The following is a 254,187-nucleotide window of genomic DNA, read 5'->3' as shown; positions in this document are numbered from 1 at the left end:
AAGCAATCTTACTTAGAAAATAGTGTTAACTATATTAGGACTCTGCTTCGTCTACGCTTCGCAATTCATACCCAGTAGTCTTGATTACAGCAGAAATGGTATTTATAATAAAAAGTTAGATTAAAAGGTCGTTCTTGCTACAAACGCAAACAGGAATCTCACTTGGGCTGGGCACCTTAGAACGCCGGTCAATTGTGAAATCTAAAACTCCTATATATTGATCACAAAGACCCTCATAATTCGTCAAAGTGCTTTGAGCCTGCCGCAAACCTTGGCTATCTCTCCTGGTTCGCCGAAAATATGACTGCCGAGATTTCTACGTATAAAAATCTAAAGTTTCTAATTACATTTGCAATTTTTGGACCGTCGAATTCCTTAAATAATCGTTTCCCCTGTTAGTTTAGCAACTTTTCATATAAAATTTCACTGTCAACGAAACTTACGTGAAATTATGACTGCACTCATCTAATTCAAACTCCTTTCGATTAATTAACTGAAATGCTCGTTTCATTGAGCTCATTGTGAAAGACCAGTTTCAGCGCCTGGAAGTGTGCAATGAAATTCATAACAGTCACACATTTGCATATGTGTGTATGCAAACCACTACGAAGTGGAATATTTACTATTACTATATCTAGTAGTACATACTTACACTTCTGCATGTTTATATGCACAGAGTATTTTGCCTCCTGCACGCCAGGCATGCGCTTTGCTCCGAAGCTTCACAAATTCGCCTGCAGCCAACATGAGAGGACATTCACCTTTTGATATGCTTTCAGGATTCTACTTACGAAAATAAAGGCATAGATACATATTGTGTGTATATATATATTTACTTATTCCTGTGTATGCAATTCTTGAATTTTGGAAAGTGATAAATTTTAGTGAAACTCTGAAATGTAAATACAAATGTATGAAATTGTGGCAAGGACTCTTCTGATGCAGAGTTGGGTGCATATAGGCTATATAAGTCAAAAATTGAATATTAAATGTAGGTGTATAGTTGCCTTATATATATATATATATACTTGTAGTATGCTGTACTACTTAAATTAGAGCGCAAAATTATCGTTTTGAGTCACTAAGCTATTAATCGGTTCCGGTCGCAGAATAATCTGTTACTTTTCTAGTTAGTTTTAGTGATGAATCCTGAGAGCGCATTTCTGATATTAAAAATAATGTTCATAAAGTCTATCAAGTGGGTGAAAATTGCTGTAGTTTTGATCTTCAAAAAATCTTAATACATAGGTGTCACTAAAGTCAAGATATATCTTAAATTAATAACAATATAATATCCATGGAAATGCATTTTCAGTCTAATAATAAATTTGAAATTTTACTTAGTAGATTTTATTTCAAAAATTTTGTATATCCATTTATGACACACTAAGCGCTCCAACTAAAAATCAGTACGGATTTCATTAACTGTCCAATATGTATATGTTGCAATAAATTATGCTAAAGTTAAAAAAAAAAAGCTGGAATCAGAAAACCTAACTGCTTCGGGTATAAAGCATGGCCCCAACATAAAATGAAGTGAAGCTGCATTAAAGCAAAAGCGCTGGAAAGCATATGAAAACACATCCCTACAAAAAGTTTTCAGGTCAGCGGGAAATTGGAGAAATCAGAGCTTAATTCAAGCGCATGCGCCAGAAAAGCTCCAACCTCTTGAAGAGGGGAATCATTGATACTCTAGCTATCTCACTCGTATGATAAAAAAGTTCGCTCAGGAAAGTAAAAAAGCTGCATGGAATCCAAAAAGTAATGCGAAAGCTTCTGGCAATGCTCAGCCACCTTAAAGTATGCATACCGAATTTGGCGCTTAAAATATGCCAATACACGTACACGAAGAGTGCGAACGACAACACACGAAGAGCGCAAACATAGCGCCCACGAATTGGCTGTCGTTAATGAGTGTATACGAAGTAGTTACACTGAGTATGCAAGAGACAGAGTGCATGTGGGACATATATCGCAGTGGAGCAATCTAACAGATACTTACACAAATCTTTTATTTGGCTATAGAATTGAATGACTTCGCAGCAGCTCGTACTCACAGCATCCACAATCAGTAATACACATAGTAACTAAGATTTCTATAACTTTTTGTAGACTATGTTGTTGTTGTTGTGTTTATTTTGCAAAAACACTTTTTAAGGTTCTTGTTTTTCAACAGTTTGTTTAGTTTTTGGGTTGGTCCTGTGTTCGTGTTTTCCCAATTGTGTGTATGCTTCCATTTTGCTCCAAAACTTTAATGGTGCGGTGTGTACGTGTGTGTTTGTGAGTGTATGTGCGCCACTCTTATCATTCGAATGTGTATCTTGTATCATTGCGGTAATTTGTATATGTATAAACAGCGCGCGGGAACCCCACCCAGCTTTTTTAGCTCTCATACGCTCATACACACTCATACATTTAGCTAAAAAAGCATATACGTAGCGATTCAAACTCACGCACAAGCTTGTGCCCATCCCAAACCGTAGCGATGGTATTTAAGACAGCTCCACCGCGCACATTCGCTCATTTCACATGCTACGGCAGTGTCTAACGCATCACCAGCGCTGACTTCAAATCGGATTTTGGCCATAAAGCTATGTTACCTATATTTATATATACCTATATATATATGTATAGCTCAGCGCTGTTGTCGCCGTTTACACGCCCATCTAGCCCATTTTTTATAAAGTGCCCAACTGTACAAGTGTAAGCACGGTATTTACTTTTATTTTCCGCAGTGGAATCACACCATTAATGGCAGGCACACACGCACGCACACATATAAAGCAGTTATGATTGTGATTGTGTTCGTTATTGGCGCTGAGTGGCTTACAATATTCGGAATAATCTTCCTGAAGTACTTTTGCACAAACGTGCTGCGGCTAACTGCGCACACTTCCATCTCCGCTACTCTTAACCCCAACCGTCAGAGGCCTACAGCTTACAGCTGCTCACTTGACCACACAACTAAAAGTGCACATACTTATCCATACATACATAACAGAGTGAGTGCATTTGCCGGAAGTCATAGTTGACCGCAAATGAATTGTACTGCTGTCAGAAGGCACTCTCGTTGGCCATAATAACCGCCATAAAATTCAATCAAATGAAAATTATGTATACTTTGTATTACTGCACATACAAATGTTATTTGTTATACATATATATAATATGTATACATATTTATTTCAACACAAATTGGGGAATGCGGTAAATTTGTTAGCACTAACCGAAGTTGGCTGAACTTAAAATTAACAACATTCGCCACTTTTACTTAATAGAGTCTGTGGGCCATTTATGCGGCACTTGATGCGGTTCGTAAGCACTTGAAATACTTAGTGGGTGAGCTACTACATGCACTTATATATTTTATTATTGAGTGGACTGTTGTAACAAATTTTCACTACAATTTATTTTGAAAGCAAAATTCGATAAGAGTTTTGTGGGCAATAGGTGATTTTAATTGGCACCTGTCGATTCTGCATTGGCTTCGATAATAGTAGATATATGGTAACTATAATCAATATCAGTAGGCAAGTTTTGCCTTAAAAGCCACATTTAGTCATACAATTTTAAAAATATCACATATAATTTTAAATAGTGTTGAGTAAAAGCCTTCTAAAGTGTAGCTGCTCAGGTAAATCAGCTCAATGCTCTTAAATTTAAATGAGTTTTTCTCAAAACTACCAGTTTCCAAATAACTGCAGTTGTAGCTCGAACACAAATCATCCGTTTGCTTTGATGCGGTCGAATACCAACTCAATTTTGAGCGAAATTCGACTTCTGTTTTAAAGTCTACCGTTTTGTTAAAATTCAGTTTTTTTTTTTGTAACAATAGTCAAGGACTGTATAGGCAATACCATACAGCTTTTAATATTTTTTATTTCTTTGTTTTCAACCATGGCGAAGGCCGCAAACACTGCACCAGTTTAGAACCTTTTTTTTAGTAAATTAGAAAATGGCGAACAACTCGCTAAGAATTAAATATTATTTTTATGCACTTTTGGGTGTATACTTAAAACTTTAAAACATTTCATAAAAAAAATCCCCCAAAAATCACACATTAGGTATGCCCTTTCAAACCCAAAATGCTGTATAAATCATAATAATTTCGAATTTCTTGCACGTTACGTTCGATTGCACACTTTCTTACATTGGTTTTCAGTAAAATTATAATGTTAAACCATTTAATTTGTAGTGGCACGTGTATACGCAGAACGATTTTATGGTAGTTTTCATTTTTGTTTCAGAAATACAGTCACGAGCCTGACATTGATTTTCGTAAAATAAAAGCATCAAACTCAAATTTTTCATTTGCTTTGTGTATATTTGCCCATATATTCCAAATTTAGTCGGTTCGATTTCACAAAAAAAAAATCAAAAAAGCTTATTAAAAACCTCTTTAACTTGTAAAACGAAATAGTTGTCTGGTTTCAAACTATTTTACGTCTTTAATCTACCATATTAGTGATATTAACGTATTGTTCAATACTAAAAGAAAATCTACAGAAAAGAACATCCATGATTAGCAAAAGCAGTACTTATATTATCTAAAAACAAGTTTTTGTTGGTATACTACACTTTTAAACGAATATGACTGTAGCCTTTTAAAACTTTTTATTTTAAAAACTGAAACTGTCTAAGTACATCTACCAAACTTATTTTATAGGTCATGCTTAGAAAAAACATTTACTTTTTATAAATTATTAATATTTGTTTATTGGGCTTAGAACTTCATTTGGAAAGGCGATATTCAATAGTCCGTGTGTCTAATAGGCACTCTCTATTGTCTCTCTAAATTCTAAATTCCCGATTTTCACAGATGTATACGTTTTGGTGGGCAATTCACAAAATTATTTTTTATAAATAAACATTTTTATAGAGCTAGGTTTTACTTCAGCACAGTAACTGACATAGATAGATAGAGTAATCACAAATAGAATAGAGTAAATCACAAATGCAAAATTTTGTCGCTTCATAGTTTTTATCAAAGATATCAATGTTTAACTCTTAACATTGACTTTTAAATTTTTCTTGTGTATAAATAGGTGTAAGGAAAACCCGTCTTTCTTCGTATTATGGGTAATGTACTATGTTTAAGACAATAGTGCAAACTCTAAAAATTGTTTCTGCTTTTTGTGTAACAATTATAACTTTATAAATAATAGCATTCGCTTAGCCAAAAAAAAATGTTCGCTACTCTTAACTATTGAGCCTAGATTACCAAGCGATAATAGACTAAATATTGAACGAAGCAGGAATATGCGCTCCATTGAAAGTGCTGCAAGTTAATTGGGTTTTAAAAAATTCATTGAAGAAAAAAAAGGACCATACCAGCAGATCGTGTGATAATTTTGATTTTGTCTTGGAATCGAACTATACTTGTATATTAAAATCTTTAATAGTGAGTTCTATTTAAGTATTGGCATTCAGTTTTTAAAATATTGCTTCTTGTATCGGCTCTGGCTTTAAAATAATTTTCTTTTTGCACCCCATTACATTAGTCTTTGAAGACATTTTAAAAAGTAGGAGTTTTGGATTTTCCTGGCAAACAAAATCATTATTAACTCTTATTTTTTAACTTTAATATTGGTGGTTAGTTTGTATTGAAATTATGATTCAACTACAATTTTCCAAAAGTCTATTTGATTGATCAGATTGGTCGTAAAATAACCCTCAAAATAGAGAACCATCTCAAACGCCTGGGAATATGCACTGTGATTCATAATATTCGTATAAGTGCACAACAATTTCTGTGCAAACCCTATAAAAGGTATACAATCATCAAGCATTATTTTTCGAAAAATGCAATCCCGAAATAACGCTTAAATCAATTGATGTAATAGATTCATCTGGACTTTGTATCGATTATAGTAGACAAAAGAGATGTTGGACGTTTGAGAGTAACCCAAAGATCGCTATGTCAGAAATGCTTCATGCTTTGGACGATGAATTCAGCTATTTCTTACACGGTTCTATTAGATTAATAGCGCGATCTCGCTAAAACAGTTTTATGGACTTAATGATACTTAGCCCCCATACTCGTGTTTTGAAACATGGCATAGTGGTTTGAGCTGCGCATTATGACTAAATGGGACTAGAATACCAAAATCTATTCCACAAAAAAAATATTTGCTCTCTTACCAGCAGACATTAACGACTCTCTCAGAGTAAATTATGAAGCTTTGGCATAAATTACAATAGATTACTGTCGAAGGCAACGCTACAATTGCCGAACAGATTGTTCCGGTTCTACCACTATAGCATATAGCTGCCATACAAACTGGCCGATCAAAATCGAGTTGAAGATCTTTTCATACGAAGAAGTTAACATCTTTTCATTTTTTTGAAGATTTATAATGACCCAGGCGATGCTTTGCAATAGTTAGGTGGCTATAGGTTTTTCAAGTCGATCTGCCGCTTCCCAATAAATTTTCAGACATTTTAGATATTTATTTATATTTATTAATAATATGCATGTGTATATGCTTTATCGTCAACTTCATGATTGTTATTACATCATACAATTATGTTTTCAACTTTCGTAGATATCATGAACGATATCACTTTTACAGTAAAACGAAAAAAATAACATTACATTTGCTTCGTACATTTTTCATTATACATTCGGGTTTTGAAAGTTTCTTATTTGTTTTTTAAATTTTATTTTATTTTATTAATATTGTTAATTAAGACAAAATTTTAGTAGTTGTAAAAATATGCTAATAAATATTAAATACATGTGTAAATATTTAATACTAGGGGTTTCTATCGTATATATGTATGTGTGGTGTATATATAGGTATATTTTAAGTCGTATTCCTAAAGAAAAACAATAGGGTAGCAATCGAGTGGAATACAGAAATAATTTACAGATAGTAAAAATATTGCAATTATGTAGATTCAAATGAAGTACCTACATACATACGTACATAAGTATCTTAATATGTATGGTTGTTACAAAATATACATACATAGTAGTTTTATGTAATTTTCAATTGCTAACATACGAGTATTGTTTATGGTTTAATTTTTTTTTGTTTTTCTTTTTTAATTTTTTCAAATTTTAGTTTAATTTTTTTCAAATTTGGTATTTTTAAATATTTTAGTTATATTTTTTTGTAATACTGAGCGTACAGTTCTATATATTTGAGTAAATTTAGTATTCACGTTTGCTCTAGAAGATTGCTTTGATTTTTTTAAATATTTTTTGAAAATTAATTTTTTAATATATTTAATTTTTTTTTATTTTTTCAATTTATTTTTTATTTGTATTTTATTTTATTTTGTTCGTAATATATTTTTTTTTATTATATTGTTGACACAAGTGTATTGTTAGCTCTACTTCGCCTGTAGCTACACTAATTTGTTTATAAATGTACAGAATTCATAAAAAATCTTTATTGTTTTTTTTTCTAATTTCTCTTATATACTACAAATAATATGCTAAATATTTTATGAAGAATATATAAATATTTCAATTGTAATAACTAAATTTAAAACTGATATTTTACTTCATACTTAACTATTAAAACACACAATTATTAATATTTTGTTTAGTACATTACAGACAGCAAACACTTAACTTAGACTTATTAAATATACAAATGTATGTATGTATATATATAAATGTAATGATGTAAATGCATATAATAATCTTGTATATGGTTTGAAAAAATCTTTGGCATCGAAACTAAATTACACACAGTAGTTGAAAAAATTATTGTTTTTTAGAAAATAGCTATAATTTTTGTAAATTCTTTATTATTTTTTTAAAAATATGGAATTATATTATAAATAAATTTTATAAACAAATTTTTTTTAATTATAATGCGAATGTTTTCATTCAATAATTTTGATTAAATATTAAATTTTTATTTTTTAATTTTGGAAAATATTGCTTTTTGTTTTGAATGAACTCAAAAGCATTTTAATTCTAAAAAAATTTTTTTTTATATTTGGGATTGCAAAAAATAAATAAATAATTCAAATGGGAACTCAATTATTTTTTTTAATGCATTATTTGCAACCCTGATTACATAGCGCTTTAAGCCAAAACATTAGAAGATACCTGAGATTACGATTTTTTTAATTAAATAGATTTAGTAATTTGTAGAAATAATTAAAAAGTTAATAAATATTCAAAAATTTTATATTAAAATTTTTTTTTTAACAAATGTTTATTTTTCTAATTTAAAATTTAGTAAAAATTATTGCATTTATTTGGTTTTTAATTTAATATCTTGTAGGCTTGTTCTTTAAGTTCAACTAAATAATATTTTCAAATCTAAAATATGGCCTTCGTTAATTTATTTTGGAAAAAGTTTTAAATGCATCATTTCTGAAACAAAATTAATCTTGCTTTACAATTTTTTTTTTTTAATTTTTTAGCCTCAAGTGCATTTAAAATATATTTATATACATATATAATTTCTTTTATATTATATATATAGTATATTCACTTTAAATAAAAATTGCATAATTTATCACACATACATAAACGATTTACGGTACTTTGAACGCATATCTACTAAAATATATCAACTATATTTATTATTATAATTTTTGCTTATTTCATATTCTTTTAAGCATTAAAACTTTAAAATCAACCCTTAAAATAATGATCAAACGATCAGTTACATGAACAATCAAACAAACAATCCATCGACTTTTGCAACAATAATTGAATGCAACAAAACAGTTTTCGCAAACAAATAACACAATCTTATACATATATACTTATATACATAATATTTCGATCTTAGCATAATTAAGTGGCAACTTTTTAGCATTTCACTTACAGCGAATTATGTGTATTAAAAACTTTAATACCGAATTTACAGAGCAAATAGATTATTTTTTTTTTTTTAATAATTTCTGTATTCAGTTATATGAAAGCTTTATGGAGTTCGTCGCCATAATATCCTTTTTCCGATCAATTTTAAATTACGGTTTATTGAATCGGGTTTGCTTATCAGTTTTAATTTTTTTTTTTGTCTAAATTATATTTTTGGCAACTTTGGGATTTATACGGGAAACTTTGGTGAAATAATGAAAATTTAGCAAAAAAATTTTATTTCTGAAATCTGGCAATGTAGGTATTTTTCATATTTTTCAAGTTTCTTTCGTTTATTAGTTCAAAAAATGTTATGTTTCATCCAAAAGAGTCTCTTAGGAATTTTACTCAAGGGGGAGAAACTGTTAACTGTAGCAAATGCCATAACAGAGTACGAACTGAGGCCACGTTCATCGCTGATACTACTTTTATCGCGCCTTAAATGTAATCTCTAATTGCAGAGTCTAGGTTTTCGTTCTTTCTCATTTCTATTTGACAGCCAAGTTCAGTCAAATTCAAGGAATATTTTTTTAAGATAGCCATGCTTTATTGTATTAAACTTTATAGGAATTACATCAACGGATAACTTTTAACATTTCTTTGATGCTTAACCCGAAAATTTAGGGATGTAAGCCCGCATAGAAATTTTCCTGCAGGAAATCGTTGTATTGGCATCAAAGAGATAGCAGAGGAACTCAACATCACTTATGGAACGGCTCAACACATTTTGGTTCATTTTTTAGTTATGAGGCGTACCAATGCTAGAATCATAGCAAAAGACCTGAAGCTTATGCAAAAATGACGTCGAATAGAGGTTTGCGACCTCGATAACATAGCTGAGGACTCTACATTCATCAACATTTACATGTATATACATAATAGACATGCCAGTAAGCTACCTTGTAGCTGTAATTTTTTAAAACAAGAATAAAATTAGAAAAACTGGAATCTTTCAGGGTTCAGGTTAAAATAGTGAAAAGTATTGCTGACTGTTCTTTATTATAATTGAATTTTAAATTAAATGCTTTATTACTCTCTCTCCCTCTCTCTCTGTTTGTCATAAAATTTGAATACACCTAAAAGCAATTAAAGATTTCCACAATGCATGTACCAATATGCTGCTAATTTTTGAAGTTTGAATTTCGTAAAATAGGTATCTATCATGAACAATGAACAACCCTCTTCATATTTTGTTCTTTATAACATTACACGTTTCAGTATTGAAATTTAAGTTTTTTCTACTTTTGAACTAAAGTTGTTTGCGGTGAACACACAATCAGTCTATACAAATAGTATCGATGAATACAACTACGTACACATTATTTTGCATAGTATTCGCTATAACTCTTCCAAGGTTATGTTGCTTTCATTCAAAATCTATTTTTCAATCTATATGTATGTAATTTATATATATATGTTTACAATATTTTCTTGCTCATTGATTTATCAATTATATGGTACTGACTTATATAAGTTTATGTATTTGTAGATTACATTGTTATTTAGCAATTTTTATAACTAATATCAGTTTGAACATGATATAACTGTTTTACATGTGTCTTACGGTATTTCACTTTTGAACAAACTATCACCTTGAGGATTAGAGTTAATTTTTTTTTTATGTATTTATATATGTATAGGTATGTGTGTATATTGTTGCTTCGATCTTTGTTATAGGTAAAGTTGAAAGAAAATATTACATCACTTTATTTTTTTTTTTTGTGGTTTTTGTAAAATCAATTAAATTTTCTGCATCGAAAAATACTTATATGTATGTAGCTATGGTTGTATGTATGTACTCGTTTGTAAGGTTATCATGTTATTTAGTTGAGTGTAGTTGCATGTGTGGGTTCTTTACTTGTTCTCTTTTGATTATTTTAAAATTGTTTCAAATTTAATTTTTTACGGTTTTTGAAATTCGTTTTCAATTAATTTATGCGATTTTTATTAGTTTTTTTTTAGTTTGCCAATGAAAATGTTGTTCGAAATGGTGGTTTATGGTGGGTCCGTACATCGGTGAATAGTTTTTTCAATATCGTTATTATTATATTTTTTCATCTCATTTTATACTTGCTTACTAAAAATGCATTAAATTTACAACTCGTTTTTCTATACTTTTTCTATTTTTGTCTAATATGTATGTATATATTCCCTAGTAGTTTTTAGTTTCGAATTATTTCTTACATTTACTTCGACCATTTTGATTTCGCAGCGTATTGGTGATATTGAACTCAGTTGAGCTTTTCTAACTTCTTTAACTAATACCGTCAAATGGTACTAGTCTCAATACTAGTTACTCATTTCAATTCACTTATCAATTTAAAATTTCCTAGAGAACACTCTTAATATTGCTGTGGATAAAGAACTACCAATTATAACCTATGTCTCTACGTAGTTTATGCGTGGTTAATTTTGATTTTAGTATTCGTTGAAATTTCTCTACCAATTAATTCGCTACTTTCCCATGTGCTCTATTGTTACCTTTTTATTACAAAAAACTCTAAAAAATACTAAATTTTATTGAATGCAAGTAATTAGTTTAAAAAGTTCTCCAAAGAATGCAGCAATTGTAGATATAAATGTATAGTTATATAGCCTCTAACACAGCTTATATAAAGAGCGAAAGATTACAGTTTCAGACCAACATGCCAAAATGCCTTATAGCGATTGTGCCTCAATGAAGTGTTGATACACTACCGAGCATAACAAAGCTTATATCACAACATCACAACTGTGTGGAGAATCTCGAACAACCATCTATCAGCGCCGATTCATTTATATACCCTTTACATATAACGAATATACATCTTTAGTCTTTTAAAGTATACATATATTACAAACTGGCATTTTTTCTTGTCTAGAATTTCGCTTATTATGTATGGCTATGATAAAGAATTAGTGTCTTGGAACACTAATTTTTAAATTTTTTTAAATTTTGTCCGCCTAAGATAATGTTGAGATTTTATGTTGGTCTCGTTTTTAGATAGCTTTTTTCGAGCATTTTCTGTTTTTTTGTTTAAGAATGTTTGAATACGTTTTGTAAAAATCTGAAATCTATGAGTTGTTTGGTTAGCTAGAAAACTGATACCATACTCTTGTGTGGCACATCTGACTGTAATTGAAAACCTTGCTATACATGGTACATGGTAGTAAAGATATATCTTTCATCAGCCAATAGTATCTCTTTCAGAATTTTCTTGCAGGTTTTTGAAATTAAGAAGTTTATAATCAAGTTAAAGGTTTCTTATCGATTGAAATGTTAATGTATAATTTACAACTATAATATTTCAGTTTCCACTATTGAGCCCCTATATCTCGTGGCTTTTTGATCTCTCAAAACATTCTATTAAAAATAAGTAACTATGTGTGTTTTGGTACGACAGCAAATATTTATATTTCAACCTCTCTTTCCATGACTCCTGGGAAGTAAATGCTTTATTTTTCAAAAAAAAATATTCTGTTAAACTCAATTCTAGCCTTATAACGTTTCCAGACTTATGTACTTACGTCTCCGCATATGACTGCTTCGTAAAAGAAAGTCGTACTACAAGTACTTGTATTCATTAACTTTGCATAAAATTTGTGCTACCCAAGTATACAGCTTAACTATTATCGAGCTCATCATGCTTTAGACCTCAACCCTATGCTTGCCTACATTGCCGCACTCTCCTCAAAGCCTATACCATATGTCCACCTTAAACAAATGTGAGCTCACGATCACTGCCCGCATCGATGAACTCAAAATCCTCGTAAACTCATTCACCATTTATCACGAAAACGGGACAAAATGCGGAAGGTTTACCCCCACCACCACCACCACCGTTACCTTTATCATTACCATTACCGTTATCCTTACAGTCTACTAGTTTGACATGTCGTTGTCTGGCCTGCTGTTTCTGCTTCTGTTCACTACCATTTATTTTCATTTGTTTCGGTCGTTGTTGCGGTTCTAACTCATCACCGTCGGTTGTGTCCAATTCTTCTTCTTCTGTGGCGGCGGTGCCGGTGCCACCACCCTCCAGTACCGCTGTAGTCGTATCGGTACCAGCGCCACCAACGTCACCATCACCATTGCCGCCATCCTCACCCTCGTCATCTTCTTCGTAGCCGTTGCTCTCGCCACTCTCCGCCTCTTCGACGGTCTCGAGTTCGCCACCGGCCAGCGTTGTCGAGCAATAACAGTACGACAAATTGGTTTTGAGATCTTCACAGAATTGTTGCTGTTGCGCAATGCTTGCAATGCGCTCGCGCGCAAACTCTCACATATAGGCCGGTTTTAGTTTATAGGCACGCTTCCAGATTTCACACAAGCAAACTGTTGAGTGAAATCGATAGAATATTGCCAATGGCATGGATACGTGCGTTATTATCGTCCACGCCCACAGACCATAGAAATTCAACTGTATCGGATGTGATTCAGCGCGTGACTTTTCCAGCGTGCTGATCGCCCACATTGCCAAATTCACGACCAACATAAATGTGACTATCTCGCGGCCGGGCTTCTTGCGCAAATGCTCCGGTGTGATGGCTTGTCGTCGGCTCGCATCCAATATGAATAACGTCTGACAAGCTGTTTGCACAATGGAGGCGAGCGCATTTAACGGTACTAACATATCATCACTGCGCAGCGTAAAATGTCCTGCAATCACTGTGAATATGTTATACAAGAAGGAACCTGTCTGCGCGCCGACCAACAAAATGTCATCCAATGAGAAGCTGCGATACCAATCATATTGCAGATGTCGTATTTGTATCATACCGATGAGTGTTGCTATTGTTGCTGTGCCGTAGATGAGCAGCTCACAGATGGTCACCTCGGTGACGGCCAGGGCGACAAAGTCTGGTCGCGAGATCAACACGAAGAAGAGAATGAGCGAAATGATGGTCAGCACGAGTATGAGTATGCCAACGAAGAGACCTTTGTGCGCACGCGCACAATCCACCGAATAGTGATGGGGTGAACGCTTCATCGGCGAACTGATCGTGTCCGGACGCTGTGGCGCTGGTGTTGGCGGTCGCGAAATGCTACGCCACATTACATACAAAATTGCCGCACAAATTAATGAATACTCAATGGTGCAGGGAAAGAGGAACGGTGAGGCATCCTGTACAAGTGTGCCGAGTATGTTGGTGCGCCGACATTCGAAAATTTGATAGGGACCCTTCAGTCCCCGTGGTATACGCAAATGTGCTGTTGGATCGGTGGGTATTACCGCCGGTATGTTTGCGTGTCCACGCGAATGTCCTGGTATGCGATGTGAAATGCGTAGCGTACGATTCTCCGGATTGTAGAATGTTAATATTTCGTGTTTCGTCTCCTGTATCAACACATTCAGCCAAACTGCCAAATTGGTGCCGATCATATGCATGAGACCGAAGCGTGCGATGATTTTATAGCGATAAACCTTGATTTGCTGCAAGTAAGAGATTTAGTGTGAATGCGGTTATACGGTTAGTAAATAGGTTATATAACAGAGATTGGACTGGTTTTTTTAAAAAGAAACTGGAACTAGTAGGAGTCTTCAATTCTTGTCAGTACTTATACTTATAATATACAGTAGTAAAAATTTTGAAATGAGCGCCGTTAGAGCAGAAAGTACTCCTTGAACTTATTATATATGCAATCTTCTTAGAGAATAAGCACCCGTTAAGAAATGTTGATCGGGGCAAATGTTCTTCGCCTTTGTTAATGGCAGCTATCCTATAACGGAACATGTTTCTATCAGTGTACAGTAGAGTGGGTGCATTGAAAAAAAAGCAGATGTAGTCCTTTTCACTATTTTTTCTTAGTGATTTGGACTTTGATCTGGCTTCGTTGCTGAATATTGTACCGATAAGCCTAATTTATTCCCTGATAGATCAAATAAATTTAATAATATAATTGAACTCTAGAAAATTATGCTTAATTTTCTTAGACTTTCTGTTACAAGATTATGTCTGGCATGAAAATATTTAATTTAATATTTTATTTTTCCGCTCAGAGATTTCTTCATGATTAAGACGGCTTATTATTCTTTCTTGATTGAGTAATTTTCTACAAATTAGACCTGACTGTTTTATTACTAGTCGTTTTCATGATGTAAGCATACCCACATTTTTGTTATCATCTTTCCAGTTACCTTTAAACTCATTGTTTTCTACTCTCAAGACAAAAGTAAGAAATTCTATGTTTTGAGACTAATTAACCCTTATGTTAGTAACCAACTTTACCGACATCCTTTAGCAACCGGGTACCAGGGTGAGTATTATTATTATTTTGTTTATTTTATTATATATTTTTTTTAGAAAATTTTTTTCTTTAAATGTTAATAGTCAGTGACAATATAACGAAAAGAAAAAAAATAACAACGTAGAATAAAAAAAAAATAAAAAAAATGAATTCACAAATAGCTTTCTTTTAAGTTAAATAAAAAACGACGATTTGAGAGCATAAAATGAAATATTGAATTTTTTTTAAGCTATTCACACAAATACACCGCGGTTACTAACATAAGGGTTAAGGTTAGAATGAATTACACAATTTTTACTGGTGAAATATTATTTAGTACACTGGAGACCAATAACGTCTTTTTTCAGAGCGTTGAAATAGTCATAAGTGAAAAATAATTTCTTCGTTTTTCGAAGTCAGCGAAATCGAAATATTTGCCTTCGAGGTTCGAAATTGGGGTAAATAAAAACTTTATTATTAATTATACTAAATAGTTAATAAAAATCTAAAAATGTGGATAGAATATACTCTTTCATCATATTTCAATGGCAATGAATTTCATGACACTTATTATATGGGCTCAAAGTTTGGATTTTTGAAAAAAAATATATATTTCTTTTTCTATTTTAAAAATAATTGCCCGACTTTGACCGCTCGTAGCTTCTTTTATATGTATAAGCTTGACCGAAAAATTTTATATACCATTGAAATCTTTTCAAACAAACTCAATTACGAAATTCGAAAGCCAAATTAGGTTTTTGGAGGCTAATTACGAAAAACGGAGAAATTACTTTTCTTCTAATGACTTATCTCTCGAAAAAAAGTGTTTTTTTTTATTCATAGCTAGTCGCAGGATGTACGTACTATTGCTTTAAAGCAAGTTTGACGCTATGCAAAAAGTTTGTGGAAGGCGAAAATAGGGTGTAAAAATTACGCTAACTTATTCTAATTATTTGTCAGTAAAAGATTTTTAAAATCATCAAGCTTTTAACCCACCGCACACACCACTTACCTCATTATTCAGGAATATAAAGTACATTTGTATGAAAATGAATGCCATTCGCGTCGCCGGTGTCAATGCTAACAGAACATTATGACACTTGGTGTCCGGATTCAATTCGAAATACTGTCCGAACTCCAAACCCGAATAAATCATGCTGCCAATGCCAAAAGCTGTAAAAGCAAAAAATATACGTGTAAATAAGAGACGGAAGGAAGAATAGGAGTAAACGAAAATAATGTGTTAAAATAAAATTAGGCATAAATTAGAATTGGCAACAGCCTCCAAAGGCGCCATTAACCGAATTACAACGTCAATTAGGCGCAGCAATTAGGCAGCGAAATGAGCAGTCAATTGGTAGGGAACCATTTGGCAAGTGCAAAGACTAATAAACTGACAAGTCGAACAGCAGTTGCAATTTATTTGGCGAATCAAGATGGCTGAGTTTGGAAAAATAAAATCAATAAATAAGAAAAAGAGAAAAATATGGTATTTGTACATCAAAACCATCAACAGCCAATAAGGCAGGTCGTTTATTTTTCAACTGAATATTAAATTATTTCCAACGGAAGCTGCAGAGACCATTCGGCAAAGTTCAATAAATTGCAAGTCTTTTTAAAATTTTCAATACTTCAAAGCCCTTTAGGTTTTTAAAGGGTAAAGCAGCATCTGCTGGAGCGAGTTAATCCACAATTGAATGATGTGCAATAAATAACTCTTGCAAGGCAAAAAGGAAATAAATAAATAAATACTTGAGGAGGAAAACAGCAATGCGTTGAAATCCGCTATCCATTTTATTTCCTTATTTACGAAATTTTCTGAGTTTCTCCATAAAAATAAAGATAAAATCTAAGAGACAGCAATCGAGTATCTCACCAACGGACCAGTACTTTGCCTTTGTACATATGTAAGTATATATTAAATGCTGTGGCACGAATAAGTGGCCATTTTCCATTTCAATCACTTTTATGATTCCTTTGGGAAATCTGGTAGAGGTAGCACCATACAGATGATAGAAACCTAAAGCAATAAAAAACTTTCCTTTTCGCAACTTTAGATTGAGACTCTTTAATATTTCTAACAATCTGATGGACCATATTCCGTTGTCATTTAAAAATATATTTTCGGGTATCTTATTTCATTTGGCTTTTGTATTAACATATATAACTATAATTTTTTGCTCTAAAAAATTTAGTTTTACTAAAAGAAGGACTAGTGATAATAAAACTTTGTTAACCAGTTATTTCGAATTAATTACCATTTTTCGATTTTCGAATAATCATATCAACTAAGGCTGAAATTGAACCAAAAATAGTGTCATTTTAAAAATGATTCTAAAATTATTACTTATCAGTCTCAGCAAATTTATTTACATTTTCTAACTCAATAAAGCTCAAATACAAAAACATGTAGCTTTGTTATAGAAATATTTTATTTCTTCTAGAACTCGTTTCTAGTTACATTTATGACTGCTTTACTAGGCATTTTCCGGATAAACTCGTTTCTTAAGTTATGAGAAAGTTCTCAAAGCATAACATTACTCAATTTATCAACTTTCAACCATCCATAAAAGCTTTTCACGGAACACAGTTGCTTCTGTGTCAACCGTATTTGACTACCTTTTCGATTACTTCTTTTACGCAAGTCTGGAAGATTTAGATTCAACTTACTTCTTGACAACATTTTACATCACCGTCAAAAGTTATAAAACCATGGCTTCACAATTTTCAAGCAGAAATTCATTAGGATATAGCAGTAATCAGTTTGTATTTTATAGCTTACCAACGACTCCAAAATTATGTATGGAATGCTTTTGAAACCAATTTATCCTTTGAATGAATTGTTATTAAAAATACAGTGTGTTCAAAAAATAACAAAAAAAAAACAGTTATTTACTTTTTTGCAAATTAACACATGTTCAATTACGATAACTGACACGTACAATTCGGTCAGCTTTTATATTACTAATGTGTTACGTCGTGTCCAGAAATATGAAAAATTAATGCTCAGTATAAGAAGCGTTTTGAAGCAGCCTTTCTTACGAAGCATCCTAAAATTTCGCAATGGACTATTAAAAGAACTGCCAAATATTTAAATACGAATTGTATATTTGTGAAGAGATGGTCTGACCATTATGGGGAAACTGGAAACGTAAATGACGAGCCAGAAAGAGGGAGGAATCACGTAACATTTAAAAGAGAGGACAAAGCTATTGTCTAAGAGAAGCTAAACACAATTTTTGTTAAAAAAGGATTAGATATATTTCTAATGCAATACGGCACAGAGTTCAGTGATCTAGCACCAAACGCAGCAGTACTGTAATCAAACCCCTACTGTCAAAAACACATTGAACGAAGATTGTATGGGCGCAGCAAAACAACAACCATGACTGAAGCAAGGCAATATTTACAGATGAGTCAACTTTTGTTTTGTCCAACCCCTTGAGAAATATTTGATTAAGAAAAGGAGAAGCATTTATGCTAAGGAGTCTTAAGCTCCCCCAAAATGTGTATATTTATAGATGCCTCTCTGCTCATGGATTTGGCGTTTTGAGTTGCTTTACAGAAAACCTGAACGCCGTTAGAATGATAAAATTGTATAAAAATTGGTTTATTGAAGACAACTGCAATGCTTAATGGCAGAAATAACGATACAGCAAGAAGACAATGATCTGAAACATGGGTGCAGACTCTGTACTCAATGAAAACCATATAGTTACTTTAGATTGGCCATTACAGTCATCAGACGCCAATCCAATAGAGACTATTTGGGCTTGAATGAAAGCCGAACTATCATTAAAAAATTTAACGTCAACAAAAGACTTCATTAAGCTACTACAACATACCTGGAGGTTGCAGTGGAATAAGCAGAAAATTTAGTTGCAAGTCGCGATCAAAGATGTCAGGCTTTAATATACAACGCGGGAGATTGGTGCAAGTATTGAATTAATGTCACCTATAACAAAGCGTCCTATCAGCTATCAACGTTTTTCACAATACATTTTATCTTAACGTTATTTTTTGTACGCACTGTACAGCACTCAGGCAATAACAGAAATACCAAAGTTACAATAAACAAGTGTTCAATCAATATACACTGGTCTCTATTCAGTATAATTTCTTTTATAAATAATATATGCAAAATTAAAATGATTCAGCTACTGAAAGTTAACAATTACAAAGAAACTTGGTTTTGTAGCGACTGAGGCCACTTTTGTCATTTGTAAAAAGTAAATACTTAGTATAGTTCAGAAAGATTTCAGATTAACCTACCTCGTTATTAACATTCGGTATTGTAGGATTTTGGTAGAAATATCGCGTCGATAAAATTTAACCCACTTGACATTAATGCCCTTAGCTTTTGATATGACTTGATATGTCTTGATATTGATTTTATTCAATTTTATCAAGAACAATTTTTTCTATTTATATATGATTTATATACATATAAGAACTTTGAGTTCGAGACCAAAATATATTTTTGTGAATTATTTTAAGGAATTTTACTATTTTATTATTTTTTTTTATTATTGTCTGCCTGCGCCTTAAAAAATCCTGCTACAAAATTCTTTTTGCTTTTTTGAAACATGACTAGCATCAACGATTTATAATATTTTATCTATTAATTTTTTTTATTGTCTAAATAAATGACACAAACAAAAATATGAGAGAAAAATGACAGTAAGATTTTAATTTTACTGCTGCAAAATTTAAGTGTCTTGCGAAATTCTACTCGATCCTGTTTCGTCTCATTTTGCAAAAGCCATAAAGCAGGCACTTTTAGTGAGAGTGCTGGATAATTTTCCATTTACAGCTACATATACTAAATGTAAGATGCTGCGTATGTATGTCTTTGTGCATATTAATTTACAATTCCAACTTCATAAATTTTCATTAAATGCATAAGAATGTTTATGCCTTACAGCGAGCAAATAAATCTTCATAAATTCAACGGATACGCAAAAGCGAGCGATTTTATTTCACATAAAACGCAAGATGCGAATGATACCGTTAGTGGGAAGTAGTTGCGTTTAAAGTAGTAAATTTTCATGTATATGTATGGTAGAATCAGTTATGGCTAGAGCAGATGCTCGTTGTCACATCCAACTTGACCGCTTCATTTCCAGCGCGCCAACATTTCGGCGTTCACACACAAATAGAATTGTTAGCACGACATTCGCACGAAATACTCACCCACTGCGCCCATACGCAGATAGAAGGAACCGTAGTGATGCTGCCGGCCGAGCGGTGCCAATAGCGAGGGCCTTCGCGCGGGTATAACCGTCGGTATGCGTTTGTTATGCATCGAATTGCTGTCCGTGTCCGATTCGTCCATGCTCTCCGAGGCGGTGGAGGAGCGCGCTTTTGATGTTGACTTGCTGGGCGAAGCTGAAGTGAAAGGATAAAGGAATCATGAAATATTTGTTTTCAGTTGTGTTTTATTTTTTTATATTTTTGTGTTTTAAATGTGTTTGTATGCATGTGTGACTGTTCATAATTATTTGCTTAATTATGAATGGACGGACTTTCGGTGCGATTAACGTTGATGTTTGGTAATGACACGCATAATAAAGGATATAAATAAAACGGCGATAAAACATTTTAATTACCAATACTCTCAGTATTATTTTACTTTATATTATTTTATTTTTTTATGTTTTTGCAAGGCTTTAATTTAACCCTTTTTTGTTAAAGACTTTTCTCATAATTCACATTGAAATTGCATATACTTGTAAGTAAAGAAGGCTTACGCTCGGACGCAGCCGAACTTTAGATAGCTGCAAAACGAATAAATAATTATGAATACACATTCGTTATTCATTTTATATGTATGTATTAGGTATCTTAAATCGGTTACCCATATTGATTAATTTTGGTTATAAACTACACACCCATATATCCGTATATGTACTCTAAAGGCTACCTGTGGTATTTGTATTTTGTAGAAAATCATTAAATTTAGTATAGAAGTAGCTGACGATTCGTTTCGGTTTGGCCGGTCCAGATTCCGACAGACAGCGTCCCGACCATCCCGGGCTTAGAAATTACAAAAAAAAAACAACAATGAAAATTGTGCTGTTCTCTCTCCTTTTATATGTATGTCGCGATTTTCGTGAATTATAATATGGTAAAAATCGATGACTAAAAAAAAGTACGTGTGGCCCTCGGGGACTACCATGCTACAGCTATTGCATAGCATTTTCATCAACTTATGCAATTATAATTATTTATTTATTTTTTATGCAGTATTTTATTCAGGTATTTCTTTTATATTAATTCAAGTTACACCTTTTGAGCGTTGTGAGCGATAAGAAAACACATTTTTTTCTTTTATTAAATAAATGAGAAGTTAATATTGTTTAACATATTTTTATTATCTTTCAATACATGTAGGTTATTCAGGAATTTTTATGATTGAAACTATAGGTTCATGGTAACTGAAATAAGAAACATAAGTTTGAGACTTGGTATCCTCCAAATATCTGGAAAATACCGCGTCAATGGTGGTCTCATATTTTGTTGTGGATCATTATTCATTTTCAAATTCAATTTTTCCGGAAGAATAAAAGTTGATGTTGAAATCGCCAGCCACGATAAATGGAAATTTGTTACCATTGATAATCCGATTGAAATACGTAATTTCACATATTGTTCAAGTCAAACCAGATACAGTTCCAAAAGTTGGGGTAGATATTTACAAAAATAATAATCAATCTACAATATGTACAAAATAATATTGTACAAAATATCCATGATATTCATGGTATAATGTCAACCAAGATAACGAAAATTGTAGTACTAAACCACTTAATACTAGATAACAGAAAAATTTAATTAAACATTTCCGCAAATTTTTGGTATAAAGTCAATCATAGTCATAGACGTATGCTCGACATCTAGGGACTAGAAAATGTATTGGCCGATGTCAACCAATTTATTGTGATTGTCACACATTAGCAGGGTTGCGATTTTTTTAATTAAAAAATTTAAATATTTTTAAATCCCGATGTTGGGATTAAAAACTAGATTTTAATTTTTTATTTTTTTTTTTGATTAAAAATTTTATTTTCATTTTTGATTTAAATGAACTCGAAAAATGTGAATTCTAAAGCAAATTCTTTTTTTTTAATTCTTAATTATATGTTTCACATTAAAATTTTATTTTTTATTTTTCAATCCGGTAGTTGGAATTAAATATTAGAAATGATTTTTTTTTGTACATGAATCCCAAATACGGGATAAAAAAAAATTTAATTCAAATTTTAATTCACTTATTTGTTTAATGTATTATTTGCAATCCTGCGCATTAGAAGCATTTACTACAATATATATAAATATAAAAATAAATAGTTGAAAATGGCTCTCTCTTTGGTACTTACTTATATTCGCTGGTATTTTCGGTCGTCCCCATAATAGCGTGGCATACATGAAGAGCAGAAATATCATACTACCAATGTACAAGTAAAGATAATACACCTGCAAATGAAAAGAATACATAAATTAGTATTTTCGTTTCAAATATAAATGAAATAGCTCATTATAATAAGGGGCACACCTTGTGTGAGATTTAATTTAAAATAACCGTGTTTTTTCATATTTCGATAGCAAATACCTTTAGAAATAGCGTACTAAAATTTAACTGTGATGACTCAAATAGTTCTTGAGTTACAACCTCTAAAGTTGAAACCGCTCGCCACAATCAGTTCAGTTTAGCTTTAAACGCGTTTTTTTTCGACACAGCATTTTTCGGAATTCGCATGTTCTATGTAGAGATCTATATACAATAACCTACCAGGTAGACTAACAATGACGCCGCCATATAGTATTTTTTTTTTAAATTGTGTTATATGGGAAGTAGCCGTGGATTTTGTATGAGTTCGATCATTTTCTGTACTACACTGTAATGTAAAAATATCCGGATAATATCATCTGCTGAATTTGTTTGAAATTGGTCAGGTACATAGGTCCTGAGATATGGGGTTTCGCCTAAATTTAGATGGTGCCACACCCATCGTCAAAATTTTGCACCGCCTTGTATAAATCTCTTTTATACCATCGCGGGTGTAAAATTTTATGTCTCTGGCACATTTAGTTACAGATTTATCGCACTTTTAGTAATTTTTAACAAAACCGTTATATGGGAAGTGGACAGTGTTATAAACCGAATTCACACATTTTCACAGTGTGGGTAGAGATACTAAAACGATTTGCACTCAGTGAATTTGGTTATTATAGCATGAATGGTTTCGGAGATATGTACATTCAATTTATTAGAAAACCGGGGCCATGCCTAATGCAATTTTGTACTAAATAACAGTTGTACCAAATAACAGCATTGTCTCTTGTTGTGGAGGTTATTTATGGATTTTTATAGGTTTTCGATTAATGGCGTCTACTCACAAATAAAAGTCGGGTTGTGTCACTAAAACTTTAAAAATATTTGAAATATTGAAAAAAAAATCGAATTGAACACTAGAAATAATAGAATACCCCATTAAGGCTGAAGATCGGTAATAGTATGACTCAAGTATAATTTTTCTGCCACTACTGTACTTATTATTTATTAGAAAACTTTAATTCGATAAAGGACTAAGTTTATTATGAGATAAGTATGTAATTATACTTGTATGGGTATATGTATATTTTATTTAAATTATCTGAATGCCTTTTGCTTCCTTGTATACTTAATGCTTTCGTTATTTTATTCTCTATTATTTAGTAAACCGCCCGGAATAGGCCTACAAGGAAGAATTCCAGCGAAAATATGCAAATCAATAGACGCCTGAAGCAGCACACATATACACACATACAATTACACTACACCGACACTATTGACATATGATTGACCGAAAAAAGATTTATTGAACTCGCTGCCGCCATAATACTTTGGCCACGACAATCGATAATATCAACGACACGCCAGCACACACACATCACACACTCAGCCGATGCGGCAAATTGTTTGCAAACGATGACTATTAATCCGGGCGAAATGCACTTCCGCAATCAATGGCTGGCGTTGAAGCGTGTAGAAAACATGGCTACGCACACACACACACCTACATGCACACTATTGCGCACACACACGAACGAAGCAACGCAATCGAAAAGCAATATTTCTAAGGCTCGTTAGCGAGCGCTTATACTTACACGTCTGTTGTTGTATGTGTCTAACAACAAAAATAAATTTACGCGTGTTGGAGCCGCGAATGAAGTTAACAACAATCAGACAATAACAACAACAAAAATACAACAGACAGTGTGTCAGTTAGATAGTCAACGTTTGTGGCCATTAGTTGCAGCAAATGACAAAATGTTGTTGCCACACTACGTCTTGCAAGCAGCATACAAGCATAGATACCTATAAAGGTATAATACATACATGTTGCCTATATGTACAAATATGTGTGTGGGAAATAGAAGGATTACGGCAAAACAGCAACAGCTCGATATTTGTAGCAGCCAAGCAGGCAGCAAAGTGTAAATGTCGTCGGCAATTGAACATGACATGTGGCATGACTTTCAGTCAACCAACGCAGGCAGACAGTCGTTTGCGCCGTTAGGCGTGCCAATAATGTCCTACCAACACATAAGCAATCGAAGCGATGAGCATATCGAGTAAAGATCTGAGCAGCTTTCAAGGCAGTTGATACATGTGAGTATGTGTGTGTGATTGTAAGCGCAGAATATTTATCGTTTGTCTGTCCGTCCTGTTTACCATGTCTTCTGTCTTTTCTCAAGTTGTCTGCAGGGACTTGCCTAACACATTGACAAAGTGTGACAACTGCCTAAACAAATGTTAACAAGACAGCATTCAACAAATTGAATTCGTTTAATTTTTTTGTTTTTTTTTTTTTTTGTTGCTGACATTTTCTGAAATTTGATTTTTTTTTTATTCTGTTTGCAGATTTTTTCTTAATTTTTCACACTTTTCAGGTGAAACCCGCTCGACAAGACAAATGATACTGCAGATAGACGATCAACTGATTGTTCGATACATTCTACACTAGAATGGTTTTGCCAGGGGAACGAATATCGTGGAGTTAAACTGCAGGAAAAATATGCAGTAATGTAAAAGTTTGTACAATGTGAGTCTACTCATCCCATATACGTACGAGTATATATTATTTTTAGATTTCCATATTTTTTATCTAAGGTTAAAAAAAAACTAAGGGTAGAATAAATATGCCAAATTTAATTACAAAATAAAAAAAAAATGCATACAATAAATTAATCAAATATAAAAACCAGCAAATGGTACTAAATTTAAATAGTTCGACCACTATACTTTGCCCCATGACCGAAGGAATTAACTGCAACTTTATTTTACATACATAGGTGAATCCCTCACCGCATATTTACATTTGTATGGTGGGAAATATTTCACTCCGACAAATTCATATTGCCAGAAATATAGCACATGAAATTATCCACCTTCCACAGCTACTTACCCCGAACTTCTGGGCGCCTGGTGCTCAGAAACCTAAAATGCATGAAAATTGCTATTTTTTCGATCGCGGGTTTACCGGAAATCGTGTTTTATGGATCCCGAAAGTGTTGCATATGCTGAGTGGTACTAAAAAACCCTCCGGCAGCTGTCTGCTTCATGCTTCTGGGCGCCTAGTGCTCAGAAACCAAAAATGCATGAAAATTGCTATTTTTTCGATCACGAGTTTGCCGGAAGTGTGCGTTTGAGGCAGAAAGTGTTGCATATGCTGAGGGGCACATTAAAGTCATATAACTCAAGTGTAACTAATCGAATTAAAGTACACTTTTTGCAAAATCTACTCAACTAATTTCAAAGGTTCGACTACTCAAATTTGCTTCATGATCAGGGCGTTAACTGGAACTTCATTTTTTTTATTTTTAATAAGTTCTGTACCGAGTGTTAGCCAAATAAATGTACTTTAAACCACTTGAAACTAGTAGATTTAATATGATTTTTTTTTTCAAAATTTGTTCTACCAATTGAAAAAATCCGAACACTGATCTTTACGCCAAGATTTAGGGTATCAAGTGGAATTTTATTTCCCTTATCTAACTAAGTCCTTCATCGCATATATACATTTTTGTGGTAGGAAAATTTCTCTGGATTAAGCTCTCGAATTTTCCTGAATTAACGGATTTCACTCCGAAAAATTTAAACTGCCAGAAATGTAGCCTTTCTCCGTGGAAATATAAGTTGAGCGAAAAGTTATTATGGAGAAATTATTAAAAGGTATTTTTCCGTATGTGATTACGTCCAAAATTTACTTACCTCGTAGAAGGAAGGTGGTATATAAGTCGATATAACTTCAGCCATTGGAAATGCGATGCCCATTACCACCAACAATTTGCCATACAATGCGGAGAAGAGCGTGGCCAAAGCATCACCACTGGAATGGAATGGAAAGACAAATTTTGTTCAAATTATTAATTTAAATATTAGTTATTATAGTTATTAGGAAAGCAGCAAAAAGTGTTTTTGTGTTTTAGTTATATGCCAAACCTTCGCCAATGTCACTGGATTCAGTGGCTTTGAGAGAGATATATTTTTGTAGTATAATATGTGTATATGGAGAAAATACAAAAATATTAACTGGCAGTTAAGACTAAGTGGTCCATCTGAAACGTATTCCTAAGTGGGTAATTAATTACTTACACATATTTGAAATATCAGATAAAGATATTTGAGTTACAGGGCGCCGTTTATCTTTCACTACATTGTTTAGTAATCATTCTCGCCTCGTTCATGTACTCTATCGCTCAAGCGTACTAAATCATTTGCAAATCAAGTTTTTGCCTAACGCCTGCCAACGCTAAGCACAAATTCATAAATTATACATTAACCTCACTAATGTAATAAATGTGGGTACTCGAACTTACATATACATAGTTATACATATGTATGTATGTATACTTATTTGCAGTACTTAGTCTCACTGCCAAAGCTCTCGGCTTCGGAAAATAATGGGAAACGTGCGGTTAATTTTGGTGAACACCTTTTCGTACTTAACCGCAGCATAACCAGCAACAAAAGCAAACACAACCACAAACCGACTATTAATTGGCAGAAGAAAACGGTAAACTGCAGTAAGTGACGACGCCGGCGTGTGTTAAAGGAAGTTAATATGCCAAGCGTATATTTATATATATCAACAATGCATATGTATTTATGCCTATATGTACAAGTATATTAAGTATCGAAGCAATATGCCAACAGTTAGTTGCAGGTGCCTGTTAAATGAAGAACACACACGAGTGATGAATTGATAGGCAAGCGAAGAAAACAACAGAGATTATCATGATGGATAATTAAACACATTGAATCACAATTCATGTGGCTAAATGGAAGTGCACATACATACCTACATATGTATATATTTAAACAAGCATATATGCAACTATATATATAGATATAATGTATGGTAGAAGTGAATATTGTTGCAGCATACTAATTACAAATTACTAAAAGGGTGGTATAATAATCCAGTGACATTTAAAAATTATATATAAATCTGAAAACATATCCGACCAACGATTGGCACTTAAGAGAAAATGTTTTGCTAGTTCTTTCTACACACGTTGTTTGATATAAATAACCCTGAAGTCGTATTAAGGCTACTTCATATGGCAAAAAAGGTCTTTACCTTGAGTTTGAGCGGTCAGATTGTATGGCAGCTATATGCCATAGTGTACCGATCTAAACAATTTGTTCGATTAATAAAGCTCTGTCTTCTTGGACAATAATCTGTACCAAATTTCGTGAAGACATCATGTCAAATAAAAAAGTTTTCCATGCAAGAACTTGACTTTGACCAATCAGTTTGTAAGGTAGCTAAATGCTACCTATAGTGGACCGATATCGGCCGTTCCGGCAAATGAGCAGCTACTTGGGGAGAAAATGACGTGTCTAACATTTCAGATCGACATTTTTTGTTATGTGTGCGGAGAAATAAATTTTAAATCTCAGCGTTTTAATTTCACGTCATTAAGTGAACAGTGCTATTTGGACAATTTTAAACTTATTGTGAGGAATCAAGATGAATCCTGGGTTCTACATAAATGTTGTGTAACGTGTGTGAGACTGCTATTAGGTTGAGCTAAACAAAAACGCAAACATATATATGACATTTGCTATACCAATGATTTGAACTGAACCAAAGGATCATAGAAGTGATTATTATTTTTGTTTGACCTAAACAAAAGGCATTACAACTAAGTCTAAAGTTGGGTTGAGTCGACAGTTGAAAGAGTTGGAAAGCCTGTATGCAAACTTATCTTCGACCAACAGACCCATCCTACATAGTGCCGAACTGTCTGTAGCAAGCCTCCAAATCGATCAGAAAATCAGGATTCTACTCCGCACCCCGTTCTAAGTCAGCACGTTTGAAGAGGAAATATTTGTAGGTTCACAAATACTTTAACTGTTGAAGGCCTTGAAATGTTTTGTGAACGAGAGATTACAGCAGGACATTTCTGTAATGAAATAGCGCTAATAAGAGAAATGAAGCGCAGTAATGACAACAGATTATTGCTAGAGATTTAAAAAAAGACCTTCCAGAAGCGAAATATTTACAGTTTCATTTACATATTATTGTTTAGTGGCCATAGTAACATACACTCAAGATTTGATATAAGTTTCATGTGACAAAAAAAGTTAAAATTTTGTTAACGAATATTTTCAATTTTGGTAGAAACGGAAATTTGTTTTCCAATCCAACAATCCAAAGGATAATTACTTAGTCAGAAGAATTTTCAAATATTCACGGAGATAAAAACACTTAAAAAACTGGCGTTTCGTGCCCATGACTATCGACTCTATATCTAAACCTTCAACGAAAAAAGATTGTACCTATCAGAGCAACATATGATTTTAAAAATTAAGCACTTCTTTTTTTACCAGTGTACTTTAGTCAGCGATGGCAATGTCATAAATTCATCAGGGTATAATTTGCACCTCGGTAAATCGAAATATGCAGCTTTTCAGCATATTACACTCGTCATCTGACCCACTTTTATATTACGAAGGTCACAGATATACACCAAAAAAATTGATTAATGCGCTCTTTTTAACCAAACTTTTTTGCACTCGGTGTCTATACCATGTACCTGATGTATACGAACATACTGGAGTTGTTACTGTTTATTTCGCTCTTTATTTTATGACGTGACTTACTTATTAAGAAACTCTAAAAAAAATGTTATTGATTCTATGTAGAGTGTAGTGTGCAAAACTAAAATATTTAAGCTAAATGAAAAGTTAAGTGGAAAGGTCAGTTTTAGGATTAAGCACAGCTTTCGACTTGGAAGAAGAAATTAGTTTAAAATGGTTAAAAATTTTGCAAAAATTTCATAAATTTTAAAGAAAATTAAGATAGAAATTTAGAAATGTTACAGACTTGTCAAACTATCCTCTTACTATTTAGCACTGTATATACAAAGTAACATTATTCTGCCACAACTACTTATACATTGACGTTACTAATTATCATCGAAAGTAAGAGCTAATGGTGAAAGAGAAATGATTGGTGGCGTGTGTGTATTTGAAACAATGTTAACTAACGGCAGAGCGCTGATGCTCATTAAATGGCAGCCGACGACTAATCCTAAAACGACGTTAGATATCATACATATATCATATACTAGTGCATATGTATGTGTACTTAGAGGTTGTCGGAGATAATGACTCGATAAAAGGGAAAAAGTAAAGATCAACGCTGATGTGAATGTGCACCGTAATGAAGGAAAACGTTGCATGTCAGCTTAAAAGATGAGACAGAGCGTAGCTGAAAATTTATTGCAAAGAGCGGACAAGCGTAAATAGCAATAAGTGACACCATAGAAGGTAAATACATGTATTTGTACGAGTATATTTGGTAACAGGGTACACATATGTATATGCATGAAAATAATTAAAAAGTAATCGTAATCGAAGACTATTGATGAACCCAATGATTATTTAACAAGTTAGTACTCGTAGTAGCTTAGTTCGAATGCAGCCGACGTTATATACTTTCACATAACATTACATATGTACTTGCAAAATTCGAAAGAATTAGAAGCCTATTCGTCATGTTAATACTATGTGTAGGTAGGTCGTATAAAACCAACCGGAGAAACTGAAATAATTATACTGAGTCAGTAGAAGGCCGCCTGCATCGATTTTATTCATCTTAGCAGTAAATAATACTAAGTTATGGTAAAAAAAACACAAATCTATTCCATTTCATTAAATTAATGAAAAAATCAAATGAAAACTCGAAAATTGTCATATTGAAATAGTCCAAATTATACATGGCTAATGACAGCTAGAATCTCTACCATTTTTAGGTTATTTACTAATATTCAGAGGCTTTACTGTCTATTATTTATTCTACGTTATTTATGGTCAGGAGATTGGGAATCATCGATCATGCTGCTCCCCTATGACCAAACTCTTAACTAAGATATATACTGTCAACAATAGGACCATGTAAAGCTGGTTGCGAGCTTTTTATGCATACACCTTATAGTCCGTACCTGACACCAACTGATTACTATCTGCTCCTGTCTATGGCGAATGAGTTGGATTGTGAAAAAGAGGAAGTTGTGACAATACTCTGCCCAGTTTTTTTGCCAATACGAGGCTTTCTATGGGGGAGACATTATGAATTTATCTTCAAAATGGCAACAAATTATCGAACACCATTTTGTTTGATATATATTTGATTTAAATCGTTTCATTCTAGCTATGCTAAACAAATCCTTTAATTTAGTACTAAAATAATGAATTTATTATATTTTTTACTAGACATTTTGTAGTGCAACTATTATGGAATCAATACACGAAAATCAAAAAAATTAAAATAACATTTGGAATAATTTTTGGATTGGATTTATATGAGGTGCTAATAATACTACATAATAAAGTAGTGACAGTAATGCTATGTCTTCAAATATTCGCAAGATGTACATTTATTATAAAGCGCGTTTTAAAAAGTGTGGTTGTCAATGAGGCAATACTTTTTTAGGATTTGGTCTTTTTGACAGCTGTTAGTTGATTTACATATGTTATCTGTTTGCCATTTCGTAATGAACAGAATAACATTTACAAATCAGAAAGATATTAATCCACAAGCCACTATTGAGATACCGTTTAATCCTCAAAAATTCACTGTTTGGTGTGCTCTATGGGCACAGGGAATCATTGTTCAATATTTCTTCAAAAATGAAACTGGTTGTAATGTTACAGTGAATAGGGAACGTTATACAAGTAGAGCCAAAATTTATAAATTTTTCGTGGCTGAGTTGGATTATGTTGTTGTGGACAACCTTTGGTTACAACAAGACGGCACTGCATGCAACGAAACAAGCAATTTATTGAAGCAAACTTTTAGTGAGCGCATTATCTCGCGTCGTCGGACAGTGGTATGTCAGATAAGCACGAGACGATTGACATTTTGGATGAGAATATTCGGCGGGTTACTGCTGACATACGGCCCGAATTGCTGGTCGAAGTGATCGAAAATGGAACTTATTCGAGCCAGTTGCGGCGATTACTTCCCCCAAATCATTTTTAAAATATAATGGCGAAACCTTATATTTCTAATAAAGCTAAATTCTTTATAAAAATTTTACATTACTTTAACTTATGTGTGGAAAATCATATGTAGCAAAATATGAAAAAAAAGCAATAAACGCGAGAAGACCTGCTTCTTTCTCCAAATAATTTTTCTGAATACAGATATGGAAGGACAGTATATCGAGTCTACCATATAGTTAAAAATATCACTTCTCCATTTCAAACAACCTCTCACAAGATGCTCACTAGTTTAATTTAAAATGCATGACTATTTTTAAACCGCTTAGTATTAAATAATAGTGCAGTTAAGTTTTACCGTTTTAATAGAGGTAAATTTATAGGCATGCTCGCTACCATGCTGGAGCATTAAGTGTATCAAATAAGATGAATGTTGCACTTTACCGCAGCGTACAACCAACCAAACCCACTTATACACATACATACAAGTATGTTTGTCTATATGTATGTCCATGAGCATGGAGGCAAGTGTGAATGTCAAAATAAAGTAATTTCCTTGTAGCAGTTGCAGCGCTTGAGACATTACATTTCTAAACGCTTAATTAATGGTTATATGTGTGTGTAAACATGCAGTTACGTGTGGTTAATGGCAAATTGCTGCCTCACCACAACTGGCACCAGAAGCAAAATGGCAATTATGCGCCCACCACAACTGCAAGAGAGTGTCTTTTTGTATAGAGAAGGCATGCAATTTGTTAAATGCTGTGAGCTAGCACTGATTACAATTAGCATGTACAAGTATGTATGTACATACGTTTCTATATTTTAAATTTGTGATATCGATTTAATTGAAAATGCTTGAGACACTGTGTGAGAATCCTTTTTAGTTAAACGACAGTTTAGGCATAGCAAACCCATGCCATAAATACCATATAGTATAACAATAATATTGGTGAGCTTCAAATTAAAAAAAAATCTCTTTACAATATTTTTTTTGGTGAAAGTGAAAATGTTCTTTAATTGTGTTGGTCTTAAATAGTTTTTTAAGAAATAACACTGAGCCATCAAACTGAAGCCAATACAACTCAAACTGTGGTGGCCGGTGAATATTATAATCCTTGAAATCCCTAGGAAAACCAAGCTCACCAACTATTTTTAGCAATTCTGTTAGAGTATGGCATGGAACCGCAGCTCAATCATATTTGATTCAAAGAACTGGCCTTTTTTTAAATCCTGTCAGTAAAGATATCGGAACAAAATATAACAAAAATATTATTTCTTTAATTATTAATATGTGCAACCCTCTTCAAAAATTGGGTGAACATTTTTTTTCCTTCAGCCATCGTCTTTGTCTTTCTGATTGATTATGTTATGACAAAATCACAAATGTTAAGATTGCTGCCTTTTAAAAAAAACTTTGTCATTTAAAAGCAACAAAAAAGGTAACAAGTTCAATTCGGTAAAAAAAAAGGTATGCGTTTATATCATTGAAATTTTATAACTGATTTCCTCAATGCTACCTAATTTTGTTTTGAATATCTCAGACAGGTGTTATATTATGGGTTCAGCTAACGAAAAATCACTGCAAACAAGACATACAAACTTTGTTATAAAGAAATTCAAATCTTAAAATGGCACACGGATGTAGTGTAAATATTTACTTATTATTTTCAGTAAATAAACACTTGAATGAAAAATAATTTTCTTATATGTAAGTATGGACGCTCATATTTCAATGCTGTTAGTCTGTTCGTACAATTGGTATAATGTGTTCGATTGGCTACTCAGTAACGCCTAGCGATTAGTGAATACCTTACCATAAAGGAATTTTTGAGAATTTTAAATAACGAATATAATTATTACTAATCGGCCGGTTGTCATATGCCATACATATACCTTAGAATAATACAGATTTCCAAAAATAGATAATATATAGAGATATCTTTAAATAAACCCGACTTATTCTCTGGGTGTTGGACTAAACAAATTTTATTTTTTTTTTCAAATAAAAATCTAATTTCTTACGTAGATCCGACATTGACTCCTTAAAGCATCTGACATATAAGCTTTACCGAAAAATATATCCACCATTGAAATAAGAATACTCTTCACGAATAAAAAAATATCCATATAGGAACTTGATTTGGATTGTTCAATTTGTATGGCAGCTATAAGCGATAGTAGTCCGATCTGAACGAATTCTTCTTCTTTCGTGAAGATATCTGGTCAAATGAAAAGCTTTCCATACAAGGACTTGATTTTGATCATTCAGTTTGTATAGCAACTAATACTATAGTTGTCCGATAACGGCGGTTCCGAGAAATGGGCAGCTTGTTGGGAAGAAAGAGACGTGAGGAAAGTTTCTGAACGATATCTTAAAAACTGACGTATATACAGACAGGCGGACATAGCTAAATCCACTCAGGTCGTCACGCTGATCACCCTCTGATTTATTACCTTTACTCATGACTTAATCTCTTGAAAGGCATTGTTCTGTTTCAACGCAGGCGATGGCAGGCGAATGTTGTACAGTGTTGTAATATAAATAATATTAACATTTTCTAACGAGCAAGTTTTTAAGTATATGTAAGCAAAATTGGAGCTTACACCTTTGCTAGACGCTTGACTGAGCTTCTGTTCGTTTTCGTGGTGAACCTTGATGATTTTCACATATGGAGAGACCAACAAGATGCAAACCACAGCCATATTCCGAGTTTGACAACGCTTGCCGCGATATTACCATTATCAGAAAAGAACTTTTGCGTTTCAACGCTGGCCAATTACTGAAAAATAAGTGAAAAAAAGTAATGGGAGGGTGCACCCTTAATCACGATATCAAGCGGTTGTCGCCATATTTAAGCATATTGTTTATATGTTTTCAAGCTTCTGTACTTTTTTGTAATAAAAAGATATTGTAATTTAATTTCACATAATTTCAAATACTATTCTACAAGTACTAAAACATGTACACTCTCTGCAAACTACAATTTATTAACTTTTTAAAGTCTAAGTCTATGAAATTACAGTTTTCAAACTTTAATAAACCGTAACGAATCATATTTTCTACTTAGGTTACATATCCCCTTATATTACATATGTATATATATACAGTGCCAATACCTCAAGTTCATGACAAATTTATGAACTCGCAGTTCATCACAATGCAATTTGTCTTTGCGCCAAAGGACGTCCAAAGCAGGCGACAGCGCTAAGAGTAAAGCATCCAGAAAGTTAAGGAAAAAGCCAGAAGTGGTATGCTGAAAGCAAAAGCGTGAGTTTTCGTGCTTCTTGCAGATTCAAACGACCTTTAATGAACAAGATAAAGCACACGCACCCAAGTATACTCTTGCCTCGGTTGGCGCTTCCATACATGGGCTAATATTTATGACACAAATTTTTGTTTACGGAAATATTATTAAAACGACATACTATGTTCGCATGTAAGTCATTTTTCATGCTCTGAGTTGACAAAATTCGCTTTTTCAATCTCACCAAATTGATGAAGCAATTTTGTGGGATTTGGCCTTTGTGTCTGGGGCAGCGAGGCGCATGATTCGCTTTTAATTGAATTTGCCACCATCGTTATATTAGGAACTTTGAAAAATGTTCGGGATAACGGTACTGTTATATACACGAATATATAGTGAGAACAAACTTGATTTCAAGAAAATCTTGATTTAAATGTTGACAAATTATAGTGTGCTATCGGAAATTAGTTAAAAAGTAATCAACAGAAACTTTTACTTCCAAAAATAGTTTAAAAATTGTTCTTTTAAATAATAACAGTAATAAGTTGAATGGACCAAGTGTGGCAGTCTCCGTGGATAAATCTCCCCATCTCATTTCTTACGAGATACTATCAACAAATGATCCATTTTTAATTGATTTTCTACAATTTTGAAATTTAGTTTTAAATGCTTTTTATTTAATTTTAATAATATAATTTAATATTTCTCTTACATTTTTGACAGCGCTGATTCGTTTAATCATTTAAAACTGATGAATAGTTTGAAATACCTAAACGAGGTTAGAATGGAGCTTGTAAAAATTATAGGACGGTTTAAAGTATTCTCTAAATGATAGCACCTCAAACTAATGAATCGCATGGGCAGAAATGTATGTTGAGCGATACATTTGTGGTTCAATTTTCCATCTCAATTCGAATGCTTTCACATATATGATTTCAGTTTTATTTTTATATTTATAAACTTCAACTTTCTTATTTTTCATCAATACTGTGAAACCCCTAAAGATCAAAAAATATACGATAAAGCATTTATGATGGACAAAGATGAGACTCGGTTGAGGACATGTGTAGCCGCAAGAGTAATAAAGCGAACGTAAAGTAGTGAAATGCTGGAAAGAGTTTTCTAAAAAAACCGAAGGCAGAATTTCAAGGGATCTCGATTGCGTCGCTTGTTAAGTAAAAGAAAAATTTTTTTACATTTGAAAAATACTCATCGAAATTTATATTTATGTTTATGAACACACTACAATTAATTTTATAGAAATTTCCGTCAAAGTAAATATGACTACCATTTATTATAAACTATATAAGAGAATGTCACAGTATTATTTTGGCCAGCAGCCACCTGCAACCAAGTAACAGCACCCTCTGAATAAATTATACTAGGATCAATTAAGCTTTATTGAACGTTAAGTAAAAAAGAACTTAACAAGAAAATATCTTCAAGCTAAAAATTTTCGTTTACTAAAATATTTTTCAAAACAATGGATTTCAGCCTCCAAAAACTTGACGCGACATGTGTACAGAATTTGATGAATGCTAACAAACCGAACTAACTAAAACTAGAAACCAGAAGTATGAATTATTTATTTGAACTCAAAACTAACACATTTTAAGAAAGATTGTTGATACAAAGATTAAACTTATAATGGAAAGTCTTTGCTTTTTGTAGTTTAATTTTTAAAATATAGACTAGTAAAACAAGTTCCCGAATTTTTTCGCACTTAAAATTTAATATTTATAACCTAAACAGGATATTTTAAGCTTACCACGAAGTTTGTAACACCCATTAGGAAACGTCGGAGACCGTAAAAATTAATGATCAACGTGACGAGCTGAGTCGATTTAGTCATGTCCGTTCGTCTATGTGTCTGTCTGTCCACCTATCTGTCTGTATATATGCGAACTAGTACTTCAGTTTTTGAGATATCGATCTGAAAATTAGCACACATCGTTTTCTCTCAAAGGAGCTGCTCATTTATCGGAACTTTTGATATTGCACCACTATAGCATATAGCTGGCACACAAACTGACCGATAAAAATGAGATCTTTACTCATTAAGTAAACTCAATTCGACTCGAAAGTTGTTTATATTAGGTCAAGTAAAAAGTTCGTTCGGTTTTTATCTAAGAGATGGCGTTATTGTCCATAGTACTAGTGTTACGTGTCGCATCATGCTATACGGCGCTGAAAACGTGTTTATTCGCGCTAAAAGTTTGTCTTTGATAGTTTTGCGATTGATTTACTCAGTTCGTTGTGAGCGCTCGTCAAAGATGGACACCAACAAAGAGAAAATTCGCTATATTTTACAATTATTCTTCGATCAAAGCGAAAAAGCAGCCAAAGCGGCTGAAAACATTAATTTAGTTTATGGACCCGATACTGTAAACGAACGTGTAGCACAAAAGTGATTCGCTAGGTTCATATGTTATCAAACAACGTGGCTAGAAAGAACTAACCAAACGTTTGTGGTAAGAATATCACAATCAATGCCTTAAAAAGAAACGCAGGGGAGAAGTTTGAATAAGCAACTAGAACAGACGTAAGTCTACTTATTTTTAACTGCTGTAACAACGTCACTGAAACGTAATTGAATTTATATTTCATCAAAAAGTCTCATCACAGATGCATATCTCAAAGTTTATTTTAGAAAATGGATATTAATACTTCCAAAAACAACAAAAAAGATGCAAGCAACAATTGTATATCGGCTCGGCAGCATCGCCAAATAATCACCGAATGCATTCTTCGTTTCGATTAGGAGACGAGACAAAATGACCAGGACTTCTCTACTATAAAAAATGGGTAATGATACAAAATGCAATCGTCACTCTATGTGATTTAATATATTTGAACCGAATACGAATTAATTGTATATACAGAATGATTCCCCTAACTTAAAGTACACCTACTTGATGATATAACAGGTAAAAATGGTACTTAGCTTTCTATGAAGACTTGCTTGAAATTACTTTATATATATATTATATGAATTATATATATACTTATATATATATATATATGTATAAATAAAAAATTAAAGGTGTACTTACGCTCTGACACGCGGCATCGGTGGATAAATGAATGACGGTCGATGCGTTCGCTTAATGGCTGGCAACACCGGATAGCTGGTCAACTGATGCGAATGATACATTAACGCTAAATGCCCCGTCTGGCGATCATCACCAAGCGCTGAGGAGAGACGCCGATTTGATGAACCGGGCGACGGTGGACCCGAACCGCCTGCACCGCCACCGCCACTACCACCAGCATCACCATCATCGCCACCCTCACCACCTCTAACATCCAGCTGATGGCTTAACGCCGACGACGTTGCTATATTCGACTCATCAATAGTGACGCGATGATGCGAACCCGAACGACTAGCCAAACGGCCCGGCGACACCGAAGCGCTTGAAGCAGCGGCATCTGCGACCAGCAAGACACTGCTTGTGCCCATAGTGGCAGCGGTGGCGCCACTGCTAGGTGGTGAACGCCGTTCTTGTGTGTGTGGCGGTTTGGCTGGTGGCGTTGGGCCACTGACATCGCTCACACTGCCGCTGCTATCCTCATCCATCGCGCTGCTGCTGTACGGACTCGTTTTGTGATGATGATGCAGCAGATGTTGGGCGCCCGCATAGCTGGCGGGCACAGTAGGCGTGGCCACGGGTACACCACCGTGTGTATGATGATTTTGATGATGTGGATGCTGGAACTGATGTGGCAGGTGATAGTGATGGTGACTACTGAGGTGTGCGCGCATCACATGTTGTGGCGGCTGTTGTTCGTCCTGATAGCTGAGCGATGTGCCCGCTGTGGCAGCGGCGGCAGGCGGTGCGGCGGTCATTGTGGGTGAGACGACCGAAGCGGCGTCTAAGGTTTCACTAGACGCGGCTGCTGAGTCGCTGTAGGTGCTGCAAGTGGAATTGGAACGAGAAAATGTTGTTGCAGCCATATAAAAATCGGGTTCACATATGTGTATTGTTTATAGTTTTATATATATTTCTTTAAGAAAATCACTACGGTCGTTTAGGTGAAGGAATGTTTTTTTGTTTTTTTTTTTTAAATAACTGCACATTCAGCTGACTAAATATATATTTTTTTTTAAATTTTGCTTGTTCGAAGTATATTTTAATTATTTTCGTATTAAAAATCGTATGTACTTGTATAAGTATGGTATAAAGATATATCAGTGTATTATGCATTCAATGCAAATTTTTACTGTTAAAATTTAAGCTTATGCTACTATTTTCCTCATTTTTTCACATATTTCACTCTCCGAAATTTCTCTTTTATTATTTTTCGAATTTTTACTGTTTTTCACATCAAAACTAGTATAACCACTGGAAATATTTTCAAAGCCATCAATAAAATCAAAATTATTGCAAACTTCAATATTTCTGTGCACGAAATCGTAAAACGGCCTCAACCGTAGATTTCGAACCGCCCGCCATAGCTCACACTCGCCAAATGACTGCGATGGCGGTGCCGTTGATTTATGTGCCCAACTGTCCAGCAGACCGGATGTGTCACAAAACGCTGTAGTCGCGCAATAATAAAAACAAATGTAGATGAGTTGCAACAACAGTTGCAAATTTATTTATTAGTAGCATGTTCGGCTTGTATATATAATATATATATTTTTTGTTGTTGTTTCCATTAAATTGGATAATTCAGTTTTAAGTTGTTTGAACGCCCTAATTGCCGTTGGTGTCGGCACGACTTTGCCACCATGGGGTGAGTATTTTTCGCAAAATAGCGAAAGTGAATGTGAAAAAAATAAGAAGATATCACTGTGGTGTTACCTTTTTGTTGTTGTTGCGCGCACTACTTACAAAACGATGCATTCAATTTGCATTATGAAAAAATCACTTTGAACTCAATTCGGGGAAGACTTCTTTTATTGAGCTGACGAAAGTCTTGAGTATTTTGCATTAAGTGATAAAATGTTTTGCTGGCACACAATGCTCAGTACAACTTGAGGAGCCAATTTAAGGCAAATATGTAATACAAGTATGTATATGTACAGTGAGACCTCTATTTGCGGACACCTCCAATAAGCGGACGCCTCTCTTAACCGGACAAAAATTCAGGAATCAAGTTTTACGTTGAGTTTTCAATATAAACTCCACTCTAACAACCGGACACGCTCATAACTGAACGTGGACACTTTTTTACTATTTTTTATTTTCAATACCATTCGTGAGTAGACGCGGACCTCTTGATAACAGACAAGAAAATTGAATTACTGAACAAAAGTGTAAAGAAAATAATAAAAAAATCTCTGAAAAGCGGACGCAAAACTCTTATTTGCGAACAACGAAGAAATAATTAAAATAAAGGAAGAGCAACTAAACACAGCCGAAATCTATATACGAGTAATATGAGTACATACACACACCATATGTAAAAATGTGGGGACGAACATAAACATGTTAAGATATAACGGAATCTATTGTATATATAACAATTTGTAGGTTTTAGCATGAAAGGATTAAGAATTATAAATCATTTGATTAGTATTTGAAAAGCGTTTACTATTTAACTCATCCAACTTAATAACATAAAGTTGATCTTGCTAATACAACATGCGCTTATCAGCCCTTCGATCAGGGCATTATACACATTTGACATTTTGGAGGCTGTTTACTTTATTAAGGCAAATTAAAAACCGTTTTTCAAAAGCTGGTTTTTAAAGAAGTGAGTGAAATTTCTTACCGCGCGACATTCTCATATTGACGTTATCAGCTTTGATATAGCTTTTAAATGAAAATCAGCAAGGTCTTCATTTGGACGACTTTTTAATAATCGACGAAACTGTTAATGCAGAAGACATTAGTATTGACATTGACATATTTACTGAGGAATTATCTGATAGATAAACCGCGAAAAGCCAAATGAGTTCTGAGCCCATAATGCGGGTCAAATTAACTCATATTCTGAAGCGCAAGAACAACTTCCAGTATGCCAAATCTTTGGAAAGTTTTCTTCGAAACTATTTTATAAAAAATAATTAAGGAAAGTGGCCACAAACTATGGTAAAAAAATGTTTGAAAACTCAAGCACATATAAATATGTATGTACACAAACAAATATATTGAAACTATGATACATCTCAAAATATACATATATAATTTATATATAAATGATATATGTGAATTAAATAACCAAAGAATATAATTTATTTTATATTTATATTTATAATATAATAATTTGGCAAGCGGACACCTCCCATAAGCGGACAAAAATTGTGGAATTGTCAGTGTCCGGTGGTTGGACGTATTACTACATATATCAAGTTCTTAAAAACACATATCACAGATTAGAGTCAAAATTTCGATCTGTAAGAATTTCGACCACTTATTATGACTTCGCGGGGCAATTTCGGATATCAGGTGAAAGGAAGAATTCAACACAAGCCAAGCAAATTCTTCATACGTCAACCACCATGGTTTCAATAAAAGGTGTTGAAGGACTTTGAAATATTTAAGCGAAAATTTTTACTCAATACTGATGTACTTTTGCCTGTCCACTCAATTTCAGATCCATGAATTAAATATTAAAGCATAACAATATGTAACAAATGAAAAGCTTGAGCTGATGTTATATAGCATTGCTTTCAGTATAACCGCTGGCTTGTAAAATTTGTCAGTAATTAGTATTGCAAGTACAATGCCAATATTAAAGAAATGTCAAAAGATTATACGAGGTGAGCCTAGCATAACAAGATATAAAGATATATATGTCATATTACAGTTATCAGCACTTCTAAAACAGCTCTGAAAATAGCAATCTCGACTCAAAATGTGATTTCATTATAATTTCAAATCATTTATAGTTCAAAATACCCGGCAATCAAGAAATAATTATGCTAAGTAATTTTTTATCAAATTTTGCTTCGAAATTATTGTGCGAAGGTTATAGCGAATTAATGAAGAATGGCACTTTTTTGGTTTCCAAAGTTAAGTGCTATAAATTCATTGACGCAAAGTCTATTGCCGAGAATCTTGAAAAAAGCCATAGCTATGGACAATATTTTCAAAAAAGCACAGCTATACAATCACAATAATATTGCATAACTAAAGAGAAGTCTTTAAAAGACTTGAATAATAAAAGGTATTATTGATAAAAGTCTGGTCGACTACAACTTTTGGAGTTAGTGCATCTACAAGCTTAATAATAAATGGTGGCCTGTTATATTCGCAACGACGCTTATTCGTCAGTTATTCTGTTTTACAATACTATTTTTCCTTCTTATAATTTTAATATATTGGGTCTATAATTATATTCGTGAGTTTTTCGTTTGTTCAAGAAAACCCTGTACAACAGTATTATTCAAAGTACCATATTGCTCTTGTGAAGCTTTAACATTTTCCCATCTTTCTACCAATTTGTGGATTCCATCCGAAAGAAATGCGCCAAGAATGATTCACACCAATTTTCAATTGGCCTTCGCTCGTTTAAATTTGATGCGTTTTCGATTAATGGTTTCACCTGATTTCAGAAGCTGATAATACAACGCGCCCTACTGATCCGACCTAAAAAAGCGTCTTGGTTATTCGGCTTCTTACATTTGAATGTATCCGACCGCTTTTATACGTTGGAAATGACTGCTTGAGTGGCTCCCAAATATTCTGCCTTTGAGTAATACATTCATTTCCTCCTCTTCATACTTTTTTAACTGCCTAGGACGTTTTTCGTCTTTCAACACAAAATCACCATTTTCAAATAGTGCAAACCTCTTTTGGCACGTTCCCTCAGCCAAAGCATGTGCAACATAATCTTTCACCGAAATACGTAACCTTTCAGCTGAGGTTTTCTTCTTGCTAAACTAATGAACACCAACTCCAGCAAAAACATTATTTCGCGCAGAAAGTTCGACATATTTGAGCAAAAAACAAAAAAAAATATAGTTGTTTACGCTTCAAATGAATGATATTTATACTTAAAAATAGGCAGAAGAGCAGTAGCTTTGAACGCATGTTCGGCATATTGGAACAGTAGAATGATAATCAATTGACGCCATCTCTTGGCAAACCGCACGAATATAGTTATATACTCAATATATTATATAATATAAGAAACTTTAACCCGTCTGAATCAAGCCTACAAAAATTCATAAAATTTTTATTCTAATATTAGTAAGAAAAAATATAATTAGTTACCCTGTCTTAGTAAGCAATACCAAAATATACTTTTAAAATTTTAAGGAATCAGTTATGCGCTACAATCTTCTTCTGCCAATTGCTTCACGAATAAGCTATAATTGGAAATATTTTTAGCTTCATCACTATTTCTCCAACAATAATTCGAATTTCAAACGCCAATATGAGCTTAGCACACTTTAAAGCGGTCAATAACAAAGTAGTTGCCTTAACTTTCTTAATTTGAAGCCAATGGGAAGTGTGTGCAGTAATCAGGTTTCTTTGGAAACAAATCTTTGTAATTACTTGAACACCCAGCCACCAGTCCGAAATCAATTTTCATGAAATAAAACAAATTTTGCTGCGCGAAAACTCGACACTCGAGACTCGCATATATAAGACAGGCGTGTAACTGTAAATTTTGTTAATTAACAACCGAACAAAAGGAAAGAGGATTGCACAATTCACCGCCGACGACTGCCAAACAATATGTGTGAGTAAGCATGGCAAGAACATGAGTGGCAAGCAAGCAACAAAAGTTGCGCATACGACGTGGTGTACAATTTATTGCTATAAGAGTGTATGTAAAGAACACAGGTAAAGCAAGGTGTTCGCGACAACAACCACATTAATGGTAGTCAATAGTAAAAGTATGAGAGGCCACAGCTGCATAGCAGTTTAATTTAATATTTTGCGCTTTCACCCACTTTATTGGGCGCAGGCGCTGAGAAGGACTATTTGACTGGTTTGTTTGCTTCATTTCACTCTTTGTTGCTTTGTCAACGGTAAATTGAATTTATTTACCTTCTTTCACTAGCCCCATTTATTTACAATACCTTTTTTTTCCTTATATAGGTGTGCTGTCTGCAGCTGTGTGTATTTAGCAACAAATATGGAGCGTACAGGCAGGAAAAGGATGCATAAAAATGAATAACAAAAATAAAAAAAACTTAACAAAGAAAAAATTGCAAAAAGCAGCAATCAGCAGAGAGTTGTAGAAAAAAACTTATTTGTAGCATGTATAATCCAATTTGTGCGGCAAAGTTAATTTAAAACCACATACAATGGGAGTATCCTTGCAGGTAGCGCACATGTTATACATACACACACAAACACATGTTCGACGTAAACAAATTGCCTGCAGCCATATTTTTGGTCAATTTCTAGTGATCACTTCAGCTTAGCACTCTATGGTACATGCAACATATATACATATTCGTATATATCCATGTACGTATGTATGTATGTATTTTTGCAAGATACTTTCAGTTAAAAGGATAATATTACAAAGCGAAGATTTATGTAATTTCGCACACATACCAAACCATAAATGTTGCGATTTCACTTGCACAATTTTATGTTTCTCCACTTGCACTATGAGAAGCGCACACCACAGCAGCCTAGGCGTATGAGTGATGGCTGTTCTATGGTTTATGTGTTTGTGAAATTCAAGTTTTAAACATTACTCGTCTTGCGCCTACAAATAATTTGCATGAAAACATTGCAAGCAGCATTGTGCATAATATGAGTTTATTTAATTAGCATCATAAATTCGCGAAAGTGACACTTTTATTAAGTTGCGGCTTGTGGCGTCAGCGCGTGTAAATGAAAAACGTGACTGGCGCATAGCAGAAATATTTTTGTGGAGAAACCTATATTAAGTGAATAATTATCACGTTGTAAAATCATGCATATTTTTATAATATATTTTAATAAATTTTACAATATTAAATGATATTCCGCAAGGCCACAAACTTCACGGAATGATTTTGGATGACTGTAAAATAATGAAACCGCGATAGCTGAAATGCCAAAGATAGCTAAGTTGTATTTTGGATACTATCATATTATGAAATTTGAAAAAATTAAAAATGTTGTTAAACGAAAGATCTGTTCAAAGTAGCGGCCGCGCACGCCAAAATCGATCGATGCTTTGCGAAAGCGCTAAAAAAAAATTGAGCATGAATTGAACTTTTTGTGTCTTATAGATTTACAGCAGTCTACGTATCTGGCTAAATGTTTGTACTTCTTGTCCTCAGACCACAAGCAAATGGTCACTGGAAAGAAATCGCCGAAATTGTGGCCTATTTTAAAGCCAAACCCCTTTTTACTACAAAAGCGTTATCAAAGAGCTGGAAGCTATTTTTAAAAGAAAAAATTATGAACTTGTATTAAAAGTTAGCACCTAACGAAGTCGCTTTCAAGAAAATGCGCTGTAGCTCCCTGTTTGTATACAACATGAATTTCAGATGATATAATTATATACATACCTATAATATTTTCAACCTCACACCTTTTTTCAGAATGATCAAAGTTAACACCACGCGCTTTTGTAACTGAATAAAAGGCAAGAAAAAACTGTAACTTCGACTGAAGCGAATCTATCATACCTTTCAAAGGTGCATTTCTCATAGGTTAAAAGCATATAAAAAATCTTAATATCAAAATCAATATCGTTTGTATGGCAGGTATATACTACAGTGGTCTGATCTGAATACTTTGTTCGGAGATTGTAGCGCTGCCTTGGAAAATAAATACAAGATATTGTTTTCAACCGGTCAGCCGTTGTCTCTGAATAATTTGTTCGAAGATTGTACTGTTGTCTTGAAAAATAATAAATGCCGAATTGCGCAGAGATATATCAAATAAAGTTTTCCACACAAGTACTGGATTTTGATCGATCAGTTTGTATGGCAACTACATACTATAGTGGTCCGATATCGACGGTTTCGACAAATGAGCAGCTCTTAGGCAGAAAAGAAGGTGTGCAAAATTTCACATCGATATCTCGACTCAACTGTTCATGGTAATCATTTATGTAACATATATACTTTATAACATCTCCAACGCTTCCTTCTGGGTGTTACAAATTCGTTGTAAACTTAATATACATATGTTCAGGGTATAAAAATGCATAACTCAATATCTACTAATTAAAAAAAAATATCTCAACCCTTATATTTGTAGGAAAATGAATTCGCTATAAAAAACAAGATCTCTTACAATTTTTTCGTAAACCTCATCGTTCAAAAGTTATTAACAATGCCATGATAATTTTCTATAAACTAGTTATAAAATTCTTAAAAAAAGAGAATATGCGAGATATTTTATTCAAATATTAGATACTGAAATATGAAGTTTACATTCCACTAATAAGGAGAAAATAGGAGACTGAAACGGAGGATCTTCCAATTAATATTAAGAGCTCGTACTGGTAGAGAATTCGTTGGAGCTGTAAATCATCCAGAGTAAAACAAAAGAAAAATAAATAAATAAAAATCTTTTTTTTACCCACCCTCATATGACAGTAGCATGGACGAGAGCGAATTCTATGAGGAAAAAATATTACTTAACCAATGAAAAACGACTTACCCTGACTAAAGTATAATCCTTAGACTTTTGCCTACAAATATTCTAAAAAAAAAAATCTTTCTATTTTTCAAGCTGAGGATCATCAGAAGTCACTACAAATATGTGTCCGAGTTTCTCTACCAAATTTATGGCTCACTATTAGAAACAAAAACTATTATTTAATGAGCAGAATTACACAATCCGTTTCTAAATTTAATATTTTAAGGTAACATCACTTGCTGTAAAAACTTGTTAATAACTCACAATGCAGAATTATGAAAATTAGAACTAAATGAAAATTAAACCCAAAAATAAATTCAGAAATTCATGGCGAAGCACAATTACTAACTTTTCCGGTTTGAAACTTTTTATGTAAATTTTATGAGGAGGTGAGTCGAAAAATAAAGAGAGAATGTCAAAAAATATGGTTGCTAATTAAATTTTTACGCGGCAATCCCCGGCCAACAACAATAATGGCAAAATTAAATGAAAAGTTGGAAAGGCACCTGTTTAATTTCATTAAAGCTAACAATGGTTTCATGCCACTGCAACTATTTTCGCAGTAAAAGCTTTACAACAATAAAGTTTATGCCTGCATACTTTAGCTTTAAGGAATTTATGCAGCAAATATACTATATGTAAAAATGTTGCTAGCGGCTTGGCGATTGACCTACATATATACGTGTATGCAAACATACTCTTATACAAGAAATGACTGACATTTTTATGTCAAAAGCTGAAATGTTGGTAATGAATGTACATATGTATGTATGTATATAAAATCGCTCCTTTCACCGTTTTATGTGACATTCAACGCCGCCAATACGAATACAGAAGATTTAGCGCGAATTATACATACATATATATATGTATATATTATATAAACTAGTATTCTATCCAAAGCAAGCCTTTGAGTTAGGCAGGGATTAATTTTAAGTAGCACACTTTTGACTCTAAACTCTTGTTTGTTAAGAGACAAGTCAAGTGGAGATTTTCAGCTATTTTACTAAAGGACACCATTGTCTATGCGGAATCGGAAGGTTCACTAGTTCACTGGCACTATTCCTTTGGATTTGGAAGGAATTGGAGTTTGAATTTTTAAAAGTATGTGTTTGTAATGAAAATACATGTTTTATGACACCAATCCGACGAGTATGCGTTGGACTTGCCGCTGGCAGTTTTATGGTTAAATGTGATAGTTTTATAGTATAATATTTATCAAAGGCCAATATAAATAGTTTATAAAAATATAATACTATAAAAAAAAATACCAACAAAGTTGTGTTTCGATATAAAGGGTTTAAATTTTATTTTAGTTGTAATACCCTTATTCTACTCAAAAACATTATAAAACGTATTACATCGATATTGAACAGTTTTAAGTAACCACTCAACTAACAAAGATAATTAAACACAACAAATAAAGAATTATCCAAAACTCCCGATATTTACTAGAAACAGTTATGGATACGTTTAAAGATAATCTAGGGGTCTAGAAAATATATTTTTTTTCGAACAAAAAATTTAGACTTTGAAATAAAGAACTATAAATTGCTTTAAATAATGCTAGTGAGGAAGAGTGTGGAAGTAGTTTTGAGATGGATTAAACAATTATCTCGATAGTGCCTAAAACATCATCGTTTTCGAAGTGTTGGCTCATAGGTATACTATAAATAAAAGTTGATGATCGCGAATCGGATCGTCGAATGTTTAAGTTAAAGACCAACATGGATATGAGGCATTTGGCTGAGAAGACTTATATCAGAACATTGTGCAGCAACATCAAAAAGTGGTCTACAAGTGACAATGAAATTAAAAGAACATTTTCGAGAACTTTTCTCAGCATCTCCAAATCTCAAAAAAATATCCCTTAAAAATATATGTTAAGTTGTCCCAATCTCTCTTCCATTTACTAATTCCAACTCACATTAGTCATCATAGCAGCCTTGATTGGTTGGTTGAAAAGGAAGCGTCAAATCGCAGGCGGCCGTACTTAGGCCATCATTAAGCCCATTGTGCAACCCCGTTAACTAAATTAAGCCTTATGCAGCAAATTAGTGGATTTGGTAAAAAACCTTATTTTTTCCACCCGAGCTGCCTAATGTCTCTTAAGTTGGAGCAGTGGAATATATCCCATCTCATCCGGCTGAAGACTGAGCATTCACATAGATAATGTTTCAGCATCTCATCATCATCCACGCAATGTTCTGCATTCCGACGGATCCCCTTTACCCATTTTCTGAAGGTTACTAAGTTTCCTTTTGCCTAGAAGTAGGAGCATTTTGCTCTGTCTACCATCAACACTACCTCAACGTAACTTAGTAGTATGTCCTGTGTTGCTAGCATTCCAAAACCTGTGGTGTTCCTCTAACATATATCTATTTCTTCAAACAACCCTTGAAGGTGCTGAATGGTATTGGCGTTACGGATAGTCTTAATTTCTCCTTGGCTATCTACTAGAAGGTTTATGAACATGCTGGTTAAAGCAGAAGCTCACTTTGAACCTTCTGTTAGGGCCACAATTTCGGCTTTAAAGACTAATTTGTAGTCATTTACTTTGAAGCTACTTTCTGTGTATAGATATCGTTGTGTTTAATTCCTCATGGTTGAATATTTAGTTGCTTAATTTTATCAGGAACAATAGTGTTTCGAATATTTAAATATCTGATAATATGCCATAACTAAATGAATATTTAACCACACAGTAGTACGGGATCACATATGAAGAAGATAATGTGATTGAAAATCAAATAGTTTACGTCCTAATGGCCAAGAGTCGATAGTTAACTATCTGATACTCTCCCAAAACCTATAAAATTGCATACAATTTTGTATAGTCTTTACATAACCCGAGTATCACAATAGCCAAATTGCACTACAAACCACTGTTTACTAAATGACGATCCGCTTAGACAGGTCGAATCCTCCTCGATAGTCTACCAAACCAAACGGATGTATATCCGTTCAAGTACTTTTACTCAAAAACATTCTTAATAGAACTTCTATTTCTAATTTGAGGGAACGAAATACTTAAAGATATCAATCGCACTCTATTGCTTAAATATTTTCGCTCAACGTAGTATAAACTTTTACCAAACTCCATAACAAAATAGTTTGTCGTTTCGACTCGCTCGCTTTCGACAAATGCTTAAAACAAAAACTTTATACCAGAGGATTTCAATCTGTACTAAAAACAAAAAAATCCTAAAACCATTAAACTAAAGGAAGCTGCACTAGCGCATTTTGTGGAGGGTGGGTTTAGCGATGGCAATGGATGCTTGTGGTAGACACACTAAATTCTGCACTTGGGCGCGATTGCTGCGCCGATTGCCGCCAAGTGGTGTAAATTTATGCATCCTTCAGGAAAAAGGCGCCCAAGCCGAGCATTAACAACGAAATTAACAGCAACCGCAAACCCACCAACGCTAGTGACTTTGGCTGATACAAGTATATTCGCAAACACATACGTTCCATCGCACAGTTTAAGTAGTTAGAAGCATAGAAAATGCAATTTTCCACTCATGAGCGCCTGTGCTGTCGCGTTACTGCCGCTGCAAGTACTCCTTTGGAGACATTTTAAGTAGGAGTTGAAAGGGATGTGGACAAATTTGCGATAGCCTGTGAGGAAATACTGCTGCACATACAAATATGTGACTGTACAGTAGTGGGCATACAATTAGGATGGTTATGTGCAATCATTAATTTAATTGTTTACCAATATATACGCGAACTAGGCCTGGAAAACTATTTTTCTAGATAAGATATCTTTACAAAATTTAGGTGAATTGTTGTCCAAGACAACAATTCTACAATCTTTCAACAAATTAATCATACCAGACCCCTATAGCATATACATATGTAGCATATAAACTGACCAATTAAAATCAAGTTCTTGTATGGAAAACTTTTTTATTTGAAAATATATATTCACGAAATTTGGCATGGATTATTCCAAGACGGCGCTATAATCTCCATACATATAGCTCTTATAGGAATTAACCGTTCAAAATCAAGACAAGGGTCTTCTTTTTTTTCTTCACAATTAAGTTAAAGTTTATACAACATTTTAAAAAAAATGTATGTCTGGTTATAAGATCAGGTTTAGGAGATAATTAAATGAAATAAAAGTGAATATAAATAATTTTTTTTAATAAATTTAGCTCCAACTGTAGGTCCACCACTATAAATACGAATACATACAAATATATGTATGTATATATTTAAAACGAGTCTGCATGGAGTTGTAATTATCTATTAGAGGAAATAGCACTTCTACGTCTGCTACACACAAGTTGGATTAACATATACAAATTTATATGAATGTATGTATGTATGTTTCAATATGCATGTATGTACTTAAATGAGTCCATCCAGTAGAGGGAGTTTTCTAGTGCGATTAGTGACATTACAGTTTCAGCCGACTAAGCAAAATATAGAAACTCAGCGCAACTGCAACAGCACTAAACAACGTTCATATATTTTAAGTGTATATATATACACACATACTAGCATACATTACAGCATTTCATACTTATTGTGGTGTTATTGGTGCTATACGCAACCGAAGCTAAATGCTCATCCTGCGAACGTTAATTATATTTTTAGCGCTGTATGCACTCTAATATAGTCGCATTTACGTGCAATTGTGTTGAAAGCGGTTATTTTGTTTTTGTTGCTGTTGATTTTATCTCTCTCGCAGGATTTTACAGCAGCAGCTACCTGCTGGTAATGCAAATTATCGAGCGCCTGCTAATTTTAAGCCTCCGTGCAAACGAAACACATGCAAACTGTCGTTGCTCATAATTACACTTGTGGTGGTTTTGGTGTGGCAGCAACGAGAGCGAGGCATTTTGTGGATCTGACAAACTTTGTTATTTCATTTGTTTGGTATTTAATTTCATTTCTAAAACCTGAATGTCATGGTTACACTTAAGTCAATTAATATTCCATTTGCAAACTGCCGAGCCTCATTATTGAATATGCAAACATATATATATATCTATGATAGTGCTTTTAATTGAAAGTTTGCAGTTCGGTTGCACATTCAATACTTAATGTATTTTATATTGTAATACAAACGAAGTTTTGTATTTAAGGTAAGGTAGAAGTGCCTTAAAGTCCTCTATCAAAACTTTCGCTTCTTATACATTATTTTTGAGGGTTCACAGCAACCATATGCTATAGTAGTTCGATATCGGCAGTTCCGACAAATGAGCAGATTCTTGAGGATAAAAGGCTTGTGCAAAATTTCAAAGCGATATCTCAAAACTGAGGGACTAGTTCGCGTATAGACAGACAGATGGACAGACGGACATGGCTAATCATTTATATATATATATATATATATTTATATAAATAATCTATTAGCGTTTTCAAGATATGAATTTTTCTATCTGATAATACCATAAGAAAGGACTAGAAAACTGTTAGGTGGAGGAACTTCTCGTCAGAATTAAGTGCGCATACTTGGAGAGTCTTTTTAGAGGTGTCAACCAATTTTTCAAAGTACGGAGATAAAACAAAACATTCATTTTTTTTACACGCCCTAATGTACATATATTAAATAACACTACACTATCTTGATTTGTTTTAGGTGTTACAAACAATCGTTGGGTGAACAAGACTATATATACACGAGGTGCAGGACATCGATAAGCTGAAGAGTTGTAATTTCCAAATGAGCCTAAATATAGGCAAACGTTTTTTATAAATATTGTATTTTAATGGAAAAAGAACATCGATTATTTATGAGAAATATAGCAACGCTATGAGTGAAATAAGTAGAAAAAATTTATTCGAGTTAATTAAGATAATAAATTTCTCTCTTTAGTTGAAAATAATTAATGGAAACTTGATTGAAAAAAACTTGCAAAACATACTGTATTACCGTATAAGCTCAGGAGCCCATTTTGAGCGCGATACTAAAAAAAATTGTATTTATATACGAGAATATATATATATATATATTATATTATATATACAATGTTTTTTTAAACACCCTAATGTATATTTTGTGCAATTAAGCAAATTAATGCAGTATTTAATATATTAAGCAGATATATATATAAATCGAACTTCAAACAGCTCAATTAAAAATAAACCGTTTTGCAAAATTAATTACAACATATAACTATTGCAAACTGTCATTAAAATTTTAAACTTATTTACTCTCAAAATGATATTCCTCAAAAAGCTGCCTGCAAAGTAATCCTCTTAAAGTAAGCTGCACCACAACAAAACACACTTTATGCACTGTGTGCGCGTATATGTGGGTGAAACCTGCAAAAACTGACTACACATATCACAATCAGTAGTTTTTGCATATTTGCAGGCGTTGCTGCTGGTAATTTACAACTGTCCATCAACACATTACTGATTATGCATGCATTTCTGCGGTTTTGCCTGCACTATTTTTCAAGCACAAAATTCCTTTTCAAATACAAAATATGCGCAAAAGGAAATAAAGAAATATAATTTATGGATTTCCTACACTGTTACAGTTAACACAGCACACATTCAATTCTCCATATTTTTTGCACATTTTCTCCAGCTGCATGGCATTAAGTTTTTTCCGAGCGTTGTTCACACTTGAAACGTCTGTATGTAGCTGCGGCTGTGCAACTTACAGCCTCCGGGCAATTTTACAGCTGTACAGACATAAAGGCAAGTAAATAGTAGTACGCACATACTACATACATACAAACAAATATATTATATATGTACGTATTGTGTACCCAGAACGCTGTAAGTCACTGTGGCATTCACCGGCAGTGCATTGCTCCGCTTAGATTTCGTGAAAAAAAAATTAAGTATAGCAAAAAAAAGAAAAAACGTTAACATCGCTGTACCGAATCTATAATACCCTTCACAGTTGCTTTTTAATGCCATAAAAGGAATAAAAGTATATTTTTCTTGATTTTGATAGGTCAGTTTAGATAGCAGCTATATGCTACACCCGTCCGATCTGAACAATTTTTTCGAAGATTGTAGCGCTGCTTGAGATAATTATCTGCGATAAATTTTGAGAAGATATCTTGTCATATCAAAAAGTTTTCCTTACAAGGACTTGAGTTCGATCGGTCAGATTGTATGAGAGCTATATGCTACAGCTTTCCGATCTAAACAATTTCTTCGGAGATTAAAACAATGCCTTTTATAATTATCTGTGATAAATTTTGAGAAGATATAGTTTCATATAAAAAGGTTTTCTATACAAGGAATTGATTCCGTTCAGTTTGTATGGCAGCTATAAGCTATAGTAGTCCATTATCAGCAACTCCGACAAATAAACAACTACTTGGAGAGAAAAGTACGTGTGCAAAATTTCAGATCGATATCTCAACTGTGGGACTAGTTTACGTATATACATACAGGCGGGCGGACAGATGGATGGGCATGGCTAAATCGACACAGCTCGTCAAGCTGATATTTTATATATTTTAGTATCCGACGTTTCATTCTGGGTGTTACAATCTTCGTAACAAACCTTATATACTCTGTTCAGGGTATAAAAAGTATAAAATTTAAAAAATAATAAATAAATAAAAATATTGAAAAAAAAAATAAAATATTCAAAATGTATGTGTATGGTATATTCGTAAATAAAAGAAAATATGAAAAGTCCGCAATCTGCAGACAACTGGCTTATTTTTGTTTTTTGATAGGCGCTCGCCTTGTTGGTCATTGGGTGCGCCGGTGCATTATCCTTATCAGCGCTCGGCGGCGTCGCTGCAACATTTCTGCCTATTTTTAATTTTTCCACACTTTGCTTCTATTTCGTTTTTCGTAATTTCACTGCTGTGCATTTTCATTTCGGTGCAGTGCAATTTTTCAGCGCACCTTTGTTATTGTTGTTGTTGGTTTTTTGTGTGCAACTCATTTTTCATAGTTTTTATTGCCGCCACTAAAGTGCAAAGTGGATTTATGTTTGTTTGTAAACGCATATTGAAAAGCGAGTATCCATGTTAACGGCATTTGTGTGTACATATGTATGTGTGCTTATTTGTTGTAAAAAATATATAGGCGAGTAGGCAAAAAGTTGGTTGAACTTAGCTAAATAAGCATTCGGCATACGCCCAGCTGGGTAACGAGGACAAAGCGTTCTTTACGCGCAGCTGCCGCAGCTGGCTTTGTGTATGTGTATTGGTAGTAGTAGATACATGGTATATACATTACTTTTGCAGTTGTTTTCGCTGTTGTTGCCGGCTTTGAAGTGCTTGTAGTTTACATTCAGAAATGAAATGTAAAATGTAAAATTTATTTACTCCAGCAATGCGCTTTGGCGATTTACAATTCTCCGCACTCACACACACACACATAAACCAGCTGCGGTGAAGGCTCGCATTCAAGATGGCCAGCAACATGCCCATTTAACCATTTACACACACATATATGCTATCGTATGCTGTTTACTTTTGCTTGCGTTGAATAGCATACTTAATACAGGAATATTCAATTTGCTGGTCCATTGTGTGGCTACAAATGTGGTTGCTGTATTATATGATGAAATGAATTTCAGTGCGTTGCCCAATATTTACCCAGCTAAGTTATTTAAGCTTAGGAATTTACGAAAAAATTGAAAAATGTGTAATTTTGGTGCATGCGAAGAACTGAAAACAAATGGCGAGTTGAAGAAAATAGAGCAACAACACAATAAAATTAATTAAACTGTGTTTGAACACCCTTTTTTTTTAATCAGATGATGTAAAGCAAGCTAACACGTTATTTGTGAAAGCATCGAAGCTATAATACCCTTCACATGTACATTTCCTATAGCATAAAAAGGTATACAAATGCTTTATGCTCATTTTGATAGGTCAGTTTTTTGTTGTTTTGCTATATGCCATAATGGTCCGAACCGAACAATTTGTTCGTAAATTGTAGCGTTGCTTTGATCAAAAAGACATGTCAAATGCCGTGACGATATCTCGTCAAATAAAAAACAAGAACTTAACGGTCAGTTTGTATGGCAGCCCTATGATATAATGCTCCGATATCGGTTCCAATAAATGAGCAGCTTCTTGGGGAGAAAAGAAGGTGTGCAAAATTTCAGAACGATATCTGACGCTCTGAGGCCCGTATATGGTATATACTTGTAGACAAACAGACGGATATGGCTAAAACGACTCAGTTCGTCAAACTGATCATTTAAATAGATATTTAATAGAGCCTCCGACGTTTCCTTCTGTGTATTACAATCTTCAAGACAAACTAAATATATTCGGTTCAGGTATACAAGTTCTTTACACTGTAATCTAAAACTACATACTTCTAATTCTTTCTTCGACTAATTGCGGTTACAAGCCATACAACAAAGTTGGCGAATTAAATTCGATACAAAGGAGTATACGAATGTTTCAGCGAAGTGAGGCCATCCATGCCACTATATTTTGTTTGACGAATTATATACCATCTTTAGTATTATGACTGACTAAAACCACAAGTCAGAAATTTAAATGCTTTTTTATTGATTTCAAAACCTGAAGACTTAAATTAAAATATATTTTTTTTATAGAAAATGTGAAGCATGGGCGGCACTAAAAATCAAATCGTTTCTAAAATGTAATTTGACGCGGAACAAATAAATAAATTTCTCCACCAAAGAGAGAAGTTAAAAAAATTGTGTTCTAGGTCGTCATATTAGGGTTAAAGAGTTTTTGATGATATTTCAAAAATTATAACGTAAGCGCCAGACTAAAAACCAAAAAACCTTGCTTGAAGAAATAAGAGCATGGAAAGGAGGTTGCACAGGAGAATTACAAAAAAAAAAATTTCGATTAGTTATCAGTTAGAATCGTATTTGAATATCGTAGCAAATACTCAAATACGACGTATATTTCTAAGGTAATGACAACAACGGACGGCACGATTCACAAATCCCATGAACATGAACGATTTGAGAATTATCTTTCACAGTAGAAATACAAAATGATCACAAGTATCATATTTATATATTTTAGTATCTACCTCTACCTCTAGTACTAGCTTTGAAATCCGTATCGAAGGGCATTCAGCCAGCGGATAGGCATCTAAAAATTACACTTCTGAGATTCGTGATGGCATTAGAAACTGCTGCAAATAATTGAATGATACAGGCTCTACTGCATGCCAATACAAAATCTGACCGCTCTAGATTGAAAAGCTAATCTCTACTCCTCCTGGGATATCTTTAATAAATAGCAGTTTACAGACTGCCCGAACATTCCATTTCTCAACGTTCAGAAAAATATTTGAACTTCCGACGCTCTTTCATTAAACATTTATTTTTTTATAAAATGTAAAATTTTATCCTCTAAACTTGATCACTTTTCTACAATAATTTGTATATCTAAATGCCGCCAAAAGTATGCTATGGTACTATGAACGTAAATCAAATAAGTATTTGGTCAATTTCATTGCGCTTTTTACAGTTCATTTCGAGCATTTTCTAAAGTATAATTCAATTCATTTTAAATTAATGACTCTCAATTACAACAACACTTGAGCGCGGCCAGTAATTTTCGTGGGACGAATTGGCTGCACTACTAACAGCTAACAATAGGGGGAGTATGACTTCGCTTTGCACTGTGAAACTGGTTCAGCCACAGCTTTTTCATTATAAAGCTGTATCAAACTACTGCAAAATGCCGCACAGTCTTTTATCGCCCAAACAACGGTAAGTGTTTTATATAATCTCATTTTCCACTCACTTTCTTTGTTGGTATTTCGTTACGATTTCTTTTTCATTTCCAAATTGCTCTATTTAATTTACAAGTGGCGTAAATTCGCTAGGACAACAAGCATACAACGACGATAAATTGTTGTACAAAAATGTGTAAAGAAAAACGTCGGAAAACACAAGAAATAGAAAATTAAATTTGAAAAGAAAAAAATCCACTCGAGTTCACTGACTCGCCACAATTTAGGGACCATTCATTTTGTGGCATAAAACGTGACAATATAAGCTTACGACACTGACGACAAAGTGACGATGAAAATACCAACTCAATGGAAGATTAAATGCATAGACGGATGGGCGGTCGGTCTGCAAGTCGTTCGCTTGTTTGGTACAACGCTCCGACAAAATGCCAACTTACCAAAACAATGCTGCCGAAAAAGAGAGACAAAAATAATTTGCCATAAAAGTGGGAGTACGATAAGTGTTAAAAATGTGAATGCAAGTGTATGGAACAATAAATGAAGTGCGAATCGTAGTCGGTGGTTGTCAACTGACAAAGTGAGACGCATTCCAGTAAAATTCGACTAATTTCGTTTTCCCCATTTTTTTTTTTGTGCTTTCTATATTTTTTTTTAGTTTCATTTAAGCTTCAACATCTTTTCTACGTCACAGTTTTGATTTATCTTTTATCTTTTGTGGCACCATCGACTTTTGTGCGCCGCAAAATCCACAAACCGAATTTTTGTGCAAGCAAAGAGTTATCAGGAATTAAGTTTTGTGGTATACGGTTAGCTCAGCTGAGCTATCAAGTCATATTCGAGCATCGAATTTGATGTATGAACATCAAGAAATTTGAAAGAAGAACAAGACAATATATACTGCTGAGTAGAATGAATTTATGTGAAAAGTAGTTTACAAAAATAGCGGAAATTTCTTATTCTCGGTATTATTAGAATGTTACAACTAACAAAATAACCGTTTGGTTCAATCCTGAAACTGGTTACGAAAAATATGATGCTGGTCTTAATTGAATCCAACCCGTTTTATAGGGGGTAGGGTATTCTACAAAAAAAAATTTCCTTCCAATATACCTATGTTAAATCGTTCAGCATTTTCATGGCATCATGATAGTTTTTGTAAACGTAGAACATTAAATTGATATACTTGTAGTAATATCTATTTCAATTTTATTTAATATGTGAATTTTTTTGACTATTTTCACTGATACTTCTGCTGATATAAATTTTTCGTTAATTTTATTAATATTACTGAACTATCATTCTCTGATTTTGGGAGGGGGTATTGACCCCCAAAACCCCTCTCCCGCCATGAATCCGCCACTGGTCAAAGTTAAAGTAATAGCTAAAAAAAGATGAAAAGCTAAATTACCGCTATACGAAATTGATCGGTCCTTTTGCCAGAATGAATATCAATCAACATTACCGGATAAAGATTTCCTGAGCAAAAACTTAAGGACTTATAGTATGGCAAGGTAATGATTCGAGTTCAGCAAGTGTCTCAACGTTATTCGATTCACTATGTTTGCTCGATGAGCCCAAGTCAACTCTCGCTAATGATTAGAGAAATATTACAAAAGTTCTCAAAAGAAATATAAACGATCAGAACAATTGGCTCTCCTAAATGTATCTTAAAACTCCGCGTCAAACCATTCCCAAAGAAGTAGAGTTTATGTAATCGGAAATAGCCCGGACTTACAACGGACCAAGGATTGTCTGACTGTCACATTATTAATATCGAATTTTCAACAACGAATTTTCCCTGTAAAGGTGAAATGAATAGTTTCCAGCAAATCAATCAATAAAGCTAGCCTTAACAAAAATAAAGCCGGAAATGAAACAATCTTGCTACCCATAACACCATATACAATACCAACGCGCTAGCAACAAATGAACTACGAAGGCTTAAATACGAAGACAATCGGATAAACAAGATAAGCCAAAATAAAGTAATGTTCAAAATAATTCTAAAAGTATAGAAAATGTAGCTAACCAAGCAGAAAGCGTAAACTGATATGAAAAATTAAAATGTTTTGGACATAAAAAGGCAAATGCCAAGCTAAAATAAATTCAATAAGAAGCAGCAAAGTAATTGAATGGAGTTTACACATATATTTACATAAGAGAAAATTCCAACAGAAGCATATTCAACTTAAAAGCTAACTACAGCTTACAGGCTCACAAATGACAATAGTGGGAGCGATATGCTTCGTTGGCGTTGACAAAGCCAATGTGAGGACACGCTGTTATCAGGAGCAAAACAGAGAACAAACCAAGAGGCGGAGTCGATAAAGCCAAGAAGGAAATGAAAAAACTCAATTGAAATACAAATTACACTTCGAACGACTATCTATTTGTCTCGTAGCCGCAATTTGTGAGTAATTTTCCACCGCCTAACTGGTGCCAGACAGTTTTTTCTTTTCATTTCGGTTAGGGCCACTAATGGGTTGGAGGATTTTTTAATGCCACTTTGGTTTGCCAAGCAAATTTAAATTATGGTAATATTATACAACTGAACAAAATAAGAGCAGAAAAAAAATGATAAAATTCATTTTAGTGGAGATAATAAAATTTAATGGGTCTACCGCCTAAAAGCAGATTTTAATTTTTTCGTAACCAAAACAGGGGAATAAAAATTTGTAATCGCAGCTTACTTTGACCGCATTCTGGCTGTAATACTCGTATTTGAAGTGTTTTCAAATCAACTATAGACATTTTTCTGAATTGCTCGCTAGAGCAATCACGAGACAATTCAAATTTTGCTGCTAGATAAGCGCGAATGGAGTAAGCATACCAGCATGTTTGCCAAAGCCTATTAGTACAGAGCGCTATATGTGCTTATCCATATATTCACTTTATGCCATTCTTCTCGTATGCGCGTTCGTATATATCAGCAAATATGCTCGTAATTACAACTAAAATGGTTTTTCTTACAAGCTTAATATTCCCTTCGATAGAGTTTTATTAATAATCGTAGTTTAATACTATTATAGCTACTGATAATGCCACTATGTCATATCCAAGCACATGCAATATAAGTTAGTAGTTACAAGCAATAAAGCATACTGATATTAGTCCCTAAATTTCGGGATCTCTGAACAGTGGACGTACGTACGCTCTAAAAATTTGTCGGTTAACCATAACTAATTTCCTACAAATTGCTTTTGCAAAATATAAACTGAACCGAAGTGCTGTGGTTAAGCCTTTCCACCAAATAAAATTTAAATTTATAAATTTCTCAGCTTTCAAAATGCTGATAATATCATCGAACTACATATGAGAGCCGCAAACCTCGGGATTGCCGCGTTCGGTTCGGGACGCCTTAGTAACTACACAGTCACTTTTTACCACACATATTCGCATGTGTAGATGTGTGGGACGCTGCTGAGCCGACGGTTCGGCACAAATCCATGGTGCGCACAACTTTATTGACATGACCCAGTTTTCTCATATAATCATAACTTTTCCACTTTCTCATAGTCAGCGCTAAACGTTGTTAACATATCTTCATCACCCGTCGCTACACTCTCGACGCTCAGTCACTGTTCGACAGGCAGCGCACCTTTCCCAGTATGGCTGGTTGCATTTGCGAATTTACTTAAAATAAAGCGGGTTATGCCGCCATGAAATTGTAACAAAGCCTACAGAAACAACAACAACAAAAAATACCACAAAGCTATTTTTTTCTTTTGCCCTCTACTTCTATCAGCCTACAAAGCCGATCCGACCAAAGTCATAAGTAAATATTACAAAAATCCTACCACACAAAAACAACAAAAACAAAAGAAAAAACAACGGTAGAATATTGCAAAATGAAAATCAGTGGAAAATGCAATTTCTACGCCAGTCAACCGTCAATGGGGCCGCTTTGTTGTACAGTTGGTTTGCAGTAATGCTGGCAGGCAACACATTGTTGTTGTTGGTGCTAGCGTACATTTACGATATGCCGCTATTATTGCTGTTGTTGTACCGATTTACTATGCATTGAATTGCATTTAAAGATGCGAACGCCAGTCAGCCTCCGCACAGGAGTTGGAACGTACGTATATATAGATGAGGAAGTGTGTTGGGGGGAAGTCTGCAGCCAGGAGCAGCGATGCCAGTCACAGTGTTTGCTAGCACATATTCTGCTGTTTTCACTGCATTTCACTCTGCCTGCTACCCCTCAGCCAGCTATTTATTGTGATTGAACGGCAGCACAATTGCTTTACCAGGCGTGTGGGTGTTGCGTATACGTAGCGTCGACTTTGGTATGCAGTTTCCCACATGGCAAATAGCAAACGTAAATTAACACACGGCTGTATATAAATATATATAAGCATATACATATATGTATGTCAACAAAAGCAGAAAGATTTCCAGGCTTTGCTAGCGATGCCTGCATGTGTGTATGTGTGTGCATATTTTATAAATTACCACAATAGGCTAGAAAAGTTGGTAATTGGATTGTTTTTAGTTAATAGGTCAGGTATTGCAACAGCACTACAACAACTACAATAACAATATTGTTGCCACAGTAATTTTATTTATAACCGACTTTCTCAATTACTTTACTTTCATTTGTGACTCAAGTGAGCACACGTGTATGTGTTATTTTTTTTTTTGTTTGAACGTACGCCTATCCTTTTGTGCTTTCATCATTTACTCCTTTCTTTTTTATTCTCACAATGAAAGTGGGTGAATTTCTGCACAATCACATTTGTCGTAGCAATTTGTAACAATAAGTGTGTTTAATGGGGCCAGAAGTGTACAAGCACAATCACATGCACACCCACACATACAGAAACACACAGCGTTATAACTGTGGTTACACGCCATTTAATGCCATTTGTCAACTTCTATTGTAGGCCAACCAACACACCTTTGTGGGCTATCTGCGATCGCAAGTGTTGTCGAGGATATGTGACGAGACTGTTGAAATGTTAGGAATGTGTGTGTGTATGTGTTAGTTAGCTCTAGTATACACATATTAATTTAAGTTGCTCTGAAATTGAAGCAAAAATGCTAAATCTCTTCAACTTTAAGAATCTATATGAGTGGAAAAAGCCTACGTTAATATAATCTGATGAAGACTAAAGATGGTTTCCAAACCCATCACAACAAAACAAAACTAAATTACAAAATTATCAAAATCTTTGTTAAGACCTTCCACTTTTAATGGCAAAGGTTTGAAAGCATGTTTGAAACCAAATTACAATTTCATTAAAGAAAAAAAGAGTTTCAACTCGATGCTGATGGCAAAGTTCCTATAAAGTAAACATCACGCTCAGCGAAGAGAAAATAGAAAAGCAAATATAAGATCTTGTTGGACAATGAGGTGCTAGATTCAATATATTTTTGGCCATGACTTACATTGGTTCTGAAAATGGACCACTTGGCGTCAAACGAAATATTAAATGGTAAGTATCAATCAAAAAAATTTGAAAAAGGCGTCAATACGTCATAAAAATCAAATACAGGGTTTCTTATATACATGTGGTTTTCAAGAAGAAATAAAATGCATATAATTTAATGTTATGGCTTAAAATTTAGCTTTATTAAAAAGATAAGGGTTTGACATCCGCCACGGCTGGCTCAAATAAGTTTCAGCCGAATGGGTCGAAGTTTCGAACACTTTTTGTAACAATTAAGGTCATATGTCAGCAATAACGCGTCGAATATGCATGGCATAAAACGCCGTCTCGTTGGAACCAAAGGTCGTCCACATCAACATCACCCAATTTAAACACGAAAAATTTATTAATCATGACTCTATAGCGTTCGCGATTGACTGTAACATTATGACCGGCTTCATTTTTGAAGAAATATTAACCAATTATTCCCTCTGCCTATAGTCACAGTTTAGACTCTTTGAAGATGTAACGGGGTGTCAACAATGGCTTGTGGATTATCATAATAAAACTGAGTATAAATCAAGTCACAGTTTTCCAAAAGACAATCTCAAAAAAAAGTATTGCCTCATTGAAAACCAAACGTCTAAAAACGCCCCTGTTATAATAAAATATGATACTACATTTTACACAAGAAAAATGTTAACTTCGGTTGTACCGAAGCTATGTATAATACCTTTCACAGATGCATTTCTTCTAGCAGTTATATGCTATTGTGATCCGATCTAAACAATTTGATAGGAAATTGTAGCGTTGATTTGGACAACAATCAAAGCCAAATTTTGTGAAGATAATATGTCAAATAAAAAAGTTGTCCATATAAGGACTTGATTTTGATCGGTCAGCTATAATGCTATAGTGGTCCGATCTGAACATTATATTCGGAGATTGTAGCATTGTTTTGTGTAACATATGGTACATACAAAAACTTGATTTTGTCTTGTCTCCGAGGTTTGCTTTTGGGTGTTACAAACATCTAGGCAAACTTAATATACCCTGTTCAGGGTATAAAAATATAAGTTATTGAGAATAATACATATGAGTGAACCAGTTCCTCTAAAAGAAGTAGGAGTAATATAGCAGGGAGTAACGTAGAAAACTGACGGATATATGTGAGTGAAAGTATTAAGATTTAATATCAGATTTTTCATGAAACATAAGCCTTTCCTTGGCATAAGATGGTCGTATAGAGGCAATTGTTATGCGAGAGAATAGCGAACACTGAGTAAAATTACTGAACAAGATCCCCATTTTGCATACTCTTCCATTATTTCACCTTTGAATTGAGACATTCTTTGGTCTTTATACAAGTATGTATGAAAATGCTCAAAACGACTTTATTTGAGCAAAGAAAAAGTGTTTTAAGATGGATCTCAAAAATTTTAAGAAACTCATATAAGGATTCTTTGATCGACCGAATATAAGAAAATGATATAATATAGCCTCTACTCTCATCAAAAGCTATGTATATCTACATAAGTAATGTGAAGTTTTGATAACGATCTAGCAAAAGGTTGATAACCGAAGAACGTCGAAGAAAATTACCACATGTTTTATTCAATATTTATGGTTACGGGGCTATAATAACATAATGAGACTAAAAGTCCTACATTAGGACCGGAAGTCCGAAAAAAATATTTCTTTTTGTTTTCACATCAAATTGGACAAATTATGAAAAGTCTTTTATCCCTTGAGTAGAACAACGTACTTTGGAGCTTGGTTCAAGCAAATGCAAATATTTAATGATGTCTTAGGCGAATGTTAAAAGTACTAAAAATGTGTTTGCAAATCAAGCATGTGATTATTTCCATAGTTAGGTCGTATACATAAAAAAAACACCACTCGCTTTTTTTTCCGACTAGACCCTATTTACTATTTTAGATTAATGATGTGCCTAGATGCGGAAAGGCTTGGTCGAAATAAAGAATTTGTCACGAAAAAATCTTCTTCAGAACATATTCGTAAAATCTATTTATTTGGTATCGGGAAGACTAAAACATATACCTTTCCGTATATATTTATAAATATATTTCATATTTTTACCATAAGCTCAGTTTTCGGCAATTTTTCAAATAAAAGATACTCAAGTCTTCAACATTAAGCCTGAAGTTTTGATTGAATTTTGTGTAGATGTGGCTTTTATAAAAACTCACATAAATATAGATTAACTGCCAACTAAAACATTCAACTTAAGGAACTAATTTAAAAACAGAAGCAATCACATTCGCATATCACATTTCCTTAGCAAATTGTTCTCGCAAACAACAAAAGCTCAACTTTTTATTATCGTCAATGCCGATTTCGAGCTACGTAAGGATAATAATTCCCAAAAATCGAACTAAGCTCCTCGCAAAAATTTCTGCTAACTTCTAACACTGCTTACTTTTTATTTACAGCTACTTAAGCCTGCTTATTTTTCACACGAACAAAAGAAAAGCTACACCTATTCAAACTCAAGGCGGCAATGGACTCAATGCTGAGTGAAGCCAAAGTAAACAAAAGTAAATGATTACAGAAAAGTTATTGCTCTTTATTTAATACCAAAACTATCCACTGTATGGTTCTTGTAGCTCTACAGCCACATATCTAAAAACCAGCCAAATTTTGTCGTTGGGAAAACTTTTCATACGCCTCCCCTGCGCTCACTGCCATTGTACGTACTTATCTGCAATTTATTTGAAGTCGCTGTAAAGAGCGAACTCGCCAGCAGGCACGTTTTACCCCTGAGACAATGGTGCTGGCTGCTTTGCGCGGCGTCAAGTTTCACTCAAACAAAAGTGCGTTGTCACTTTGACAATTGGACAGATTTCAAAACAATGGCATGAATGCAAAGAACAACTTTACGACGCTGCAAAGGCACTTAGGTGAGTGCCCGGCTGAGGAAATATTTTCTTTACATAAAAGTAGTTGCAATTCAGCAATGAGCAATGAAAGTTACAGAGCATAAATGCATAAAGTGACTTTAGAGTTGTAATTACGAAAATATTTGCTCTGCTTTTGCATTGTGCTTATAACTTAGCGCAGCTTTTGATAGAGCTTGCACTGTGAATTGTGGCGTAATTAAGTTTTAAATTTAAAGCTCTTCCGCAATTTCAAAACAACTCCAAGCATCAAAATAATAATACGGTCAAAACGTGAAAATTGTTTTTATGTAAATGGGTTCTAATAAAGTGTATAGATTGTTAAGCCTGCTATAGAGAGATGTATCCACTCGCAACATCCAAACTAGGAAAATATAAATCAACTAATTTTGGAATTATGGTATTATACGGCCGGATTAATTATATACACTTATCTATCTATTACAATATGTCGGTATGCAAACATTGAATAGATCTATCAAAAGCCAAAAAATATTTTTTTGGTCGACGACGCACATTGGGTCTTTTAGACATGTCAAGCAAACTGAAACAGTCGATGGAAATTAATATCGATAAATTTGGGCTCATTATGCCTAAGCCGAAATGTGTGAAAGAGGTAATAACGATTAATGGTTTTAACTAAACAGCATGTCATGTCATACTGAAAATAAAACTATGAAGTTTCTGCCACAAAAATTACTGAATGTCTGCAATTGAAAAAAAATGTTATCTTTTGTGAGGTTATTCAAAATGGAAGAGGTACGCCAGCCATCCTCGGATCATCGACAAGCTTAAGACTCAAGATCATTCAAGCTCAACTTAGTAATAATAGTAGGTCTACTGTTCCGGAGCGCAGCCTGCTTCAAAGTGGTAGGAATAAAGCATCTAAGCAGATTTGTGATAGGTTCAAAGCGTTTTGTTACTGATATCCAACTACAAGAGTTTTTGTCGTGCATCAGAAAGAACTGTACATAGCAGTATAGTGTGATCCCCCGCTTTCTCAGAGGATCGGCCATCTAACCTAACCCAAACGCATATATAAATAATAAAATGATCATCATTGTGATTTTAGCTGAACAAAAATTCCAGAGTTACTTTTTCAAAGAGAAATATTGATCTCATAGTTATGACCTTTATGAGGCTTAACTTCGACAGTTGTCCAAAATAATTAGAACCAACAAGTTTGATGATGACCCCATATCTGCAAGACTAACAGTATGACTTAGAAGCTTGCTCTGCCATGAAATGTGGTGAAATAGTATACGATTTATATGACTATGACAAGGCAATCTTATACCTTTTATATTTCTTTACAAACTCTCTTTTAGTTTTGGGAAGAAAACTTATATTTTCTGAATTTTTGTCGTAAATTTTTTTGCAAAAATAAATACCGACATTGCTTTCGAACACCAACTATGATATCCTGGCGTTTATATGTATATCTATAGACAAAGTTATATATACACCACAAATTCTTTGTCCTGTGTCAGCCTTATTGTTGCATGCCACTGAAGCATAATGCTCGCAAACTCCCAATTCGCTAAGGGCTGTTTAAACAGCAGACAGTCTGACGTTTTAGTTATTGCGCCACGGATTTCTGGTACATCAGGTGAACGTACCAACCATATCTGCACGAACTCGTATGTTTTGCTTTCGCGCGCAAAACAACACAATAGTTCGAATGGTGAAAAAAGGATAATGACAATGTGTCACGTGAGAATATAAATATATGGTAGGTACATGTTCATTAGCAACTCGTATAAAAATTACGGAACCAGACACATTTTTTACAGACTTTATTGTTGTAGGAGGGCTTTGGTAAATAGTGTTAATATGTATGTTTCAGTAAGCATGTACAGAAGTATATTATAAATAATAACAAATTTAAACAAATTATGACTTCGTAACAAGTATCTACTATTGTCTATGAAATAATAAAAAGTTTGTAAAAAATATATCATTATTTATGTAAAAAAAAAAGTATTGAAAGTAAGCCGTTTTTTACTCGAGGAAACGAAAAACCTGCATCTTTTACAAAAACGACGCCGAGTGGAGATCGTAAAAAAGATACTTGATAACGTAGCCGAGGAAGCTAAATTCAGCAAAAACCTCATCAGCGAATGGCGCTCCAAAACAGAGGCGACACGGAAAAAACCAAAATTTGTTAAAAGTACTCAAGGCCATCCAAGCACAGACTTATAATCAATGAGTGATTGTATTGGCCCAGGATAGTATCCTGCTATTTTTTTGTTTTTGTGAGTCCGGATCAAATTTGATCAGATGAAACCCATATTTGGTATACAAATAAGTGCGAACAGATTTTGAACATAGGTATATTACGAGAGCCCATTTCTTATCGATTGTTTGATCTTTTCTTGTCAGAGTGAGGCTTTCTTGTAATAGATACAACCGTACTAAAATTTATTTTCTCCTCTCTCAAATATGTCTTAAATTAAGATTTGCTTAGATTTTATGAAAATATTTTCAATTTAGAAGTATAATGATATTAGGGATGAGTTCCCTAACAATTTCCGTGGGACTTTCGTTTGAAATTCTCACAGGATACTTTCTCCTTCTATTAGAAATTTATAAAATGGAATTTAATAATTTTTAAAGACCTAGCTGTGTACTAATCATTCCCTTTATTTCATTCGTATTATATATATTTTTTGATCTTCTTCAACTATGATCAGACAGTTTGATAATCTGAGCTATTTTAGAATTAATACCGGTGATATGAAAAAGAAAAAATAAATAAATAAATATAGTCATATATTTGAATAAAAATAGAAACAGCATGTGAATTTCAAAGAAATTAAACTAATTGCAACAACAATTGCTAAAGCTAAAAAAATACCGCATGAGCATCTGGTACAAAATTTATGTCAAACACTTTTCAAGGTCAAAGTACAATTCCCGTTCAACTAAACATAAACTAACTGTGATAATAATTGTCATAATGAAAATGACAGCGAGCTTGTGCAACAGCTGACTGTGACATTCAACGGGCGGTTGTGGCATGAACGATTATGTGGGTGGAACGGCAACAAACAAGCATTTGTTTGAATATAAATTTGTCAAATAAATACAGCTACTTGTATGTGCAAGTATATACATAGGTATATGTAAATGTATTTATGTGTATATAAATAAAACGTAACGGTGTACAGCTGTCCCATTAGTGAACACTTTAAATTCTAAATCATACTTATTTGGATATGGTCCGAGCTTGCCTAAAGGCACAAATACCAGCAGCGCGACGTCTGGCAGTGATGATGGGCAGCTAACCCCAGTAGGGTAAATATGTATGTATGTTAAAATGAATATATGCTAATATATGCAGATCCACAAATTCGCATCATTGTGCTTAATTTAAATACCTTTCACTTAAGCTTCGTTAGCAACAGCATGAAGAGCTTTAATGTGAGTTTAAAAACAGCTGATCTGGCTCGAGCTGGTTATAAATGGCGGTCCGAGTTGTGTAGATTAAAAAAAAAACGTTTAATATAGCTGAGAGTGATTGATATATTAAGTGCTTGCACACTCCGGGCAGTTGACCAGAGTACTTCTGTTTTTGGATTTACGTCATTCAAAGGTACAATATGCTATTTATATACAATACATACAACGTACACGGCGGTCAAGTATGTACATGCATAAATACATATGCATATATGGTATACATTCATACAATTTATAGAAAAAGTCATCAAAAAATCTTAGCAAATATTTAAAGGTAAAATAAACGGTCTGCATTGAATATTAGACTAGTGCAGAAGCCTTTGAAAATTATAAAAAAAGAAAGAAATTCATAGTAGCTTGAAAGCCATCGGAAACGAAAGATCAAATAGCAAACATTAAGGAAAAAATAAAACGTTATATGAAAATGTTGTAGGTAATAAAAATATATATAACTTTTGTATATGGAATTTTTTTTTACATAACCTCAAATTGTATACGATAAATTCAAATAACCAAGATTTTGGGTTTTTTTTTTATCTTGTACAAAAAATGTTTTCCATTCACGAGATTTAGTGTAAACGTACCTTCTTATGCCTTAAACGTACTATATTTTTATACTCTCGCAACATGTTGCGCAGAGTATAATATTATTGTTCACCTAATGGATGTTTGTATAACCTGAAACTAATCGAGTTAGACATAGGGTTATAAACATATATGTATGACCCTATATGAGTAAAAATTAAGATATCGTGATAAAATTTGGTACACGAGGGGGGCTATTTCAACCAAATTTGGTGTGTGAGGTTACCCTGTTGTTACTATTGCATACTATGGATATGGGGGGAATCAGTTGAAAACTACGCCTACTTCCGATATAACAAATTTTCAAATTCTATCCAATGAAGTTGTTAGGATTAAACTTTGCACAAATAGTGTTTTCAATGTATTTAATATAACGCCTAAAAATTGTCGAAATCGGACTATAACTGTTCAAGGACCCAGACACCAGTGTATATGGCTGATTTTTTACTGAACAAATCGGTCAGTCTATAAGTTTTAGTATTGAAATTGGGGGACAATAATTTTGTGATAACAGCATGTCATGGTAAATTAGTTATTAGTAAAGAATCAAATGTTATTGTTTTAATATCATAGCGGGATTAGATTTTAAAAATTATAAGTTTTTTTGTAAATTTCGCAATTTTCCTAAGTCTCTGTTAACTGTTATATGACACATCCAACTAAATGGCATTAAAAATATAAGATTTCATATTAAATGAACTTCTCAAATCTCGATTGTTTGACTTTGTATTGTTTGAGGGTCAAAGATGGACGCCAGCAAAAAGAAACTGCGTCATATTTTAAGTTTTTCTTTGATGAAGGTGAAAACGCAAATTAGGCGACTAACACTATGGATAATTGTTATGGTTTTCATACTGTAATGTCCGGTATTTTCTATGTCAAAAATGTACCAAGCTCTGGTAGTCGATTGTCGAAAATATCGCTAAAATTATGCAAATCATCGAGTCCGGCCGCCATATTGTATACTCACTGTTTCGATTAAAACTAAACATTGTACAAAAATAACAGTTTGAAACCATTTATGTAAGGCTGGATATAAAAAGAAGCTCAAGATCTAATTTGCATAAGCGCATTTGTGAATCCATTTTACTTATTACAACTTCAAAGGAAAATAGTTGCGATCGAATCGTGGTTATGCTATGTGTTTAGTAGGATTGTTAAGGACTCATCAACTATAAATTGCTTCCCTACAACCAAAATCTTAATACGGACCTATACTGTCAACAATTAGAAATCGTCTGAAGGAAGCTGTTGCTCAGAAGCAGCAAGCTTTGGTCAATAGAAGCGAATTCGGATCTATCAGGACAACGGCAGGCACATACATCGATACTCAATCGCCAGATGCTCGGAGAGCTTTGTGGGGTAGTCATTATGCATTCACTTTATATTATATTCCGAAGCTGTCACCAAAAGATTACTTCCTGTTGCTGTCAATAGGAAATGATTTTGCTGTTAAAAATTCAAATCAGGAGAAGCTGGCGATAATCGACTATCCTAAATTTTTGTTAATGAGGAAGAGGGATTTCTATGGAAGTGGTATTACGAAATTACTTTCAAAATGGCAAGAAATCATCAAACAAACTGGTGCATATTTGGCCTTAATCGGATCATTCTAGCTATACAAAATGAAACCATGATATTGATAGGCTTTTCAGCATATAAAAACAAACAAATCAAAATAAAGATATTATAATACTGATAGAAGCCAAGTAGAAGATGTGGATTTAAGCGCTTCTACGTTTTGCTGAGAAACCTAAAACAAGTCTGTCTGATATGAAAGTCATTGCATATCGAACTCACAATAGTTGAACTGAAAAATACATAATTGCAAACGGGTCTAGATAAGATTGTGTTCTTCCCTCAATGTATTGAGAGTGCATAATTTTTGATTTAACATGGAGAGAAAACCTTTTAAAGGCAAATACAAATACCTGTCTGTAACGGTAAGAGAAGAGAAGAGAAACCATCGTTATTTCCCTTATCGGTATGGTTTCACTCAACTTGTAATCAAGAATCCTTTCTCTTCATATTATTGTTGCTGAACAACTTAACCCTTTAGAAGTTCCAAACTCTACATATATTGAATTGAAAAAAAATATTGATATAAACATTTATAGTCTAGATAGGTGTTTCACAACGAATATGAGTCTAAGTATTGGGACAACACTGTATCATACATTAACCTTTAGAAATTTCAGCTATGCCCTAAGTATATGTTGTTGCGTGCAACAATACGAAATCATGTTCTTTACTATTGTAGTTAATAACAACAATAGTAATGGTGTTGCGTTGTAGTTGTTTATTAATACAACAAGTTCATCCGCCCCACTCAATGTCTTTTGTGTCACGTCAGACGTTTATATTCGTAATTTATGCGACAATCAAAATGCATTTTACTCGCACCTACAGCAAGAACATACAAACACAACTATATATGTATGTATATGATATATATATATGCTATATATACGAGTATTGCTTTCTAACAAGAAGAACAACAGTTCATCATAATCTCAACGCCGACGTCACGTTCGCTGCTTTCAAGGCATTTAGATTTACGAGTAAGTATATTTTTGTTATGTTATATTATATTATATATATACAAGTACTCTTATATATATGAGCGAGTAAGTTTGTATGTTTGCATTTAAATAGTTGTTGGTATTTGTAGTGTTTATTGCGTCCTGCCATTTCATTATATCTTTATTGTTTCGTTTTTTTTTTTTTATATATATTTTTTTTGTTTGCTCGTTTGTTTCTGATTTACTCTAATAAATCAACGAAGTCAAAAGGGAAGTGAAAGTTCATTTCCCCTAGAGACTTTCGCGAGACTTTGTTTGTTGTTATTATTATACTACATTCTTGTTATTTTGTTGATTTGTCGCCTTTGCGCTTTATTGCATTTCCGTTGTGACGCCGCAAATGTAAAGTGTTGTTACTTTTTTGCTATTGACTAGCGTGCCACAAAATGTTGCATGAAAATCAACAATTTCAACACAGAACACCTTCATCACGTATCTAACAGTATAGTTCAGTTTTGTGGCTGTTATTTTGTGCTGCCATTTATTTCTCGCCAAAACTATGTTGGTATTTTCGCAGGCAATGTCATGTAAGACACAAAGTAAGTGTCATTCAACTTGAGTTTAGTTCAAATGGCATGGCCAATATTGACAATTGTTTTTCTTTTTTGGTTTTCGGAGAAAACTTGATGAAAAATGATTTTTTGGATTTTTTAGATTGAATCGTTTTTTTAACAAAACAGTTTTTTGCGAATGGGAATCACTCACAAAACAGAGTGAGAAATTCTACCTATCTTCTAATTATAAATCAAAGTTTAAAAGTTAAGTTTTATTTCACTTAATTTGAATAGACCAGGGTGAGAGTTACGCATCTTTTAACTCAAAAATTTGGGATTTAAAATTAGATTTTCATTTTTTAATCCAAGATGTTTTGGATGAATTTAAAAAAATGTTAGTTCTAAGACAAATTCTTCTTTAATTTTTAAATTATATGCTTAAGATGAAATATTTCTTTTTTATGTTTTCTATCCGGTAGTTGAAGATTAAATTTTTTTTTTTAATCCAGTATGCGGGATTAAACATTTTTTTTATATTGTTTATTCCCGTATTTGGGATTAAAAAATCGGTTTCAGTCTACTATCAATACCAATACTTTTTATCACTTTCAAAGACTTCTGCGTCGGCCCACAAGTTTTAAATTTTTTTTTGTAAAATCGAAATAAATTTGACTACGTATCTAAAACCCCAATTAAATAACAAAGATTCGAAATCGCAAGCGAGGTAAAAAAGAAACCCTTTAAACTTTAATTTTCGGCTTTTGATAAAACATTGTTGGAAAACCATCGTTAATGAAAAGTAATGCATATTAAACGGTTAGGTACTGGGTGACGATAAAATTAATCTCTGTTGCCAAGGAAAGGGCGTCCAAAGCGAGCGAAAATACAAAGGCTGGTCGGCAAAGTTTTAGTCAGGATTTTTATGGAACTCGAATAGAACTACTATCATCGATTACCTCAAAAACAAGAAATATGATAGCACGTTATTGAACCGATTGGGCGTCGAAATCAAAGTTAGGCCTAATTGTTATGCCAAAGACTTTTCCGCCCATGTAGTAAATCTTCACTAAAAACTTAAAAATCTGTCATTAAAGAAAATGTATGAAGAGTCGTCATTTTCCTTTTGGAAAAGCAATCAAAAAACTAAAATTAAATTTGCTTTGAAAAATACGCAACGAAGTTGTGGAGTTCCGAATATGCCTACAGAAGCATATAATTCACTATCATCTAAAGTAATCATAGTAAAAGAATTATAATACCTCGCTCTGCCTTTAATTATACCGATTACTTAAAGAAAAAGTGACCACTGTAACAAAAATAAGTCTTGATCGCCTTCCAAAGATTACCAAAGATCTGGTTATCAGCGAAGGCTTTCACAATTTACGTGTTTAATGCGTTATTGATTTGTATTTTAATTAAAATTTTTAATTAATAGTTAATATAGCTTAAGTCATAGCGTTTCGGGCTAAAAAAAATTTAACTAGTATAATGCAGTTCAAAACGGTTCTGAGAACACTTTTCCCGATACACATAAACTTATTTCCATACATAAATAAATACATAAATGGCACACACAGTCTTTTCGTAAATTTATTACAACAAAATGTTGGCAAAATTGCTGAAAGGACAACTGCATAGGCACCCAAAAATCAATTTATTTTTTTACACTGTGAAAAATCCTTATTTATATGGCTGTGTGTATTTATCTGCATATGTATATACATATACTGCACCATTGTGAAATCAAATTATGAAAAAATACGAGTGTCAACTGTCAACATCATGAATATATTTGATGGCACGACCCTGAATTTGCCAACAGCATTCGGGTGATGTCCATACATACAATTGTGACACACTCACAAACATGCATATGTATGTGTGTGTATATGTACGTTAGAAAGTCTCTTTATGCTCAATAGCGGCTGCTTGTATGTTTGAGTGCACAAATGTTTAATTTCATTTAAGGTCTCGCCGCATGTCTCGTTGGTCGTTTGGGTTAAGTCAAAAAGCACGAGGTTATGGGGTGCTCCAATAATAATTTATATTACAAAAAATATATGCACAATCACCGGAGTATGCACATGTATTTGCAGCATTCAGAGTTGCTTTTGTGTTTGTGCAAAATTGTTTGGTGCGTCGGAAGGCTTTGATTAAATGAAAATTATACATACAAACTTATCTGTTTTATATTTTGTGTATAACGGTAAACTTTTTCATATTTCACTCAGAAAAAGCCAGAAAAAAAATTGTGCTTGTGTTGTTACACATGTATATTTTCACCACGCAATGCTGATGACAATAATAACGACAATGACGATTATGTTGGTCAGGGAGGTAAAAATGTCCCCGATGACCTACCCTTGTCAAATATTCCTATATTCAATTCAAATATGCATTTTGAGACACTTTTCGATGATTTTATTAAATTAAACTTCTATTTACTAATATAATTTTTAAAATCACTGTGAATAGCTCCTGTGAATTCTACTATAAAAAAAGCTATAAACTCCTTCGTATTATTGAAAAATGGGGACATTTTTTGAAATTATATTCTATTAGCATAAGATTATATAAAGACAAACGTTATTAGGTCGATATATTTTGTTTAAACTTCTTTGTTTTGAGATTTACTTTCTCTAATTTAAATAGCTCTAGAAGTATCTTTCATGATTTCTGTCACATTTTCAAAACTGAGTTGCAGATCCGTTGATTATAAAAGCTATTTATAGAGAACTCAACACTGTTAAGGTCAAGTACTTCTATGCATGATTGCAGAAAACGCTAGTGCTTATATATTATATAATCAACTGAATATCATAAATTTAATTATTTTTGCATTACGCTAGAGTACAATGTCTATGACATGACAGATTCCATGAACTCAATGACGCATGAACCGTCCTACTTTATTGAGCTTGTTGCTAAAGCAAGACAGAATGAAAAAATTTGTGTTAGTCGATAAAATGCGTTCAAAAACCTTGCAATATTATCAGAAATTCGAAACTTGACATTTAGCGTATTTACAGATTGTATAGAAATAAGTTTTCTAAAAGCAAACCACATAACCAAACATCTGACAAAAACTTTCTAGAACAATATTTCCGACACTTTAAAGATCACTGCGAGTATAAAGAGAAAATCGAAAAAAATTGCAAGAGCACCGCATGAGAGCTTTTTCAGATCACCTTCTCTCTGTTTGTATGACGTATTATTTTTTCCTAATCATCACATCAAAGTTTTTTCATGTGTGATCAAATTATCGCAAAAAACTGAATTGCTCACGTCAAGCATATTTTAAAACGTCGTTATATCATTATAAAATATAAAAAGAAGTTTTTGCCAATAATTAAGAAATCGTAAAATATATATTTTTCTCCGGCGAATATGGTACTTTGGAAGTAATCTCAGAGCTTCCCTAGAACGGTAACGACACTACGCAGAAACTCTTAATTGTAATTGTAAGTTTCGGTGACCGATCAGATGGATAGCCATAAAGGCGAAGCAAAATTTTTTTATTTGTTTAATTCGATGAAAAATGTCAAGCATATTATATAAAATATAATAAATAAATATTTGGGAAGCTTTCTGTCTTTATATGCTATAGTGGTCTGATATCGGAGACTTTGACAAAAAATCTTCTTGGGGAGAAAAGGACATGTGCCAAATTTCAGAGCGATATCTTAACTTAGCTAGTGACGCTGATCATATTTGCATATATACTCGTATATATATATTTTAGAGGGTCTACGGCTTTTTCTTCTGGGTGTTACAAACTTCATAGCACACTTAATATACTCCGTTCAGGGTATAAAAACAAAAATAATTTGTTACGGTATTTTATAAATATTCTACTATTCCTTTTTCTCTTAGTTTTATTGGCCACAAATAAATTTAAATTCATTCAATGGAATACCAAAGTGATCATCAATTTGTTACAACAACCTACAACTATACATACGAGCATATACAAGTGCACGGACAGTTGTTTTTCTTTCGCCACAAATAAATTTAAATTTTTCTTTTCAAACCTAAAATATTTATTTCGTATATCCGAGTAAAATAAATATTTGTTTCAACCACAAAAGAACAACAGACTTACTGGAATCCGAAAAGCTCAATGAAAGTACTTCTACAGCTTGCATACATACAAGTATTTGAGTAATGCGTACATATATGTTATACAAATATATCTACCTACATACATAAGTACATATATACAGCCATATGCAGATACACGATTTCAATGCAGAAATATATGTGCATATGGAGAAGCGATTACTTTTAAGCGTTGAAATACATGTGTATTAGAGAATTTGCACATCGAACACCACACACAAGAGATTATCGAGAAATGGCGAAACAGAGACAATGTTTCATTTTATTGACATTGTAAGATTAGAGACATGACAGGAAATTGACAGATACGTGATTTCACGGAATGCTGTACTTTAAAGTACATATACACATACATATATCTGTACATGAGAGTGGAGATACATATATGTACATATAATATATGATATCGGAGGAGCGTAAGCATGTAACGGTATATGCGTGTATTTGTTTGAGTATTTACACAAATTTGCTGGGATTACGATTAGACTTGTTAACAGGCTTAAGAGTTTAATTTGAAAATAATAAATGTAATAAAATAATAAAGGAGCAACAAATATAATCCATAAGTATGTTGAAGGATCTAAGATTAATTTCGATTTAAATTTAAGCCCCAGTGATAGGATATACTTTAACACCAAAAAGACTCTGTCTGACAGATAATGTCTTAACATGGTTTTTAATCCTACTTGAAAATCTTATCAGCTACTAATGTTCATAACTTAAACCTTATGACCACTCGTTAACAAATAAGGACTCAAGGCAGTTAAAAGAAAGATATGGGAGATAGTATCACTCTTTCATACTCAATACTTTGGTTAACATAACTAAGTTCCGCATTAGAATTACGAAATACCTTAAGTATTGGGGTTAGTTTTGTGTTCTTCAAACCAATTTATCAAAATCAAAGCCACAACTGGTTGAGACCTCACTGTTCCTTCCATAAACAATCTGAGTTCGCGGGTGCCTATTTGTCAAGCTAATTTATATTTTATACTACCAATTAATTCAATTTACCCAATTTAGCCATCCCCAGAATCCCAGGTTGTAAACATCTGTTTATTGGCATTGTTACATATTTTAGTTACAGACTTCATACCTTCACTCATAGAAACTAATCTTAGATCAACTCTATTGGACTGTTGTTGAATTTAAGAAGGTGGGTAGTCTCCTGTAAAGGCGTTACACTTATTCACTTCTGTGAAAAAGGGATTAAAACTGGGGCAAAAGTCAACCAACAGGACATTGTAGAAGATATATATAGTAAACCAGTTCCACAATTCTTTCTTCAATGGAGAGCATCGGGGTCTTTCAGCAAGATTCAGCTCCAGTGCATAAGGCAAAAACCACCCAGCAGTGGCTTAAAAGCAATCTTCCTGGTTTCACAGCGGCAGATGATTGACCATCTGAAAGCCCAGATTTGAATCCGTTAGGCTACAGTTTTTAGTCAGAGTTGGAGTGCATGGACTATCGAATATACCACAGAAATTTGGAGAGTCTCAAAGAAACAAATAAAAAACTAAGCGTGCTGCTATTGAACAATGGCTGAATCGTGTGAGGACTTGTGTGGAAGCAAAAAGTGAACATTTTAAATAAAATTTTATACATCGCACTTTTAATATGTGCATTATTAAATAAAACTAACTTTAATTAAAAAAGTATTATAGTTTCATAACGACATGAACTTGTAAAAGGAGTTATGACAGCGCTAAGTATAAATATTGGTTTGACTTGATGAGGGGAAAGTTTTCAAGCAATTTTTAAAACTTATTTGCCATTTGAGCGACTTTCTGTTGAGTTTTGCCTTTGATATATTCTCTCATTTTGTCTACCAAGCCGATTAATGACAAGCCTCTTATCCTGGCAGTTACTTGTAATCTTCAGTTACTAAAATAGTTAAAATAACAATTAACAAAATTTATCTATTTTCTATAAAATACTAAAAAATAAACTCCTGCTTTATTTTCAAAAAATTGTGTCAATTGTCTTATCTCTTGTTCATAAATCAATTTGTTACGTATATAACAATGTGTTGTTTATAAATTACCGATTTAACCTATTTAACAAAGCAAGGAAAAAATATTTTGTACACGTCATTTCCTTCACTTATTTTATTCACATAAATTGCCGCCAAAAGTAGGCCAAAAATACTACGGATAACAACGACATGAAAATTACGTTTTACTAGCAACGAAACAAATTTTTACTACAAGTACGAGAGGCTCTACTACAAACCCCGTAATCAGTTTCACCAGTCATGCGAATCGGTTAACCAAACTGCCTAACAGTTTGTCTACTTGCCGCGCGACTATTTAAATGTCTCCGAGAAGTCTCATTTTGGCAATAAAAACAAGCTCGGGTGCTTTGGTTTGAAACGGAGGGGTGGCACATTGAAAGGAGTCGCTAGTAGGATTTGTGTGGGTGATATGCTATCAGGCACGCACGAGTAAGCATAGTACCGTTAGCGCTATTTTCCTGTTTCCACACATTCACAAGGAAATGCAAAGAGAGAAGGAGATTAAAGAACTGTGAACTGGCAAAGTCGGTTTTGCTTGCCTTCAACAAATGCCTAATATGCGCAGCATTTTTTCTACGATTTTCAGGACAAGCCTACATATACATACATATGTACATCTGTGTTTATGTGTGTGTCTCTACTTTTATTTAAATTTCTATTTACTGTGAAAAGTTTTTTCCTTCACTGAATCAGCCGTACATCACCAGGCATATTTCTGTACGCATCGCATGGATAATTTGCTTAGGTGGCACTTGAGCGATGGAAACAAGATTTTCTTTTATTATTGGGTTACACAGCACTTCAACAGAGATTTTATTTCTCTATATATATATCAGGTATATATCTATGTAGGTGTGTGCATATTCCAATCTGTCAAAACAAGCTGACGTTTTGCATCAGTGGAAGTCATTGAAGCATGAAATTCTTATAGAGAAGGAAATAATTTTCACAAATACAATGAGTATGGGTATTGATTTAATCGAGTCTTATGAAGAGGGCTATTGAAGACAGAAATGAAGTACTCCATTTATCCTATAGCTAAAAGAAGGTCATACAATTTTGAAAGCCACCATTAGAACATTGAAGAAGCTGTTTTTAATAGCACTAATAAACTTAAAAAAGTAGCAATTACAGATGGCACAAAATAGTTTCTTTAAAGATTGAAGACTTTGCTGAGCACGAGAAACGAGCACACGATAATTAGACATTACTGAGACGATATTGTAAAAAAAAATCTTCATCTGAGAGATATTAATTGGAAGGGAAATATGATTGACATATTATTTCCGCAGAAAGGAATGAAAGGTGGGCATATACTCCCTTCACCAGAGGGAGGTATTAAATCGGCGGGAGATAACAGCATAGTAGGAATACATATTATTTCAGAAGTGCGGTACAGAGAGTAGGTACAAAATGTCGGACATCATGATACACGCGCCACAAGCAAAATCTTTTCCTTCTTAGACTACCATACTTAACTAGAATACTAACAAAGTTTGACGAGATTTTCATCCAGTTATTGTCAAATTTTTGGTACCAAAGGAACGTTACCACAGTTGTTATTTTAATGGATCTGCGTTTTTAGAACATTGCCGTTCATTCTGTTGGTGATACAAGCGATAAATTGAGAGAATTGCGCTATAAACTAGTTCTCTACCCTTCAAATGCGGCAGATTTGGCGATTATTTTCCATTTTCGGGACTAAAAAGTAGATCTCTGGAAAACTCAAATAAGGTCGATATGGAAGTAAATGTCTGTTTTGAAGGTCTCAAAGCTTCGCACAATCGAATCGGTATCAAAATATTGGAAGACCGTTACAATATATTTTTCTAGATATTGAAAAATAAAGCCATATTTTCATTCAAGAAAACGTTCTTTCATTGTTAGGGGAAATCAGTTTCAGACCATGTGATATATGGAACACAAAGATCGGTTTAAAATAGCTAGTGTTGGGATTTTGTTTGAGTCAAGTGCCAAGCCAACCTTAAAATTACCGAGTTCCTAGAAATCCACACAATTTAGATATTTACTTAGAGAATTTAAGCTCAATTAATTCATTTTTAAAAATGAAAAATCTTTAAAAAAAAAGTGCGTAGAAACATTTCTTCGGGCCAGCCTCGATCCTGTTGAAGTTGAAGTAGCGGATCGTCTCAGCATTGAACCTGCCTCTATTTTCACAGCATTGACAACCGTTAATATCTACGACGACTGCTGCACCATGACTAATTCGTGCAGTAAACTTCTAACAAACTCAAGGCGTGTGTTCTCTGCTTCTATAGTTTATTAACATCCCCGGAGTTAGTCAAACTAGTTGTATACTTCGATGTTAGCTGACTCTTTATTCTTTAGTTGACTTCGTCTTGACTCAGAAATTCAATCACATTCGTCTTAATTTTCTTAAAATCCATCTAGTGTTAGGTTAGGTCATAGGGTTGATCCAAAAACAGATATTTCAATCTCAATTTAGCAAAAGCTGGACAATAGAGGTGGAAGTGACAAAATTATTCCAACCCGCCTTCCGCCATACAGCTTTGGCAAAGAGACAAATTACTCAGCCACACTGGGTGTAACCCAATTGGACAGTGTCCGGTCAGAACACCTACAATTGCGGCGTGATTGACTTTGCTAAGAGCCAGCAATTCTGAGGATCTCTTATGGTTCATTCTGGCCCAGAAGGATCTCGCAGTCGCAAAAGTTGTGGTTGCTGACCAGCGCTTGCTGAGCTCACTGAAGGTCCAAAGGTCCAATGCTCAGTCAAAATATTTATTTGGTGGACAAAAAGTAGAAAATTCATTAAAGAAATATTTGCAAATCCTGGCAAAAATGCTGGAAAAGCGCAAAAGGTATACAGTTAACTTAATATCAGAATTCTGCAAAGCAAATGATGGTAGAAGAACATATTTATTCATAGATTATACTAATATGTAAAATGGTTGTGTATGCCTTCACTATGCTTTTTTTTTTTGCAATTTTACCAAACCCCACTCGACTTAAATTCATAGAGATTTATCCGATTTACATACATATCTGCGTGTGCTGCAACGATGTGCATATGTTGGACTTGTGTATCCTTGAAAAACTGTCAGCTTCAGCATTGAAAACATGCAAATTTGCATGTATTTTATCTATAAACTTTACTCGCATGCAAAAAAATTCTGTGACAAGATGCAGCAAAGTCAACGCACTCGAGTCAGCCTCAATTCCTTTGAAGTGAACATCGACAGCAGCTAACTAGCGATATGCAGGATAAAAGTAGGTGCTACATAAAATGCAGGACGCAGCATATCTTAACGGTATTAGGAACGGATATGTGAGAGGAAATCGCAAGGATATGCTTATTTTGCGTTAGAGATGATAATGAATAGAGTTAGAAGTGATGCTGGATTATTCGCAATAAGATTCAAATTGAGGCAGTTAGCTTTTGAGTGTACGTATATTCTAGCTACAGTTCAAGAGCTTTAAGTTTCCTTTTATATTTTTGCAATAATAAAGTAGATAACAAGACTTAATTTTTTTTTAGAATCTGTTCTATCAAAAAAAATAGTAGGTTTGGTGACAATTCGAAATTCGAAAATTTCAAAACTACAATATTATAAGTTAATACAAATTATAACAAAACAATAGTTACATTTTTCTTTAACTGAGACAAAAATGTCTTAATGGGCGTTGCCAGAATTAAAAACAAATTAAAAAAGTATAAGATAAATAATAAAAATGTTTAAAAAAAATTTAATAAAATTTTAAAAAATATTTTAAAAATTAATCGATCAAATTCAAGTTCTGATATAGAAAGTTTTTTTATTTTACAAGGTATCTTCACAAAATTTAGCATGGATTATTATCTCAAGCATCACTACAATCTTCGAACAAATTAGTCACATCACATCACTATAGCATATAGCTGCCATATAAACTAACCTATCAAAAATAAGTTCTTGTTCGGAATAATTTTTTATTTAAAGAGATATCTGCACGAAATTTGGCACGAATTTTTGTCCAAAGAAACGCTGCAATTCCCAAACTAAATGTAAGCATCGGACCACTATAACATATAGCTGCCATACGCACTGAGCGACCCAATTCAAATTCTTATATTTAAAACTGTTTTATCTGACAAATTATTTTCACGAAATTTGGCTTAAATTATTGTCCAAAGCCACACTATAATCTCCGAACAAATTGCTTCGATCGAAACACGACAGCATATAGCTGCTGCTGGATTTTGTTCTCTTTGAAAGCTTGAAGAGTTCTGTCTACTTCCGCTATTCATCAGACATGCAGCAAGCTCCTCACGTCCCATCAATATGCATCTTCATTTAAACGTCTCTAATAGTTGCACCCATTTCTTGGATAGTTTAATCTATATTGTCTCTTTTTGTTTTTTTATCTTTATTTGTATTTTTTATGCGCCAATTCAAGGTAAACTTGATGCCAAAACCAAAAGTAAATATACACAACGTTTAACTGGCAGAGATAAGTCAACCAACTTTTGCCAATCTACACATAGCGAGGTACACCAGTTTACGGAGTACAAAGACACATACGAAGAATTTTTTTTTTTTTTTTTTTTGTAATAATGCTGCATGCCACAATCCTTTGGCTGCACTCTGACTGCCACTGAGGCATGCCAAATAGGCGAAGGTTGATAACCTGTAAGCACGTTTAGACCTCATTGGCAACTTTTCAAGCGGAGCAAGCACAAGCCTGTGCATACCATCTTCAACTAGGTGTGTGTGTGTATGTATTTGCGCGTGTAAGTGAATGTACAGCAATTGCATCTTTCAATACTTCGCACTACCACTAAACAAGCGAAAATATGCAACAGTTGTACCAGCGGCTACATTGCCGGAAAGATAAAAATTCCCGCAAGCACATACATACACGCACATAGATGTGTGTGCCTAAGCAAATAGAAAACTTCGAAGTGCTTGTGTTGGTATCTGTAGGGAGTATAATATGTATAAAGAAGTGCACTTGAGGAATACAAATGGTTGATGCTGTGTTGTTGTTGTGCACACTGGCAGCTATCTTTTTTTATTGTTTGTGTGTACCTTGAAGTGTTGCTGGAGTGTGTGTTGCGCAGAAAGGAGCTGCATTTTTCTACAACAAGATCCAGTGGCAGCGAAGCACGTTTCAAATGGATTACTTTTGAATTTTAATACAATAAAATATAAGCAGATACACATCCACCTTGATTTGGCAGCAACACGAGCTGCAAGCAACAAATATATACATACATAGATGTATAAGACATAAGTGCTTCGACAATGCAGTGGGCGTCAAACTTTTGTGCTTAGTGGCTTCAGGTGGATAATGGACGAGTAGCTGTTGCTTAGCCGTACATAGCTGTATAGAATAAGATACCAACTAAGTTTAGCATGTTGCTATGAACTACGTCGGCATTGTACTCCAATCTCAGCAGAGATACACTCAGAAATCATAGAAATACTTTTCAATGATATTTGACTTTAGAAAGACAACCACCAAAGCATTATTATTGATTTAAAGCGAATTGGCGCTGCGCGAAACTAATCAATCGTTCGGTGATTGTTTAAAGCTTGAAGTAGCTTTCACATGTCAGGAAACAAAAAGAGGAGACCACTTATTGAATAGAAGTTTAAAACAACAAGGAAGATATCGAATAAGTGCAATAAACACAGAGTCTATGGACTGAAGTAAAGTTTCTATAGATTATGACACGATTGATATGATGGCAATGCCGAGAGATACAGTAGAAAGCTCGCTACAACAAAGCAACTTATTCCGAAGTGGCTTATTCCGGAAATTCATTATAGGGATAGCATAAAATTATTGAAGGATCATTCGAATAAGTGTATTGAAGTTAAAGGAGCTTATATTGAATAAAAATAAGTATTTCGGAGCAAAAACAGTATTTTTTAATTTCGAGCGCAGAAACTTTTCAACCAACCTGTATTTAATATAAAATTTAGAAGAAATCTCAAAAATGAAATCCTCCGATATGAAAGCTTCTGATGTGATATGAAAGTTTCCAACATGAAAGCTCCCAATAAGAAAGGTCCTCATATGAAAGCTTCTAACACACTGAAAGCTCGCGATAAGAATCCTTCTGATGAAAAACTTTTAGTGATTTCAGCTTGGTAAATTTGATGGCGGACAAAATATTGCATTTCACATACGTTATATACAATATATGTATAAAAAACATTTATTTATTTACACTTTATTTAGATATTGTAGATATTAATCAGAGTCGATAATTTTTCATATTGAAAAAGGAAGAGAATGTAATAAAAAAAACAAATACTGGCGAAATAATTGGTAATTGAAATAAAAAACGGCTTTGAATCATTTTGAGTTTTTGCAACTTCTGAGAAAACTTACTAGTAATGTATATATTTTTTATAACACAACAAAAAAACAGTTAATTTTACGTGAGAATTGTTGATTGAAAATTAAGGTATTTCAATCGGTCAGTTTGTATGACAGATATATGCTATAGTGACTCAATCTGAACTATTTCTTCGAATATTGCACTGTTATTTTAGACAATAATTCATGCCAAATTACGTGAACATATGTCATCAAATTAAAATGTTTTCTATACACGGACTTGATTGCGATCGTTCAGTTTGCTTGGCAGGTACATGCTATATTACTCCTACATCGGCGATTGCGAGAAAAGAGCATGTGCAAAATTTCAGATCGATATCTCAAAAACTGAGGAAGTAGTTTGCCGACAGAAGGACATGGCTAACTAGACTCAGCTTCTTTGCTGATCATTTATATATATATATATATATATTTCATAAGGTCTTTGACATTTCCTTCTGAATGTTACAAACTTCGTGTAAAAATAAATATGTTCAGTCAAAAAATTACTGTGCGTTTCGGACATAAAAATAAGTTTTCATTAAATTTTGTCAAAGCAAAAAGTATTTTCAAAAATAGAAAAATAAACAACATAGATATAAATAATTTAAACCAAGGTAGTTATTTGAATTTTTCGCACATAATTTTGAGGCTATGTAGAAAAAAGTGTTACTACAAGATATATTTTATTACCTACAACCACTGAGTTTTTTTGTTTTTTTTTTGCATAGGACTTTGTCGGAACCGCTCTTTCGCCCCTAAAAACTCAAGGAAGGGATTGCCCTTCCATTTTCCGATCTCAGATCGCCCGTAAATTATTTTTTCTTTCATTTTTGTAATATTATCTTCACTTTCTAATGGGTTTCATGGTACTGTTGTTTTTGTTTTAAATTTTTTACCATTTTCAAAGGCTAATAAAAGATATCGGCGGGAAGAGTGCTACTTTCAAATTTTCAACTATGTATCAATTACGAGAATGAAGTCATAACAAGGAAGCGTTCATCTTGAATCACTTCGAGAAAGTTTTAAACTATTGATCAGTTTATATATTTTTTGAAGTTTCTTCTTTCTTATGAATTTTTGCTCAATTCTCCCGAGGCAAGATATAGTCAGCGATTTAAAAAAGTACAATTTTTGTTTAATAACACAAATATTTAAATCTACAGAGACGAAATAGTACAACACAAACTGCAATAAAATCAAATCTGCCATGTTTTGGTTTGAAAATTTCGAGATTGCATGCGTAATCAACCCGGCAACAGTTGCAACAGATTCGAGCCATTAAACCAGAAATGTATTTCTGTGGCAAAAGTACTATATTTCATGCATATGCGTGTAAATATACGAACAATTGCAATCATGCAGCTCTCCAGCAGACGCCTTAAGGTTTAGAAAAACTACAACAATTTCGAATGAAGCCATGTTGATGATATCTGCCAGCGGCGCTTGCATAGTTTAAGTGTTGCAGACGGAAAGCAACCGCATACAAATAAGAAGCAAAATCTGAAAGCATGTGAAAAATATAAGCATACATAAGCATTTGTTTGTATGTGTGTGTGTGTGTGTGTGTGTGTGTAGAAGTAGGTTTCTTTCAGCAACGTCTCAATGACATAACTTCACTGCAACGCTACAATGCCTGCTGCAGCTGCAACTACAACTACAACTACAACGACAATTTCTGCATCTTATGTCGCTGCTGCTGCTTCTCGCCTCCGTTGCATTATTTAGTTGTAGTGCACTTGATGCAACATAAACAGCTACAAAAGCAGCACAAATACCAAAGGCGATAGAGTTGCAACGAGCAGCAACACGCCTTTCGAAACACGCTCCAGTTGCATATGCGCGCTGTGGCGTATACGTAATATCCTCAGCGTAATAGCGGTATTTGCGAATACTACATCTTTTCGCCTTTGGAGCGTACAACTGTGGCATGTTTTTCTGTTTTCTTACCTCAACTATTTATTTATTTTTGCTCAAAGGCTTGTTTCATCTTCTCTTCTCCTCTAGAGTTTCGCCAGAAAGCTTGCTACTAAACGCTGAGTTTTTATTACCAACTTCTTTCTTTTTGCATTTCTTCTTAGGTTTTTTATTTATTTGTAGTTTTTTCTATTTTTTTGTTTTAAATGCCAGAAGTTTAGGCTCCAGAGTTGCTCTACTAGCATGTGATGTTTAATTAATGGCAGTTGTTAACCAGCCTTTGCATTGCTGCGTCATCATACCCGACTTGCTTCGTGCTAACTTTCTTTTTCGCTTAACTGCAATTAATGGCTTAGGAAGTTGCATGCAACAAGCATTCGCGGCCAAAGGATTAACATGCATTGGAAAATTACTTAATTTGCGAATTGCCACTGATTATGAAGTTTGCCATAGTTGCCACAGTTCCGCAAAGCGCAGAAAAACTTGGTTAAGTTTTAAAAGAAATAAAGAGATATGCTTGGCGGATGTATGAGCTCGTCAGGCAAAGGAATTGACGTGGAACTACTCTCGATTGAGTGAAACGTGTAAATTAATTCGCCTTTAGCCATTATTTAGAATATTTGATATATATTATATGTATATATATGGTATACCAATAATTATGTAGATATTTATGTTAAGAAGGTAGCGTCATCTGGACCTCAATATAACGAGATCAACAGTGTATTTTTATATGATAACTAAAGTGACATCTCTGCATATAAAAGCGAACATCTAACGAAATCTTCAAGGCTTGATAAATTAGGAGCTTAACCGGCATGCAATATCCGGATATCTATCTGTCTTCTCATTAAAAAGTATTCTTTCGCTATCGAATTACTAAAACTGTGAGATCAATTATATTTTGAAAGTCCCAGAATAGTAAAAGCAACTAAAGCTGCTGCGTTTCTAGCTTCGAACCGACAAAGTAATACTCACACTATTTCCCACCCAGCTTATTTATAAAAATTTGTCATCTCAGCAGCTGTAGCAAAATCTATTAGGGGAATATTTTATGCTGCTACAACAATTCATGTTTGGTTTTGAAGATTTAGAAGATTTGCTGATCAACAATTGTCTATCATGAATAAAAGTACTTGAGCGGCACAAAGCATACACTGAAGGTCGTAAAGATATCAAAACAGTTGCTTAATGCGAATCGCCCATCCACATCTGTTTATGACGATAACATCGAAAATGTTAAAGAAACAGTACTTGAGAATCGTATTATCTTCTTTGCATCAGAGAGATAGCAGAGGATCGCTTATGGATCAACTCAACAAATTTAGGTTAATTTTTTGGATATGAAACGTGTGAATGCTACATTCGTACTAAAGGACTTGAAGCTTTTGCTAGAACGACGCCAAGTAGAGGTCGCAAAAGAGCAACGTGGCTGAGGACCCTATATTCATCAAAGGCATCATTACTGGCAACGGGACGTGTGTTTCTGAGTATGGTCGAAATCGTCTAACAATCTGGCGAATGGAGCGCCAAAAATTTGTTAAAAATGAAAAAGCCAAAATTCGTTGAAGACATTGGATCCCAGCCGTCGCTTATAACAAGTTTATGGATTAAGCATTGACATGCTTGTATGGGCTGAAAAAAGAGCCTATTTTCAAAGCGATAATATAGAATTGTATTAAAATACATGAATATGTAGTTTTCTTGGTCATTCTAGATCAAATTTGATTTAGTTAAAAGATTCATTAACAATACACATTGATCTCCAAATGCTAGCTACTGGTTGTTCCACAAACGACCACGAACTCTACATTGTTCAATAAAAACTTTTAATCACAAATTAAGCAAGTAATTTATATTTTTTAAAACAATAGGTTCGAATTTTGAATACTTTAAAATAATATTTCCTCTTTACGGCTTTGCCCTTTCCTTGGCCGGTCTTGTTAGACTTAAGTAAATCGTACTAAGAAGAAATAAATTGGGTAAGATTTGTAAAGGCTTTAGGAATTTGTCTACATATGAAACACAGGAGTTTCCTTGCATCTCATGAATCGTCTTTTTTACTGTCACGAGGATCAGCCATAGAACCTAACCTAATACAAACTAAGATCTGGCTTTATAGCTATACTTTGGAAAACACATTAAAATAAATAAAAATAACGTTAAACGCTTTAACGCTTTAAGGTCAATATTTCTAAAATAAGTTTAAGAATTCTACCTCAAATCATATGGCTAACAAAAATTAATTCATTACGTATGCAAATATAGTATTATATTTATGTACCGCTTCGCTACTAACTTGCTACAACTCAACCTTTAAATATAAATATGTTTGTGATTTAGATATATTCACACCTACGCATTAGCGTCAAAAATCAACTGCGATGATGAAATAGCATTAATTAAATTTCAACCGCAAGTGGCTGGAGAGTGTCTGGTCTGCTCAAGCTCAAAATGCAAATCTAAATAAATGAATCTATGGATATATATATATAGAAACATTTATGTGTAATTATTTGTGTATGTATGTTTGTAATTCTACTGCGTGCAAACCAACAACAGCAACAAATTGCGACCACACTAATTAAGTAATCACAAGTCGAGACATTTTTCAGTCATTATAGCACAAATTAAATGGTTTCAACCGGTTGGCGTGATGAAAGTAACATGAAGAAATATGCACGTGTCTGTGAAAGGCGGGAGTAAGAGAATAAGCGAAAGAGAATATGCATGAATGGTGAAGGTAAACACACAGATTATATATAAGTATGCCAGTAGTAAATACCAAGCATATCCGACGATGCGACTTCTGTGGCGAAAAATCCTGCTGACAACACAACAAAGCTCGGTAGTGATTATAAGCGATTAGAAGGGTGGACATAAACAACTCTCGACCATAACTTGCCGCAGCACGCAATGGACAACGGGGTTGTTGCCGTCGTTCAACTACGAATTATGACAAAGCTTAAAGCGTGCATAAGCGCTGAGGTGAAAGCAGTACGTACAGGTGTCCAGGGCGTGTGAGTTACGACAATTCCTTTGTAATATTACTACCATAATAAGTGCGCGTGTTTGTATGTGTTGAAGCCTTAACAAACTAACAAAAGCAACGAAATACGTAAAACAGCTGATGTAGCAGCATATTTTATGAGTTTCGATATAAGTGCACAAGCATGAACGAAAATAAGAAGCAACAGGACCCGGCACCCTGCGTCTAAGGGTAAATCGACATATCCACAAAAACCTGTCGGAATGAAAGCAAAAGTCAGTTGAGGTTGGGTAAATGTATAAAATATCATTAGAATACACCACCCGGCGCAGACTACACGCTCATCCCGGCAACTATGAAAATATCCAGCTGATTATTTAATAGACGTCAACAGTTCAAATTAAGTTTGTTGGATTTTGACGCCATCATCAAACCTTGCCAACTACAAGTAAAATGAATGTTAAATTGCAAACAGCATGCGACAATGAGGCAAACGTAGTCCTACACATGCACACCGGTAAGTAAAAACAAATTTCAAAGGTCGACAGGAGGTCAGCTGAACGAAGTCTAGCGTGAGGTTGGAGTAGGAAGGGTTTGCCACTGCTTCATATCGTTTAAATTTAAATCGACAGCAACAGTGGCAAACAGCAGCCAAAATCGAGTGTATGTAAATCAGAAGGTATTCGCTACGTAGCGGGGGTGAGGACAGCTAGCAGGTGGCTGATGAAGCAACAGTGTCGCACAGTGGCAAAATTAAATAAGCTTTTTGGGGAGTTCCGTTCTACAGCGAAGTTGTACTTTTATATGCAGGTGTGTGTGTGCATTGTGTGTTTGTAGTGTAATTTTCAACAAACTGTTAAACTGCAACCCCTAAAAATATGTCAGGTGAGTACAGTATAACATTGTTATCGCAGCCACAAAGCAGTTACAGTGCATGGTGTTTGTAAGAAGTGTCATTTAGATAAGCAACTGAATAAAAATATAATTTATATTCTGAATTTTCATTATTTATAACCATTTGCAGACAATTTTATTGAACATACTCACATTTTAGTTGTCTTCTGTTCAAAGAAACAAGAACAAAAAAATCAAGAAAAAACAGTAATTTTAGCTGCACCGAAGCGAATAGTACCCTTCAGAGGTGCATTTCTTATAGGCACAATATTTATACATAATATATGCTATAACGGTTCGGTCCGAAGAATTTCTTCGGAGATTGTAGCAATGCCTTGGGTAATAATTCATGCAATTTCGTGAAGATATTTCGTCAAATAAAAAAGTTTTCCTTACAAGGACTTGGGATATGCTACAGCTGTCCGATTTGAACAATTTCTTCGGAGATTGTACTGTTGCTTTAAGCAATAAATCTAACCGAATTTCTGGAAAGTATTGCCCATCAAAAAATATTTCCATACAAGGCAGTTTGTATGACTGCTATACCCTATAGAGGTCCGAAATGGGTGATTATGATAAATGGGATGCTTATTGGTGAGAAAAGCATATGTGCGTAATTTCAAATCGATATCTGAAAAACAGAGCGGTTAGTACAAACAGACAGACGGACATGGATACTCGACGCAGATCGTCAAGCTAACAATTTTTATATATATATTTTTATAGGTCGTTTCCTACTGGGTATTGCAAACTTCGTGGCAAACTTAATATACCTAGATGGCATTTTAATTTTAATTAGAACAACTAATATTATTACTGCCAATATATGAACCAATATTGGGTAGGTAACTTATTATTTTGTACTAACAATTAGTTTAAATTCTAAAATACAAATATGAACCGACATCTCATTAACCACCAATATTATAGAAAATTTCACAAACAAATCTTGTAGGACTCACTATTTGTTGAATAAATTCTAACGTTGCACTTGAGCCCAGAGCAATATAAGCTTAGTAAAACAATTGAGAGGGATGTATAAGCCACTTACCGCCTTATAGAGAATGTAATCAAATACAAATTAATTTTGAGGTTAGCTAAGAGCAATCTGCTTAGCTAATTTCACTACTTACCAAACTTGAGGCGTATTTTTTGCTTAATAACTTTTAATTAAAATGATGGTCTGTCTGTCACATTGTACAAGGTTCTAAGGAATCCATCAAAGTTGTATAAGTTAGTATATACGAAGCGTATTCGTCACCAGCGAATGGTAAATAATGGGAAACCATAGCAAAGCGACGCAATAATTGTTGCCAGAAGAAGTTGCAAATAGCAAAGTGCAATCACGCAGAACTAACACTCCTAGCTGATGCTCCTGCTGTTGCCACACTGTGACGACAATGCCGCCGCAGGCAAAAGGGTGTGCGCAAATATGCTTTGAAATTAACTGCAATCGTTGGTTGAGCAATATAGCGGCATACAAATATACAAGTACTTGCGATGAATGTATTTTGGCTTAAAGAGAGCTGTGTAGTTTGAAAATATATATGATACTTTTAGTCTTGCCATAAATTCTGTTACAAAGTTTACAATGCATACTGCGAGGACAAAGTCGCAGAAAAAAGTACAGTTGTTTTTTACCATAATTTTATGCAGTGTTTACGCATATAATCAATTCGGTGTTTGCTTTCGCTTGCTAACAATGTAGGGGTGCGGTAATTGCTTAACAAAGATGTGAGAGAAGAACAAGTGAAATTTAAGATTTATTTATAGTTGAAGACAAAAAGAGAAGTGGTCGTCCTCGTGTGGTTCGAACTAATTTGGCCATAAAAACTCGAACGCATTTGGAGAAATTCCCTTAAAATAAAAGAAAAGTCAAGGAATATGGGTATATCGACCAGATCAATGTCCAAACTTATTCGAAATTATCTCCACATGAAAGCTTGTCATCCGGCACAAGCAAGCGGCTTCTTCAGTGGCACGCGGTCAACGGTCATGAGAGTATCCTTTTTACAGATGAAAAAAATGTTACAGTTAAAGAAGTTTTTAATTAGCAAAACTACAAAATCTACACACAAACTTTCAAATCCAGCCACCATCCAGCTGTGAACGCGTTACACCTCTTCGCTTCTGTGTAATAGGAGTTGAAACTGGAACAAAAGTGCTCCAGCGTTATGTGGTAAAGCAGTTAAGCAATAATCTCATCGATGGAGAGCATTAAATCTTGCAGCAAGATTCTAGTCCTCCACTCAAGGGTAAAACCACCCTACAATAGGTCAAAAGCAATATTCCTGGTTTCATAGCTACAAATGATTGGCCGTCTGGTCAAGTCCAGATTTGAATCCATTGAAGTACAGTTTGTGGTCACAGTTGGAGAACATGGCCTATCGACTACTCCACCGAAATTTTGAAAAAAAAAATGTACAAATCTTCGGTTCGAGCAGCGTTGTCGATAACTATAGAAAATGTGCGTGCTGCTATTGATCAATGGCCGAATTTTCGAAGACTTGTGTGAAAGCTCGTTTAATATAAGTATGCATTATTAAATATAATTAACTTAATTTAAAAAAATATTATAATTTCATTTTTATAACGGCCTGAACTTGTAACAGAAATTATGGCAGAACTTAGTAAAGTGATAAAATATTGAAAAGTTTATTGAACTTCAGTGAAAAATTAATATAAAATTTAATATCTTTGGAAAACGTTTATAATATTCGCAATAAATTGGCCAAAAGTCATTCGCTCAGTTACCCCCTCAGTCAATCAGTCATGCAATCATTTGTGTAATTTAACGAGCTGCCTTCGCGTTACGCCGCAACGCCAACGAGCAATCAGACGGCAATCAAGCGACAGTGAAACAATTTCTTTTCGGCTTTTATTGTCATGCAAAATATGTTTATATGCATGAGGAATAATATTATAAAAAGTGGCAAGGAGTTTTATCATTTTGTCGTCATGCATCTTTCATTCGTCTATTCGCTTTCCGTTTTGCTACCGAGCGCAGTAATCGAAACCTTTACTGCAATAACATTTATGCGTTTTAGCTGTGAGGGTTTGCTACACAGGTTGTTTCTATGATATTGTAGCTTCAAGCCAAACATCCGCTTTCGCATCCCTTTACTTCGCCACAGCGTCTTCCCTCGACTGCGCCCCCTCCCAAAAGCTTAGTGGTTGGTTTCGCTTGTGATTTGCATTATTGCGCAGCAGGCACTTAATTCCTTGCATTCCTTACATGCCTTTGCGGATGGCGACGCGGCAGTGGCTAAGTTGCAAATGGGGTAAACGAATGTTCCGCAGTATGTTTGACATATGTTAAAGTTGTTTAATGACATTTAAATGCTTTCATCCCCTTTAAATTTAACCCATTTCAGCTCAGCGCAAGCTCAAATAGTGCGTAGCTTAAACGCTGTACATCCACTAGAATCCACAAATGTATTTCATGCGGAATGAGTACAGCGCGTTGCCACAGCAGGGAAGTGGAGCTAACATGCGTACTCCAGATTCAAAGGAGTTGTTTTGTAATTAAAAATGTATAAGCAATTACTCACTGAGCTGCCGTTAAAACAACTGAAGTGTAATTTGTATTTTCATAAATTTGACATATGCACATTTATAAGTATGTATTCATACATAAATATGCACACATATAGCATGTAATATGTATACTTATAAGCTCCTGGATAATATTTATACAGCCACAACAAATGGTATTTGGGTCAGTTGTGTTTGCAAACAGCTTGGCATTAAATGAGCATGAAAATGTTTAACTAACGGCACTGAACCATGAATATAATAAATTTATGAAATTTCAGATTTTTTCACTGAATTTTTAATAAACAAATTATGTCAGCTGCTACAAAATTTATGTTTTTCTCGAACTGCATGAATTGACTGAGATAATGCAAGTTAAAAAAAAGTCGAGTTAGACCAACTCAAATATCTGAGCAACTGGATTCATGGATAAGTGACGGAAGGTGCCATGTGCATGTGCCCAATCGCTGGTGATTTTGAACCTCATTCCGCTCTAATCGTTGTGGAGTTGACAGCAAAGAGGTCAATTTTAGTACTGCTGTCATTAGAATATGGTAAGAACAAGGTAATAAGCGCTCAGAAACAGAGAGTCATTAGAGAGAGTATACCGTTAGCACTCCTTCCTAGAGTAGTATCAAGAGAATTCATTGATAATTGAAGCTGGTATAGTGAGACCATGTACTAAACTGCCAGGGCCCATTGACGGCTTTCCAAGCATTTTTCAAGCTGAGGTATATGCCATTAGTAGATGTGTAGAGATTATTCTAGGGAATAACTATCACGGAATACAAATTGTTATTCTCAGTGATAGTCAAGCAGCACTTCAGGTCATCTCGTCCAAATCAACAATGGTACTGGAGTGCATAAGAATGATCAACAGGGTTGCAATAAAAAATAACATTTAACTAGCATGGGTATAGAGGCATCAATGGAAATGAGGTAGCCGATCTCCTGGCAAAATAAGTTACGGCAACCAGTCCGATAGGACCAGAACCGTACTTCGCGGTGGACCCCGCACTTTACGAAAAGAGGTAGAGAAAGAGGAAAGGGTCAGTAGAAAATCTGCTGGCAATAAGTGCCTCGGCTTTGACAAGGGAGGCTGTTTCTGAGAGAGTCAAGCTATCGGGCAAATAAAATAAGTGAGAGAACACATTAGGGATGTTACGGAAAGCTTTCGGAAATGATATCTTAAATTGTTACCTCATTATACTTGAACGCATAACCCCTCGAGAAAAAAGAATTACAACCTGAACAGGGTATATTAAGAAAGTTGCCACGAAGTTTGTAACACCCGGAACAAAACGTCGGAGAACCTATAAAGTATACACATAAATGGTCAGAGTGTAGAGCTGAGTCGATTTAGCCATGTCCGTCTGTCGGTTTGTCTGTATATACGCGAACTAGTCCCTCAGATCTGAAGACTTGCACACGTTTTTTCTTCTCCAAGAAGCTGCTTATTTGTCGAAACCACTATAAGATATAGCTGGAATACAAACTGAACGATTAAATTTATTTATTTGTCAAGATATCTTCACGAAATTTAGCATAGACCGATAAAAATCAAGTTCTTGTATAGAATATTTGGCGCTTTCGTTAGTCATTTTGTTGCTTAAATAATTTAACTAAAGCAATTTGCTAAGTAGCTACACATGAAAAACAAGCATCAAATTTTCAGGAGAATTGAACCTCACATAACATTACCAAAATACCACTAAGACGGCTTTAAGGAAAACAAATTACGTCGCTACTTATTGCTTTCTTTTATGGCCAAAACATGAAATGCCAAATGGCGACAGCCTACATACATTTATCTGATGTTAATTTCCGACTTTCCCTTTCACATCTTTTATATGCAAATTTCGCGCCACACACACACAACACACAACCCCAAAATAACCCACATCTGGGGGCTTTATCACGCAGCAAAAAACCTATTATACGCTGCAGTCAACTGCTTGTGGCACATATAACACACATACTACTATATATATATACATATATATGTGTATATGTGTATGTATAAAGGCAGTTAATATTATACAAAACATATGGATGTTTGTATGTATGTAAGTGTGCGCATATACGAAGTCCGTATGCAACAAGAAGTAATAATAAAACATAAAGCAAAACCAAATAAGCAAAAGCAAAATGAAGTCACATACACAGCTACATGTGTATGTGTGTGTGTTAGTCAGCGTCCAAAGAAATGCCGAGTTAAATGTGTAGAATAAAAGGAAATAAATCAAGCTAAAATATGCTATACGTGCTTCTAATTTGCTTTTTCTAAACAAAAAACTTCAGCACTTTCATGCATTTGGACTTCAATGTCTGCAACAAAATTACGCCGAGCGTCAAGCAAGGTGACTGAAAATTGGCGGAGTGGAGGGTGTGTGCGTCGCACTTAAGCTCTGCTGGCGACTGCTCACGCCCTTACACCTAACAGTGAAGACGAATTTGCATTTTGCTTTGAAACTTCAACTACAACACTGCCAAACAAATGCCTTTGGAAACAACAACAATACATATGGAGCGTGTGCGTAAAAGAGGGACGTAATTCGGTGGTATTGCGTTGCAAATGGTAATATCCCTGACTTGTGAAACAAAGAACTCATAAAAATTGTCTGCGTACCGGCGAAACGTTGGATGTTTATGGCGAAGACAAATGGGAGGCCGGGGTGTGCGCACGGATGACAACGGATTATGGCTTTTTTGTGTTTGTGCGCCAACACTTTGGCCATACGCGTCCATATGCCGGAAAATAACAAAGGAAGTGCAACGCACACAAACACATGAGCAGAGCGGTTTATGCGCCACTAAGTAAGCTATGATTATGTGTGTACGACACACACACACCAGAACGCGCTAACACTGACAACAAAAGAGAAATTGACGGTAATTCACCAATTCAATATTATTGTGGCTTTGACATTTCGATCTTATATCCGCAACACGTTGATATTTATTGCCTTAGATATATTTATTTATTTCATGTGTGTGTGTGTTTGTGTCTTAGTGTGCGTGCGTGCAAATGCTCTTATGATTTTATGGCAATTTGTATTGTTTTAATGCGATTAGCTGCCTTTTGTGGTTATTGTTCAACAAGCACGCGAATATATTTAAATATTGATAGCATATACGGTTTGAGGGTTTAAACTTATTGAAGATGTAAATTTTTACCAATTACTTTACATAATTTTTGAAAGAACTTATCTAGGTGGAACGAGGTATCAATAAGCTTCTTGATAGATAAATACATTAAGTTAAGGAAGGTACATAAATATAACAAAGTTTATCTTTACACCAGTTCATCTCTTAGAATTTTTTGGAGTCTAAAAAAAATGTGTAGTTATAGACAAAGTTGCGCTCCAATATTTATAAAATTAGAAATGGCATTCACTGAGAAAAACTTTTCTTAAGGGGGTATTCGGGTTTAGAATTCCGTATTTTAGGCTCTTTTCGGACGCGATAAAAAAAAAAAAAAACAAGAAATACTTTTATTATACATTTTTTATATGATTTGTTTTTTTTTTTTGATATTTAAAGAGTAAAAATCAATAATTATATTACAAAAAAGTTTCAAAAAAATTCCAGGCCGGCAAAGTGGAGATTGATGGAAAAAAGGCAGGATATCAGGACTCACAGTAACCCAAAATGGACATTTTTGAGTGACCCTGAAGAAGAAGGATGTATTTATAGCACTACGAGAGGACTTTTGAAAAAAAAAAATTCACAAAAAGCGGGTATTGAAAAATATGTTTCTATATTTCCCTGTTTTTTTGCCGTTCAGAATTTTTTAAATATATAAAAAAAATAAAAAATTCTTGTAGTGCAATAGTATAATGTATAAAGAAACTTTGTATAAAAATTCATCGATTTTATTAAATTTCTAAACCAGAATACCCCCTTAACTCTATCCTCGTCGCATCCTCTAAACAAAATTTCGACCTTCCCGTCTACCTTTCGCTTTTTGGGCGAAATTTCGGCCTCTAGAGAAGAAAAAAATTCACTGCTATAGAAAGGCACCACAATTTCAAAAATCTGTCTGTTAGCACGATGAAATGGCAGCTCTAATGACAATCTGAGGTCTACCGTTTAAAAGGATATTGTGGGAGTCTAAAGACTCCCAGTTGCATTGAAGACAGGAATCTCTCAAAATAATCATTATTCTGCTTTCGTTTACCAATGTACGAGTAATATTTTAATCCAACTGCAAACTTTCTAAACTAATGTTCCATATTTTCTTCCCTTCCAAGTTGAAAAGACTTTTTGCAAAGGCAACACATTAAAAAAACCTGCGATTGGCAACCATAACACTGGCATATCTCAAAATCTACTATTTTCCAGCACTTTTTATTTCTAAAATCAGTCTACACTATAGAAATATACGATCAGGTATGAAGCCGAATTTGTCCTTTAAACTATTTTGAAAGACTGTAACCCGAACTTACGTCAGCACATTTTGTATATGGCTACTGATCTGACTGAAGTTGATGAGAACAAAGACTCTATGTTCATATTGAAATTGTGAGTGAGGAGAGATTTTCTTTAGAATTGCTTCAAATTACATTGTTTTCTAATTTATAGCATAGAAACAGTTTAATAGTCGAATAATTATTTTATTTTAGATGCTTGAATTAATTCTAAAAGTCTTACAAAGATATTTGTTTAGACTAGCGAATCATAACAACGAGCTCTGAAGATATTCAATTATTAGCTGAAGAAAAGGAAGACGCGAAGACCTCTCTGCTTTAAAAATAGGAAAGAGAGAAAAACTTATCACTGCCAACAATGAAACCAGTATGTACATACTTTGTAAGAAACACTTAGCGATGTTCGAGTAAGACATTTAAGCTTTCTCTATTTGATCTGCGGTAACCATAGACGAAAACAAAACTAATTAAAACTCATAAGAGCAGTTTTACAGTTTTTTATAAGGGAAATATTTCAACAGAGTTTTACACCATAACAGGCCAAATTTAGTGCATAACAGTGTGTGATAATATATAAGGTTCTGTAAAAAATCCATTATTATTCCAATAGATGGCTTCAGTAATCTGTATCTCGCGTTGTATAATCGCACACGACTCACGCTATATGGCGTTAGAAATATAAGACTTTTGACTTAGCATTGTTTGTGCGCGCATCGAAGTTGAACACTAGCAAAGAGGAAATATGTCTACATTTTACAGTTTTCTTCGATAAAGGCGATTATGTTCTGCTAATTTTGATGCCAAAAAAGCACCAAGCTCTAGAAGATCAATTGTTGAAGGTATTGACATGTATATGATTGCCCAAAAGCTAAAAATTTAACGAAAAACCGTTTGGAATTATTTAAAAAAGCCTGGATACAAAATGAAGCTCGATGTATGGTTGCCACACGAGTTAACGTAAAAAAAGCTAATGGACCGAATTTCCAACCATAAATCGCAATAAATCGATTCATATCTGAAACCGACCGGTACTGAAAAGTGGTTCTCTTAGGACAACGTCAAGTGAAAACGGTCGTTGTCGAATTCCGGTGAGCCAGTGCAAATGGTAGCCAGCCAGGACTGACGAGCTGCTCTCCTACGGCCAAAGTCAGACATAAACTGCCAACAATAAGACCATATGCAGGAAGCAATCGCCAGGAAGCGGCCAGCTATAGCCAATAGGAAAGGAATTGTGTTTCATCAGAACAACGCCAGGTCACACATATCGATAGTGACTGTCTAGAAGCTCCGAAAGCTTGGTTAGGAGATTCTTATGCATCCACCATATAGTCCGGACTTGGCAGCAAGTAATGACTACCTGTTCCTGTCTATGGCGAACGATTTTACTGCTGAAAAATTCGCCTCAAGAGAAGCTTGTGAAAATCGACTTAGTCGACGACAGCTTTTTGCCTATAGCGTCGAGTTTTTTTATGACAATTGCTTTATGAAATTACCTTCAACAATAAAATTAGCTACAAGTTCCTGAAAAAAATAGTGCATATTTTACCTAAATCGGATCACACTAACTATTATAATTAAAACCTTCAATTTAATGAAAAAATAACGGATTTCCTTGAACTAGACCTATTACACATAGCCAATAAAGTCTGCGTTCAGCCGACACAATTTTTTTAATTGAAGTAAAAATACAATGTAAATGGCAATTCAGTTCAAATTTTGTACATGTATTTTTTCTTGATATTTTTAAGTTCAAAATACAAAAACAAAAATGTATATTCCTATTTTCATTTTTGTGATAACGGGAGTTTAGTGTAAGAACAAGTAAACATAGGCACCATTAAGTCTGCGTTCAACAGTTTAAGTATTTAAGCAGCGAAGCTTTTCTAAAAGTTATAATTAACCCTAAGGCTAACTACGAGAATTTGAATATATGTACTTCTGTAACAAAAAATCGTTTTCAATTCCATAATTTGCACCACGATTTTTATTAATTTTTTGCCTCAACTCCTACACATGACCGTCTTTTGTAGCTGATTGACTACAATTTTACACACATTTAAATAATATTATGATAATATTAAGCGTAAGTAAGTTTGAAAGAATGGCATAATCATATTCTAAGAAATTTGTTTGAATGTGCATATCTACATATATTTTTATTGACCAACTCGGAAAACTTACTTCATGAAACTCATAAATCAAGGAATTTTGTGCTGAGAGACAACGATGTCAATATAACAGCTTATATATGAACAAATGGAACATACATACATATTTGGCACATGTATACATATATACTTTTACTTCCTACTTGACTGTTGCACCGTATTCTCCTAGTCTCTCTTCCGCATTTTTACTGTCATTGCATTAATAAATAATTATATTCATGCAAGTTGGTGCAACAGCTAGTTTTTCCATTACTATTATAATAATAACAACAACACAATAATAACAAGCGTCAAAGTGGAAAAGGCCATGTCGTAGCGTGACTGTTTGCTGGCAGGACAATGACTTCCAAACGTCACTAGGAGGCACTGCAAGGCACTCCGAGGCATGCAACAAATGCATAGAAAAATCTATGTATGTCTATGTGTACATAAATGCATGAGTAGGCATTTATTATATGCAGTATATAGATATACATTTATATATAATAGTTGCAATGTGCACTTTGAACTCGCTGCTGCAACCTTTTCAAGATGGTTAATTGTGACGTTGGCAAAGCCAGTGCCATTCTATGCGTGTGTTTACAAAGAAATATGGATGTGTGTGTGCATGTATCTATGTGTGTGTGAGTGTATGTTAACGAGCTCATGAGTCTAACATTCACTGTTAGTTATGTGTTTAGGATGCACATATGTACTGTCATTCAAAGAAATTAAATCCTAATGACTATACGCTTTAAGGCAGATAGAAATCGCTTCCGGGCAGTTTTGTGTATGTATGTTTGGTATAAACGTAAATATTCATAGTTATATAAGAAGTATCTTTTAGGGTTTTCAACAATAAATTATTTTTCAAGGAATTTTGTACGCCTAACCTCACATTTCAAAATATAATCGTTCTGAATCCACTAATTTATTGTGCATATGGGAATTTCGAAGCAAATCATCATTATCCTAATAATTACGACCTTAGTGATTTTCCTAGTTTTATAATCTCCACAAAATTCAAATAAATATAAAATGTATTTATTTTTCATGCACTTACCCCACAGATGGTACTTTTACCAACTTTTCTTCCGCTTCCTTTTTCAATTCCACAGAATCCGTTATACGCGTTGGTGGACTGCCTACCAACGGTGGACTGTAAACACGTGGTGGACTAGTCACCTTCGGTGGACTATGCATTAGAGGTGGACTCTTGACTAGGGGCGGTGAACGCATCATTGGTGGTGATGGCATTACCGGTGGTCGATCACCCTCCGGTGGACTCTTCATCATTGGCGGTGAAGCGCTATGTTTTGAATGTGCCGATTTAATAGACGACGGCTGACTACGAATCGATTTGATAGAAGTTTGCGGTGAAGCCACAGCAGCCGCAGCCGCTGACGCTGCAGCTTCAACCACCGGTTGCGAACCAGAAGCAATAGATGCCGCGGCTGAAGCAACTGAGGCGGCGGCAATGCTACCAGCACGTGAAGCAATGCTACCACGTACACTGCCACTGCGGCTGGCATTTCGACTGCCACCATGACTACCGCTGTGGCTACCACTGCGGCTGGCGCTACGACTTGGACCACGACTACCAGAACCGCTTCCACCACTGATACTTACGCTGCTGCGTTTTTTCTTAGGCGAACCGGAAGCTGGTGGTGTTGGCAGCGGTGTACTGCGTGGTGTAGCCTGTGATGTGGGCGTACCGCGTATCTCGACCACCTCGTCAGCTGGTGTATCAGCAGTAGTATGATCCTCACTTGGTTGACGATCAGAGATCGGTGTTCTTTCGCTGAAGGCTTCCTCTTCTTCCACTATTTCGTCAACTTCCATTGGTTCTGCTGACAGTTTTGGTGACGCTTCATCTATTTCCATTTCTTCTTGCTGATTATCGTCTGGCTCTTCATCTTCCATACCTAGTGGTGGCGGTATATCAGCTAACATCATTCCGGTATCCTGTTCCAATTCACCCAATTGATCAGCAGGTGGCACAATCATTGAGGAACCGGAATAACCATTACTTGGTGGTGTGGTTATCGTCGTAGACTCATCTTCATTTAAAGATTTATTTTCATCAATCATATGGTAGGCGGTGCCTTGCGTAATACCTTGTATAAGTTCGCAAGATTTCACTTCGATAGCCGCAGCCAGAGCAGCAGCAATAACATCACTTGGCTCACCAAAATCTGGTGGCGGTGTAGCTGGACCATCTTCAGTTATAACCTCCCTACTTCGTGGTGGCGTACCAATTGAACGCGGTTGAGAGCTCATCGAATGTGGTGGCGAATTAATCGAGCCTTGCGGCGAACCCATGGAACGTGGTCGGGAGCCGGTAGAGAGCGGCGGCGAAGGCAGCACAACACGTTGTTGTGAACCAGTCGAACGCGGTTGTGAACCAACCGAACTGGCTGGCGAACCAGTTGAACGTGGTGGTGATTGTGGTAGTGGTACATGCTGCGGTAATGGCGGTGGTGAATTCGGTTGCGATTGATCACTCTCTGAGGGAGGTGTCAACGGTGGCAATGGCATTGGTGCGTGCATAGGTGGTAGTGGTGGTGGTGGCGAAGCCAATTTCATTGGTAATGACATTTTAGGACACGGCGGTGGCGTATCTGGTGGCGATGGTGAAGTTGATGGTGATTTAGGAGGTGTGGCGACACCTGAACCCGGTATACCTGCGCCATGTGCACCGTTACCATGTACATAAGAAAAATTTGATGGTAGTGGCGGTAATGGCGGTGGCGGTGTAGACTTATCATCATCCTCTTCTTCTTCCTCATCCACATCGGCATCATCACCTTCGTCCTCGGTTTCGATAGGTGGTGAAGGTGGTGCCATTGCCATTGCGCGTGCAGGCGGCGGTGTTATCATAGGTGGTGAAAGTGGTGGTGGTGGTATCATTTCGAGTACGGATGATGTTGGCGATGCAGGCGGTGAGTCGACAACAGTGCCGATGGGTTGTTCTTGTGGTGGTGGCGTTGGTGGTAGATCATCGTGTTCGGTGAGTGTTGGCAATGGTTGTCCCTGCATAACCAATGGTGGTGGCGGTATAAAACCGGCGCCAAGTACATCTTCGGGTGCGACGATGGGCAAGGGTGGTGGTGGCGGTTGCTGGGGTTCGAGCGCCAAAGCGCTGTTATCCACCTCTTCGATGTCGGAGTCAATACCTTGCGCGAAGTCCATGTAAAAATTGTCGCGTGAATCGCTCGAGCCACGACGTAATTTCAAGGATAGATCAGGTGAACTATCCATGATTGCGGTATGGTAGCACTTTAGCGGTGACAATCAACACTGATACACTGTTCGAGAAATGTTTCGATATCTTGTATTTATTCTCTTCAAATGGTGGAGTTATTTTTTTCGTTTCTAAATCACATAAGAACAGTTAACTCTTTGTATCCGTTTAAAAACTGCACTTAGGCATCATCACTGCGACTTGAGGCGTCATCGCCAAGTTCAGATACCTGCAATGAGAACGCACACCAGAGTTGTTTAGTTTTACGGCGAATTCACTACGTCATAATTTTTTGACTTTTTGTTTGCTTTCCGAAAACAAGTGCTTTGCAGGACAGAGGCAGGGCAGGTCTTGTAAGAAAAGCTCGCTTACACACACACTGCAACATATTGCGTGCTTGCCACTTGGGTTAATGGCACAAAACAGTTTATATTTATGTTTGCTTTCTTTTCGCGTAATAAATGTGTGACAGCGAACGATAAAAACAGCAACAACAATAAGCGTTAAACGCATTTATATTATTTACGCGTCTGCCAAAAAAACGTGAGCCTCCAGGAGACGACAAAAATAATGCGTAGCAGGAAATAATAGCAGGAAGAAAAACACAGGCGGTTGAAGTGTATTTAAGGGAGAACAACACTTCGAAACCAGCGTGCAACCCCTCCAACGAGTTAAACACAGTCACACACACAGCGAAAGGCTTTGTTTTTTTTCATTGGGGATCGCCGAGACAGACAGATATACAGACAAGTAGTTTCACTAATGCGCACTTTCGGTTTTGCCAAAGAACCATAATGGGTTCGATGTCTGGCGGTTGACTCAGTGCCAAAGAAAATGCGTGGTTCTACACCAACAGAAATTGCCAATAGTTTGTGTATGTTATAGGCTTTTAAGTACATTTATGTATGTACCATTTTCCACGAATTCTCCAGTCACTAAACAACGTCCTATACTACCAATGACCATATGTATGTACATATATATGTGTAACTGTATGTGAGTTTATGTGAAATCTTTGGAGTTTTGCAACCGTTAAGCCGCTTTATTTCCTCATTTTCCCTGTCATTGGTGCAGACCACTAAGTGGACCCATTGATAATGGAAATATCAATAAGAATTTCATTACTAATGCTGTCATAAATCTTTACAGTTCTTCTTATAATAAACACGCTAAGCAACTTAATATATGATAAAAGAAATTGTATTGTACTTAAGACTTTAGGAACTCAGTGGAATTACATATAGTCAAAATAAATAGAAATATTGAAAAGAATGGTTTGAAATAAGTATTAAGTTATCATATATTACATATATTTTAAAAAATTCCATTTTTATTAGCACTAATATCTCTAAAAGGTGCTAGATCAAGCTTCTCCACTGATTTGTAATGTGCGCCTTGATATTTGGCCACAAATATAGTCGTGGAGTCAACCCGAACGGCTAATGGATTTTTGTGAAGATTTTCCATGACAGAAATATAATCCTTATTTTGTCTTTGTCTGCTTAGGGAAAACCGCTTTTATTAAAAGTACTTATATTTTGATGATGATCGAAAGTGGGAACGTAAACTGCTTCTGCTTAATGTTAGTGTCCATCTTTATCTATCCTCTATTTATAGCGGCCATTTGGGGTGAAAAGAAGTTTTGAAAACAGGCCAAACTCGAATAGGTTCGTATATTTGAGAAACTCAGCGCCTTTTTGTAGAGTTTCATAATTTTTTAAATAGGCTAGGTAAACAAAAAATACATTCAAAACAGAAATGAACATTTTATCACTGCTGAGATACAGTTTTTGTATCGACATCACTCAGTATTCTTAGCCTTCTTGCTTGTTAAACGGTGTCTCTTTAAAATCGTATTTGCCAATTGATATTCGATTTGAATATAATTTTTATTTCTGTGGTCTTTTGGCTTATCATATTTGTCGAGGTTGTAATGAGGTTCTATAGGCTTGGACTAATATATACAGAATGTGTCTCGGGTTTCCATTGACCAATGCAAAGATTGTAGATTAAACTTATTTACATACATCTAGTAAAAGAGCATCAAACACTAAGTTCCTTCGTAAGCCTCTTCCTTCAACACTAGATCTGATCTTAAGACATCCAAGCCCGAAATTATCATGAAAATGCAGATGAACTTATGAAACATGATGAGTGAAAAAGAAAGACTGGTAAAAGACTTGTGTCATACATCTCTAATACCTAGCGGCCCACATCGGTTTATAGGTAAAATTTTTTGAAATCTATACCAAGTAAAATTTAAAAAGAAGTAAAGACGTCAACTATATGGTATATACAAGTATGTATATATATTCTATAGTACCCTATAAAGTTTTCATACAAGAACTTGATTTTGATTGGTTAGTTCGTATGGCAGCTATATGCTATAGTTATCCGAACTGAACAATTGTACCGTTACCGACATCTTTTCAAATAAAAAAATATTTTATACAAAACTCGATTTTGATCGTCCAGTTTATATGGCTAATTCCATATTTTTTATTAAGTAAAAACTGACTAATATTGTTCCAAATTAAAAAATAAAAATTTGTTTATAACAATTTACTTTTACCGAAAAACCTTATATCTCATAAAATAGCTAAGAAAAAATCGTAAACAATAGGCTAGCTATATATTTTTTATAATAAAAAACTTTTTTCATTTACGCAAATTTTTAAAAATACTTTTTTAAGATTTTGAAAATTCATAACTCCAAAATTTTTCATACTGAGTCGAAATCAAAAAAGGTGTCCAATATTTTGCCTCAATTTTCGAATATAAATTTTCGATGGAATACCCATATATACTTTAAAGCGTTGAGAAATAGGTGGAGAAGTATACATTTTGAAGAAGACTTCCTGCAAAATCTAGAGCCTGGAGACGATACGTGTCATATATGAATATCAGTCAGATAATTTATGCAATATCTAAACACGCAATACATTTTAAAAATAATAAATATAAAGTATAACATTAAGTAAGTACGTACAAATCATATAAAAGGCGTACCCACAGGGGTGTTAAAGAAGGTACTGAACCAGCAAGCAAACTCGCTCTAATTGAGACTCAATCTTCTTTGTGAAATGCCTAAATATTTTCTTTCATAAGAAACCAGAGCAAAGATAATATCAGTCAGGATCACATTATCAGTAAAACAATTCGAATGTATCTAACGTAAATGACTGGCCTCAGGAATAAGAAGAGAGGAGAGTAAGGGTAAATTTATTACGACCCGAGCAGTGTCTAAAAAATCTGAGACAGGGCAATTCGAAAGACAAGTAACTCTTAAAATTGAATCAAGTTTAAAAACAGTTGGATCCCGACATATGAACAAAAAGAGCCCGATAAGAAATTATACACTAAGGAGGGCATTGTCCATTTGAAGATTATACGCTTGGAATTGCTTTTCCACAAAAAATTGCAAAGGCTTCACATGCGGAATTTGGGTAGTCTACTAGCGAATTCCTATTTTGAGTTCACATCTTTGTGAAAAAGACCCTTTTCTGGGTAAACAAATTTTTATAACAGAATATTGAACTTCAAAATAGACAATTTGAAGAATACGTATTTTAACTAGTAAGAGACTTATACAATGAAACCAATCCTTAGCGCTCTCTCAACTTTCAAAACGATCGTTATCTCGTGCATTTCATGTACTTTCGGACATCCCTACAAATTGTGAATACTAGAAAGAACTATCTATGATGTAGAAATACAATAGTTTTACCGACTCAACAATGTATGATGAATTTATGGGCGTTTTCATCGCGCATGCAATGCGAGAAAGTGTTTCGAGTAAAGACGCACTCAACTGTGCATATACTTGCATAGAGTAAATCACAATCATTGCCAACACAGAAGAGGAGCAGAAACGGCCAGCGACTAGGTACACAACGCTGTGCTTAGAGGAAGTTTCAAGTTCGGAGGGGAAGGGATAGAATGATATTAGGCGGCCAAGCATTGTTCGATTTGAAAGCCAACGAAAGGGATAGTGTAAGCTATAATACATAATAACCACTTGACTCGCTGCCAACCACAAACAAACGTACACAACGAGGCGAAAGTCGTGGCCGAAACGAAGCATGAGTGGAACTAAGTAGGAAGTAGTCAGAGGCGGTTGTAGTTATGCGGAGTGTGGCTATGTATGTATGTCTGTACGGGAATGTGTGTTTGTGTTGTTGGTAGTGCAATGCAACTCTGCTGCTGTTGCAAATGCGAATGTGAAAACGAAGCGTTGTAGTTGTACAATAGTTTCGGTCGACTCGTCGTTAATTGTAGTATAGAATACAAAAGGAGGCTGACTGCGAAAAAATCGACGAGAAGCGTGGCTAACTGTGAGATTGTTTGTCAAAGGATAACACTTTTCCTGTCGCTGTCGAAGTGGGCTAAACAGCATTTTTGTTGCTGCCAATCATTGCTGTTGCTGGATTTATGATGTGTTATGGTTGGGGGTAATGGTGTGTTGTAATTGCTAGCGCTTATTGCTGTTGTTGTTGTTGTAGCAGGCGTATGCTTTTTTTGTTGTTGTTTTATAATATGTATGAATTTTTGTTATTTTTGTAAGATATATGATTTTCTTTGTTTTTGTTGTAGTTGTTGTTATTGTTATAGAGACTTCTTATTTTTTTGTTGTTTTTGTTTGCAGATATCACTTTCAACTTTTCTCAGCCTTCTTTCGTGTAGTTTTCGCTTTTTCACTACTAGCACAACAACAACAACGACTGCACTAAATATTGTAGTAAGTGCACACACACGCACACACATACATATAAATACTCGTTGTTATTTTTGTTGCTATATATGCACACGCTCGCTTTTCGCCACTGCCCTAACTAACGAGTGTGTATACACTGAAATTTTTGCACAAACGCACTTTTTTATAAAAAAAAAATATTTACTACTCGATTTAATTGAAAACTTTTAGAAACCGGAAACGGATATAGCTTTTTCATGCACAATTTATAGGCTTAGAGTACACACAAATATAGATATATACTATATGTATAGATAACCGATTTTCACTTTTATACACTGCTTGACAATTAACGACAAAAATAACGGTACATTATTCATACCCAAACAGCTGTGGGTGAACACCCCAATGAAACGCTGAAATTTTTCGGTTTTTGTCTGCTTATTTTTTAATCCAAAAATTATTTGATTTCCGAGCCCAAATGCGTTCTCATGTATCCTTTACTATGTGTAACACAATAAATCACAAAAAGCGAGCACAAAAAAATCGTGACGCGTGCAAGGAAACTGCGATCCTGCTGCGACAACAGTCAACTATGGAATGACAATAGCTTCTGAAGCGCTCCAGCCGCTCAGCACTGCTGCATGAGCTGTGTCGTCGTCGTTGCCAACATCGTCGTCGTCGGCACACGAGTCGAATCGGTCGCCGCAATGCTTTGCACCAACTAAACACACACTTATACACACAAGCACACAGAAAGTCTCTAGTCGAGTCAAGTCAAGTCAAGCAGATTTGCGCGCGTCCAACAACAACAACAACAACAGCAAAGTGTAGTATCCATCAACAGCAGCCGATTGGAAGCACCGGAAGCGCAGTGGTGTGTGTGTTTTGTTGTAGTGTGTGTGTATATTGGATTTCCCGCGCCGCTTCCAGGCGCGCGCACAACAACAAAACAAACACAGGCGCACACTTGTACACATACACACTGGAAGGAAACGGAAGCAGCCGCTGAGGTGCACGCACTCAACACACCCACACCAAACTCTCATCACACCCTCGGCACACATAGTGTCATATACATACATATATATATACAGCTCTTGGAAATACAAGTACACATGTACTCAAGCGTATATATGCATGTGAGTATGTATTTGTGTGCCGTTACATTATGTACAGCACACTAGGGCGGTTAATGGCATCGAGCCGCTGGTGACACCATTGGAATTTCTGTTTTGTTTGTTTGTTATTATTTTTGCACACCACTCCGCTGCCGCCGCTGCTTTTGCTGGCATTTGTTATATTTTATTTTCTTCTCCTTTGGGAGATTTTTTGCCGAACAGTTGACGAGCGCAATCGGCACTACGAGGAGGCTGTAAGCGGCCACGGTGTAGGCAATGAATGAAAATGCGCCCACTCACCGTAGCGACGAGCGTTCGGCCTGGGTTCGGGGGTTGAGCAAAGCAGCGTGGCGCGTCCGTGTTTGGGAAAAAGGCTTGTGGTTTGTTTGTTTATTTTTGCGTTTGTTCACACGCAGAGTTGTATATAATTATACATGTGTGTATGTGGGTGTGTGTGTAGATAGTGTCATGCTGTTTTTGACTGTGAGTTGAGGCTCATTTCAAGCTCACGGGTAAGCAGGCACAACCCCAACTGGCAGAGCATCCATCCATAGTGACAGGTGGGTTGACAGTGATGCTGTTGGTTGGCTGTACGTGTATATATGTAAATAAATGACGCCAAATTAATTGCGTGTTAGCTTACACATAAGCATACTCGTTTATCAAGATATGTGCATATGTATGTATGTTATGATACAGGTACGCGCATTTGAATGCTGTTGCACTTCAGCTCGACTACACAAACACACATGTACATATGTATGTATGCACGCAGCGTGTGACAGTCTTGCTTTTGATAGACTGAATGGCGTCTACTTCCGGTCTGCACGCTTTGAGCTGCGAGCAACTCTTTGTGTGCTTTCAATGCTCAAAAAATAGGTGTTGATCGCTTTAGAAAAGCACTGCGTGCTCTGTGAAAGAGTGTGGGTGCTTATGTGCAGCTGCATTATACATATAAGTTTGTAAATATGAGGTACTGGTAGTGAAAAATTATTCAAATTTGAAAAATATTTAATCGATCCTCGTATATATGTATGTATATATGTCTACAACATATTTGATAATTAAAAGGGAAATAGATGAAAAACGATATATTTTCAACTATTTCTCTTTTTTATTATCAACAAATAGCTTTCATAAAACCCCAGTAAAGATTATATCTACTTGTAAGTTTGAAAATTGTGATTGTATTTTTTTTTTTTGAAGTAATTTTATTTAATAAATAAATAAAAACAATGTAAGTTTTAAAAATTTTATGTGCTTTAATAATCGGCTATTAATTTAAAAAATTTTTAGAATTCCTTGATTCCGATAGCCGATCTCTTAGAGAACCACCGAGAAAAGGTGCCTGGCAGTGCGAAAGATTTTTCTGCTTAAGATTAGATATCTAAAATAAAAACAAAAATTATTCTTAATAAAGATGAATACAGTACTAGTCAGAATGTTGATTTTTAACAAAATAAGGCTTTCGAAAAAAATTCGTATTTTTGTGAAAAAATTTAAAATTCAAAGTGAATTACAAAATCGAAATTTAATTTCTTCGATCCACCAGATTACCAGACAAATATATCGAAGAAATTCATGTGTCGATCGATCAAGCCGTTTCAGAAAAATTTTCCATACCGACTCTGAAAACAGTGTTTCGGAAAAAACTTGTTTAAAATTTTGGAAGCCTACCACATTTAATTAAAAAATCTTATAAATACAATAAATTCACATCTTCAATACTCTGTGTTGGATCAAAGTCGGGTATAGGTACATATGTACATTAAATATACAGTACGGGTCATAAAAAGCGGTCAGTAGAAAAATTTTAATTTTAGCTAAAATATGCATCCAATAAAAAAGCGAAAATAAGAGTTTGTTTGCATTTGTAATAAGCGATAAAATAACTTATTAAGGAAAAAATATTAATGTTAAATTTTGCAGGAGAATTTTTCTCAAATTTGGTAAAATTATTACAATTAGGAATAGTCTGCATATTGATCATAAAATTCATTAAAATAGTAATATCACAAGAATTGTTTGTTTTTATTTCATAATTTTACTCTATTGGGAAATCAATACTTTGTTGCGCCTTCTTTTGCCTTAATCACCGTCCCAATCGTTGCTGGCATTGACTTCAGAAGTACGGAATCCAGTTCGTTTTGGTTCTTTGACTTCTGTGCAGCTACCTGTTTCTTTATAATCGCTCACAGGTTTTCGATCGGGTTTGAATCGGTGCTATTTCCAGGCTACTGATCCGCCAACCAATGTTCATGCTCTTTTGCCCATACATACCGCTGTATCCTCATTCGTTGGCTCGAAAAGGGGTTTTTTGCAGGACGTTAGCCGTTGAATCCTTCCTCTCTGAATCTCCAACGAATTGTTGTTGCAAATACTATCACTTCTATCGCATCACTACGGTCCTTTTGAATATCTGACGAGGATTAAAAGCGATCCAGTAGGCAAGACCGTCAGATGAACCTGTCTTTGCCGTCTGCCGTCTTTTGGACGCTTTCAAACCCTTTTTTTTCTTATACAAACTTAAAGCGATAGCAACTACCTGACGGATTTTTTATACTCATTGCTGTTTATCCAGAAAAAATTTAATTTTTTTTTTATATTTATAATTGAATATTTACCCCTTAAAGCTTATAAAAGTTTAGGACATAGATTATCCATGGTTTAAGACTCTCAATCTATTATATATATTATATATTTATTATTATAACAGAATTATGTATTTTTGTATAATTTTTTAACTGGCACGACATTAGCATTAAAAAAATATTTATAAATAAAATATTACACATATGTATGGCAACATCAAAATTCACATGCAACCCTTGCGACTACAATAACAAAAACATACGCACGCCAGCTGCTTGTATTTGACGGCTACCGGCGCCAATTTGTGCTTAATTTGATTTATATTTGTTTTTATAAAAAAACACAGAAAATGAGCGAGGAAGCTGAAAAGCAATGTCGAATGCCATGGTAAGTGTTATTATTTTAACAGAAAACGATAATAATCGTTGAACTTTCGCTACAGGGTAGAGAAGTACCGGCCATCAAAGCTGGATGACTTGATATCACATGAGGAAATAATATCTACAAGTTAGTAAACTACTTTATTTACACATATTTCCATATAGTTAATTTTTCCTTAATATCGCTAGTTAATCGCTTTATTGAGCAGAAACAGTTACCACATTTGCTATTCTACGGCCCACCTGGTACCGGCAAAACGAGCACCATTCTTGCCTGTGCCAAACAACTCTACAGTCCAACACAATTCAAATCAATGGTGTTGGAGTTGAATGCCTCAGATGATCGCGGTATTGGAATTGTGCGTGGACAAATTTTAAATTTTGCCTCAACACGCACCATTTTCAGCGGCTCTTTCAAGTTGATCATATTGGATGAGGCTGATGCTATGACGAATGATGCACAAAATGCATTGCGTCGCATCATTGAGAAATATACGGAAAATGTGCGTTTCTGTGTCATTTGTAACTATTTAAGTAAAATTATACCGGCGCTACAGTCACGTTGCACGCGTTTTCGTTTTGCGCCGCTTTCTCCCGATCAAATACTACCACGACTGGATAAGATTATTGGAGAGGAAAAGTAAGTTATTAATTAATTTAATGATTAAAAATATGTGGTACCGCAAAAAAGTCCAGTTATAAATGATGTTAGTAGCTGCCACGGAAGACTCGTAAACTGTGGTTCAAATTATTAACTTTTGTGCTTGTTATCTGCCAATTTCCAATATGTTTTAATTGTGAAAATATTAATGATAGTAATAATATCTTTATAGACTAAATGTCACCGAAGATGGCAAGACAGCTCTTATGACCCTCTCAAAAGGTGATATGCGCAAAGTGCTTAATGTGCTCCAAAGTACTTCAATGGCATTCGATGTTGTTAATGAGGACAATGTATACACATGTGTTGGGCATCCACTACGCAGTGATATAGAGCGTACGTTACAAACGTTATTGTCCACAGAGGGCTTTGAGCAAGCCTATGATGGTTAGTGAATTTATGATTAGTTTACGCTTGTTTCGATTAAATTGTTTTTTTTTTTAGAAATTCAACGCATAAAATCTGTGCGCGGTCTTGCTTTGAGTGATATTCTTACAGAATTGCATTTATTTGTTATGCGCTGTAAGTTTTAATAACATTTTGAATTTCAACAATTATTGATAAATTATTTTATTATTTATTACAGTGGAATTACCACCAGGCGTAATGAATAAGTTAGTGATTAAAATGGCCAGTATTGAGGAACGTCTTGCAAAAGGTTGCACTGAAGGTCCACAAACAACTGCACTGATTGCAGCTTTCTTTATCTGTCGCGATATGGTCTCGCTAGAGAGTTGAGTGCATGCCTGAATCGCTATGGTCGTAGTGTCTTGAAAATGGATATATATTTCTGAGCTATTTTTTATATTAAAAAAATTTAAACTTTTCAGTATTTTCATGATCCAATACTGCCAACGAAATAAAGTTTAAACATCTACAAAGCTCATAACACTTTGAAGATAAAACATATGCTCAGCTTTTTTTAATGTATCGACTTTTTTAAATGATGTGACAACATTTGAAATGAACAACAAAAAACATGTTGATTTTTTAACAGAATTGAGAGCTAATTGTTCGCTTACTGTTATCAGCTTCACTCAGCTGCTGGTCAATACTGATAAACTAATTTTTTAACCTAGTTTTTTTCTTTGCAAATCTGCTAGACTATAAATATCAGTAGTTTCCTGCAATCGAATTTTAGTTTATGAAAACAATTCTGGTAGCAACACAAATGCACGAACACGAGTGAAAAGGTTTTTAAAGCTGGAAAATATTAAATTTCGTAAAAAAATATTCGAAAATGGGTTTTTTAAAGTTAAAAAAGAAGTCGAGATATATGTGATCAATATTCACATTGATATAAATCTATATCATGTTGAATTGGCTGTGCAAAATATTTCACTGCGACTCAAGATCATGTAAGCAATAAATAATTAATACTGTTTGCAACAATTTCTATCGTATATGAACAAATCGGGGTTAAGATGTATCGTTAAGGAATTTATGCATTTCACGACGCTAGATCAATAAAATATTTTTCGAAATCAAAATAGGAAATTATGAAAAAATATGTAAATGTATGATTCGTCGAAAAAAAATTGTATAAAGATTAAATCCAAACAGGGTTTGATCGCCGAAATAACAGCCCTTGGCCGCATTGAATCCGGGACAATACTAGAACCGGCTGTCGTGGGAATTGGAAAAATCATGAAAAAAATTGTCGTGATTATTATTAAAATAATATGGGTATATAGATAAATTATATCTGAATCTATTAAAATTTTAAAAACTATAAATATTAAATCCGAAATTAAAGAAAAATCTAACCATATTTAGCACTTATTTAAAACAAATCTATATTTTTATTGAAGCGACAATTTCAATACAAGAAAACTTTAACATAAATAATATTTTCAATTTAAAAACTCGATACATATATTTGAGAATACATATATTTGAGAATATGCTCCGAAAATTTGAAGTTGATCCGGAGATATGAGCATATTTGCATAACTATTTCTCGAAAAGCTGTTTTCAGAGTCGGTGAAGCAAATCTCTCGGAAACGGCTTGCTCGATTCAATTGAAATTTTCACACGACCTTCTTGGATATATTTGATCAGGTAATGATTTAAGGAATACGATTTTTGATATTAACTTCGATTTTAAAGCCAAGTAAGTTTAAGTGTAAATTGCTTCACAAAAAATATTTTTTTTATTTTTTGTTTTTGGGAAGTTTTGAAGTCGCTGATGTTTTGTTAAAAATTAAAATTTTGGCTAGTCCCAGTCATTACTTGTATTCATCTTTTGAATTTAAATATTTTTGGATTTGAGATAATTTTTAGCAGAAAAATCTTCCTCACCGCCAGACACATTTTTTTTGGAGATCCTTCTGGAGATCGGCTACGGGATCAAAGGAGTCCAAAATTTTTCAAAATGAGTCTACGATTATTAAACTACATTAAGTTATGTAAATTTACATTATTTTTATTAATATACATATATTTATTAAATAAAATTATTCTTTTTTTAAATTCGCGAGAAACCCCATTTTTTGCAACTGGATATAACTAATTAAGGGAATTAAAAATTTTAAAACAATCTTTCATGCATATAGTTACTATAAATATACATATGTAACTACCATCACATATTGTAATGTTCGCTATCAAGTTAATGTAATAAATTCTATATAATATTATTGTATATAATAATTAATTGATCTACTTCCTTATCCCGCGTTATTATCAACTAGTTTCACTGATAAAATGTAATATCCGTTGATCATTTCCACACTTATCAACGAATATACGTGCATGTATATATACAATATAAATGTAAATTCCAACGCACTTTGTCCCAACGCCCAACAGCGGCGCGCGTTTTTTCTCTCATTGCAAAAGATGTAAACAAAAAACTGATAACAATAAAATAATTAAATATTCACTTTCGATCGCAAAAAATGAGCATAAGTGAGCTAAAGAGAGCGGCAAGCCAATGGAGCCCCCATTGCTTGGCACATAGACAATTTTGCAATGACGACAGTTGGTCGCGGCACGGCAAAGAGTTTGGTAACAAGAAAAAGAGTGTTCGCCGTGGGAGCTTGTAAAGTGTAGTCTTTGTTTTTGTAATGTACGTACGGCGAATGATACGCCTTACGCATAAAGTGTAGTAATTTATTGAATGTGCAATAAAAAACAATAAAAAAGTATGGAAAAAACGCATTAATACGTATTTGTTTGTACTTTTCGTTTGCTTTTTAGTGTCAAATAGTTGCGGTCCAAAGGTGAAAATGTCACTGCGTTTCTACTATGATTTTATGTCGCAGCCGTCGCGTGCGCTCTTTATCATATTCAAAATTAGCAATGTCCAATATCAAGATTTTCCGGTAGCCCTGCGCAAAGGTAAGTGGACAGTGAATTGAACTCGTTCGTAACACAATATTTGCTGCGTTTGGACTCAGTTATCTATCACTGCTTATCAAACGCACTTTAAATGGAGTCATAAATTCCGGTTCACACACGAAGACCTTTGTAGCAGCAACTCATAGTTTGTAAGCGAAGGGTAAAGGAGGAAAGACGAAGAGCATCGAGTTGCTGGAGCTTGGGCAATACACATTGTGTTTTTCGTAATACACTCAAGATCAAATTTGATCCAGGCTGGTCCATATATTAGGTGTATTAAGAAAGAAAGAATATGTAGTTCGCTGCTATGTAATTCGGCATTCCTTTTAATATTGAAATTCTTTCCTTAGTTGCAATTGCGCTCGGTTTCAAATGATTAAGTATTAGCGTGGACGAAAATTTTTTTTCTTTGGCTTAGCCTGGGTGAAAAATCTGTAGATTTTAAATTTTTTAAGAAAATTTTTAGCCTAAAAAAAAATTGTTTAACACCTTAGTTTTAAAGTAAATTTCCGAGTTAAAATTTTTATTTCGTAAAAATTTTTTGATAATTGATTTTGAGTCAAAAACCGTCAAATTCGGTATATTTTATATACCGACTCTATAAAGTATATATAAATCATCGGCGTGATGAGCTGAGTCGATTTAGCCATGCCCATCTGTATTTCTGTATATATGCGAATTAGTCCCTTTTCTCTCCAAGAAGCTGTGCATTTGTCGGGACCGTCGTTATCAGACTACTATAGCATATAGCTGCCATAGAAACTGAACGATCAAAATGACATTTTATGGACACTTTTTTATTTGTAAAGGGTATCATAGCTTCGGTGCAAGTGAAGTTAACTTTTTTTCTTGTTTTTGTAATTATCTCAACACTGTTCAGCAAATTCTTACCAGCAAATGTACATACATATATTTTCACTTATACATTGCCAAGTTTGAGGATATTTTTTTCACTGTATCTGTACATTTTTTATCTATCTACTTGCGCAGGTGAGCACTTGACTGAAGAGTTTAAGCAAAATGTCAATCGTTTCCAGCGGCTGCCCTGCATTATCGACGATGGCTACAAATTGGCCGAAAGTATTGCTATACTTAGGTGAGAAGAGAATCATCGTATCGAACCAAATTTTATATTTCTAGCAGAACAAGCATACAAATTTTTCCGGATACATAAGCGAAGAGACTTCAAAAATGATCATTTGTATTGCCAAAAAGCAACTGAGTTTCTATAATTCCAAATTAGTTTTTTTTTAACACCACTAATCTATAAAATATTGGTAGAAATCGTCTAAGGAACTTCTCTTTTGTTGCAATACTCAAATAACTTCGAAATTGCAGATATCTCAGCGCAAAGGGCAAAATACCCGAACATCTATATCCCAAATATTTTGTGGAGCAGGCGCGTGTTGATGAGTTTCTCGAATGGCACCACATCACTTTGCGCGTGACTTGCTCCCTTTACTTTCGCACCATTTGGTTGGATCCACTGATCACCGGTGTACGACCGTCAAATGAGAAAATCCAAAACCTGACTAAACTTATGGAGGACAATTTGGATATTATCGAAAATGTGTGGCTGCAAAAAACAGATTTCCTCACCGGACAGCGATTGACTGCGGCGGATATTTTTGCAGCGTGTGAAATAGAACAGACACGTGAGTAGTTTTTCGAACTATTCTAAACACAAAATTATATATGTAATTAAGTTTTGAATAGTTTGTTTAGTATGCTTAAATAATATAATTTTATAATTTAAATTCCTACCTTTTTCCATTGTATGTTAGGTTTGGCTGACTACGACGTGCGTATAAAATATCCGAAAATTAAGGCATGGTTAAAGCGCGTGCGTGCCGGCTGCAATCCACACTATGATAATGCGCACCAATATGTGTATAAAATCAGTGGGACTGCACCACATGCGAAACTATAAGGAAAGAAGCTGTTTTGTGATATTTTTTAAAAGAAAATAAAATGTTATGGAATTAAATAAAAAAAATTATATAATTAACAAAACAGAAATAAAATTAATATATAATATATATGTATATTTATTTTTTTAATTATGATAAATAATATAAATGAAGCACGAAATATTATTGCAAAAAATATTTGTTACTACTGAACATAAAAAAATACAAATATATAACACATTAAAAAATTATAATAAATAAATTAAAAAAATAAAATAAATTTAAATTTGATTTTGATAATTTATATTTAAATAAAATTAATATATTTATGTAGATCAACATTTAATAATACTAAACCAATATTTAATTTAAATATTTAATTAAAAGTAACGGAAAAAAAATTACTTTATTTAATAATAATACTAAACAAAATAATAAAAAAAAATATTCTTTGATTCAAAAATTTAATCTAGAAAAAAATATTATTTAGTATCTAATTATATATTAATATAAAAGATGATAATAAGCAAAATATTAAAAACTAAAATAAATTATCAAAATCTAAATTAAATCAAATTTAAATAATCTAGGTAGTATGATTAAATTAAAAATTCTTAATTAATTGCACAGTTGCGAGTTTTGTAATAGCAAAATTTTTGATCAAAACCATCAATTTAATCCCGAAATTGAATATAAAATTCGTAAATCTAACTTTTTATTAAATCTAATTTTTAATTAAAAATCGAAAAATTAGATTTTTTAATTTTTACCAGTGCTCTAGAGTATTGAATAAGATGGCTCTCTGTGAGCTTTAGTTCAAAATGGTAGAACATGAAGTACGCAAGCGCAAAAACTGAAATCTACAAAAAAAAATTTTTTAATTTTAAATTATAAACTTGAAATAAACATTTTTTTTATTTTCCAAACCGGTAATTGGGAATACAATTTATTTTGTTTTTCAATTCTGTATTTACAAAATAAAATAATAAATATTTAAATAATAACTCAATTATTTTTCAATGCTCAAAGTGGTAGAATACATAGTAGGCAAGCACGAAGATATATAAATCCAAAAACATTTTTTTTTGTGAATATTTAATTACAATATAAATCCAAAAACATTTTTTTTTTGTGCATATTTAATTACAATATAAACCTTGCAATTAAAATTTTTTTTGAAATTTCAATTCAGTCTTTGGGATTAAATTTTTTTTAATCTTTCAATCCGGTATTTTTCATTAGAATTTTTTTATTTAAAATCCGCTACAGATATTTGTAAGTTACTTTTAATTAAGTTTTTCGGTTTTTAATATAACAATAAAAAAAAAACAAATTATAGTGAAATAAAAATTTAAAAGTGCATTAATTTTAACAGTAAAATAAAAAAAAAGTTGCATTAAGCCATAAAACAGATTTACGCTGTTTCAATTAATTCAATTATTTGTTTGTTAATTTTCAAAATTTAAAAAACTAGCTTATAAAATATTTGTGCAAGTTAGATAGAACTTCCACTTCCACCTTAAAAAATTAATTGTTAGCATATTTGTTTAAATAAGAAAAAAATTTACATTATTATTTCTCATTTTTCTTTGTGAAAAGAAATAGGCATTAAAAAACTTCCGTTATCGCGCAAGTCACTTTTCTTTGCTGATATATAGACATGGATACCGCAGAGCTCACATTTATTTATTTTGTTGGTTTGTAGAGCAATGCGTTCCATTCAGCAACTGACAGCATAATTTTTTCCTCCATGTTACAACTCAATACAACAAACAAAAAAAGGTCTCTCATATCATCAGCACAAAGCAAAACTCAAAACCCAGCCGCCATACATATTAAATGAAAATACTTTTTGATTGTTTCATTTCTAAATTTGTAATTTCTGTTTATTTACTCTTGATAATATTGATGCGTGTGTGTATGTTTGTGTGTATGTGAGACTTCCCTCAGGCTTTCTTCATGTAAATTACTTGAGAATTTACTGCTTTTTGTATTTTAATTCATGATTTTTTCGACACTTTACAGTTATTTGGTTGGAAAATCTTCCGTGTGGGTTCATTTTTAATTTTTATTTGTTTATCGCTTTTATTATTTCATTTCATTTAATTGTATATGTATAAGTAATTACACAAAAATAAATCCATACATTTATAGGTAAATAGGTAGGTAAATATATATATGTATATATATATATATACTTATATGTGCATGTATATATATGTACATACTTTTTATAAAATACATATATAATATAATTTCTGTGTGTGTGTTTGTATATATATCATAAATCGAGCTACATACAATTTCTACTGTGTTACTTTTAGCGCTTGTAACGCCATTTCAATACAAACTTTCCAAAAATGGGGGCACAAAATGTTTGCAAATAAATTCTCTTCAATTACATTTTTTTCACAATTCAAATACTACTAACACTAACGCGCGCACCTGCCGTTTACCGCTTGCTAACCTATACCGTAGCTAACCTCAAAAATCAGCGAATATAATAATTTAAACAACAAATATTTCAATATATATATATATAGTTGTATATATTTTTTTTGTTTTGACCAAACATAATTTTGGCTTGTAAATATAACTTAAGTAATTATTTATAAGCAAATAACAGAAATTAAAATTAATCGCATATTAATCAAATCAATCATCAAAATAATCATTTATGTATAATTACTATACAATGCAAATAGCTTAATACAAACATAATTATTATCGAATAAATAGTAATTATGTTACATGCATATACACATACATACATACGTACAGGGGAGCGTGGGTTCGTAAATAATAAAAATAATAGTAATAATTAATAATAATAATAATAATAATATATAAAAACAATTAAATAGTTGGTTTTTGTATTATTCTAAACTGTATAATTTAAATTAATTCATTTCAATATTTTTCGCAGCATACATGTATAATATGTATGTATGCTTTGATTTTTTCTTTTGAAAACATACAATTTTTTTCCTAGCAAATACCAACAAATTTTCCACTTCAAAAAAATCATTTCCACTATGCCGAGCGCTGTACATTTACAAATCATTTAAAATTTTTCCATATAAAAGTGAGCGCAAATTTACAAAACGCGTAGGTTTCGCTTTACTCTCCATAATTAATGTGTGTGTGTGTGTGTGTGAAAATTAATTTTAATTTTGTTTTTTATCATGTACAAAATGCATTTTAATTAATTTAGTTAAAACAATGTTTTTTAATTGAAAACTTATTAAACAATACAACAACACAAGTCAGGTGAAATGCGCAAAAATCATAATACTTAATTTAATAACACCGGAAATTAGCAAAACAATATAATTAACAATAAATCACGGCGTATTCGCTTTTTGCTACAATTTCAACTTTATCACCCGTTAGCTAGACATACGAACTCTGTTTTTTGGGTTGCAAGAAAATATATCAGAAAATATATATATGTATATGTATGTATTGTATATTTGTAGGGTTTCGGATAACTATTGTCTACATACTTTTCTCTCTTTGGAATCTAACTGTAATGCGACAAAAACGATTGGATGCAAAATAACTGTATGTCAAAGCGCCAAAGTGCTTTCAATTTTATTACTTGTTAGAAAGGCTTTGTAGATGAATATTTGGATTGCTGATTTTGTGTGGGTAATATAAGCGAAAGCGAACCTGTCTAACAAGAAAAAACGTTAACTTTGGTTGCACCGAAGCTATAATACCATTCACAAATACAAAAGATTACATGCAAGAACTTTAATTTGTATGGCAGCTATAAGCTATAGCAGTCCGATTGGAATAATTTCTTCGCAGTTTATACCGTTGACTTGGACAATATTCTATGCCATATCTCTTCAAATACAAAAATTTTCCATGCAACAACTGCATTTTGATTTGTCAGTTTGTATGGCAGCTATAAGCTATAGTAGTCCGCTAGCGGTGGCACCGACAAATGAGCACCGACAAATGAGCAGAAGAAAAAAACGTCTGCGAAATTTCAGATCGATATCTCTTAAACTGAGAGACTAGTTCACGTGTAAACAGACGGACGGCTAAATCGGCGCAGCTCATCATGCTAATCCTTTGTATATTGTACATACACGTACTTAATATACCATGTTCAAGGTATACAAACAACAACAATAGTTGGATGTACGTAACCGCAGCGGACTTTAATTTATATATGGCCAAAGAGTATCAGCTCTGACGCTCTTCTCATAATATTTTTTAAAATAACACGACTTCTGATTAAACTAAAAACAAAAAAACATACAGTATTTATCTGAACCCTATTCAATATTATTATCCAAAAGCTAAAATTTCTACAAAAAAAAAAACCAAAAAAACAAAAAAAAACAGTTTTGTCACACTACAATTTCGATCCAAAAATACTTTTCCAACTGACAATCTTCATCCGTTCATGCAATTTTGATGTCTTATTTATATTGCTATAAATAAATATTTTTTGTAGTATTTTCTTTTTGGTTTTTAATTTGTAATTTTACCACTAAAGTTGCTTGGCTTGTGTGTAGGCGTTGGGAGGTGTTGTATCTTTATAAGTGCGTTTACATTTAATATTATATATAATATGTATATGTATTTGTTTAATAATTTTTAATTTTTTTGCATTAAGGATATTCATGCTATGATGGCGAGGGTGTATTAGCGGATAATTTTTATCTTTTTGTTTAAATTTCAAATCAAAATTTGGTTTTTCAAAATATTTATAAAATTGGTTTTTTCCAAAATTTTTATAAAATGTTAATTTGTCTCAAATCATAAATCTGCAACAATGCACTTTTAGGTATCAGTTTTACTTCTTTTCTAATTTGATCACTCTAATCTACTCCAGCGAGTTTTCAAATATAAAATCAAGTAAATTCTTAATAATAAAAAAATCATGCTTTTGAAATACGAATTTGTATACACTACTTTTGTTTAATAATCTCACATAGTTTTAAAAAAATTTCACATGCTACACTAGACTACTTCAATTCAATAATAAAAGTCGTTATAAAATAATATTTAATTTACATAAATTTACTAATTTATAACAGACTACTTTACTAAAGTCAAAATATAGCCAAAAATACAAAATAAAAATTTTACAAAGTTTACCTTTTTACTCTTCAAACTCTTGATGTTTTCGAGTAGTTGATTCTAAATCCTATTTGTACAATTATGGATGCATGCAGGAATTTCTTAAGCAATACTATATACTCGTGACACACAGCATAAATATCCTCAGCACTTTCTTCATTGTAGTTTTGCGCTTTTTCTTTTTTGCTCTCATTGTTTTTTTTTTTTTAATTATAACTGTTTTCTTGCTAATACTAGAATTCTTATTTTTTACACACACATTTAAATGAACGCTGCTGACTTTTTTTTATATTTGTGAACTTAATAACTAATTGGTGTTTTTTCTTGTTTATCTTTTGTTTGCAACTGTTTTTGCAATTGCGCTGCTTACTGCACTGTTCGACGTTGTTACGTTACAGCAAACTCATTCGCTTTTACGTGTCTAATACCGACTTCTGTTGATATTCTTTATGCGTATGCCCACTTCCAGCACGTGCTCGCCGCCCGCACCACTCGCCATGGCCACTGTTGTGCTGCCTGCATTGTCGCCGCCTACGCCATTGCCGCCGTTACCGCTACCGTTGCCGCTGCCACCGCCACCATTGCCGTTGTTGCCGTCTTGTGTTAGATTTGTATTGATATTGTTGTTGTTGTTGCTGATGTTGCCATTAGCGCTTGGTATAGGAATGCGTCGCAACACAGTGGTGGTGGTTGTTGTGGTGCCACCCGCACCAGTCGTCACCTTGCAGGTGTGATGATGATTGCAATTGTTGGTATTCGCCGGCGGACAGCCATTGGGTCCGACATAGTCGTGCGGTCCACCAACGGTGTGTCGTCGCTTTATAGAACGATTCTGTTTGTTTTGTATCTGTCGCTTCTTCGTTAAATTCATATCAGTCTTTTCATCCTTAGTCAATGCTGAGGCTGAGCCGCCGGTGGTGTGATGACCACCGCTGCTGCTGTGTCTGCCCGACGATGATGAATAGTTGCGGCAATTGAACGAAGCGGAGCGGAAGAGTCGATGATCGCGTCGCTTTTTATTGTAACGATCTAGAAAAAACGGCGGCGATGCTATGATGAGCGAATCTTTCGGATCGCTTGTCGTCGAACCCTCTGAGTCATCGTCCGAGCAACACTGTTGCTCATATACTTGTTTGTTAAAGCGTGTGCCACGCCCTAAATAGGAATTACGTGCCAAGTTGCCACCGCTGCCGTTACCGCCCACATTAGCGCCGATACCACCTTGTGTATTTGTCGTTTTTACCGTTAATATAGCAGTTGGCGTTGATGCCGCCGACGAGGGTGTACTGCCGCTGCCCACAATTGTTGTTGTCGAACCGGGATTAATGGGCACGGTAGCCGAATGTTGTAGTTTGTTGTTTTTGTATGCAGAGAGAACCGCTGCCACACGCTGCTCTTTGCTCTCATTCGCTTTGGCCGAGACGATAGTGTTGGTGGCTGTACAGGATCGACTTAGCATCAGTACATTCGGTGCGTCCAATGGGCAGGAATGAAAATGACGCTCCGGCGATTCATCGGCATAGGGAATGTTTTCAGAATGCAAATGCAGTGGCTGGCCGAGCGTGTGCCGTCGATTTTTCCGGAACTCGGGCGAGCCATTCTCATCATTCGATTCGGAACCGCTACGCAAGTTGCGCAATTTCGAGTCTAGTGTATCGGTGATGGTGGTCAGAGACATGGAACCTATGTGAAGGCACAAACATTTTTTAATTATTTGTCAAACCGGGTCAAAATTAAAATATACACAAAAATTTTCCAAATCCTCGCGCTACTCACCCGTATCACTGCGACTATTGCTCGACTCATCATCGGTGAGCAGCACCGATATATCGACACTGCTGCGTTGCTGCTCTTTGCTCATGCTGCCGCCGCTGCCACTGCCCGAGCCGCTACAGCTGCCCGAGTCCTTCTCATCCAGACTGGCTTTTCGATGGTGCAGACGCACAAACCCGCCACCGCTGTGATTGATTACGAAGTTACGCTCCTTTTTCGTCTTTTGAGTCGTGGATGTTACGCTGCTGCTGCCGCCACTACCGCTACTCGACGACGCTGTGGTGGCATTGGTGGAGCTGCTGCTTGTTGTCATCGCTGTGGTAGCGGATTTGGTGGAATCCAATGACTGAAATTGTACACGCAATGTTAGCCCAATATCATAAATTGTGGGCACGGCTTTGCGGCGCCGCTGCTGCTGCAGCTGCTGCTTTTGCATTTGCTGCAGTGGCGGCTGCTGCAGCTGCTGTTGGCGACTGGCCGATGCGCATTGCTTTAAAGGCTTAGTGGACGTTGTGGCTGCTGCCACGCATATATTGGGTGTGGATTGTGTAGTAGTGTTGTTGTTGGTGTTGGAATTGGTGCTGGTTATGTTGTACTTAAGTAGGGCGTTGTGCATGTTGTGTGGTGCGGAAATGAGTTTAGTAATGGTTTGATTGAGGTTGATGGATGATTGCAATGATTTGCGTTTATGTTTGTTTTTGTTTTTGTTATTCGAACTCATATATGCATTGTGACTCTGATTCAGATTTTGAATTTCGCTTACCAACACACTTTCGCCCGAGTAGGTATCCGAGCTGACAGCGCCACGCTTACTATGTGTACGCCGTCGCAGTTGTGGAATGAAACGGGATGTGCGTGTTGTGGATGACGACTCTCGCTCGGTTAGTCGTTCAATTTTCGATACATTGTGCAGTAACATATTCGTCTGATCCTCTTGGGTGTGTAGTGCACCGGAGGCGCAGCTGGAGGTGGACGCAATGGGCGTGTTGCCTGTAACGTCAGCTAGATCGGGCAAGGGACCATTCTCGAAAAAGTAGTCATACTGTGAAATTGAATAAAAATTAATAAGAAATTATTACATTACGTAATTCATTTTTAAAATTAGAGCAAACAATTATTTTGAGTTTGCAATACAAGTACATTCTGATTACTTCAGATTACTATGATTGCGAAAAGATTATGGCTTCTGTAATCGGTAATTTTAATTGTTGTTAAATGATTAAAATACTGTAATTATATTTTTTACGATTACAATTACAGTAATGGTATGAATACAGTAGTCTTAATCATGTGAAATCGTTGCACTATTAAAATAGTTTTTAAAACTATATGTAAAATAAAATTCTTAATTGGGCATTTAGTAGTACGATTACATTGTGATTACTTGAAAATACCGTGAATGCTAAAATATTATGGTTTCTGTAAACGTTATCTTACGGCTTTTGTATTCGTAATTAATTGAATATCGTGATTAAAATTTCTGTAATTATACTTACAAGGTAAATAAGATTACAGTAATCGGAATCTTGTGAAATCATTACCTTATTCAATTGGTTTTTTTAAATTATAAGCAAAAGAAATTAAATAATAGTATGTGTTGGGTATTAAGAAGCACGATTAAATTTTTATTACTTGATGTTACTGCAAATTGATAACACGTATTAAAAGATTCCTGTATTTTTAATCACAATGGATACAGTAATCGGTCTTTATAATACAGTAATCGTACTTATTATGATTATAGTTATCGCAATTTCTATGATTACGGTAATCACACTTTCTATCATTACAGTAATTGTACTTTCTATGATTACAGTAATTGTATTTTCTATGATTACAGTAATTGTATTTTCTATGATTACAGTAATTGTATATTCTATGATTACAGTAATTGTACTTTCTATGATTACAGTAATTGCTGTTTTAATCGCTCTGCAGTCGTAATTATAAATGAAAGTGTAATTATAATTACAGTAATCATAAACTTTTTAAATACAATTATTGTGTTATTTGTATATAAAACAAACAATAAAATAACAGTAGTCGTAATTACATAAAATACGATTTTGATTACAGTAGTCTGAATATTACTATGTAATTTCATGTATTTCAGAGTACCGAATGACCGTACTCCTTCAACTGTCTGGATTTCAAGTATTATCGTATGAGTAAGTTTTATAATTACAGTTGGAATATTTATATTTATTATATACCCAAATTGAATTGTTGTTCTAGGATCTAAATTACAATAATAGTAGTTGGAATGAATTCGTATTTTACTCACCTGCGTCACGAGTAACTCAACTATGCGACACTGATGTTTCATATCCTTCACAGCAATCTCCAATGTATCGTTTGGTGTGCGTATTATCGACGGCCCGAAAATTATCGCCAAATTTTTCGGCTCCATCAAATTCACTTCACAATTTTTGCTAACACGACTCAGATGTCGTATCAAATGTTTTAACGTCTCATAGGAGTAACGCGGTAGCGTGTTAAGCAACTCTTTAAGCTCCTTTATACGTTCTAATCCCGTCTTCTTATCAGCTTCAATGAAATTTATATAGAAGGAACATGGTAGCAAAGCATCGGGCAGATTGCGTATGTATTGCTTTAGCAGACTCGAAACCACATTCACGTCCTCCCACCTGACGTCCGTGTTGCAGCGATCCCATGAAAAGTCGGATTTATTTACCTGTTCCGATAGCTCTGATATGGCAGCCTTGTTGCCGGGTATACGGTAAATACCTACAATACCGAGACCCTTCGTTTCGACAATATTTGTACAGACATCCACTAACAGCGGCACATATTCGTTGCTCTTGGACTAGAAGTTGAAAAACATGTATAATAATACAATTTTATTAGAAGTCAGCTAAAAATACACACTCACCATCGGACATGATTTTAAGGGCACACCAATTGAACCTGTCGTCTTGCCACCAGAAGCTAGGCTTGACGGCGAAATGTCCGCATTGTGGCTACTACTACCGCCGCCACGTCTAAAAAGTAAATCTTTCCAATTTTTGGCTTTTGGTGAACCTAAATCTTTATCGGGTATATTTTTGTGTGAAGATGATTTGCGCGTTTTCATCACTGGCGAGATAGAGTCGCATATGATCTCTGTATCGCCACCGCGTGATATTGTGCTTAATGGTGAATATTCTGGTTGTAATTGTTGGTGTTGGTGTTGTACGTTATCATCACAGTATGTTGCTGTTGGCATGCTAGAGATAGCCGCGGTTTTCTGCGGCTCAGCCAATTGCCTGCCTTGAAGATCCTGTAGAGTTGAATGGAAAATTTTAAATACCACAGAGATAGTAAAATAAAATAAAAATATTAATATATTAGTAAAAAAAATTGTATTACTTACACTATCGTCATAAATTAAACTATTCTTCCATTGCAATAAACCGAAAATGCGTTTCATTTCCGTCATGCTTTTCGTTTTAAATAATATTTCTGTGGGTTGTTGGTGGGGCTGGTGATGTTGTGGCTCCACATGTGACGCTGTGGTCGAAGCACTACTGCCCGACGACGTCAACTTGTCAGGCACATCATCCAGATTCAACTCATTGCCCAAAGTTGCGATTTGCGTTGGTTTCGATTGCATGCGAAACATGTAGGATTTCTTTTTATCGACTGATTCATCGAAGATTTTAAAATTTCTAATATCGAGTTCTATCATCTGAGGGTAGAAATTTGGTGCATTAGTTATTTGAATAATTAAATCAGTATTGTTCTGACTTACATTGCTCTCCTTACAACTACGACCGGGATAGATGCGTAAAATATCGCCTTTGATTTCGATTTTCACTTGGCGCCAAGAACGATAATCCGATAGACGCTACAACGAATATTGCAGGAAATTTTTATTAAATTAATATTTTGATGAATAAGTTATAGTAATAGTTAGTTAGTAAAACAAAATTTAAAAAGAGTAATGATAAAAAAACTAGAGCAAGTCAATAAAAAATAGTAAAATATTGAATAAATTTAATAAAGCACAGTACATCTGGTCAAATTTGATTCGGACTGACAAAACAAAACTAAATTTTTACATATTTAATACAAATCTGTATTATTGTCTTCAAACTAGGCTTATGAGCCAATACAAGCATGCCAATGCTTAATCCAATTTTCCATACACTTGTTATAAGTTTAGGCTGGATGGTCTTCAGTGCCTTCAACGTATTCTGATTTCTGGTTTCCGAGTACTTTTTCGGAACATTTTTGGAGTACTTTTAGAGCGGCATTTATTGTACTAGATTGTCAAACAGTTTCCACGTCATATTCATACGCCCACGTCTCCTCATCGTCTCTTTTGCGATCTCTACTCGAGGTCGTTTTTGCAAAATATTCAGATCTTTTGGTACGAGTCTAGCATTGAGACGCTTTATACCCACAACATACCCAAAATGTGTTCAGTGGATCAATAAGAAATGTTGAGATCCTCTGCTATATCTCCGACGCCAGCACGACGATTTTGAAGCACTGTTTTTTAACTTTTTCGATGTTATCGAAACAAAGGTGGGGGGCGACTCGTTCTTGTATTGAAAACTTGTTTCTTTGACAAGGTATCTTCACGAAATTTGGCATAGATTATTGTCCAAGGCCACGTTACAATCTCCGAAGAATTTGTTTAGATCGAACAACCATAGCATATAACTGTCATACCAACTGATCGATCAAAATCAAGTCCTTGTAAAGAAGATTTAAACCTGTGAAGGGTATTCGATGCATCCGACATTAACTTGTTTATTGTTTTTTTTTTTTTTCATTGTAAAAATCGCTCGACAATTTCTTGGGGTCGTATAAAACAGCTCCCAAACACACACTAATAGACGTATGGAGATCAAACTTCACACGAATATAAAAAAGGTTGTACCAATCTAGAAAAAACTTGTTTATCGATTCGGTTTGCGCGGACAGTTTATATGGACCAGTCCGGGTCAAATTTGATCAGATGGAATATTTGTAAATTAAATTGATTTTATATTTTTAACAATTTATACTCAAATTAAATTTTTAAAATATAAAACAAAGTAATAAATTATAAATATTATTAATTTAGACGTTAAGTATTTTTATTGGCAATAAAAGAAAGCATTTCACATTAAAATTCCATACACACCTTTCCATTGATGCACGACGACTTAATCTCCATTTCAGTTTCGAACACTTCCATTTCGGTAGCCACATCCTTTGTCTCCAATTTGCCATTTATGTCTGCGATTACATCGTCAATGTGAACGCTGCAAATGAGTGATAAAATAAAACGTTAAATGGCACGTATTTTTTTGATTTATTAAATATATATCTATGCATATACCTACAAATATACATATAAACATATATGCCTATCTATACGTGTATGTATTCTCACGCGTTAAGTAATTAGTAAATCAATCACAAAACATACGGCACACAGTGCATATCTACCAACACCGTCACAAGTACACTCGTGGTCTATACACACCTATTTCGTATTTCACTATTCACCGATTCGCGTCTACTTTCACTTAAAGCCGCCGCAGCACCGCCACCAACACCTGCGGCCGTCACTGCCGCCACAATAGCCGCCTCTGCAGTGACACTCGCTCTATCTTTCAAATGCTGTTGCTGCTGCTCCAACTGCTCCTGCGCCGTGGCCGCCATCAATTCGGTTGGGGTTTGTATTTGTACGCGTTCATCGCAGGCCACCACGTCATATGTAGGATCGTCATCGTCAACATCATCATCATCGAGTGACGATTGTTTTGATGTCACCTCAATCAGTGGCGGTGCACCAATGCCAACAACACTGTTATTCAAGCCAGTCAACGATGTAGTGGATGTGTCCGAGGTTGAGTAATCGGTTTCATTATTAGTGGCGCGTAGATATGAAATGCGACGCATCGGTTTGCTATCGTCAAACGAGGACATCGGCTTAAAGCGACGCACCACAGCAGCACCGCTGCCATCGGAGGAAGTGCCAGTCGTTGTAGCCACTGTTTTTATGGAGTAAGATAACAAAGATGATGTGATGTGGTCAAATCGAAATAGAAATATAAATAGAAGAGTGGAAAAACAGCAACAAAACGGAAGTGAGTTCGATTGCATGCAGCTGGTTTTCCAACGCATTCAACAATGCTTTATGTACGAGTATAAACAAAAGTGTTGTGAGCGCGAGAGCGAGCTACTTACCTTGGCTGCTTGCTGACACCACCTCGTTGCTTTCGGCGATATCAGTGAGTGTCGGTTTCGGTTCAGCCACCGCAACTGTTGTTGTTGTTGATCCAAGAGCTTCCGGTAATTTGCCAGTGTATTCTGCGAAAATACGGTGAAAAAAGAGCAAAAAAAATTTATATATATGTATTTGCAGGTACTAAGCAGTTTTTCTTCTATTTTACAACGAGGCAAACGAGTTTCGATATAAAGACAAAAGAGTGCACTATTTGTGCAAGTAAACAGAAGTCAAGCGATAAAAGAAACTAAAATGAGACTTATTAGGCAGGTTCAATTGCTAATGAATCAGTTATATTATTGCATTACTATGATAATAATTGATTACTTTATAAGCTAATTGAAGTTAAATCCAGCGATTGGGGTTAAATAAAGAGCTTCTCTTGCAATTATACTGCAGTTATCCATGTAAGAGATTTTGGAGAGAGAATCTCAATGTTCATACATTGAAGACTGAAACTGCTCTTAGAGATTTTTTTCACGTCCACTGTAGAGCGCTAGTCAATACTCTAATTATAAGATTGAGTCTCACTTTTCCAAAAGTAAAAAAAAAACCAAAAAAATTTAAAAAACAGCATTTTATAGCATAAATGGGAATCTTGATTTTGATCGGTCTTATGTCTTTCAGCTATATGTTATGTTCGGAGATTGTAGCTTTGCCTTGGACAATAATCCATGCCGAATTTCGTGAAAATATCTTATATTATAATAATCTCTGACAAATTTCGTGAAGATACCTTGACAAATAAAAAAGTTTCCTACACAAGGACATGCTTTTGATTGTATGGCAGATATATGCTATAGAGGTCCTATATGTGCAAAATTTCAGATTGATATCTCAAAAACTCAGGGACTAGTTCGGGTATATACAGACAGACGGACATAGGTGAATCGACTCAGCTCGTCACGCTGATCCTTTATATATGTATATATAGTTAATAGGGTAATCGACTTTTCCTACTGGGTATTACAGACCTCGTACCAAACAAAAACAAAAAAATAAAAATAAATTATGTATATAACTCACTATTTGACGGCGCATGATCGATGGTAGTCGTAGCCAAACTGGCCTTGTGGATCTCCATGCGACTATACTGAGCACCGTCCACAACACTGCCGCTGGCATGCTGTTGTTGTTGTTGCAGCTGATGCTGTTGCAACTTTGACAATTGCATTGGCGCGTGTGATGTTTGCGCTTGCTGTGTTTGCTGCAGTTGTTGTACCTGTAGCTGATGCAACGGATGATGTTGCAGCGATTCGTAGAGCACTGTAGGTTTCTTTATCAGCATCACATTGCTAGATGCTGCGCTGGCGCTAGGCTCAACGCAGGCGTTAGTGTTGATGGAGAGCGGTTGGAAGGGATCAAAGCCTTTGGCGAGATGAGAGACGAGTTTGCGTTCAAAACTGGAACGAAATAAATGTGTAGGAAAATATAATAAATAAAATAATTTGTTTGAAAAAGCACGAGATATAGTTTGAAGAAAGGCTTACGCCAAGACAACTTACACTTTATTGGTGACTCCAGTCTCCTGCAACGTTTCCAAATAATCCAAATCCTTTACATATTTATCACCCATGCCATTGTTGTTGCTCACACGGCTGCTTGCGCTGCCATTGCCAGATGCACGTCGCAAGGGCGCCGTTTCAACGCCGGCAGCTCTTACGCCAGCAGCGCTCACACTCACACTTGTCGCCGCGTTTAACGCACTGCCACGACTCATAGCACTCTCCATGCTAATATAATTGCCACCGACGCTGCCAACACCACCACTAGTGGTCGCAACGTGGTTTTTACCAGCACTACCGGTACTGCTTACACTGCCGTAGTATTGATGCATTTCAATTGCACTGACGTTGGCGGGCAACAGCTCACGCGTGCTAGACGCCGATGAGGATGTCGCCGAGAGTGGTTGTTTAACGAGTGTACGCACCTGACCACGCGGTCCGCCGCCGCCGCCACCTATGCTGCTCAGCACTGATGAACCGGCTGATGTCGATGTCGTCGACACCATAGACAATTGCGGGCTGCCCGACGGTGGTGTGTGCGGCGGGAAGAAATGCTGTTGGGCGGTGTGGCTCACAGCGGGTACGCTGTGCAGCGTGGCGTGCGTGTGTGGCAGCGGTGATTTAAGGAATTCCTCTTTTTGCTTGATCGATTCACGTAGGCGTATCATCAATTCGCTGGTGTCAACGGCGCCGACACCCGAAGCGGGGGCATAGAAGGCGGAATTGGCTGCGGCCGCTGCCGCTGATTGTGTGTGATAGAGTTGATGTTGTTGCTGTTGTTGTCGGGATAATACTGTCAAATTGGGCGGCGGTTGAGAGCTGCAAATGGAAAAAAAAACGATTCGTGAAAATGAGATTGCTGCAAAAATGTTGGAAAAAGGAGTAAGCTCATAAGATTTACGTAATGTAATATATATAAATATATATATATATATATATATTTACTTATATTGAGAGCTGTTTTTCGAGATATATACCTGTTATATATATATATAAGTATAAATTTAATTTGTCCGAAAAATAAATGATTCTTAGAGAATAACACTGAGTAAAAAAAGAAAAAAATTTAATCAAATGTAAATCTTTCAGAAATTGAGTTGCCAAATATAAAAAAATATTAAAACTCAAAATCTTAGATTCAATTGCAAATATAAGGCTCAAGAACGACTTCAGAAAAGTGTTCTATTTATTCATATTTTTAAAATTAGTTGCCATCAAAATACACCACTAGTCATAATTAGTATATTATTTTATTTCCATATATTTTTGGACAGAATTGCCATGTATCAAAAAACATGCAACAAAATTTTACAAAATAAAATCAGTGAAATTTTCGGAGTTTTGATAAAAGTATATGTTAACCGACCCAATATTTCTCAAAATCTAGTCAAAATTTTCAAAACCGCTTGTAAAGAAAAGTTGTTATTGTAGCGCAATACAATAACCTGTTTATAGGAAAGCACAAAATTAACTGTCATCGCAGTCACTCAACTTTTTGAGCCAGAATTTATCCGACCAAGGACTCTTACGAAAAATCACTATGTTTTAATTTAGTTTACTTAAAATTTTGTGTTTTCCTTGGAAACACAGCTACCGAATCGTTGAAAGTGTTTTCGGGAGTATACTTAATCACGAACACAAGTATTTCAGTGGCTTAAAGCGTTCAATAAAGGTCGTGAAGTCATCGAAAACTTCTCTTATGTGAGCCCATCCAGCTCAGGATTGGCGTCAGAAAGATAGCAGAGGATCTTAACGTCTCTTATGGATCTACTCAACCATTTGGGTTAAAGTTTTTGGTATGAAGCGTGTCAATGCTGGAGTCGTACCAAAACTTTTGCTAAAACGACGTCGAGTGGGGGATGCAAAAGCGATGCTTGACAACGTAGCTGAGAGGCCTACATTCATCAACGCATCATTACTGCTGACGAGACGTGGGTTTATGAATATGACGACGAAACTGTGCAACAATCTAGCGAATGGCGCTCCAAAGAGAAGCCGAAACTGAAAATAACTAAAATAAAAAAATCGCGAAAGGCACTGACGACATTCCAGCCGAGGCTTATAGCAATTGTAGGTAAAATTGGATTAAACCTTGGCATGCTTGTATTGGCTGAAAACGAGCCTATTTTGAAGGCGCTAATAAACATTTGTATTAAAATACAAAGTGTGAATATGTTGGTTTTTTTAGTCAGTCCGAATGAAATTTATTCAGATTTCGCTTGCTCGAAAAATATTTAAAATATCTCAAAAATATTACATAATAAAAAATAAGTTTGACCGCTGTCTGCGTTAATTTTACCGAGCACCCGCGAAGCTTTTTTATAACATTGGCAACAATTTGCCAAACATGACATTATTTTCTAAACCACGCTCAGTCGCTGTTAAGCGCTATTTTTGGCTAGACTACATATAGCCACAGCGAACACTCGAAACGATAAATAAAAAAAAAATAACACGCTTCCGCCCAATGTGTGACACCCAATAATTAGCGGCAAACTTATATAAATGCAAACACACACTTGAAGTAAATGAGCACATATACACACACCTACGACATGGTGACTGACACATTCTGCAAAAACAACTCAAAACCGCATCCATCGGCCCCATCATAACATCGGAATGCAACAAATAGCGCACTCACAAAGCGGCTCAGAGAGAGCGCCAATGATGAATTCGTATCGAAGTCGCAACTTTTATTTACAGCACAAACATTTTACACTACAAATTAAGTAAGTGAATATTTGCATTATTAATTTTTGTTATAAATAATTCACTGAATGCACATGCGCGCTTATAAAGAAATGCTGCAAACTGATGGCAGGGTGTGGTTGACGAGCGCTAAACGCGCGCATGTAAGCTGGCAATAATTTACTATGCAAATGTGGCGCAATTGCGAATTCACAGAGCGTAATTAAATATCTAACTTGGCGAGCACTTAATAGACATTTCTATATAGATTTTTCTAAATTTAGCTTTGCAAGATAATCGCTGGAGATAGTAGAATTATTTATTGCTACGCCACTGTTGAATGCGGAGTATCTTATTGAGAGCGTTGGGACGTAACGAAGATGCAACAAATGAAACTTTGATAACACTTTCGAATGATCTAATCGAAATAGCCGAGAAGCAGTAAGCGCGCGCGATCATTAAGCGATCTTAATTTTTGCAATAGCCACAAGCCACAAGTGTTTGCTTAATAATTTATTAACTACCGACCGTCGTTTGCTAGCCAGCTTGATTGACTAAGTACTCTGACTAGACGAACGAGAAAGTAGACGCAGTGGCGAGCAAGCAAACACTAGAAATTCAAATGGTATTGACAACGCGTCAACTTAATTTGACGCGTATTTAATATAGAGGAGCAATGTTTTTGTCGTTATTATTGGTTTTATTGTTGTTGTTGTTGTCTTTGGCAGGTAGACGAAATACGCAAATCAATGCGTCGTTTTTGTTTAGCGGGTGGACAGCGCGTTCAGGCGTAGTTAGTGTGACATTCCTGTTTGGAATTTGGAGCTGAAAACGCTGAAAGCCACGTCAAAACGGACTGGCGCGCACGAGAATGCGATGGGCACTGGCTGGCGGACACAGGCGTCAGTCAAAACCTTCAGCGCGAACGCATACGCTAGAAATCACAAACGACGACAGTCGCTCACACACAAATTCACTAGGCTCATCAGGCACTACCACCAGAGCTTAGCGTGCTCACCGTCGCCAGCCATTATCCACCCATTGTGGGCATACGCAAGCGCTGACGTATGAATATTGCTATGCGCTGCCAACGTACGGAACGTAGCTACCTGTTATGGAGGGCGCGCTTAGCGACACTGATGACGACTATGGCAATCTATTGAAACGGTGAGGCCGTCGTACAGTCGGCGCAACTCCTTAAAGAGCGCTTGCGCGACAGTCAGACAAGCGCGCCACCGCCACCCACCTTCCACCGCGGTTGGAAGAGAATGATTGAACAACAGCAGAAATTCAAAAATAACTATTTTAACTCCACTGTCGATCAAGCGAAATATAGACGAGAAATAAGTATAAAATAAATTTGATTAATATAATATCAATTTGCTATCAAATATAAAGGCGCGCAGCAAGCATGCCGCTTGTCGTAGCATATACAAATATAATAATCATAAACCACAACAAAAACAATGCGCGCACATAACGCACTGAGCTTGGTGCCATACAAGCGGCTGCCTTTACTTATTTGTGTGGCGGCAGCACATAGCGCTTAGTAGCGGTCAGTCTCAAAAAGGAACGCGCGCTACTTGCGTTTGGGCACTATTCTCATTTTTGTTTTTGCGTTTCGTGTGCTGTCCACAATTTATTTTTTTTTGAGCGTTGTGAGTGCGCGCAAAATTGAATATCCGATTGTTTCCCCTTTCCATTAGTTGCCACATGCACAGGAAAACAATGCGACTCTGGAATTGGTGAATTGTAGCAAAGTGTGGTAGTATGTGTAGAACAGCATGCCATCACCATAAAAAAAAAATGTATAAAAAATTAAAATTGACAGAACATTATTCAATTGACCTTGAGCAAGTTTACAAAACAAGTCTATGCTAAGGAAGCAAGAAAAAAGACGCACAAGTGTCTGAGGAAAACATGTGAGTTGGTTAACTTCGGCAATACTGTGAGGAGAGTGAGTGCTTAGCAAAAACTCAAAACCATTACAAATAGTCGTTGAAGGAGTTAGTGCAGGGATAATCCTGGGAAAGTCACTGACAAGTAAAGACTTTTTATTCGAAGCGAATGTCGAAAATAATGATATGACTAAGCTCGAAATCTTTAATGTCATATTAAGATGTCAAATTTTGACAATTCAATCAGCTGACGCAAAGTTAACTGCTAGAGAAAGCAATTATTCATTAGGTTTTTAAACAATGCTCACTGTGTATAATGCAAGCCAAGCTTATTATCCTGATAATCAATATATATAAAATACTATATTTACACTTGAAGAACCCGATTTTTAAATGCATAAGAATGCCCCATAATACATATTGAGAAAAATATTTAAGAAGGCTGGTTTTTGGATGACTTCAGGAAGAACTACCGACAAGCACAATTCTTCCGATGACTTTTGATTTCGGTAAATCCGCAACAATCTGCCGTGTCAATTAAAAGGAAGACGAATAAACATTAAATAAATAATATAAAACTTGGAAACTTCATAAATGCTACAAATTTGGTGCGGATTTCAAGTAGACCGGTTCAGCTGTTTCAAAGAAATTTTAATCACCGACTCTGAAAATAGTATTTTGAGAGAAAATCTTTTATTGAAGTAATGGGAGCTGATTACACTAAGCTAAAAAATTCTTACAAATACATTCATATCTCCGAAACTATTTGCCATAACAACCTTAACTTTTCGGAGGATATTCTCAAATATATGAACAACATCCGATAAATAAGCACAAAAAACCGATTTTTTGAAATTCACAAATAAACCCTTAACACAAAGTTCTATGTTCGTTGATTTTTGAGGTGTAAACTAATCGATAATTATTATATACGTATTTACATATTATATTGTAGTAAATTATATTTTTACTTAAGCTCATATGAATAATGCAAAGTTAGTATGCATATGTGACAAAATGCGCGACGCAATTGTTGCACGTTTTAGATGCGGCTATTTACCGTCAACACAACGCCAACAGCGTGACAACTTGGTGCTCCGCTGCTGCCAACTGTCACTTACATTTGCTTTATGGCATACCTAAGTGGCCAGCCATGTGCCCTTTTATTACTTTGGGCTGGTTGGTTGATATCTGGAAGGTCTATTAACGCCTATTTGGTTTAAGTTAATTTATGTAACACAGGTACAACAGCAAAAACCAATAAATAATAAATAAAAAAAAAAAAAAAACTTCAACAACGACTGTCACTATGTCAGTCTGTCTGTTAATGCGACAAAAACAAATAAAAGGGCTACAAAAACAAACGACGTTCGTTGTCAATAATTTGTGACAGTCAATCACCAGGCACAAGCCAACGATGGTGTTTTTTATGTTTTTTTTTTTGTGTAATTTACATATTGGACGATTTCGTTGTTTATAGTTTCAGTTTCATTTTGGGTTTTATTATTGTACAAATGTTTACGCGCATATTCGCGTATTTTAATGCGTGCTGTCAGTTCGCACTGTTTTCTCGCTTCCTCGCCTTTTTTTGCCCTGCGTCAACAATAATTTTTGCGGCTTGTCACCAGCCGAGAGCGATGGCGATAGTGTTACCCGTGTCGATGCTGGTTGGCGTTACGTGATGCTTGCAGGTCTTCGATTTATGCATCGTGTTGAGTTGTTGTTCAGGACAGTGGGCAGTTTCGTAGGGTCGCTGTGTTAGGCCATCCAAATCAACCGGTCATGCCCACATAGGTTGTTTCGAGTCAATTTTTTATAGGTTTATTGCTGCTGTTGCCACAGTATTGACTTTACGATATTTACGGTTGTGGTGATTGCCTTTTTTATTTTAATTTTTGTTTTCTACAATTTTATTTGCAAATTATGTAAAATTTTTGAGTATGTTTACGATTATATTTCGTTTATGACCAGCATAACTTGACGTTGCTTTTGCTAGAAAATTTATTTGTATTTTTATTACAAAGTCAAATGTTACTATAGTTGGATGCTTGCAAAGGCCTAAATATTTCAAACCATTACGTTTTATTGTATTGTTATTTGTTAAATTTTTAATAAATATTTTCACAAAAATGTTGTTTTGATCGGGTTTTTGATAGTCTCAGCTTGATACTAAATCAAGTTTCGACCAGAATAATACGCCTATGCCTATATTTCGACTTTGTTAGGAACTTACATAAAAATAATGTCTTCAATAAGCTCAATTTCGAGATGCGAAAGCAAATATTTCGGTTTTGGAGGCTAACTTCGAAAAGGAAGTAATTACTTTTCTACTTAAGGCTATATCTCTCAAAAAGATTTTTTTTACTCCAATGCTTAGAAAAAGTGGATTTTTACAATTTTTGACAATTTCGTCTACGCTGAAACTGGGCATTAATTTCGGAAACCATGACAGGCATGTAATCCAATGCAGAATAACTGTTGAAACCAAACAAAATATTGGACCCGGAGTCTAATGAGAAGGATAATTCCCTATTATAAAACCACTCTTAGATATGGGGCAGGCAATGACAACACCAAATGAGACGACTCTTGAGAGAAATTTTCTGCTTAAGATCTAAGGAATCAGGGTTTGCGTTAGCAATCGCCGCATATATATAATAATATATATACGTAACTTGAAACTCGGTCGCAGCTCATTGCAGTAACAAGGAAGACCTTCTCAGCATATGAAATATCTAGTTAGAATGCCTTGGCTGCACAGTCCGAAATTAGATAGAAGATAGCAGTAGGAGTCGTGGCTGCCAAACTATTCTTGCAATTTTAAGGGTGAGTTCAACGCTATCTAAAATCAAAAATCGAATAGAATGGGAAATGAGGCATAAAATAATACCTAGAAGTAACCTCTGTTAATGATGATAACATCGAAAAAGTTAACGAAATAGCGCCTGAAAATCCTCGTAATGGCATAAGAGAGATAGCAGAGGACCGCAACATGGATCGACTCAACACATTTTGGTTAAAGTTTTGGATTAAGTGTGACGTGCATGTTTTAGCTATTTTGAAGGCGATAATAAAGTACTACATGGAAATGTAGTTTTTATTGTATTTTTTTGTTTTGTCTGTCCGGGTAAAATTTGATCAGATGGTAGATGGAACGGTTTGGGTATAAAAGAAAACCCTAAATGTGCCAAATCAACGTTCTTACTAATCGAACTGAAAATTCCGGCAACTTTGCCTGTTATTATTTGTCTAACCTAACCTAAAATATACAAAAACATAATTTTCATAATAATCGATTTTTTTACTGCATTCATTCATTTTCGCCTGGAAATCAATAATTTGAAAAACATTGTTTAATTTTCTAGCATAAAACTCGTAGGCTAGCTATTACATAAAAAAAATATTTCATAATATTAATAAGTCACAGAGCCACAAATTGGCAACGTATAATACATACCCCCCTATATATATATTGCAGGAAAATTTTTCATCATAAAGTTAGTTATCGCAATGCACAGGCGTGAACAACAATGCCATTAACTCATTTGTAGATCCAATAACACACATGTACAGACATACATATATAGCAACACAAGCGCATTAAAGCATCTGCATGGAAGAGTAGCTTGTAAAATGCAATCAGAGTTGCAAGCATGAAACTTCGTCATCAATTTGGAATGTCACATGAAAACGACAACAACAACACACACAAAAAATAAAAATATAAAACAAACGAAATGCAATAAAACAGTAATAAAAGTTGAATAAAAAGCGAAAATGCAGAGCGATCAAGCCAGCCAATCAGGCGACACAACACAGCAGCCGTCGGAGCCAAAGCAACGCTGCAGCGGTAGCAGCGAGGCGAACGCCACTTAGAAAGGCGTGCGCTTAGTTGGCAGACAGAATGCCATACAAGCAAAGACACCGAAGCAAACAGCAGCAAGGCGACCAGAGGGTGGGGCGAAAATGCCGGAGGGCGAAGCACGCCGACGACTACACATTTGGACAGACTGCCAGTCAGGCAGGCAGTCAGTCACTCACGCTGACACGCAGTCAGCCACTCAATTAGTGTGTCTCCCACCCCCAGCATACCGCAGCCGTGTTGCATCGCGTCGCGTCGCCGGTGGCAGTCGTTTAAAGTAGCTCGCGAACGCGCGCGCCACAATGCTTAATTAAGAGTTCAACATATTGCCAGCAATTGCTGGTGAATTCCATTGCTGGCATTGTTGCTGGCAATTGCGGTACAAAAAATGCAAATATCGTTAATTCATGTTGTGTAAATTGGGCAACAACAGCAGCAGGAACAACAACATTCGGATGCATTGTGACATGCAATAAATATCCGCGCGCTTGTGTGCATGTGTGTGTGTGTGCTTATGTATGACAATCAAAATAGCAGCAGAAATTGCAAGCGCTACAACAAAAACAATAACAACAACAGCAACAATATGCTCAGCCAGTGAGCAATAATGCATAGTTGTTGCCGCCAACAAGCAATCACACAAAGCGAGCGCACAACAATCTGGCAGTCAGTCAGTCAGTCAGTCACCACAACATCAGCAGCGACATGAGCAATAATCACAACAAAAGCGGCGACGCCAACAACACAAAAGCAATTTACTAATCTGTTGTAAAATAAGTATGGAAGGAAAAGCGCAAAAAAGTTACAGTTTTTCCTGTTGCCTTTTACCTTTTATTTTTCGGTTTCATTTTTGTGCAACAAATCGCTGACAACAGCGAAAAGAAGAGTGACGAACAGTCGGCAGCGGCAAGGCGGTGACAGTTGGCGAAATAAACTAATTTATTAATATGATACATGGCGCACACACACATACATACATACACAGCCACATGTTACTAATGCAATTATATAAAAAGTTAATTTATGCAGTTGGGGATCTACATATATGTAACCATTTCAATATATATATGTGTGTATGTAAGGTGCTAAGGCAACGAAATTGTCTGGCTTTAATATAAATTTAATAAAAAAATTTAACCGAGACATTTTCCCACTTTTATTATTTTGTTTATGTTTCGAGTATAACTTTGCTTTACATTTTTCAAAAAACCAAAATAAATATAGAACACCAAAGCCAAAAATCGTAAGAAATGTTTGCTGCAGATACCTATTCTTGCATTTTTAAATTATTTAGTACTAAAATATTATATAGAACAAGAAAGCTGCACAGAAGCTTTAATACCCTTCACAGATATAATTATAATAGCATAAAAGGTATAAAGAGATCTTTTTAGTGATCTAAAAAATATGCTCAGATATTGTAGCCTTGCCTTGGACAATAATTCGTGACAAATTTCGTGAAGATAGCTTGTCAAATAAAAAAAGTTTTCCATACAAGAACTGGATTGCGATCGAGCAATATGTATGGCAGCTATATGCTATACTAGTCTGATCTAAACAATATGTTCGGATATTGTAGTTTTGTCTTGGAAAATAGTCTTTGCAAAATTTCGTGAAGATATTTTGTCTAATAAAGACGTTTTCCATACTTGATTTTTATCGAACAGTTTGTATGGATATCTGCCATGCTATAGTAATTCGATTTGAACAATTTATTCGCAGACTGTAGCATTATCTTGGACAATAATGTAAGCTAAATTTCCTGAAAATATCTTGGACGCAAGAAATCCTTTTCACGATATGATTGAGCGACTTCAGGCTCTTTAACTACCATATCCATCATGATCAGCACAAAATAGCTGACTGGTAATGCATCGGTTGTTCTAAGACTGTAGGTACATTTTTCTTCCGAAGCACACTCGTAATCATATAGTTATATAGTAGAGCAAAGCTCCATTTTCCCGTTTAGCAATAATCGATTACTGGATAATTGGGAAATTACTGACAAACACATTGTAAAATTTAGTTTAGGAAACAAGATAATCATATGATGTTATCCGAATTATAAATCAATTTTGTCACAGGACAAGCACATATACTTTAGAAAAGTAGCAGCTTACGGGATATAGAACATTATTATGTAATAATCACAAATCGCATTATATTCTTGAAAAACTGCAGTGCAATCTCTTCACAAAATTTCATTATTTATTAATTTCATAAAGACAGCCAGAGATGGGGTGACTGTTCTGGTTATTGCTTACCTGCTATTTTCACTTATACTTTTTTATTATATTTTATATTTTTACTTTAATTTTTGCCAATGCATCACTGGTTTGTATGTTTCAGCAAAAGTAAATGAAAAGTAAAAGTTGAAAAGAGCAAACAAAAGTGCGAATTCAACATTTGGAAAGGTGATGGCAAACAAAACTAAAACTTGGTGGAAAAACACAACAACAAAAAGTAATACTAAAAACAGGCAATAGTTACAATGGCAGGAAAATTTGGCCGCAGGCAAAAAGTTTAATTTATTTGTTGTGATTGTTGTTGCTATTGCCGCTGCAGTCGCTGTCGTCGGCGCTGCTGCAATCAAAGTCGCGTTGCGGTGCTGTAACAGTTCAGCTGTTGTCAGCTGCGCTTGTTTGGGTGTGTGTGTGTGTGTGTAATTGTGTTTGTAAAAGCGCTCATATAGGCGAAAATTACTGTCATTTGCTGGCTAATTTACATTTCTCTTTTTAGTTTTAGTTTTATTTTCATTTTTATTTTTGTTTTTGCTTATTTCGTTTTCATTTTATTTTATTACATTTATGTGTGCATATTGCGAAATTAGAAAGTGCATTGTGCAAACACTCAACCAAATGGCCGAAATCATGCGATTACATACATACACATCTATAAATATATGTACATACATACATATTTAGTATTTGAAATGACAGTCAACCGAGTGGAACCTTTGCCTACAAAGTCTGCATGCTTTCAGCGCATGTGCAGACATTGCAAATGTGGCCGAAATAAGTACGAAAATTTAATAATATTCGTATGTATGTATGCATTTATGTATGTGTGTTTTATTCGATAGTAAATTGGAAGGCAGTAATTTTTATCAGCGGCAATAATTGATAACAGTGCATTGTATCTAAAATAACCACACATATGTGAAGGCATGTCATTGCCTGTATGTATGTGTGTGTGTGTGTGCGAACGGAAGCAGAGCGTAAATTTTCGATTGTTATCAGCCAACCAAAGGTATAAGTAAAATAGAAAGGGTACACACAACAACAGCTGTTGGTGAATTTTTCATATGAAAATATTGTTTTGATGAATGCGAATGTTTATTTCGGCTACAAATTTTACGCCGAAGGCCTGATTATATGGCATTAGTGAAGATAATAAATTAATATGAGAAAAAACAAAACACTCGCCGCAAAAAAAAGCGCAAGGAAAATTATTAAAGTGATATTTGGTTTTCGAATTTGGAATAGGGTAATAAAGTGTGCGATGTAGGGAATTATAGTTAAATAATTAAATACATTAAGTAATAATTACAAAAATAAATGTGTTAACAATAAAAAAACGCCTTTAAACGAAAATTGTTAATTTTAAACCCCTTTTCTTTCCTTCCTAAGTGTGAAGGAAGAGTGAGAACAAAGGAATCAAAATTCTTTATTCAGAGCTTTATTGGACATGAATTTTATTATATCATAATGACATTTTCATACAAAATGGCGGCTGCTGAGCAAAGTTTCGGAATCAGATTTTTCAAAAGACCTCGATGGGCGACGGTGGGAATTCGTGCAATTCAAAAACATAAAAAAAAACCGGTATCTTAATCTACATAAGACTTGCTGAACATGAATTTCTTGTAAAATGGCGTACTTGTTAAAAAGGTTGTAAGCGGTATTCGAGTATAGACGCCCGAATTTCGAGCGCTTTTTGGCTATGGATATTTTTACTATTTTTGGTTTATTCATATTTCAAGAGCATACAAAATAACTTAAAAACATATTCATAAAATTATGCACGCTTGAAGCAGAGGTGTAAAAAAAAAGCAGGCGTCGTAGTCGTCACAATTTCTATCCTTGTGGACATTTCAAAAACTGTTTTTCAAAAATTTATTTTAACTTTTTTCGAATTTTTTTTTTTTTATTTAAATATTATAATTATATAAATTAAAAACTTTCTATACTTGTTACGATATAGAGATACGTAAAGAATAAGTCAGCTGGTTTCAAAAAAAAAAACGATTAAAGTTTTGCTATCCTCCCAAACGAGGGCATATTTTTGATTCTATGTATAAGACCGATGACACGATTTTTCGGTCTGACTTCTGCATGTTTAAATTTAAATTTCTCTTACACCAAAAATAAGGCAAAAAAAATGTTTTTAATTAAAGTTTGCCTTTGTAGAAATTGTTTTCGTATTTCTTTTATGTTCTTATGGGCAAATCAGACCCATTCGTATCAGACAAAAGCAAACTTTAAAAGCCAAAAACAAAAATTCCACTGGTTTTCAATGTGTTGAATCAGAATTTGAGCCTGAAAACAGATACTCAAAAATATATTTAATATATATAAATTTGTTGACCGGTGTAATCTATCGATATCGGTGTAATCTATGAATAGCCTCTTAATGCAAACCCAATCATTACTCATACGCCCTGTACACTAGGGAGGGGCGAAAACAATTTTTTTTTTTTGCTTAGCCTGAGGGTACAATTTGTAGATTATAAAAAAAGAAAATTTTTGGCATACAAAATTATTTTTTTTTTAACATCACTACTACGAAGTCCGACGATAGGGCTGAAGAATAGCTGATATAGCTTCTCGGAAAACTTCAACGCTTCAGTGGACAAAAGTTCAATAAATTACCATATTATCACATGGCGAGGGACATATAGCACTTCTGTGACTATTTCTACAAGTCAATATCGCTAAACATTGCTCAAACGAAGTGAGAAACTGTTTTAAGCAATATAATGTCAAAATAATCGACTTGAGAACATATTGAATTTTTAGTGCGATTTCAAAAATAAATTGAATAAATAAAAAGTACTTTAATAATATAATATATAAAAAATTAAATTTTCACTGCGAAGTTTAAGTTTACACAAAGCAAAACACGCCAATGTAAAATCTACCCACAGAAAGCACTATAAAAACTAAAGCAAATGAGTAATTTATATCTAATCAAGTTTGGAACTAGTATGTATGTATATAAAACCGGACACTTTCACACATGCATACATACGGACATATACGCCTAGGTTTAATGTGTAACGGACAAGTGTAGTGGCACTTTCGAGATTCGGGTTGGCAGTGCACAGTGGTGAAACGCTGCTGCGGTGGTGGCGCTGTCACTCACAGAGGCGTTCGCACACGCATATACGCACACAACATAATTGACATTCTCCTTGGCGGTGGTCTACGTGCTGTCAATCTCATGTGCATTTACGCACGCTGATTTAATTACTCACTTTTTTGCTACTAGCACATTTTCATTAAAACTCTACATTGACGCCCTAACGCTGCTGCTACCGCCGACACTACCCCAACCGCTTGCAACAGAGCCGATCACATCAGCATCACTTCTACGCGCTCAACTGCGCTGCACTCACTTTAGCGGCGAAATAAGCTCTGTTGGCCTTCCACCGGCACACAAACACACCTATATATGTGTGTATGTGTATGCGTGTGTAATTTAATGCACGTAATTGCACTTCAAAATGCATTGAAGTAGCGCGTAGTTGATAGGAAAATTAAAATTTGTTCCCAACTGTTTTGCTGCAACATATTAGTTGACGTTGTTGTTGTTGTTCTTTTTTTCGCTTTGCACCCTCGAGCAAGTGCATTAATGGGGTTGTGTCTGTCTGTCGCGCTACAAACTATTCATCTAATTATTTTGCGCCCGATCTAACACTGGATACACACACACAACCGTAACGCATTTGCATTTCTATTTTTTGCATTTGTGTGTATGTGTGTGTGCACTTGCGTATGCATATTTTCAAATGGCAAAACAAAAAATTAAAAGTTTTTAATTGCATTTCCGTTTGTGCTACTTTTTAATAACATTGCACATAATTAATTTAACCATTTTGATCTAATTTATATTTGCTGAGATATGCACATAGCATCCATGGTAGTTATGTATGTGAGAGTATGCTGGAGGCTTGCGGCTGTCGCAGACCGCATTTACTGCTTACTATGTTGTCGTGTTCGACCGATTGCACACGCCAATGTCACTCATTAGTCGCCAAGACATGCAGTTCGTGTTGTTGTTGTCATTTCACTTTGACATTTTAGACGTGCATAGCATGTACCTGGGCCACCGCCCACAGCATTGCCTTGCCTTTTAATTGGGTTACTGCGGTCACTTAGTACTTTAATTGCCATTGCACTTTTACTCTTTCTCAAGGACAACGGCAGTCCGTGTATGCTGGCGCACAAGCAACGGCCGTTAGCAGGCGATAGTGTCTTTATACTACTTACTGTATACTATAGTAAGTGCAGCATTAGCCTTAAAATTACTTAAAATGTGAAAGGTGACCGTGTCAGTGATTCAGGAAAATGACAGTAAAGGGTGCAGTACTGTGCCTAAGATGAATTTTATTTGGTGATATTATTATGGACATGTAGATGCTAGCACAAAATTACAAACATAATCCCAAGAACATATGTATATTTATAGTTTACGCCTACAAATTCGTTCCGGTTTCTTTACAGCGTAACTTGCTGTTATTCAATAAGAATAATAGCTGCTGTTAGATCATGTCAGAAACACACTCAGATTTTGGACTAAGTTGCACAAGCCAAGTGACGTTTTATATAATTTCAGATTTTTTATCCGTTCACGGATTAGATTAGGATATGTTACATTAGGTTAGAAGGCTAATCTCTCAACATGGTGGGAGATCACACTTAGACTATTATGTACAGTTCTTTGTGAAGCTAGATGAAAAACTCTTGTAGCTGAATATCAGCTATCGGCAAAAACGCCATAAACCTATCACAAATCTGCTTAAGTGCTTTATTTCTATTTCCGCTATTTCACTTGAATGTTTAAAAGTATGAGATCCAAGATGATTTTGCCCAGATCAAAGGCGGCAAATTCGAGGAGGAAGTGTTGAGATGATTATATTTCCTCTTTTTCTAAACAGCTGATGCAACTGTCATCCGGTAAAATGTTTAAACCACTTAGAACTCCTACAACCTGCGAAAGATGGACTTTGCTGAGAGCGAAGAGTTCACTAGACCTCTTACGATTTTCCCTGGTTCAGAAAAACCTTGCTACCGCACAGCTGCTAGTAGTTGATACCAGTGTTATACTCACTGAAATGTATGAAAAAGTAAAATTCGGAATTTCTAATAATGCCAGAATAAACTTTGGAAACCACTTTACGCCCCCCCATCTTTTTAATTGAAAATTGTTGTTAAAGAACTGGTTTCAAAAATATAAATTATGTGTCTAAAGTTTAAAGACTTGTTATGTCTACGCAATTTTATCTAGGAAAATGTATGATATCCATATAGGTTTGGAATATATGTAATTAAGTATAAGTGGCAAAAAAATTATGTTGAAAGCTTTTATTGAGATTTAACTTAAAAACAATATCATATAAGTGATTGGAATGCGATATACGAGGAATTGATAACTGATGTTGTGCTAGGTATAATTTTAGTCTTACCAATCCAATCTAATATACTATACGAGTAAACCAATCAATTATTATCAGTTTTATTTATTTTTTTTAATTTTTTTCTTATAAATTCAATAGGCTAAAGCTGAAGGCTTCTTAACTACTAGAAGACAGCATCTTTTGGCAAAGCACTATAACAAAGTGCTTGTATAAACAACCAGCTCTTGAAGCCATCGCAGTTGAGCGACCTCCAAAACGGTGGAAGACACACCTGATTTAATTGGGTGCATGCAACTACACCTATTTTTGTTTTTCTTTATTAATTTTTGAAAATTTAAACGAACACTATAGCATAATCGAACTGCCAAGAAGCACAAAAATACTAGTCGTGACCATGGTTTTTTTATGGCCATAACTTAAGCAACTAAATTTTAAGTGATCAATGAAATTAAGAGGCAAATAAATTTACAAGATTTACTTGTAGTCACAAAAATTCTATAATTATAGGCCAAGATCAAAAAGCATTGCTGCGCATTAAAGTAAACAGTTAAAAAGTGAAAAAAATTAAACAATAAAAAAAATAAAAAAAAAGAACATAACTGAAAAAAATAAAACGGAAACTTGTATTTATAACGACATAGAAAACAAGAAGTAACAATGGAGGCTTATTTTTTGGGAATGCACGACCAAGCAGCATGTACTTTACACGGGTTCGTATGTAGGTATGCTCAGTATGTATCTACATATGTAAGGAAAAAACTAATAAACCTTGAAATAAATTAAATTATACGAAAATTCAAGTGCTTGTCGACTGAACAAAACGCAGTAGTTTAGCACAGCAAACATGAAGGCACAAGTGCTTTACACAATTTTTGGAAACACCCAAGCAAGAGATCGGATATGATTTAAAGACTTAGACTTTAGAGGTGCAAAAACTATTATTTTTGTTGTTAACATATACCCTTAGTATTAAAAAATAATAAACTATAAATAGTTATAAGAAACATCACACAAAATAATTCGATACAGGCTTTCAATCCCGAATGACACAATTACAGATCGCTTCACCTTCAAGCAATAGTTAGTTATATGTACATATATGTTTTATTTAAAAAACAACTGATAAAACAATTAACATTTAAACTTTAATTCCTGCGTTAACTGATGCGTTCGGGATCCCGATCAAACAACATTTTCTGTTATTGCTGTTATCTGGATTAGAAGCAAGTTTTTGTGAATTTAGGTAGAAGTGTGCTTAGGCAACGCTCCAAATAATGTGCATTATAATTTAAAACACTGAAATTGATTTTCAGGTTCCCGAAACATAATCCCGATATTTGAGAACACAAAATAAGGTATTATAACTTGTCAGGCTTTTTTGAATAACATTAAAATCAAGAAATGTGTATTGATTATAGCTAAACTGTTTTCACGTATACCGAATCTGAATGAAATACCGACGCTTGCGTTATCACGAAACTACCAACAACCACAAAAAGGGGATACAAAAACTGGCTACAGATTTTCACACTCGAAATCTAGCGCTACTGTGTCAACCAAGACTACGGGATCCCGAAAATTATCGTACAACTTTTTACATTAGCCATTTCATGCGGAAAACAAGCACACTGCGGTGTATATACGTGTAAATAGACAATGTCATGCCATACCATAATGAAAGAATTTTTTATTTCCCTAAAATAATTCGGGATTCCGAATTTCGGGATTTAGATTTCGGGATCTAGTAAAATGTATTAGGAAACTTGATGTTAATTTCATTGAAATCGCTTTGTGGAATCCCGTAATCATAACCTCAATACTCCGAATCCCGAATAATTATATTCAGAATACGCCTAACTCAATGTGGAAAATAATGTTTTAAAACAGACTTTATAAAATTATATAAAAATATCAATAACGATTTCGAAACACATTTTCACCAAATATATATGTACAAGTATGCACATAATTACAATACATACATACATATTATACATACACATATTTATTTACATATTGAGTGTACAAAAATTGTAACTACACCACATTGTCTCAATTTGTAATTAAAATAAAATATTCAGACAACAACAGCAACAATCATTTGCATTGGGTAAAGAAAATTCTGGCGTAATAAAATATACATTTACAAGTATAGCGCAGATGTACATATGTATGTGTGTAACACCGGTTGCCGAAAATAAAATATTACAAATACTCGTACTCATATGCCATAATAATAAATCGCACGATAAAAGCACACATGCATGGGTTGTGTGTAATTTTGGCAAGCGTCAGCCTGGAATGTCGATACATTTCGGCATGGAAGTGGCCGCCGCGGACGTGTGGCTGACGCTGTCGCGGAATTTGGTACGTGTGAACGGCTCTATCAGTGGCACAAATACCTGTTGACTGTTGGCTGCTGAAATTTGCGTTTCAGCGATAACGCGCACGCACGCACACACACGGCCAAGGGGTGCACAAATAGACACAGTTGCCCACAAATAGACACAATGGCGCACAGACAAACAGACACTGGGTCGTGTCGCTGTTGCGGCAATCCGATGCGACAGTTTCGTTGGGTGGCCGGAGTCACTTTGGGCTGGAAGAAGTGATATGTACGAGTGGTTTGATTGCTTGGGCGATTTGCCGCTTGGTCAGTTTGACGTTTTGGCGATTACTTGTTATTAATTTTTTTTAATATTATTTTTTGGCGCTGGTAAATTGCGCATATGCCGTTGGTTACACTTACATAATTAATACTGAAATATATATATGTACAAGTATAGTTGTGATATGTGTGCAATTGTGTATTATAGCACGGCAGCCGAATTTTCGAGCGCGTACAATTTTATCAAACCTGTCAACAAATTTATATTTATGGCTTGTTAATTGCAAAAGGCCAAAGACACAAATATCGGCAAAAAGTCGAGCGTCAAAGCAGTTGGTAATCAAATAAATTTTTTTGAACTAAGATATAAAATGAACAGGTGCTAACAAAGGCGAAACCGATCAGAGTCAAAAGTAATAAACATAAGTTTGGTTTACATTATACCCACGGCTGCAAATTTTCTAATTAAAAAAATTGGGAATAAAAAGTTATTTTTTAAATTTTGAATTCCAATTTTGGTTGATTATACCAATATTGATGGAAAAATAACAGTTTTAGAAGTTTTATGTTATGAATATAGATTATTATAAAATGCTTTTAGGAAATAGCCTTGAGAGTTGACATTTCTTGTCGAAATAGTGACACAACTACGATATTCCATTATTTTCACGGATGGCATTAAATTGAACTTCACTTCTTTCAGTAAGGACACAAATATTGTTAAGTTAGCAAAATATAAGATGTAAACTCATCAAATTTGGATTTTTATTTATTTTTTATATTAAGTTCCCGAAAAACTCCGAAGAACTAAACTTGTTTTTTTGGCAAAAAGTTTTTATACATATATATATATACACATTTTCAAAAATATTCAATAGGTTGCACCAAAAATAAAAATAAAACCTTAAAAAACACTACATTTTGATATGTAAACAAATATCGAACTCCACATATTTGTAGAATAAATTCATCCAACCATCTAAATATTTAGAAAATTTTAAGCAGCCTGCTAAAGAGCAACTAAAATTATTCAATTTTTAACAATAAATTTTCGAAACCTAACGATTACTAACCACTCATTTATCGGCTTCCTCTATCAGCAGTTCAGCAGTTAATCGATGGTGATATTGTGGTACTTCGAATTAGATCGAAATGAAAGCTTTTCTATATTTATATGCCTACATTTCTGACCATCTGAATACCCAGATAAAAACTAATTATGTAGTGCAACTTGATTATTATTCCATTGTTCCATTATTTGGAACATGCGTTGGAAAGCTACTGTCCTTGTGCATCTGTGCAAAAACTGTTTTTGCTGGTAGTTGTTCTTGATTAGTTTAACATGAAGAAAATATCAGCCGAAAGTTTACGTATTTTGGTAGAAGTTTATGCTGAACATGCTCTAGCTGAGTGAATCTGTCAAAAGTGGATTGGGGGAATTAAAAGTGGTTATTTTGACTTGGAAGACGAAGGACCAACTGAGCGGCCAAAAAAAATTGAAGATGAGAAATTGGAAGCCTGCAAGCATTACGCGGAGCTCATAGAATCTTTGGGAATCACTCAAGCAGCAACGTTTCAAAACGTTTAAAATCAAACGATATTGGGTGCCAAGAGACGTTGTAAAACTCCTTTGATGACAGAAATCCTGCTTGTGATGAAAAATTAAGCCATTACTACAACCTTAAACGCAAGAAATCATCCCATATGTGAAGCCTGGCCAACCACCCAAATCAACCAAGGGTAATGCTCTATATTTTGTGCTTCTTGGGCTTCTAAAACCGGGTTAAATCATCAAATGAGAACGTTACCGACAACAACTCATCATATTGAAGCGAGCCATTGCCTAAATACGCTCGGAATTTGCGACTAAACACGAGGCAATAATTTTCCATGATGACAACGCCCGGCCTCATGTTGCAAGACCGGTTAAAAACTATTTCAAAAGCACCGACTGACCATTTGTTCTCATCGATGCAGAACAAACTCACTGGAATACAGTTTACATCAGAGCAGTTTATGAAAAATTGATGTGATTCATTTTTCGGCGCTAAGCCGGCGCAGATGGATGAAATTTTCAAATTTCCAGAAAGTTAGGAAAATATTATATGTTCACTATTGTACACGGTTTTCTCGTAGAAACGTTCAAATTAAAAAAAAAAAATAAAGTTATTCGGCAATGAAACTTGATAATACTAATATTTGCTAGACATTAATATTTACACTTTATAAAGAAATTATTTTCACATATTTTGGAGTAGTTTTTAAAGTGCTAATTTGTGTATGAGACCCACAAAGTCTACAAATAGCCAAAAAGCCACACACAAGCACACTTAGCTACCACCGACTCATACGATTCCACGCTTAAATCAAACACAACAAACACACATCACCGATAACATCAAAACAGCAAAAGTGTATGCATAATAAAAAGCAATGATTTACACGTAAATAAACTCACTCTCGCATAGAATTGCAATAAGAGACGCATGTAACGGCGATCAGTTGACGGCAGACATTAAGGACGCCGCGCAGTGGTGCGTTGCGTTATCACTGGCAATAGATCGGCGGCGAATGGCAACAGCGGCAAAAGTGAACTGTTGGCTTGTTGTTATCAACACCAGTAGTCGCGCGGCTTATTGTACACCAACAACTCAATGGTGACTGTGAGGCCGCCAAAGTTTTGCCGGTTTGGTGTTGCTAAAGTGGTTAAATGGCCACACCAAGCTAATTAAGATTGCTGCTGCTGATCGCCGGTGCTGATCTGCCGAGAGCGTGTATTTAATTCTTAGCACGTCGTTCGCTTTGGTAACTACAATATTTATTTAGCGACAAAGTTTCGTCTTGTGCTTTGGTGTTGTCTCTTGTGGCACTTTGTTGTTGCGTGTTGTTGATTTATAACACTTTTATTGAAATCAAATTGATTTCGCACACACATCAAACACTTTTTGGCTACAAAATTAGCATAAACTGACAGTTGTTTACGGATAGAGTGCGGATTTTTGACACTTATTGTGAGATTTATTTCAACTTTATTGGGTTTACTGTGAAATTTATATTTCTTTTGCCGTTATTTCACTGCACTATTGCTTTATTAACTTTTTTTCTCACCACATTAAATATATTTATTTTAGCACAGCCACTTTAACGGCCAACTCGACTTTGTACGAGCCGAGTGTTGCTCGCAAGCCTGACTAGACTAGACTGACGCGACGCGGCTCAGTGCGACTCGGCTCGGTGTTGCATGCTACAACGGTGTGCGCGATTGCGTGCGACAGGTAGGACCACGACGGCTAGCAAATGCATCAGTACACGTAATGCCACACACTGAAGTACTAAAAATACATTGCAAAAGCTCAAACGTGAGTTGGATTAAAGCTTGTCTGTGTCTACGCACGCTTCTCGGTCGTGCATAAGTGTGCACCTATGGCGTAGACCGAGACAGAGTTACGCCAGTGGGTCTATACTACACTTCATTTTATTATAATTATTATTTATGCGATTTTGTTTTGTTTTTGTCTTTTTTTGTTGCACAATGTCAGCGGTGCCGGTGCATAAACTTACGCGTGCCGTCTACGTACTAACCTAGAAGATAGTTCCAAAAGAGCTGCGACGTGGATGCGCGTGTTTAGTCGACAAGTTAATCAGTTGGGTTGGTCGCTTAGTCGACTTTCGGTTGGCACCTCGACGACAACACTAACTAAACTGAACTGAACGACTTTGTATTACTTTCGGTGCGAGTGAAGCAAAAATGTCACATAGAGCTTTACCGCCGCCGCTGCCGCCCTAATAACCAATTGTGCGCATAATCGCGCACCGAACAGCAGACAGACTGATAGTATGGTTATACACTGTTGTTACACATGCAAATGCATAGTGTGTAGCTTCCGAATGAGTGTCTATGTATATAAGTTTATGAAAATGCTGGTTTACTAGCCACCACCTACCCATCACATCAGTCACTATCGTCATAACCATCACTGTCACTCAGCTAGTTACAAGTGTACGGACAATAATAACAGCAACAACAAAAACAAAACAAGAAAAAACATAAACTTCGCTTGCACTGAAGCTATAATACCCTTTACAAATTGAAAAGTAAAGAGCTTGATTTTGATCGCTGTGTTTGTATGGCAGCTATATGCTATAGTAGTCCGATCTGAACAATTTTTTCACAGATTTGTACCGTTCCCTTGAACAATAATATATACCAAATTTTATGGTGGTATCTTGGCAAATAAAAAAGTATGGCAGCTATATCATATAGTAGTCTGATTTGAACAATTGATTAGGAGATTATACCGTTGCCTTGGACAATAATCAGTGCCAAATTGTGTGAAGATACCACGACAAATAAAAAAAAGTTTTTCATACAAGCACTTTATTTGGATCGGTCAGCTTGTATGGGACCTATGTACTCGTAAATGAGTGTTCCGACAAACAAGCAGCTTCTTGGAGAGAAAAAGACGTGCGGCAAATTTCAAAACGATAACTCAAAAACTTCTTAGACTAATTCGCGTATATACAAACAGACGCACATGGCTAAATCGACTGAGTTTGTCACGCTGATCATTTATATATTTATTTTATAATGTCTCCGACGTTTCTTTCTAGGTGTTACAAACCGCGTGGCAAACTTAATATACCCTGTTCAGGGTATAAAAAAAAAACTATTGAAGGCAAGAATCACCACATATGTACATATGTATGTATAACCCAACAATACCCCACAACAACAATGCGCCCAATACAGGTGTAGAGGGGCGGGCGGTAACTACTCTAAGGCGGTTTAGGGGTACTACTATTACCGTTGCCTTAGCATTTCATTGTTACCACAGAACTTTGCACACATACATACACATATATAGATCTGAATACTCGCCTACACCACAAGAATGCATATATAACGCACACAGCGCTCAATATAGCAACAAATTAATAAAAGTTTGTAGTAGTAATGGAAAAAACGTAACTAAGTAGTGTCTACTTGTACTCGGTAATAATACAATAATAATAATAACAACAATGCTATAAATGAGTATGGCACAAATAAATCAGTATCACGACGCGATTTTCAACACATACACACACACACACACGTTCGTACGTTGATAGGTAAATATATTTGCATATAAGAGCACAATAATGTTATTAGACGTAATTGTCAGCGTAAGTAAGTGGCTGCAATAACTGCGGTTGCGTTAAGTTGTTTTGTAGCACCAAAACACAGTGGGGCAATGGTGGCCGTGCATAATTTGTTGGAGGAGAGCAGTTAAAAATAGTGTGGAAAGAATCTTATTGGTTGGTTTAAATATTAAGATTTGTAACTCTCTTTAGAATTTTGTAAAAGGTACAGATTTTTATATAGTCGGTGTGTGATGTGCCCTAAGATAGCGAGCAGAGAAATGGCGTATCGATGACGACTAGCATTAGTGAGAAAAAGTTCGACTAATTATGCTAAAAAACTCTTTTATCTTATTTGAAGAGAACGAAATGTATAATTTAGTGGTGGAAAAATGTTCAAACATATTTTTAAAGTAGCACCTCGAAAAACATATCACATCTTTCTGGCATATTCTAGAATGCATGATCAGAGAGTGATTTTTTGCACGGAATTTGAAACGAAGTGTCATTCGCTCACTTTCAATTTAAAATATGTACTTAGTCCTGCCGCAAATTCTGTTACAAAGTTTACAGTGCAAACAGCGTCGTCGGTCAACTGGTCATCTTCTGACAACGCGCTTGAAAGAAATTATGCTAAACAGATGCAAGTGGTTTCTTCAGTGGCACGCGGTCAAAGGCCATGAAACTTTTTACAGATGAAAAGATGTTCACTGTTGAAAAAGCTTTCAATAAGCAAAAGAACAATATTTATGCAAAAACTTTCAAAGTCGCAAAAAAATGTGATTTCAAGAGCTCAACGTGGTCACCATCTAGCGGCTGTAATGGTTTGGTGGGGAGTCTCCTGTGTAGGCGTTAAAACCTCTTTGCTTCTGTAAAAAAGGAGTTGAAGCTGGGACAAAAGTGATGCAGCATAATGTTTTAGAAAACGTGGTAAAGCAGTTAAGCAATACTCTCTTCGATGGAGAGCATTGGATCTTCTAGCAAGATTCTCTTCCTGTACAAAAGGCAAAAACCACTCCGTATCAGTTTAAAGCAATATTCCTGGTTTCATATAGTCTGCAGATCATAGTCAGAGTTAAAGAATATAACCGGCCGAGTATCCCACAGAAATTTAGAGATTCGCAAAAAAGCTTTGCTTCGAGCAGCGTCGTCAATACCAATGGCAGCATTGCGTGCTGCTATTGATCTGTCGAAATGTTTGAGGTTTGCTCATTTAATATATATGTACATACATAACTTTAATTAAAACCTTTATTAAAAAATTTATTATAATTCCGCTTTTATAACGGCCTGAACTTGTAACAGAACTTATGGCAGAACATCTATTTCTCGGCGATTGCGACAAAGATAGGAGCATATATTTTACGCCAAAAAATAAAATTGAAGGTTCTTTGGTTTCAAGAAGATAACGCTTAATGTCTTTCACAGCTCTTAACATGTTCGATTTCTTGCATGCCAAGTGCGATAAGCATGTTCCTTCCAGTCTTGATGAAGAGGTTAATTAACAACTTCGGAACTTAGGTTTTACGCCATTAGACTTCGTGTTTGTGAAATACTATAAATACGGTAGGGGATCAAAGGAAATATTGGACTTTCTAGATGTTGCTTTATTATAAACCTAGACCAAAAAGTTAATCTAGTGATAAAAAGCCTATAGAAGATGGAACAAATGGTATTGCTGTTTAGAAACGGATCTGCCTTTTGTAAAGTTTAGCGATGTTTTTTCAAATATTTAGTATATAAGTATATGAGATAATCAACTATGTTCTTCCTACACTAGTTGTACTGGACCAGACATTATGACAATTGGAATTGGAAAGTTGTGCCAACAATTTTGTCAACAATGACCAAATCAAATTACTGGTAATCCCCACCTTATCTAATCCATAAACGTACGCATCAAAATTTTTTGTTTCTTTCAACTTTTTGTTTTACATTTCAAAGCAGAGCCTAACATGGTGAGATGGCTATTTGTAATAACATCAATGATTGATTACCTCCCTAAGGCCCCATTTAAGCGTATTATGCGTCATCTATTAAACCACAATTCTTTATCATTCACAACATAGCCGTTCTCACACTCGGCATCGCAATGAAATTAAATATTTTATGGCTTTTATTTATTGTACATACATATAATATAATTCATGCATACTCATACAATTTCAACATCGATCACAAAGCGATCTCACTTTACAACATTTTTGTAGTTATTTTTTCGTTTTTTAATTTATTTGCAAAGAGACGATTAACATATTACCATAAAAGGCAAAAAATGCACACACAACCACACACATTTGTTGTACAATAGGCATTGGCAGCGAAGATCAACCGCTGGCATTTACGCACACTCGTGAGCAAACAAACATTCACACACACACACACGCACACATACAAGGGAACTCATAAGTCAATTTTTGTGTATGCAAATACGAGATAAACACGAATTTGATATCAGCCCACACAAAACACATGTGATTTCGGCCCACTGTGCGATTTTGTCAAGTGTATGCTGCTGCTACATATCTTACGTGTGCGTTTGTTGCTGAGGCACATGCCACGTAAATACGAGGGTTGTGTGATAATAAATGTTTTTTTTTTGCATCACATGAAAAAGATACTGTCTTCAATTTATATTTGAATCGTTATGATTTATTGAAGACTGCGAGGATTGTGTCAAGACAACTTGTACCGAAGGTTTAGGTCTCCCAAAAATTTGTATGAAGTTATCGCTTACAAGTATAAGACTCTTGATACTAGTCATTCGTAAGATATGAGTTTTCCAACATAATTTTTGGCGAAAGTCCTGTGGAAAGAGATAGCAATTATAATAGTGTTGCCATACAATTTTCCATTAGAGAGTTCAAAAATTTCACACTCAAGACAATGGACCCTGTCAGAAACCAACAAAAATGATGGCAAACTCGCTTCGAATTGCTTTCGAGATCTGGCTCCCAGCGATCTTCTCATGCTTTCAGACTTTAAGGAAATGCTCACTACAAAGAGATTTAACGACAATAAAGAGGTAATCGCCAATACTGCGGATTATTTGAAGATCGCTTTAATCGCAGCATTGCCCTCGATAGGTTTATTATTTTTGACATAAAACAAATGTGTTTAACTTTAAAACAATATGAACTTAACAGTCCACCTATTACAACTTTAGTACCGATAATTGTTTTTAGTCGTTCAGTAGTCTTAAACGAAACATGAAACCCGCTTTTTATATCGATGACAAAAGAAAAATTAAATTATACGTATTAAACTGCAGAAAACAAGATCGTAAAGAATCTATATAGAGACTCCATGCAAAATCAATCAAAATAGTTGCCTTGAGAACTTAGATATTATTTGGAGCTGTAAGACATATAGCTTAGTTTAAGTTAGATGGCTGATCCCCTAATATAGCGTGATCATACTTAGACTGCTATATACAGTCCTTTGTGAAGCTGGAACTGCTCTAATTGTATATTAACTCTCGACAAAGTGCCTTGAGTATATTAAAAATCTACTTAGATGATTTATTTCTATGTCGTCTATTTCACCCGGATGCCTTAAAGTATGACATCAGAGGTAGCCTTGATCTGGCAAAGGCAGGGCTGTCGAGAAGGAAGTTTTAAAATTATTATAACTCATCTACTTCTAAGTTGCTAAAGCAACTGACATCCGGCAAAATTTTCAATCTTACAGCATGAATCGCGATCGGACAGTGTGCAATTAGTCTCCTAAACCAATTGAGAGGTCAACTATGGTAGATATATAACTATTGATATTTTACCAAAATAAACGCAAATTAAAAACTTGCAATAGCCGTGATCCAACTACAATATTGGTCAGTTAGAAGAGTAAGGAAATAGTTTAAAGACTTATAGAATTTGTCTACGAAGACATTTACATTGAAATAAATATTGTAAAAGTCGATTATTTAGAAGCAAAAAAGTCGATTATTATTCAGAAAGTATTTAAAAGTGTTTTTTAGCCGAGAAAATTACTGCCAGCGACTAATCAAGCTGCCCTCGTAGAAGAAGCAATCGAAAATCAACTACAAGTCTACAAGTGTAGTATATATGTATTGGTAGCTACTTATACATATGTATACATGTATGTAAATGGAGAAGTGAACACGCTTTACAACTTTAGTATCACCGCATCAATCATAGGCATTGCTAAATGACAAGGCAGACAAACAAACACACATACATTCACGCACAAAAAGTAGCAAAAGCAGCGCATCAAAGTTAGCGTAGATAGTTACTAGAATGGCAAAAAAGGAATTGATACATGAAGAGCTGAAGAAGTTATGGGTATAATAAAACCGCAGAAAATATTACTAAATTAATAAATAATGAATAAAATGTGGGAAATGAAAAATAATGTAAGCAGAAATTAAAAAAAAAACACAGCAACAACAAATATGCGAGGGTGAAACTTTTGCGGCCAGTGTAAGTACTCGAAAACAGTGGCAACTACAAGTGGGGCTTTTCAAAAATACACACAGAGCATTGAATTAAAAAAACAAAACCAAAAACAACAACAATGAATATAAATTCGCTTGCGAAACATAAAAGCGCTTGTTTATAGCCGCAATGAAATATGAATAGAAAGCACAGCAACAACAATAGCAATAACAACAACACTGTTAATAAAAAAATAGTGATAATCGCAATAAAAACGGCAGACAAAATATCAATTTAAGTGCCCAACTGAGGATAGATAGATGAATGTGTAAGTGTGAAGGCATAAATGGACGAAATGGTTAAGCAGAAATGAGTCAAGCGGGGGGCAGAGGAATGCAAGGAAGGGCGTAGAAGGATGATGATGGGCGACATATATAGATTTGAGTATGCGTGTGCGTGTGTACAAAAAAAGAGTCGTGGAAAAGAGCATATGTTCAGACAGACAAGATTATGCATAGCAATCGAAGGCAGCTACTGTGAAATACACTACAAATATCACAACAATAATGTTATTAACGCATAATAAAAACACAAAAACAAGAAAAAAGTGTTTGCACAACTAAATACCATTAGGAATAATCTCATAGTTATGATACAACCAAAGAGTGTACAACAACTGCGAACCACCCACAAAACCAGAACACATATCCCCCATGCGTACGGTGCTATGTATAAAGAATGGTCCATAAATTAACATATTAATTGGGTGAATTTTTGCGCTTAGTCATCGCCATGCGTGAAAGTTTCAAAATTCAACACAGAACAGAGTTCATGCGATAGCTCGAAAATTTTCGGCAAACAAAAAAAAAACACAAAACAAAAAAACTACCATGTAATGACATCAACAAATAATAATTTAATTATGGAAAGTACATAAGCGCTATTGTACTTTCCGAAGAGAAGAAAAGAAAAAACCCATAGCTTGTTGCCTGGAAGCGATCTAATCAATCCAATAAACGTTCATCTTTGAAGAAGAGAAGTATCAGCCCTGTTGTACTCGATCAACACCAAGTAAAATGAGGAAGCTGAGTTCGAACGAAATCATGCCACGCTGCCCCGACGAACAAATAAATTCACTATGCCAGAAAATGTTCGAAAAACCCCTCTATTGGATAGCATCCAAACTGCACGATTTAGCAATTTAGTAGGAGCTGTAATTATTTGAAAAAATTATACAACAAAATAACTTAAAAGTATTAGTTGAAGTACCGTTTCCTGCTACACACTCTCTAATAGAGAGAGTCACATAACAATGCCACAAACTACATAACATAGATAGCATCTGTGGTTGATAGCTATTTAGAAGGTTTGACACATCATAACGGTAAGTAGAAGTATCAAATATCGAAAACAGCTGAGGTAGCAGTACCAATTCCTGAAAAAAAAGTTGGCGTTCCTAAATTAAACCTTCTAAAATACTTCTTTCACTTAGAAAACAAATTTTAATTTCTTTCTTCACAATTTTACATTTTCATATTATGGACACTTCAACAGAAAAATGTTTGACCGATTTGTTCTCTTAGAATGAAATTTTCTAGGCCAGCATATATCAATCTATTTATTCAAATTTAAGGATCTTTAGTCTAATATAATCCATCCAAAAGGAATATTATTTTCCAGAATGGATGATGTTTTACGAATATTATTTTTTAGATATACGGCTGTCAAGCCAACTCCCAAAGCAAACACATGTGTTGGACATTTATGCTCAGTACACTTTAAAAAATTAACAAGCAAAAGCTTGAACCGTAACAATTTAAAAAAAAAGTAGAAATTTATTTCCAAAAACTTATTAAGCAGTTAGCTTACATCAACGCGAGGCACATGTATGGGTAAATTACGCAAATAGTCGTGTTTGAAGAAAATCTCAGAAATTGTCCAATATTTTCGATAAAAATTTATTCATAGTCACTGAAGTTCTTATACTTAGAATGTGTCTGCTTAAAAAGTTATGGTCCGATTTCAAACATTTTTATGTGAGACAAGGCTTACCGCGAAGGCACTATTTGTGCGAAAGGATTATCTAGGCTCCCTGGGGTCCAAAAAAAGAGAAACTATCAAATTATCAGTACAAATTTTGAATGACCGAATCATATAAAAAGTGGACCGGTTAAATTGGCATGTGATTTGACTCTGTTATACTACTTTTCAAAGCCGACTAGCTGATCTTTATAGGACACAACCGCGGTGGCTATATGTCTGAGATTCTACCCAAACACCATACATTTTGCGAACTTATATTGCAAAAATATTGGGAATTTTATTGAGCAGGTGAGCTTTCTAAGCAAATCTAAAATTTAAAGTTATAAAATGACCTGTCCAATTTTTTTCTGTGCACTCAGCGAAACTGTAACTGCACACAAAACACAAAAATTGGCGCAAAATAACCCGAGTTAACAACATCGGTGTTGGTGATCGTTAATGTGGTGTTATGTCGGATTCATGTATCAAATTAAAGAATTTCACATTTTTTTTTGTCTTTTCTTAACCAAAAAACAAAAAAAAACAAAAAACCAAATTATCTCATTAAATGAAAGTGGATTACGAGAAAAAATCACTAAGTGGATAAGCTTTCTCCGTGCATTTTCAAACGGTTTCGCAATATATAGAAGTAAGCAGCAGCTAAGAGTGGGCTGCACAAAACACAAATAAACATAAATTCATATAACATTTGTATGTAGGTATGTGCATACATATTTACACCATAAAAAGCGCTTTGCACATAAAAATTGCAAAATTGATGAATTCATAAATCACGATTTGATGAAGCAACACTGCTGCCCAAATGCTAAAGTGTGGAAAATAGCTTGAAGTACCCGAAGCATAGCAAACACCAGGCACAAGCCAACCCGACAGACTCCCAGACAGCGCGCATAAACCGCTTGCCTCTTTGGCCTATATACACACTTCGGTATAATAATCGTTTAGCGTGCAGCGCGACTAGAGGCGCCCCAAATGTGGGGAGGTGAAATTGGGAAATGTTGAGCATATGCCATACATGTGGTATGTGTAGTGTGTGCTTTGGCGCTTTGGTCACGCTGGTATTCCACCCGCGCTTAATTACAAAATTATGTGTGCGCGCGTGCGCACAATTGCGATGATAGCATCTAATGTATGTATGTATGTATGTGGAAAAATGTTCATATATAAGATATATGAATATTAATGTTTAAAGTATGTATGACGACGGTAAAGACACGTAAACAGGAACAATAAGCGGTGATAAAACGAAATTATGTATACACATGTGGATGGAGGTACATTATGGTGGTCCTTAAATTCCAGGGCATTTCTTCGCGATACGTGTGTCCTCCGTTTCGCGGAATAAAAATTTGGTACGTGATATAACCGATTATATCAGTACTTATTATGTATATTAGGGATGTCCTAAGAAAATCAAACCAAGTATTTTTTCAGTATAAAAACTGAGAGTTGATTTTTTTCGGGGAACATTTTTATACATAACAACTTCGACTATTTTATTACCGATTTTGATAATTAAATATATATAGTTAGTTTGTTTGCGAAATTATGTATACCTATGATGAAGTCTCAAAAATCGATACCGAGTAGGTTTTTCGGAATAAAAATTTTGTACGTGATATAATCGACTATGTCAGTACTAAATTTGTATATTAGCGTGGTCCAAAAAACCCCAAGTCGCGTGTTTTTTTTTTTTTGGGATAAAAACCGAGAGTAATTAATCTTCGATTAATTTAGTTGGGGGCAAAATTATATGTGATATCTTTTACTACAGTAATATCAGCGGTAAGTCTTAAGAAGCCTGATATAACAGTATACTTATAATATTTAAGGACTAGTCTTATGTAGTACACAGCCATAAACCGCACTGAATTATAAAAAAGCGAGGAAATTTACAGATAAATTGCTAATAACCATTATTTTTGAAGTAAAAATTACCAGAAATGTGGCAATATGCATATGTGTGTATGTACGTGTCATTTTTTTTTTATATTTCTGGTGTAATAAAAAAAATTACTAAGTGGATACGCAACAGTTGAAAACGGTAATTACAAAACGGCGATAATGTGCACAAATGTGTGTATGGATGTACGCCAAGTTTAATAACTGCGCATGCGCGCGGTGATTTGCCTTAAATAAACCGAAAATTAGATTACAAATTATATTAATCGTTATTTATAATGCATATGTGAATGCATGAATGTACATCAAATATAAAATTACATATTTAAAACATTTTATTTTTATAATTTTTTTTTAATATTGTTTTTCATAATAAAACTCACAGAATTACATTCCATTGACGCTATAAGAAATTGTATACAAAAAAGTACCAGAGCACTTGTTCTCGCCGCTAAAGAACTTTAATCATATAAGCATCAGTGCTGACGAACTGCTGACAGCTGAAGTCTGCGAACAATATGACGCCCACGGACCCACAACCGGACGATTTACACAATTCAATGACATTTAGACAATGATTTGCACTACTCAATTGCAAGAATGCAAAGTATGAGCACGCATTTATAAATAAATACACACACATATATACACATACATACGCAATACGTTCACTTACAAATGTGAAAAAAATCACAGATTTTTAAATCGAAATTATAAAAGCGTGTAAAACTTTGTGTGAAAAACTCAAAACTTTCATGTGTTGACATGAATGCAAATTTACGTGTGGGTGTGTATGTGTGCCTTTGCAGGTTTGTCACTTGTTCATTTGTAGTGTTGCTTTTGTGAAAAAGTTTATTTAAGTTATGACAATGACGACGGATATGTCAGCTACTTGTTTGAGCTTGAAGTATGCTCAAGGGCTAGAATTGTAATAAGTGTAAGTGAGTATGCACTTGTGTGTGTGTATGTGTGTACATGTGTCGATTTTAGTTGGCGTGTGAAAGTGTTTCCTGCAATCAATTCCCAGGCGACTGCTTACAATTACAAATGATATAAAATTAAACAAAAAAATTAATGTGTGAATAAGTAAGTGGAACTGATAAAGTGACAATATACATACGTATGTATATACATATGTATGTACAAACGTAAGTTGAAAACACGTGTATTTTTATCGTTGAAAGCTTTATTTATCAAAACTGTATCAAAACTTGATCAAAAAAGTTTATTAGAAAAACAATTTAAATTTTTTATATAGAGCGCCTAAATGTAGGCAACATTTTTTTTATTTGTCTAAACGAAAGCTGAGTTACATATTTAATAGTTCTAATATAAGCAAAGTTTATTTTGCTAGAAAAATTTATTTATTTTCTGTCAAAGCGCCTAAATGTATGCATAATTTTGTGAAAAAATGTATATTCGTCCAAACGAAGGCTGAGTTTTATACTTAAGAGTTCCAATAAAGGCAATGCTGAAGGCAAGGCTGTGTGTTATACTTCAGAATTCCAATGAAGGCAATGTTTTTTAGAGAGCAATGCATTACATTCTGTCAAAACGCCTAAATGTAGGCAAAATTTTGTTCAAAAAATTAACTTTTAAATATACTATAACAGATGGCTGACTATATGCTATCAAATCTATTAGATAAAAGTGACAAAGAATTTGAAGTTTCAACTGTGCCTTTTGACCTTTCAAAAGAGCGATCGGAGCTACTAACAGCTAGACTCAAAAAAAGAAATTTGTTAGCTCAAAGTACACAAATAACATTTGATAAAAAACGTGATATATTAAAATATATAAAGATATTATACATTTTTTTAGCGCAGAAAATTATATAGTCTATTGTTATCACATTATGGGTCTTCTAATGAAACTGGGGCTCTTAAGATGCAAAGCTGAAGAATGCAAATTTTTTATAAGTTTCTAACATAACTTTGCCTCGATTGTACAAGAAATTGAGACTTATGATAAAACTGGTGCATGTTTTGCATAGAAGCAAGAAAGTCTCCCGATTTAAGTAATTAAAAACTAAAAGCAAGTCTTTTTTGATGACCCTTGAAATCTCGAAAACAACACGTAACATTAAAAAGGTAAGTATCAAGTTTTTATCAGGGTACCAAATATACTTGAAATCAGTTTTTTCCTTTAATGGCACTAAAATCACTATATACTTGTGTTATTCTTTTGAAGGAAATAATAATGACCATTTGTTAAAACCAGATGATTTTAAGGTGATACAATCGCACAACTACAACTGGACACACGAGAAAGTAATTTCAAAGCTTCATCTTATTATTAATAAATTAAAATGTCATGAAAAGTTAACTATTTAAATTTTAAAAATGCTTTCGTAATAATAAGCATGTCATAACACATATAAATATATATTTTTTGACAGTATTGTAGTTGCAATGTGAAGGTTACTGTACTGCAAGTACATATGTATGTATGTTTGCTTGGGATAACTTGCTCAAGTTCTCATAATATTGCATTAACTTTATTCCACACATGCACCCACAGACATTCATACATACATACATACATATGTCTCTATGCAATATATAAAACATATGTACATATTTACATATGTACACATATGCAGAAAAGATATCTTCCGCCTGCGATTGCACAGAGAAGATGAACTCCAACAAGGGCAAGGTCATTGCGAACGTCATATGAGCAGTAACACTTGCATACAAATGTACATATGCATGTATTTTTTAATAAAAGCAGCAAATATTGCAGTAATGTTAAAAGGGAACGCCCATAATAAGCCGGGCTATAATTATATTTATGAATACGCAAGTTTATTTAATGAAAAAATTGCTCATGCTTCTGCTCTCTTGACGCTTATCACTGACATGCTTATCTCCCGAGAAACAAATAAGCGCATGCAATGCAATTAAAAGTAAGAAATACAAAAACAAGAAGAACTTTGACAGAACGTGTGTAATGCAGGAATATTTATATTAAGAAATATATTATATACAGACACTTTTTATTGCTAATAAATCAAATAAATTGCGAATTTAATTTCAAAAATGATGACGAGCACATAGATATACATGTATATATATAATATTTACTCATTCGCAATTTAAATCGACGCACGATTGCACGACGGAATCGCAAAAATAGCGCAATTAACACATCAAAATAATGCAGGCGCAAATAAAAATGAGCAATATTAATAAAAACAAAAACAACATAAAACAACTTAACTTCGACTACACTGAAACCATAATACCCTTCACAGGTGCATTTCCGATAGCATAAAAAGGTATAATATAATAATCGGTCAGTGTGTATTGCGGCTATATGCTATAGTAATCCGATCTAAACAAGATCTTCAGAGGTTATAGCGTACCCTAAGACAATAATCTATGTTAATTTTAGTGTAGATATTTTGTCAAATAAAATAGTTTTCCATACAAGACCTTGATTTTTATCAGTTAGTTTGTATGACAGCTATAAGCTATAATGGTCCAATCTGAACAATATATATTGTCAAATAAAAAAATTATCCATACAAGGACCTGATTTGGATCGATTAGTTTGTATGGCAACTATTATGGTATTCTGATATCGGTGGTTCCGACAAATAAGCGGCTTTTTGGGGAGTAAAGAAGGTGTGCAATATTTCAGAACGATATCTCCTTCTGGGTGCTACACAAACTTCGTGATAAACTTAACACACCCTGTTCGAGGTATAACAATAACATAGCAAAAAAGTTAAGTAATATATACAATAATGATAATTTTCGATATGCTAAAGAATGACAAACGCGCAGACATGGCAAATTAAATAAGCTCGATGAAATCATCTCAGACCCTCAACAGCGCATTTTTTCATCTCATTTCGGCGGCGTCGTGTTGGAATGAGGAACACAACCATCAACTATTTTACTACAAGCGATGATTGCAGGCTCCGATGCGGTAATTGTGGGTAAGCTGCTCATCTTATTGTCGTTGCTGTATTTGCTTATAAAAATGATTGTGATGCTGCCGCTCTTGCTGTGACTGTTGGTGGTGCGGAGAGCGCGTTTAATAATGACGTTAATGATGGAACTAAACGTGGCGTTTACTGGGCATAAATTGACGCTGAAGCTTGACTTTTGTTGTTATAATTTTTTAATCATACATACATACATATATGTATGGGTATGCATAGGATAATACCCTGCAGAAAAAATTGTTTTTACGTCACTTGAAATTAAATACTCTCGAAGGGATTTTGTTGCCTGTCGTGGATTTTTATCGGAAAAAATTTATCGCTGGTCTTGCTTAGTAGTAGTATGTACCTCTAACCACAATACTTAATACGAGAATAGATTCAACTACCAAGGACGGTCTGACTAGACACTGCGCAGTAGCTCACACGAGGTGTGCCAAAATGTGTTCTCGGATGCTTTTTGCCAACGCTATATGCAGGAAGGCGAGGTGGATTCATCTTAGCACTTCTCCACTTCTGCCTAGCTTTTGCCAAACTGAGATTGAAATATCTGGGTTGACACATCTTCGGCGAACCTCGCGAAGTCGCTGGGATTGATTTTAACCGTCTTAAAAAAATTGTGGTAAACTCGAAACGCTTCCAGGATCAGGGAGATCTGGTGTTCCATTTTTAGGAGTTTTGGATATCACAAAGGACTTGAGTTCAAGATATTCAATGAGATCCACCGCTACCTTTGACGCGAGAATCTATCCCACGACTTAATCTAACCTGACACCCGGCTTCATAACCTTTTCCAAATTAAAGATAATTTCTTCCTGATATTGTTCGTATTTGATTATTTAAGGTTAAAATTCAAAACCAATGTATTGAAAACAATTTTGATCATTTTTTAGATATTTTAAAATTACGATACGATTTCCTACAAGGTATTCGGATATTTTTTTTGCACTCATTTCCACAACAAATGCCGCGATGAACGTCATAATAACGAGCTAGTATGATTTCCAGCAGCATACAAGAGTTACAGATAATTGAATTAAATGAAGAAGAATGCAGACAAGATAAATACATGCGCATATCCTATACGGCTATAAAAGTATACAATTATATGTATATGAATTTTGCTAAATAGTCAAAATTGAAACACACATATATATATATATATGTTTATTAGTATTTGTACAGTAACTACAAAGAGGCCTGCAGATAAGCTTTGGCGGCAGAGCGGAAGAGTGGCTGTTGTTGCAGCAACAGTTACTATCCCGATAACTGTTTATCCAGTCTATAATAAAAACACAGACAGTCGGTCAATTAGTCACCTGCGCAAGCGAATTTGTGAATTTTTGTTGCTGTTTCTTTGTTTCTGCGCTGACGTCAGCACATAAAGTGCCTTGATTTACCCGCTCAGCTTACTTGTTTATGAGATTATAATCATTGTGATATTATTATTAAATATATTGTGAATTTATCTAAATATGCATATGCGTTATATATATATATATATGTATATATACATATATGTGCGTATGTGTGTATGCAGATAATTTAAGCTATAGCGTGTGCTAAGTGGTAAATGGTAAATGGCTACTTAACTAAGTAACTAAAATTTATGCTATGCCTTTTAGAGGCAAAACTAGATAATAATTTAATATCCGATATTATTAAGTAGCTAAACATTAATTTTTTTGAATTTGTGCATATCTATGGATATTAATGGTTTTGAATATATACATACCATACATGACTAATATCCAAAATTTGTACGTATATATATTTTTTTAATTATTTGTTTTTTCTTTTTTAGATTTGCTAAAATAAGTCGATCGAAAATCTGGGAAAACAGCCGTAACTAACACAAATTTATCAATCATTCAAAAATTGTAAAACTAGCACCTACTAGTTTTGAAAATCCGACAATATTATTGTTAAATTTATGAAAATTAGTAGAATAGTCAACACAGACTTATTCAGGCATTTTAGGTCCTGCAAATCTAGCATTAAGTTTTAAGACCAGTCTACGATTTTCAAAAAAACAATTTCATTTGCTTAAAACACCCTTCAGGGTCATAAAAACATTATTCAATTAATAAAATACTAAAAAAATAAAAACCCTGTCCAATCCACTGTAGTGTACAAGATTTTAGGATAGTCAGTTGCAGTACATAAAGCTTTAAACGCCTGTTTCTCGAAACGGTTTTTGGAGACTATAGTAATGTGTGTTTTTTAGAAGTTTTCAATGTGGCAATACTTTTTTCTTAGTTGTTTTTTTTTTGACAGCTGTTACTTCATTTATACACAGTTTGGTTTGCCATTTCATAATGAACAGACTTACTCCGGTTACTGGTTTGGAAATCGTCCAAATTTATTACCAAAATAATGGTTTGGAAAAAAATTAAATTTTGTAAGCTCACTATTGGTTTAATTTGGAGTGATGATAATCTACAAGCCATTATTGAGACGTAGTAACATCCTCAAAAAGTCACTGTTTGGGGTTCTCTATGGGCAGATGTAATCATTGGTCTATATTTTTTTAAAAAATGAAGCCGGCTGTAATGTTACAGTCAAGGGGAACGCTATAGAGCCATGTTTAATATCTTTTCGTACCTGAATTGGATGATGTTGATGTGAATGACCTTTGAATCCAACAAATCAGCGCTACTAACCATACAGCTAACGACACCATCAATTTATTTAAAGAAACTTTTGGTGAGCGCATAATCACTCTTCTTGGGCCTAAGGCGTGGCCTCCTAGATTATGCAATTTAACAGCGCTTAACTATTTTGGTGGGTTTATTTGAAGTCGTTTGTCTACACAGATAAGACCGAGATGATTGACGCCTTCAAAATAATATTCAGCATGTTATTGCTGACATATACCTGACTTGCCCGTAATATTTTTTAAAACATAATGGCACCTTTATAAGAAAGCTAAAATCTTGACCATAACATTAATCTATATCAGTTTTATTTTTTATTTTTTGGAACCCACATGTTAAAAAAAACACGCTTTATATATCCACTTGAAATTGGAACTTAGTTTCACAGTGATACGAGTATTACCTAGTAGCCTACGTATGATGTGTTTTTTACTATTTCAACATTTTTTTTATAGTTTTTAAGAGTGCTAATTTTTTCGGTTCGGATTTTTTAACTTCCCGCTAAGAAAATTGAAAATTTTCTAAAAATCGGGAAGATATTGGTTTCACCCCATTTTGCAAAAAACGAGTTCTCAACAGATCTCGACGTTTTGAGGGTCGGGGAAGCTTCCCCGAACATTTCTACGATGATGTCCGTATGTCTGTATGTATGTGTGGATGTATGTGTGTATGTGTGGATGTATGTGTGTGTGTGTGGATTTATGTGACCCTCTTATAACTTTTAAACGGCTCAACCGATTTGAATAAACTAAACGGCATTCCAAAGGGTTTCATTGCACTTGAATTTCGTGTGAGTTTGGACCCAATCGGACCAGTAGATTTTGAGAAATCTCAAAAATAAAAATTTTCGAATTTCTTCCAAACGACTTGACCGATCGACACCAAAAACTAATCAGTTCTAAACCTTGAAAAAACACATCGTTTGCCGCAAACCGGGTCAAAATCGGTTGATTTACTTGCGAGATATCGAAAACGAAAAATTTCGAAGAGCTCAAAAGCAGTGAAAAAAGCGAAATTTGAACGTTAGCGTATGAAATTAGCGGGAAGTTGCAGGGATGGCCCTTGAGGCCAACCGTTTTCCACATTTTTTACATATCTGTCATTTATGATCCTTTTTCTAATTTTTTTCGGATAGCACGAGTTTCTATCATCGCCCGTCGGTCGAGGCCTTTTTGAAGAAGTGGATTCCAAAGGCTAGCTCAGTAGCCGCCATTTTGTATCAAAAATTCGAAATTCGATTATTTTTGCTTTAAACTTAGAATAAATTGCCAAAGTTAAGCCAACTTTAAGGCTTTCTTAAGAAGGAACCCAGAAGGAAATACTGGCTTGTTCTGGCACCTGATAACTAAATCGTACTTGAAATTTTTAGTTTTTTGGTTACTTTAAAAATTTTACAGGTTCATCTAAGAGTCATGAAAACTGAAAAGTAGGCCAGAAAGCGTATTTCTCAAATGGAATAAAAAGGCTGGAGCATTGCTGAAGAAATTAATCGCAATTTTTTTCATTCTTTGTTTTAGGTTGGGAACTTTTCCGGCCATTCGTATGCACAGACTGGTGCGAATAAGCAAAAGAAATAAAAACGGAGCCATATTGCATTATTTATATATTTAGTCACACAGTTTTATAGGAAATACTCAACAATGAAAATGTTTCCATATTACCACTGAATTTGAACATAAAATCTCTAAGTAGCGACTTTTTATCACCCACAATTGTTTTTTTTTTTGTTACTTCCAGACCTCAGAAGGAAGAAGAAGCATTGATGTTCCATGAAGCGAAGAGATATATACGTTGTGCACTCACAGTTATAAATTCACTAATAAATAGGTACCTTGATTTTACCACAACAAAAACTAAACACACTCAACTATACTTTGACACACGGTTTAAATAAATTCTTATTTCCGTGTTAAAAATCACGCAAACACGGATAATCAAATAAACTATACACAATATACAGCTCATGAGTACAGAACCACACTATGTTTAAGAATTAGAAGTTTTTCACTTTCCAGCAAATATCAATATAGAAGCGAATAATTGTTGAGTTGCATAATTTGCACAGTGAATAAATTTGCCATCAAATAATATTTATGCACGTGTTTGTTTGTATGTTTTGTAAATATTTGCGCACTTACCGCGACAGAAATCCACCGCCGCCATCGTCTCGTATCAGCAAACGGCCGCTGTTGTGCTGGTGCATTCCCTGCGATGACATATCGATAAACTCGCCACTCCCCACCGCTGTGGGACGGAAGCTGCTGCTACCCGAGCTCGTAACACTGCCCGAACGACTAGCCTTTCCACCGGCGCCAACAACTACACCGCCACTATTACCACTCAGCTGTGGATATGAGATAAATTGCTGCTGTTGGTGTGAAAATGATTTTGTTGTCGATGTAGATGTAGATGTAGATGCAGATGCAGCCGCCGACGCTGCAGCAGCTGGTGTGATTGGTATTAATGCGCCAGCTGTATTACCATTGCCCACAGTCACGGGCGATGGTATGGGTCGAGGCGCTGTGGCAAGACGATTAGTTTCTGGTGTGTGCGCAATACTCGTATAATGCTGCGGGTTGAAGGGGTGAGCGATGCCAGCGACGGAGACGGAAATGTGCAAATGGGCAGGAATATGGTTATTAGTAATATGTCATAAACATACAATATATTGGCAAGAAAAACAAAAAGCAAAGAAAAATAAAAAACAATGTTGAACTTACCATCTGCAGTACATCGCACTCCTTGGGCACTACATGCAACGTCAACACTGAAGGCGTTTGCTTGATCATCGACACGATTGTACTGTATGCAAGCCCGGCGATGGGTGTGTTGTTCACCATTAGAACGCGATCGCCCGTCTGCAGGTTGGCGTAGTGAGCAGGTCCGTTCGTTTGAACTTCTTTTATGAAAATGGTTTCCATCGCTTTCACTTGGTGGTGGTACGGATCAGATGCTTCCTACACACGCCAAAGCCAGTCGGTTAGTTAGTCAGCGAGCCAACCAGCCAGCCAGTCAACCAAGCCAAGTCGAGTCAAGTCAACAACAATCCAACAACGCAACGCAAAGCCAGTCAAAGTGAGCCAACAACACCGAAAAATCGAGCGGCGAGAGCAGCAATTGGAGTCGCAGTGGAAATCGGCGATAGCGTCGGTGTGTGTTGCGATTCGTGTGCGAAAGAGGTGAAATAAAAGCAGAAAATTGAGTGAGTGAATGAGTTGCGCGACGGTTAAGTGTGAGAAAGTGTGCAAAATAAAGCAAAAGTAACATAATAATAACTCCAAAGCGGCGAGGGGGGGCGGTGGTGTAAGAGATACATATGTTGGTAGGTTTTTGTTTAGTTTTATTATTTTTTTTTTGTATTGTTTTCTCAAATGTATGTATTTATAATGACTGCTGTAAAAAAAAAAAAAAAAAAAAATAAAACTCAACGAGCAATGTCTGTTGGTTGAAAATACGAAAGAGTGCTGATGGTGGTGCTGGTCGTCACGTTCGTTTTTATTTTACGAGTATTACTCTTGCTATTGTTGGAGGTGTTTGTGTTGTTATTTAAAGTGGCAATCAACGAAGCATAGCAAAAACAAAAGCGAAAATACTCAGCATAAAAGAAAGGCAAACTTTTAAGCCAAACAAAATCAGGGGGAAACAACAAAAAAAAAAACAAACATACACTAAAACTGCATGCGAATAACTGTAGACTGACCGTCTGATTTTACACAGAAAGGAGCGCTTGACGAAAGTTCGCAATGTGCGCATGATTTTTTATGATAAATCTCAGTTGGTTTGGAAGTTAAATGGTAGTATTTAGCGACTTATTCGCTAAAGTTAGATATTCTGAGTCCCAGTTTGGGTACCTCATCTGGTATCGAAAACTGAGACTGGGGCCTCAGTCACCATAAAGACCAAAAAGACCTTTTCAAAAACATATGAATGGTGCGAATATTTCTTTGAGCCCTAGCCCAGCATCACCCGACATTAATGGTATTCAAATACTTAAAGGCCGGTTTCCTGTAGTACTTATAGTATCAGGGTGAAATACGGTTTAATTATACTTCTTGCAAGTGAGATAATAGATAGGTAACCACAAGAAACGTTCGGTATTATGTTCCAAGGAATTGGATTGTCACATGAGTAGTATAAGACCTCTAGAACAGTAAACTGATCGAGCTCATTAACGATTCTGAAATAATAAAAAAGCTCCAGTGAAGAGATTTCTAGATTTAGCATCCGCAAAACAAGCTACAAGAGATCAAACGTTAACACACAGGACTGAAAAAGTCTCGAGAACTTTAGAGTAGTACACTGTTAGAGCTTTTAAGGATTCTAAACTACGAAAGCACAGTCAACATTCCAAAATGAAAAAGAAAGGCTTTTTATAAGCTTGCATAGGAGTTGGTTTTGAAGACTTTTTTATCACAGTTAATAGGTCGAAACATATTGAAAGGAAGCACCTTTCCAAAATAAAAGTCATCAGCTGCAGTAGATTTAAGAGATACGTAGTAATTTAGAAATTGATTGTAACTTTTTTCAGAATGTTGCTGGAAAATAAACGACTGGATTAAGATTTTGAAGGATGAAGATATATCTTAAGTTGGGAGGTGACAAAATAGATGAGTAAAATTTTATTTTGAGTGTATGAGAATAGATTTTTTAACCAAATCTTAAAGTTTTGTAGTTGCTAGCTTAGGAGATCAAAATAATTTCTGGAATATTTTAGCAAAATATCAAAGCCAAGATTTCGAACTTTTTGCGCACCCCCTCCGGTACACTTTATTTTCCAAATTTGCACACATGCGTAACTCATTCAAGTGTCCGTCGGTCAAATAAATGTAATACCCATATGTGTAAGATAACAGGTTGGTATATTTTGGTGTGGCATTTGTACTTTAACGCTTACCTGTGGCCAAGAGGGATCATCTTCCGGTGGATAGGCAATGAAATGACGCAGCGTAAAACCGAAACCTTGATTCGGACGTCGTCGTATTACAACGACTTTTGGCTGTATGGCGCTGCTATTGGTGTCTTGCAACATTTTTTCGGCAAATGCGGCTATTATATATTTTTTTTATTTCAAATAACGGTGAATATGCGGCAGCACAGCTACTACTACTACTACTACAACAACTAATACTATTACAAACACGTATATTTATTTGCTTCTGTGTGCGATACGCTGGCGGTCACTGTCTTAATGTCACTTCTATGGTATTTTACTTATTACGTTGACGGACGTCAGAGACGGGTAAAACAAGGTTGATTATAGTATTTAGTAATGGTGAGTTGGCAATGTTGGTTATTATTGGTTGTAGTTGGTGCTAGCTGTTGTTGTTGTTGTTTTTGTTGAAGACATGCGTTGTTGGATGTGCGCGTTCTCAAAATGTCCCCATTTGTGCTTACATACATTTGCGCTATAAATGGTAATTTTAGGTTGCTCGTTTTTCGGCGTTGCCTTTGTTGTTGTATATGGTGTTTTTTTGCTGTAAATTTTGTATTACAACTTTTGCTTTGCGTTTTGAGTTTTTTATTTTCTTTAAGCTTTTTTTTGTTTGCTTTACTTGTACTGTTTTCTTCTCCGTTTTCCAAGGGGATTATGCGGTCTGATCCGGGGTTTTGTGCGTCATGCAATAACACTTATGTACAACCATCAGTGGATATTTTTAGTCCTTCGCTGTAGTCCTGTGTTTTTCTTCGCTTATCGTATACCATTTCGTTTGGTATTGGTCCGCTACAATATAAGGCTTCTGCGGCCTGTGTCGCACCCTCACCACCAGCTTTTCGGAATTTCGACTTCCGCCTTCACACTTCGACTTTCTGAGTTTCGACTTTCATTAAGTCATGCTGTAGATTTACATTGTTCCTGTTCCGTTTTGCGTGTTTTTTAGATTTTTTCAATTTTCAGTCCATGTTTTTTATTTTGTTTATGATGCATTTGCGGCGTTTAATATGTACATAATCTGAAATAAAAGAAAAATATATAAAATAACCAAGTGAACATAGTTGTCTGCTTGCAGGTAATTAAGTTTATAAAAGACGGAAGGAAAGTTCGAATCTGTCTATAGAGACTTCCTATAAGTATGTTTGTGTAGCATGCCACGCCAATTAGCTAAATTACCAATGGTCAGTAATAATATTACCGCCAAGTTAGCTGGCATATAGTTCGATAAACAATAAGAAATAAAAATTTAAAAAATTAATAACAAAAAAATTATATAAAATAAAAAATAAAAAAAAATTTACTATATAAAATATAACAAAAAAAAAATTAACAAAAATAATCAAACACCAAAACTAATTTACGATGGAAAATTTCAAACTCATTTCCGGTGCCAAAAACTAAAATAAAAAAAATAAAATAAAAAAATAACAAATACAACACTACCACATCGGTAATCATAAAAATTACACAAAATTAGCGAATTGCGCCAAAACTCTATTGGAGCACTCGGAACGAATTGATTATTTCCGCAAACAAAGCTTAACAGCTGTGGCAGACGGACAGCAAATTGGATTTCTTAAATTTAATTTCAGCTTGCTGCAACGTGTATTAGTTACAACACCAAAGCAGATAAACATTTTTAATCCAAATTCGCGAAGTCAGCACAAGCTGATATACAAGTACATACAGATTAGGGTGATCCAAAAACTAAACTATTAAAGTTATGGGTAAAAAAGAACCTCTATACAAGAAAACAAGCAATAACGTTAACTTCGGCTGCAGCAAAGCTATAATACCCGTCACAGCTGCATTTTGATCGGTCAGTGGCAGCTATATGCCATATAGTGGTTCGATCTGAACAATATATTTGGAGCTTGTAGCGATGCCTTTGACAGTGAAGATATCTCAAATAAAAAAGTTTTCTCATATACGGCTATGTCTTATAGTGGTCCGATATCGGCGGTTCCGACAAATAAGTAGGTTCTTGGGGAGAAAAGGACTTGCGCAAAATCTCAGATCTATACTCGAAAACTGAGGGACTAGTTCGCGTATATACTCGTACAAACAGACAAACTCGTCTTACTTATCATTTATACATATTTTTATAGGGTCTTCGATGTTTTCTTTTGGGTGTTACAAACTTCGTGGCAAACTTAAAATACTCTGTTAAGGATATAAGGGGGACTCTTAGACTCTCAGGTACATTTTTTTGGAAACTATTATTATACAATATTATATAAATGGTACCTTTATTGGAAAAAGATTTTTTTACGTATTTTTTATATGAGAGAAACTTTGATTGCTCATCGACACCTTTTAAAATTAATCTAAACTTTTTTTGCAGGTATATTTTTTTTAACTCTAAATGCTAATGGTTATTTTTGACGCAACCTAATACACTTATATCTTTGTATGCATGTTTGTGCGTGTCTGATTTTGCAAACAAATTAACGAACCGCGCTGAAAAAAAATTAAAACAACAACAAAAACACCAAACATGTAATTAAAAATTAATCAAAAATCATAGCAACAAATTGCATTTAACCGTTAAGCACACGACTTGTATTTACTATACCATATTTCCACAGTGTGTTGCACGCTGTGTTGTTGTAATGATTTAATGCTTAAAATACATAATAAACAATAAATAATGAATGGTGTAAAATAAAATTGAAAAAACAAATGCAACTAGCTGCCATCACAACAAGCATAGAAAATCACTACAACAACAAAAACAACATTATACTCAACCAACTATTGGCGAGTAAAGGCGCACGCGTGTCAGCGCAGCTCACAGTGGGATAGCGACTTTTATGAAAAATATTGTAAAATTCAATTAAAATTTAATGCTGCTGTGACGAGGCTGCTATGATGCGATTATTGCAAGAAAAGTCGTTGGGTGTGTATGTTTATGTGCGGGTCACTGACCCATTCTCTAGCATACGGGCAATTCATCACTAATACCATAACATCAGTGGTCGATTCATTGCTTGCTTTTACGCTATTTCGGCTGTATTTGTGCCTGCGCAGCAACATTTTCAGACAAACACATACATATACATATACATGTACATAGGAATACATCCGTGTATACACAACACTCAGGTGTGATTTAGTATGTTTGCGCAGACATTAAGCTCAAAACGTTAATAGAGTTAAAGGCTTTCGATTTATGACTCTGCGACAAACGCTTTGGAGCTGAGTCTTTTCTGTAGTATGTAAATCAAATTTTGCCACAAAAATATAATAGAATATAATATAAAGCGTGAAGTTGGAAAAATTAATTAATTTTAAAAATCCAAAGAAAAACAATTAGAAAAACGAATATCTTCAGTATAAATCGGATCTTATTTGGCGAGCGCTGAATAGGTGTAACTTAGCAAGCATCAGTATAGTTTTACACTTCGCTCCTAAAAGTAGGCAACGAATAGCTCCAGAAAAAGTCAAACGATAACTTTCTTACCTTTTACCGAATAAAATAAAAAATCTGAAATTTTAAAATCCGATTACAATGTGTTTTTTTTTATACACAAAAAATGGATAATAACAATCTACAAATGGGGCTTATAGAGGAAATCAAATTCCATAGTTTAGATATGCAAAGATATCTCCCTAAAATTATTTTCCAAAATTTAAATTACTTTCAAACTTTCAACACGCCCGGTTTAACTTTACACGGATTTTTCTTGAAACTACTTTGATACGGTCGTAATGATCTCTCAAGTTGTAATCAGTCGATTTACTTGACATTTTTTCATGAAAATTGTTTCAATAAAAGAAATTGTTTTTACGTTACTGGCATTTGTAGCAATCAAGAAGCCGTCATTGTTCCATTTTTCGGATGGGCACAGTGGTCTTTTCTCATTACTTCAACGGCACATAACTTTTGAAAAATAATTTATTTTGTTGAAATTATTTTTATGAACTATTGTAATATGAATTAACAATGAAAATAAAATACCAATTGGTAAAAAAACGCTCGAAATTTTAATAGGGGCCCTATACTATATTACACAGGGCTAGAATATGCCAAAACATAGACCGCAGGCTGTGAGGACGGAATTAACAGCGCGGAATGCGAAATCCTTGCACATGTACCTACTTGTAGTAAGTGTAGGATGTCTTCTTTACCAGCTTCTTTTGAAAAGATCTTTCCTAAGTGAATTTTAAATTAATATTAGGAATATTTCTTGTAATTAGAAAATCATAATAAACTATTCAAAACCAAAACAGCCAAACAAACAAACAGTTGAGAAAATATTATCCATTGGTTCCAAAGATTCTTCGGCTCCTAATTAGGTTCTCAGGAAATCTAAGAATCTTTATATCGACAAAGTCATACATGAAAGTAGAAACATTTTCCGCCAAATCGCCGCGGACGCTTTCATTACTCTGTGGTCAACATCTGAAGTTAATTTGAACTAACTTAACATTTCAATTCCTGACCATCTATACTAATTTGGAGGCTATAAGAAGTGACCTGAAAGTAGAGATTTATCCTTCTAGTACTGCCTTCTATCTTTTGGTATATCCGGTATATAAACAGAGAATTCTATATTTATTACACCGAACAGCATTTGGGTTTTGGTTACAAATTATTTTATGTCTGAAAAATACTTGGAGATCTAGGTGATACAATTGAAAAAACTTTTGCGTCAGTTGTGATTTAAGTCCTGTTTCGTTACGAATTAAGCATTCAAAAGGATTACCATGAGAGAATGAAAGCATTCTTTATCATTCCATTGACTCGAGTTTATCGACCATTTCTGTATACAGCATCAAGCCCGTTCGTAAACTAAGAATTTGTGATAAAAAAAAAATATATCTTTTGATAAATTTCGGGTCACTGTTGAAAAATTTCGACTTTTCTGGAACCCAATAAAAATTTTTTTGTCAGTCCAGGTCAAATTTGATCAGATCATAAAACCCAGCCCAGGTATGCTTGATATTCTTTAATTCCGTGCTTTCGAAATGCCAGCAATGAGTGGAATTTTTTAAACAATGTTTATAAATTTCGCAGCGGAACTTATTTGACAGACTGTAGGAATGTAGAAACAATAATAACAGTGACTCACGGTTTTGCGGTTAATTCTAAAAAGTAAAAAGTAGTGTAGAAACATAGAAAGGTAATTAAAAGAATTTCAATTAAAATTTGTGCTTTTTTAAGTGAGAAATTAACTGTAAACGAGCGAAAAAGTGTTGTGAAAGAGAGCAAAACAAAACAAAAAAAAACAATAAAAACAGCAATGAAGTCTATGAAAATGTTGTTACAACAACCACTTTAGCAAAAACAACAGCGGGCAGCTTCACTTTGAGTAACGAAATCCAACGAAAACAGAACGAACTATTTTTTTGTTTTTTTTTCACATTTTTTTTTTTACTCTTGCAGCACTTTTTACTACTCCCATTAAACGAAGTGAAAATTATGACAAAAGGGAAAAGTAATGGCTGACAGAAAACCCTAAAAGGGGCAAAAAAAAAAAAATGCTGCGCAATCGCAGAAAATTGAAATAATTATTTATCGCACACGAATTTGAGGCGGCAACTTGCGGCAGTAATCAGCCAAGATGAGGCAAGCACCTACCCAGCAGTAGCAGGAGTAGTACGCAGCATTTCAGAGCGAAGGCAGACAACAGACGATTGAGCTGACGCGGTCAGTCGGTGTATGAGTATTATTTAATAGCGCATTAAATTCATATTTTTAACGCGCTTGTACAATACCCAACGCTAGGCGAACAAAGCGAAGCGGCCCGAGTAAGCGGGTGAGCGTTCAAACATAAAAATAAAAATTTCACACTAAATTACAATTAAATCGTCACATTGTTGTTTACATGTATGGCAACCAGCCGGGAATTGGCGGACCAGCGGCCGCTGTATAGACGACGACGGGGCTTGAAAGCTTGAATGGCACACTGACTGAATGCTTCAATGAGCGTGTGACGTGGCGCGCATGCCTGTGTAATACAAATATATTTTCGGTCAACACTAACAACATTCACGCTTGTGTTTGTATGTAAATAGGTATGGAAATACAATTCGAAATAAAAAATAAAACAAAACAATTGCTTGAAGGTTGTTGCTGGGCGGCACTTGCAACAATTAATTACCCAGGCTGGCCGTCGTCGAAGTAAACACCCACCGGAAAACACAAAAGCAGTGGATGGTTGTTTCGTTGGTTGTACATATGTATATATTTACATATAATACTTTTTGCAATGAAGTAATTCTGCTAATTGGAAATTAAAATGTCGTATTATATTCAAAATTATTAAGTACATTCGGACTAATTAGAAAAGTGCTAGTTGGCGACTAGTATTTCAGAATTAAAAATAAATTTTCAAAAGTTTAAACAGAACTTTCAGAACTATAATTTTTTTTTGTATTTCAGTACACAAAAATCATAACCTTCAAATAAATGTGGTACACAACTGATCTAGATATTTCTGACGAAAATGTAACTGATATCTCGCCTTCTAAAAATGCCACTTACTTCAGTTACTTGTATGAAAACAGTACTCGGCTGACCAGTTAAATTCAAACTAGTTGTAAAGTACTTTGGAAGTAGTTCATTTTGCTGTGGGATTCATATGCTATTAGTGTGGATAGGCAAGTAGAAACAATTTGTGGCAAAGTTATTGAATGTCTACTGTTATTAACTGAATCAAAAGTAATTTGCTGTATTTTTCAACTAAAATATTACGACTGCCGAAGATGAGTGTGATTTTGCATGGTATAGCAGTGGTTGTTGCTGGGTTAAAATCACATAATGTATGTACTGAAATATGATTTTAAAGCCCTCCGACTTGCACAAACACCCTACATAAATTATAAGAGGGGCAAAAATATAATTAAAAAACTTTTGAGGATCTACTGGAGAACGGTATAGAACAATATGTTCGGATTTTGTAGGTTACCTAGGACAATGATTAGTGAGAATATCTTGTAAAATAAACAAGTTTTCCATACAAGCACTGATTTTAATCGATCAGTTGTATGACAGCTATATGTTATAGTGTTGCGCTCTGAAAATTTTTTTCGAAGATTGCACCATTACAATTATTGTCTAATCCGTGCAAATTTCTTGTAGATATTTCGTCAACTGAAAAAGTTTACTTACAAGGATTTCATTTTGATCGTTTAGTTTGTATGGCAGATACCGGCGATATCGGCGATTTTGACAAATGAGCAACTTCTTGAAGAGAAAAATAATCAATCATACGAAGTTGTAGCTCTGAGTTAAAACAATAACAATTAAAATGCTGGACACAGTTTTCACACATTTAAAGGTTACAATATGCAAGATTAGTTTGATCCCCAACGATAAGATACATTGTCATTGGTAAAAAAAAGAATATGTGATATCTTTCTTATAATATTCTAAAAGTATTAATTTCGTATTTTTGACACGAAAAATATTTCTAAAAAGTTCTTTAGTATTTTAGTGAAAGTACGAGTTTTTTATCACCCTAAAAAAGAAGTTCATACAACTGCCTAATAATGGTGCAAACTCCTCATGATCTTCAAGAAAATGCAATTATTAAACGAAAACTTAGTAATTGTTATTATTTACACATTTAATATTTTAAGCTTTTATAAAAAGTGTATTGCAAAAGAAAGGTGTTCCAAAGCGATTTCTTATCATTCGCACACAGTGAGTTGAACTCTCAAGCTTCTTCAACAAGATGCCTTCAATAATCAAAACAAAAATTTTATTATTTTTATGCAGTTTCGAAACTAGTACACCTACCCTAGTGTGCAAAGTTATTTTCATTATTATTAAGCTGGCTTGTTATTAACTATTTGTTTGCTTTTAATTAGTACTAGCTCTTTAATATTTCAATAATTGAATGCGATGTACACACATACATATGTACATATGTATATTAAATATATATTTTCATATGTACATATGTATGTATAGTAAGCACATATAAACATATAAATTTTGTTGCAATACTGACAATTTCTTGTAATTAAGCGAACATTTTGAAATTGAAATTTTCAGCCAACCAAACGAGATTGGCTGATAACTCGGCGACTTGTGTGTGCTCCTACATGCTCTCACTATATAGTGTGTACTTACACAGAGCAATCGGGCGAATTGTGCAATATGCATATTCATAAATTTAGCTATTTATATGGACTTGTGTTTTTATGAGTATGTGTGTGTGTGTGTGTGTCCGCACAAAATTATCGCTTTTTTGAGCATATTAGCGCTAATTTCTTAGCTCGCTCTTTATAGTTTCCAATGAATACGAAAAATACTGTTATTACAATTACTAATTTTGTGTTGAGTTTCTGAATTTTGTTTTTGTAATTTTTAAGTTTGTTCAGCTGTGCACTTTACTATCTGTGGCTGCGTTGAGCGCTTAAAGCGGCGGGCGTGTTTTCGTTCGTTGCCCGTCGCTCATACGTGCCCAACCAACTGATTTCAAATTGAATTTTCAAATTAATTGAAGTGTTTATCAATAAACTAACTCATGGTAGACAAGAAACCAAGCCAAACTAATGGGCCGCTCGAACGGCTGGCTAGCTTGTAAGAAAAAACCTTTTGAGGCAATTGTGGTTCGTTAAGTTTGATGGAGGGAATACAATTTTGATTAAACTAAAGCGCTGCAACTAATTAAAAATTATACTGAAAGTTGGTAAAACAATAAGATAACAGCTTCGTTGGCTTTCAAATTTAGGTAAAACATATATATAGGTATATATATATATGTGTATACTAGGTTTTATATGCCAATAAAATAACTCTCAATAAAACAGTTCCAAAGTAATTAAATGCAACACTTCATCAGATTATATTATTTACATAGAGTTTCATTATTGGAAATCAAATTTATGCTCCATCGAAATAAATAATATTGGAACCAAATCCACATACGGATACTTTGACGACATCAAAAAGATAACACCCGCAGCTGGAACGTAATCATGGAGTGGATCTCATCGAAATTTGCAGTGAGCTATGGACAACATCTAAACATAATTCCATATATAACAACCTCAGATATACGCGGAGTATATTGATGGAAAGGTTGTTTTCCGACTTAGGGACGCTGACTACTTGTTTCCAATTGCGGAACTTGATTTCGCAGCCGATGATTACTGAAAGGGACATGTGAGCTGGAGAAGGCACGTAGTGAACTTTTTCACGAATTAATCGAAGCCCACTGCAGAGGCTTTGAAGCAGAAGTGAGAGCCACAAGAACCACTGCGCCGGAATACAGTACACTTCAAAGAAGTTGGCATCTATTCCAAAAGCAGAGCAGTAGCTTTCAATCATCAGAGAGGGGATGGGACCAAACTGCACTGCCTTCATGCGATTTGAAACTTGACGGCTGGACTTCGCGTAAACTCGGTGAATGCTGAATTATAACTACCAGGTAGTAAAACTTTGGGCAGTTCATTCCGATTACGTAGATCCGGTTCTTGTGGGAACATCAGCTGTAAGTTCTAGTGTTATTTAAAAGAAAGTGTTTGAAGGGCGCTAAAGAATACTGAATAGGCAGGAGCCTAATCGGAATATAAGTAGTTTATTTATATCTTTTCATGTTATAAAGAATATTGAAGAAATCCACAATTAAATTTCTGAAGTACCATCTGATCAAATATGCCCCCCGCGATTTTCAAGCATTAACAAAGGTGTATGGATGATTCGCATGAAACTACAATAGTTTTCGATGACTTCACGACCTTCTCTGAACGCTTTGTGCCACTCAAATACTTGGGTTCGTGATAACGTAGACTCCCTAAAATACTTCTGCAACATTTTCAACGATTCCGTAGTCGAGATTCTATTGGAAACATAAAATGTCAAGGAAAATCGTTCCACACAAACTGTTCGCCACCAAACACACACTAAATGAGACATGGAGATCCAACTTTAGACGAACCTTAAAAACAAAAATTGTTCCAATCTAGAATAAATTAAATCGATTCGGCTTGAGTGCGCAGTTTTAATGGATCAGTCCGGGTCAAATTTGATAAGACGGTATGTTAGGATTTCTAGTGCGGATAGTACCTAATTAGGCTTACCGAACCATTAAAAGAATAAGGGTCACAGGGTAGCATACTTTTTGTTGACGACTTCGATCCTCAGTAAACGTTTTATAAGAATAATGGCAGTTCCATTAAAAATTTGTAAAGTTTAAACTTCAAAAAAAACTTTGAAAAAACTGCACTTATCGACAATAATAAATAGAACTTTGTTTCACACAATAAACTGAGCTTTCACCAGCGTAAGCATACAAAAGCTGGATCTTATTATGGTACTATAATATTTACGAAGATGAAAGCACCATTTTTGGCATAATTTCTGCTATAATCTTCAGTAATTTTCAGACATTTTAAAAATCCCATTATATATTATTTTTAACTACAGTTACACGCCCACGACAAAGTAAAAAATACACTAACTTATTCGATTGCACGAAGTGATGATGTGCATAAGTATGTTTGCATGTTTATTGTTGTTGTAAGTGAAAAGTAATATTAGAACTTGTACATTAATACATACATACACACACACACACACTTATGTGCACTTTTACTTATAAGTATGCCAACAATTGCACTCACCGCCGCACAGAACCCACGCACAATGACAAAGAATTGGCACACATTCCAAACAATTTATTGACTGACGAACTGACGGCCATTATAAATGTACATAAATACACACACGCTCTCATATATACATATATATCACTGTACAAACATAGCAATTGACAAAGCGATTCATAAACAGCATAAACAAAAACAACGTCGCTGCATAAAACAGTCAATAGTCAACTGACAATTGACAACAACTGGCAACAGTCAACTGTCAAACGACGGCCGTGCAGAGCGGAGGAGACGCACCGCAATAATGAAGAGGAATTACAATTGAACTGATTGTCTGACCGCGCACTAAGTGAAAAAGCAACAATAATAGCAATACTAATGTGCGAGAAAAAACAACGACACCGACAATGACAACAACATCAACAAATAGGTGATAATATTGAAAAGTAGCGCACATAGCTCAATTGGAAGTATCGGCAGAATATATAACATACGTGAATGTGTATCTCGTATATAGCACATTTTACGATTTCTTTGCTATCTGCTGTTATTCATTGAAAATCGACACTGAAGTTAAAGTAACCGCACATACATATGTACATACAGTAAAAGACAAAAGATTGGCAACACGGAGAAGGCGTTCTCAAAAATATATTTCCAGTAAATTGCTAGAGAAGATTGGGTCTCGGATCTGCTCAAAAACTTTCTCGAGTTGCCAACCAAAGACGACTTGCGTAGTTACAGACCTACAAAGAGGTAAGAATAACTAGCAAAAATTAGTGGAGTTCGTTGAAGATCGTACAAACCGGCCGTAAGCAAGTGGAAAATTGTTCTCTTCAATGTCGACCACAAAATATCTACGCAAATCACATCGTGTAAAACGTAATTAGAACTCTTACGGAATCCACTATATTACATAATGAGAGAGTGGGAATTGACACTAAAGTCCTAAAGTCGTGGTTCTAGGGGAATGAAGTAGACATTTGCCTGGTATATTTTATTGTCTTAATAATTTTATAACATCTTCAGAATATTGTCCGAAATTCTCAAGTTTATTCGAGTAATAGTTTCGGAGATACATAGCCTTTGAAATGTTGTGCGCTCGAGGTCAGCTGTAGAGGCACTTAAAACTTCAAACGCGTTTTTCTCGAAACTGTGTTTTCAAAGTCGGTTGTCAACATTTCTCTACTCAACCGATCTTAATGAAGTTTTACACAGGATTTTTTTTGTTCAATTACAACTATTTAAAAAAATCTAGAAATTTTCCCCCAAACTTGATATTTTTTTTTGTTGGTAAAAACGTCTGCCAAAAATACAAATTTTCTAACCAAAATAGCTGAATGCCATAGACCCATAAAAGATGTTCTCTGATGCCAATACGGTGATTTTCAAACACTTTTTCTTTCAACTTTTTCTATGTTAACTATCGTCATAAAAAGATGTGGATGGACGACTCGCATGTGGCAAGTTTTCGATGACTTCACGACTTTTACTGAATGCTTTGTGCCACACAAATACTTGTGATTGTGACAAAGTAGACTCCCCAAAACACTTCTGCATTATTTTCAACAATTCCGTAACCGTGATTCGTTTGGAAACATAAAATTTTAAGCAAGCTCGTTGTTCATTTTTTTCTACGGTAAAAACCGCCAAACTTTTTTCGTCGTAAACAAACTAACTGCCAGTGTGTTTGACATATGGATCTCAAACTTTACACGAACATAAAAAAAGTTGTACCAATCTACGGAAAAAAAGTGTATCGATTCAAATTTGATCTTGAGTGTATTTTGAATGAAAAAAATATTAAACAAAAAAGCCGTACACACTGAGTTTTTTTGTTAAAGTAAATCCGGTAAAAAATATGCTGAAGCGCAAATTGCTGTTATTTAACCAATTCTTTATTAGGAAGAAACCATACAAAATAATTACATGGTAGTACACATGAATCACGCTATTTAAAAATCTAGTACTAATGAAAGCCCGAAAATGTAAAATTTTTCGAACATAAATATTAAAAAACAAAGGCTTACCCAGTTATATGGCCACCGCTGTACGGTATATATACATGTATATAATTATATACTTAGGTATATTATAGCGTTTAATAGAAATATTTTTAGAAGTCACAGCAGTGGTAGAAATGGAAAAGTGGAAGTCTAACGGCCCTCGATTTGAGCCGCTTCATTGCTTGATTCCGTTCATAAGTAGGTAATGAGCGAAGGAAAGGTGAAACTTCAGCACATACGCACACATATGTACACCAAAATGTATAAAGTTGTACTTGAATATAAAAGCACTCGTCAAGTAACATTATCTGGAAGCAGCAAAAAAGAAGCAAATAAAATAAAACTAACTGCAAATGCAGTAAAAGTTCTTGAAAAAAGAGAACACATATGTATGTACATAGCTTCAAGACCCATTTACTATAGAAGCAAAGTCATCTGCCACGCGAGAAATCACAGCAATATGAACATTCACATATATACATATGTATGTACATAAATAAACACATAAATATTGGTGTGTTCTTTTCCCATGAAAAGTTGACGACTGGCAGAGACCCAAAATTGCTTGTAAGCGAAAATAGTATAAAGTATTGAATTGATTTTAATTGAACTTTATTTATGAAGAATATTCGGAGAACACGTGTGTACTTGAAGTACATACACAAATATGTACTTCACTTAATCGACAGATGTCATGTGAGCTCGCACTCTTTCGTGTGGCAAGTGGCAAGGTGAAAGTGTAGGAAGAAAGCAATATCAATGCTGGCATTAGAATGCCTAGTTGAGTTGTTGTAGCAGTATTCTAAAACTATCGGATATATACAATATTGCAGAGCTTTTAGGATAGTAGTTTCTTCATTTCTGAAAAGAGTACGATACACGTAAGAATACTGAGCGCTCACAACGGTTTTGTGGAAGCAAGCAAAATGAAGAGATTTCGAAAACATCTTCAGGCGCATCTAAGACTGTCTGACTAATTAATCACCATGGTAAATTCAAAAAGAAATCGGTATTACGATAGACGGGTCTGCGTAACCGGAACGGGCCCCAATTTTTATCCGCCGAAAGAATGTCATATCGGCAGTTTTCCTTAAAATCAGAATGGGAATAGTTTCAACAATAAATCTATAACATGTCTACCACATGTGGATGTTAGTTTCAGGGCAAAATCTAGAACTGCCTAATAAAGCTTTTTGGTGGAAACTTAAAACTTGGAGGAGCTTTTGTTTGCTTGACTACAACGAATGCCTCAAAACTTAAAAAAAAGGAAAACTCGATAATAAGTTGAGGATAGTAGTATATAAGATGAATTGACTGACACTTTAATCGGCAGTTCTGGGTGATATTTTGAAACTTAACAGCCATCCAACTTTCGACTTTCCCAAAAATCAAAAAAAAAAAATCGAAAAAGAGATTTTCTAAATCCGCCACAATTATAAAAAGTACGCTACCCAATATGGGTCAAATTTAGGCTGCCGAAATAATTCTCCCTTAACTTTCAAACAAATATGTTATTAGAACGGAAAGTTACTCATTTTTAAGCACCAAATGAATTTGCTAATCATATCAATATTTTGTCAAAGTTTGGTCTTATCAGCGTAGGAGATCAATAGAAACCTATACTACACAATATTCGAAATGTTTCTCTGAAAAAAGCACCAGTAGATCAACGGTGTTTCAAGCAGTTCTCTAAATAATTCAATTAGAAAATAGTCTACACTAGTGTTTGAATAATTTATGAGCTGTATGAAACGCATATCAACTTAAGATGATTAGATGACACTGTAAATTTTAAATTAAATTAAGATAAGATTAAATACGCGCGTAGTGCACGGAATGGAATACATACATAAATCCTTGTAATAATAGTGAAGTAATATTTGGCAAACATCCATACTTACTGCATAACCTTTCTCTCTTATTTACCAATTCAATATATTTTCGATTTTGTTATATTTTGGTAAGATCTCGAATCTGAATCCTATTTAGTGTGATGGGATCAACCGAATATAACAGCGTCTTTATAATGGACGTTTTCGGACGCGTGAGTGCCGAAAGCTTACCCATATTTAGTGTTTTAAAAGGTTTAAATTCTGTATTCACCAATTAGGGTCTATGCCGAAAATATCTGTTTATGAAAAGTTGATGAGCAACAAAAAATATATGTATATATGGAACCGAATGATACGCTGTAACAAAGATGAAGCGAAACTCAACCGAAATTTTCGAAAGAAAAAGTATACATAATAAATAACTTGTTTACAAAGGACTTGTACATAATAAATTAATTTAGATACGTTGCTTATAAAGGAAACAAAAAAGTAGACATATGCACATGTGTACATATGTATGTACAACTGTTTGAATTTATCGCATATCGAAAGAGGGAACTGAAAGAACTTTCCTTTTCACACACACGCGCAAAAGTACTTCATCAAAATAATAAATTATGGCATAAATAAATGCTTAACTTAAAAAATAGCAACAAAAAAAAAACACAAAGACAACAACCTAAAAAAATATACACACATCTCTATGTAAATATTCACAAAGCAATGAATTCATTTCGATTGCAATTCATATCAATTCGAACGAAATGAAATCAATTCGAGACAATGAAGTAAACAGAACGCAACAGCGTAAAGGTACAACGAGGGAACTAAAAAACAAATTTACAATGAAGAAAAACACAATATATTTTTAAGTATATGGTATACATAAACTATCGGCAGACAGAAGGTATTCGTTGTTTGATAGCTATCAACCTATCTCAAAGCAAATAAGAAACAAATTGGAAAGAGGCAAAGAGTTATGAGACATACATACGAGTACCTAGATATTTTGCTGTGGGGAGGTAACGGTGATGGGAACTGATAAAATTACTAATAGCGCTATATAGTAGCGAATAGCTTGTAAATGAGAGCGAGTGATTTACACAACCGCGTGTTTTTTTCTGGGAATAGCACGCGTAACTGGCCGATGGTTAGATAACGGCACGATACTTCTTTACATTATAAACATCTGCTACCTCATCTGATGGCCATTTTATCGTTTGTGTCTTTAAACTCGCCAAGGTGTTGCAAGTAAATACGACATGCTGCGAAGTTATCGATAAGCAAAGCGAGGCGCTGACGGTCTTATATAGGCGTTTTTACTGCATACCTTAACGGTAAACGACATTTTGTAATAATTGTACGCCTGTACGACAATCGATTGACTGATAAAACGTGAACATGAAGGCAATTTCTTATGGAAATATGATTACACAATCGGTCATTTGATGTTGATTTTGGTGTTTCTGTTTGCATAGCTGTAACTTCGTGTCGATTTGTTTAATTAGCAAAGGTAGGCAATTAGTGGCCTTGGAGAGGTTAAATAAATTTATATTATTAATATGATATACGCACGACAGGAAATATTCAACGTACTGGGCCCATTAGAGAGGAGTATGACCTAGACTGTGTCGGCTAAGAATATCCTTGCTGCTTTAGCCATTGTTTCTTAGGAGATTAGAAAATATTTAAATATTTTGATAAAAATTAGTGAAACAATATATTTTAGTCACTACTTAAGAAAGGAATGGTCGATAAAGGCACTTGTTCAGGAAAGAAACAAAATGTAATGAAAAGCAATTAGAGCAATATGAAGTGCTAATAAATAATCATCTCAAGCACACTTTTATGTCAATAATATAGGGGTATGACCAGCTCTCACTTAATGACTTAACAAATTTAAAACCCAGCTGATTGACCCGTTTCGACAACAAATAATGATGGCTTTTCATGGAACTTTAAGACTTTTTTGTTTGTTAGCCCCTACAAGTACTGGTAATGTTTCTGTTGAGGTTAGATAAATTATTTCGATGTTCAAAGACAAGTTTTAGATAATATGCTTTGCCATGAAGATCCTTAGAATGTAGATGGATATCTCCCGGAATACCACACTATTAAGTGTGAACGTTGCTCTGCTGATTTCAACTAAACCTAAATGATTTCTACGCACACCAGAAGCATCTAGAGTGAATACTTAAAATTCATTAACGATATTCCACTGGCACACAACACGACTCCCATGCAGGACTTACCAGAAATATACAATTGATATCTTAGACTGCGGTCCAAAGACAGCGATGAGTACATCAAAACCTTTCACTCGACAGAATCAGAACAAGTACTACAGCAACAACAAATTGCTTGGCCTTTCAGAGCAGACGGGGAAATTTAGTTTTTTTTTCTCAACTGGATCAAATAATGAAATAATAATTCCTGGACATTATTTCACCACATCACACCACAAAGTATAATTTTGCATTTCTGACAAAAAACAAAACTACTTCTGAGAAACCTGGAAATAAATCTGATAACAATTGTTTTCTTTTCTACAAAATTAAAAATATATGACTCAATGATAAATTTGACTTCAATAGCAATTATATTTGCTATAATTTAAAGCATTAGTGCAAAGCTATAAGTATACAATAAAGTTCTTTGTTTTTTATGGTTACTTACAGTAAAAAGCGCGCTTCTGTAACCAAGTAGCAGGAACAACAAATAAAGGTAATAGCCGACAGGCTTATCAAAGGCGGCTTAATTTCCAATTAAATATAATCAGAAACAGACCTGTCAACCAACAATGAGGCAAAAAAAAACAAAGCGCGTAGAAAAGGGCCAAAAAATTGAACAACAATGAAAGCGAAATAAATATTGAAAGGATATTTCCCAAAAAAAAAACAATTACGCGCAAACAATATAAATAAAAATTAAGCACTTTTTCGCGAGAAAATTATATCATACGCGTACATAAGCGCTGGGTAAGGTATTACAATTTAAATTGCCCTAAGACAATCCAACGCCATAATCTGCCTGCAACCTTCAGTGTAGTAAGTACAAAGTATATATGTATATATATATACAGTTATGGTCAAAATAACAGCGTCACTTTTTGAAAGAAAAAATTTAATTAAATAAATGCTTAAATGAATCAAAACTTCTTTACTAATGCTTTATTGCCAACATGTCGCATTCAAAAAAGAAAAGGGCACGTAAAACAACATAAATATTTGCTGATCTTATAAAAGATACCGACTTAGAGACCTGGAAGCCAACGCTTATTTTTCGCAAAATTGCACGAAGATCGGTCTAGTATTCAAAACGTCAAAAAGCGGCAAAAATAAGCTTTGGTCGGGTGAAACCGAAATAAGTTCAGTGGAAACTGACTGGAAAATGTTCGTAAGATCTTCGAAAAATCTCCCAAAAATTTCTGATGTTAAACACCGAAGCTTTAATACGCTTCACATATAGAAAAGGTTCCTCAAAAGAACTTGATTCCGATTGTTCAGCTTTTATGACAGCTAAATGCTATACTAATCCGATCCGAACAATTTCTTCGGAGATTTCATTCCTATCTTAGATAATGATCCGTTCCAAATTTTGTCAAGATATCTTGTCAAATTAAAAAGTTTTCCATACAAAAACTTGATTCCGATTAATCAGTTTGTATGGCAGCTACAGCTATAGTCCGATATAGGCCATTCTGACGAATGAGCAGCTTCTTAATGAGAAACGTCGATATCTCAAAAACTGAGAGATTAGTTCACGTATATACAGACAGACGTACAGGTAGACGGATGTGGCTAAATCCACTCAGCTCATCATCCTGATCATTTATGTATATATTTATTTTATAGGGTCTCCGTCGTCCGGGTGTTACAAACTTCTTGGCAAACTGAACAGGGTCTATGTTCAGGGTATAAAAATGGTTTTTCGATCAAGACTTCAATCGTATAAAAAATGTGTGGCAAGTAGTCAAGGAGGAATATGGGAAAAAGTAAAGGCTATATGGTACTCGAACCAGCAGAAGAGATGCCAGGATTTGATAGATTCTATGCGCAAACGCTGCGTGGTCATAATTGCTAACAAAAAAAAAGACTTATGTACCAAATATTCAATGACTTGTTAAAATTTTTTTACACCTAATTTCTTATAGTGCAATAAAACACATATTTTCAATTTTATAACTTTTGTGAAAAGTGTTTGAAGAGTAAGATGAATTAAAGTATTTGCATTACTTTTGCTTTTAATTGTTGTTTTTTTATTGGCCTTTGTATAATTTGAATGGGTGACCCTATAGTTTTGTCCATAACTGTATATATGTAAATACTCTTACTTAACTAAAGCGGCGCATGTACACAACTAACGCTGCAACATAGAAATTTGTATGTATGTATGATTCTAGTGACCGCGTCGCGCACCTACAGTGCAACATTGTAGTAATGTACGGCTGTATGTTTGTGCGCATATCCGTGGGCGTTGCAGCATATTTCGCTTGCCTTGACCGTGTTCTTTGACCTTTCGCGCGCACATGAAAAGCTTTTCTTTCTCCTACAGTCAGCCAGCGCCAAGACTATTATGTCATTCATTCATTGATTGTTGCTTATTTTCTTAATGTAAACACATAAAAAGGTGGATGAGTAAATACAAACAAAATAATTTATGCACTACATGTAACATACATATGTAAAAATGTTTGTATGTAAGTAAAATGTGTGTATGTATTCAGAGTATGTGTGGCATGCGTTCGAGAATGCGTGTGCGTTCTCGGTCGTTCGCTTGTCTATTTGCTTTTGGTGTTGGTTCATCCAAAGCCCAATGTCGGCGAGTTCGCGATATAAAACAGTATTGCTGGTTGCCGCCATTAAAATTCAATATTCTCACCTTCTTCAGCTTTTCAGTTTCAGTTCAGTTTCATTTTCATTTTCATTGCGGCGACGTCATCGGCGTTCATGTGGCGCTGGAGCTGTTGGTGTTGCTGCTGCTTGCTGCCTGTTGCCTGGTGCGCACAGTCTGTCTAACACGGCAAGCATTATGTAAACATTTCCATTTTGATTTAGCAAACACTACCAAAATAGCTATGCTCGCGTGGAAAAAGAACAACTTGAGACGCACACACACAGACACTCATACAAGCATAACATATGCAACTGTGAATATGCGCTCATTGCGCGTCACGCCGGCACTTTCAAGGCTCTTATGATATTTATTCCATATGCTTACGTGGAATTTGTACTTATATCCGGGGAGGGACAAAGCAAAAACAATAAAGAAAACAATAGGATTTCGAAGTGTCTTTGATGACGACATAAAATACGTTTACCTACTCATCGCCGCGCCGGATGCTCCTTTATTTAGTCGTCAGTTGGTGCATTCGCATGTAAATGCGTCTAATGACCCTGGTCAACTCTCAAGAGCAATGCAAAGGCAGTAGAACAAAGCGGAGTTATGCAATGAATAGACATAAAAAATTCACACACAGCGCTTTCTTAAAAGTTATGCCTCACTTTGTAGCGAGATAGTCAAAGCATTCATCATACGAGACACTCTTGCAACGGCGTTTGTGCTTCTTGCAACAAAAAGCTAAAAATTTCCTTGCGTCCAATTAAAAATGCTTTTAAAGAGCATATATGCCCTACCGGCACATATAATGAAATCTGGTATAAACAACTGAAATAGTCTAAAGCATACAGCGAGACGTTGGGGAGAATGAGAAGGAAATTCTATTTTTTCTTCCAACGAATGAAATGCTTTAGAAAAAAACATTCAGCTTCAGGTAAAAAAAAACGCGCATTGTATAAACGACGGAGCCACAACATATGCCAGCAAAACTAAAACACAGGTGAAGACATACAGAATTGAGAACAGCAAAAGTTCATTTATATATTGCATAGTGGAGCAAAGTTTATTAAAGTATGGTAATGATGAATAAATAAATAAGATTTTAAAATAGTACTAATAAAAATAGCATAAAATAATAAAAAAAATACTAATAATAATAAAAGAAACAAATAGATGTAAAAAAAAATGTGCATACAAACAAAAAAAAGAAAGAAAAATACAAATAAGATTAAAAAAAATAGAAAAAAAAAATAAATAAAACTATAACAAATTAATTAAAAAAAAAATTATTAATAAAAAAAATAATTAAAAAAATAAAGAAAATAAACACGCAAATAAAAAATAATATAAAAAAGAAATAATATAAAAAAATAATATAAAAAAAAAAATAATACAAAAAAAAAAATAATAAATTAAAAAAAAAATAATATAAAAAAAAATAATAAAAGAAACACAAATATATGTAAAAAATATAACAAAGGCAATAAATAATAAACAAAATAAAATAATACAAATAGATTAATTACAAAATAATAATTAATTAAAAACATTTAATAAATTAAAAAAATGTATTTATAAAATCTATTAAAAAAATAGAAAAATAAATAATCCATACAATTAATTAAACAAAACATAATAACAATAATAAATAATAGCAATTAAAAAATAATTAACCAAAAAAATATTAATAAAAAATAAAATTATGCTATAAATACCATTTTTAATTTTTTTACTAAAACATCAAAGCAAATAATTACATTTAAGATTAAAAATAAATTATTAATAATATAGAAAAAAAACATGCTAATGCATATAAAAACAAAAAAAATTAACTTATTATTTATACAAAAAATAAAAATAAAAATAAAATAACACTATAATTAATATTTTAATTTTTTTTTTAACACCTGAGCAAATAATTACGCTTAATATGTGATTTAGGACTACTCTAAAGTAGTTTTCAACATTTACCTCCTTAAACTATTGAAATTTTTTCGAAACTATAAGCATCAAACAGTTTAAATCTGAGGATGTTATTGAATTGGTTAATACGAATAACCAAAAATAAATAAAAAGTTATATACAAATATAATGTTTTTAATATTTATTAGTTGCATATAAAAATTAACTTTTCCATCACATTTAAGTGTGTTGAAGATGTTTGAAAACATGTATAAAAGTTTTTCTAAAATTATAACAGTACATCATCGAAATGTTTAAAAAAGTTAAAAATGTCAAAAACATTAAATGCAACTCGCATATTATGGTATTTTTTTAATATGACGTAAAAAATACATATTATAATATTGTGCAATATTGTATGAATATAAAAGAATATACATATACATATGACGAGTGATTTTTCGACACAAACCACTGTGCCGCAGCAACCATTTTTATTTGCTACAAAGAAAGAAGTCGAAAGACTGAAAGTTCCACATTTTAATTGTGTTTGGTACAATAAAAAATACGAAATGAAAATAAACAATTCACTAAGAATAAAAGAAAAGGAAAGAGTTATGACGGCTGCTGAGCAGAAACACAGATTTACCAGAGCACTATTAAAACTCTAGAAGAATAAAATTGCTGCAGAGTCGATTGAAGTGGCGGAGTATATGAAAACTTTCACTTTATAAAAGAAAATATAGAGTTATATATACAATAACAGCAGGAAATAAACTGCATATAAACTAGAATGAAAAAACCACTAACAAATGATTACTTAAAAAAATATCAAATAAGCACAGAAAATTATTGGTTCCCTATAATCGTTATGATATAGATAATGATTAAGGTATGCACCGCGACCTATGGTCTATTGTGCCCTTCTGCCCGTTATGATATAACTTCAAATACTTTGTTTTCGAAACGAAAATTGTTTTCAGGATTTGTAATGTATCCGTCGTTCATTACGTTTTTTTCTTTGGATATTGTGTATATACTCGTATATGTATGACCTGTATTCGAAACTATTTAGAGCCGATATCAACATTTTTTAAGTGCTTTAATCACTTAATTTTAAATGTTCTGCAATTTCGATTTTGTTTTAAGCAATTTTCTGTAATACAAAAATTTCCGAATTCCAAGTGAGTTTGGCTTAAATTAAAATAAAAAACGTATAAATGGTCTAAAAGACGTAATATTTACGTAATTATGCTATGAATTGCAACATTGCCGCCTAATTATATTGCAATAGTGATAGTGAGGGAGATGCTAACTAATATGAGAGGTATAAGGCGGAAAGCACTGGAATCAATATTGGACATATCAACAAGGGGCAGAATGTGGAGACCGATTTCATATATTTTTGGCAAAAATTCAAATTGTGCTCAAAAAGGGAATGTCCAATTGGATCTCTGAAATGAATGGCATAAGGGAAGTGGAAATCGGATATCCTCATATTAAGTACATGAGGACCAGGGAAGATTGATCCGATCGCGACTATTTCTTTATCAAAAGAAAGGAGAAAGAGGATTGCAAACCGTGTTCATTACTGTTTTTAACTATGTTTTCATTAATACTCGAGTTATTTAATAGGATATTAAATAGGCGTTTCAAAAAGATGAAATCACTTAATTTCTGGTATATTCACACGTAACAGGAAATGTGCAACAAAAAGTTTTTACCGAATTTGAGTGGGATAGCATAATTATAAGTCATATTATACATCCTATATATATATCTAGATTAGTTTTAGATGTTACAAAGAACCGTTAGGTAAACAAAACTGTTATATTCGTTGCTAAAATATACTGAAAAATTATTTAGTATACAATTAAAAATAACTAAAATATTTAGTAGACAAAATAAGAATGCTTTTCACAGAAAGCAAAATCAATTAAGATGAAAATATTATTATGTTTCTGAAGACAAACCCAGTTTTACTAAATTTCCACCATATCATTGGGGCTAACATTTCATCTCACTCACAAACGAAAACGCAAAATTAAAGCTGCTAATGAATTTTTGCTTTAACCCATATGTTGCATGGGTCCACAAACAGCGATCAGATCGTTTACGACAAACACAAGCTTTCATGATTATACGAATTCATTTCGTTCTCAGGCCACTACTGTTTACTGCTCTAATTTAAATAAATGATTTATGTATTAATTTATGTCCAATGTAACTGGGTCGTTGTCAAAACACACACAGTGGCACACAAAAGTCCGTAGACTCGCAATTAAATTGAAACAAAAGAAATACGTAAAGCGAACAGAAACAAATGGAGAGCATAAATGGCGAACATTCTACGCTTGTCAGCAATTTACGGCGTTAATTTATAAGTTTTTTAATAAGTTTTTTTTTTATAAAACCATGCGATATAAATGGAAACGAAATTGAAAAAATAGCGTTTAATAATAAACGTTTCGTTTTTATTTAGCACCAACGCGCATGCAACGCTGCCACAACGACAAACGCATGCCGAAAACGCCTCACTTTGCGCGAGCGCCAAATTGGCTGTCAGTCAATAGACTTGAAAGTGCGAATTAATAAAAACGAAACATAGAAGTAATAATAGAAAAGCTAAATAAAGTGTATTTCATAAATTGGTCAAAGGCCTGCATAACTACAAGTCAGCTAAGCTTGTCTTATACAGAAGTCAAGTAGCTACAAAAGCTGAATTTGATGACGGCAAAACACGCTAAAATATTTATTAATTTTTATAAGGGGTGGGTCCAGTGTAAGATTAAAAAAAAATTCCTATTTTTTATTTTTAAATTATTTGAAAAATCGATTTGTTTTTGCATATATATCCAATGTACATATATTTGACAATATTCCCGGTAGTCCGGCAAATATATTGAAGATATGAGCGTATTTGTAAGAATTTTTCAAATTTGTGTAATCGGCTCCCAAAACTTTAAACATGTTTTCCATTTTTCATTTCTCTGAAACGGCTGGACCGATCGATTCATAACAGTTTTAGATATACTTACATATTTGTCATGTAATGATCGAAGAAATAAGTTTTTTAATAACAATCTCTATTTTTTAAGCCACTCTGAAATGTAAATTTTTTTTGCAAAAAACAATTTTTTTTTTTAAATCGCCATGTTGTCAAAACTCCATAGCCTTTCATCATTATGTGTATTGATCTGTAGTAATAACAAAGTGGTTTGATTTTTGAATTTTAGATAATTTTAAGCAGAAAAGTCTTTTTCTCCGCCAGACACCTTTTTTGGAAATCCACTTAAAGATGGGCTACGGGATCAAGGGTATCATTTTCAAAATTAATTCGATTATTTAAGTATATTAAATTCTGTAAAGCATTTTTTTTTTTTGGTTTATTAAGTGCCTCATGAAAAAAAAATTTTTGCTGATTTGCAAAAGGCTATAACCCCTTAAAGTAGATTAGTAAAGGGTTCTTAAAAACATATTAAATTAATAAAATAGAAAAAAAAACAAGAAAAGACGTTAACTAAAGCTATTATCCCTCGCAAATAATTCCTTCCAAAAGAATCCTTACAAGAACTTGCTTTAGCTTTAGCTTTAGTGCAAGCAGTTTATTCTGATCGTTCAGTTTGTATGGCAGTTAAGTTAAATTGTCAAAGTCAGGCATCTTTTGACGGCTCTTATCTAGTTTAACCCCTTAATTTAAAAAAATTATATAATTTTTAATTGGAGACGAGTGTAAAAGATATATAATATGGCTGAGCCACCGAACGTGATGACAAACGATGAGCAAAACAAAAAAAAAGAGATCATAACCAATAATTAAGCCAGCGATTACTTACTTTATGCATAACTAATGCTAATGATGTGCGTGATACTGATGACTATTGTGATTTCGATTGCCGAAGATACACGAGTACCAAATCAACACAATTATGAACGTGATAATCAACACAAATGCATTGAAATACATACACACATACATACATATGTACCAACATTCTAATGAGTCGAGTAATAATAGAAAACACAGTCAAGTGTGGTATGTGAAGTAGCTGAAATATGTCAGCAATCATATCATCATCAACAACAACAACAATAAGAGCAAAAGCAACAACAGCAGCAGCAGATACGTTATATGGATGCGAATAAACGGAAGTCCATACAGCAGCAACAGAAGCAGCAGCACAGTAACCACAATGGCTCGACACTCTGTAAAAGGCATAATCATGCCACATCACGACGCTGCTGGGAAACATAATCCTCAATAGCCTCTTTTGCATAGCATTTGCGCATAATGACTGGGCATTACTGCATGTAGTCCCACATGTATGCATATACAATAATATATATTACATACTTGTATATATGTAAATATGTATGTGTATGCAGGCATCTAGAATCATAAGCACTGACAGAGGGGCGGTTGAGTGGATGGCAGGCGAAAGATCAGACTGTAAGCACAATTAAGAGCTCAGAAAGTATTTAAGAAAAATAGACAAAATGAAAACAAATAAATGCATAGAGAGAAATGGGAATGGAAAAAATTTGCAAAATACACTGTAGAGCAAGCAGAAAAATGTGGACGCAAATCGGTTGGCATCGGGGAAACCGAAATTATTTTTAATGCTTGGTCAATAACTTCCGGCTATGAATTTTTTTTTTTGCTCTTTTCATGTAAGTTAACATTTTAATAACAATTTCAAATTTATGATCGAGCTTAATAATATATATATATATTGACATAATTTGTGCATTTTCTCAAATTTGACATTAATAACTCCCATCTTGTGTAGATCCTGTCAAAAATTTTCCATCTCCTTTTTGCATTGATCCCCAGACATAGCTATTTTTTGACTTTTATCAATGACTCAGATAACAGTTCATGCATCGTAATTGTGTATTGCTTCGATGCTTCCAGATCTCAGGTTCTCAAAGTGAATTGACTCCGCCTCTGAAGCATCAGTTTGAGATTCAGCTTAGTCTTGGATCTCAGTTCAAAGCTGTGTGTCTATCGTATCGGAGGAACTTCATGCCTCGATTTTCTCAATTAATACCAGATGTATATATTATATCTAACAATTATTGCTTCTGTCAGGGTATATCATGGGTTTCTTGATCTTGGCGCTATTATAACTTGAATAGACTGAACCGATTTAAATAATTAGTTTGGTTTTTCGCATAATACTGGTATGGTTTAAAGCAAAGCAGAAGGCTATTTAAAAATCAGTAAGATAAATGATGGGCTATCAAACTAAAAAGGTTTAAAAAAGCTTTCAGTTGAAAACAATTTTGGAGAGGGTTGCCAACTATTAAAAAAATTTAATTTTAGAAAATTGTTAAAGTAAATTAAAATTTCACAAAAAGGCCACTCTTTAGCTTGTCGCAGTCTAAGAAAAACATCTGTGGGACAGCAGTTGCCACCTGTTTTTTAATCAAATTAATGCAATAAAAGTGCTTCCAAATTATAATAAAAGTATGAAATGTAAGATATGTTATAAATAATTGAGGTTCATATAACAGCTAATTAAATTTGACTGATTAATTTAAACTGTGCGCTGAATCTTTTGCAAAAAGGACGTCGAGTAGAGGTCACAAAAGAAATGCTTGACAACGTAGTTGAGGACTAGACTTCGTTAATAAATATGACGTCAAAAATGTCGAACAATCCTGGGAATATTTCAACAAAAATGAGCCAAAACCGTCGAAAAAAATTCGCGGAAGGCGCTGAGGCCATCGCAGCCGAGGCTTATAACAAGTATATGAAAAATTATATTAAGCGTTAGTAGTTAGTATGCTTGTTTTGGCTCAAAATAAGCTTTGTTTAAAGAGGATAATACATTTTTGTATTAAAATATGTGAAAATGTTGTCTTCTGTCTGTCCGGGCCATATTTTATTAGATGGAATTTAATTATTTTGAGTAAGATCAGTATTTTTAAATAGAGCAAATCGCACTAATCTAGATTTACACAATTCATTAAGTGTTTCTCCAATTTCATAAAAGTTTAAATACAAAAGGTGAGCTATTTAAAACAAAACAGAAGAGATCAAATATGAACCGAAAATATATTATATGGTAACGAAAAGAGGAATATATTAGCTTTTAGCTCTTACTTTCGCTAGATTTTGTACGCTTCTGAAAAGCCATAAACTGCAAAAATAAACTTAGAGATTACACATTGTCATCCTAGTAGCGACCTCTGTAGGAACAAACATTTTTCTATAATTTTTATTCTTGTCCGAAAAGAAGTTTGAGTTGAAGCTTCGAGAAATGTGACTCTTGGTAGTGCAAGTTCGCCACAAAGTTAAATCATCTGAAAGCCAATTTGAAGCGTGTGCATATTTCTTTACCCAATACTGTAAACGCAAATCAACTGAGCAAAAAAACATTAAATATTTATGAAAAATAAAAACACTTTGAGAGCACACTTAAACATTTGACTTGGCAGATGACTGTTTGGCAGCATATATAAAAATAAAGTCAAATCAATAGCTATGTGCCAGCTAGTATGTACTGCAAAAGGGAATTAAATATATGAAAAATAAAAATTGAAACACTTTAGCAACAGAAAATAAAAATAAATACTTACTAAACAATGAAGCAAAATCAAGCAAGAAGCCGGCAACCGATATTGATGTGGTTTTGTTAGTTGAAAAGAAAATTGTGAAAGCGAAGAGGCCGATGATGATGCATCGTCAGGCATGCGTATGTAACTATAAATGTCTGTATATATGTATGTATGCATTGACATGGCGGCAAATGGATAAGTAGGCGCGCTCATACGCATGCCTTCACATAAAGATAAATGTTATAGCCATTAATGATGATGTGTGCCGATGACGAAAGCAACGTCATCCTTTTGTGGCAATCAGCGCGCACACATATACACATATATGAATGCATACTCACATATGGTAGCCAAGTGCAAATAGTCAAATATTAAGTGTGAGGCGTTTGATGAAATGTCGATAAACGTCAAAGAACCTCACCAAAGACACGTACAACGAGAGCCTAGTGGGCGTTGAGGACTAACGAAAACGGCACATGACAAAAATACGCGCTTATGAATATGAATACCATAAGGTTATAAGGGGAAGGGGTTTAACAACACAAGCGACATTCTGCAACGGATTCGTACAGCAGCAGGCACAACAGGAAGCAGGTAGAAATTTTCATGCGGAAAACATTGTATGGAAAGCGTCTCATCGAGTGCTGGGCATAAAGCAACGCCAAGCGGAAAGAAAATGTGTTGGTCTCATTTAAAAAGGTGACGCAGCTAGTTAATGTACTGGTTGACAACAATCAAACAACGTTGACATAATAGCAGTGTGAAATACACTTTGTTGTTATATTTTTCTGGAAGGTGCCTGTGCAACCGTTTGTGTTAGTCAGACAAACATTTGAATGTAAATAAGTTGTGGCGATTACGTTATTGAAGACAAATACAATTAAATCGTAATGACTAGATAAATAACCGAAACTTTTAGTCTCGCTACAGACAACGAATTGATCTAAGTGACGTGTAGGTGACACAATGCATAAGATCGAAAGCGTGACGAACAAAGACATGCAGTGGTACAAGTATAATATACCGATGGGGAAATGCACTCGTTTCGTGCCGATGGCATTCTTTCTAGAATGGAAAGCAAAAAGCGAGCAACTAGTCATCGCTACAAAATCGAACAAGAATTTTAGCTAAAAGCTTATAAATCTAAAGTGTGACATAGCCAAGAAAGTGGCTTGTTGGAAAGAACTTAACCAAAAATAAATATATATGCAGGGACTAATGCATATAAGAAAGATATCTGAGTAATGTAAAAGTGGTTAATCCTACTTAATAAGTATATATTGGGCAGTTTTATGTCAGAAATCTTGCAGTTGAAAAGTTTAAGCGTGCTTCAAAGAAATGGTCTGAAATATTTTTTTATAACAGAAATAAATGTATGACTATTTTTAAGAGTTCAGACGATATAAAACTTTCCAATGATTCATCAAAATAAATAAATTACTAAAACATAAACTAGATGTGGTCCGAAAAATACAATACTTCAAGAAAATAAATTTACACGAAACTTAGTGTTCCATATGATGGAAACTATTTACTTGTACATATACTATGAGCACTGTATCTAACTAAAATGTTACGCTTGGGATGAAATGCATCACTGGTAATAATGTATGACGTCATTATAAACACACAGCTACATACATACACATATAATTGATGAGAATGTTGGGGCGGTGTATGTACTTAGGTATGGGTGTGCGCACGCGTTCGTTCGTTTGCGATGCATATCGTGCAAATTTATAAATAATTCACTAATGAAATTAGAATACATATGAATAAGTGGCGAAAACATTTTGATTACGTGCCGCATGAAACTTTCACGATTTATATAACACGAAGTTGCAACGTTAGTGAGAGCACGTTTAACTGCCAAGAATAACAACAAATACACAAAGTATAATTCTGGCTTCAATCTACGTAAGCGGAAGCGGGGATTAGTAAGTTGTTTTGTATTTGGAATATGAATTTATAATTATATATATATATAAAACAACGTTGACGTCACACGCTGTTAGTGCCAAAATAAGCTTTTTACAATTGAAAGCGCTGCTAAATACGCCAAACTTATATTAAAAACTTCAATTGCAACGGACAAAATTATACCGGGTTGAAATTGTTTGAGAATGTCTAATAATAACGGGTTTTACATTATACTAAACGTCAAAATTATGCTCTATAAAAAAATATCTTTCAAGAGTTTTCTTTCAGAATGATAATGTTTTCGCTTTTTCTTTCATCTAGCTTAAAGTTTCAGATGTACATATTTTTTTAGCTTTGCGCTGAAATGTAGGCAATACTACTATTAAAATTCGAGTACATGGTAAAATTTACCACACGACCGTTTCGAGAATTTATAACCAGACACAAAACATGGGTAACAATGAAAACAGTCGATTTCATTAGAGGATCTGTTCTAAATAATAGGATTACGAGGCCAACAACTTAGCATAGAAGTTTTTCGGACCATAGTGAAAACATTAAATAAATAAAAATATTAGTTGAGATTCCAAGAAAATAAAAGTAGCAAAAAGTGTAAGAACAATAACAGAAAATAGTTGTGTCATGCATTTTAACGGATTTTTGATAGAATGAAGATATATGCACCTCACTGAAAAAAGTTAAACTGCAAACATTCCACTAAGCTTTTAAGTAAAAATAAGAACTTGGAAATGTACCTCACTTATTTTTATAAAACAAAACAAAAAAGTTAACTTCGGCTGCACCAAAGCTTTAATATCCTTCACAAGCGCATTTCTTATAGCATTAAAAGTTATAAAAAGATCTTTATCTTTTTTCCGGTAAGTTTAAATGGCATATGCTAGTAGACCAATATAGTGAACGATTTGTTCGGAGATTGTAGCGTTTCCTTGAACAATAATATATTCCGAATTTCGCGAAGATAATTTGTCAAATAAACAAGTTTTTCATATAAGGACTTGATTTTTACCGGTTAGTTTGTGTGACAGCTATATGGTATAGTGGTCCGATCTGAATAATTTGTTCTAGGATTGTAGCGTTGTCTTGGACAAAAATCCATGTCAAACTTCGTGAAGTTATCTCGCCAAATAAAAAAGTTTTTCCTACAAGGACTTGATTTTGAACGATCAGTTTGTATGGCAGGTATATGTTATAGTGGTCCGATCTGAATAATTTGTTTGGTTATTGTAGCGCTGTCTTGGATAATAACCCATGCCAAATTTCGTGAAGATAATTTCTCAAATAAAAAAGCTTTCCTTGCAAGAATTAATTTTGGTCGGTCAATTTGTATGGCTGCTTTAGACTTTAGTGGTTCGATATCGGCGGTTCTGACAAATGAGCAGCTTTTTGGGGAGAAGAGAATGTGTGCAAAATTTTAGTTGGATTCTCAAAAACTGAGGGGCTAGTTCGCATATATGCAGACAGACACATAGCTAAAGCGATGCAGCTCGCCATGCAGATGATTCATTCTGGGTGTTGTAAACTTTGTGGCAACTTGTAATTTATTTCAAAAAGTTGGACAACTCAAGTAAAATAAAAGAACACATAAATTATAACTAAGAACATCAATTCAAATGCAATTTGCACATACATACATACAAGTATACATAACCACAATAAATCCACCCTTCACCAAACGACACTTGGGGTACGCACAAGATTTCGTAACTCAGACGAGCTGTGACCAATTTATCGGATTAGAAAACGTTTTGAAATTGATAGCATACTTAAATGACATACATATTTACATACAAAAATATATATTTGAGGGAAAAAAATGTTTGAGAATAAATGCAAGCACTCACAATCTTTGATTAAGCAGATACCGATTACACACGCGCGACATCCTTTTGAAGTGTGCAGAGCTAAAAGACAGCAAGAAAGTAAGTATCGGGGCGGAAGGCAACTCAAACAGAGGGTGCAAAAATGGCTGGCGCTCACACCCTGTTTTGTTCGAATGCAGCACTTGTGCCAGCACTTCGTCTAATGCACTTTCAAATTCATTCATACATGAATGAAGCGCAAACAAAATTACTGCGGTTATGCGAAGTCTAAAAAAGGGTAAACACACACATACATATACATACATACATACACCTATGTATATTCATAAAAATTTCATTTAAATTGAAAGTGAAGGAAGCACACTGTACGGCTCATCTAAAATCCTTCGGAGGTGGGCGGCAAAGTTCCTGAGGGTTGGTTTGGAAACAACGCCGAAACAGTAATAAAGGAAAGCGTTGCAACGCCAGTGAAAGCTCGGCACACCACCACCACCATCACCACCCTATGAACCCACCCCCAGTGTTACAAACATCGACAGCACCACAAAACACCATGTACAGTATGTTACGGCGTATGCGGCAGTGTTGCAATGAATGCAAGTCTATACGCCCCAAAATTAAGCGCCTGCAAACAACAACAGACACACACATGCGCGACGCTAAGCGAAAGAGTGCACAGCAAGGGTATGACTGCGCTTGGGGGATAGACGCAGGTCTGGGGCATTACGAAGTACATATGCAAAAACTCATCAATAATAAATGCGCCGACAGCGAGCGCAACAAGATACACAGACGCGTAACCGTACGAGAGTGGTCATGCGAATACAGGGTGTTGAAGTTAACTTCTGGAAAGCTTTTATACTTGTAGAAATATACATAAAAAGAAGTTCAAACTATATTTAATTTTGGTAGATTAATCATATAAATCGCACATACCGAAAACAGCAAGCGAGGGAATTTTGTAAGAATGAAGATCTCAGCATAAGCTTCTTCACTGAAAAATAAGCTTTTAAAGCTCAAAGCTGCATTTTATGACAAATATTGCAGTTATGACGGAAGTTTTATTTTTGAGAAGCATGCACCTAACGAAATTAACTTAACGTCAGATATTTCATCTTTAAAAAGGTAACAGATTTGGACGAACTCCAATATTTCTAAAATATCCGAGAATTACTCGACTTAATCATCCATGTTTTCATCCGAAATCTAAGAATTCCTCAGTAGATACATACATCTAGTAATAAAACTGTTTGGACCATTAAGACGTCACATAGATTCGGAAGGCATTAGCCTCTTTGAAGGTACAACTCGGTCTTTCACCGAGAGTATGCTAACGGAAGTCGTTTGGAATAGCCGACTATTTCGGTTCTAAACTTTTGAAGCGTAAACTCTCTATAATTACATAATATTTTAGTTTACTTTTCGTAGGCCTTGAGTAATAACTAACCTAAACCGTCTCTCTAAACCAATTGTTTTATTTAAATAAAAGTTCGCATCGTGTGATAAAACGAAGGGAAAGGTTGTTTTCAGTTTTATAAAGCAAAAAATCTTAAGATACTGTAATTTCTAACCCTAAAATATGAGTTTATAATTCACGTACTAGATGGCTAATGGAAGATTTATACAAGGCATGTTAACCTGCTTTTCTTAGGATGAACTTTTGGTAAAATTCTGGTGAAGAGAAGGTTTATGAATATGATGTCGACATCTAAAACATATCTGTAAAACAGACCTGTATTCTAACCAATAGCGCTCCAAAAATGAGCCGACACAGAAAAACCGCGTCAAAATTCATTCAAAAATCAAGTTAATGCACATCGTTCTCTTTAATTATAGTGCTGTGGTTCACCATGAAATCGTTTCACAGGGTCAAATGTCAATAGGGAATATTACTGGGCCGATTAATGGCGCTACGTTAATTAATTCGTGCATTTTTTGCCGCCGTCACATTGTAGCATTATTGTATTGGACGAGAGAGAACGAGACGATAATAAAGATTGGTATTAAATCACGTTAAAAAGGTTGTTTTGTTTTTGTCAGTCCGGGTCAGTTTCGATCAGGCATACAATAAAGTAGACATAGTTGAAGAACTGCACCATTGCACTTTCTTTTAAGAAAATCCGGACGGAAGACCCGGTATACACTCAATACCATGAAGAGGGTATAAAAACGCAATTTACTGACGAAATTATGCCAACAATGAAATATGGAATGGGAAGGCTGTTGGCTGAAGTAATATTGTGCCGCAGTACAGTAGCAACCAAAGCGGCAAGATTGTATTATATATAAACGGCAACAGCAAATACAACTCAGGGTGGGGAGAGTCATATCGGTAGTGTTGGTAAAATGTGCATTATCGCACGCTTTGACGAGTCATTAAAAAGCTTCCACACAAAAACAAAGTCATGCCAGCAATGAGTAGACAGAGAAGTAGTTAAACGACCAATAGACCCAACAGCGCACAATTGCCGCAACGGCTGAGCAGCCCGAATCGCCTGTCTATGCATAATGAAGTATGCCCGGGCGTGCAGACATCGGTGGATGGCAGGATTAGAGTGAGCGACACAGCGCGCCACCAGTAGCCGGTTAAGACCGATACGAGCGCGGCAAACTAAAGCTAGCTGGCGGATAAGACAGCAACAACAGTAGCGGCAAACGAGAGTTAAGCTGTTTCGAGTTGCTACGCAAATATCGAACAGGCTCAAAGTGAACCCATGTACAGCTAAGGCTATGCACAGTGAGGTTAAGGCCTCACCAAAGACGAATATGTGTAGAAGCTGGAGCTGATTGTCTGCTACGTTGCACGGTTGCTGCTGCTGGGTTTGTTCACCCATTTGTGCGCTCGTTTGTTAGTTGCTGCTTTAGTGTTTGCCGGTGTACCCGATGCGTCGAGTGCTCCGGTTCGTTGCCATCGGGAAGTAATAAATTATTTAGCATGCATGCAAAATAATTGCAAATACGAGTGAATGAGTGCATTCAACAGCGCTGAAGTGGAGCTATTTGGCAAATACTATGTGTGAGGAGCAATCTGTGCAGTGGCTGCCAAGCAGCCTACCAGTCATACTGCTGCATCGGTACACAGAGGCTGGCAGATAGGCTGTGGAGCACAGGCATTGAGAATTGAAGTGCGGTTTTGTAGCTGTTCCGTTGCACACAAAAAGGCTTAAACCGAGCGGCAACAAAGCGACGACCCGACGATCAACCCAAACGGCCTAGCCGGCGTAGCAACCAGTCAGGCTGCCTGCATGCCTGCCAGCTTCAGCCTACCAGTCTGTCTGTCTGCCACTCGAAGCGAAAGGAGTGCAATAACAACATGAATTACAACAACAGTAAGAACGGTAATATTAACCACTTTAAGAGCAACGAGTGGCGATTGAGCAAAAAAAAAAAAGAAAAACACGAAACAAGCAACAACAAAAAGCAGTTCAAAATTTGTGGCGTTGCATGGAAAAGCTGGTGTGGCGCTGAGGAGGTTTTTGCAGCGTTTGCTTTAATGTGAGCGTGGCGTTTTGTGCCTGTTTCATCAGCGCTTTTTTCTCTCCATGCAATAATAATTTTGTGCATCAGCCTCGATTTCTGGTTTTGTGTTGTGCTGTGTTCGGCTCGGTTCGCTTTGGTCGACCGTTCGTATTGACAGTTCAAGGACCAGACCAGACAACGTGAAACGAAAAAAATTATATATAAATAAATAAAATAAAAAAAAACAATGCTTTATAAAACAACAACAACCACTTGGAGGTAACGATGTAACAGCTACAACAACAAGTGAAACACAAGGCAACGACTGCTTTTGCCGAGCGGTAATGGCAACGCAGGCTATTTTTCGCTTTTTTTTTGCAACGGCTGTGCGCTTTTTCTGTAGCAGTATTATCTTGTTTCTGCTTTTATATTACTTAGCGGCTTAACTGGTTAAAAGGCAAAGGTAACTGACGTTGCTTTAGCTTACTGTAAGCGTGAAGGTAAACGTTTTCGCTTGGAGTTCCGTTCACTCGCTCCATAACACTTCTTAGCAGTGAAGCTGCAAGTGGGCATTAAATACGGTAGGATGTACGAAGCAGAACGAAAGCGAAGAGCGAAAATTATACTTGAGTAATGTACGTATTGAGAATATTTCCGCAAAAACAAAGAGAAAAAGGAAAGGGTGTGTGAATGTTGCTGACAGATGGTGGCTTCGTGTGACAAGTGATATCAAAAAATTTATTAAATTTGACTTTCAGACTTTAAAGGGTCTACCAGAAGAACCGCGTAATGTTAAAATGAAATAAAGCGCTCAAATTTGGTCAAAATGGATTTTTTTTTTTTGTTCTGCAGATAATTTTATGCCATTTATGATTTGAACAAAATGTCGGCCAATCGGCCACCCGTTTCCATATCGACACCCTTTTACGCCAATTTTCGATGACTCGGTGCAGCATTTCCGTTATCGTGCGCTGAATGTTGTCTTCGAGCTCCTGGAGCATTGCTGGTTGCTTAGCGAAAACCTTTGAATTAACATGGCCGCCACGAGCTGTCAAAATCACGTCATCCCTATTGGTAGACGCTGTACATAAAGTTACAGATATGCACATATTTTTATTTATTTCTTAAATAAAACGACTATTCAAAAAATTTCTCGATAAAAGGAGGTTTCGACATCAATTCCCTAAGATAGGTTAGAAGTTCTAACGATACACCTATTATGCTGGGTATATCTATATATTTGAAGGAACTGAGTACTCGGCTAAGATAGATAACTTGCTATAAAAACTGAGGGTGTGTGATAGAACAACAACGCAATACAAATTGGTATATCATCGTAAGTGATTAGTGTTTTTTTTTACCAAGTGCTGTTGTCAGGTCTAAAACGTTTCAACACATTTGCGAAAGATTAAGCCTTCGAGCGATCTAATTTACTTTTTAGCTTTGATTACAGGTATATCAAACGGAAAATATACGTATTTATTCTGGTTAATAAAAAACAATGGTGGATATGCCGAATGATATAATCAATGCGAACTTATCTCCGAAAAGCTGTTGATCAAAGCATTTGAAAAAGTAATTATTATGGAAAAATAATTTAACTAAAATTATTAAAATAAAACTATCTAAAAAAGTAGGGCACAATAGACCCTGGGTCGCAGTGCAAACCTCATATTCATTCTTTTCTATTCTATTTTAAAAAGTAAATATTATAAAAAAAAATATTCAATAAAAAATTATTCAAAATTTTTAATTTTATTTTTCAATTTTTCAAACAATTTCCAAATTCAAAACTATTACGGTTAATGGGCAATTTCGATAATATTTGAATTTTTTCCTTTCCATTTTAATTGTGTATTGTAGCACAAGCCGACAAATCGACAAGCTCTCCTTTTGTCATGGTCCAATGTACGACCGTGACATATTTAGCAATGAATTTGTCGATAAAAAGTGCTGAAATTGTCCATAAGCGCTGACACCTGGCTTGTTAAGGCCGCATATACCATAGTGCTCGTACAAGTCGGCTTATGACAAGAACATGTGTTATGAAATGCTAAATATGAAAAGACAGCCAACTTAGATTGAATATGGATTTCTTTTGTGCAAATTATTACCTTGTGTTTTGGTAGTTTTTATTGATGTTTTCTTACGTTTCTACTTTTTATGATTAATTTGGCATATCAGTTTCACCAATTGTGTATTTTTAAATGCTCTTGTCCACACACATATTTGCTTGAAAAAACATATACAATATATAAAAATGTTTGTGCGTGTGCACTTCCTGTAGCTGAAATACCTCCATGAAGTGGATACGCGAAACTTGTAAGTTTGAATTTACTACGCTTATCATATTATTTTCATACAAAAATCTTATCAAAACAATTTTAGATAAACGTACAAGTTAAATATGTGAAGGTCATTTGGTGGAATGGCGAATCTTATCTTTAACAATTCGCTGAAATGTGTTTCATTGCGAACTACTTCTGATTGCAACATTATAACTGCTGAGAAGTAAGTACTTGTATAACTGTGATGAGAGCTTTGTACTACTGTGATGAAAGCTTTATATAAATGTTATGAAAGCTTTCTACTAATGTTACCAAAGCTGTGTACTAATGTTAATTAGGTGAAAGCTCTATATTAATTTGGTGAAAGCTTTTGCAAGCACAGATTGAAAGTTTAGTTTACTACACAGCGAAAGCTTTGGTCATACAACCAATAAATAACATATCAACAAAAAAAAACTAAATTATTAGTTACTTTACTTAATAACAATTGGATTTTCCGCCTTTTCTTCTATTAATCAATAAGTCAAAATTTCAAAAAGCTTGCTAGGAAACTATTTGCAAAATAAATAAGTATCAAACATACCATAACTATAGAACAACAAAATTTTGTATTTCCTTGATCCTGTAGCCGACCTCCAGGATCTCTGAAAAAAGCGTCTAGCGTTGTGAAAAATTTTCTGCTTTAAATAATCTCAAAAACAAAAACAAAAAAAAATATTATTACAATAGATGAATATAGGAAGTGGTCAAGGGACTAGTCAAAACTTTAATTTTCGACAAAATGGCGGTTTCCCAAAAAAAGCGTTTTTTGTGAAAAAAAATGTACACTTCAAAGTGGTTTAGTGTTAGGCTACATGGCGTGATACAAAATCCTAGGAATTAATAAAAGTACATAAGTATGTATATTGTAGTCATACTTTGATATATTCTGGTGCGAGCACTGTGAGAAAAAACTCGGAGGCTTAGAATTTTAGGAGGACGGGAATGATACAATGGTACAATAACTACAAATTTTTTCGGTAATATTTAAAATACAAAAAATGATAGAAATCGCTTTCGTGCCGCTACTCTCTTAGAGTCTATTTGACAGAAAAATACATTGATTTATGACGTCATGAACGAAAGGTGGAGTATTATCTGTTTACAATTACTATGAAAATTTGACAGTTAATTATGTCGTTACCTCCAGCTTTCTTAGACTGGACAACGACATTATACCTCAATGATCATGTTAATCAGCAGAGAAATAAGAATTGCTTTCGAAACGTCGAATAATATGTATAGAATTTTTAACCAACGCAAATATGAAACGACAGAAATTAAATGAGGTTGAAAGCATTGAAATGAAATTTACTGCTGCGCCATTGCCATTGCCGTGGTCGTCTTATCAAACCCCGTGGGATATCACATTTATTTGTTATTTGTTATTTACATTTATTTTTTTATTTTTGTGTTGATTAAGCGGTATTTGCGCACATATACATACATGCATACATACGTACATACAAACATACATATGTATGGTATGTATAGGTGCTTTAGCTAGAATTTTTCGCAAATGGTCGACAAACAACACCTCCAACCATGGCATGGCAGCGCCTGAGTAATACTTGCTAAATAAAATACGTAAATAAAACGCAATGAAAGTTGCAATATGAACAAATAAACAACAATAAATGAGTAGAAAGAAACAATAATAAGACAAGTTGAATAGCGAAAAATCCATTCTCGACAGCAAAGCCGACAAACTAAAAAACAGTTTCACGAGTCTGCCGCTCCATTCAGCTTGCTAGCTGGATGACTAGACCGCCAGTGTGATTGACTAACTAAATAACTGTATGTCTGTGTGTGTGTGTGCGTACAGCGTTTTACAATTAACAATTAAAATTTTAATGTCCGCATTGCTGTTTGCGGTTTATTTTTGTTCGAATGACAATCGGCGAGAAAATTGTAAAAAGACGAGAAGCGTCGAGTAAAAAGAGGAAGAAGCTGTATGTATGTGCAAACACAAAAACAACAAAAAAAAAACGTTAACTTCGGTTGCACTGAAGCTATAATAGCCTTCACAAATAAAATTTCGATACAATAATTTGATTTTGAGCGGTCAGTTTGTATGGCGGCTATAGTGGTCCGATCTGAACAATTTATGCAGAGATTGTACTGTTGTCTTAGACAATAATCCATGCCACATTTCGTGAAGATATCTCGGCAAATAAAAAAAGTTTTCCATACACTTGATTCCGATCGTTCAGTTTGTATGGCAGCTATAGTGATCCGATATCGATGGTTCCGAAAAATGTGGTGCCGATCGATATCTCAAAACTTTGGGGACTAGTGCGCGTATATAGGGTATAAGAACAAAACAGCTTTTACAAGCGATACCAAAAGCAACACAGTTCAGACACTTCTTATGGCCGGCAGTTAGTCAGTTGCCAACGTCTTGTAGTTTTTATTCTTGTTCGGTTTTTTATAGTTATTTTTCTTTGCATTACACTTTGCTGTAACAGAAATCATTCTTTCACTGCCGCTGTTGGTTGTCAGTCTCAGTTTTGCACGCTTCCTTGAAAGGCAAAAGCCGGACGAGATTTTTTCTTCCCAGCCTAGTAAGCCACATTGAGGCCAATCAGCCAACCAGTTTCAACCATGTCCAATAGCTGATGAATCCAGTAAAGACATTTACATTGCATAAGCACATGCTGACTGCCCTTCTTGCGCTTCTCCAACCGACCGACTATGCGTACTTTATAGTGAGTGTTATTGTGGTTGTTGTTGTTGATTTTGACACTATTGTGCCAGTGAATGGCGGGCAACAGGATTTTTAAGTATGGCAAGTACAAGCGTAAGCGAGCTAATAACATTTTGCGTTTTAAATGAGCGAGTGTTTGTTTGGCGGTAAGTGGGGTTAGGGGGAGGTCAGCATATAGTCACGTTGTTGTAAGGCGAGGGTGAAACCGTATTGTGCGTTGGAGGACAACATTAACGGGCAGCGTAGCCATAGTCGACGCCATCACTACTAATACAACTGCAACACACTACATAACTGTCAACGTCGAGTAGCAAATTTATAGTAAAACATGGAAGGGTAGGTGGTGAGTGTTGGGCGCTGGCTGTTTTGACTGTGACATTTTGTTGTTTTACATTGTAAGCGACAGCATAGTAGTTGCGCGCTAGAGCTTTGACAATGATAATAATGATGGCGACAAAGCTGAGCAAGTGTCAGAATGGCTGAAGGTTACACAGGAAGTGGCGTCAAAGTGGCACAGACATTGAGACTGGCAGCGCAGCTACACTTGCACATACATACCTATAGGCACTTAACAGCATTACTTTTTTCTGTTTTCGTATTTCCCACAAATGTATGTGTGTATGTACGTAGCAAAAACGCTTGTAGGCAGTAAAATATCGATCGACATAGCAGTGTACGAACCTTTTAGGCAGCGGGTGGTTGGACTGACGCTCAAACGCTTTTGAAATTATTGACTACCTTTACCTCCGCGACATATTGCGTACTTTTGGCAGCAAAACGACAAAGCTTGAATGCAACAATATTTATTTGAGTATTTTCTTCTAATTTTGTATATAAATTTCTGTTCAGTTTTTCAAAAAACTAAAAAGTGTTAAAATTTAGAAAACTGAAAAAATTAATAGCGTTTAGTCACTACTGTTGATATTTGGTCATACTCGGGTCATGATGTCAAGGCCATTAATTATTTAATTATTTATGTGTATACAAACATTTGTACATTCACAATTGTATATAACTTATGATGCAATACTAACATAACGGCAATTACTACATCCAGCCAAGCTTCCAAGCTTTTTATTCAAATTATAGAGCTGTTAAGAGCCTTTGGACACAAAACAATTTATAATTTCAAATTACAAGGGTAACGGTATTGATAAGCTCTTATTATAAGTTGTACACACCTACAAATTTACATGAATTAAAAAGAAGCTGAATCACAAATTACAAAATCGTGCCTCAAAAATTATATTAGAAAAATAAATATCATGAGAAAATCCATAGTTGGCAATCGCTGAAGCTAATTTTGAAAACTGCCAGAAGTCTTTTTAAAAAAAACTATTGTATATGCATTACTGCAATTATATCTATAAGGAATTTCCTACAGTTATAGTGAATAAACCGGACATTATTATAAAATTAAAATTATTGCTGCAATTTTGTGAATTATGTCACTGCTTTAAAGTAAAAACGAAAAGAAGAGAGAAAACAAACGATAAAAAAAAAAATTTTAATTAACTAATGACTACAACTTGACGAGAACGAATTGGAAATTGCACACAATGTATTTATTAGATATCAAAATAAAAATAAATATACAACACAAAAGTTTGCAATATTATCTATTATTACCATATTTTGATTGAATTAGTAAAAGTCGAGGAGCAGTACATAACAAAAAAAAAATTGTATAAAACCTTAGATTGGTCTTAGTTGCAGTCAGTATATGCTTATGTAGCAAATCGGCGGCTATGGTTCGCACAGCTGCACGGTACAATGTCCCGCATGATTTTCAACAGACAAACTAATCAACTGTAGCATGTAAAGCCGATGTATGGATGATGTGAAGATGGACAGAAACCATACATATGTACAATGTATGTGTGTAGACATGTATGCAAATGTACGGAATGAATGATTTATTAGCACAGACAATATACTACAAAAAATTATAAAACAAAGAAAGGTAATCAACAAAGATCGAATTGAGTTGCACTGAGCTGGCGCATTCGAACAGCCTCACATACATACATATGTATATAAATGTATCGTGGGGCATCTATTCCAAAGTCCATCAGCGTACACAATTTACAGTTTATTGCTGTTTTTCTATCTTCTTTATTACCGATTTTATTACAAGCAACTATCAATGAACGTAAAATTGCTATTACAAGAAAATTGTCTGTATATGTAAATATGTATGCAACAAGCAGCTTAATATCAGTTAGTATTAGATAATCAATAATAAACAAGCGAGTTTAAAGTAACAGCACCAAATTATAAAAATGAAGAGACTTTACACGAAACTGTTTTTTTGTAAATATCAGGATTGATTCCTTACTTGCTTAGTTACCCTTAACAACAACCTCTTTAATATAACAAAAATTATACATGTAGATCTTATACATATATGTATATGTATAAGTATTTATGTTAAATGCTTTACATACCTTTACAATTGATTCTATTTACAAATTATATAGTTAATTCCGTTGATTCAATACTATTTTTCGGATTTGTCGGTCTTCGTTGTATCTGCAATCCTGTGTGAATATACGTATGTAGTTAATTAGCCAACAATTTCCACAAGACAAATACACAGCAAAGTTTTGACACTTCAATTGTACGCCTTGCAACACAGCGAAAGAAGTTTGCAACCGCGTTAAACTAAGCGTTTTATTATAAGAAGGCGCGAATGACGAACCCAAATGTTGATAAATGTCACGCGATGACGTCGAAAAGTGGAGGAATATGATGATGTCGAAACGGCCGACGACGACGACCTAGCCACTGACAATTGGGGGACGTTTGTACATTTTTTCGCCTCACTTGCGGCACACATTCACATTTGCACTTTTCACTTGCTTCCTCTTTCACCAAACTTTTGATCTGTTTCTTATAACAACGTCAATAAACGTTAAGTATTTTTTTTTTGCATCTAACTACACAAGCACTTTTTATATAATTTGAACTTTTCATTCAATATAATTATTACAACAGCAAAAAAAATATACAGAACTGTAGAAAAAATTTATATATGAAAACTTTTTTGCACAGCTAGCAATTATTCCACTTCTGCTATCATTCGCTTCAATTCAATATTTGTATGTGCACTTTTCCATTCTTCTTTCACATTCACTTAACGCCAGCAACAACGACGTCGACGACACTCGATTCACTTTGACACTGGAAGCAGCGCGTTTGCTGACTTTGCTTTTGCTGCCATTACCTTCATCGACGTTGGAATTGTGCAGAGCAGCGAAAAAGGAGGGGAAAATACTGTCGGTTGAAAGGTCCGCGCGGACTGGATACGAATGCGCGAATGCATGGAGAGAGCGAAAAGCAAAGAAATTTTTTCACACACAACTTCTCGACCGGTTGGCGGTTTAGATAATCAATGTACATACACTTGTTATTATTTATAACTAAAGTAATATTTAGAATTTATTGTTAGGTACTGGTTAATTAGTTAAATACTATTCGATTTATTTTAATGTTTCTTTTGCATTTCACTACGAATCGTTCTTGTACTCGCGAACTCGGCTGCCCAAAAAACACTTCAAAAAACTTCTTGGACGAAAGAAATAGGGCTGTTGTGCTGTTACGATATTTTATTTCAACATACGAATAAATCAACCCTGCCGATAAGATACTAAATTTATTGTTTGTTATATTTTACTGAAACGAAATTTTATTATATAGCACCATAAATATTTTGAACAAGAAACATTAGGTTTATTCATTTATAAAAGAATAAACATGTAAAACGTTTTAATATAAATGTGAGAAAAAAAAAAGTGTTTTCATTTTTCTTCAGTACTCGAAAACACTGTTTATTACAAATGCTCTAATGCGTTCGCAAGAATGTGTAATTCAATATTTTATATTAAGTTCGTCAATATAATTCTGTTCAGTATTTTAATACGAGTAAGAAAGAACCATTGCAGCGTAACAGATATAAACACCAACACATTTTAATGTTGAATTTCATGATCTCAAAAGTTCTGGAATTTGTTTTTAAGATAACAGTGATATAACACACAAGTGAGTGTGATTGAAAATGAAATACACCCAGATGTGATGATATTCGGCATCATTTGTGTTACGAGAATTAAGCAATCGGCGAATTCACAATTTGTGTGTAACGAGTTATTTAAGTTTACCTTTAGTTTTTTGTTAATTTTTAATTGAAAATAAAGCTATATTATACATATTTTCACAATTTACCGACATTTACTGACAGCTTTAAATTTGCTAGTCTATCCCAGTTGGAAAGTAAAGTAAAACGATGACACACTGAGTGCAGCCCTGCGTGAAAATATTTTTTCGAAGCAACAAATTGCCATCGCTGATCAGATTATTCGAAAATTTCGACGAGTGTGGTTGATTTTATTGAAAGTGGTGTTTGTGTGTAAAATATTTGATATATATCTGCCCCTGATGGAAATAAAATCTAATTAAATATAGAAGAATCGTGTAAAAATTAACAAATATTTCATATTAGTTAGAAGTGTAAGTGATAAATGATACATTAGTGCTACTAATTATGTAAGGATTGCAGTGTACGGTCATATATATACACAATTAAAAAAGAAATGGTGATTTCATTCATTTCGCAAGTCAAGTTGTGTTGAAAGCCATAAAAGATTCGATGGAAAATGGTAGTGGTAGTAAAATAAATATAAAATGAGAAAACAAAGAACGAATGTTGACACAAATAACGGAGAAACTCCAGTAACTCCAATATGGCATCATCAATAAAACTTGATTTGATAAGTAAACCTAAATATTTGTGCCACAGAATTACTAATTATTAGTCATCGGATCGTTAGAAAAGAACGGCATTTAAAAATACATGCATTTGTATACATAAGGGAGATATAAATGCATAAGAAAACAGTGCCACTCCCCATTGCTAACTCCTTTACATTTACATGATATAAGGCTCCTTTAGAACTGGTTAACAAACGCCCACAATAAACTTACACATATGCATATATGTATCTGTATATGCTAGATTTTTGAGTTTCGTCTATTAAAACCAAAAAACCCGTACTCGCCGTGAATGAATATTATTTTGTCGTCGATTTAAGATTCATTGCTTTTTTGTTGTTGTTTTACCCTAATCACAGTTTCTTGGTGTTGTACCTTCAATGCTACTTGTTTGTTGTTTTTGTTATTTTCTCATTGAGTGTTGGTGTTGCTCTTGTGGTTTGTGCGTGGGCTAAATATAGCCAATACAACCCACTAGCGCCAATATCATCGGTTTAATTTTTTGAAAGGAGACACACATGTTCTCAATGATTTTGTTCTATGTTCAAGTATATGCGATATTCATGGAATGTACTTTAATATTTTGTTAACGGTAACATTTTCACTAATGTTAGAATTTTTTAAATTTCAAAATGAATTAAACTTGTTGTGCTTGTAGTCTAGAATATCTTCGGTATAATTTGGAGTAATGCCGAAATAGAGAATATTAGATTTAGAAGTCCTAACAGGTATTGCTTGGACTGTTTAAAACATTGATCCATTGTCAATAGAGAATATTTCCGTAAATATATTTGTTGTTGTAGTGTTTTCAAACATTTTCCAAATAATTTTCGATAATGAAACATAAGCGGCACTCCTCAACACTCTTGAATATTGTATTATATATAATTTATGTACACAATAATTATGTACATAATTCCATAGACTTTAATTTAGACGTGAATAGCTAAAATAATTTCTCGTTTTCCTTAAAATACACATTGTATTTATATTTACCTACATCCCTAACGTGTTTGTTTTGACAAGCATTTGCTAATGTTTTTCTGAAAGATTGTATTTTCGCGTAGAACTAGTATACCCAAACATTATTAAAACAACGGATACCTGTCTTACTCCCAATTCAACACGACTTCTTAAATTTAATGTCAGTCATTGAATTGGCGTCAATAGGCGCCGCTTTATGTACATATCCTTTTGCGTGTAGCTATTAGCACTTTGTTGACCTGCCCTTATTTAGATAAAATTACACTTCCTCTTTATTCCAGTATCCATTGTATTAATTGAAAATCCATTTATGTTGCAAACGCACGATTCCAATGCCTGTCTATACAAGCGTTGTGCTATTCGTCACACTTTAAGACAACGTTATCGTGCCCGGCCTGTCGTAATTGTTTATTGTAAAATTTTATATACATATATACATATGTGCGTGTGCATTTCGTATATATTTCGTACCTTGTGTGCGCATTTATTTATCAGCCTTCTTTTTAAGTATATACATAAATATGTTCATATGTATGTTAAATTTCTCAAAGATATTGTTTTTTTTTCTTGTTTACTGTGTGATTTCATTTTCTTGGAGACTACCTACCTTTCGTTTAGCTCATATATGTATGTATGTAGCAGTGCTCTTGACAGATGAGTCATTTTGGCTCACAATTTGATTCATATGAAATCGTGCTGAGTGTTTCTACCAAAATCAACAAAAGCAGCATCGAATAACGTCAGCAGCGCTAGCGTATAAAGAAAAAAAGAGTAAAAGTAAATAAAAATGTTTTAATTGCCAATTTTTTTTAAGTTTCTTATATATATGTGTTTTGACATACTTGTATGTATGTATATCTACATATATATGCATATTATTTAATTACAATGTTCTAACAAATAATAAATAAAATTATAGATTTTATGTAATAAAACTACATAGCCTCGGGTTCCCTATTATTGTGGCTAAATAAAACATCTGGGTTTCAAATTTACGCAATTATTATTATTGTTATTTTTTAAATAAATCTGTAAATATGACTCTCTTAAGGCCTATTTATTATTCCGTGTATGACTTATGCGTCAGCTTATTTTTACGATAGCAGTTAGATCTAATTATTTTAAAAAGTTGAAAGAGTGACACCATTTTCATATTTTCAACGATTGAATCATTCTATATTAAATTATTATAAAAAATAGTGACATAAAAATATGAAGTGTGATTAAGATTGACTATCTGCATGATAATGTGCATATCAAGCAAGGAATCTGTTATGTTAAAAAACTCGATATTAAAATATTAAAGAACGATATCCTACCGGAAGTGATTACCTCACATCAAATATCGTTTCAGTGTTTCTTCCTTTAATTCAAAAGTTTTAGATTACTGCTTTCGTAACGAATTATCTAATCAATTATTTTGTTTTGGCAGCTTCCTGACAATTAAAGGCAAACATGTTAATACACTACTGGCGTCTGTCTGCCGCCAAACGGCTGATGACTCTACTATTTGCCACATTATTTGCCTGCAGTAGCATTTTAAGCGTCGAAGCGCAACTCGCTGGTAAACTCATACAAGATCCATGTGTGAACAAGGCATCCTGTCATGAATGCATACAAACACAAAATTGCGCTTGGTGCATGCAACCGGATTTTGGAGATTTGCCACGTTGTTTTAAAAATAGCATACAAAATTATTGCAAAGAAGAGTTCACCTGGAACCCATTTACAGAGCAAAAATTTACTATCAATCGTGAATTGACACGTGGTGGTAATAGCAGCGTCGCCGCTGGTTACGGTTACGGTTATGGTGGCTCATACGAAGCGAGTTCATCATATAGTGGTAGCTCATCGTCCAGTTCGTCCTACTCCGGCGCTTATGGCAGTGCAGCCTCCGCTGGTGCTTCAGCTTCTAGTGGCGAAATTGTGCAAATCAGCCCACAACGTGTTAGCCTCAAGTTGCGCATAAGTAAGTTTTGTTTAAACACATATTTTTGTGTTAGAAATAGCAGATCATGACGTAATCATTCTTGCAGATCAATTGCACTCGTTAAATATGCGCTACTCGCAAGCTATTGATTATCCCGTCGACTTATACTATTTGATGGACTTGTCCAAATCTATGGAGGATGATAAGGATAAACTGTCGGCTTTAGGCGATAAGCTATCAGAAACTATGCGTAATATTACTTCGAATTTCCGTTTGGGCTTTGGTTCGTTTGTGGACAAGGTGCTAATGCCCTACGTTTCAACTATACCCAAAAAGTGAGTAAACTGGTTTCATTTAAAATTGAGGTATTTTTTTATAGGTGTTCATGAGTAGATTTGTATATATATTATTATTAAAAATAATAAATATTATTAAAATATTTGGTTCTAAATCATATATTTTAATTTATCATTAATGATTTAAAAATTAGGCAACACATTTTTGTTTAATTTTTAAGAAAAAAATAAGAAATTTTACCAACATTAGGCTTTGATAAAGATTAAAGTTGAAAATACGAAAGTTTCAACAACTTTGTAAGCGAAAAGATCAAACAATTTTTACACCGCTCCTTTAATATCTGTAAATATGATCTGATCAAATTTGACCAGCACTGACAAAAAAAATCTTCATTTTCATGTATTTTAAGAGAGGCTAGATTGTTGAATAGTTTCCCAAGTTATTTTCATACGTTGTCAAACATCTATTCGACATAATTTTTGCAAAAGATTCAGGTCTTTTGGTACGAGTCTAGCATTGACACGCTTTCTACCCAAAACATTAACCAAAATGTGTTGTGTTTATCCATAAGAGATGTTGAGATCCTCTGCTGTCTCTCTAAAACCCACAAAACGATTTTCAAGCACTGATTCTGTAACTTTTTCGATGATATCGTCATTAACAGAGGTAATTGGATGACTTGCATGAGGCATGTTTTCGATGACTTCACGACATTAACTGCCGCTTAAATACTTGTGTTTGTAATAAAGTAGAGTTCTTAAAATACTTATTTTCTGCTGTTATCAAAATCTAATTGACATATGGAGATCAAACTTCACATGAACATAAAAAAAGGTTGTACTCGTACCAATCTAGGAAAAATTATTGATTGTTTCGGTTTGCGTGCGCAGTTGAATGAATCAGTCCGAGTAAAATTTGATCATATGTTATGAAATGTTGCTGTAATTTCTTAAATTTTTTTTTTATTAGAATTACTGTAGACACTAATTAGATTTACTATTCAATAATATTTTATGAGTATTTTATTAGAAATTTTATTTTTACACTTAAAAATTTTTATTTTTTTTAATAAATTACACCTAAGAGATAATTTTGCTTACAATTTATCCAAGTTCTACTCCCATTAAAACACTTACATAGTATAATATAATAATAATAACAATATTAATGTATATTTTTTTCAATATTTTCTACAATGATTTTCTTTTTCCCTTTTGTTACTGTTATTTGCCGTTGAAATTTTATTTGCTGTTCATTGCAAATTGGTTTCGCATTTGAAAATTTTCATTCGTTTTCTGTACAACCACCAAAAAATACATGAAATACGGAAACTATTAAACAAAAATTAATAAACATAAAAATACACTAAAATAAAAAAAAATTAAATGAAACAATAAAAACAACAACTAACCAATAATTTTGCATCCAATGCAAAAACACATACATTTTTGCTGCTATTACTACAACAAACCCAATCGTTATTAATGCGCTATAACAACAACAAACTACAATAAAAAAAATGTCAACTACTTCCCACCAAAATCACAATAACAACGCAAATTACCAACTACCAACCACATTTTGCTACAACTACAACAACTCTAATCAAAAATGAAAACCACAAACAACAGACTTGAAAGGCCCTGCGAAGGCTGTGAGGCACCGTACGGTTACCGCAACCACATGCCTCTGAGTACAAATACCTCAACGTTCACTGTAAGAAGAAATGCTTTGGAAAGACTTCGTCTATTTGCCTAATTCTTTAAGATTTATTTGCTTTCCTCTGCTTGCTTATTGCACATCTGCTTGTATATCTCTTTTTTTATATCTCGTGTCTGTATGTAAACTCGTTTATTTTTGTATGAATGTATTTTTTGTTGTTGTTTGTTCTACTATTAATTTAATTTTTTTCACATTATTTTAATATTTTGTGTTTGCTGTTGACCGCAGTTCATCAGCAATATTAACATGTATGTCTACTTTCTGGTATTTTTTTTTTTTTTTGGATATGCTTAACCAATTTATGCTGTCATGGTACTTATATTTTTAGTATTTCTACCATATATTTGTGTTTATGCATTCTGTTTGATACACACTGCCTGGCTCTATATGTGTATATATATTGCACTGGTTTGGTTTTCTTTCTACTTTGTGCTTTTGATTTTTCAGCTGATTTGCTGTGCATGAGAAGTTTATGGTTTATGGCAATTTGTTCGCAATTACCATTTATAAATATATATTTTAATACATACATACATATTTACATAAATAAGTGTTTGTTTTGTGCACGATCTGTTGGGGCAACAGTTGGTCACCTAAATACATCTGAATTATGTATATATATATATATATATGTACATATATCTGTAACTGAGTGCCGAAATGTCATTGCATATTACAAACTTTATAAAATGATTGTTAAGCAATTTTTGCTTTTTATATTATATATTATCAACTCGTGCACGTGTTTAAATATTCAAAAAATATTATTTAAAGCAAAAATATGCAGCACTTTGACACTCAGTGTGCACTAATGCACATATTTATATATACATATATAGTTTTTGTCATTTTAATTGTTTTATACATATATATCCGCACTTTCCATTTCTTTAGTCCCTTTCTTTAGTACTATTTATTCTAAATTATTTAGCATAAGTTTGTATAAAATTTTACAACTACATATTGCAGTACTTAAGTTAAATATAGCAAACTAAATTATATTACAAATTATTATTGGCATTAACCAGAAAAAAGTCTGTGTAATTATCTCTTTTGTATCTCTCTCTCTCTCTATTTCGCTCACATTTGAATATTTCGTAAAATTATGTATCTCAACTATTTTCAATGTGCTCGTGCATACATACATACGTAAATAAATACCGCTAACGATATGTGATCTAAATTACGTATATAAATATATTAAAATATATATACATATGCATACATACATATATAGCTTGGAACATCCTTGTACGAATTGTACTGCACCATATGGCTATCGTAATGTTATGGCTTTAAACACGGATACATATCGATTTTCTGTAAGTTGTTGTTGTAAGTTTAGAAGATAAACTGACTGATAGAGATTCAATTATGAATTATAATAATTAATTCGATATTCAATGGAATACCATATAAAAAATATTGTATGCTAACTACGGACATACACATAAATATAGGGTGCGTCAATAAGAGAGTGGCGAATTTTTTAATTAAAAAATTTTGGCTTAGAAATTAGATATTCAATTTAGATTTTCAATTGTTAATTAAAATTTCCCAAAATCAGCGCTAGCGTCTTGAAGATGATGGCTCTGTGCGAAAATGCAGTTCGCAAGCGCGAAGAGATGTAAATACAAAAACATTTTTTTTTTATTTCTTATTTTAAACTTGAGATTAAAATTTTTTTAAATTAAATTATGTTGTTTATCGCCTTTCAGTAAAAAAAAGTATTAAAGTTGTAACACCCTTATTGATACACCCCTTAAGTGAAAATTTATTTTTTTTATACTTTTTTATTTTTCAACATTATAAGCACATGAACTCTGTCAGTCAGCATAAAAGTACTTAATTTGCATGCTAGAATTGTTTTCTAAAATTGTGGCGGCATACTAATTTATTTGGCGTGGGTGTTTGCGCTAACATTTGCATGTAAACTGCATGGCTGGTAGATGGTGGCATGCGTAACTATAGTTTCTCCTCGCTAAACTAAAAGCTTTCCCGCTATATTTACATTTTTATACACTTATTGATTTAAAATGGTACACTCTTTGTAAACAAAAGTGATTATCTATCAGGCATTGATTTGATAAAGAAATTCACAATTTTTTAAAATAATTATGCTTTAAATTCTTGAAAGTGTTAATTAAACTTAAAAGGCTTACACATATACAATGATAAAAACTTGAGTAATATCATTGCTTTTTTACTAATAGGTGAATAAAAAAAACTTGATTTCCCTAATTTCCATACTTAATTGTTAATTTAATAACTAACTCGAATTTTTTTGTTTTGGTACTGACAAGATTGTCTTACATTTTTATAATAAGTACTACACAAAGGCGGAAAATCAATTCCAATCAGCTTTTAATTTTTAGGTTCTTTTTAAAGCCTGAACAAGGTATTTTAAGTTTGCCTCAAAATTTGTAACACCTAGAAGGAACCGAACTTTTCGATCAAAATCACTTCCCTTATGGAAAACTTTTTTATTTGACAAGATATCTTCGTAAAATTTGTTATGACTATGGTCCATGGCAGCGCTACAATATCCGAACAAATAGTATAGATTGGGCCACTATAGCTTATAGCTGTCATACAAACTGACTGATCCAAATAAAGTTCTTGTACGGAAAACTTTTTTATTTGCCGAGATATTTTCACGAAATTTGGCATAGATTATTGCCCAAAGCAGTGCAGTAAGAACATATTGTTCAAATCGTACCCCTATAGCATATAGTACAAACTAACCAATCGATATCAAGATGAAGATATTTTTTACCCTTTTATGCCATCAAAAATGCATTTGTGAGAGTTATTATAGTTTTAGTGCAGCTGAAATAATCGGTATATAATTTATATTTATATATTTTTGAATCTACAAATACATTCCACAAATCGAATTCGCAGTTTACATACACATTCCTATAGAAAAACGAATAAATTTCACGCTTTTCATTTCGATTTCAGCGCAAACAGTGCAATTCCTTGTGCGAATTTTTTTATCTATATGTTTACTTTGGCCGATATTGACAAATAAAACCCCTTAAATAGAAAAATGCTTACTGTGACATCATGGCATTGCTTATCTCAACGTTGGTAAAGCTACTAGACCATGGAATTGATATGCGTTTTTGAATTGACAAATGGTTCGTTGTCAAATACAAACAATTTTGCTCAATTCACTATATGTATGTCCATACCACAATCATTATTTTTTAAATTATTCTTTGATTATATTGCAAATTTTGGTAGTATAACCTATTATCTCAAATATATTTCAATGAAAGGAAATTGTTTTGTTAACAATAAAATTGTCAGCCAGTTTTAGGCGCTAAATTCTTCATATCCATATAACTAAACTTCAAAATCATCAAATAAAATATTATAATTTTTAAATATAGGTCCTCAAAAACATGTTCAATGCTCTTCTATTAATTGCTTTAGAATTTTTTCTATACAAAATAATTTAGAAACAATTTAAATTTCCTCTAACACTAATCAAGAATTATCACCCCTATTATTATTTGCGCAAGTAGTCGATAGTGAACATTTCAGCAAAGTTTTGCACATTGTTGCCAATTACTTAAAACGGAGTTTTTCAAAAAAAAAAAAAAAAATTCATGGATGTTGTCTATGTTTCAAGTATACTAAGATCAGTAGCCATAGGTAATACCAAAATGTTGATATAGTAGCCTGGAATTTAGACCTCAATTATTCACCGGTTGCCATAATAGCGGTGTATATTCTAATCCTCATATTTCTTATTTGCCTACTACTTTTTTTTAACGATTTCTCTAAATTCTTTCTCTAAAGAGTGTACCATTAACACAAAATAATACCTAGAAAACCAGAGAATGAAATGAAAAATCACTAACATTCTCTGATAAAACCTTCTCAATTTTACTAACCCTATTCTTCTCCCCCATTAATTGACGCCTTTAGTCTGAAGTGAGTCGTGCTGCTGTGTCCGGTAATTTGGATGCACCTGAGGGCGGTTTTGATGCTATCATGCAGGCGATTGTTTGCCGCCAGCAAATCGGTTGGCGCGAAAAAGCGCGTCGTTTGCTTGTCTTCTCAACGGATGCTGGTTTCCATTATGCCGGTGATGGCAAGGTATGAATAATGCTGCGATTTTTGTATTTGGTTTAAAAAAAAATATATATATATTTTTCTTTACGCTCAGCTTGGCGGCGTGATTGCACCCAACGATGGCGAATGTCATTTGGGCAGCGAAGGCCTCTACACACACTCCAAAATTCAAGATTACCCGAGCATCTCACAAATCAATCACAAGGTCAAGCAGAATTCAATTAACGTCATATTCGCAGTTACCGCTAATCAGCATTCGGTATATGAAAAGCTAGCGCAGCATATTGAAGGTTCTTCAAGCGCGGTGCTGTCGGAAGATTCCTCGAACGTTGTCGATTTGGTGCGCTCTGAATATAGCGTAAGTAAAATAATACAATTTCTCTTTAATTGCTTTTATATTTAATACTTTTTTTTTTGTTGCACAGAAAATTTCTTCTTCCATTGAAATGAAGGACAACGCCACAAGCAATGTAAAAATCACCTATCACTCAGCCTGTCTAAATGGCGGCGCAGAAATACCTACGGCCAAGTGTGACGGTCTTAAAGTTGGCGATGTGGTTAATTTCACTGCACAAATTTTAGTCACCTCCTGTCCAACAGATCCGCGTGAATGGAATCAAGTCATACAAATCTATCCTGTGGGCATTAATGAGAGTCTGGTTATCGATTTGGAAATGCTTTGCTCCTGTCCATGCGAACGTCCCGGCACCACCGGCTATGAAGCGCACTCACCCAAGTGCAACAATCACGGTACACTAATGTGTGGCATCTGCGAGTGTGATGATATGCATTTCGGTCACAATTGTGAGTGTTCAACGAGTGATGTGCACACTGGCAGTGACAAAGATTTAGTTTGTCGTGCGGACAATACCACACAAGTGGATTGTAATAACCGTGGCACTTGCCTGTGTGGTGTGTGCGAATGTGAGAAACGTTCCAGTCCCGAGGAAATTATTTCTGGCAAATTCTGTGAATGTGATAACTTCTCGTGCGAACGTCGTAAGAATGTGCTGTGCTCTGGACCTGATCATGGCACATGCGAGTGTAGTCACTGTGTTTGCAAGCCAGGTTGGACGGGTTCGGCATGTGATTGCCGTGAATCGACTGACACCTGCATGCCACCAAATGGCGGTGAACTTTGTTCGGGACATGGTGATTGTGAATGTGGTGTTTGCAAGTAAGTATTTCTCGAACAAAAAAATTTTTACAAAATTTGTATCCAAAAATTATCGAAAACAAAATTCTTGCAGATGTAAATCTACGGAAGAAGGTCGTTACTCTGGTAAATACTGTGAGAAGTGTCCCACATGCGCGGGTCGTTGCCACGAACTGAAAGACTGTGTACAATGTCAAATGTACAAGACCGGTCCATTGAAGGATGAAAAGGATTGTGCCGCCAATTGCAGCAACACTTTCGTGCCCATTGGCGAGGAAAAAATCGTTATTGATGAGGAGAAGGATGAATTGCTTTGCATATTCTATGACGAGGATGACTGCAAATTTACATTCAAATATAGCGAAGTGAACGATAAAATCGAAGTGCATGCACAGCAGGAGCGTGAATGTCCACCGAAGGTGTTCATGTTGGGCATTGTCTTGGGCGTTATAGCTGCCATCGTCTTAGTCGGTTTGGCCATATTGCTTTTGTGGAAATTACTGACGACCATACACGATCGCCGGGAGTTTGCACGTTTCGAGAAGGAGCGTATGAACGCCAAGTGGGATACGGTGAGTTTGGTGACACACACAAATTTTTAACTATTTTTTATACTCTGAAGAGGGTTAAGTTTACCACGAAGGAAAGGTCGGAGACCCTATAATAGATATGATAGATAGCTGTCATACAAACTGACTGATATAAATCAAGTCCTTGTATGGCAATCTTTTTTATTTGAAATTGAAATTTTGCATGATTTGCTATCCAAGGCAGCGCTACAAAATGCGAACAAATTGTTCGGATCGGACTACTATAGCATATAACTGCTATTTAAACTAAACGATCAAAATTAAGATAAATCTTTTTTTATACTCTTTAATGCTATAAAAATGCACCTGTGAAGGCTATTATAGCTTCGGTGCAGTCGAAGTTACTACTTTTTCCTGGTTTAATAATCCCTTCGTGCTCCTCTTAAGTAATCATTTTCTGTATTATTGATATTAGTATTCTGAATCGAATCGTTAATTAATTTTATCAAATTAAACTAAGTACAAAAGTAAAATAATGGTTTATTTGTATTTTACAGGGCGAGAATCCAATCTACAAGCAAGCCACATCTACTTTCAAGAACCCAATGTACGCCGGTCAGTAAGCTGCACCACTGGAGCAGAGCCGATAACTGCACCACAAAATAATTAATTTGCTTAGGCAAAGTTGCATTGTTTGGGTTACGAATTTCTCTCTAATTGCCATACAGTAAAAGAAGTTTATATCAGGAGCTGCGTATTTCTATGTGAAAAGTGAAACATATTTTAAAATAAGACAAAAACATAAAACTAAATGTATAACCTTATGTGTGCGAGCAACAGCTGCTTATGACGCTGTGCAAACAAGACTAGTATTGAACTGAAATTTTTATTAGTAACAAAAAAAATATGGCTTAAGCTTTGGTAGACAGTCGAAATTTCAATAATTTTTGGATAGTATAGAAATGCACTTAGTTGTTGTTGTTGTGTGCTACCGTTTGCATAATGAGGATCATTTTCAACCGTATACTGCCATTAATATATACATATACAAACATATATACACATTTTAAGCAGCAATGGCGATAACTTAGCGAGAAGAAATGCATGTGCCTTGAAAATGATATACAGTTTAGATATATACACATATTAGTTTACAAACGAATATATTTTATACTTTTGAGTTTCACATACATACATATGTTCAGACACAAACTTCAGACAGCCAAACAAATATATAAAATCGCATATAATGTTAGCGTCGTAAGGGAGTAAAATTTTTTGTGGTAGCTCTTTCCAACCTAAAAAAAAAATATATATATGAGTATCACATGTAAACATTGCCTATTTGCGTAAAAAGAGGTATTGTTATAGAGATATAGCGGAAATCCAATTTGTAACTGTTAACGAAGCACAAAACGAATAAAAAAAATTTAAGGTTTTTTGTAAACAAATTTATACTACTACAAATGTGCCTACTAAACCTACATAAATTTTTTACTAAAAGTCAGATGGTATATTTATAATGAAAATTTAAGTGAGTAATTTATTATCAAAAACAACAGCAAAATAGCATACAAATACAGACTATATAGAACAAATGAGGGAACTGAGTACTTTTCGGAAGTCAAGTACTTTTTTTTTTAAGCAGCGTATTTAAATTTATTTTTTGTATTAAAACAAATATATTAACATAGTTTATAAGTATATAATGTAGTTGGTATATTAAATTAAACAACGCAATATGTAAGTAGCTGTTCCGAGTACGCCAAATTGACACATCAAGCAATTATTGTAATGTACGTTTGTACATTTTTCGTTATTTAATAATTTGTAAGACAAAAATAAACCAAAATTGCAAAAAGTCCAAAAAGTAAAATTTTTTTTTTACAAAATAACTTAAAAAGTTGAAAACACAAGACTACTTTTAGCGGGTTTTCATAAGATTTTGTAATTTTTTGTTTTAATTGTATTTAATTTTTTTTTTGTGTTTCAACAATTTTCTAACAGAATTTCTGCTATTTTGTACTTTCAAATTTTTGCATTATTCTAGCGAATTGTGGTAATTTTGTACGAAGTTTCTGAGCGTTGCACCGTTACTTACATGCAATTAATCAAGATTTTATTTTTTAATGACTCTTTTAATTAACATTAAGCTAAAAGCAACAGTTTTATTTGTATTGTTTTGATATTGTATTAAAAAAAAAACCGTTATAATGGCGTATTTATATTCACCTTTTACTATGAATTTTGTACTGATCTTTGCTATTTAAATTAACAATTAATGCAATTTAGTTGAGAACAAGCTTAAACATTAATCATAGAGAGTAGTTGGTACGCTATTTGCTATTTAATTGTATTAGAAAAATGTAAGTTTGTCAATTTTTTGTTTAGTGTGTGTTTTTTTATGATTTTAATATTAATAAAATCTAATATTAAGTTAAAAAAGCGAAGTTGTGTAATTTTTAATGGGGAGTATCAGGGTTGCAATTTTTTAATTAAAAAATTTTGGATGTTTATATTTTCAATTTTTAATCCATAATGTAATGAAATTTTCATTTTTTAATTCTGATGTAGAAATTAAAATTTGGATTTTGAAATTTTAATTGAAAAAATTGGAAATTAATTTTTTTAATTTACAATAGTTTAAATCAGAATTTAAAATTGATAAAATATAAAGCGTTGGAATGTGTAAGTTTGTCGACCAGTGCTCTAGAGTATTAAAGTTGATGGCTCTGCGCGAGCTCTAGTTCAAAATGCTAGAACACAAAGTACGCAAACGCGGAAAAATGTAAATTCTAAAACAAAATCGTTTTTTAATTTTTAATTATGTGCTTGGAATTAAACTTTTTTTCAATCGTATTTGGAACTGGTGTTTAATGCATTATTTGCAGTTTTGGGGAGTACCTAGTGAATATATCAGATGCATAAATTAATTTTCGATTAAACATTAGATTCTCAATTTTTCATTCCGAATTTTGAATAATAATTGTGATTTTAATTCATAATTAATTGCAAAATTGGCATGGTAGAACGGGTATAAGAACATATATAAAGTGTGTATACAAGTGTAAGTGATGAGCGTGACGAGCTGAATTGACTTAGACATTGATTTGAAATTCTGAACACATCCTTTTCCTTTCTAAGAAGCTGCCCATTTGTTGGAACCCACAATAGCGACTATAACGTGCAGCTTTTATACAAACTGAAGGATCAGAATCGAGGTCTTATATGAATAACTTTTTTATTTGATATCTTCACATGAATTATTGTCCAAACAAACGGTACAATCTCCGAGGAACATGTTTCGATCGGATATCATAGCATATAGCTACAAACAAACGCACCGATCAAAATCAAGTTCTTTTATGGAAGATTTTTTATATATGAAAAGTAATAGTACTTCGTTGCAACCGATTTTAAATGTTTTTCTGGTTTTTTTTAGTCCGGAATTCGGGTTTTAGAAATTTGAAAATTGTTTTTAAATAAGATTTTCGGGATTACAAAATAAAAATAAATATTTAAATGTTAATTCAATTATTTTTCTAATGCAGTCGTTGTTGTTATAGTAAAAATGTGTTAGTCCACGGAAAAGTTTTTGTAAAAATTGTGTGTGTTACCTCGACTCGCATTGAGTTATATTCCTTCCAGTAAGTCGAATGGCTAGGAATCAACGAATTGAAAAATTTGAAGGGGGTCGTCTACCTTCGCGCCCTTTTTGACAATATATTGCTATTGTACATACTTCATATGAAATTTGCACAATTTTTTTTTATTTAACTAACTAATTTTTACCCTTTGTATAGGAAAAAACAATAATTTTTTCAAACTCTACCCTTGATGCGTCATTGAATGCACCACTGTCGGTGCTAAGTAATCGACTGTTTAGCAATAGATTTCAGTTTCAGAACCTTGGAACCAAACAAAAAAACGAAAATTACTTAATGCTTTTAACACTAGTTATGACTAGACATACACTTTTTTGAGCATTTGAAAATTTGACAAAATGGCAGCGATTTAAAAATTTGCGCTTTTTGATTACGTTTTTCAAATTAAAAAATAGAACTCGTGTCTAAGCATAGCCAACTGTTTTTTGAATCAGTAACAATTTACGAATTCCGAATATATTTCATATGTTTGACGAAGGTAGACGACCGACCCATTTTAAGTCACAAAAGCCCACACATATTTCGCAAAAGCAATTAAATAGCTTTTACAAAATTTTCATAAAATCAATTAAAGTCAAAAGCACCTTTGAATTAATATTATAATTTAAATTTATTCGGTATTTTGATTTTATTACATTTCAAATGAATCCAAGATTACATAATTTTTCAGTAGTTACTTTAATAAGTTCTTTAAAAACTCCTCAACAAACGCCATGACAGCACGCAAATCTAATACAAAACCACCTCATTTAACATGCACTAAGCAACGTAGACTTTTACTCACAGCTCTTTTGATGCGCGCTGGCTGAGACTGCGGCTCACATTTTAACACTGCGAAATTCGTAACGGTAAAACCCACAATTTGGGTGTTAATTATACTTAACTTCGTCGCAGTGTCTAATTGAAGATCAAATCAGCATCTGGTGCGCCTTTCTGATGGCGGAATTTCGGTTTGCTGGGACGCTGATAGTGATTTTGCGACATATTACGTTGAGATTGCATTAATGACTCCTTTGAAAAAATAAATAAAAAATTTTTATATAAATATAGTTGTGGTAGTATTTGAGGAATTTGTCGACTTTGGCTTACTTGGTAATCCTCCTCTTCTATGCGTTCAGTTATATTTAGCGTTAAACGCTTCACACGCTCCTTCTCCTCGCGTGTCTTCTCCTCCTGCAGTTTCAAATTGATGGCTAACTGCGAATCGGATGGCGCCACGAATTGTTTAAATTGCTGTTTGCCACCTTTGCCACTGCGTACCATCAGCACAAATGGCACTACACCACCACCGCTACCACCAGCGCTGCCAGCAGAGTTGGATGCGTTACTTTTAGCTGCTTCTTTCTCACCACCCGATTGATTACCACTTGCGGTAGTAATTTGCTCATACGATTTTTTGCTTGTTCTAGCCATCATTGGTACTGGTATGTCCTTTGTATTTGGTTTAACAGTCTCTTTGATGCGCTCTTGATAACTGTCGGCGGCCATCTTCTCAAACATCTGCTCGAATTCAAGATCTTCTTTCGATCTCTCCGCCACAGGTGGTTCGCAATCTTCGAGCATATATTCATTTTCAGTCCAATCGGTGGTATTCGCCAATTCATTGGCATTATTAGCATCCTCGGTATTGGGATCATCATCGCCACCAGCATCGTGATTACGTGTGCGTGGTTCACGTTCGGAAGAGGAGTCATCGCTCAGCTGTTACGGTGGTAGGATTTTAGGTTATTATAACATATAATTTTTTTTTAAATTGAAATTAAACTCACTGCGTCATCAAATTCACTGTCCTCACGTATGGGCTCCAGATTATTATCAGTCTCAGCTTGCGCCTGCATGCCGGCTTTCAATTGTGGATACAATTCTTCCTTCAGTTTCTCAATCGCTTCCTTGGCTTGTTCGAGATTTTTGTAGAGCTTTCAATTAAAGAACAACATTAAGATTTTTATTGACACTTTTCTCACTGATTCTTCACACTATATACCTTTAATTTTGGCCGCACATTTGCCACGCAATCGCGGTACATGTGATCTACTAATATGGGAAATAAATCCGCCGTATTTTCGACTCTACTAAATACCGGGTGTGACTTTTTGTACCAGTAGTAATGTTGGAAGAATACAAGGAAATAGTCAAGCCTACAAAAAAAAAGGGTTTGTAGTGGAAAATAAAATTTTTCGTGCCACAAATAATACTTTTTACGACTCATGGAACTGGTAAAGTATTGGCCACACGTATCCAGCAGCATACAAGCCAATTTTAAACGGAACAAACTATCTGGTGGATCTAATTCTGAATATACACCCTCCTCCGTTGACACGCCCAATGAGATAATCGAATAGAGTGTGTTCAATATATTCGTGGACTCCACCAATTTATAGTTATACAATTCACCCAAATACTTAGCCATTGCTATGCGCCGCTGTGCTAATTTCGGCGAATGTATTTCCAGACCAGCGCGTATGTCTTCGAAAACGTTATCGATAACCATAGTCACAGCACGCTCTTGATATGAACTCAAACCCGATACGAGATCGGCAAGACAGCGTATGAGTGGAAAACGTAACAAATATGCCTTGGACATGCATTTTATGGCATAGTTGCTCACTTCCGGATCATCCCAATTGATGCGACGCATCATTTTTATACAACGATCCACATTCTGTTTGCACAACTCTTCGAATATTAAATGGCGTATGTACTCATGTATAACCGGACGCACAACAGCATCTTGCTTCACCGTGTCTGGTGGCTTAACTAGATAGTAAACACTTTCCACTTGCGCGGCGTGACGTGAGTCCAAAGCGGTGGCTGTTTTCAGACGCATCATTTGATCGAGAAAGACATTGGTGAGCAGACGCGAGTCGCGACAATTGTATAGGTAAATGCCAGCAACCTCAATGAAAGCGCACGCCATTTCAATTTGATGATGTTGGAAGTCACGCAGCAGCATTTTCAGGCAACTGAGCGCATCGAACTTCTTGCAAAGTCCGAATTTTACCATTTCACCGATGAAGCGTACAATTTTGATTTTCGATTCGATGTTGAGTTGATTCTTTTTGCGTATGTGCCATTTGAACTCCTTTCGCAACATTTCCGACAAGTCAACAGCAACATCTGTGTTACACAGATTGACAATGGCGACGAAACGTGATAGGAATGGCAGTAGATCCAAACGTGTTCTACAAAGTTTAATAGGTTTAACCATTAAAAATAAAATTAATAAGATTTATGCAAATACACTACCTCTGTACTGTGAAAATGGATTTGGTAAGTTTTTTGCGATTATTTTTTGTATTGAAATTCAGCAGAAACTCAATAGCTGCAGAATCGATAAGTTCTTTGTTGACGCAGTTATTCAAATTTGTCAAAAACTGATCGAAATGCTGTTTGCTATGTGGCGCTTGTATAGCACTTAAACGTCCCGCTTCCATTAGCGCATTCGCAATTTTATCGGGTAATGGCGCTGTTGCGGCCGACTCTTCGTTGGCTGGTTCTGCAGCAGCTTCTGCGTCTTTATCATTCGGTGGGTCCGATGCTGTGGAAGGTGGATCATCTATTTCCATTTCAACATCAATATCAGCATCGAGTGCCTCCTCCGTCATCTCTGTGGGCTCTTCATTCTGTTCCAAATCCACTTTTGGTGCGCTGAAATTCGGTAGGTATTGCCGCAAATCTGGCAAATCGGTGTAAAAGCTTTTGGTTTCATCATCACCCCAGGGATCGAGTTCACCCATAGTGGCATCCTCGAGCATATTTTCGATTACAGTGCCTGCATTGCAGTTTTCCGTCTCTGTTGTCAGCTCTGGCAGCGGTTCGTCGAGTAGGTCAGAGAGCGTTTGTGCCGAAGAGAGTAGTTTATCGAAATTCGCTTGCATTAGCTCACATTTTTCCTTTTTGTCGTTGGAAATTTCACCTAAATTAGTACGTAAAACTCTTTACTAAAAAAACAAAAACAAATTGTAATTCAGTCTACTATTTTCACCTTTAGATTCCATAGTACGGCGTATCGTTTTTGTCATATTAAGCAATTCTTGTTGCTCTGTTATCAAATGTTTGCACAAATTCTTAAAGTAATCCTTTAGCAAACCCCGTAAATTTTGCTGTCTGTCAGGCGCCAGAAAATCGGATTTTGGAATGGCAGCTCCACCATACTTTTCCACCAAATTTTGCATTTTTCGTGGCACTAGTCCAGCATACTCCTCACCACAGTGTCGACAAAAGGACAATATAATTGAGAAATTACTGTGATCCTCCTTGTCTTGCGAAATCACATTGATTAACACAGATCCAAGTAGTTGTAGGCCTTGTTTACCGCTGATAACTCCGGAGCTCACTAGTTCCGCAAATAAACGTAAGTCGACGCGCAACTTACTTGGGTTTGAGATCTTTTCACCAGGCTTTAAAGCTAAAGACTTTTGCCACGCTTCAAGAAATTGTGCATCAAAGTCAGCATAGGTTTGGTGTAAGCGCGAGCAGAGTGTTACAGCCGCCGGTACGTCTGTCATTTTCATTTTAGCTTCGGAAAGTGCCGTACAGATTTCGGAAATGTATTTACTTAAATTAAGCCCACTCATATCCTTAAGTAAGGTGTCCAATTGGGCCGCCGTAAACTGCTTCAGTTTCTTCACAAATGCAGTATTTCGCTTCAAACTGGAATCCAGTTTGGCAAAAAAGGAATCTCCTGGATGTTCACAGTTAAGATTTTCAACACGAAGTTGCGCTTTCGAATTAATTTTAGCTTGCAATTCTGCTATAAAAGTATTAAGCTCTTCACGTTCACGTTGCTCCGCTTCATTGGCGGCTGCAGTGGCCTCATCCTGTTCTGCATCCGCTTGTGCAGTTGACTCTGATATCTCGACTGGCTTATTGTCGTCACCATTAGTTAAGCCTTCCACCACCATTTTGGTAGTTCTATTTAGTTGGTAAAATTGACTTTTAAATATTTTTTAAAAATAACTAAATTTTTCCAATCTATTCACTTTGTAGTTTTTTGTGTTTTCGAGCTGAACAACCGATTTGACATTTGCAGACACAAACAGCTGGAGACATTGTCGTAGTATTATTTTTGAGTAAGGGGGTTTATTTTTTTTTTTTTTTAATTTCACTATAGCTATATTCTGCTAGTAGAAATTTTATAGTAGAAACTTGCAGCTCTCTCAGCTTTTTACCCTCTCAGCTTGTGCTCTCTTCTGCTAGTTTTTTGAGTTAAAAAAGTTTTTCCAGCTGAAACTATGCTAGCTAGTGATGGTTAGTAGTTATTAATTTTTGCTTAGCTGATTAAATTTTTCCCAACCTTTAAAGATAGAGCAACTCGCAAATAGAGAGACCGCAAATTACTCTTCCATCATCAGCTTTTCATACGCTTAAGTGAACTAGCAGGGCTGACGAATGACTTTAAGCTAACGCTCTTTAGCTTGACCAAAGCTTAACGCTTAATTCTTGTCTGTATTCGCTCCTCATATGATTGTTCCTTAGAGAAAGATGAGGAAGATTCATCTCCTAATTACCGATTTCATTGCCAAAGAAGATGTGCTTACAGAACTGGAAGGAAGCAGGGTTTACATTCGTATAAAGACATTTAGGGAATTTTTTCATACTATTACAACAACTAAACAAGTAGGTACAGATTAAGTTAACCCGATTTTATAAGATACTTGTATAGGCTTAACGTTTTCAGAGTTGGTGAGGAAATTTCTCTCCAGTCGAAACGGGTTGGACCGGTCAACTTGAAATTTTCACATTACCGTCTAAGATATATTTGTCAGGTAAAGATCGAAGGAATAAGCTTTTGGATAATAATTTCGACTTTTAAGAGACTCTTAAGTATAAAAACGAATATTTTGGAAGTCGCCATTTTGTCAAATAACAAAATTTTGACAAGTCCTTAGTTCATTAACTATATTTATCTATAGTAATAATAAAGCTGTTTGGTTTTTGGATTTGAGGTAATTTTAAGCAGAAAAATTGTCCTCATTAGGCACCTTTTTTCGAACGTCCTCTCTAAGATCGTCTATGGAATTAAGGGGCTCCAAAATTTTTTAAAATAAATCGCCGAATATTAAAGTACATTAAACTCTGTAAATTTGCATTTTACTTTTTAAATAAATAAAAATATATAAATTATTACGTAAAATGCCTGTTCAAAAAAATTCTCAAAAACAACGCGTTTTTTCTGATTTCCAAGTGGATATAAGTTAAGTTCTCCGCATACTCCTCTTATACCGAAGAAATCTCGAACGTGTACCAGCTAAAAAGCTTTTTAGTAACTCTCGCAAGTTTTTTTGACTTTCGTCAGACTTTCCCATTCCTTATTTTCCATTACTGAGATCACAAAATCAACGAAGGGCAGCTTGATATATTCGGTCTTATACGGTATAAGTTATATTAATGCAGAAGTCCAGAAATAATTACGTTGCTTTTTTTCCTTCCAGGAAGAGTAAACATAATTTACACACGGGTTTATAAAAGCCTTAGATGGAGGTAAAAAAGTAAATTTAATTTGAAATCAAATAAACCTAACTTAACTCAAGTTAGCTTAAACTACTTTAACATGTTGCTAAGGATATACATATGTACATACATACACCTACATTTATATTCAAATGAAGACAAGTATGTATATACATATGTAAATCGAATTGGTTTCCATGCAATTACGGTTTTGTCAATAAGAATGTCACTGCTCGAAATTTCGATGCATTAAAACTAATTTCCTCAGTCTGACAAGTGAATCCTAAACGTTACCACCGAATTTCGCCATCACATATAGCATTTGAAATGCTTTGCTGGGCTGTTGAGGATAAAAATCTATTATCGCGCTTCCCCAGTATATATGCAAAAACGGAGTCCGTTAAAGAGTTAATGTTGAAATCGAGTATACCCATTGTGAGTGCAGTTTTTGTGCAATAAAAGTTATAAGCAATAATAAAAGCAAAAACCAAAACATTTTAATCACAAACGCAAAACGCAACATTAAAATCATGAAGTATCATGCCACATCATATCTCGAGAATCGCATCTTTGATCATCGGCTGGTCAAAGACAACCTGCTGGACAAGTGGCCCACCGAGAACAGCACCGTGCACGAGTACATTGAGCGCAAGGACCACAGGAATCTGGCAGAGTCATATGTATCGCATACCATTTGTATCATATTCATATCATACATACTTATATATATATAAATAGTTAGAAACCACCTATCACCTCCGCATTATATAATACAAATATGTTTTCGTTGCTCACCTCATACACTGTAGCTCCAGTTTATTCGAAGTGAAAATAATTTTTGTAGTTTTCAATTTTTGACGAATTTCATAGTTTAATTTTGTTGTTTGAAAAATCCTCAGTTTTTTATTATCCTTTGTAAAAAAATAGTTTGTACTTTTGTTAGTTGAAAAAAATTGTAAAAAAAAATTAATTAATTAATTAAAAATGAGCACGAAATTTGAACAAACTGTGATGTATTCACAATTGCAGCCATGGAGTACGGCTGGTGCACCGCCTTGCATGGAGCCTATCTCGGGCCCATCAGTACCACCGCGTGTTGGCATAGCTTATCAGGTTAGCTCGCATTCAACTGGCGTATCCTGTAGTTTATTTATTTTGATTTTTTGTTTATTTTTGCTTGAAAAGACCAATCATCCGCATCCATGGCGACCGACACTGGCGTACGAAATGATTGAGGTCAAGAACTTAGCTGAGCAACCAGTAACCAATCAGTTAGTTAAGCCGTGCTTCTCACCCTCTGGCATGACTACAGAGCCCATGAACTTTCCCAACTTGGTGACGGGTTTCGAACGCAATCCCCAGCACGCTGCCCGTGCGGCGCTCTTCACACGCTACACCAGCAACGAATGGGTTAATAGCAATCTTACCAAGTATGCCGAATCCAATATAAATCGGTGAGTGATTGCAAACGAAAAGAAATTTATTTAGATAAGCGAAAGTGTCGAATTGACGCACAATTCTCAACAAATAGTAATCAGGCGGAGCGCTTGCGTAACGATGCCGTGCGTTTAATGCGCGAAACTGATGAGAAGACTTCGCAAGGGCAGCGTGATGCCGGACGGCGTTTGGGTGAACGCATAACGGACGTAACATTCTGGCGCAACGAGTTGAATACCGAGTTGGATAAATTGGTTTCGGAATCTGCAGCGATTTCCGACTTAAAGCGCCGTTGCGGCAAAGCCATGCTGGACTTAGAGGCGCCTTTGCATATCGCTCAGGAGTGCTTGTATCATCGTGAGGCGCGTGCGGGTGTGGAGAAGGTACATGACACGGCTGAGAAGGCGCTGTTGCTAGAGATCGACAATATACGAAACTCGCGCGATAAACTCAAGGAGCTTCATGAAAAGGTAAGTTGTAGTATGATAAATGCTTCAGGTTAAGCCCAACTGCAAAAGTTCTTCTAGATCACAAGACAAGCTAATGACTGCCGCGCAGCTCAGCACTTGCTGGAGGAAGATGTCTCGCACAAAGAGTCAACTCTGGGTATTGATTCCGTTTGTCACCAATTGAATAATTATAGCCGCGGTATCACCTACTATGGTGGCATTGAAAAATACGATCCGAGCATAAGCACACAAGAATCATGGGCTGAGGCGAGCAGTCAACGCGTTAGCAGGTTGATTATTAACTCCATAATGGAGTGCCTTTTAACTATTTTCTCATCTAATTATCTTACTGTTACATGTGTGTCAAAGGTCTCAAGCCGAGCGCGCCAAGCTCTCTCAACTACGCAGCGATGCCGAAACTATTGTAAATGCCATCGCTCAATCCGTATGGGATCATTGGAGTAACACGAATAATGCTTTGGATCGTCGCGCACAAGAGATGAACGAGTCCAAGAATAAGATACAGTTACATTTGCATAAGGTGCAACAGGAATTATTCGATTTGGAAAAACATATTTTCTTGATACAAAAGGCAATACAAGATAAATCGAACCCCTTGAAGGTTGCACAAACGCGTCTGGAAGCGCGTTCACATCGTGAAGGCGTGGAGCTATGCAAGTAAGTACATACAAAGAGATGGGACTTTGAGAAATTACGAACAGCACTATCAATCAAATGGGTTATTGAGAATCATAGCGTATATACTCAGCACATACATATGTAAAATCATAGAACATCAGACAAATTAGGAATTTGTCGACCAACTCCATTGAGTAGTATAGTAATAGTATTCAGCTTCTTTTTAATATTCAAGTTTGGCGGAGAATAGTTATCTTGTACCCTTGCGCAGAGGGTTTATATAAGATACCAACTGATAAAAATTAACCCGGACTGGTCCATATAAACTGCACGCGCAAAGAGAATCGATTAATTTTGTTTTTCCTAGTTTGGTTCAATCTTTTTTTATGTTCATGTGGAGTTTGATCTGTTTGCGCGAAAAGCTTGTCTGGCGATTTTTACCATGGAAACAAATTTAACTTAGAGTTGCAACAACTGTATGCAAAATTGGATTAAGCATAGGCATGCTTAGTCCGGGTCATATTTGATCAGATGATTTATTAAGAGATTTTTAACTGAGATCTGTAATCTCAGACAATAATGTCTGGTTTCTGAAAGATTAAAAAAGAAGGCAGGTAAGAGCTTCCTCAAAAAGAGTTGGCTGAAACCACTCTTGAAATCTTTTAACTTAACTAAATATGTTTGTCTGTTTCTTAGATAGAGTTCTTTATCTAAATTCTAAAATTCTAAAAGAGTATTCTATTTAGTTTCATTAAAGGTTTTATTAGCACTGCTTATGAAACTTGTAACCTCTAATTTTTCGATTTCACCTAATTTCTACCTCTGATTTCTACATCTAACTTAAAATTAAATATCTTTCTTATTTTCTAGGGACTGGGCTCAGTTGCGGCTTGTACAAGAAGTACAAGATATACAGGATACTGTTAAACAGCTACACCACAAGTTGCAGGAAGCTGAGGCTCAGCACCAGAATTTACTAAAAACCCGTTCAACACTCGAGGCGGATTTGCGACGCAAAGTGAATGCCTTGTTTATAGATCGTGAAAAGTGTATGGGGCTTAGACGATCTTTCCCCGTAAATAATTTGATCAAATACTAAATTGTAAATGTTGAAAAAATTGTTAGTTTTTAAATGCAAGTGAATAAGTGGAATATTCGATTTATTAAAGAGCGCACATAAAAGCAAATGCTGGCCCATTTATGTCAATAAAAATTAATAGAAATTACTTGTGAAAGAAATGTAATATTTGAATTCTGATACCAAAACAAAAATACATAAGAAATTTCAATTTGTGGCATTTAGAAAAGATTACGGATATTAACTCTTTGGGAAGAGAGAGCTAAACCGCAGCTGTTTGTTTACATATTGCTAAAGCCAGAGAGCGTGAATTTTGAATACGCAAACTAATGTTAATCTTAAATTTAATACTCGTATAAGAATAACAATTATAATTATGGTGAACGATACCTCTCTGTACCATGATAATAATTCCATATCAATTTACAAAGTAAGGCAACACTGTCATACTGACATATCGAATAGCGCAAAAAGCGGAAGCCAAAGTTCCGTTAGTAGTTGAATTGCGAAAGATTTGAAATACTTTACACTTTATTTTTTACAATTTATGCTTAGCAAATAGTGAGAATTGTAAGTGAATTATTGTGTTTATAAGTGCATAGTTGTCAAAATCCAACATTGTTAGCTTCATTAGATTACTATCAAACTCAGCCGATTCGGTAAGTGTATGTACCATATTTCCTTAAATTAATGAAAATCGCATTCTATTATTTTTTTGTTTTTGCAATTGTGTTTTAGATCAATTCAAACTTATGCAACATACATACATACAAAACATTAATTTCAATAATTTTGTAGAAGATATGAACCTAAATATGTACACTAGTGGCCAGAAAATTGAGAGAAAGTTTGTTTCACCAGTGCAGACTGTTTTTCTATTAATTGAGTTTTGTTTTGTAAGAAAATTTATGTTTACCATATTTCATGCTACAATGAAAATTATTTCACGAATTGCCGAATTACAAACTTGGTACAATAACTTTGAAGCATATGATTTGAGTTTTCTTTATAGCAAAAACTATATTTTCTTAAAAAAAAATATTAAGGCGAATGATCAGAACTAGCAAAATAGAATTTTTTTTGTTACTGTAGCAGAAGTGCATTTGAAAATATTAGCAAATAAATTATACGCGCCTAAATATATGCAATATGTATCTTTTAATGTTGCCATATTATATTATTTTTTTAATATATTTATTTCATCAACATTTTCCGACTTAAATATGAGGTACATTAAAGGCTTGTTCTTTAGTAAGATTTGCTAGAATATAATAAAGTATAATTAGAGTAGAAATTGAATATATTTAGAAGGTTAAATATATTTTGTAAGAATGTGTGGCGTTTGTCAAATAATTCCCTTAAAATTTCACATGCAACACTTCTTTTATTGCGGGAACGAATGTGTGTGTGCAAGTCTGCTGTCAGCGAACAAACAGCAAATTTTTGGAATCCCGTTGCCGGCAATTGTGAAAAATTAATAATTTACGGAATAAGTGAAGATTGTTTAAAAATTAAGTTGTGATTGTGTAGTTGACAAAGTGTAGCAGAATAAGTGTTGTTTCGGTAAGTAAATAAATTATGTCATTGGTGTAAACCATTACGGGTGCTATTGATTTGTTTCCTTTTGTATGAACAAATATTTCAAATAGTTCCAAAACCACACGAATTTTGAGTAATGTACTGCGATTGTAGATAAATTTTACAAGATATCCATAATTTATACAAATATTTACAAAATAATATTCTAAAGAAGAAATTATCTCAGTGAAAACTACGCTTTGTCTGACGTGTCTTTAAGTGCTTCTTATTGGTATGTGCATACATAGATATGTAAATAGTTATGTACTATATAAAGTATGATGATTGAACAGTTACTGTTGATAACTAAATAAATGGAACATACTTGTCTTTAAGTATGAAAAATAAAATTGAAAGGTATATTGAATAAACAATTACAATTGATTTTTAAATAAAGATAACATCATTAATTTTAATTATGAAAAAAAAAATAATGACATTAAAATAACCTTTACCAAATAAACTTAATTTTTCTGGTTTAGCAAGTTTAAATAACGTACAAATATTTTCAACCTTACAGTATAGGGGCATTCTCTTGCTCTTGCAAGATTACACGAAAGGAAAAATTCGTTTAAAATATTTCTTTACAAAATTGGAAAATTGGCCAAAATATATATTTATAGATTAATACAACGAGACAAATATTTTTTCCTGCTAAATATAGAAATTTATAAGCGCATTTTATATTATAAAAAAATGAACGATTTATGTAATAACGATGCACCGTTTCAGTAGCTACGTCAACATGCGTTTGGCAATATTTCTGGTAATATTGTGCATATTCGAATATGCGGTCAGCGTTGACCATACTAATTTCAAAACTTGCGAACAAAGCAGCTTTTGCAGGTAATTAAAATATTTGTGCAATTTTTTCAACGTCAAAAAATCATTAATATGCTCTATTTATAGGCGTTGCCGCAATGTAAAACCAGATAATCCCAAATTCGCTTTGGTGCCTGGTACGCTCAACACTTACTCCGATTCTATAACTGCAGAACTGCAACATAAGGATAACAAACACATCTTTACACTGAAAATAGAAGCCTTGGAGGTAGAAACTAACTGTTTATTTTAATTTTTGTATTAAACCTTGAACATGGTATCTTAAGTATGCCGCGAAGTTTATAATACCCATAAAAATCGGAGACCCTATAAAAATATATATATAAATGATCAGCGGAACCAGCTGATTCTTTTTAACTATGTCCGTCTGTTTGTTTGTATATACGCGAACTAGGCTCTCAGTTTTTGTGATATTAATCTGAAATTGTGTATACGTCCTTTCTTGACCGATCAAAATCGTGTTCTTGTATGGAAACCTTTTTTTTATTTGTGAAACTATATTCTCCAAATTTGGCATGGATTATTCTTCAAGGCAACGGTATAACCTTTGCAGAAATTGTTCAGACCGAACCACTATAACATGTATGTACTATCGCAGCTAACTGACCGATCCAAATTAAGTTCTTGTATGGAAATTTTTTTATATGTGAAGGGTATTCTAGCTTCGGTGCTACCGAAGTTAATGTTTTTTTCTTGTTTTTCATAAACAATTTGTCTTTTAACAGCTGGGCAATACATTCCGTTTGTTAGTGGATGAAAAAAATCCTTTGAAGCCACGCTATCGTGTTACAGATGCACTCAAGTCGGCACCGAAACCTGGCAGGTATGTTTTTGTGTAAATACAAATATGCTTAAGTTAAATTTCCTTCATTACTTGTCGTGTAGCATTAAGGTACAAGAGGGTGAAGCTGAATTCACTATTACATCGGGTCCCAATAAAGCTGTGGTCATTGCCGATCCATTCCGTGTTGATTTCTATCAAAATGACGTTCTCACCGTCTCGGTTAATGCTAAAGGTCTTATGACTTTCGAGCATTTGCGCCCGAAACCACAGGCGCCAGCTGAGGGTGCTAACGATGCTGCCGCTAATGAGGTGAAGGAAGCTGATGAAATCACAGATGCTGGTGCATGGGAGGAGAACTTCAAATCACATCACGATTCAAAACCCTACGGACCGGAAGCAATAGCACTCGATTTTACCTTCCCAGAAGCCGAGGTGCTATTCGGTTTACCCGAACATGCCGACTCATTTGTTTTAAAATCTACCTCTGGTACAGATCCCTATCGCTTATACAATACCGATGTATTTGAGTATATACTCGATAGTAAGATGGCATTGTACGGTTCGGTGCCGGTGCTTTATGGTCATGGGTAAGTTTTCTTTTGCTTAACAAAATAAAAAGTGTGTGTTACAATGTTAAATGAATAAAATTGTTTAATTAGTACTCAACGCACTGCTGGTGTCTATTGGCAGAATGCAGCCGAAACCTGGGTTGATATATACACGGCTGAAAAGAACGTTGTATCATCAATCGTCAACTTTGTTTCTGGTAAGTGAAAATACATACATGTGTCAACTGTTATTTGTGATGTATTCTTTTGTAGGCTCTCGCAAGTCTGATCCACCAGCGGCGGACTTCATGTCTGAATCGGGTATTATTGATGCATTCATTTTGTTGGGCCCGTCGCCACTCGATGCTTTCAAGCAATATACGGCTCTAACTGGTTCCGCACCATTACCACAAATGTGGACACTGGCCTATCACCAGTCACGTTGGAATTACAATAATGAAGCCGACGTTACTGAGGTGTCCGCCAAATTTGATGAATATGATATGCCAATGGATACAATGTGGTTGGATATTGAGTATACAGACGGTAAGCGCTACTTCACATGGGATCAGTTTAAATTCCCCAATCCACTTGCCATGGTTCAAAATTTGACCGCACTTGGCCGTCATTTGGTGATCATTATTGATCCGCATATTAAGCGCGATACACACTATTACTTCCACAACGATTGTACGGAACGCGGTTTTTATGTAAAGACGCCAGAGGGCAATGATTACGAAGGTTTGTTCAATGTCAGTTATTATCTCATACAAATTATGTAATATGCATCCCATACAGGTTGGTGTTGGCCCGGTGCTGCTAGCTATGCTGATGTCTTCAATCCTGAGGTGCGCGCCTATTATGCTATACAATATTTGCCAACGAATTTTAAGACTATTACAACCGATGTCATGATTTGGAATGACATGAACGAGCCATCGGTTTTTAATGGTCCTGAGGTGACTATGCCAAAGGATATGGTACATTATGGCAATTGGGAACATCGTGATGTACATAATCTTTATGGACACATGTATGTGCTGGCCACATTCGAAGGCTTAATCGGTCGCGATCCAAATCAACGTCCATTCATATTGACACGCTCACATTTTGCTGGCACACAACGTTATGGCGCAATTTGGACTGGTGATAATATGGCCGAATGGGGTCACTTGCAGCATTCCATTAAAATGTGTCTATCTGAAGCTGTTGGCGGTTTCTCTTTTTGCGGTGCTGATGTCGGCGGTTTCTTTGGCAATCCTGATGCTGAGTTATTTGAACGTTGGTATCAAACCGGTGCATTTTTGCCATTCTTCCGTGCTCACTCACACATCGATACAAAACGTCGTGAACCGTGGTTGTTCACCGAAAAGACACGTTTAATTGTACGCGAAGCTTTGCGTAAACGTTACTCGTATTTACCGCTATGGTACACGATGTTCTATGAACATGAAGTGACAGGCGAACCTGTCATGCGTCCCCTACTAGCACATTATCCAACGGATAAAGAAACGTTTAACATTGACAATGAGTTCCTTTTGCAAGATCGCTTGCTTGTGCGTCCCGTTATGGAACAGGGTGTTAAAAAAGTGAATGTTTATTTCCCAGCAATTGATGACAAAAAGAATGGTGATATATGGTATAATGTCGACACGTTTAACAAGTACACGAACGTTGGCTATGAAAGCATTTCCGTTGAAAGTTATACGGTAAGTGGGCAGAAAGTGCTAATCAGGGTTGCGAATATTTATTTCACATTTCTATTAAATTTTCGATTTATTCAATTTTTAAACCCAACATCCTGAATTAAAAATTAAATTTTCAGTTTTTAATTTCGATTTTTGGATTAAAGTTTTATTTTATTTTTCAATCCCGTATTTTGGATTAAATTTATTTTTTATTTTTCAATCCCGTATTTTGGATTAAATTTATTTTTTATTTCAATCCGGGATTTAAAATGTAAAACATTAACTGAGATCTTCGCCATTACAAAATAAATAAAAAAATATATTTAATTCAAATTTGAATTAAATTATTTCCTTAACGCATTATTTTCAACACTGGTGCTAATAACATAAAATCTTGTAATATTATATAACTCATCTTTTTATTTAGATTCCTGTCTTCCAACGCGGCGGTACTATTATACCTAAAAAGGAACGTATACGCCGTGCCGCAACACTCATGAAGAACGATCCATACACCCTGGTTATATGTCTGAACCGTGCGGGCACAGCTGAGGGTACACTCTTTGTGGACGATGAGAAATCTTACGACTATCGCAATGGCATATACAACTATATAAAATTCAATTTCGAAAATAATAAGTTGGATGTGAATCCGATCGGCAAACTCAACTATAAGACATCCGCTTGGATTGAGCGCGTGGTCATAGCTGGCCTGGAACGTGTGCCCAAGTCGGCCACACTTATTATCGATGGTATTTCACAAGAGCTGGAGATACTACCTCACGGCGAGGCTATAGCCATACGCAAGCCGGGCATTTCTGTTCAACAAATATATAATATTAGACTTAACTATTGAAATTACAAAAAGACAGTATAAAATAATTATGCGAAAGCTTAATGTACACTAATTCCAAGCAGCGCAGCGTAGCAAACCCGTTTGTATTCTTTAATTGACATTATTTTATTTTCTGTACGTTTTTAAAGCGAATTCTTAGGTACTTTTTTTATTAGAAAAACTTAAAATGATAGCAATACTTGTATAAACAATTGGTGAATGTATTTGTATATGTCGAATTTGTTAAATTTCAAATAAATACGGCGTTTCACAAGAATAAAAATAAAAAATGTCGCAGCAAAAAATTGTGTTTTATTCGATACAATTTTGAAAGTCGAGTGTGCGTTCACACCCTATATGTTGGTGGCGCAACAATTGGTTGCCACATATTGAATTTGTATATTTTTGCGCGCATACTAGTGCTTGTAACGGTATGTTTAGTTGTAATGCGTTAAGCGCCACCCTCTATTGAGAAATGCTTAAGGGTGGTCATGCAATTTTTAGCAGTTGTACGGCTTCTGTTATTCCTTATGGGGAAAATGGACATGCGCCGAAGTGTCCATTTTTATCCGGCAAGGAGAAATTAACGCTGATTTCTTGCGGTCGTTTCGCTGTGTTATTTCAGTTTTGTTTATGAGTTTGAACAGAGAGGTCGTTATGTCTTGATTGGGGTTGGGTTGGCGCACGTCAATCACTGAGATTCTTTATGTGAATAAAGCTTGGTTAATAAAGTCAACGGGCTAGTCAATCGAAATACTTTCTTTATTTGGATTGCGCCATGTTCTCATACTTCCCTCTGGTTGGGGTTGGTCGTTTATGGCGCAATTATGTATATACCAACAGACCCTTTCCGTTCTTACTATTAAGCAACATAGTCTTTTAGGCAACAGGTAATAAGGGATATAGCGTTCATGGGTATAACTAATTTGGTTCTTAGATCTCAGTTTATGATACCCGCATGAGAGACCTAAACTAGGTAATTGCTTAAGCGATTTATTTATATGTAGAACACATTCTTCTTTTAAAATGTTATTAGTTTAATTAGGGAATATATTAATGTATAATACACCGAATCTCGCTGTTACCGGGGTAAATGAATAAATATTTCTACTATTAAATTATGTAGGGAATCTATGCGGGGCTACAAAAGGATCGTCAAAGATTTTCTTTATTATATTATACGTAGCATCTTCAACATAACCCAACTTCTTAGTGATAAATTTAGATCAACAAAGATGAAGAGTTCAGTAAAAGTTTGAAAACCATCGTAATAGCTTAATTTATATTGAGTAATCTTGTTTAGCTGAAATAATTCTGTAATGTCAACGTTAAAAAAAATAACCAGAAAAACGGTTAAATTCGACTCGATCTGAATAATTTCTTCGGGGATTACGCCGTTGCCTTGAACAATAACCAATGTAAAATTTCCTACAATATCTCGTAATATGAAAAAGTTTTTCATGCAAGTACTTGATTCTAATCGCTCAGTTTGTATGGCAGCTATATGTTATAGTGATCCGATCTGAACGATTTCTTTAAAGATTTCACCATTGCCTTAGGAAATAATCTATGCTAAATTTCCTGAAGATATCTCGTCGAATGAAAAAGTTTTCCATGCAAGCACTTGACTCTGATCGTTCAGATTGTATGGCATTTATATGCTATAATGGTCCAATATCGGTCATTCTGACAAATGAGGACGTGTGCAAAATTTTAGACCGATATCTCAAAAAATGAGGGACTGGTTCGCATATATACAGACGGACGGACAGAC

At 34.6% G+C, this 254,187-nt stretch overlaps 8 protein-coding genes and 1 long non-coding RNA gene across 17 annotated transcripts; 6 read left to right on the top strand and 3 right to left on the bottom strand.

Moving 5' to 3' along the window:
- Window positions 1-13,091: 13,091 nt before the first annotated feature.
- Window positions 13,092-109,274, bottom strand: OtopLc (Otopetrin-like c). The gene is made up of 8 exons (XM_036365801.2): window positions 109,048-109,274; window positions 101,792-104,201; window positions 37,844-38,704; window positions 26,299-26,416; window positions 22,421-22,517; window positions 20,235-20,429; window positions 16,054-16,214; window positions 13,092-14,247 (listed from the first exon to the last, which is right to left on the bottom strand). Exons 2-8 carry the CDS (start codon window positions 103,987-103,989, stop codon window positions 13,093-13,095), a joined length of 4,785 nt encoding a protein of 1,594 aa, XP_036221694.2. The 5' UTR covers window positions 103,990-104,201; window positions 109,048-109,274; the 3' UTR covers window position 13,092.
- Window positions 109,275-112,635: 3,361 nt separating this feature from the next.
- RfC3 (replication factor C subunit RfC3) lies at window positions 112,636-114,328 on the top strand. Its single transcript, XM_014237296.3, has 6 exons — window positions 112,636-112,765; window positions 112,821-112,885; window positions 112,948-113,398; window positions 113,592-113,806; window positions 113,864-113,941; window positions 114,006-114,328. The coding sequence occupies exons 1-6, from the start codon at window positions 112,728-112,730 to the stop codon at window positions 114,155-114,157; spliced, it is 999 nt and encodes a 332-aa protein (XP_014092771.1). The 5' UTR covers window positions 112,636-112,727; the 3' UTR covers window positions 114,158-114,328.
- Window positions 114,329-114,608: 280 nt separating this feature from the next.
- On the top strand, window positions 114,609-118,806 carry GstT3 (Glutathione S transferase T3). Of its 3 annotated transcripts, none has more exons than XM_070110090.1 (5): window positions 114,609-114,777; window positions 116,621-116,761; window positions 117,752-117,857; window positions 118,100-118,416; window positions 118,546-118,806. In XM_070110090.1, exons 1-5 carry the CDS (start codon window positions 114,732-114,734, stop codon window positions 118,689-118,691), a joined length of 756 nt encoding a protein of 251 aa, XP_069966191.1. In that variant the 5' UTR covers window positions 114,609-114,731; the 3' UTR covers window positions 118,692-118,806. The 3 variants fall into 3 exon arrangements, with proteins under 3 accessions (XP_069966191.1, XP_014092770.1, XP_069966192.1); XM_014237295.3 differs by lacking the exon at window positions 114,609-114,777 and adding an exon at window positions 116,359-116,489; XM_070110091.1 differs by lacking the exon at window positions 114,609-114,777 and adding an exon at window positions 116,547-116,565.
- A 3,745-nt stretch (window positions 118,807-122,551) lies between these two features.
- On the bottom strand, window positions 122,552-220,494 carry RhoGAP19D (Rho GTPase activating protein at 19D). 4 transcript variants are annotated; one of them, XM_036365804.2, is made up of 16 exons: window positions 219,389-220,493; window positions 176,940-177,996; window positions 174,766-175,002; window positions 174,184-174,614; window positions 133,276-134,094; window positions 132,797-133,173; window positions 131,731-131,853; window positions 131,024-131,534; window positions 130,679-130,799; window positions 129,296-129,391; window positions 128,918-129,232; window positions 128,438-128,824; window positions 127,829-128,371; window positions 126,308-126,586; window positions 125,548-125,890; window positions 122,552-125,454 (listed from the first exon to the last, which is right to left on the bottom strand). In XM_036365804.2, exons 2-16 carry the CDS (start codon window positions 177,072-177,074, stop codon window positions 124,193-124,195), a joined length of 5,979 nt encoding a protein of 1,992 aa, XP_036221697.2. In that variant the 5' UTR covers window positions 177,075-177,996; window positions 219,389-220,493; the 3' UTR covers window positions 122,552-124,192. The 4 variants fall into 4 exon arrangements, with proteins under 4 accessions (XP_036221697.2, XP_036221696.2, XP_069966190.1 ...); XM_036365803.2 differs by having other exon boundaries at window positions 125,548-126,586; window positions 219,389-220,494; XM_070110089.1 differs by lacking the exons at window positions 174,184-174,614; window positions 174,766-175,002; window positions 176,940-177,996; window positions 219,389-220,493 and adding an exon at window positions 154,432-155,483 and having other exon boundaries at window positions 125,548-126,586.
- On the top strand, window positions 182,459-183,165 carry LOC118681420 (uncharacterized). The gene is made up of 3 exons (XR_004977110.2): window positions 182,459-182,740; window positions 182,825-182,936; window positions 183,000-183,165. It is a non-coding gene; the product is annotated as an uncharacterized lncRNA (long non-coding RNA).
- Window positions 220,495-221,288: 794 nt separating the features above from the next.
- On the top strand, window positions 221,289-234,866 carry mys (position-specific antigen beta subunit myospheroid). Of its 2 annotated transcripts, none has more exons than XM_036365807.2 (9): window positions 221,289-221,450; window positions 224,128-224,664; window positions 224,732-224,960; window positions 227,882-227,966; window positions 230,584-230,754; window positions 230,825-231,088; window positions 231,156-231,907; window positions 231,981-232,458; window positions 232,974-234,866. In XM_036365807.2, exons 2-9 carry the CDS (start codon window positions 224,151-224,153, stop codon window positions 233,037-233,039), a joined length of 2,559 nt encoding a protein of 852 aa, XP_036221700.2. In that variant the 5' UTR covers window positions 221,289-221,450; window positions 224,128-224,150; the 3' UTR covers window positions 233,040-234,866. The 2 variants fall into 2 exon arrangements, with proteins under 2 accessions (XP_036221700.2, XP_036221699.2); XM_036365806.2 differs by lacking the exon at window positions 227,882-227,966 and adding an exon at window positions 226,554-226,638.
- A 1,806-nt stretch (window positions 234,867-236,672) lies between these two features.
- On the bottom strand, window positions 236,673-241,105 carry Upf2 (UPF2 regulator of nonsense mediated mRNA decay). The gene is made up of 7 exons (XM_014236106.3): window positions 240,067-241,105; window positions 239,328-239,997; window positions 238,277-239,263; window positions 238,066-238,219; window positions 237,851-237,997; window positions 237,171-237,782; window positions 236,673-237,092 (listed from the first exon to the last, which is right to left on the bottom strand). The coding sequence occupies exons 1-7, from the start codon at window positions 240,983-240,985 to the stop codon at window positions 236,979-236,981; spliced, it is 3,603 nt and encodes a 1,200-aa protein (XP_014091581.2). The 5' UTR covers window positions 240,986-241,105; the 3' UTR covers window positions 236,673-236,978.
- A 2,285-nt stretch (window positions 241,106-243,390) lies between these two features.
- On the top strand, window positions 243,391-246,298 carry LOC106618371 (tektin-3). Its single transcript, XM_014236098.3, has 6 exons — window positions 243,391-243,647; window positions 243,720-243,988; window positions 244,066-244,441; window positions 244,499-244,710; window positions 244,790-245,098; window positions 245,930-246,298. Exons 1-6 carry the CDS (start codon window positions 243,519-243,521, stop codon window positions 246,156-246,158), a joined length of 1,524 nt encoding a protein of 507 aa, XP_014091573.1. The 5' UTR covers window positions 243,391-243,518; the 3' UTR covers window positions 246,159-246,298.
- A 1,233-nt stretch (window positions 246,299-247,531) lies between these two features.
- On the top strand, window positions 247,532-252,718 carry GCS2alpha (glucosidase 2 subunit alpha). 3 transcript variants are annotated; one of them, XM_036365809.2, is made up of 9 exons: window positions 247,532-247,700; window positions 248,451-248,561; window positions 248,625-248,766; window positions 249,284-249,381; window positions 249,444-249,929; window positions 250,002-250,108; window positions 250,164-250,631; window positions 250,689-251,599; window positions 252,006-252,718. In XM_036365809.2, exons 2-9 carry the CDS (start codon window positions 248,461-248,463, stop codon window positions 252,432-252,434), a joined length of 2,742 nt encoding a protein of 913 aa, XP_036221702.2. In that variant the 5' UTR covers window positions 247,532-247,700; window positions 248,451-248,460; the 3' UTR covers window positions 252,435-252,718. The 3 variants fall into 3 exon arrangements, with proteins under 3 accessions (XP_036221702.2, XP_036221703.2, XP_069965477.1); XM_036365810.2 differs by having other exon boundaries at window positions 247,533-247,700; window positions 248,448-248,561; XM_070109376.1 differs by lacking the exon at window positions 247,532-247,700 and having other exon boundaries at window positions 248,432-248,561.
- Window positions 252,719-254,187: the final 1,469 nt, after the last annotated feature.

The sequence above is a fragment of the Bactrocera oleae genome, chromosome 5, assembly GCF_042242935.1.
Source record: "Bactrocera oleae isolate idBacOlea1 chromosome 5, idBacOlea1, whole genome shotgun sequence".
NCBI lineage: Eukaryota > Metazoa > Arthropoda > Insecta > Diptera > Tephritidae > Bactrocera > Bactrocera oleae.
This window is presented reverse-complemented; position numbering and strand designations above follow the sequence as displayed.

Excerpts from the sequence above, each read along its gene's own strand:
- RfC3 (XM_014237296.3), top strand. The coding sequence starts at position 112,728 with ATGAGCGAGGAAGCTGAAAAGCAATGTCGAATGCCATG. Across the intron at positions 112,766-112,820 it reads AAGCAATGTCGAATGCCATG|GGTAGAGAAGTACCGGCCAT; the intron begins GTAAGTGTTATT and ends CTTTCGCTACAG. Across the intron at positions 113,807-113,863 it reads CTTTGAGCAAGCCTATGATG|AAATTCAACGCATAAAATCT; the intron begins GTTAGTGAATTT and ends TTTTTTTTTTAG.
- LOC106618371 (XM_014236098.3), top strand. The coding sequence starts at position 243,519 with ATGAGCACGAAATTTGAACAAACTGTGATGTATTCACAATTGCAGCCA. Across the intron at positions 244,711-244,789 it reads AGCAGTCAACGCGTTAGCAG|GTCTCAAGCCGAGCGCGCCA; the intron begins GTTGATTATTAA and ends TGTGTGTCAAAG. Across the intron at positions 245,099-245,929 it reads GAAGGCGTGGAGCTATGCAA|GGACTGGGCTCAGTTGCGGC; the intron begins GTAAGTACATAC and ends CTTATTTTCTAG.
- OtopLc (XM_036365801.2), bottom strand. The coding sequence starts at position 103,989 with ATGGATAGTTCACCTGATCTATCCTTGAAATTACGTCGTGGCTCGAGC. Across the intron at positions 20,430-22,420 it reads GAAAATACCAGCGAATATAA|CTTCGCCCAGCAAGTCAACA; the intron begins GTAAGTACCAAA and ends CTTTCACTTCAG. Across the intron at positions 14,248-16,053 it reads TTATATTCCTGAATAATGAG|CAAATCAAGGTTTATCGCTA; the intron begins GTAAGTGGTGTG and ends TCTTACTTGCAG.
- GstT3 (XM_070110090.1), top strand. The coding sequence starts at position 114,732 with ATGTTGAATTGGCTGTGCAAAATATTTCACTGCGACTCAAGATCAT. Across the intron at positions 117,858-118,099 it reads GAAAGTATTGCTATACTTAG|ATATCTCAGCGCAAAGGGCA; the intron begins GTGAGAAGAGAA and ends TCGAAATTGCAG. Across the intron at positions 118,417-118,545 it reads GTGTGAAATAGAACAGACAC|GTTTGGCTGACTACGACGTG; the intron begins GTGAGTAGTTTT and ends ATTGTATGTTAG.
- Upf2 (XM_014236106.3), bottom strand. The coding sequence starts at position 240,985 with ATGGTGGTGGAAGGCTTAACTAATGGTGACGACAATAAGCCAGTCGAG. Across the intron at positions 239,264-239,327 it reads TCCATTTTCACAGTACAGAG|AACACGTTTGGATCTACTGC; the intron begins GTAGTGTATTTG and ends TAAACTTTGTAG. Across the intron at positions 238,220-238,276 it reads AGTTCCATGAGTCGTAAAAA|GCTTGACTATTTCCTTGTAT; the intron begins GTATTATTTGTG and ends TTTTTTTTGTAG.
- RhoGAP19D (XM_036365803.2), bottom strand. The coding sequence starts at position 177,074 with ATGTTGCAAGACACCAATAGCAGCGCCATACAGCCAAAAGTCGTTGTA. Across the intron at positions 134,095-174,183 it reads GGCGGTGGATTTCTGTCGCG|CTCTCAACCGCCGCCCAATT; the intron begins GTAAGTGCGCAA and ends TTCCATTTGCAG. Across the intron at positions 128,825-128,917 it reads GTTTAATTTATGACGATAGT|GATCTTCAAGGCAGGCAATT; the intron begins GTAAGTAATACA and ends TCAACTCTACAG.
- mys (XM_036365807.2), top strand. The coding sequence starts at position 224,151 with ATGTTAATACACTACTGGCGTCTGTCTGCCGCCAAACGGCTGATGACT. Across the intron at positions 224,665-224,731 it reads TAGCCTCAAGTTGCGCATAA|ATCAATTGCACTCGTTAAAT; the intron begins GTAAGTTTTGTT and ends TCATTCTTGCAG. Across the intron at positions 232,459-232,973 it reads TGAACGCCAAGTGGGATACG|GGCGAGAATCCAATCTACAA; the intron begins GTGAGTTTGGTG and ends TGTATTTTACAG.
- GCS2alpha (XM_070109376.1), top strand. The coding sequence starts at position 248,434 with ATGCACCGTTTCAGTAGCTACGTCAACATGCGTTTGGCAATATTTCTG. Across the intron at positions 249,930-250,001 it reads CCGGTGCTTTATGGTCATGG|TACTCAACGCACTGCTGGTG; the intron begins GTAAGTTTTCTT and ends TTGTTTAATTAG. Across the intron at positions 251,600-252,005 it reads TTTCCGTTGAAAGTTATACG|ATTCCTGTCTTCCAACGCGG; the intron begins GTAAGTGGGCAG and ends CTTTTTATTTAG.